The sequence below is a fragment of the Chiroxiphia lanceolata genome, chromosome 3 (assembly GCF_009829145.1).
Source record: "Chiroxiphia lanceolata isolate bChiLan1 chromosome 3, bChiLan1.pri, whole genome shotgun sequence".
NCBI classification, from domain to species: Eukaryota; Metazoa; Chordata; class Aves; order Passeriformes; family Pipridae; genus Chiroxiphia; species Chiroxiphia lanceolata.
Window position 1 is genome coordinate 41,139,956 of NC_045639.1, and position 288,358 is coordinate 41,428,313.

Here is a 288,358-nt window from a genome sequence, read left to right on the forward strand (position 1 = left end):
TGCACTAATAAATGCATGTGACTAAATATAGCCCTGCATGGACCTCTGTGCCCTGAAAGCAGCACAGCCCTGTGATTGTTACCCTACCAGAACTCCACAGACCTACCCCTCAGCAGGGCTTGCTATTTTGGGTACTGCACTGCACTGCTTGGCTGGCACATCTCCTGTGCTGGCTCTTGGGCAGCCTCCCTGAGTTTACACCAACTCCATGGTGATTTGTAAATGTACCTAAACTCTGAACCAGTGTGACATTTTTCATGCAGGGAAGAGTAGAGAGAGGAAAGACCTATAATATCTGGTGTTTGAAAGTTGTGTACCTTACATCTCTTTCCTTTTCTGTCTACAAGCCTCTTGCTGTAAGACTCCAACAGAAAATGCACTGAGGAAAACTAAAAGATTCCTACAACATCAATAAGCTTTCAAACAGGCCAAAAGAGCAGGTTATGTGATTGTCTGGCTGCTCCAGTTCTCCGATGTGCACAGTGGCAGGCTGTCAAATGTAATAATCCACATAAAATAAGCTTCTAGAATAAAATGGAACAAGCAAAAGGAACAAATGATAAAACTGAGGGGAAAAAAAACCCTCACCACTTGATTTGTTCTTAAGTTTCTCAATTACCCACGTAGTTAAAGATCACGTAGCTACAACTGAAAGTATCAAGGCTCAACTAAGACCTTGTGTGTCTGTCATAATCCTCCTGTGGTGCCCCACCAGTGTGGTCAACCAGCCCAGAGGACCTCTTTTCCAGTCCTGACAGAGTGAGTGTGTCTCCTAGTGACTGGATCATTTTTCACACTCTAGCCACCTGAGTAGCTCGTGGGTAGCAGGGCTGCTCCAGCTGCTCTTGGGTTGACTAACTTGGACTTTTACTGTTCAAGCCTGTTGTTGCCTCTGCTCAGAAAGTCTGTCCAGAACAGACATACAACTGAGCAAAGCTGCTGTTGCCCTGGCTCTCCTCTGCCAAGCCTTGCTGCCAGAGTAGTGCAAATAACTCATTGGTGTGCAACAAATCAGATCTGAATCACTTATAACTTAAGCACAAAGAAGCTGGAGGGTATTTGCAATGTTTCTTCTGTGGCCTGCTCATTTCTGAAGCAAAGTACTCAGTGAATTCACAAGTTTTAATGCAGTGTCAGGAGGACGTAAAGGTAGTATATTACTCCAAGTACCAGGTGAAGAGTCATAGCAGAAAAACAAACCTCACCGGACTGTTAGATGTCTCATGATAGATGAGTCAGAAGCTCTTTGTTTCCTGCTATAGTGTTACCAATTTAGCAGGCTGCAAAATGAGAAAATGAATCTGTGGATGACAAAGAAGAGATAATTTGTGAAAAAATGCCCACAGCTTGTGGGGTAGATGAAAGACAAGATACAACAATTAAAAAATACCAGGAGACACACTATATGGGTACAGGGAGTGTCCAGGTTCCTCAAGCATTTACAAAACTGAAATCGAAGTTATCATTCTTTCCAGTAGTTTTCAGTGAGCAGAAGCAGGTGCCTTCTCCAAAGATCACTAGTAGATACATCAGATATAAGCAGCGTTCGGCACCAAATTAAAGACAAACATTGAGGCTTTCGTGATCCTCAGTGTGCATACTTAATAAATTCTGGTGGGAGATAGTGTTTTCTGCTAGGAAAGTGTAGAAAACAGTGCTATCAGTGGGATGTCACAGCATGGAATGAGAGCAGAAGTTCAGAGGTTATTAGGAGGCCCAGGTTCAAGAATATTCACATTTGCTTCTCTCGTGTTGAGCCAGATTTACCAGTGAAATGCATTTCATGTATGCGTGATCCAAGAAAGGCTTCATTATCTACCACATAACCCCAAAGATAAAGAGTTAAATACTGCTTTGAGCCATGTGTGAACCATTAAAAGTAAGTGAATTTGCATTTTGATTACACTAGACAGAGTTCGGTGAACTAAAACTATAAGGTTTGTGAATCCTCCTGTGAATTAAAATGTTCCGTATTTCCACTCCAAATGGTGGTCAGCAGAGCAATGCTATATAATAGGCCCACGCTATAAATTGAGGTTGTTTCCTGTTATTCTGCTGTTTCAAACAGAATGCTTTAAAATGAGAATTAGGAGATGTGAGGTAAAATGGAGGTTAGATTCTAATGGCACAATTTGAAAAGTGATGGAAACAGTTCAATAGCAATTTAACAAAGATCCTTGCTTGAGGAAGGCATCTCCCTGCGGGTCTTGACAGTATGGCTTCTACATTCTCCTGTATTTCAGGAAGGAATTTAGAACGAGCTCAGGGGGAAAACAATTCAGAGAAAAGCCATGAGACTTATTATGGGAAATGAAAAACAGATCATAGTGAAAAACTCTCATTGCTCTATCTCCTTCATAAAAGAACTTACTGAGGAATAACAGAGATACTGTCTGTATGTACCAGCCATGAGCACACAGCGTGAATGAACTTTTCAGTAAAGTGGACAAAAGTATAACAAGATACATTAACTGAAAGGCAGACAGTTCAAACTAGCAATAAGGCACACATTTTTAACAGTGAAAGTAACTGAAACAATGTACCAAGGACTTCAGTGAATTTTCCATTAGTGAGAATATGTATAGAATGACTGGAAATTTGTCTAGAAGACACCTAGTTGAAACAAAAATTAATTCATGGAAGTTCAATGGCATGTCATATGGTAGGTCAGACTAGATTATCAAAAATGGGCCTTTAGAGCTTTAAAGTCTATGAATTAATGGAACATTGAAAAGGTATTAAGAAATTTTCTTCCAGTAGAATGTGCTTAACAAAGATGAATTTCTCTATTAATGGTTTTTCGTACTTTTCAGCACTGTCTTAGGTCTTTCCCAAATAAATTAGTTTGGTGTAGTGGGGTCAATAGTGATTTCATAGTGCCTTCTCTTTTTCAGCCTGCCTCAGTTATTGAAAGAACTATCTAGTGTAAATAAATACAATCTTCTATTCCATTTGAGAAACATCCCACCCAATTATATCTCATTACAGCATCTTAAAATGGAAGTTTAACAAACATAGTAAAACTGCCAACTAAGAAATACCAAAACTTTAAAACTTCTTAAAAAATTAGCTCTGAACATTCTTCTATCAAGAGCTAGGTATTTTTACCAAATAATTTTGTTTACAGTTTCTAATTTCAGATTTTTCTGAGTTAGTCAAGTGCAAAAGTTCTGGTCAAGCCATGTGGAAAATAATCTTTGCATGCTTTAACAGCTCTGCTGATTTTCTTTCATCTTTCAAAACTTGTCATGTGCTAATACTAAGTCTGGAAAATGTCAGTCCCAGAAAATAAGCCTGTCAAAAAAAAAAAAAAAAAAGGAGGAGTGGTCATGTTAAAAACTGAGCTCAGTGATAATTGTAATGGAATTTTGGTGCATATTATCAGTTTGCCTGACCTAAGATGCAGACATTAAGAGACCTGCCAGCAGAAGTTGCCCTGGAGATGTGCTGAAGCAGCCTGTCTTTTGATGCCTAGTCTGTCATTTCTCCCTGGCTGACTTCATTCACACGCCTCATCATGCCAATTTCCTCCAGTCCTTTCCCCTCCCTTCTCAGCAGTTTGATGTTGCAACCTATTTACAGTGAAGAGATTCCCTTACTGGTTGAACTTTCTGTCACCTGGCAGAAGAAATTCCTTGGAAATTAATACAGTCTCAGTATCTGTGAAACAGCTAAGTGATTAGAGATGTCTTTTCAAGAGACTGAAGGTTTCTGATAAAGACCACAGCAGTATTTTGCCAGAAGTGCAGAAGAGTACTGATGCCATAAAAAACTATGGAAGATATTTTGCAAGTAGAAACTGAGCATCTGTGTTAGGTATTGGTTAATATTGCCCCAGTCCCAGTGAAAAGTGATGTATGCACTGGCTGCAAATTTCATAGCCTTTATGCAAGTCTACCCACACCACTGCAGGTGGCTTATGTGTTACCCAGCATGACAAGGCATAAAGAATTCAGACTGGGAATATCCATGGTACAGTGAGATCAGCTGTGCAAGAAGAAAACACCTTTTTTCCTGCTTTGGTCTGCCTCTCTTCTTTCTCATCTATACTCTTGAGGTTTTGTGTCCCCTGAAAGACCCTCAGGTGGAAACTGTGGTAGAAAGGTATGGAGCCACACTCTTGTCTGACTGCCACTAGAAAGAAGCCACTTGGTGACTTTCTGATAGCTCCTCAGAAGAGCAGAACCTACAGCTGCCTTGCTCTACCATAGTCTTACCCTTGGAGATACATCCACTCCCAGGACACCCTGCTTCTGTTTTCTTTTACATTCAGCTAGAGTGAACCTAACTTATTGTCTGAAGTGCATTTCAGTGAAAAAAATAAAATAAAATAAAATGGCCTGTCACAAGTGAAATACTTCAGGAATATTAGTGAAATATTTTGGACTCAAAAGAATGGCTTCTTGCCACAGTGAATGAAGGCCAAAATGTCTGTGAATCTCATTTCAGCATCTAGCATAAAAGCTGTCAGCCTGGTTATAGTAAAGATGATAATATTATGTTGTTTAATCTTATCTGGATATGTCCCCTCCAGTGGTTTCCTGCTGGTAAACCACAGAGAAGAGAGGCAGTAGTAAGTAAACTAGAGGAAGTGAGATGAATTATAGTATGCTCCTTTGGTTAATAAGGGATTCATGTGAAGGATATTGCTAATTAAAACCAATAGTATTTTCCGCCATCTGGGCTTTCAAAACCAGTTTCAGAGGATACAAAGGATGTTTTGTTTCACTGAATTGCTCCTATCTTAGGAAAGCCACTGGGATGAAATATTAGTATTGCAGTAAACTGTGCTTGTGCTTGAACATGTGAAATAGGCACTTTACAGAGTGTGGGTACATAGTTTCACCCACGCAAGGTTCAAATGAAAAGGCAGCTTGGTGTTAGAAGAACAAAATCCACCCTCAACCTACTTCGAGGTACAAGAAACTGCCAAACTATAGTGGTTACTGGTATAGGAGCTCTTGTGTCCCCAGGCTATGCATGTGTGGCTCCAGGGCTGCTGAATCTACAGAAGCACGGAGTCTGGGGATTTACCTGCAGCACTGACCTTTGCACCAGCCTGTGGGTAGCATGGTGATTCACTGTGTGTGAAGACAGTGACTGCCTTGCTGCTGCTACTCACAGCTTTCCTCTGGTGTGACCAGAGGGAGCTGAAGTTGCTGCAAAGATCTAGCCAGAATTCCCTTATAGAGCACCTCACCTCATTAACTGCATCAGGACACACTGAGCAATGTCAGCAAAAAGATTTGTGAGTGAGATGACATCTTCATGCATTGGTGAGATCTTGTGCTCAGCCCTCACTTACTTCATCTGGATTCTAGGCTTGTGCCCAAGACTGAGGAAACAAACCTAAACTTTCTTCAGCTTGCCTGTTTGTGAGTGCCTTGTGTCAGCAAAACGAGCCTCATCATGTGGCTTCTGAATGTATTCTCCACCTCCTGCACCGCTTCCAAGGATCCCACTCAGACCTACTTCCCTAACAATGAATGGAAAAGTCCACTTTTTTTGTTAGAGTTGTCTTTATGTTTTTGGAAACAGTTTGTAGGTGATGTTGGAATAATTCCTTGTGTATTAACATTGTCTGAAGACTAGCTTCAAATGTGGCTGAGCTAGATACTTTGAAAGTAAGTATGGACAGGAGAAGTGAAGAAAAGATACTAAGGGAAAAAGCTGGCACCTGTCTTAATCAGAGCTGCCCAACCTGTGGCCTGTGGAATGTCTTACGTATAATTTTGCTTGTATATTATTTGGACTGTAGCTGAACTGTTGTAATATGCATACCACAATATGTGTCCATATTGTCAAAGGCTGAACTGTCCTGCTGTGACTTATCCTAAATCTGTGGCAAGTGAGTGTCCTTCAATAGATAATTCAAATAAAATACATGCATACTGGAAGAGTTAGAAGCTGAAGGGAAAGTCAGTTTCCTCCTTTCTTCCCATCCTTTTCAATTATATGTTTATTGGTTTTTAGTTTGGGCAAGGGATTCCTCTTGCTTCATTAGCTCTTGTGTGCTTGAGGCTTGAATATCCCTTTATGAATGCAAGAAGCTCCTATTTACCTCTTTTCACCTGTGTTCTGGTTTCTGGCCCTTGTTATTCTCTTGTTGACTCCTTGAGGATACACAGATGGTAGCCTGGAAGCCAAAAAGAACGATACTGGAGGAGTGAGAGAGTAAGAAGGAAAAAAAGTAAGAGAGAAAGAAAAAATAAGAAAGTAAAAAAAACCCAAAAAAACCCCTGTGATCACAGTGAAATTCCAGATTGTCCTAACAGCAAAACCCTAATACATGTTGGTGTGTTGGATTTTGTCAAGATGCAGGTAATAATTATTTTTGGGAATGAAACCTAAACAATATTTAGTATGTTGGCTGTAAATGTTTAGATCTGTTAAGTAAGGTGTCACAGTTCCATCACAGAGTACATTCTGTCAGCTGAGAAATAATTTCTTTTATTCACAGCCAATACCATAGTTAGTCTGTTCTTTAATGGTGCACATCAGCCTTGGAGGTACCATACAGCAGAATGCCTAAAAATTTCTCACATCCAAATTAAGCCCATTCAGACAGAATAGTATGCAGAGGGCTGAATTCACCCTATGTGCAGGAAGGAGTTAATCTCACCACTGCAGTCGGTAGAGACTGAGTAGCATTTTTTCAGAGGATAAGGCAATGCCATGACTTACAGATAAGTTGTCAGGTTTTTTTAAGCATAGTGTTCTTTAGGATAGTAGGTGAAACACCGAAATATTCTTGGAGGAAGCTGATTTGCATCCAAAGTGCTTTATAAAGAAAACAGAGTAAGTATATGCAAATATTGTTCTTAGCATACAAAATATTACAGCTGTGTTAGCTATTAGTATAGTGCGCAACCACCTTCCTAAGTTTGCACATGAAACGTAGCTAAGCTTATAAAAGAACCATTTAGCTTCACTGACGGTGCGGGCAGCAGAAAATCAGCCGCATCAGAGGTGGGTCGGGCGCTACATGGGCAAGTTTAGCAAAGCGGGGTGAGAGCGCGGCCCCGGGGCGGCGGCCCCGCGCTGCTGCCAGAGGACACCTGGCGGCGGCTCTCGCTGAGCCTCGCTCCGTCCTGACGGGATCTGGAGGGCAACGGCTCCGGTCATCCAGCTTTCCTTCGGCGCAAGAGATGCAGCATGCAAGAGGAATGACAGCAAGGAGGGGAAATTCAGCGGCTGCTGCAGAGTCTGAACTCCCGAAAGGCAGCCCACCCTAGGAGTGAGAGCGACTTATTAGAACATGCAGCCAGAGCCCTCCAATACTGAGGACTCTGCCAGCATAGAAATCAGAGGCAAGCACTGGCTACCATATTCTGTGCGCGCTTACACCTCTCCTGATTCCTTCTGTTTCCATCAACATTTTCTGTCGTACTGTCAGAGCAGTGAAAAATACACCGCTCCTTTCATTTGTGGTGTTTTTTTCTGAGGCTCTTTGTCAGGACCATAGTAATATTATTCCTGTGGTCATGCTTTGGTAGAGAGACAGTCTGCTCCCTAACTGGACTAGTGATTTTGGGTAGAAAAGATAACATTCTAAAATACAATTTTAACCAAAACAATAACCCTCAATCAGGCATCCAAAAACCTAACTAGTGAATGTAATGTTTGCTAATGCTTTTAGAGTAAATGTTGACATCTTTAAGTTTGTTCTAATAAGTGTGTATGAACCAATGCTTAAATTTATGATTGTGGATCGTATTTCTTGATATAAAATGTGCATTAAAGGACCAGTTAAGTGCAATAACTCAAATTTTGGCCTGCCCTGGGTGTTCTGGATCTTTGGCATATTTGTGGCAGTTCCTTTCCATTAAAGCCTTCTGCTCTATTTCCGTCAAAAGGTAGGCAGTGAGGAGAAGTTTACTAGACAGCAGAATACTTGTAAATGTCGACATTCAGCCTGCTCACCAGAGCTGAGCAAACTGGTACAACCAGAAAGTTACATACCCATGACAGGTAGGTATGGGCGGAGGGGAAAGCAAGCGAGAGACGATTGGAAAAACATAAAAGAATCCTGAATTGTTTCTGTAGGGTTCTGTAGGAGTAGACTTTATTCCAAGGATATTGCAGGCCTCGTAATTTGGGGTAGCAGATGGGAGCAGCCACATCAGTTCTGATAACATCTTCTATTTTGCAACCTCTATGTAGAAATGAGCCCTATGATTACAGATATGGTTCTTTACAAAACTAGCTCGCAGAGTAAAAATAGGGAAATTCAAATTCTAAAACCAGCCTTTGGTTTGCTTACCAGAACACATGGAGAAGGTGGAGGAAACGTGGATACCTAGCCATGGCTTATTTGGCAGGCAAACTAAACCTGCTCAGGGCTGCACAACACAGAGGGAAAGCACCACTCTCCTGATCATGTGCAACTTAAGAGTGGTACAGAGGAGACAGAGCACGCAATCCCAAGGACTCCACTGCCATGTGTTTCATCGCTATTAGGTATTTCCACTTTAAAGCTGTGGTTAAAGCACAGGCACTGCCGGGATGCGGACACAGCATCCCCGCCGTAAGCCCGGAGGGCCTCAGATAGGCATTCACTGAGACAATGCAGAGCCTGGCAGGATGAGTCCTGGTCACCCCGCTGCTCGCCACTCCCGAGCTTCCCGTGGGAAGGAGCCGGGGGGCTCAGGAGCCCGGGGGCGGCAGAGAGGCAGGGGCCGGGGGCCCGGCGCTGAGAGGCGTTGTCCAGGGTCATGAAAGCGAAGAGGAGCGCCCGTGCAGGGCAGGGGGAGGGGCAGGTGCCAGGGCGCTCCGCCTCGGCTCCGCTCCGCCGGGGCTCACCTGGGCACGAGGGGCTGGGGGGGCCCGATCCCGCTAAAGGACCGGGCGCTCAGCAGCTCGTTGCGGAGAGGGCCCCTCCCGGGGCCCCCTCACTCTCTGCCTCGCTCCGTCCTTCACCCCACCTGTCGCTCGCTCCCCATCCCAAACCGGCCGCCTGTCCCGGAGCACCCCGTGATCCCCTCCCGCGCCGGGCCGGGCCAAGGGCGGGGGCGGGGGGGGCGGTGTCTTGGCGGGGGGCGGGGCCTGGGCCTTGCTGGGAGCGCGACAGCGCGAGCGGCCAATGCGGAGCTGGCGCTCCCCCGGGGCCGCGCCGGCCCAGCCAATGGGGGCGGGGCCGGCGGCAGGGGCGGGGCTTGCGGGCGCGCGGGGTCCGGCGCGCTCGGGTGCGAGTGTCGGGGCTGCGCCCGCCCCGCCCGCCGCTCCCGCCTCCCCGTCCGGCCGCGGAGCCGCACTCCAGAGCCAGCGCCGGGCAGAGCGCGGGGCAGCGCGGGGAAGAGAGGAGGACGGGGACGAGCGGCACCCGCGCCAGCCCGCAATACCCCAGCGGACGCCCCCCGGTTCCGTGCAGGGCTCCGGCTCCCCGCGGGTGGCGTGTCCCGCGGAAGGGAAGAGGAGAGGAGAGGAGAGGAGAGGATTGCTCGCCGCTGGCGGAGAGCGGAGCGCAGCCCGTGTGCGCGGGGGGGGGCATGGGGGTCCCGCGACTGGAGCAGCCGGAGCGCGGGCAGCGGCGGCCGCGGCAGCGGCGGCACCAGGTAAGGAGCGCCCGGCACCGCGTCCGTGCCCCGGGGGCGTGCGAGTGCTCTCTGTGCCGGGAAGGGCTCGGGGGCAGCTTGGGGAAGGGCGTGAAGGACCCACGTCCTCTCCCCTCAGGTGCCGTTGGGAGGGAGGCTCGGCTGCTCTGGGCTCCGCGGAAGGACGGAGTGCTGGTGCAGGGAGCGGGGAAGCGGCGAGGAGCCCCGGCCGCCGCTCTGTGCCCGCCGCGCCGGGGCGGAGTGGCTGCGCTCGGGATGGGTCGCTCCCGCACGTCGCCTTTATAAATAGCGCTCGGATCTGCCTCCCGAGTAATGGCCGCGGGGGCGGCGGGGGTGTCCCCCGGGTCGCCGGTCACCTGCGGGGCGGCTCTGCCACCGGCTGCGGCAGCCGGGGCACGCCGCTCCCCTCTCCCAGTCTCGCTTCGACAATAATGGCAATTACGGAGTAAGTTTGCTTGGATCGGACATCCGTGGGGTAGAGCTGCTGTTCAGAGCTGAGACGGTGGAGTGGGGACCGCCGAGCGCTCGGGGTGGCAGAGGGAAAGGATCTTCAGCCCGTGCAGTTTCCTCAAATGATTTTAATGGTGTTTATTTAGTTACTGGATACAAGGCGCAACCTGCATCCTTTTGCACTCTTTGTTATATTGTAATATTCTGATAGCTGTTCAGTGGTCCGTTCTCCAAACTTAGCGTTCGAGTTCATTAAATGGTAGCTAGCTGGGCTCAACTTTGCTTTAGATTTTATGTTCCTGGCTCCGCACCCCTTCGGTGTTCCGCTGCAGCGCCTTGCTGGGCTGGTGAGAGCCCCTGTGAATGGGGAAGTAGCGTTATGCAGGCTTGACAAAGGCAACTCCGGAGTCGACAAGTTTCAGATATGGCTGTTAAGGTTCACAAAGTAGGTCAGTAAACTACCTTCGTACTTGGTGCTGCATTATTTCAATACATCAGTAGTTTGAATACTTGCTTTCAGCCTGGCTTTTCTAGAGGAAACGAGTTCTATTTTTTATGATGCAAAAGATATGCAAAGTTGAAGAGAATTGCACATGTAAATTTCCGTGAGCTCTTTTGTGCGCAATTTTCACTTCTAAAAGTTAACACTAGATGGCTTTCTTATATCAGCTATCCTACAGGGAAGGAAAGCATGTAATCTGGCTCTGCAGCCTGCTATTTCTGTATTTGTCTATTTTTTTTTTCTTCACGTAAATAGTAAACTATGTTCTGGTCAGTTCTGCACTGATTAGACCCGAGCAGAATTTGAAGTTTGCTTACTAGCTGACATAATTTATTGTTTTGATCAGCTTATCTTGCTGCTTAGACATTATTTTACATATGTGTCACTGATATCTAAAGAAAGTTTTAGTTGAAAGGTAACTCTGCAAAGTATTTACGATGCTTTAAAGGAAGGCAGCTGGATAAGGCAGGATGTTTGAAAATTGGGAAAACCCAATAATTCAGTCTTATTTGTTACTTAGTTTCATGGGCTTATTTTAAAAAGGACCATCGTGCATTGATATTGTCCAGCTATTTTTTCCCAGATTCTGTACCTGACTATCTTAGACTGAAACATTTTGGAATTGGATTCAGAAAGGTAGTGCATCACAGCCTGCTGGATATAGGAATGCCTGGCCTTGATGCCATATTACTCTATTTCTTGTGGGGTTTTTTCCATAACTGTGCCTGTTGTCAGTGGAATGTGTTATTTGCCCTCCATTCACTTTTTCGGTGGCAGCTCTGAAATACTTCAGTCTTAAATTTGATCTTTGAAATATCTTTTATTATTAATGCAAACATGTTTAAATCATCAAGAGCTCTAATGCATTATAGATATTTAAACATCACTTAGGGTCCACAACAGTTGATTTATAATTTATGTAGCATTCATATAAAGCTAGATTTAGAGAGGTCTCTGAATGTATTGTCTTGGTTTTGCATGCCCAGTGGGTTACCTTACCAGGTCATACAGCACTTCGATGTAACAAGAAGGAATACTTACTTGTAAGGATGCCAGACTGTTTCACCAGTCCTGTTGGATCAGTTAAAGATCATTTAGTTTGTATATGCCAAGGATATAATGCAAAGCCTACAACTAAATAAAACCTCAGTTCCTTCTAGCTGGTATCTGCTTACTGTGCATATAGTATTTTTAAAGGTTTATATTTCATTTTCCTGAAAGAAAGATAATGTGGTCTTCTTTTTGTAGACATACACTGACATGCCATTACTCAAGTGCATTGTGAAATACTCTTGCAAATGAAGAGAGTCAAATGAGGAACTAGGCAAAGCAGTGGTCAAACAGGCAAAACCATCCCTTTTGCTGTTTTTGACCTTTACAACTGAACGAAGGCAGTTCATTTTTTCACTTTCAGCTTCATAGGCATTGTACCTAAGCTTTTTATCTGCAGATCACCAGTTCGAACTGCAGGAGAAAGTAAATATTTTCTCCTTGCCTTGGCTGGAGCTAAGATCATATTTAAACGGTTGGAAGTGAAAATATTTTGAGTAGGTTCATACCTTTTACTGCTTAGAGATCTGGTTTGGTAATATTGAGTGAGAAATGCTATGTTATTATGATAATATAAGTTACAGATTGTGGAAAGAGGGTGGGGCACTGGGTTATCTAGTTTCTCACGTTAGTCATCCAAAATTACCAACAGTAGCTGTTTTGACAGCTTGAAATGAAATCAGGGTTTTCTCTTTCCATGCAATTTTTGCTTTACAATTTAAAATGCTTTGCAATTTTAAAATGTTTGGATAAGCTGGGTTGTAGATCAGTGAAGTGGAGATGGCTGTTGTTTTATATATGTTGCAATATTGTACTCAAAGTAGAAAATTTTCTTATATTAGGAGACACAATTTATATCAAATTCTTGAAACCCTTACCACTTGCTAAGGCAAGACCAACTTCAGTTTATCTCTTTATTTTCAAGAGATTTTTCATCCTCATAAATCTGAACAGTTCAGGAAGTTTAAGGTAGAGGTACCTTGACAGTCTTTTTCTACCCTGGTTTTTCTACCTGAATTTTGAGGAAATACTGTGAAGACTGTCTACCATATCCAAGAATCCAGTAAGAAGAATTTATGAGGGAATTTGTATTTAGTAATTGAAAAGTATGTTTCACAGTTGTTTGTTTACTTACTTGTTAAACACTAGTTGTTCACATAAATTGCATTAAGAATAACAGTAATTCCTCATGACATTCAGTGATGATGCCATATGACTGGTTAGATTTTTAAGATTTGCCAGGACTTCACATGACTAGCTGTATTTTTTACTTTGTTGTGAAAGGGCAGACTTCATGTTAAACATCTGATTTATCATGACAGAAGTAAATGAGAGAGAACCTGTCTTCCTTTGTAGTAAAGCACTGACCCCAGATTTAAAGCCACTTTCATGCATAATTGAATGAACGGAAGATTGAAAAGGATTATTATAATTGGTGATACTCTTCTAGTTTTTAGTTAGACAGGACAGCAATAGGCAGAAATGTCATTGTGAATATTTTGCACCATAGTTCTTACTAAAAGATGTGTAAGCTCTTGTTTGGATCATGAAACTGTAATTACATCAGCAGTTAGCTACTCAAGATTTATAAGTGGATTCTTCTGGTTTTCTAGAATTTCTTAAATAATGAGCAGTCTATACATAATTAAAGGTTTTGTTTAAAAAAAGTCTTGAATCCTTATGGAGGTAGTCTTCTGAACATGTAATAAATGTAAGCAGCTGCCATCCTGTCTTTTTGGATCTGCAAGCAAACAGCTTTATTGGATCTGGTGCTTGTAAAACATTTTAAGAATAGTAAATGTTTGAAATGAAGTAGACATTTATTTTAGTTGCTGTTAACTGGGGATTCTGTTTTCCTTACAAAAATGACCTGTACTTAATTTTTTTTTTTAAAGTTACGACATGTAATGTAGAAAGATACCATCGCTGTTTTGAAAGTGAGGGAGTCTAGAAGGAGGCTAGATAGAGGAGAGGTAGTAAATTGGCTTGTAGTAGCTAGGAGGCTGGAAGATAGCAGTAGCTGAAGTTGTCATGACTGCCCCTCCCCCTCAGCAGCTTAAATAAAATTCTGAGCACAGGACTTGGAGTTTTGCCATTGAGTTTGAATCTTTTCTTATATAATGCCTTCGTTTGTTGTCCTCAGTCCTGCAAAGTCCCATATTCAGCTCTGCAGATATTTGTCTGTATTATTTGCTCTTTCTTCTTTCTTTCCCCTCTCCCTTCACTGCTCAAATTCTCGCTGACATAGTGGCTGTGGATTGTGATAATGCCTGCCTTTATTTATGTGTAATATGTGTCCTCTAACATAAATCCCATCAAATCATTTTCATATAATTTCAGACTGAAAATTCATATTGTGAAATACCTATGATTCAAAAGCTAAAAGATGAGACTTATAAAGCTCTCGTAAAACTCAACAATTTGCCCTTCCATTTCCCTTTAGGTTCACTAACTTTTATTTTAAACTTGATACAATCTGTGATGAAATTATAGAACTGCTTTGTATATTACAGAAGCAACACATTATGGTACTTAAAATGTTTTTATATGGAAAGGTACTCTGAGAACAGTAGAGGTTCTGTGCAGGTTAATTCAAATGCAGCAAAATGTGTTTTAATATTTTCATAAAATTTTTCTACTGGTTTGATTTTTTTGTTTGTTTGTTTTGTTTTCACGGTTTTTTTGCTGACGCTTGTTTTACTCTATATATATGAGAGGGAAAGGAGATTCTGGGCCACCTTGTATTTAATTTTGGATTTTTACAGTCACTTCAGTCAAATTGATAAATTGTGAAATGATGTGAGACTAAAACAGCAATTAAGATGAGTGGAGACAGAGTAAAACTTTCTATAGGTGTTAGTAATGTACATACTGTTAAAATACGCTTTGCTATTTTTTTCTCTTTCAAGTAGGGGATTAAAAAGAAATACTGTAATTAATGCATACTTAGCAAAACTGTCACTGCAAAAAGGAGTTCTGTCTCCTCTATTTTATGAAGAAGGTATTTGTGAAAGATGGGAAATTTCAGTCTGTTGGTTTTTTTCTTTTTTTTTTTGTTTTTCTTTCCACCTCAGTGTTACAAATCATTTAATCATGCTTCTCTGACTGTTTTCGTTTCTGGTTTCTGTTCAAAGCTAATTATTTCCTATTTTTAGGTACATTCAAGGAAAAGAGCACTCCTAAGTGTTTTTCTGGCCTCTCAGCACTAAAAATGAATACCTGACATGTTTTAGAATGAAATCTCATTGTAATATTTGTGTGACACAAAGTGGGGGGAAAAAAAGATCAGAACACTGTGGCTGTGTATATTCATACATTCTCGCGCCTAATGTGCACATAATCTACAACGTGTAAGCAAGCATATGTATTTTGCTGTGCTGATCTTCCTTATTGCAGTGGCTGTCTGCTGTTGAAGAATTAGGAGCAGTTTACAGTGATCAGGTTGTCCTTGCTGTTCTGCTGTAGTAAAGTAAGCCTTGGTTTTACTTTGTAAGGTTGTCAGGACAACAGCTTATTATTATTGCTCCTCGTGGTTTTTCTCTGTAGCAATGAAGGGAGCTGTTTCAAAGACGGTGGCTGCCTTGCCACATTGGGCTGCAGGATTGCCAGCTGTGATTTGGGTTCAGCAGGATGCTCTGGGTTTGTCATGTAAAAATTCTAATTGATGATGAATGTGAGGATAATTTTGTTCATTGGTCTAATGCAAAACAACCCATTGTATTTACAAACCCATGGCCTATTTTCTCCACAGGATTGTCATTACTCCTCTGTTCTCTTCCATCTGAGACTCAGAGAAAAATGTTTGAAGTTTGACAATATGGAACCTATGATATAAGCTGATACAAGGCAGGAATTAGTTTAAAGCTATGTTATGTCAGTGTGCTACAGTCTGACACTGGAGCTAACAAGTGAAACCACTGGGGATTTCTGTTAGGTTTAGTTTGTGATGTCTTTGACAAAAATATTGTATGAAGTTGGTGTTCAATGATAAGCCTCATAAGTACTAGAGGTGTTGTCATTTTGAAGAGCTACTTTACTTGTTACATGGTAAATGAGAAAAATAATGCAAGTTGTTACATACAACAAACTAAATGACTACAAAGGTGCTTCTCTGAGTGTGGTCATTATATGCAAGAGGTGCAGTATTTTCAACTGCAATAACTTTTAGATTGTTGGGATGTTCAGGGGTGGGAAGATGTTCAATGTGCAGCAGGGAGAATTATATGAAGAAAACCTTCAAATAACTGAGGATTTTTTTTTTTTTTAATTTCATTAAATACGCCAACATGGGACTTGTTTTGGCATTTCCATAGATTCTTTTATATTGCTGATATGGAGATATTCCTTAGTTTGATCTTCAAATTATTCAGTCTGGGTTGAGCTGTAGTAGCCAATCAAGTGCTGTCCAGGTAGTTAAAATCCTTTCATCAAAACAGTAACCTTCTATTTCAAATTCCCTTTTCAGACAACTGAAACAACAGTCTATTCACAGAGTAATTTGGCAGAGATACATAGGCATGGGTTGCAGCTGTAGGTATAATACTAATCAGTTAAATCAATAAATAAGTTCAAGTTTCATTTAAGTAGGTGTTTGTATTGCTTTGTTTCTTATAGTGTGAAGTCTTTCCCATTTCATGATTCTTGAAATGGTGTAAGGTGGGTAATGACTTTAGGTTCCCTTGGTTGGGTGATGAAATTAGTTTTTATTTTCATGGACTACATTTACAGATTCTGAAACTTAAAACCCTTCTATTTCATACATAAACACATTTTTCTTTAGTCCTATGTTTTATTCCTTAGTAGGAAGAAATCTAATGCAGTTATTTTGATTTGGGTTTTGTTTTTGTGTTTAGTTTTGTTGTTTTTTTTTTTTTCCCCTAAGCAGAAATTAAAATGGCCTTGTTTGAAGTTCCTAAGTATCTTTTATATACTTATTCATAGTCCTGACACCTTTATATATACACTAAGTGTATATACTAAGACCTTAAATGCCATCAGATGAGATTTAATATTGTTTATGGCAGTTTGCCCATCATTTATCTTGAGTTTATCCAGGCTTTGAGCTTGGTTTTGATAGCATCTTTCTTATAAAGTTGCAGTGTTATGGTTTGGATGGGAGGACTGGCTTGATTGTCAGGCTCAAAACGTAGCAGTTAATGGTTTGTATTCCACCTGGAGACCAGTTACAAGTGAAGTACTGTACTGGGACCTATTCTATTTAGTAGTGTGATCAGTGACCTGGAGGAGGAGATGAAGTGTTTCCTCATCAAATTTGCGTGTGACATCACATTGTGAGAGTAGTTGACATGTTTGAGGACAGTGCTCTGCAATTTAGAGAGGCTGGTGGCATGGACCATGATGAACTTTGTGACATTCAACAAGGATAAATGCATGTTCTTATGCCTTGCCACAGCACCGGGTGGGGAGTGATTGCCTGGGAAACAGCTCTGCTAAAAGGGACCTACACATTCTGACAGACAGGAGTCAGCATGTCAGTCTTCACTGACAGCAAAAAATGCCAGCAGCATACTAGACTTCATGAACAGAAGCATAGCCAGTGGATTGCCAATATTCAGTATTCCTTAGACCATACAGGATATACCCCATTCCAGTTTTGGTTCCCCCAATACATAAGAAATATTAAGTAAACTGAAGCCAGTTCAGTGAAAAGCCAGCAAAATGAGGGGCTTGTGGCACAGAAGGGGAGGCTGAGAGAAAAGGCTTTGCATAGCCTGGGCATCAGAAAGCTCAGGAGATACTTAATAGCTGCCTCACAAGGTGATACCTAAGAGATTATCAAGAAGACAGCCAGGCCCTTTACAGAGGTATGTGACAAGAGGAAGAGACACAGCAGTCACAATCTAAAATAGGTGAGGTTCTGATTTGGCACTTGCAAATAAAAATCACCCTAAGGACACTGAGGAATTGGAACAGGTAACACAGGTTGTCAAATCTACATTCTTTCCATTTTTTTTAAGACTAGACTGGACAAAGCCCTAAGCAAGGTGGTCTGAATAAAGTGCTATGGTGGCTTCCAGTGTGAATTAATCTATGAAATATGACAAGCTTTTTATGGTATCAGTTGCTCTGATAATTGAGAATTTTAGTTGATATTCCAGTGTACTATTATTCCACTTTATTATAGTACAAAATTTGTACAGAGTATTTCCCTATGATAATATTGGGAAGATCTTTTTACAAGACTAAGAAATAATTATTTTGAGCTCCTATTATATATTCTTTGTTTAAACCAGTTGACAAGAATTCCCAAATAAATTATCAGCACTTAAATATTTTATAACTATAGTACTTAACAAAAGAATAAGTGCTTAAAGACAATAGTGTCCTCTCAGGTTTGGCTTCAGATATACTTTGTTCACCTTGTCACTGAATTTTAAAACATGATTAGCAATACTGGAATTTCAGTGTGTGAATTTCTGTTGAGTGGTTCTGTTGGATCTCTTCCAAAAGATTGTTTTACTGTTAAAGAGCAGGATGCGAGTTTGAAACTGGCTCTCAGCAAGTCAAACTTACATTTGTATTTAGTTCTTTTGCTTTGACTACTAATTTTAGTCCTGTGGAACTGCTGATAACCTAAGCTAGAGTTACCCATGTGGCTGTGATTTGTCTGAGTATTTAAAAATTCAAATTGAAATGGTTCGGTTCTGAAAACAGGTGCTGTTTGCACTTCTTTATGTTCAGTCTTAACCTCTTAGTTTCGTTAGCTATAAACAAGAGCCTGCAGAACCTCAGAAGCTTGAGATGATTCCTATTCTTGCTCATCCAACTTCATAGTTGTTACACTTTTAAGTATTTCTGTGTTTACCAAAGCATGAATCAGACATATTAAGTGTTTAAAATTTCAGGGGTTTGTATAACATTTGGCTTCAGTATGAAAGAGGTTGCAAATGCATGCTGAGACAATCATAACAAACAGGAAAGGGAATGGAAAGAATTTCCTTTAGGGTAAAATTCCTTAAAGTAGAAATAACCCTGATAGATAGTACTTGTCAGTTCGCAGAGAGGGTTATGACTTGCCTTCTGAAGATATTTTCACTGAAGGTGAAAGGATGTGGAGAAGCTCAGTCAGATGTCCTTTCAAACCATCTTTTCAAAAAAAGGAGTTAAACCACTAATTTTGTTAAACTAATGGATCTCCAAAATTCTTGAATTAAGACTGTTGATAGGTACAGATAAACAGCCCAAGCCTGAAACCTCCTTTGCCCTGAACTGAACTACTTGTTTCTTTTATGATCCAGTTGCTATAGAAAATAACTACATCATTGATCTTTCTCATAAATCAGTTGCACTCAATTTTGATTACTGATGGGTTGCTGTTTTGGTGTTTTGTTGTGGGTTTTTTGTTTAGTTTTGTTCTGCACCACCCCACCCCACCCCTTGTAGTGGGAGACTGTTCAGGGACTCAGTTCACTGAGGACTAAAATTTTCTACTAATCTGTATGTGAAGCACGTGCTGAGGTTGCAGCCATTTGTTTGATTCTACCAATATCCTTGTTTAACCTAAATAATTTGTCTTTCTTCCTGATACTTATGGACAGCTTGCTTTGTCATAGCTTAGTTTTCTGAGGTTGATCCAGTTAAAGTTTTAGTCAGTCTTTAAACAAGACAAACACTTAGATGCTTCTTGTAGAGTATGGTACAAACACAGTGGCTGAGGAACAGAAGTCCCTTCTCTATACTTGTTTCATTTCTGTGTTTTATTATGGCTAATAAGAATTTAAGCAACATTCTACACAAATCAAAATTGTATTCTGTATGTCTTGAAAGAGTGACTCCAAACATAAAAGGGGAAGTAAATTGTTCATCAAAACTTACTTTGTTCTTTCTCAGTTATATTTTTACCTTCTTTTGCAATGTCAGTGCTTCTCAACGTGGTGTTGTATTCAGATTTCATTAGTAACCTTCACTTTGTGTCAAGGTCCTTATTGAAAATATGAGATGAAACTGATTCCAAGATTGACCTTAGACTTCGTCTAATAAACTGCTTTAGGTGTTTTTTTTTCAGGAGAGTCAATTGTCCCTTTACTTGTTCTCTTTTCAGTATGGTACCGTATCAGGTACTTCCTTAATTTTAGGTTGTACCTTAAGGATTTTTCTTGAATACCATTGATGAGCTGATCTAGGGAATCTTTCTTCTGTGTAGAGCTGCAGCTGTTGAACCAGCTTGTCCTTGATGCTTGTGGGAACCCAGCTGAAGCAGTAGCTCTTGCTGAGTTCCTAAAAAGATTGAATATAGTTTATGTACCAAGCAGTGACAGTAATTTAAAATACAATCTGCATAGAATTTTCATAGCTGTGATATGTGAGCTTCCTTACTCTAAATTGTGTTCTTTCATGCAGTCCAACATTAGCACAGTTGCTAATGGCAAATGCAGGAGAAAGCAGACCTTCTTGGAACCTAATGTCGAACCAAGTTCTGTAGCTGGCCAGTTCTCAAATGAGACAGTGTAGATTTCCTGCTTTTTGTAAGTAAATGTGTCTTATAAACCTTGAGAACTAAATAATTCATTAGTGAGTTTAAAAAGTCTGTTCATTGGCATTTTATTTTCAGAGGAGGACTCAGCTTTTGAAATTATTCTCCTGATCTTCCCACTTAAAAATATTTTGTTAGCATGATGAAGTAGTTTCAGATAATGTAAATTATATTTCTTTGTAATGAAACTAACCCAAATAAGATATTGACCGTAACATAAACTGCATTTCTAATTCTGAATGCTATACAATGTGACTGAGTAATTGAGACATGGAAGTTAAAAACAACAGTGCTGAAGGTGATGTGCTTTACAAAAATTTAAGGTGAATATGTGAGAAGAAGGCAAATAGCAAAATGAAACAAAGTTTATGGAGTAAACTCTTATTTCTCAGTATTCAGAAAGTAAATATTTTCTCTAACTTGTTATGACTTGGGCAGAATTATAAAAATATTGTGTCAGTTTTTGTCAAGCTCACTCAAATTGAGTTTAGTAATCTGAGATATGTTAACTCAGTGGGAAGGGTACTTTAACAAAATAAACAAAACAAGTCAGCAAACCCACATTATTAAGGAAAGTGATCGAGAACTGTTGTTCCAGAGGTTTAAAAGCATTACATCAGCAGCACCTACTTTTTGAGGGTGGGTTTTTTTTTTTTAATGTTGGTCTGGAGGTGGAAAAAAATATGTATTCCTCAGGCTGTCCCCCCATTTATCTTCTCTTTTCTCCTCCTGAAGGCACTATGGCTGTTATTTAAAGTTTCAATAGAAAGATCACAGATCACTATCTTGTAGTGGTTACTTTTTTCAGTGTTTATAATAGTTTGACTCACAGATTTGATCACATACCAGTGTTTTGGTTACGTGCACCAAAATAAACACAGAGCTTGCTATATTTGCTTTGTATTTTTCTATTTCTTTATTGGGTTTTTTAGTTCATTTAAAGTAGATTTCAACAAAATTGCAACTAATTGCCAGTAGCCCAGCTGATTTATAGGAACAGTATAAAGATTCTCATAGCTGAACTGACCACAGTAAAACCTTGCAGTTATGTTATGAAACCTAGAATCTGAGCTTCTCATAAAATGTTTATGGCTTTCAACCTCTTTGGCAATAAATTAAAAAGAGAAATCTGTTTCAAGTGCATTTTTTCCTTAAACTGTAATGACATAACTTCTACTCTAATGCTTTTCTCCTCCCACATACAGTCTTTCATTCTACAGTAAAAGTTTTCATGCCCTTCACTCGTGCTCTATTCTGTGTCCCACACCCCTCTACTGACTTGCCATTTCCCACTTCTGGAACAAAAAATGACTTTTCTATGTTTAAAAAGCGTAGGCCTGTGGCACAACTGCATAACCCACTTAAACCCTGGGTGGTTTACTGTGGCCAGGGGGGCCCAGTGTGTGGTTTGTCTCTCTAGAGGCTGGAGGCAGAGCATAGCTCCTGGTGAAAGACAGCTGTCAGCTCTTGTGCACCTTCTGGATGGGAAGTGTGTGGTCAGATTTGCTTCCTGCCCACGATGTTTTGAGGTTTATTGCTGCCAAGAGGACATGCTCTCAGCACCTGAGTAAGACAACAGCACAGGTTGCCCCTTGACCACTGGCAAATTAGTGGAATTCCTTTTCCAGCTATGTGTTTTAAAGGACATGTACAGAATGGAGTAGAGGAGTAGATGGACTATGTTTTTTCTAAATTTATGGAGAACATTCTGTCCTTTCAAACCAGTTAGGCTTTAAAGGACTTTATCTCATCAGTTAGAGGAAATAAAAACATTGCAAGAGGTTCCAAAGACCAAAAGTCTGTATATGGTTCACAAAGATGATGGGGGGGTAGGTGTGGGTCGGTACACTTTTCAGGATACGAATCTTGACCTTCTCTTTGTTGTTGTTGTTGTTCCTGTTTAATACCTGTAAGATTAGCACCTTTTATCATACTGATGAAGTATTAAAATAAATAAACAGTGTGACATTTGGGTAAGGCAACAATGAAAGCCTCTTGAGCTCTGTATGTGGTCAATATTTTGAATAATTTGACAGAAGGGTTTTGTTTCAGGTAGAATCATGGTTCTTTACTTTTTTCTTATTTTAACATCTTACCTGAAACGTACAGTAAATATGTACACTCTGGAGGTTATTCATTAGTTTAATGATAACTCTGCTATCCTTGACAGAGATACCTTTTCCCCCTCTCCTTTGTGACTACCATAGCCACTGGTATGTTTTAATATTATTTTTATAATCAAAGATGAACAATTGGTAAAACTTAGCTTCTCCACGTTGAGTAGTTTCTAAGTTAATAAAGATGCCATTATCATATTAAAAGAGTTGAAAACATGTTTAAGAGGTAAGAAGGTGTAAGATTGTGTTTTCTGGGAAGTTAATATATTAACAGCAGTTTCTCTCCACAAACTGATGGGCTGTAGGATAGGTGGATATATGTTGCCTTCAAGATGCTCCTAATTAGAGGGGGAGTTAGAAGACCAAGTGAACGAAAACACAAGAGGAATATGAAAATATTTATTATGAATACCCTCCATTTGTACAAAATGATCTCAATTTTTCTGCTAAAGAATTGTTCATCTGAAAGAAAATAAATCACTTCAAGCTTCATTGTTAGATATTAAGCACTAGATTATATGAATTTATATAATGGTTTTGGTTTTTATTTTCCTTGTATCAAAAGAATCTCATTCAGCTTTTTCCTGACTGCTCTTTGACAAATACAGATGGGAGTGCAGATCTATATTTTGTGATCATTGATATTTTGAGTAGAATACTTGAGAATTTGGGCTGTATATTAAGCAAATCTCAAGTTTTCCTTCTTTGTCTTTCCCTATATTTTCCTGTGGTGGGGTCAGAGAAAATTCTTGAACACAAATATTCTGCTCTCTTCATAGTCCAAAGTATACAAGATGATCTTTTATGTTCCCTTTGTTTGTTTGTTTGGTTTTGTCTGTACTTCTTAAAAGTAGTTTAACTTGAAAATACTTCTGTTTTTTTGCGAAAAGCAGTTGTGTACCTGTTTTGTTCTTAAAAGTATGAGATGCTTTAAAATACTACAGATGACTGAAACAAGAAATACTCTCCCTTCGTGGGAAGGGGAAAGAAATGCTGGGTGATACTTAAAATATTTGTGATAGCTGCAAAGCATGTATACTGCAATTGTACAGTTGTCTCAAGGATTTTTGTCCTTCTGAAAAGAAATAAACCAGCAGTAATGATCTTGGGTTGGGGAGTGGGGAAATCTTTGACAGATGGGAGAGGAGTGAGTGAATCAATGGAGTATGTATGTTTGCATGCTTGTGCACATATCTGAAATGTAGAAAGAGAAATAAAACATAACTGAGTAACTGTTTGTTTCGGGGGGAGGGTGTCGGTTTTTTGTTTGGTTGGTTTTGGTTTTTTTTGTTGATCTTGGCTTTATAAATCAGCAGAAAGAGACAGTTTATCCTTAGTCTGTGATGTTTATGATTTAGAGCTTTTTTTTTTTTGATTGCTAAATGTCTGTTCCTGCTGGAAATGCTATGGCGTTTGACTGCTAATTTTCATTACTCTTTTGTTCTATTGCAGTTTTTAGAATGAAATACATTGTGTATCCTTAATGGGTATGAATTGTTACATAAGTGCATTATTGAGATAAAACTGTGTGAAGGCACATGCAATTTCAAAATGTGTTATAAATCAGCATTTTACTCCAACCTTCTTCTTAGTAGCAATTGAAGCTTTATTAGAGAAGGGTTTGTCTTGGTTTAGTTTTGATTCAACAGCTGAGATAAAGGATGTGTTTCTAGAACTTCAACAACCTTGAAAGTTTGTTTTGAGTTAGGTTAAATTCCTCTAAGTTACTAAGAATTTTTTCACAAGAGCAGAAGTCTGTGTTCACAGCAACATGGAAGGTTGTGAATGAGGCACTGAATGTATAAGAGAGACTTACTTTTGAGGCAGAAGATGTGGCATGCAATGGTGCCAAAGCTGTGCTCAACCTGCACTAACTAGCAGAATGCACGAAGATGCAGAACCTTGCTGTCTTTCTTAAATAAGATGTTTAGGTATAAAAGACAGCAAGAAATTTGGTCTCTTTTTAAGTCCCAATCACTCATTACTTTAATTTGCATTCTCTCCTTTGCATGGACTAGGAGCGTGAACCTCAAATGAGAGCCATTATAACTAATGTTTGGGGGAAAAATATTAAAACTTGTGCATTAGAAAACATACATTGAGAGAATGAGTTGCTCTCGTTAAAAAAGTGTGGTAATTTAATTTTTTTTTATAGAAAACTTAAATGAATATATGGAACTATATTATCTTGATGTAGTCTCCTAGTTGTATATTTACATTTATTTTGACTCTCTTAAATAAATATGTTCAAAATCTTGCTTTATTTAGAAGTGGATTAAGTTATATCTGAATCATGTTGAAATCTGTTAAGTCGTAACTGGTGGAGTTTTAAGTTAAGATTGTAAATGCCTTTTTAGCACTTTTTATTTCTGTGATGTGTGATGATACCTAAACTGTGTAACTGTGTGCAGAAATAAGGGGAATGGACTTGTCTCATGGCCAACTGTTGTTGTTTTGGTTTTTTTCCTGATCTCAGGTGGCTATTACTCCAGTTTCACAAATACTATCTGTAACTACTCCACACTTAAGGACGTTTTTTTAAGTTCAGCAGCATTTGACCTTTTCAAATACACAAACCCAGGGTCTGTGCTACTGAAGAAGAAGAGAAAATTACTCTGTATGGCAGATGGCAAAGTGAAACTGTTATCCCTGCTAATTTTTCACTAATTTAGATATGTTGTATTTTTTCTTTTCCTCAGACACTGAAGTCTATAAAAGTCCATGAAAAATACTGCTTCGCATATTTCTGGTACAGCAAACATACCTGGTTTTGAGTAATTTTTTGTTTTACAGGAGGCAGGCCTTTCTGTGCCTTTCCTCATTTCTCTTCTCATGCAATAGAGCCTTTGGGATGTTTCCAGTTTGATTGGCAGGCTGGCATATTTAGGCATGGTGGAAATACAAACTGTGTGTTTTTCATTCAGAACCACACAAACTATGCCATATTTGAGGTAAGTTATTGAAGCTCCATCTGCAAGAATAATGACCTTAAGAATTTAAACTGGTGTTAGTTTTTTTTGAAATAGAAGAGAAAAAGTATCTGTCAAATATAAATGTAAAAGGAATCAAAACAAGGCGATCCTGACCAGAAACCAAGCTTTACTTTTAAGTTAATTCACTGACTAGTCTTCTGATTTGCCATTCAGTAAAGAACAAAGGGCTGGGAAACAGCAGTAGAGGTGGTAATTGTAATTGCCTGTATTAAAAATGCATTGTGAAGGAGCCTTCTCTGCAGCTATATCAGGGAGATGGGGGATGGAGAGGAACAAAAACAAACAAAAACCCCACAACTGAAACAAACAACTTCCCCAGCCCCCTAACAGGTAAGATTAATTATTTATTTAGTAACAGTTCAGAAACACTGAATGAGTGGAAGTGTGGTGAGCAAATTTTTTTGGGGGAGGTCAGGCAAACAGAATATACCCTAGACTGTAGTGTAAGTATACTGGGCTCTAGTTGCAATGGGAATTCAAAATGTTGTAAAAACATTTCCTTAGTCAAAGTAATCGAAGAAGAATTAGTTTATAATTTTGTAAAGTATATAAAGATCTATGATCTCATTTCAGCTTCCCAAAAACGTTTATTTATATCAATGTTGTTATTTAAAATTTACACTTAAATGACTTCAAGGTTTTTTTAATATAAGACAGCTACCATATCCTGAAACGTCTGGTATTACAACCTTCAAAAAAGGTGTTCTTTTCCCCAGGTCACTTAATGGGTGAAATCATAGTGATTTTTGTCTATGACAAACTTTCCTTGACTTCAGTGAAACTAGAATGAACATATACCCAAAAATCTGTTACCAAATCCTGTTGACCTATGGATGTGGATTAATGTTATTTGGGATGCTGAAAGCTTCGGGCTGGTCCCAAGTTAGTCCCTCTTGACTTAAAAAAGGGATAGTGTTCTTGTTACAGTATGTTGTAGTGTACTTATCAGCTCAGATGATGGCTCAGGTCTCTGTACTTCTCGAAAGGATCACCATTAATTCTTTATTTTCTGTTGTGTATTTGCCTTGTATTCCTCTTTGTTTTGTGTGTGTTTAATCTGGTTTATTTCACTCTACTGTTGCACCATGTAATTGGTTGTTGACTATAAAAGCAATGGTAAATTATCCAACTCATATTCTTGTAATGAATTTGATGACCAATTATACTATTTTTGTCTCTGATATTTGAAGGGAAATAGGAGACATTCAAATGCAATTCTGAGCATTGTCAATCTTTTCAGTGTTGTTTCAAAGTAAGAGAAAGAGGACTACAGAATTTTCAATAGGGTGTATGGACAGCACTAAGAGATTATAAGTGTAACGAAGAATTAATTTCTAAATTCTGCACATTAATTTATTTAAATTACTAGATATTTCAGTAGGAGAGCTGGATGAAATGTTAAAAATCTTGATTTATGTTAAATATCTAATTTTGTTTCATATATTTCAAGAGGGATGTTGAATAAACTGGGGAGCATCAATAAGATGGGTGGAAGGCCCTTGCTTGGAGCAAAAGACGTGTTGGAAGATGCTGCAAAGCTTGTTTACTCTGACAGAGAGGCAGCTACTGAGTGACCTAAGAGTATCCCATAGCTTCTTGAAGGGTAGTTTCAAAAATGATAGAGGTGATTTTTTTTCTCAGTCACCAAATTGGCCACAAACTATGATATGGTGTGTGTTTGGGTTAGACGTGAGGAAGAGCACTACTCAATAGTGGTGGAGGGAGGCCTGGAACAGACTGCCTGGAGAATTTTCCATCTTTGGAGGTCTTGAAGACTCAGCAAGACATTGCTGAGTCAGGCATGAAATAGTCATGCCTAACCATTTCCAGCTGATGACAGTCCTACTCTGAGCAGGAGATTGGACTGCATGACTTCCATAAGTGTCTCTCAACCTAAACTGATTATGTTTTTGTTCATCTTCTAGCCCCTTTCTTTTATTACCTCATTCTAAAATGAAATGCAGCTCGTGTGTTTGTTTGAAAAAGCAAACAACACTGTCAAAAAGCACATCCCTTCACTGATGTAGTTTGAAAACCATCTTACTTTTCACTCTAGAGGAAGACAGAGCTGATAAAGAAATGTTCTGGGGTTTTCTGTAGTACTTAATATCTTGCTTTCCTCTCAAAAAATTACAAAAAGTATTTTTTCACCCCAGACAAATGTTAATGGTAAATAAAATATTAAACAGACCCATGGGAGCAATATAAAAAAATATTCATCTTATTTCTGTGAATAGCATTCACAACACTGTAATTTAGTTATTTTTTTTTCGCACACATTTTATGACCTGTGAGTAATTTTTGTATCTTTCTTCCTTTTAAGCAGTTGCCTTAAGTGGAATGTGGCAACTGACTTATCTTTAATTGAAATGGTCAGGTACTACCTCATTGTCTAGCTGATTTTTTTTTTTTCTTATCTGCTTTTCTGCAATGATTTCTGCCTTGTTTAGTAGCTTTTGTTCCAGGCTGATAACTCACCTTTATCATTAAGAAATCATGAGATTCTCTTTTTGTGTTCAGGTGATATCAAAAGCACTGCAAATGTCTTACTGCTGTACTCTGAAAATGCAGGGAATTTAAGGCCCTATCTCTTTCATTGTGGGGTGTGGTACTCAACTTTGCTGTGGTTATACCAAACCACTCACATTTAAGATCTTTATCTCTTCTGTGATGAAGTCCGGCATTGTACAAAGTTAAAAAAAAAAGGGGGGGGGAGGTATGAGGACTAAGAGCTATTCCTGGCAGAAAAGAGAAAAGCAATAAAACCAAAGATTGGAAAGTAGCTATACTATTTACTCTATATTATTTACTGTATTTTCTATAATTTGTGGTCCAAGCACGATATTTTGCAGTGCCAGAATTGGTATTATTTTGTGCTCTCTTTGTGATCTTGCTTATTACATACTCTTGCTGTGTTGTCAAAATGAGGTGTTGCAAAGGGAGAAAACAATGCCTGGAGCTGAGTATTGTTTCACGGAAGAAAAATAAAGGTAGAAATGAAGATGATGTGTTCACATTATGTATGTGAATGGCAGTGTGCAAAGTGTCATGTTGAAAATATAAATTATAAAGATTTAGCTCTTTATTACCTTTTATTAAAGATACTTACATTCCATATTAATTGTAGATTTATTGTAGGTAAAAAGACATCTATTGAAATAATGGGCAATGCAGACAAAATTTCTGACAAAATCATTTTGATTTAAAATTCACACTCTTTCCCAAATGAAAAGCAAGTATGGTAGAGCTATCTCTGTCTTACCTTTTCTATTTTCATAATGAAGAATATTCGTTACTTATTCAAAATGCAATAGAACTCTTCCAGAGCACGGTTAGTTTATTTCATATTCAGGATAAAGCTATAGTTACCTTTGCACGTGTATAAGAAAATTCTGATGGCCTAAGGATAGGCCTATTTACATTGCTGCTTATATTAGAGAGTGTGGCAATAGTGCATATTTCACTGTTCACTTTGTGTGTCTTAGCATGTGCTCTGTGTTATTTTTTTCAGAGAAAGCATCATCCAAAGTTGCAGTCAATCTGAGACTTAAGCAGACAAGAGATAAATGAATATTGCTTTTAACATTAGTAACTGCTGTGTAATTAATTGCACTCAATTAGCAAATCTTTAAGTATTCACACTGCAGTAATGTAATTTGTTTTCCCAGGTAGCTGATCACAAAATAGGGAAAGCTGCTTTTAACAAACTCGAGTAATTGCATATTTCATTGAAAAGGTTTTGATTGAAACAGTGGTGACTTACCTGATGATCCTCAATCTGTCTTGAGCCCATTCAGTTGTTCCAGCTGGCTTACTGTTGCTTTAAGACATGAGATGGGTGTTTGGGTGTTGTGCTCCCTGATAATTGAATGCTGTTCCCTCTGCTAGTCAACTAGATACTGAGAATTTGGAAGTGCATCCACTGGGGAGACGTCCCTTCTTGGCTGCATTCGCAGGGACTGGTATGTAAAACTAGGAACAATGTTTACTATGATGAAATATCTGTAAACTGACCTGTATCTGGTGAGGTTCAGCCAGCCTGGATCAAATACGCTATCCCTTCTATAGGGGCAAATTTAGCTTTGTGACAGTATTTTTATATTGTACATCATTTTATATTGTGACAGCATTTGTGATAAATATACTGTGATAGTATGTAATAGTGATAAAGTTCTCAAATTCCTTTTAAACTGAGTGGTATGTGTAGCCTACAACATGATTAGTGCCCTCATCTGTTTGACTTTTAGACTTTGAATTTTCCACACGCCACTAGGCTATAGAGGATTACAGATCTTAGACAGATGAATGTAATCCTTACTATGATGGATGTTAGTATTTAATGAAGCTCACAAACAAGTGTACAAACTGAGGTGTCAGGCATCCTGAACCAACATGAGTTATTTTTCATTGTTTGTGTGGCTTTGGTTCAGAATATGGAGTCCAAGAAAAATCTGTAACTGGGGAATTCCACTTTGGGTTTTAAATAGAGATTGTAACATTGCAGCCAGCATTGGTATTAAAAACAACCACCTTGTCAAATAAGGGAGAAGTTTGAAGTTTTTTTCTTGTGTTTTTATTTGTGTTCTTTTGCTGGGTTTAGGTGTTTGGTTTTTTGTGTGTATTTTGTTTGTTTGTTTGTTTGTTTTGTTTTTTGCAATGATATCTGGAACATTGATCTATACATGTTTAGCTGGGCAGCATAAAATTAAGAAAGAACTTATGGATTTAGAAGGAAAACCCAGTTTACAAGTCAGTGTGCAAAATACATGCTGTCCAAAATCAGGGATTTCACAAGTTTTAAAGCAATGGTTATTGTATATCTCTGTTTTGTTTCACAGTAAAGCATGCTGCTACTTCCTTAGTCTTATTGTTTTCTATTTCTCAGTCTGTATTTCAAAAAGAAGCAGCATGTTTTCTCTCTGAAATGAAGACTTACAATGAATTTCTTGTATGAAACACCTGCACAGTAGGAAGTGAAACAGAACTTTTTAGCTCTCACTGTTTTATGGCAAGATTTCTGTTCCCTTTCCTTCCTGTAAACAAAAGGAGTCACTTAGAGAGTGGGGAAATAGGCTGTTTACAGGATATTTTCTGTATGAAAGGAAGGAAAAGTGCCTTTACAGAGATCAGCCTATTGTGTTGGCAATATGGAAAGTTATATGGAGTTAAATTGAATTTAGTATTTGGAGGGGAAATACATGGCAAAATACATGTAACCATTTCAGTCTTAATGCTGAAAAGTGCTAGATGCCCCCATTAGTTGCTGAAATCAAAGCAGGAGCTAGGACATGGAGTGCTGTGGTTTGGTCCCAAATCCTGTGTGTAACCTATGATCTTTGTAAGAAGTAAATCAGAGACAGACTACACTTTGCATAATCTCTTAGCTTTTGTTTTAATGTGGCTTTTATTTATGAACCAGCACCTTTGATACTTGTACTTTTAGATACATGTTCAAGTTACTTTTGTACATCTGTCTTCCAGCTGTCTGTCTTTAGAAACCATTACTTCCATGAAAAATACAATTATGACACTTGTCTAGCAAAGACAACTGTATTTCAATCTGCATGTAGTGTGTATATATTTTCAAAGTTTTGCTTCAAATGTGAAATGTATTAACTATAATTCTGGTGTGAATCAGGTTATCTTATTCTTGCCTGTATTATAAAATTAATTACTGTGAATAGCTACTTAATTTTCATTTACCTTCTGTAGTACCAGCAAGAACCTTTATTATCAGTAAGAAATGTGGATTAGGTATTTAACTCCAAATTCTGCTTAAGCATTATGGAACAATATTGCTTTCTTGAAACCTCACGTGTATGAGATGATAGGACTGACAATAGCTTTGCCACTAAAACTGAGCAGGTAGGGAAAAATCTGAATACGAAGATACTTGTCATTAGCTGTATCTCTTTTATTTGTAGTTCTTGTACTTAAGTCACACTTGAAAATTTATTGTAGCAGTTTTTTGTAGTTTCTTTTGTTATATATTAAGTTCAAGTTGATTCCTAATACTTGAATATAATGAAAAGGCAATTGTAAGTATGGCAAAGAAGAAAGTAAATAATCTTATTTGCTTAATGGGTACTGAACTCCATTTTTGTTTCAAAAGTGGTACTTAAGTACAAAAAGCTTTAATAGCAGTGTTACCTGTTAAAGAAGTGATTTTTTTTTTTTTCCCCTGCATGATGGATCCAATTCCACACAAAAAAATCCTAATGTCTGGGTATTTCAGCCTAATTTGGCAAATAAGGCCGGAGTATGTGCAAGTGTGTGTGTGTAAATGGCTACTGAGAGTGGTTTGTCTTCTGGTGTGTCTTGGCAAATCATGGAATCGTAGAATCAGCCAGGTTGGAAAAGACCTCTGAGATCATCAAGTTCTGTAAGTCGAGTGTGCCCAGGGTACATCAGACTTACTGTGTAGATTGAATATGGCAAGTTGATATTCTGGACACACTGAACTTGCTGTGGAGCTTAGCTGTGCAGTGACCATCTGTGCAGAGTTTTTAGAGCAGTAGGAAGCCTGCTACTCAGGAAAGCTAGGCTTTCCTTGACTAGGATGCTGCCTATCTGCTCATTCTTTCTGGAATCAATTTTTTTCTGCATAGCCAAAACTTTTTGGGGAGAGAAAGAAAATTTGCCCAGAGAAAATCAGATATCAGATACTGATAATATCCTCTCTTTCTGCTTTTCCTACAACAACAAAATAGGAATAAAAATGTTGAAAGATTTCAGCATAAGTAATACCGACTATACATGCAGAAGATGAATTTTTAGTTGAAAATGAGGTGCAGTGTAGGGCAGGCCACAGTTATGAATGTCTGAGCTTTGGCCAAACAGGACTACTAATAAAGACTGACTTTCCTATTCAGGAATTATTTCTACCTTCATTTCAGGTATCTTTTAATGTGAACTCTTCTTTGCCTTGTCATTGGCCAACTTGACTTCCTCAGTGACAATCTCTGTTGAAACAAGGTTCTAGTTTTCAATTCCAGTGGACATTTAGATAAAGATTAAGGAACCAGTGAATGAAATGCATATATTACTTCCGGGAGAACAAAGCAACCCAGATGTGACTCTAGGATCAGTTAAAGATGAAGTGTCCAGGAGAAACAGATCTATGATACTCGCCTAATACACAGCTGAATTATGATGTCTAATACTACAAATAAGTTTTAAAGTACATGTAAGAAAATAGGCATGGTTACTTCTGATTTATAATTTGTTACTTTGTGTGAGTTTAAAGGAGCATACATTACATGAAGTTGTGAGCTTTTTCCATTTGTAGATCTTCATGAATGTACGAGCAAGATGTTATCAAGAAAATTTTTTGAATGCTGGTTATGTTTTAAATATATTAAATTATTTTTCTTCTCAAATCTTAAATATTTTTTTCCTGATACAGTGTTCTATATATAAGACCTTTGGATTAAAGAAAAAAATTAGTATGTGGACAAGGCCTAATGTTTTTCCATTTGGCTGCCTCACAAAAAAGCAACGTAATCCTCTAAATCCTACTTTACCCTGAGGATCAATTGATTCTACTTTTTACTACCGTAAATAGACAGTCCTGAAATTGTCTTTGAGGCAGATATTTTGAAGCTTGGTCTTCCAGTGATTTGAAAGTATGAAGACTTTTTTTAATGAGAAAGACAGTGTTAATAAGGATAATATTCTCATGAACTTATTTATAGAAAATTGAAAGCAGTTTCTTTTCAAAAATTATTTTCCATTTTTGCAGTTGCTTTCTTTTGCAGTTGTGTTCTTCTCATGTTTTTACTTTTGATCTTTGGCATTTACTGTGGCTTTAGTTTCAGATTTTACTAGAATGACGTTCATGTGTGAAATTTATCATCATCAGGTGTAATTTTTAGGTTAGGAATGAGAAATTTCTGTTTAATGTCTTGGGTTTTTTTTAATTGTGTCTTCTGTTGGCAAACAGATCAGTTATCTAATGATATTGGTCAACGCTTCTACTGATACAGTTTTGTTTTAGTTCTCCCATGAAAGCCTCACTGGCGAAAGCATTTACTCCAGTTTCGGGTTACAACTACACCAGGAGGTTTTTTGCTACTGTGAGCAGACTGGTAAAAGTAGATTCAAGCATTTACCTAGTTTTGATTAGGCCTAGAATGAGGAAAAATAGTAAACTGTCCTGCATTCCATCTTTATGGGCTTTTTGTTTGTTTATGTTACTGGTGTCTATCAACCTTGATTTGCAGTTGACGTAGGATTTTGAGACTTTTTGTTCTTTTCCATTGTATGCACTATTCTGTAAAATACTTACAAGAATTATTTTTATCCCTATGGTGGTGATTTAGTACAGGAAATAACATCTGTTCCTGCTCTATGTGTGTCCTTTTTCCTTTCTTTCAGTATGAATACAACATTGTGTATTTTCCAGCTAGATTTTACTATCCGAGATTATGCTAAAATGAACTCCTTTTAAAACTTTGTTAATGCTGATATAAAATAGAAAGCCAAATCACCTTACGTGATAGTTTTATGATTTATCTCTCTGTAATGGTGATCACACAGACCTAGCTAAAATATTTTTATTTTATATATGTTTTTATTTGCCTTCACTGAGAAGTAAACGTAAAAATGTCAAATGTAAATTTTGCACTGTTAGGTACTTTCTTGACTGTAAGTCATCCCACAGATTCTCAGAGCATGCTTCTAAATTTTTTTGGATGAACTTACTACTATCTTCTTTCAAAGCATTTTATGGAACTTCATGAATTTTTCTCATCCTTGTAATTGAAAATATTATTAAGCTACTTACCTTTCATAATACAGTTCAAGGAATAGCTGTGGACCCTTTATTGTGACCTTTGAAGCAGGTCCATAATGAAACAGTCTGTTGGTTCAGCACCTACTGGTTCATGACCTCTTGCCCCTAGCAATGCTTTTTTTTCCAGTTATTGGCAGGAACTTGCACAGATAACACCTCTAAATTCTCTTTTGTAACACATACATATGGTATGTGTTACACTGTGCTGAATTTTAAAGCCAGTGAGTTGTTCTTGATATTTTTTTTGCATGTACAAAGCAGTAGATTTTTATTTTACACAAGTGTTCGTTTAAAACTTTTTTTCTTATGCCTTAGTATCATAAGTGGACATGTTCATCTAAAAATAAAAACCACAAACATTTCTCATTTGACTTGCAGGTATCTCCATTTTGCTGATATCAGAAAAAGAGTGACTTAAGTTGGCATCCTTGGGAATCCTTCTAGCCAAAGGTAAGCATATTTTGTAACCAGTGGAAATTATATTTTTAGTATGTTTGTAGTATTTTTAAATACTTTTAAAATAAAAAGGCAGCTCTGCTGCTCTGTTTCTTGATGTTTGACATCTCACAAATTATATTTCTTTGGGATACCTAAAGCATCTTAACAATCCTGTAAGAGAATCCTTTATATGGCTTGGCATACAAGTTAGTCCTAGAATGATAGAATGTTTTGAGTTGGAAGGGACCTTGAGGATCATCTAGTTCCAATCCTCCTGCCATAGGTAGGGACACCTTCCACTAGACTGTGTTGCTCAGGACCCCATCCAACCTGGTATTGAGCAATTCCACCCACAACTTCTCTGGTCAACCTGTTCCAGTGCCTCACCAGTCTCACAATAAAGAATTTCTTCCTAATATCTGATCTAATTCTACACTCTTTGAGTTTAAAGCCATTACTCCCTCATCCTATCACTACATGCCCTTGTAAGAAGTCTCTCCCCAGCTGTCTTGTAAGCCCCTTTTAGCTACTGTGAGGCTGCTATGAGGTGTTCCCAGAGCCTTCTCTTCTCCACGCTGAACAAAATCAACTCTCTCAGCTGGTGTTCAGAGGAAATTCAGCAGTTTTCTTAAATCTGCCACTTGGCAGATTGCCTCTCGTTTGTATTGAAGTGTATGGTACAACCACTTTGAGGCAATGTTTATTATACAGCTGTTATTATGCAGAATGATGATTGTGTTCCTTAATGCATCAGATAAGCCAAAAATAAAATCACAGTTTTGACGATCTGGAAGTTCTTAGCTTGGTCCTCCTCTAGAGAAGAGCTAATATGATCAGAAATAGGCACTAACGTAATACAAAGAAAGAATGTTCTTTGTAAGGGCTAATTAGGCTGCTTGTAGAAATTCCCAAGCCTCCAGTTGTAAAAAATCATGGCATTTTGATATTTTCTGCACCAGGAATTGAGGTGAACTCATCCTCCTATACCTCCTGCCTTTACAAACTTCTTCATCTAGTCCAGCTGGATTGTTTATGGTTTCTGTGTATGGCTCATGTTTAGAAATACTTTATGTTGACTGAACACAATCTGTCATCTAAAGACATTTAGTGTAGTAGGTTTTTTTGCTTGTCATATTAATGACACCAGTAAAACTTTTAACTTTCGTTTCTGACTACATATTGTTTCCAGGAGGAAAAAAAATTCTGAATCCAGAATTTTTTAAGTTTTTATTTTAAGTTTATTTTGCATTAGATATTTGTATGAAGTAAGATAACTGCTTTTGGATTCTTTACAGGCTTGTCAATCTATTCAAAGAATCAAATTTAGGAGAGTCTGAATAATTGACCTTCCTTGCCATGTTTGCCATATGCTTTGATGCAAGAAACCAAATTGAACTTTCTGTCCAGCCACCTGAGCCCCTCTGCGCTCCGTGTGCTACAGCAGTTAAACTAGGTGGATGTTTAATAGCTACATGTTATCATTTATCAGATTTTAAGTGGCTTCCTTTGCTTACATCAAGTTAATAGTTTCTTTCCCCTTCTCATCTGAGACTCCATTTCTCAATAAATAGTTCTGTAATACAAAAGATCACCAGACTCCTGTGTTACTGAGCCTGATGAAGTTCTGCTATATTAAAGGCAGTATATAACATACCTCTGAAAATTTTACCTGCTACTTTTCATACAAAAAGTGTGTTTTGCTTCAGAAGTAGTCTGACTGAGAGGACAATATTGTAACGTATTTTGTATTGTGTGTTGTCAGGAATATCTGCATTTGAATAATGCTAATATAGTACAAGAGAGCTTAATACTGGTAAATCTCGTCTAGGATAGTGCGCTAACCACTTCTAATATTGCGTGTGCTTTATCTTTTGGCTGGATAGTTAGCCAAGGCATAGTAGGTGTTTAAAGAAGTCTGGAAGAAACTGAAAAATACAATTTGTAATTTTCTTTTGCTCTCTTTCTGTAGTTCAGAGTAATAGTAGTTGTAATATAATAATGCTGCAAAAAGTATTGCAGATGTTCAATTTTTAATGATGTGCATTGTTTATCTACTGATAAACTGAACTACAAGCTAGTGTAGTTTATATTTCTGATAGTTATTGTATAGGGACATGTGTACATGGGACACCCTATCCAATCTTGTAGTTTGGTGTTTTGGAAGTATGTTTGTGACCTGGCTCTGGGATTCTGCATGGAAGGGCAATTGCAGGGGAAAGCAAAGAGGGCGTGTTGCTGTGATGAACCAGCTTCTAAAGGCTTATATATTCACGTGAATTAATGAAAACCTAATCTATTGACAGTTTCTATATGGTATTGATAGTTATGATATGGGGGTAGATAGAAGAGTGTAGTTTGTGCATAAACATACCATATATTCAGAAACTAATGCAAACAAAAATGTATAGCAGTAAATTTGATCTAATAGTATATTTACAGTGTGACACGACTTACGGAAAACATGGCATGCATTTGGTACAAAGAAGATTGTTTTCAGAACCTGAACTGTATTGGACAAATCATAAAATTTCTGAGTAGGACAGGCACTTCTGGAGATCAAGCAGTCTAACCCTCCTGCTAAAGGATGATCAGCTAAAGCAGGTTGCTCAGAGTTAAGTCCAGTCAGGTTTTAAATATCTTCAAGGGTGGAGACTCCACAACCTCTCTCAGCAACCCGTTCTATTGTCTGACTCTCAGTCAAAAAATATTTTCTTATGTTCAGATGGAGGTTCATGTTTTTCCTGTCTTATTGCCTCTTATCCTCTCATTGAACACCAATGAGAAGAGTCTGGCTTCCTTTTCACTGCCCCCAGTTAGGCACTTGTAAGATCCCATCTGAGCCTTTTCTTCTCCAGTATGAACAGTCCCAGCTCCCTTAGCCTTTCCTCACATGAAAGATGCTCCAATCTCTCAATCTTTTTAGTGGCACTTTTCTGGGTTTGCTCCTATCATTCCATGTTGTTCTTGTACTGGGGAATCCAGAACACAATACTTCAGATGTGATGAGGGAATAATGATGGAATTTTAGCTCTAACCAGTAAGTGAAAAACAACTAGCTAGAAATGCAGATAGGCACATACCAGTTTTGTCAGTAGCAATGCACTATGTTCAATAATGTTGTATGGTCTTCTCAATCTCCAAATTGGTATCCTTTAGTTCCTCTGTGAGAAGTATTTATGCCACAGTCCGGCGGGAAGGAATGGGACTGAGACAGCAATAAGAGTCACAACACAAGGTAGAAGGTCGAAGCTATCTCCCTTTATTGAGTGTGGACATGGGTTTATATAGGGTTTGGGTAGAAGGAGCTGGAAAACTGGGAGGAGCATGGGATAGACAACCAGGGGAACAAATGAGGGAAAGAATTTGGGGGAAGAGGGAGGAATTTAGGAGGAGCTGGGGAAGACCGAGGACCAGTGGGAGCTCACTCCACACTGCAGCATATTCCAGCCAATCAAAGGGAGGAGCAGGGAAGCAGGGAACAAACAACTCAGGGCAAGTCTGGACATGCCCAAACAATGCACATGAATGGGGTGTTATATTAACAGTTTTTAAATTCTGTTGAAACTTTGAAAGTCCATGTAATAAATTCTTCTCAACCATCATAAATTCTTCTCCATGCTTGAAATCTTTCCCAGTCCGATTCTGTGTCCTCCACATCTTTATCCTTAAGTATAAATAAAATATCAAGCTGCTTAATTTTTCAAGGCATGTATGCTTTAGTCTTGGAGAGGCCCATAGTCTTAATAGTTGTTTCATCTACCATCTGGGTGGAAAGGTCATAGGATAAGTGAACCAATATTTTTTTAAAAAGTTAATCACATACTACAGAATACTAGTAATGCTGTGCATTATTTCTGTTTTTGTAAAATCATGCCAATCTGCAGAGTTGGTCTTCCTAGTCTGGGTCCCTTCTGACTGTCATAAATGTAGCAGGACTTACCAGTTGAGGCAGAGGACTATTTTGGTTCCTAAAGGCAGTGAGCCAAAAAAAATACCTGTGCTATGTTCTGTCTTTCTGCACTGTGCTCTATGAAGTGTGTGGTTCTGGGAAGATTTGTTAGTTTGGCTGGATCTTTCTATTTATCCTACTGGAGTTTGGAAAGAAGTAGGATTCTCTCACCTCTACAAATGCTGTATCACTCTAAATAACAGAGATAACAGTAAGAAGCACTAGTCGACTAAGCATGCATTATTTGTGAGTTCCACCAAAGTAGAAGTCAAGGTAACGTAACATGCATGTTAATAAAACAGAAGAGCTTACTAATGTGCATTTCATGTTAGCTGTTTTGGAGAGGGCATGGGGTAAAAAAAGAGGCAGTGTTGGCAGGTTGGGTGGGAGAGTTAGGGTCAGGAACTAGAGAATGATGAGTCTTAGAAGGGAAAGAGACAGCTAATTAAAAATAAAAAATAAGAGAAGCTAGTGCTAAACTTCCTTTCCCTAGCCCTTAGCAAATGTAATATATATTTTATCTTTGAGGAAGAGGCTGATGTACCACTGGTGCTAACTAGAGAGATATAAGAAAAAACAACAAATGTCTTAATAAGCAAATAAAAAGAATGAAAGAAAGTTGTTGGGAGGGAGGGCAGAAAGGACACACACCATCCTGATCTCTTAATATAATCTAATTTATTTCAGCAAAACGATTTATATGTAGTTCTTGTATACAAAGTGAAGGATTACAATAAATTATCTTAATTGAAATCCTTTGTTTCTGCCTCATGCAGAAAAAGACTTCTAATGAAATATTTGAAATAATTAAGAATTAATGCAAATACTTTTGAAGATAAAGTGCAAAATGGGTAAAAAACATCCTATGAGCTTGTTTCTGGTTGTTACTAGAATTATGCAGGATGAGTGGGAAGGCTGGAAAAAAAGAGCTATGCATTTGTGAGGGAGAGACTTCTCAGAGAAAATTGGAGAAACAGAACATGGAGCAACATGGGAAAGATGGGAAATGAAAAAAAAAATACAAGAATTTGAAAATAGTTCAGGGAGAGCCAAAACCGTTCTGGAATTAAAGCTGGTGAAAGATGTGAAGGGCAACAAAAATTCCCTGTTGGAAGTACATAAGCAATAGAAGGAATGCTAGGGAAAATGTGAGTCCACTGATAGTGGGATAGGGGATCTGGTGACAACAGGCACAGAAAAAACTGAAGAGTTCAATAGATTTTTCATTTCTGTCTTCACTGGTAAGACTGGCCTTCTGGAACCCCAGACAGTGTGGAGCAAGCAAGATTTACCATCAGTGGAGGGTGATTAAATTAAGGGATATTTAAACAAACTGATCATAAAGAAGTCCATGGGACTAAATAGAGGGTGCTCCCATAAATGCCGATGGAGCTGACTGATGTCAGTGTGAGGGCACTCTTGATTTTCTTCAAAGGACCATGCGATTTGGAGAGATTCCCGAGGACTGAAAAAAAGTCTGTTCAAGAAGAATCTGGGGAAGTACAGGTCAATAAGATTTGCCTGTCCTTGTGAAGGTGACAGAGCAAGTAATCCTGGAAGGTATTTCCAGATACAAAACTAGGAGGAGTGCGGTTGGGCTGCCATCCATAGGGACCTCAAGAAGACGAACAGGTAGAGGAGAAAGTCCCTAGTTCAAAAAAGTGCTAATTCCTGCAGCTGGGGAGAAATAACCCAGCAAAGTGTCCTTGTGGCAGCGCTGGTGAGGCCACACCTGTAATACTATGTGCAGTTCTGCGTTTCTTAGTACAAGAGAGAGATGGACATGCTGGAAAGCGTCCAGTCCAGGCCACAAAGAAGGTTAAGGAGCTGGAACATTTCTCATACTGGGAAAAGCTGAGTGAACTGGAGTTTATTGGCCTAGAGAAGGCTAAGGAGGATCTCATCAATGTATAAGTACTTGAAAGGAGGATGTAAAGAGGAGTTAGGCCATTTTCAGTGGTGCCCAGTGACAGGACAAGAGGCCATGGGCATAATTTGAAAATATATGAAATTCCATCTGAACATAAGAAAAGACTTCTCCTATGAGGGTGGTTGGGCAGTGGAACAGGCTTCTGGGAAAGGTTGTGGATTTTCCATCCTTGAAGATATTTAAAACCTAACTAGACATGGCCATGAGCAACTAATCTATCTCACCCAGGAGAGTTGGGCTAGATAATCTCCAGTAGTCTCTTCCGACTTTTGAAGACTGTATGGTTCTGAGAAAATAGCAAAAGGGGAGAAATTGATGTCTATTTTTCAAGCAGGAAAAAAGCTAGAACATATTGGTAAATTCCATTAACTAAAAAGATTAAGTTAAGGTCACTTGCAGCTTTTTCTTAATCTAGTTGCAGGGAAGATGCTTGGGTTGTTCGTTCCTTGGTTCGTGAGCTTAGGTAGCAGGGTAATAGACATTAGAATATTTTTCAGGCTCAGTTAATTAGGAGGCAGAAAGATTTAATGAGGTTTTAGAAGCATTTTCCAGGGTCAAAATGGGTTGTCTAAAAGATATATGAGAGCTTTGAATTTTGTGAAACTGGCTAAGCTGTAATATTTTTTACCCTGTGTATGCAATGTCTAAATTTTTGTTTTCAGTAAATTTTAGTCTTAAAATATTGATTTTTATGATACAGATGACCTCTTGTTATATTTGATCTTCTCTGGGGTAGCCTATCTCATCCACTCCTATCTAAAAAATGCAGACAGCTTAAAATAATCTCTTGCAGGCTGACCTGGTCTGGTTATTAACCCAGCACACTCTGAGCCCTGTCTGTTTGCAGAGCTGAGGGGGGAGGAGAGGGCAAGAGGCGAGGAAAATTAGAAATCTCACAAGTAGTCTATTTGTCTTTCATGGTTCTCTAAAAGTTATTCATTTACTGTGAACAATACTTCGTAGTTCTTATCTATTAGACTTCTTGCAATTTTTTTTCTTTGTCTTGCCATCTCGCTCCTGTTATTTAGCCTAGTAACCTGATTTGCTGCCTTGTCAAATTCCTCCTTGTGAACGAAGTGTGTACTCTGTCTGGCATGGCAGCCTGTGAGAAGGGGGAAGGAGGGACACAAAATTTTCCCAGATCCTCCACTTCATCTAGTGTCTGCTTGTACACAGTTTTTCTGTTTTATCTTATTGCAAATATGAGAGACTGATATGGATGGAAAGAAATAATATTTTAAAATAAATAAACAGAAAGGTTTTTTTCTTGAAATTTTTCTGTTTTATTTAAGACTAGTGACATTAAGCGCTCCAGACAGTTTCAGGAAGGGCAGGACTAAATGCCATCAAATGCTGAAGATCAAAGTCCACTGCAGCAAGAAAGTTTTGTCAAAAATATAAACTAAATTTTTAAACATTTTTTGAAGTGGTTGTTTCTAAGAGGGACAGAAACACATGCTTCCATTTCATGTACTTTTTGTTAAGCATATATGCTGACTGTCTCTTTAGAAGAAAAGAGAAGCGCAGGCATTTCTGTATGTAATGTCCTCCCTTTTGTTATTTGTCTCTTGGAGACTATAGAAAAGTGATCTTTATTGTTGTTAATTATGATAACAGCTAATTATGTTTGGGTGACTGACAGATATGGTAGACTGTCTATTTCTACTTTGCCTTTCTTTATTTTTTGCTTGGCTCCAAAGCACCATTCACAGATATTTAGTTAATTTCTCTGACTTAGTGATGGATGTTATTGTTGTACCATGTTTAAAAGCCAGATACAAAGAATATGACTTTGATTTTTGACTCTGATTGTTTTCATCCTTCGCTAAAGTAGGATTATTTTTTTTTTAAGAAGCCCATACTTAGAAATATCTTCCTGTGCCTTTTTAAAAACTAGAATATACCTGTAAATAGACTTCTTCGTGGGTTTTTGTTTTTGTGTTTTTTTGGGTTTTTTTTTTTTCTGTTTTGTTCCTATTGACAAGCCTTTTTTGTTTTAGAATTTTCAAGGTCAGAGTGGGCTGCAGGTTTCATTCAAAACTATTTTCTAAGGAGCAGATAAACTGATGGCATAGTCTAGCCCTTTTGCTTTACATATGCTAATTATTGATAGCATTTGGCAGTTGGTAGCTTTGTCTGAGCAGGAGGAAGAATGTCAATTATATGACAGCTGTATGCATGTCAGCTAACTTTGTCTCCAGGGCAGCCAGCACTTACAGTACTTTTAGATTTAGCAAGATAATTTTAGGATCTTCCTTACTTTGTGTTTGATATAGTTTGAATTAGAAACAGTGTTCTTAAACAATGTTCTTAAATTAGAAATAAGTGTTTGAAATACTATGTTTTTCTCAAATGGGTTAGTGTATGGAACTATGATAGTTTTCAAGTTGCTGAGGTGTGGTATTACCGGATGAAGTAGAAGGAATCTTGCTCTATCATAGGATTATTACCACTCTAAGGAGTTGTTAGGATTGATATTTTTTATCAAGATAATGAAGTGATGTAGCTAGAAAGTTAAAATTGAGGCTATTTTTAAATTTAAGCTCCTTTTTTTGAGTGATGAGGGGGTTGAATGTCATTTTAAAGAAGTAACTATGAAAATACAGAAGTTGACAAACTGCATACTGAAATCATGTTGTAGTTGACAAGTGTGTTTAATTAAGTAAGATGATTTTTGTCTTGAACTTCCATGTTTGTATTCCAGTTGTCCTTGTATTTTTTTTATTACTAAGCTCACATAGGACACTAAAGTAGAATTCTCCATTGTGTTAGGTGTGTGGGGCTTAATATGAGATGTGTACACAGCTTCTAGAACTACGTACTAAAGTAATTATTTCATTGTTGGAAACTTCAGGTTTCCTGGTCTCTCATCTCTCTTCTTTGTGAATATCAAACTGAAGTAGATGATGTAGTATTAATGCTTTACTCCTCTGGTTGATTTAAAGTTATTTTGGCTTTTTTTCGTATATTACTGTAGTGCTGAGTGAAAAGTCTTTACGAAACTGGATTGGGATTTCTGTTTGTTTAGCTGTCTTTTGCCAGAAAAATCAGTCCCTCATACTGACCTCCCAGCTTTGGCTATAAGATCAACGGATGGGTGATGACAGACTGCATTCTACTGGGACATGTATTCTACTATGTGCCCCTCAGCACCCACATGCTGGAGCTTTCTCATACACTTTCCTTCTCTTTGTTTCACCCAGTATTGCAATAGTGCCCCCTCTCTTATATCCCTTTCTTAAAATAATAAAATAGCCCAACACCTTCTTTCCTTTTGCTTTAGTTAAGCCACCAGGTTACATCCCTGTGATCCACGTAGTTGCTAAAGAGAAGAGACCTGAGCTTAGTTAGTACCTGCAAGCCTCCTGGCCCTACTGGTGCATACATTTATATCTTGTATGTACTTCAGGGTATGTGTTCGTATGCTTCGTAACCTGAGGGATCAAGCAATTCAATCTTGCTCAGGCCATGGGTAGGACTGCAAAACTGATTTTAGATGTTGTATAGACTTAGAGAGAAACACTGGTAAGAAAATAGTAATTTTAGTTACAATGTATTAGTAGTGCTTAATTAAGTTATCCAGTCCTATTAAAAATTATTTGTCCAGCAGTTCTCTTTGTAGTTAATTTACTTTCTTCTACTACTTTTCCCCTCCTTCTTCCAACTCCATGCCTGGAATGTTAAGATAGGATTTAAGTTTTCTAACTGACAGATTTATTTTTTTTATTGCTCTTAATGGCTTCCAAGTGTCAGCTTTGACTAGAATATACTTACTGTCTGCTTTCAACCCTCAGTAATTGTGCTGATTTGCATGCAGTGAGCAATCCTCATTTTTTTTTGTTTCAGTTATTCCCACCTAGATGCTCTGTCCTTTTTACATGGTATATTCCCTTAAGTATTCAGCCCAGCAACTGCCCAGCTGTGTTGGGCATACTGCTCAGTGAAAATTTTACTAAATTTTTTTGTACTTATCTTCTGTTGTCTAGTTAGCAGAAGCAGAGCTAAGTGCAGTGTAAAGAGATGTTTCTGTATTTATGTTTAAATTACAGAATGTTATAATAGGATGTTGTTTCATAGCATGGAAGGAGATCTTACTGAGGCATCCCATACCTTCTCTGAAGGCTATTTCAGGGGGTGGATGGTTGAGGTTTTTTGTTGGTTTTGTTTGTTTGTTTGTTTTTTGTTTTTGTTTTTGTTTTTTTTTTCTTTTTTGTTTGTTTGTTTGATTGGTTGGTTGTTTTTTTGCACACTTTTAGTTCTTGTACTCCCTTATAAAAATGCCTTTACAAAGGCAGGACAGAAGTGTCTGTATGTATTCTCTGGGTGAATCTTTGCAATGTGTCATTCACACTTAATTCCATAACGTACATGCTACCTTCTTTATTCAATTGTTAGGAAATCTACTTATTAATTGAATCAGAAGGCATCTGGTTTTGATACTGATCCATGTTTTCAAAATCTTTCAATTGACCACATATGTGGTCTATCAAGTGGTATTCATTCATTCTCTGGAAGCAAACATTTCCGCCTACATGTGAAGTACTGCCTACATGTCCATTGCCCAGACTCAGCATCTACTTCTGTTGTCTAGTCTACAATTATTAGAGGTTGATGATAGCTAGAGCTGTGAAGAATTATTTTTTTTTCCTGTTACATGAATAGTTTGGTTTTTAAGTGTTTCTGTATTTGCTGAAGATGGAGATCTGCAAACTTTCCTCTACATGCCTTCCGACTTCATACTAGCCAGTTGCTTGGTAGTTTCAGTATTTCACTGGGGCATTGATGGCTGAGCTTCCATTTTTTAGACTTGTTGCAGTAAGAGTTAATTTCCTTTCCTGTATTAAGTAGAGAAGTGAGAATTTATTTCTTACTAGGATCTAAAGGATATTGCAACACAATAAGAATACATAGTTAGAAATGTTACTTGGAAAGCAAGCTGTATATTGAACAGACTGTACTAATTTTTTAATTAATAAAATAACTTTCCTCTAAAAACAAAAATCAAACACCTCTCCTCCCCAAAAGACCCAAACCAACCAACCCACAAACAAAAAACCTGAACACAAACACAATCAAGACAAATCAAACTCAAATTTGTTTCCTTTTTGGAGTATTTCAGGGTAGGAAGATGTTTACTGTGTTGGATATTTTTTTCTGTATTTGTATTTCAGTTCTGCAGTTTCCACAAAGCTGCTTTTCTCCAGTAGACTTAGAATTTTTATGTTAATGTGTGCTCTTTCCCCAGTTACTGCACACTGTCACTGGGGTTCTGTAGAGTTCAATGGAAATAATGCCTGTCTTGTTTAGCTTAAGCACAATATGCTACTATAGTAGTTTCACTCAACTTTTTTCTATGTGCAAAGCAGCTTGCATGGTGCATTGAATTTTGTCTCATTCGAATGTAGAGTCATTGTGTATGTAGGAACAATTAATTGTATATCAGTACATTGCGTTCAGTTTTTGTGTGTTTGTTTAAAAATGTGCTTTTTTCGAACTTACAAATGTTGTTGCCAATATCTGCTTTAAAAAATTAACATTTATTAAGATTTATTAAAAATTTAGACATTCAACAAATACTCCTTTCAGTTATAACTTGTTTGAGAAACAAATATGAAAAGAACTTTTGCATTAAGATATATTGTCCTGCCTTAAATGGGTGCAGGGGGAAACACAGTGACAAAGAATGAGGTACTTAATGCCTTCTTTGTCTTTAATAGTTTTTAATAATAAGACCAATTTTTCTTCAGATACACAGCTCCTTGAGCTTGAAGACAGAGACAGGGAGCAGAATGAAGCCCCTGTAATCCAAGGGGAAATGGTCAGCAACCTGCTACTCCACTTGGTCACCTACAAGTTTATGGGGTTGGATGAGATCCATCCAAGGGTACTGAGGACTCAGGTGCTCACCAAGCCATTTTCCATCATTGACTGTGGTGCAATGACTTCTAAATTTCTCCCTTGAGTGGTTCCTGCATACAACAAGGTCACATTTTATTTGCACTTGATCCGACACTAAGTCCGTTCGAATAGGAGAGACACTTTCATCTGAAATTGGGGCGTGGGGTCAAACTGGGGAAATGGGGAAGGGTCAGTGTTTTACCTGAGAAATCTGACTGCAGATTTGCTTTTAATTTTCTGCAAAGACTAACAAATTGATCTGCTACCTCTCATTATGACTAATTTTGTTAATTCTATCTAGCTGGCATTTTTGGGCAAGGAATAATATTTAGCTTAGTTTCGAATACTTTAGGATTTCCACATTGAATATTAGAATGGAAGAACTGATTGGCTCATGAGTTGATAGGCCTTTGGTTCTTTCATGAAGAGTTTTATTAGTGAACACAGAGACCCATTTTCTTTTAATCTGTGGAAGAATTGCTTTAACTGGAACAGAAAGTCTAGTCTCTATTATTAAAAGGTATTTTTGAAGTGTCTTAGCAAGAAGAAACTAATTCCAGTTAGTATATGACTCCTTTTATGCAACACAGTCTTCCAGGAAGATGTGACAAAATAATATGGCATTCCCAATTCATATTCAAAATGAGTTCTTGTATTCATGAAGTACTGTGATCAAGAACAGGTATTTCAGTTATTCTCTTGATAGAAGTCTTAGGGTTTTTTTTTCCTTCATACATGTTCTATTTGTTTGAATTATTTTGTGGCTTTGATATGCATTTTTGAGGTTTATAAATACTAATTTCAATGTTTAAACTCACATATTAACTGAACATTTTCCAAGTAGCTTTAATCAGTTTATGAAGTGTTTAATTGTTAATTTTTTAAAAGAAAGGCTAAATATTTCTATCATATTTCCTCTAAAATAATAGCTGAAAAGTGAAATAGATTATTAAAAAGATATTCTAGTTTTAAAAAGTGTGATATAGTAGCACAAAGGCTACTATATATTTTCTTTTTTCCATATTCTGGTCTTTTTTTGGTTTATCTATTCTAAAAATATGTAATTCATGATCTTTTAAGATTTTATTTGTTTGCATATTTTTGTAATTGACAAAGGGTTGATGACAGTGTTCTCTGAAGGGCTTTGTTCCTTGGAATCCTCTCTAGGCTATTGTTTGAAGTAGATCATTTGCTGACTTAAAGAACATATTGAAGTACATATTTGTTTTGACTTGATTTTGACAGGAGGTGGAGGGATGGATTAGCACCCGGGAGTAACACATGCTATTAACTGTTGATTGTAGGTATATACCCTTCTTATTCAAAGGAAAAGAAGCATTTAAATAATCATACAGCACAGTGGACATTTTAAAAAATCCCATAGCTTCCCTACTCTCCTGGAAAGGATAAAGGCAACCAAGGTAACTGATACTAGTAGTAGTGTTGTACAGTGTCTCATCTGACTGTCTTGGATACTATAAAAAGATGTATCTTGGGGAAAAAAGAAAGGACCAATGAATGATACTTTAGGAAGATGCTAATGAGAAGGAAAAATATTGAGATAAAGGAAGTGACAATAGAGGAACAGCAGTGAAATTAAAGAAAAGAAAACATTCAGTGCAGAAATAACTAGTAAATGGAAGTATTTCTAGATAAGGAGGCTATAGCAAAGACATGCTTTCAAAGTCAGCTGAACTTAAATGCTATGTTGGAAAGCTGGACTTTTGTCAGAGTACTAGACCTTGGAAAGGACAAGGAAAAGGATATTTATAAAAGAGGAAGAAATGGGCTTGGGTGAAGACAATGATATAGGATGTTTTTTTCCTTCCATGATGTTATAGGAGTCTGAACTTGCCAGGAAGAGACAGATCACTTCTTGATAACAGATTATTTTGAACAAGGAGTTGGATTAATTCTGAGTGTTTCAGGATGGTTTTCGGCATCACGGACAGAAACCAATTGATTTGGGTGGAAAACAGATAGCATGAATGTGTGGGAGCTTTTGACTGATGATTAGCAAAGCTGCTAGCTTTTACCATATCTGTAATTGCATGCAAATTAAATAAGTGGTTGATGACAACCATTACCATCCTAACTTTGCCTGGCATCTTAATTTACCTTATTGGCCTGTTTACATTCTAAATAGCTATGCTTGAGTAACAATTAACTGTGAATACTCTCATTCCAGACCAAAAGGTGTCATGGTCTGACACAAATTCGTTGTCTGATTTGTGCTCCTTGGAAAGAAGATGATATACATATAGATTGAGATGGAAAATATTGCATGAATTTGGTATGATTTGTCGAATACATGGGTTCTAGTGTATGGAAATAGAGAAAAGAGGAAGTGAGGAAGCACACTGGAATAAATATAGATGGGAACCACATCGTGAGAGACAAAGAATTCCTGGCGTATGAGGCAAATATGGCATGCGGATGCACACCATTACTTTTATAGAAAGTTAACAAATCCTTGAATGGAAGGAGAAGTATACCCGTGCTATTTATTTTGTAAATATAAATATGCATAACAAAATCTTCCCAGTGAAATGTGGACAGTCTGGTTAATGATTTGATGATACGCTGAAAGAGCTATTCATGAGACTTTGGCACTGTTGTTTTTTTTTTTCTCAAGACTTGGCATTTTGGATAGAAAATCGGAGTGAATTCCTGAGTAAGAGTAATAGGAAAAACAATACTGAAACTGTGCAACTTAATTTTAAGCAGAATGACATGGTTCCTTAAAACATAATTTTACTGAATGTCCCCCACACTCCCATTCTAAGAGCAGTCTGCTACAATTTACTAATTTAAATTTGTTTCACTACCTGTGTAGGTCTTATGTAATGAAGCCTTCTGAAGTGCAAGTAGCCTTTTAATTTTTCTAAATATGGTTTTAGATGATTACTTAGCAAGTTTATACCCCTCTGTTTTGGCCCAGATTGCTGCCAAAGCTTTTTATTTTAATATAGTTCTCTAGCTAAGGGAAAGGAGGGGAAGTCTTTCTTCATATGAAATCAAAACTGTTGACCAGAAATTTAGTCTGCATTTTCAGAAAGCTGTTTATCATCTAGGAAGAAGAGGTGTTTTTCCTCATAGATACCACAGTCTGAAAAAATATTATTTTATCTATATTAAAATATTAAAATATTCTCGAGTCTATAGAGTTTGTTTAATTCAGTTTAAGCCTATAAAGCAGAGTTCAGAGTATTTAAAAAACAAGATGAGAGGGAAATTGTGATTTTATTTAAGTTTAAAGATGGTACGACAGTTTGCAAAAACTTTTCTCTTAAAACTGTTTTTAACATGGGCTTACAGACTAATGGAAGTACGAATGCATTTGTATGCAAAAGCATTTTTCTTTATGCACACGCTTGAGGAATGCAACCTTCAACCTGCACTAAGATTTACTCCCATGGAATGTGTCTGGAAGACATTCAAAGAACTGAAATATACACTTGATAGAAACAGAAGTATTTATCAAAATTCTTAGTATCTTTGGGCTTGGTCTATTATTGTTGTTTTGAGGGAGTTTTTAAAGTAAAAAATAGTATATCACCACTGATGCTTAGTAAGTCCCAGACTATTTTGATTTTACTGCCTTTGGCATTGCAAAAGACTACTGATCATACTTCATTCAAGACAGTAGAAATTCACATGAGCTTACTGTATGGATAGTTCAGTGCATCTTTAATTGCCTTGGTTGGTTGGTAGGTTTTTTAATTCTCATGTACATTTATTGGTTTTAGAAAAGCTAGCCTAGCAGATTCTGTAGAACATTATTTAAAATCACATTATGAATTGCCGTAGGTAAGGATATTTTTATTAAAGGGTCATACATAATGTTGACATGAATAGCTGAGACCTTTTGTAAGCAATTTATAATTGTTGACAAACATGCAGTCAGAGTTATAAAGGTTATCTGGGTAATAAAGAAAATAAGATTTATTTGATAATGTCCTGAATTTTGGGGTAAAAGAACCTGTTGACTTTACTGATAAGTAGTTGAGTATGTATGGGGAAGGAGAAGGAATGCCATTTATGTTGTTTATATCTTATAATCTGAGCCTTTTAAGAGTCAGAGACACAGCAAATGTGTTTGTTGCTTTCTAAATTTGGATTTTGAAATACATCTCTGGTTTCTGTAATGCAAATAAGCTGCAAAAAAAGAGGGAGATAGGCACTGACAGCAAGTAAAAACACAGTTCCAGAAATGTGCGGTCTGTATGAATGATATACAGTTTGTTGGCTGACCCAAAACTTTGTGCTAAATCAAAGCCAATAATGAAATTCAGAGGCAGATTTTTTACAATGCCTACACTGCATTACTATGCCTGTGTGTGAACACTTTGGATATGTTAATTATACCCTCCTATTTGAACATTTTAATTTACATAAAGAGTAGAACTTGATAAATCAAATATAAAATTCAGTGTCTGATTTATTGGATGGGGTGTTATGTAATCAGAATTTTAAAAGCAAAAGTTAAAACAAAATTGGCCGTATAAAAGCAAACCATTCCAGATGAATACGAATTTATAGCTAACATTCCCCATGCCTCCCAAAAGTGGACCACAGTCCATCACGACCCCAGTCATGATGATGATTTTGATGACTTTGTCTGGAAAACTCATATATCCAACAAAAAGTCTCCTTTCCAGTCTAGAAAAATGAGGTCTTGTCTCTCTGACTCAAAGTTTTTGAAAGATGTGTTTCCACACTATATTTTTGAAGACTGCTATTTTTTTTCATTTTAAAATGTATTTATATAGCTTATTTTCTCAGCAAGACAACTCCAGAAAATTCTCTGATGTGTGCTTTAACTTAGTAAACTAAAGGAAAGCTGTAGAGCAATGATTATGCTATCTTATTTTTTGCAGTGGTTTTGGTTGTTGGGTTTTTTTTGATGTCTTTTTTTTTTTTTAATATAGTTGGGGGGTAGCAGAAGGAAGTGTTCCATAAAGCTTTAACAAAATTATTTTCAATTACAACCCTCCTAAGCCTCATTGATAACAAGGTTTTTAGCCTAACAGTTTGATTCTAGATAATATATCAAATGATCACTGAACAGATGGCAGTGACTTTTTATTGCTATCAAGTGGTGCCAAATTTGAGTGGACTGATGAAAAATGAAGAACAATATTCTGCTAACAACTCTCCCACTCCTGCTACTGTTCTTCTGCTTGTGTCTAGAATTATGTGAAAAGGTTTTATTAATCAGAAAAGAACTCGTACTCTACAAAGCTGTGGAATAACCAGCCTAGAGGCTGACTTTCAGAGAGACTCTTGTTTGCCTGAGCTTTATTGTTCAGAGCCAAGTGGTCCACACATGTGCTTAGAAATGTCAGGTAGGCACAAGTTACCAAGTTCTTAATGTATTTTGTTAATATTATGAAATCTGTTTTCCAGATTATGCTGTAAAATTAAGAATAAAATAGTTTTTATGTAGTAACACTATATGCATTAAGTGTATTATGGTCACCATATATTTCAACGTATTTTCTTTCTATTTGGAATTCTTACTCTTTTGATTTAGAGAAGAAGGATAGAAAAAGTGAAATTTGTGTTCTCAAAATATAGCTTTTAAAAAAGATCTTGATGCACAGTGATATGAGATGATACTTTATAGCTCTAAAGAGATGCAGAAGTACCTGAAGATTTACTTACTGACATCTGAAACTGCAGATCCCCCATCAGCTTGAAGCTAAGATTCCGAAAACTGGCCAGTAATATTATCAGTTTATGCTGCCTCACAATTCATGCCAGCTGATAAAGAACCAAGGTCAAACTGAAACAGTTTCCATAAAAGACAATGAAGAGAAATAGTCATGTTTCCTTTTTCTTTAAAACTTATTTTACTTTAATCAGCCACTTCATTAATATGAAAAATAATTCAGAAGTGTGATATATCCATTCTACTACCAAATGACGTGGCGTAAAACTTATTTCCTGTTTCATTTTCTTGAAAACACAAGATAGAGAAACAAAGCTAGTATTTCCAATTTTTTCCATAAAATGTGCTTCTGTATCTTCTTCTTAGTGTGTAGTTAGAGATCTCTTCCATGCTAGAATGTTTTGAGTTTTGAATGTTCTCTCTGTTGTCATAGACAGTGTATTTAGGTTTTTTCATTGTTGTGAACTTCTGTGATGGGAGAAGTTATTCAAATACTTCTCCTTTTACTTTAACAATAAAGCGGACTTTAGGCTTTTTTTTTCCATTAGAAATGAATTAATTTGGTCTTCTAAGACTGTATTTATCCACTTTGTGGTTCCCTCTTTGCCCAGAGGTTGCAAAGTGTTAGAAAAAGCGGTGTTAGCTGCAGCAGCTCATCTATAGAGTGTGTAGGTGAATGTCTACAGTTACCTTTAATAATCACAGACTGTTTTTATCCACCCTGGAGGAATGTGGCTGGTCAAGATGGCACAGAGGAAGGACTTTTAACGGGAGCCACACTCCGAAAAATTTTGAGAAACACTGTGTTCATTATGGTGTTCACTTGGCAAGAACTAGGTAGTAGCCGTATGAGGCTGTAGAACAACCAGCCTCTCAGCTGGCTGTCTCAGAGGTGCTTTTTGCCCAACCTGTATTGTTCAGTGCCAGGTGGTGTTTGGAAATGTCAGGTCAGTGCGATAGGCCTAGCGGAAGGAGGGAAGGCAATCAGCATGTTGCCTTTGTGTCTATCTTCGGGAAACTGTAGAAAGTTTGATGAATCTCTGGATGACACTGGATATATGCATTTGTGATTTGCGTAGTCACATGGAGAACCCTCTGCTGTCACAGGCCTACAGTTGTAAGGCCTCTCTGTAGAAATTCTCTAGAGCATCACCCAGATAGTGTTTTTCTGAAGCAGTATTTTTTCCCAAAGGAAGCTGGAACAATTAACTTTATGTGAGCCTTTCTCATAGACAGACTCCAATAGAAATTGGAGTCCTGTGGTAGACAAACTTGAATATCATCATAGTTATCATTATTACAGGAAAACTCCCAAAGACAATGCACATATCTTTGATATTGGGTGGGAAATACAATAATAAGTATAAACAAAAGGTATGTTTAGCAAAGTTTCTCAAATGTTATTTTAATGGTTGCAGTTTTCTCTCAAATTTCTATGTACAACAGGAAATGGGATAAAATAGTGTGTGTAACAAAATATTGTAGTCTTGTAGGCACTGAGTATTAATGTCATATCCAGATGTTCCCTGGTACTCCAAGTTTTATGCAGTTGATGGGTCTTTGAGAGGTTGTCTGAGAAACATATTCTTGTACATATGGTTATAATGCAAAAATCTGATTATTTTGAGCCAGCGAGCTCTTCTGCATGTAAATATATGGAGACCTGTTGGATGACATACCCGTTTCTCATGAACATGAGCAGAATGAATGTTCAGCCTTTTATCAGTTATTGTTTAGAGCCCTTACATTTTATACCACTGAAACCACTCTGGAATGCCTGTTTCCATTGGGTAATAAGTCTTATGATAATTTGTCAAAACAGAAGATTTTTGGAATGAAATAGGGAATTTGTTTCTCAAACTCAAGCTGTTGTGTACCCGTGACTAAAATCCATGCACCCTCCTTTGACTGTCTCTTCCAATGATGGATGTATTGGGTGTGTCTTTTGCTTTAGGGAGGCTCTTTCTTTCTACTTCAAAAAATTTGATGCCCTTAAAAGCTGTATGTATTAGAGGGAGTAGCATTAGTATTGTTCTAGTACTGAGCGGTTTGCTATTTGGAAGAATTTGGTGATCTCTGGAGATGATGTCCAATGTATGGGTTTGTAAGCTCATATCATAGAATCCGAGTAAGTGCTTAGGGCAATGCAAATAGTCTGACATCACCAATGTGAACACGGCAGGCTTAATCTGTCCTCCTCCCTGAGGCAGCATTTTTACTATCAAATGCAGTTATAATAGAAGCATATAAAAGAATTTTCTTGTTCTGGCTAAAAATGGCTTTGTATATTTCAAAGGCTCTCTTGAGTACTGTGTCAGCATCTGAAACCTACTTCGTGGAATAGGCAGCCTCAGCTGTTTAAGAGATGTATTGTTTTATCTTTTCACTGAGTGGATGAAAAAGCTTTATTTTGGGCCTCACCGTACTAGACTTATAAAAAGTGGAATTGCCTCATGAATTTTTGTGTCATATTGACTCAGAAAATTCAAAGCTTGCAACTTGTTCTCTCTTCCTGAACAATATCTCCTCTTGCAGTACTTGACTCCTTATTCAACTTCAGTGCAGCTTCTGAACCTGCTTCCAAATTTCTACCTTGAAGTGTGAAATCACAATCAAAATCTTAGCACATCTCTACTTTCCTTTCAACTTTTAATTAAAAACCATTTCTTCAGATAGCCAGGGAGGTACCAACTCCAGTATTCCTATTATTTTTTCAGAATAATCAAAAGCAACTGTATATGCACTATGTTGAAACTTATGCACATATCCCAAAAACGTTTGAGATAATTTCTCTAGAAAATACAGAGCTACTGCATTCAGTTAGAAGTTTTTCAATTAGAAATCTCCCTCTGTTCACGAAGCTTTAAATTTTTGAAGATTGGTAAGTAAGAAAATGATGTTACTTAATTATTTCTAATTTTTGATCACATGATTCCATCTGTAGCAATTTGTTATATGTTGTAAGGACAAAAATTCTTACAATGTGACTTTTTTCTTTAAATGAAATTGACATTTTGTAGTATTATGTGGGTTGTTCGTTGTGATTTTTTTCCCCTGGTTTTCCCTAGACCTGCTCTTGGGCAGAGTGCTTTTCAATTGCAATTTCAATAACCATTTGTGTGGTGAGCTAGAATTTTAACAGAAAAGATAGTTTCTGATGTCACTAATTCTGGGAAAAGGTAGAATATGTTATTTTCTTCATTTTAAAATGATACAATACTCTTTTAAAACACTGAGTTGCTTTATGTGTCTGCCAGTATTTTATAAGAACTACATGACAGACTTAGCATTTTTAGTATTTGTATATGTGTATTAAGAACATGAAGGTAAAAATTTGACTTGAAATGAAGCACATGTAATATGTTCCTTTCTCAATATACAATATGAATATTCCCCTTTCTGTATAGACTTCCGTTAGTTGGTTTACAGATGCTGTATTTCTCTTTTGGTGTTATCCCAATTCAAATACAATTGGTTGTCCTTTTCCTTGTCTTTGAATGATTTGAATGTGGTGCACAGGTCCAATCTTTATCTTTCTAAGCTTTGCCTCTGACAGTGACTTCATACACTTTTTGTTTACCAGCTGGATTATCGTAGTATTTAGCATCCTGTACAGTGGGGTCCTTGTATGAGGATACTGTTCCAACAGGACAAAGGAATAGTCCCTGACTTGTCTATTATGCAATTTAAATGAGAATACATGCATTCAAGCAGGGAAGGGCAATTCAAGAATCAGCAGACTTTTGACAATTTCTGAGCCTGTAGACAGTACTGTTTCTACTGAGGTTTCAGAGGTTGTCCAGCTTGCTCGAGAAGACCACTAAAAATTGCTTTTTTGTTGGTTTTGAGTGGAACTTGCTTCAATGCAATGTTTCTGTATTATAACTGTAAATGAATCATCTTTACCCTTTCAGAATAATTCATGCTTTGTCTAATCTGAACTTCCTTACTGAATAGGTTCTACTGGCTGAGGAAAAGTACATGCCATGCAAACAGATTTTTGCTCCATTCTTTTTAGGATCTTGATCTATGCTGAATATATAAAGTATGATAAAAAAATTATTTGTGTTTATCTGCTGACTGATATTTCATACTGATATGTGTGAATCTTGTTTATGACATATCTGTGTCATTATGGGTTGAAGACTCTTCAATCTGAAAGATGAAACTAGAATTAAAATTCTACATTATCAGTATTTTATGGATAAATCCATTTATGAGGAGACTGTAATTAATATGAAGTGTTAGGGCACAGACATAAGTACATATAAATTCTTTAAGGTGGGGAAATATCTTAGAATCATCCAGTCTGACATACTATGTAAAGTATGTTCTGGATGTCTTTTTAGTCTCCATGTAGAGAACAGATTACTTAATATTCAGTAAATTGGGTTCTTTTTTATTACTCTTGCCCATTGACACCTAGATTCTTGAACAGAGAGAATGAAAGGAGAAAAAGACAGTTTGGATTCTGTTTTTTTTTTAAATTTTCAGTGATACCAGAACTTGACTGACAGGTATATAATTTCTATTTGCAATTATTGGAGGCTTTCAAAAAATGGCATCTGTTAATAATGATAATCTATGAGGAATTTGGTGTCTTCCCCATGTGCTCCCTCCCCTTGGGATAGTAAGTGGTCAGAGCTTTTATTCAACCCTTCTCTGAAAAAATTCTTTGGTCTAAGACTTCAATGTTAAAATTTTTCCTTTTTACCTCATTAATTGCATTATGTTGTAGGCGTTACTGCATTTTAAGTTTCATCATTTCAGTTAAAAATAACTGAACTGAATTAGAAGAATGCAAACGAAAGATTCGCAGTGTGTGTGTCAGTGATAGTTTTGCTGTTGATTTCACTTTACTACTTTACACAGTTTGACCTGAATAAGATATAACTTCTGTTCCAGTTTCATAGTTAAACTCTGCATAGGCTGCATAATTGTGCTGTTTATAATAGGCCTGTAAGAATAGGAGGATATCCAGTTTGTTCTGGAAATCAAATTAGCCTTAATGCATCTTGGTGTCAAAAGTTGTGCTAATGGAACAATAAAATATTGGTATAAGTATTCTAAGAAAATTAAGTGCTAAAACAATCACAAATTTATCAAACTTATTTTTCAGTAACAGAAGGTTATTTCTAACAGAATGTTTAAAATCAATGACAGTAAGGTTAGAGTCAGTAATAGCTCTGTATAAAACACTGATATTCACTGAGAGATAACCTAGGTTGCCTGATGAAAAACTTAGTGTCTTAATTAAACAAAGCATGAATCAAGATACAATATGTAGGACCAAATATTCAGGAAAAGTAATAGAAGATAGGTTAAAGAGAAGCTACTGGAACTTTGTGATAAATATTTTTTGGTATTCTGTGGTATAATGAGATACACCAAGAAAGTGTATCTTTTGTAATTCCTTTTCACTGAATGGATGTAGGATATTTTAAAAAACCTAAACCAAGTCATAGTATTGAGTATTGTTTTAAGCAGTTGAAAGGTATCATATATATTTTCTCTGGAAAAGTCAAGATGACAGGTGGAGGATCTTGACCATAAGTTAAAGAAGTCTAGCATTTTTAAGGGGTCTGTTTAATGTTCTGTCTTACACAATTATTTCTGTAGATGGTCATGAGATTTTTCTCAGCCTGTTAATGAAAGAGAACAGTTATGATTGGCGGGATCTCTCAAAAATAAAACACTTTTCATTGAAGAGCACTGAACAGATGTGGAATTCAAAGTTCTGTTGCATCTGTCTCAATATTTATGTGCATCTGCCATTTTCTTTGTTGGGGAAGGGAACTGTGTTTCAAGAACAGAGTATTTATTTCTTTTTTACCCTAAATCTTGCACCAGTCCAAAACTAGTGCAATTCCACTTTTTTATAAGAAATGTGATGGTCATACCACTGAGAATCATGTGGGCTGTTGTCATTCTTAGCTATGGCTCCTTCCCCCCACTCCCCATGATTGTAGGTGGATACATTTCTGTAACTAGGCTATTTCAACAAAGGATTCTTTTCAGTTTTTACTCTGATATTTCTCTCACGAGCAGAGACTGTAAATGTAAAGAAATACAGCATAGCTAAGGAAATGTGCCACAAATATTCACTACACAGGAGCTCATCTATAATTCCATTTGTCAAATGAGGGTCTTCCCATCCTTCTTCTGCCTTTTGTCTATGTCTGCATATTATTCAAGTACGTGAAATATGCATACGAGAATTAACTATTTATACTATAGTAGTTGTAGCTTTAGTTGTAAATTTGATGTATAATAATTCAAAACATTTTTTTTTATGAGCTGTGCTCATAATTTGTTCATTGTATTATTTCCAATCCATTTTCCACAGCTGCAATCTGAATAAGTGCCTCAATTATAGTTAGTGTTATTCTGTAATATTCACTGAGCCTCATGGAAAACTTTGAAAGAAATATTCTATTTAAAGACAATTATGCTTAAATATCATGGTTTTCTAAATACATTTGCATGAAAAAATCCCACCAAAAACATGAAGAACTCATTTTTCTCTTTCATACTACTATCTGCAGTAATAATTATCCCATGTGACATCATAATCAACTGTCATATGATATCACAGTTTAGTGTGACCAGAATTTTCTGACTTGAACACACAAGTAAGTAGCATTGCTTGAAAACCAGACATAGCTGTCACTTTGCTTCTGCAAATTGGATAGTTCTCATTTAGGAATCATTAAGAAATAATAGTTATATTAAAAATATGTAAATCTAAACCCATTTGCTAATGTAGTATGTTTTTAGAAATTTGCATTAAAACCCCCTTTTTTTGCATTATTTTGTATTTTTTCAAAAATTACCTTTTTTTCTGGTGGCAATCTTAGTTTTAGGAAATAATACCTTGTGACAGATTTGTTCAGTGAGTTATCTAGTCTAGAACTTGTAAAAAGACAGGCAGCTTAGAAACCATGTTCATTTCTCTTTTGCACACTTCTTTTTCATTGCACTTTCAAGTATGCGCCGGAAGGCAGAATTTTCTTGCAGACTTTAGATTCTCATGAAGTAGCCATTGTGCAACTGCTACTCTGCTACTACACTGGCCAAATACATAATGCTACTATGTGTCTCTTTGAAGAGTGGAAACTCACCGGAGTGAGCGCACAGAAAACGCTGTGTAGAATCCATTGAATGAAAATTAAATGTCTCATCTTCAGCTTTTGGCATATTATTCCAGCCTATACTCCTACTTTATCAAATTGCACTTCCCATTTTCTAAGATTAGCAGAGCTTGAGAGTCATGGTTTATGGAACTGTCATCTTGATAAATAGTAGAGATTTAATGCTTTCATCTAAATTATGCATTCTTTTTAGGATGATAACATTACATAATAATAGGGGCAGATTTCCAAAGTCTTGATCAACAAAATGATCACAGAAAGACTTCTTAAATAATTCATTTCCATCTATCAAGGCTGACATGAGGCAACGTTACCAAACAACCTCCTTTTGACAGGATAGTCCAATAGTACAGTTCTTATTCATTGCTCTGCTACTGGCACGGGAACATTTGTGGGCAAGTATCCAGGTCCCCAGGAAACTTGGAATCATTCCATGTTAAAGAACTGTAACTGTAGCTAACAAACCAGCTGCTGTATTGAGCTCAGAAGGAAGGCTTTGTAGCTGTGTGGAAGGAACTTAAGTTATTTGCATAACATCCAGCAGTCTTAGTGGGAAGGATTGGCAGGAGCACAACAGCAGGGTAGGCATCCAGCTTTTCTTTTTCGACCTTATCTGTCGCTGATTCCATTCTTCAATGCTAGGATGAGATGAAAAGAGAGGGAAGTGAAGAGCTTGACCAAGAGAGCTGTACAGGTCTGAAGAGAAGGATACGCATGATCATACTGGCAGCTTTCTTGGAGAAAGTAATAGTTTATTACCTTCAGCAAACAAAATTTGTTTTATAATAAATAGTATCAACATCTGTAGGGCAATATTTGTGAGTTGGTAAATTCTTACTATGGAGAGAGAAAAATCTTAACAGCAAATACAGGAGAATATAGTGCTATCCATAAGCATAAGTCAGCTGTCAGACAGAACATGCTGATGTACCGAGTTAACAGAATTTACCGAAATGGTCAGTCATATTAAAACCAGGAGCTATTCAATTAGACAAACTCTAGATTAAGAAAAAGAAAATAACAGTATATCTTAAATATACTGCATCACTTCTTCAAGCATTAATTTTTCCAATAAAATATTAATCTACAGTTCCAAACAGGCATTTCTTTGGTCTTGTCACCCCAGCTTTATACTGTAAAGAAAACAAATTCTGTCTTTAAATACTGTCTTTTGCAATGTACCTTTTTTTAAAAATACTCAGGCCATACTTCCTCTAGTATTTAAGCTGCCACCACCAAAGAAACAGGAGTCTTACTTTCCTGTGGCCATCAGGCTCTCTCCTTGCCTTCCACAAATACAGCTGTTTGTGAGGCCGAACAGTAAATCACATTGTGGATTTGAATGCAAAATAAATGGGGTGGTAGTCTCACTCTTCCCTTCTGCCTTCCACCACCTCATCCCCAATTTAATTTCAACCTGCATTATGTTCCTGGTCCAATTCACTACTTTTGCACAAATGCTTATCACAGAAAAAGGGTTAAGAGAAGAAAATAATGGGATTTTTGCAGGATAGCCTTTTCTTACCTTATATGTATTTTTTTTATTCTGTAAGAGATTATTTTTTTATTTAAAAATGCATAAACTAATGACTTCATTCATAGTTTTTCTGTAGGAAAGGACAGGAAGGCTAGAAGACATATTTCACTGTAATTTCAAAGAAAATTGAATCAACCTTCAATAAGAAGTTAAATTTCTTTCCCAGTATGTGAAATTGAACTTTGTGTGTTCTCACTCTTTTATGTACTTGCAGAAACAGAAAAGATGATTCTGGAATAATTTTCCTTCAGAGTTTCTATTTAACAAAGGTTTCTCACACTTCTATGATTGTGTAAAGAACAATCTAAGAGATGATTAAAAAGCTGTCAGCTGTTCATGTTACTGTGTATCACACAGACATTACTTGTATATCACCTTTGTAATATTTCTTGTGCTCCAAAAATGTTAAGCATATTGATGTATCTGAGAGGAGTCCTATAAAAAAAGTCTTTGGGTTATTGGGGGAAGAAAAGCTGGACATGATTGAGCAATGTGCACTTGCAGCCCAGAAAGCCAGTTGTATCCTGGGCTGCATCAAAACCAGCGTGGCCGGCAGGTTGATGGAGGGGATTCTACCCCTCTACTCTCTACTCTGATGAGACCCCACCTGGAGTGCTACATCCAGCTCTGGGGCCACAGCACAGGAAGGACAAGACCTGTTGGAGCAAGTCCAGAGGAAGGCCATGAAGATGATCAGAGGGGTGGAACACCTCCTGTGAGGAAAGGCTGAGAGAGCTGGGGTTGTTCAGCTTGGAGAAGAGAAGGCTCCAGGGAAACCTAATTGTGGCCTCCCTACAAGAGAGCCAAGAGGGACTTCATATAGGACATATAGTGACTAGATGAGGGTTAATAATTTTAAACCGAAAGAGGGTAGGTTTAGAGCACCATCCCATGCCAGGATGGCTGGAACTAGATGATCTTTAAGATCCCCTTCCAACTCGAACTGTTCTATGATTCTGTGACCAACATTTTTCTTTTTGTGTTGTATTTGCATATTAAAAAATCCTATATGCCACTTCCCAAATAGTGTCTCTCTGAACATGTAGGTTGTCTTTTGGACTCCTGTAAGGAACCCAAAACATTATTTTAATTGTCTTCATTGACTATCAGGGAATTCGTATGTAATGAAAGTAAGCTGCAATGCTGTATTGTTATTGTCACCAGTTTCTACTACCAGTCACATACAAACCATATCAACATGATACTACTGTAAGTCTAAAATGTTTATAAACCCATTACTGTAGAAGACTGCTAAAGGTTTCTGTACCAAACACGACTTTGTGTTGACTTCTGACAAGCAGAAGAAAATAAGCTGTCACATTTTAATTTATTATTATCCCTTTGCCCGTCATCCACCTTCTATTTCAGGCTAATTTGTCTTTTTCTTAATCTCTGGTAAATGCATATTAGCTTTATTTGCAGCATCTCAAAAGACCATTATGTTGGCATTTTTGTTCGAGGAACAAAATCTGTAAAAGAAGTACATAACATTCTGTCTTGATTCTTATTTTAGTCTGCTTTTATGCAACAGATTATGGGCTCTGTCTGCAAATGAATCTTCACAGCATGAGTCATGGACATTCTTAAGACCATTAAAGCCATTGAAGAATATTTTTATATCCTAACAGTTCCGATTTTGTTATCAAAATGTGACTTGTCAATAGAGCTACTGTCTTTTCTTATTTGTGGAAGAAAACAGACACGTTCTTTAGCACAATAACCAGAGGAGTATAATATAACAGAAACAACTGTAACTGTTTTACACAACTAAATAATAGTTTGCACTTCAAAGGAAGGAATGTGAGTAAATCTCTCTTTGGGAAGAGAGAGGGGGGAAAAAAATGAAGTACATTAACTCACTGATTTCATCATAGTGGAGAAATTACTTCTCTTTAAAATGTTGTTTTCAATGGGGCAAAACACATTTCTCTGTCTAAGGTCCTATCTGCTTTATATGTTTTACTTGTATTTTGTACCAGTCTTGCCCCAACACTCCTGTGTGTATTGGCCATTTTCAAGAAAACTTGGATAAAAGTGTCTTAAATGTTATGCAAACAAACCCCAGTGATTAGACAAAGAATGGATGTCTAAGTTGCAAGAATGCAGAGATATTTGTCTGTGGCTGTTCTGCTTGGCAAAACGTGCTGTGTTATTCAGTGTGTGTGTACTGGTGTGTCCATGAGAGAGGCAGGTTCAAACTGCTCACATCCTGTGGAATCCCACGGAAAACTGTGATTATTACATTTGTTGGGTTTTAAGGAATCAGAGGATAGAAAAGGATACAAAACACGTCTCATTAGTTTCATCCAGTTTCATGGGCTGTTATGTATATACAAGTAACATTGGAGCTTACTGTTATTGACTATAAACATTTTAATACATTTTTTTTCTTTTTTTTTCTTTTTTTTTTTTTTATGAACAGATATAAGAAATTTGTCTGGATTAATACTGAACTGAATGCATCTGAACTGAAGGAAATATTTTGAGATTGCTCTCCTGACAGAAGTTGTGCAAAAATGGTACACTGAGGTTCCTGCCGGCACTTCTGGGAAGACTGTAACTGTATTTTTATATTGTAGTTTATTGGCCCATAAAAGACAATGTAATAACAAATGTAACAGTAAATTTATGCAATAGCAGTGGTTCCCCTCCCACTGACTGGACATGAGTGATCAAAGGTCTTTGCAAGAAGATAAGCACAAAGTAAGCAGAACTTCCTCAAAGTTCAGGGAGTCTTCAAGAAGCATGCAATCTGATGATTATTTCGCTAGAAAACTTAAAGCCTTGAATGGTAGCATGGGTCCTCCTGTGTCTTCAAATGCATCTAGCAAAGCTGAAAATAACCAAGCAAATGGTACACCAGCTGTGCCTAAAATGGGTGTTCGAGCAAGGGTATCTGAGTGGCCTCCTAAAAAGGATTGCTCTAAGGAATTGAGTAAAGCTGCTTGGGAAAACAGACCTCCAGCTGGTTATGAAGGTGTTGGCTCAGTACTTCCAAATGGACAAAATGATCAAAGTGATGGACAGCAAGAAGAGCTAGAATTGGAATTTACGGAGGGAAAATATTCAATTGGAGATCTTTTTGTTCATTCCCCTCAAAGGGGACTTCATCCCATAAGGCAAAGAAGCAACAGTGATGTGACAATAAGTGATATTGATGCTGAAGATGTTTTAGACCAAAATGCTGTTAACCCAAATACTGGAGCAGCTCTTCATAGGGAATATGGCAGTACTTCTTCAATTGATAGACAAGGCTTGTCTGGAGAAAATTTTTTTGCAATGCTAAGAGGATATCGAGTGGAAAATTTTGAACATAAAACCCTTGCTCCTTTTGGATTTTCTGAGTTTTTCCACTGTGATCCTACTGTTTCTCCGAGTCTACATGCTGCTGCGCAGATTTCCAGGGGAGAATTTGTCAGGATTTCTGGGTTGGATTATATGGATAGTGCCCTGCTTATTGGTCGAGACAGGGAGAAGTCTTTCAAGAGGAGACTAAAATCAGAAGGGGTAGAAACATCTCTGTTTAGAAAATTGCGAACAGTTAAAAGTGAGCATGAAACTTTCAAGTTTTCATCAGACCTGGATGATAGACTTGACAGAAATGTTCGTTCTTGGAACTGTCAGAAATGTTTTGCACATTATGATGTTCAGAGTGTTTTGTTTAACATAAATGAAGCAATGGCTACCAGAGTAAATGTAGGAAAAAGGAAAAATATAACCACTGGGGCTTCAGCTGCATCACAGACTCAGATGCCAGCAGGCCAGACAGGAAACTGTGAATCTCCTTTGGGAAGCAAAGAGGACCTCAATTCAAAAGAGAATTTAGATGCTGATGAGGGTGATGGGAAAAGCAATGATTTAGTATTGAGTTGCCCTTACTTCAGGAATGAAACTGGTGGGGAAGGAGACAGACGGATTGCACTTTCTAGGGCAAATTCAGCATCTTTTTCTTCGGGTGAAAGTTGTTCTTTTGAGTCCTCTCTAAGTTCCCATTGCACAAATGCTGGTGTCTCAGTACTGGAAGTACCAAGAGAAAACCAGTCAATTCACAGAGAGAAAGTGAAGCGTTACATCATAGAACACATTGATCTTGGAGCATATTATTACCGCAAGTTCTTCTATGGAAAAGGTAAATTTTTTTAATGCAACTGTTCTGACATAGCAATGCACTAGATTTAAGTTGTTTAGTAAAGATTATTTTTTGTTTGTTTTTTTTTTTTTCTCTATAGAGAGACTTAAGTATTCCAGAGGATCCTGAAACTCTTTACTAGAATTAAGCCTGTGTTCTTGCCCTTTTATAAAGATATTGGACAACCAGTGGGTTATATGTAAAATTGGGCAGTACTTGTGTGAGTTCATTAAGTGATTTAAGGAAAGGTTAAAATAGCGCGTAAACTAACTTCTCCAAACTAAACTGTCTTGACCAGCAGGAGGAAAAAATGACAGTTGTATCTGGTAAATGCACTGGAAATACTGATACCCAGAATGAAAATCATTATTTCCTAGAAGGTGCTTCCAAAGAAGAAGGTTTTATTATTGAGACTTCTGGCTCCCTTCTAGATTGTACTGTCTTCAAGTGTCTTTTGGGGCCTTTCATACTGTATGCATGCATACATACTCCTTAAACAAAGAGCTTCTGATGCTGTTTAGTTTTTCAGCTTAAAGAAGGGTGTTTTATGCCTTTCTGCTTGCCTTATACCCTTTTGTTTTAGGATGTGTTCACACTGCAAAAATGCCAGGATACTCTTCTCAGCAGAGTAATTATCTTGGCTTGAATCGTTATTCAGATAAACTGTTTCCACTTTGTGATGGACTTTGACAGTCTGTGTTCAGTACTGCATTTTGAATTGCGTATGAAATCTCTGGCTTTGTGGGGAGAACCCCAAAATACCTACCTCTGTCCTCTCTGAATCATGAATTACAGCTAGATCTTTTTTGCTGTTATTAAAAGAAAAGAAAAAAAAAGGTATGCTGCTGTTTTTAAAAGACTGTTATAACCCGAGTCTTCTTGAAATCATACTTCCTCTGCTTTCTAACTATATTTGAACATCAGGAAATAAGCACTGTACTGTACTCCTTCCTTCTGTAACCCTTTACAAGACACTCAAAAGAGGATCCAGTACAGTATTTTTCACAATATGATGGACACTGAGAACATAGTTACTGTAAAAACACTGTTTTTAAAAAGCAAGGAAGAAAAGAATCTGAATCTCTCATGAAAGAGGAAGAAAAAGACCCACAGCTAAGAAAGGAATGGGCAGTAATTTCAGAGGATCAAAAAGCCTTTCAAGCTAAGCAGGTTGTAAAGTATAAGAAAAGTGTTGAGGGAGGGAGAGTGCAAGAGAATGAAGGGAAAGATATAACAGAAGGGTAGCATATTTTTTGAGGGGCAGAGAGAAGAAAGGATTGGCATAGACAGAAATGAAAGGAAGATTATCGGTGGATAAAGGTGGTGGCAGGATGAGGGGAGAACGATGGAAGACAATGAAAGAGGACTTATGTGTGAAGTGCTTTTATCTTGGATGAGTTACAAGTACTGAAGTGGGGTAGATTTTTTGTGAAGAAAAATCTTGTCATAGAAATTAAAAAAAGGAAATGCAAAGAGTACTCAAAGCCACTTTAAATAATATAATATAAACAAACCTAATGACCTTTCTGGAAAATTGATGTGAGTGTAATTAGCTTTAATTAATTTCTGTTCTGAAATAGTATCAGAGTTTTATCCCACATAGTATAATACTGGGAAACTTGAATTGTTAGTAATTATTCTCTAGGTAGAGTTCTTGAAAAGTAAATATGATGTGATGTATTTAATATCCAGTAATAAATTGTTACCCTCTCACTTTTACAATGGATATATAAGCCATGCCCTGTTGTGCATTATCTTTCTATAGAGCTATAACAGAAACTACGTGAGAGAAACCTGTATCAGATGGCTCTTAGGAGACAGATAGTAAGTCAGGACAAACATGCTGATGAAACTAAAACCATAATTTTGAATATCTATTATCTTAAGGGATCTCCAGATTACTTCCAACTGAACACAGTTCTCACCTAAGCAAAGTTTATTGTTTTTAGAGGAAATAAACCAGACATTTTGTGTTGGGCACCCAGATGTCTTGCTGCTGTCCTGACCATCCATATAAGAAAAAGTGACATTTATATGCATACTGGGTCTACTTGATGCTCTTCCATGACAGTGAGCTTTCCTAGCTGATTGTTCATTGAATTGTAGATTTAATAGCACAGTTGAATTTAGCAAAATAATTGTGGAAAGATGAAAAAAAAAATAGCAATCAATAGTCACTTGTACATAATGCACCAATTTTCTTTGCCTTTAAGAAAATATATATGAAAAAGAAATAACTTTCTGAATATTTGATTTAGTTCACAGTTTTATAATTGGCACTTGTCAGCGTACAAGTTTTATTTCTGTTTTAAGATGCATGGAAGAAACACCCAGGCATGTGTAGCACTAATTATTCCATTCCCTTTCAAGAAATACGAGATTCAAAATTCAGTGTTTTCTGAAATGAGCTGTGGTTTTATACTGCATATTTATAAGCTTTGTAACTATTGTTAAAATCAAATCCGACATGACTGATGTAAAATATGTTATGTTTATTGAAGATATCTTCTCAGTTTTCAGTTAAGATTTGCAAAAGCTAGAATATATTATTTTATCTTATGGTTTTGATTGTCATTGATTTGTCCTTTTCCCTTGTGCAATTATCCTCATAATACCTCGAGACTTGATTTTTATTACCATGCTTTTTATTTGAGGGAGGCTTGCAACCATTTTCTAATGTTACTGTGTCTTCTGATATGGAGCTGAAAAAATGTCCTAGAAGAAATGTAAAGGCTTAGCAAACTGGTATTAATTCAGCTTTGTACAAGGAAGACTTTTGTACTAGAACAAAAATGACAAGTATTCCTTAAAATGAAAAAGGAAAAAAGACAAATATTTTAACGTCTCTCTTTAAACAGCTAGAAAACAGCTCTTATTTTCTTCTTTTATCCCCAGCTGATACTTTTAAATCTACAAAAATACATTTAAATGAGCTTTGATAAGTTTGTACTCTATGAAATTTAAAAAACCCGGTGCTTTGAATTAAAAATGTTTTCCCCAAATCCCATAATATCACTTGCCATGCTATTCTTTAGTTTACTTCAGCTTCTTTACTTCCCATTCCTGAAACTGTTTTGTCTGTTTTATTTTTAATGCACATAAATAGTGTCCTTGGTTTTGTGTCTTTCATATTGTACAAGACATTAGCAGGTATCTACCAAGCTTGCATTTTTTGGCTCAGTAATACTCCAGCCAAGGAACCTAGTAACTCTGTAATATCCTTTTCTAGATTTACATCAGAATAGAAGGCTATAGAAATCCTGAGAAGTTTACCTTTTGTCAAAGCCTGAATTATGCAACTGTGGGGAGATTTTATGTCCTTGGAGGTGTTTGACCTCTGAATTTATCTCTCTCTCTCTCCTTCTCTCTGTCTTGTCTGTAAAATCCAGTTCCATTTGAGAAATTTTCCCATTAAGGCTCAAAGTTTTAATTTAAAAATCCTGGGAAATCCATGACGTATTTATTCATGCAGGTAGAATGTTCCAACTGGGGAAGGAATGTAGCTGGTGAGCATAAGCAAATAATTTAATGTCCACGCCACTTTGATTCCAGGTGTTCCTTCCAAAAGTTGTAATGTGCTGCTGCTCATTTTCCTTCTACTGGGAGATGGATTGTAGCCACCAACATACTTCATAGATAGATTTTTGAAAGCCTACTGGAAACCTAATTTAAACTTCATTTGGGAAATAAGACTGTCATTTATGTAGAGATGACTTCATCTTTTTGTATTCATTCTGAGAGTATAGATAACTGCTTAGTGAAAGACATTCTGCAAAAGACTTCTTTGCATGTTTCTATAAATACATTGTAAAAAAACCCAAAAGTATTAAACTAGCTCAACAATGCTAGCAAAATGTTTTTTAATCCAGATAATCTTTAAGGAGAAATTAGTCTATTACTTCATCACTATTTGAAATATGGGATTATAGCGTAAATTGGATTGGAAGTTGTTTCTGGAGGTCATCCAGTCTAATTCTCTGTTTAAATCTCCCTTTGAACATGGGTTCTGAATATGTTGCTCAGAACCTATTCCCCTCTAGCTGTCCCTGTAGCTTTTTTACTATCTCTAAGGATGGAGATTTCACAAACTCTTCTGGCAACCTGTTTCTGTGTTGGATTCCCCATGATGAGGAGCTGCATCTTGTGATGGTTGCATCTTGTCTTTTTGTTGTGTACCTTGAAGAAGCCTCTGTTTCTCCATTCTCTATAACCCCCATCAGTTAGTGGGATCCTGCAGTAATTTCCCCCCATAACCTGCTCTTCTCTAGGCTGCACAAGTCCATCTCATTCAGTCTCTCCTCATCTGTTCTATGCTCCAGCTCCCTGATTGTCTTGGTAGTTGTCTGCTGCCCTTGTCCCACTCTGTCCAAAACTGGACACTGGCCTTGAGAGTGCCAAATACGCTGGTATAATGTCTTCTCCTGAGCTGCTGATATGCTCTTGCTGGACACCCCTTTACCTCTGCTGGGGGGTTGTGCTGGCTGCTGGCAGCCTGTTGTTCACAGTTCTTTCTGCAGATCTGCTCCTGAGGCCATTGGTCCCCAGCCTGTGCTATTGTATGAGCTTGTTCTGTTCTACATACAGGTCTTGGTTTTTGTCAGTCTGCTTTTTCAGATTGTCAAAGTGAGGGTTTGTTTTAATATGTGAGGTTGAAAACTTCAGTGGTTTTTGAGTTGTTCCACATGCAGCTCAGATGTCCCAGCTCAGCAACAGCTGCTGCCTGGGGAAGGGGAGAATGGGAAGTGAAGCACAGACACCCTACAGCTGTAGGACTCTACCTGTGTGGCTTTTCCTTTGCCTGCTTTTGTAAAACAGTGCAAGGTTTATGTATTTCAGTATTTACCCTGTGCACATATTACTGCCTTTTTAAAAGCCTACCAGTTATTCTTCTTCATCTGTTGCACCCAACTGCGGTCCTAACCTCCAATACATGAGCTGTTCTCCTTGAGCTTGATCACGTAGATAAATGTGTTGAGGATGCACTCCATTCCATCATTTAGATAACGTAAAAAAACCTATTAAACAGTAACAGCTCCAGTATCAACTTTTGATAGATCTTTTAGTAACTGGCCACTAATTGTAATTCATATTACTGATCACAGTCCTTTGAGGCCAACTGTCCAGCCAGTTTCTGTCCACCTTGTAAATTTGCATGTCCAAACATGTCCTTTAAATTTAGCTACACAGATAATATGGGAGACTGTGTGAAAAGCATTGCTGAAGTGCAAGTAGGTGACATTCATTGCTCCTTCCTCATCCATAAAACCAGTCTTGTCATTGTAGAAAACAACTGGATTGGTCAGGCACGATTTGCATTTTTTAAATCTGTGCAGGCTGTTTCCAAGCATCTTTTTGTCCTTCATGTGCCTGGAAATGTCTTCCATGAGAATTTGTTCCTTAATCTCCCTGGGAAGTAAAGTTTGTGGAGACTGGTCTATGGCTTCCCAGACCCTTTTTCTTGCCCGTTTTTAAAGGTGACTGTAACTATTCACTGTGACCTTTCAAAGGTGTTAAAGAGTAGCTTTACAGTGGCATGGACTAGTTCCCTCAACATGTGTCCTGTTTGGTTACACGGACTGGAGTATGTCTAGTCTCCTTAAATGGTCTCTAATGTGATCTTTCTCTTCTGTCGATAGTGTTTTAGTCTCCCAGGCTGGAATGGTTGGCTCAAGGATGAATTTAACTATTTATCAAAGACTGAAGAGTTACTAGCCTTAGTTTTCCCTTGTTGAGGCTGAGTTGCTGCTTTGAATGTTAAGTTGTAAATAAGAATAAGAATAAACTGAAGGAGATGAAGGAAGCTACATAGCACCTTATTTGTTTGAAAACTCTTAGCTTTTATTGAAGATTTTATGTAGATACAGTTTCTCCAAACTAGTCAAGCAAAATGATTGATTTCGTAGTAAAAAAAAAAGAAAAAAAATATGTCGCAGTAGCAGCAATTGCAGTAATTTATGTGATGAGTGACCATTCTGCTTATCAAAATTAGCATTTTGTAATTTATGTACTTGTTGTACATTTCAGAGGTTAACAAGCCATGTATTTATGAATCTCATAGCTCAATTAAAAATGATCTTTTTTTTTATTTTGCTGCGGAAATATTTTGAGATTTGATAAACGTTTTCTAAGCAACTCATACTTTACTCTTCTCTTCATTCATTCTTGTGCAAAAGAGCATCAGAACTACTTTGGAATAGATGAAAACCTTGGACCTGTAGCAGTCAGCATCCGGAGGGAAAAGGTTGAAGATGCTAAGGAGAAAGAAGGATCTCAGTTCAACTATCGTATAGTTTTCAGGACAAGTGAGGTAATATTCATTCAGTAATTCTGCAAAGGAATGGAGAAGTTAACTTAGAGCATAGTATACTGTTTACGTACTGTGGATATGTTTCTAACTTTGAAAGTAAATCTGCTAAGGGGAAAGGATGTTCTACCATTCGTAAATGTAGTTGCTCTTGAACAAAGGTTTCCTCTTCTGTACTGCATAAAATTTTTGTCTTTTTGAGCAAGCACCCAAAAGGAGGTAAGTTGGCTGAAGAGAACTGCAAGATACAAACAAGGGAACAGCTGAAGATAGATGTGAATCAGGCTACTTGATATGTTTCTAATGACAGAAATTAAAGATCAAGAAATGTAGGGAAAAAGGGAGGTGTTAAATACGAAAACTAGTATAATGACTTATTTGTATGTTTTGTTTTGCTTCAAAATACTTTCTTAGAAGCTTTTTTGTGAGATGTTTTTATATACTTCTACATACATGATTTGCAGAAGGAATATTAATACATTCAAAAAAATGGTCTTATTTGAAAGAATAATTTACTTATGGTTGTTGTGGAGGGGCATGTCTCATAACTTCTATTTGAAGCAATTTAATATCTCTTACTAACTAATTTCTTTATCACAGCAACTACCTTAGATTTCTATGAAAACACAATGTTATTATTGTAGCAAGCAACTGTAAATTTTCATAGTCGTTAGGACTATTGGTTTTTATTTTGATTAGGGCATAGAGAAGTGTTAGCTAGGCTTCCTGATATCACTGGGCTCCTGTGCTTTTGTAAACAGATATATAAATAGATACATAAATTTTCTTTTTTAGTCTAGGTTTTTATTTTATAGCCAAAAAAGAGATGTCCATGTATGTGTGGAGAGGTGATCCAGGTGACTCAGTTTTAAGAAATCACTCTCTTTTTGCCAAATCCAATGAAGAAAAAGCGGGTTGAATTAAAAAACAGGTGAATGGGTAAAGTGAAGGTGCTACTAGCTGTACCTTACCTCACCTGTCCAACCTCGCATTTGACTACTGTGTTTGCTAGGTAGTATGGCATTAAATTGACTACTTTTAATTTTCCTGGTGTAAAAATATACTCCCCCCAAAAAAAAGTAATGTTCGTATGAATTGGAATAAATTATTAAATGCTTAGTGCATTTCTTTAAGCAAAAAATATATTTGTCCCTGAGATAGCAAAAGCTTGTGTGCTCTTTAAAAGTTATTTAGTAATCCTTTTACTATTTAGAAAAAAATTAAAATGGGAAGTTTTTTCTTCCCATTCATCTTTCCATGCTTTTTCTAAAATCTGAAGTTTATGTCTTTAAGAGTCGTTCTCTTATTAGAACTAAAAATGTTTTGTGTGTTTCACCTTTACTGCAGCTTACTACACTTAGAGGAGCAATTTTAGAAGATGCTATACCATCCACTGCTCGTCATGGCACAGCAAGAGGTCTGCCTCTCAAAGAGGTACTAGAGTATGTAATACCAGAGCTGAGCATTCAGTGCCTGAGACAGGCTTCCAACTCACCCAAAGTATCCGAACAACTGCTTAAACTGGATGAACAAGGGGTATGTAGCACATGACTTCTTTTTTGAAGACTATTCCTTAGATAAATAGAATAAAAAAATTATTAAATATTTTGCAGGCAGTGTTAAAAAATGTGGATTTTTAATGCAAACCATTCAGTTTCTTGGTTTTAGAGATACTTGTCTATTTTCACTGACAAAATGAGGTTTGCTTATCTAAGCAAATTCTTTTCAGAATACATTTCAGCTGAAGGAAACATTGGTCTATGAAGATTGTCTTTAAACAACTGAGTGAGAGAAAGATTATTAACTTTGAACAGCAGTAAGAGGGGATTTTCACAGTCTATTTGCACTTTAATGTGTGCAAATCACAGAATATTCTGAATTGGAAGGGACTCACAGTGATCACTGAGTCCAGCTCCTAAGTGAACGACATGTTGAATGCACATGAAAATACATCTAACACTTTATTAATATTGTGCATAGGTAAAGAGGCAAAAGCATATTAAGTCTCTACATCTAAAATTTTTGGTTGTTTTTTAAAATAACAGGATTAACTTGTTGTAGTCTTACTAGAATGGAATGCATCTGGGTTCATACAACTGAAATTGTGATTGAGACTAATGAATTAACTGCATGGCAATGAAATATTCATATGGCTTAAATTTTGACAGAAAATGGTGACGTTTATTGGGTTCAATGGAGTGAATCTGCTTCGTTCAAAGCCAGTGATTAAATTTATATTGTCTGAATATTTTGTGAAGGACAGGCTTATTATGGTTTTTAAATCAATTTTTAAAACCATGTTTTTAAGCAATGATCATTTAAATTGAAGGTTTTACCTTCTAGACAAAAGTCAGTATCTATCTGTTGAAATCCAATCAAAGGATGGAACCAGGTGATTATGATGGTGGTATAATTAATTTTTTAACGCTAATTTATTTTCAAATGTAGTGGTTGCATCTAACATTGGTGGTGTCTACCAGAATTCTTCTGTCTTTTCTTGTGGCTGTAACAATTGCTCAAAACCAAGTACATGTAGTCAAAGGAAGAGAATTGTTTTTTTTGGATGGATTGTTAAGATATTTTTTTTATGTTTGTTATAGTACTTTTGTTCACTCTCATCTTTGAGGAGGACTTTTAATTGAAAGTTCATTTTAACAAATGTCCTTTTCTCCTGTGTTAGTCAGTTCTTCTGGTAAAACAATACAGGGAAATCAGAAGCACTCAACTCTGAATCCAAGAGCTCCTGATGTGCTGTTGCTCTCTCTTTGCTGTTTGAACTTCAGAGTGAGTTTAGGTTAATCTAATAAATAATATTCACTCTCAGAGGGGCAGTATGTTCTAGGGAGTATTGTGTATGACTGTGTTTGACCTGACCTGAATATTTTCCAAACTCTTTAAAAATATTTCTCCAAAATTGGAAGTGTAGACTGTCCATTGAACTTCCCAAAGTGATTCTTTAACCATGAATTCCTCATTTTGAGAAACAGCGGCACATAGCACTTTGTTTTATTTTGTGTGATCAATTCTGAAAATTCAGTCCTATTGTGAAATGGGCTGTCACCTGACAAAATGTTATGTATCTTATTTGCTGCTTGATACGAGGTAATTACTTCAACATAGACAGAAAGCTGTGAAAGGAACTGGCATGAGATCCATTTTTGTTTTTAATCCTCTTATGTACTTCATGCTTTCAGTTTATTAATCAAATAAATACAAAAAGAGATGCTTGGCAACTGAAGATGATGACTGGCTGAAATATCATTAATTAAAAAATATGGATTATGATCTAGAAGATTAATGCTGTCACCAGAGTAATATTAATTTTGTGTAATGGTGTATTAAATGTTTGCATAGTTACGTAGCAAATTGAAGACTGTTTTGATGTTTTGATTTCATTTTCTACCTATTTCATAATTTTTCAGTGAAATCTAACATGGATTATGGAGGAAACGTGGCTAAAATTTGTCTCTAAAAATGACAGTAGAAACTAGATGTAAATTGTATGCTTGACTTCCTGCATTTTTCCTTATTTTGGCATATGATGATCAGCATTAAATTTGGCTGTAAATTTACAAGGAAAGCCAACTCTTTATCTACTACTGTAGTTGTTTTTTTAAACCTTTCTCCAATTTTCCCCTAGTATTCTTTTCCAATTTCTGCTAATGGTTGTTTATTGTTTATATGCTTTCTGTTTCCCCTTGCATCCCTATAGCAATGTTTACTTCTCTCTAGGCCATAGGATGAGGTTTATAAAAGACCAAAGAACTTAGGAGCTTTGGATGCAGTGATATTTAGTGGCTATTGAGTGTCTAATCTCTTGAGGTTTCTTGCTATTAAAAGATATAAAATCTTCACATGAAAGTCAACAAGTTGTTGCATGATAAAGAATTTGTACAAAAAGTTGACAAAATGCCAAGATTCAGTAGTGTGGGTCTCTATCATTTTCAATCAGGAAGGACTGCTATGCACCTTTAATATGTCATATACCCAAGTAGCTAAATGGGTTTAAAAGTTATTTTGTGATGTCACGTTATTAAATTGTTGTCAGTGTTACATTAAATGTAAAACTTCTGATTTGGAAATAATGAAATCAGAACCATATCTGCAATTATTTGCTTAAAAAGAATAAGCATGTGGTACCATTTCAAAACTGGCAAACTGTATCAGTTTTAAATATTCTGATAGTTCTTCATGCCAGTTAAATGCACTGCATCAGAAGATCCTGCTCATGAATTGTGGAATGATATTTTTGACACTTTCTTCTTTCATGTATGTATGTTTCATTGCTCCATCTTTTAGTATTCTCATCTTGTAGCTTTTCCTCAAAATTGCTGTAGTAAAACACAGGTGCATTAGCATGTCTATGGATTTGAGTTTTACAACAGACTTACCGTGGCAGATTGTGTGTTACATATGACTAAGGAGAAGCAGACTGTTGTTGTCACCTTTGCTCTAACAGAAATATATACGGTCTTTGCATAACACACATTTTGGACACTAATCCTGATGTTTCATTTAGAGAAGTCTACAGCTTGAGAGTTGATTTGAGTCATGAATGCCTGAAGGGAATCTGGTGTTACTGATGGTCTCTGTAAGTTTGTGAAGCTCTTGAAAGTGTCAGTTAAGAATAATAGGACTAATCCTTTCACATGGTGGTTTCCTGTTTGTCAGGTTAAATATGCATAAAATCTAAGAAGACAACAGTCTGCTCAAGGAGTAATCATCTCTTTTTATACTTAATGGTTTATAGTTTTTATACTTTACTTTTGTATAGAAGTAATTTATCTCTTCAATCTTCCATAATTGAGAGCCTGTTTAACAAAACTATTTCACTGCAGTCTGATTTCTGGCTTGAAGTATAGTTTTGAAAATGGGAAGTAGTGTTTAACAATGGACGATTTTATGGGGAAGGCAAAACATATAACAGAAATTACTATTCTGAGGACCTGTTTTAACTGAACTACACTGAACTTTAAAGGGTAGAAATGAGGGGCAGTAAATCTGAGAAAAAAGACCGTTATACAAATATTACCAATTAAAGTTCTCATACTGTAACGTGCAGTGGAGTGTGCTTTTACAGATGACAAAGTGAAAATTCTTCATGTACTGCTTTTATCTGTGTTTGGGTAGTGCCAATCCAGTTTTCTTTCAAGAGTTGAAGGCTTTTTTTCTTTGGTTTTGGTTTTCTCTTTCTTTTGTTTTATGATAATTTAATTTCCCAAGTCAGAACACTTACTTTTTCACTTTCAGATGACTTCGGCCAGGGGTTATAACAGTGTCAATGTTTTACTTGTTAATATTTATTCTAGTATTGGCTTTCCTTTGTTTCTGTAATTTTTCCTTTTTTTATTTATTTTTTTAATTTCAGCTGAGTTTTCAACATAAGATCGGTATCCTTTACTGCAAAGCAGGCCAAAGCACAGAGGAAGAAATGTATAACAATGAGATGGCAGGACCAGCTTTTGAAGAGTTCCTTGATCTACTGGGCCAGAGAGTACGGCTAAAAGGATTCAGTAAATACAGGGCTCAGCTAGATAATAAAAGTAAGTTATGCTTCCAACCTGTAGTAGAAGTGGTAATTATGCAGTTGATCTTCTGCAAAACATGTTGTCTTTTCATACTCTTCACTTTGGGTTTTGATTAGTAAGATTATATGGTAAATGAGGGAGATGAAGCATATGATAAGAGCATGTATCAAACCTTGTCTGAAAAGTTATTTACTTTTTCAGGGGCATTACTAGAACTGAAAAACAGAGAAACTTATTTCATTTGTTTGCACTTATTTAAAATCATACTGTGTGAGTGATATTTCAGAATTCCCCAGTTACACCTTAATATCATTTTTAAAAAGGGAAAAGAAAAAATATGTTTCAAAATATGGAGTCATGACAAGGGACCATTTTCCTTATTTCAGCTAAACTTTTGTGCTTCCCTTTAATCAACATACACGTTTATGTTTATATATGTGGAGCAATCAAGTTTTCTCAGCTTTCTAGTTTTTCACACATGCAGAGTAAGCATGTTATCATTCCTTGGTTGCTAATTATTCATCTACCTCAGTGCTGTGCCATTTCCTCAGGTCTTTCAGTTTCTCTAACTCTAACAGTATAAAGATTTAATTGTACAAATTTGTTGAGTTTTGTAGCAAAAATAGGAACTGAAAAATTGCTGTTAAAAAAAAGGTGATATGTTAGCATGCTTCTTTATTAGCACTGTTTTCACTGCTCTCAACTCATTCTCAGTTTAATGATATTTTAACAGGATTTTGATAACTGATCACTGTGAGCTGTGATCTAAGGATATCTAGTTATTCATCTGCTTCATTTTAACATAGTGTCAACCTGTATAAGCACCACATTTACTTCTAATAACATTATTGCCTTTTTGCTTAAATCCATGTTTGTTTCACTTTAATAATTCAGGCTTGATAAAGACTATTGCATCCTATTTCACTACAGAATAATAACTAATTTTTCAAATTAATGTGTAGAAATATTTATTAACATGCTGTGAATGTCAGACTTCTAGAATGAATTGATAAGTAAAGATGAAGTATTGAAAGGAGTAAGGGGTGTTTGGGTTTTCCTCCCCCCTCGAATCAGAGCACGACTGAATATCAGCTAGTAATTTGTACATATGAAAATATATATGCTGGTCTGTCAAACAAATCCAGTTTCTGTATTTGCTATGCTTCAGTATTTGCTGTGCTTCAGTATGAACTTGCATTGCTGATCAGCACTGTGTATGCATCAGTCAGTAACATGATTTTAATGTTTTATTAGGTCTGTGTGCCGTTAATGATATCATCCTGTCATAGTATGTTCTCGTAGTTTGCAACAAGCAGAATAGAATTAAGAGAGTTCACAAAGATATAGTCTTCAGTATTATATTAAATGTAAAATACTGACCTTATTAACATATTTTCTGTGTTATACTTTTAAAATATAATTATACAACAAGTATTACTGTGTGTTGTATTTATAATTGGATAATACATTGTTCTGACTGCCTGCGGGTTCAGAATAGTGGAATAATTTAATCTCTAGGAGCTACATTTTTGGTAGGCACAATGTTTCAGTAATACTTCTTGCTCAGTTTTTATAGGATTCACATTTATTAAATCTTTCTGTTCTCAAATGCTTGACTAGCTGTGGATTTTTCTTTAAAAAGTTCTCCTTTATAAATTTGTTTATTTAATATTTTGGTAAGTAATTGGTCCATTTCTTATGAAATACAGAAAGTAGAATGTTGCCAGACCTGTCTGGCAGACAAGTCCCCACCTCTTGCTTGCTCACTCACCCTCCAATTTGTGAGTTAAGACAGTTCAATGAGTGAGTGGAAGAAAGGAAAAAAACACCCCCAAAAAAACCCAAACAAACAAAAAAAGCAAAACCAAACCAGAAAACCCCAACCAACCAAAAAAATCAACCCACCACTACAAAGATCAGCCGACAACACAAGTGATGCAAAGGCACTTGCCACCTCCCATTAGCTGACTGATGCCCAGCCAGTCTCTGAGCAACAGCTACCTTGCAAAAAAACCCTCTCCCTGCTCCAGTTTTACTGCAAAGCTTGACTTTATATGGTATGGAATATGTCTTTGGTCAATTTGATTGGCTGTCCTAGCTGTCTCTCCTCCCAGATTCTTGGCTACTCCTAACATACTTCCCAGGATAGGGAACAGTGTGAGAAACAGAGAAAGCCCTGATGCTGTGTAAGCACTGTTTAGCAATTCCTAAAACACTGGTGTGTTATCAACACTGTTTTGATCACAGACAGAAAACACAGCACCATATGGGCTGCTGTGAAGAAAGTTAGCTCCATCCAAGCCAGACCAAGCAACTGTGAAGAACATGTGGAATATATTAACTATAAACTCTTTTCTGCCCTTCTGTATTAGTGGCATGCAGTTCCAAATCCCAGGATCAAGAAATAAGAAAATTAAGTGAAACTTTACCAATTCAGTAGTATATAATTTGTTTTAAAACATATCAGTCTAATGGAAATGAGAAATTAAAGAATTTTTTCCAATATTATTGAAACATTAATGTTCTCATTTGTAATCTTCAGAATTATGGATTATTTAATAGACAAATTGGATTATGTATCAGTTTAATTGCCTTATACCTGTAAAGAAAAGACAATGAAAGAAATTGAGGAAATGTTGTAATTTTATATCTACAGAGGAATAGTGCTGTTTCACTTTTGTTTAATAAATATGCTTTTCTGCAAAAGATCTCATAATTAAAAGAAGATCTAGACAATTTTCTCAAACATTGTGAAATAGAACAAATGTTCAGAAAGGAATGAGGTGCAAAAATGTCAGCCCAGGCATAATTCTTTTTTCACTAAAATTGTCAGCAGAGTAATGTTTATAGTAGCAACTATTATGTAAATTTAATCACAGTGGGCCTTAGTAGGTGTTTCAGTAGAGCATGTGTTGAGTTAGAAGATTTCAGCTTTGTGTAATGGACTAAATTTCAGAAGAAAAATTTGTTATCTCATTTCAAAAGTCAAGGTGCTGAATCAAAAGTATTCAGCTAAGTAGGATGTTGTATTAGGAAAGCATTGATTTTAAGGCTAAGAAACTGTATAGGTTCTTAATAAGTATTTAAATAGGTGGCTCTGTAGTAAGTATTTAAAGGGATTGTTTTTTGCAATAGTTGTTCAAGATAATTTGACTTTAGTATCTAATTACAAATGGAGTCAGAGTGTAGGATTGCTGACATCAGTGTAGGTTAGACAGATTTTTTTTTTTTATATTTCACAGTATAAGTTATTTCCTCTTTCTGTCTCTTCAAAACTGACTTTCTAAAATGCCACTGAAAGGTTATAATGGAATTAGCTTTTCAACTGATTTTCAAATAGAGGAGTGCAATAATATTTCCTTTTTTTAGCAGCTTTTAAGTAAGAAACTTCAGGGAAAATGGTGCTTCCTATTTCTTATGCAACTGTAATTTGTATTGCATAGATATTAAAAAATGAAGCAGATTTCATTATTGTGCAGACATACCGGATGAACCCAGTTATAATATGAATGTGCTAATAATTGCATACACACAAAACTAGTTTTAGATTTGAGGCTGCAGATAGAGTATGGTTGCTGCCAAATTTTACCCTTAAGTGTAAATTTGTATACTGCTAACTGGAGAACTAACATGACCAATCGATTTATTTGTGGAATACAGTTACTATTTAAAACAAAGCAAAACCCTAAACAGTGTGTGAAAGAATGTGCTGGAGAATGTTTATTGGTGTAGAGAACATAAAATTATGTTAAAAAATGAGTGAACATGGAAGAAAACAAGAAAAATTGGTAGTTGCCTTGACTCAATAGGGTGTTCATTAAAGTAAAAAGTTAAACTTTTTAAAAGTTCACTTAAGTACTATTTAAGTACTTACTTAAATAGTCTGCACATATTGAAGAAGGGGAATAAAAAAGATTACTTTATGATTGCAGTGTAAAACTCATCTAATTTGCTGTAAATATTGTGAAATGCTAACTCAATGCACTTTCTAAATAAAAGAAACAGAAGTATTAATATCTTATATGAAATGCATTTAAATAATTTCCAATATGTGAAAATTCCCATGAAATTTTAATGTATTACATACGTATTTTATGTTTTAAAAATGTCTGATATTCAATGTGTATTTTAATGTCCGATTTCAAGTAGCCAATTCCTTTTTGGTAAAGTATAGGTTTCATTAATTGTCCTTATTAACCACTAAATAATGAAAATACATAGTATATAAAACTATATTCAAATAGCTAGGTTGTTGTTCCTTTTTCATGAAGTGCCAATATATTCAAAATTAGATCATTTAGGTCTCAGAGACAGCAAACTCTTTGGGCATTTTTCTGCAGGACCCTTCATGTCATAATATGAAACTAAAGAGTAGATATTTGGCTGATGCAAGCTGATTTTGTTCTATTGAAACAAAGAGTTAAATTGCTTAAATAGATTTAAATCATAGCATGTGAAGAATAGTGCCCTAAAAAGTGGTATGAATGTTCTCATTTACTGACCTTCTTGCGATTAAATTAATTTTCAGCTGATTCAACAGGAACTCATTCCCTCTATACTACCTATAAAGATTATGAGTTAATGTTTCATGTATCAACAATGCTTCCATACATGCCCAGTAACAGGCAACAGGTATGTTTTTTGAGCTTTTCTTTGTAATTTTACATCATAAATCTTTGACATTGAGTGTTGGGGTTCTTTAATAATATTGATTGAAAACTGAATTGTTTTCGTCTAGGTATGTCTCAGTTGTATTTTTTTTCTTGAAATGTTCTAAGACATTAGAAATCTTATAGGATTTTTATTCTGTATAATTCAGTAAACTTATCCCATCTGCCCCAGTTCATTATATTATTAAAAGGCAACATTGCCTGTGGTGAATGAGTTATTTTCAGTTTGGACTGGATTTACATCTTACTTATGTTTTAAAGAGTGAATGGACAATAGTCTTATGGTTAAAATATGCATGTAATATAAAAGTATTCCTTCCACTTAATCCTTATATTACAACTCTTGAAATGTTTACTAATTTGTCAGTTTAGTAATAACTGGTTAACTGTATCCTTCAAGGTGTCTGTGAAGGCTGAAAACTACAGTGTATTTATCTTATTTCTAGAGAATTCCCTTTGCTTATGTAATAATTCAGAATATCTTCAACGCATTAAGGATGGCTAAAACCCAGCACAGCATCCAAAGTGTGCCGTGCACCAGTAAGGTTAATCTGTCTTGCCTGTCTAAGATAATTCTTGTTACTTAATTAAAAAGTACAAGCACATTTGGTATAATATATCAGTATTAATGCTTAAAAGAAAAGCAGTAGAATTGCTCATACGTCAGACTGATGGTAGTTCATAACTTTCTGTGCTGCTACTCTGTGTTTGTCTAGGTCTGTGGAAATAAGCGTTGATTTATTTAGTTAGTTTTGGAATAATCTGGCATTGTCATGCAAGATACAAAAATTTCATCCATTTTGAAGGGTTGTCACGAAATAAGGATGCTATCTCACTTTGGTTTTGAACAGCACACAAAAAATGCTTACTGATTGGTAAGCCATATTTGAGTTGTATCCTTCATGCCTAACCTATCAATAGGTCTTGTATGAGGAAAAAGATGTGTCAAGGCAGGAAGAAAAAGATAAAAGAAAATTATTTCAATTCTTCAGAAGGGATAAATAATAATCAAAATGGAAGAAAGTATATAATGTATTTATATATTTTAAATAAACCTCAATGAATAAAACTCCAAAAAGTTTTAAGAACTGTAGCAAGTCAACAGTTAAGACAACTTTTATTCCATTACACTTAGGGTTTACATGTGGTTTAATGAAACTAAATAAGGAATCAAAAGACAGAAACTTTTCACCATATGAATAATATGAAGTTTAGATGACTCACTTCTCGAAATGTGTGGCATTCAGGAGACAGAATGTTCAGCTATATTAGACATCAACTGTGGCAATAGCTAGTAGTCAAGGTATTGGATCTTCATTACTGATTTCAGATTTTTCCACTTTTCTAAACTTTTGCTTATGCCTTATTACAATACAGGATTAATTTAGTAAATGCACTAGAAGTTTGTAATCAGTCATAACAATCTGTGACTAGAAAGTGCATGTAAATGGGGAAAACTGTACCCTATTAAGAAGATATAATACACTGAATGAGCTTGCCTTAAAAGAATAAAATGAATATTTTCATAGCAAATCACAGGCACTGACAGTAAATGTAGCCTTACTTGGAGTTTATTACTTTTGTTGTTGTCTGTCATGAATTTCCCTTGTTTGTGAGAACAGGATATTCTCTTGCCATGATCCACTAATTTTCATAGTTTTGCAGTTTGTCGGCTTCACTGCTGTGTTGCTCAGCCACCCCCTATTGCTGTCCTTTCACTTCTTCCTGTGCCTTCCTTTCATTCTTATCATTTCCTTATGTGTCTCTCTTTATAGTCAGGTGATGATTCTTGTGTACAGAATTTCAATTTTAACTCCATGGTTTTTCCCAGCAACAAGCACTCCTTTCCACAATGTTTTAGTAAGCTCTCATCATTGTCCCTTTAATAGGTTCAGTATTTAGCAGAAGCACTATGTTGTTATTCGTGGCTTTCTTGGGATCAAAATAATGTGGCAGTTTTCCAAGTTCAAGCAGTATGTCTATCTGAAGACCCACCACATTATTTTTCAGGTGATGAGATCTATCAGTGTTTGCACAGCATGGACACTGTCTTAATGAAATGTGACAAGTGCACCCAAATGACCAGAATTTAGCCAGCCTTAATGTTCAAAAGGGATCTATAATAATTGTTTATTTTTCTTCTGTTACTGTTTAGTTCCAAAGTACATAATGAAGTATGCAATGCATCGACAGTGTCACTTCTCACAAGCTAGGATAAAATTTGATTAGGTCTTCTTCCTTGAGACCTTTTAGATGCTGAAGACCACCAGTGCACTTGCATCAGCTGTGCTTGAGACAGAGAGAGGCTTTCGGGTACTGTGGAATATGAATGTTGTTTGTCTCTTCAAGGTTTGGCTCACTAACTACATACCCAAGTTAGGGACCACGGTAATTTTCTTTTTAGGTTATGTTAGCAATGATGGCCTCCATTCAATAGTTATTTTCTGCTAGCATAGTATGTATGTACTGGCTGAGGTTGTTGCACCCTATCCCTATGTCCCTTGTTTGGTAATGACTGGGCAAGGTATTCAGTCACTCTTCATAATCTACGATGGTGACCTTCAATGAGCAAGCACTGAGCATTGCTTATATTCCAAATACCTGTGAGCCAAAAATAGGCCGCACCAGAACTGTTTGTTGCTTCTTCCAGGATATAACTACGCCCTGCTTGGTCCCTGATCAGGACATCCCTCTAGTTTTAGAGCCAGCAGGAGATCCAAAGAGCAAGGTAATTTTCACTTTGGCTGCAACATAGGCTGGGAATTTTGAAGTCAGCTGCTCCTTCCCTAGGACAGAAAAGACTACCAGCCCTGGTGTGGCCAGTTTCTTTTCCTTTACTGGCCTTTTCTTCAAATCATAGTTCAAGGTTTTCCCCTTTAAACTTAACCTTTGCAATGCCCCTTTCCAACTCATTCCCTTGCAAGTTTCCCATTCACACATTTGCAGTGTGCTTGATCGGACCTGATTAATCCAAATCAGTTCAAAAAATCAGTTTTCACCCAGTTTAATGAGAAGTTAAAAATGAAACAGATATGCAATAATGAAATAAACTTGTTGCATTTGAACTACTGTTAAAATTGTTGGGTAACAAGACCTTTGGTTATACCAAACTCAGTTAAACCAGATCTGTTGAAAGTTCTCTTGCTACTCATTTCTGGTTTTGGTACTGATTAAGATCACAAATTGAAAATAAAACTTTTGAAACCACTTATTTTAGAAATGTACTAAAATAAGTTTGGAGATTTTCTTAATTGACTCAACACTTTGTCATTTAATTGAATGAAGAGTATATTTCACTGCTATTTCAACAAGAATTCCTTGTTGTTTTGCAGTTTAACAAGGCAAATAATTCTACAGAACTCGGTAGATTTTTAAGGCTGAGCATAACCTGTAAATATGCTAAGTTTTAAGGCGGTTCTTTTCTTCATAGATGCATATCTGAAAATTCAGAATTGAGTTGTTAAAATCTGAGAATTCATATAATAATTATTATTTGGTGCAAATTATTTTAATCTAATGGATTCTGCTTTTCTAACATATTTTCCTTACTGGACTCCCCTTTGCGCGTTTTGTACTCTTACATAATATTTAACTGATTTCCTTTTGAATGTCTATTGTACTTGATTAGGTTCATTTTCAAATTCTAACATATCAGTCTAGTCTGATACTGGAATGGTGTCAAAATATGTTTGATATCTCCTTACTGTAAGTAATTCCCTGTCGTCTGTGCACCCTATTGAGAGCTCCTAATGTAGGAACTCTCTACATTGGCATGAGACTTTTTAGAGTATGTTAGAAAGGCAGATTAAAAGAAAAATAATCATGATACAATATACAAAAACCCCAAACCTGAGCAGACCTCAAAATGGGAGAGGAAGGGGAAACTGAGAACCTGGGGGAAAAAAATGTAGGAGGTAAATGTTGGGAGGAAAATTTAGATTATAGAATGCAAACTAGAGAAGGGTTTCTTATAGATCTTTTTGCTTAGTTCCAGTTTCCTTCAATTCCTTTTTCATTTTCAGTATGCTATCCTTATCTCACATTTCCCAGAGAAGTATGTGTTCCCTCTTTCTTCTCCATTCAATACTTTATTCTTCTCCTGTTCCTTTATCCTATCCAGAGCACTTCTTTCCATGTTCCAGATCACCCCAGTTTACTTCTCTTCCCTTTTGAAGTTCTTTGCCTTATGATACTCTGTGCACAGCCACAACTGTGCTTCGCTTTGCTTTGTGTTGAAGTTGACTGGCCACTTATGCATGACAATTATTTATGTTACACTGGCTTTATTTTAAATTGTTGAAGAAGTCACTAAGATCTCTACAAGCTTGGTAAGGTTCTTAAAAATAATGACCTGTCTTCCTGTTTCTGTTTTTGGACCTTGTAGAGGTTTCAGCTCTTCAAAAATAGTTTAGGGATAGAATATGGGAACTGCTATAATTTTAAAAAGGCATTTGCTTGTAAAATTTCAAACACTTCTAAATCTTACCTCTTACTAAATGACTGCTATTCTTGCTTAAGCTACCTGTGAGAGCAAGCAGAACCTCCTAAAGGGGTTTTCAAAAGCAGAAAATACTCTTGAAAACAGTGATTGTTTCAAATACAAATTTAAAGAGGATTGCATTATAATTTTTATAATATGGTCTGTGGAATTGTATAGGCATGAACCACTATAGCAAGAAATAGTAATCGAGCACTTAGTGATATAAGACAGAAATTAATCACCCTATACCCTTCAGTTGGAAGGTTCCTTACAAATTTAACAGAGGTGTAAATTCCAATCTTTGAGACAGTAATAACTTCTAAACATGAACGTGTGCTGCGCTACTATGGTCTAATTGTATGGCTCATTGGCTCAGCAAGTTACCTGGCACACTTAGCTCTGTGATCAGTTCCACATTGTGTACTTCTACTGTAATTTGTACACAAAAGGTTGTATATGTTAATTGGCTCAAATAGTCAGTTATTATGATTTTAGTCTTAAAAACCTGAGAACTTGACTGAGCCACATGACTTAAACCAAAAATACTATTTTCTGTTCTTATATCTGTTGTGAAGTTTCATAAGAAGTCCTATTTCTTTAATCTGTATTTGATTATGTTTAAAATAATAATCTGGATTTTGATTATGTTTAAAATAATATAGCTATACTGAATGCTTTAAAATTGTGGCTTTGACCTTTCTTACCACCTTTAGAATATAATCTTTTGTGTTATTTTAAGAAACATACTTATGGGTTTTAGGCTTTAGCATATGCAACTTTGTGCTTTTTTTTTGGTAGCTGAAATACTAACTTAATGGAACTGAGAAAATATAAGAAAATACTAGAAAATATTAGAAAGATTACATTCTGTAAAATCAGTGTGATAGAGAAGTTTTTACTTACTCTGTCATAAAGTTTTCAAATAAATTTGTTCTTATATCATTTTTAGTTACACATGAGCTAAGGTACATCCTTAAGTGTCTGTATGCTGTTAGTTGACAATGCAAGGTCTTTGGCAGACTTTTGGTAAATATTTTAAATGTAGCATGTGGTAGACTACTTTTTTCCTGTCTTTAATATATATGGATGTTTTATAAGCAAAAGTATTTAAGAAAAATATGTAAAAAATTTGAAAGTTACAATATACTTCTGTGAGGAAAGTGAACATTATTTTACTGGGTTGTTCTGTTGGGTTTTCTTGGGGAGAGAATATAATGCTCCCTTATTGCTGGACATGTTCTATAGTTTTTACCATTTTTTGGCCTGTAACAATGATTTAATACTTTAAATTATTCCTTAAATATATTTTGATGACAAAAGCTACCAATTACAAGAATAATTTTTTAATTTATGAGTCTTTAATAGCTGTTGTTTCTCCATGAGTCTTAGCTTTGTTCCTCGGGTTTGCAGTTGTTAAAATAAGTGATGAGTATTCATGATAATCTGGTTTTTTTAAATAAGATCATAATAATAAGGACAATATTTAATAGAATTGCAAAATGGAAAAAGAAGTTCTATTGAGACATAGAAGCAATATTATATTTTTAATGTAGGCAAATATTACACCGTAAAGAGGGAATTGGTATACAGTTCTCTGGATAGTGAGAAATGTCAGGTGATGTAACTTTTTTTATTACTGAAGTGATACACTAAAGAGAAATACATTTTTTTTATAAAATAAAACAGAAGTGAGCAGAAACTGTGCAGAACTAGTGGGGGGATGCAGGAGAACTCACTAGTATTTTTGTGAACTTAGCCCAATTTCCTTTCCTGATCTTTTTGTAGTTCAGTTCGATGTCCTTTATCTGTAGTTATCCAGGATATGACTAATTAAGTTATTTCTGAAAAATTATGCTTAATTTATTTTGTTTTGGTTTTTTTTCTGAGATGAAGAAATTGTGATTATTTTTTTACAACTAATTTTTTAATGCATGTTTCTTGTCTAGCTGCTAAGGAAAAGGCATATAGGAAATGACATAGTTACCATTGTCTTCCAAGAGCCAGGAGCACTTCCTTTTACTCCAAAAAATATTCGTTCCCACTTTCAACATGTATTTGTCATAGTCAAAGTGCATAATCCTTGCACGGAAAATGTGTGTTATAGGTGAGTAGAGCCTTATAACTATTTAAGTTTGTTACTAAGACTACAGTGGAACTGTCTTCTAACAGTTTTGTATTTCTTGAAGATATTATGTATATCATTTTAAAACTTTTGCTACATGTCATGTGAGTTAGAAACCCCCGTGTCTCCCTTGCACATATCTAGAGTTACAGGGCACAGTTTGTAGACTTAAATGGGTATGTGCAGAACTCTGTGTTGCTGATTTATGGACACAAAATTGGGATATAACAAGTTAGTGAAAATAAAATTTGCAGACATAGCAATAGAAATTTATTTAGAATTTGTATTGCACATGTTTTACTTTTCACAAATAGAGTAATTTAAAATAAAGTATTTCAGAAGGCTATTAACCTTTGTAAATCCCTGAATATGACAATATGACACTAGCATGAGTTGTGGCCTTTAAGCATAAGAATGAGGACTTCTGGTGAATATAAAAACATCTCAAATTTCAGGTGACCTTAACTCTCACATTTAAGTCACTGCATCATGAATTTTAGCACGGTAACCAAGGTGGGAATATAGTTGTGAACTGATTGAGAATTGTGCAAATGATAAGGACATGAAGTGTAATGACACAGGTTTAGCATATATACCTGTTATTTATTCATTGTTTAGACTGAGATTAAAATACATCATGAGGTTGGGTAATATTACTGTCTTTTAGCTGTACACTAGAATGTAAACTGTCTTTCAGAACTTGTGGGTTTTTTTCAGTAGCTGTTTTATGTTTAATAATACATGACATTTCCTAAGTTACATTTTTCTTACTACTTAATGATGTTTGTCATCCCAAATGTGACTGCATTTCAGTCAAACCAGTGGTAGTTATACGTAGTTTGCACAGTATTTTGTAATTCTTTTCCAGTTGTAATACATTATGTATATAACAATTAGAGATATAATTGTATCAATTAAAAAATATCCCTATTTCTCTTACATCTTGCTGTGAACTGCCTATATCAAGATTTGCAAATATCTTCAAATTTTTTTATGAACATAGAGTAGCTTAGACAGGTGAAGAATGCTTCATTATAGTCACTTTGGACTATAGTCACTCTTGGACATCAATACTTTTTCTTTGTCTTCACACTTAATTGTAACAAAATATCTGAGGATTAAAATAAATTGTTTATATATTTCATAATTTTAAGATGATGCAACTGAGTGGCAGCTGAAAATTATAGACCTACATAAAAATAATTTTTAAAAATACTTCTCTCATGTCTCACAATGCATTTTTATATTTACTCAAATTAAAGAAAGGAGACAGTGACACCTAGGAAGTCATATTTGATATTTTTTGTGTTAGTAAATAATGTCCTTTATTAATAATATCCTGTATATATTTAAAAGAAGAAAGCCATTTCAAAACAGTTTTGTTTGATGAGTCTGAAATGTCCAGAAAAAAATTGATGTGTCAAAGTTGAACTCAACTGTGTAAATGAACTGCACAGATCACAGTTCTGCTTATCATCTGATTTTTTTTTGTTTTAGGGAATTAACCATTTTTATTTTTTTTCTTCTATTTCCAGTGTTGGTGTTTCACGATCAAAAGATGTACCCCCATTCGGTCCACCAATTCCCAAAGGAGTAACTTTCCCCAAATCAGCAGTCTTTAGGGACTTCCTTTTAGCCAAAGTTATTAATGCTGAAAATGCAGCACATAAGTCAGAAAAATTTCGAGCCATGGCCACACGGACACGTCAAGAATACTTGAAAGATCTGGCAGAAAACTTTGTTACCACAGCTACAGTGGATACTTCAGCAAAGTTTAGCTTCATTACTTTAGGAGCAAAAAAGAAGGAAAAAGTGAAACCAAGGAAAGATGCACATCTATTCAGTGTTGGAGCAATTATGTGGAATGTGATTGCCCGAGATTTTGGCCAGTCTGCTGACATCGAATGTCTGCTTGGAATCTCCAATGAGTTTATCATGTTGATTGAAAAGGAATCAAAAAATGTTGTGTTTAACTGCTCCTGTAGAGATGTTATTGGATGGACGTCTGGATTAATGAGCATCAAAATATTTTATGAAAGAGGAGAATGTATTCTTCTGTCTGCAGCAGATAATTGTGCTGAGGACATCAGAGAAATTGTTCAAAGACTTGAAGTAAGTACAGTTTCTAAACTGGAATTCCAGTTTTTTTACTAAGAGTTATTTGTCTAGATCTCGTTTGAGCTGTAATTAAAAATGTCCTATGTTTATAGTTCAGGAGTGTTTTCAGTCTTCAGAGAGCATTATAAATAGTAATCCTCACAACAGCATATGAGAGAAGCACTATCAATCCATTTTTCAGGAATAAGGGTTCAGATACCATTGGTCTGATTACTTGCCCAAGGCCATGGATGATGCCAGTGACTGAAAAGCTGAGCTTTTGCTTTCTCTTGCTGTAGCCTATACTCAAATCACACCTTTGTAGGTCAAAGTATCCATTAATTTAAAAGATACAAAATATAAATGTGTAAAATATACTCACTTTGACATCTTGTAATAATTCATGTGAATATTAGCAGAAAATTTTGTTCAAGTGATTCTGCTGATTTGTTCCTCTATAGTAAGCAACTGCAGGAAATAAACTAGACCGATTAATGCCAGTTTTTACAGCTGACTGGATAAAGTTTTTCAGACACTTGATGACCCTGTCAGTACTACTGTCCTGTAACTATTTCAGTCAGCACAAATGAAATGACAGGAACTCCAAGGTAAAAGTGCTGATGCATCTACATCACATGGTTGCACTTCACCCTTTGAACTTAAGTGATTTAGATGGTCTTGGTTTTTTTTCTGTTAGAAAGCCCAGCACTGAAAAGAAATTAGTATGCTTACAGTTTTCACACTGGAACAGTTGGGTTGCAGCTGATGTTTCAGGGCCTCTGTAGTACTGCAGTCACATGTAGCATAATAATAATAACTTTCTTCTAAAGTACAATTACCTCTTCTTGCCACTGCTGTATTATCCTTTTCAATTGAACTCTTCAGTTTCGCTTTCCTTAGACAGATATTTCCCTTTTGAAAAACAGTGGTCCCATTCAGTATTGTTAAATGAACAATATAAATTGCTTAACACATATGGAAAAGAAAATTTAAAGTTCTAATGAAAACTTCTGCTGTCATAAGTGACGATTTCTTTTTCTGTTTTTCACTTACTTGGTTTTGTAAAACATGGAAATGTCGCAGTTGCTGAAGACAGATCTTTAAAATTCAGTAGTTAAAACCACAAAATTTAATGTTTATCTACATTTACTTGAATACTTCTTCTTTTTTATGATCAGATTTTTGGGTTAAATAATGACAAATTGGTTTTATACCTCAAATTTAGCATTGGTTACTGCAAAGTTTACCCAAATATTAACTTCAGTTATCTGTTCCAATGAACTCTGGCTGCATTCTTTCTTTCACTGCCACCTATCCAACTTTCACATTGATTAAGAGAATTAACTGTCAATAATTGTTTTAAAAGATTTTTCATCCGTGTTTCTTGCCTCATATTTTTCTCCTTTTCCCCTGCATCTTCCTCTTTTGAAAGCTGCATATTAGTGTTATTTCCTGGCTGTTTTATAATGTTGAATGCTTTCTACAGTCCTTATATAGATTTGATATGAAACCACTGTTGCCTAAAATGGAAGAAAAGAGCTTTCTGGACAATATCAATATAGATAAAGTAGAGAGCAGTCTTTAATTAAAGCACTTTAAGGCACACTACACACAAAAAGTGTGCTATAGTGTACAATGTAGCATTGGGCTTTTATAGTTTTATAGCTCTGATTAATTATCTTATCTAATGGATGTGTCCAACCTGAAAATTATCTGCCCCCCAGAACCTCCCATAGGGCTGCCCCTCAGCACACCTTCCTGGAATTGAGTTGGAGGTCTCAAGACCCCTTCTTTCACCATCATCACCATCCTCATGTTATGCGTGTCACATCCATACTTTGGAGCTCCTCCAAGGTCTCCCAGCCTTCTAGGTTGCTTTGTCTACAATGATATCTTTCTAGGTACATGTCGCAAACAAGATGTACTCGCTAAGGCCTTTTCCTTGAAGAGAACATTAAACAAAACTGGAATAATTTTGGGAATTTGATATGAAGCATGAGAAAGGAGTTTAAGTTAACTGCTATTCCCAAGTGTTAGAAACTATACAGCTGTGTTAAAGATCTATACGCTACAAATCTTAAGAATTCTAAGGCATCACCATTACAGCCACTAAAAAGTATTTAAACCTCTGATACTGCACTTTAAATGCATACTTTAAAAACCTTTTAAGTGACTCAGAACACAGTTAAGGTCAACAACCACATGTGCCAGCAGATGCTAAAGATGACAGTTCAATCTGTGATGTAATATCAGTCTTCAATGACCAGATGATTAACCCTTTTCGGTCATGAGTAAAAGCATTTCTTAAAATGAGTGAGTAAAATGTTGCAGTTACTAAACGAGATTGTCAAAGAAATAAATACCTTTTATTGCCTGGATTTGTATCATGAAGGTGAATAAGAAACCCGTCTGAATATCCAGATTAAGAAAAGATGTGAAAAGCTTGAGACCATGATTTTGGTTTGAACCGAAACAATCAGTTTAGGACAGAAAAAAGACTGAGATTTGTCAGTCTAAACAAATTTGTATTTGTGGGGGAGAGTATCTAGTTATATAAAGTAGAAAACTATAGATTAACTTGGAGGGGTGTGTTTGAAGGCTTTAAGTGGTTTTGAGCTTTAGGATAACAGAGAATGGCAGAGTGATACAAGATTAAATGGAAACACCAAATGGATCTTTAGACAAGAACCTGAGTTGACAAAATTTCTTTAATATCCTGTATATTAAAAAAACTCTTCACCTTCTTCATGGCACTTGGAGGATCTCTATCTTTTAGCTTCTTCTGTGTTAAGTCCGTTCAGAGGAGCTGGCTCTTTGTTCATTAGCAGCCACAAGATCAGTGAAATGGCAACCAAGTAAGCAGAATGACCTGTTTTGAAGTGGAACAGCACTATGTTTAATGTGCCATTACTATGCAGCATGCAGTGTTACCTTTTAGGGGATATACACTTATGGAGGAGTAGATCTTCTGGAATATTTTCTATTGAGAATAGATGAATCTTTGGCAGGAATGTTTATTTTATCTTTTAACTTTGGAATATTTAACTAGCTTGAAGAAGATTCTTTGAGTGCTCTGAGTTGGGAAAATCTGTATACTTTAGCTAGTACATTCCTTTTGCAGTATTTTATAATTGTGACATAATGATAAAGAGGTGTCTACCCCCTCAAAAGAATATTATGTAGTTTCATAGGGATAGAATTCAATCCCTCAGCTGGGCTCCTGACTGCAATAACATGTTCTTTTCACTACATGACTAAGTATGTTTTAGAAACTTGTCACAGAACTGTAGCTAACAAAGAGCTGAAAATTTCATTTTCACTTATCTAGTTCACAAATTATGAAAGTATTTTTGAAAATTATTCATAACTGGAGAGCTGGAAAAAAAAAAGAATTCAACCACATGCTATACAGTTCTAATACTATATGCACAGTTCTAAACACAACAGAAAGTTTGATTTAAAAAGGAAAGTTTCTAAAATATACGAAAAACTCAGAGCTGAATAATGACAAAGGAAATAGCTGCTTTTATTTTGTTAGTAAAACCCAGAATGTAGTTTTGTAAACAAAACCTTCAGAATACATTTTGGACATCTCAAGAATGACTTTCACATTTTGATTTTGAAACCTACATCTTCAAAAATAACTGGAAAGAATATGAATAGAAGTGCTACAGTTCAAGTAGCCTAAACTTTCCAGGCAATAATTCTCAGAATATCAGATCCTTGTATCAGATCTTTCTCCAGTATTTCACAGGTCATGGATTACCCCTTAATGAATGAGGGCAATTTGTATTTCATTACCTTGAGTTTATCACAGGTTAAAAGCATGAGCATGCACCAGCTTCCTCAGATCAGCAACCTTGAAGTGCCTCATGGTCTTTTAGCACTTTGTTGTCATTTGTGCAAGTTCTGATTTTTTTCTGCTGAGTGACAGATATCCATATGGAAATATTCTAAAAAGACAATAGTGCTTTTAAACTTAATAAGATATTGAAAATTGTGACTTTCAGTCACTCACCAAGGTATTTCCAGTCAGCCATGGAGTTGGGAAGGGAGACTTTAGGACTTTCATCCCTGACTCTATTATAATTGTGGACAAAAGGTCAGTCTAAACAGGAAGTGTAAAAAGGAAGCTACAAAAGTAACTTACAGCTCAATGTTTGCTATGTGTTAAGTTGCTTTTTCAGTGATGGGGATGTACTTTCATAATTGTTGTGAGTGAAGGAGACAGTCCCATCCATTCCCTGCCTGCCAGGTCTTTGGAGCACTATTTTAAAAAGCACCCTGTTGTTCAGCTGTATCTTTCCTCTGATCTGTCTGCATGGGCGCACAAGTGCTAATGTGATACAGACACAGCATAGGGGCACTGGGGTCTTAGGTCAGTCTAAACCTCCCATAAAACTGCCCCAAGTCAACTGCCTTCAACTTGGGTAGTGAAAGGAGCAGTTTTGTGACAACTGTACCCAATCACAGTGCCAACATCTCACTATCTGCACACTCCCTTGCCATGCAACCCAGAAGTAGGTTGGACCATTCTTCTGTGGGAAGCACACAATAAACTAGGAAGCCAGCCTGTGCAGATTCTGGCTCAAAAGGCAATGGAGAGTGAGAATGACTCTTCCAAAATAGCCTTCTGAATTAAACTCAAGCTATAAAACAACCTTTGCAAAGATCTATCCTGCACATTATTCTGTATAATGACAGAATTACTTTTCATTGAATATGAGGAAAATAATTCTTTTGTTTCTAAGTTTCCTAGTAACATGAAAACTCTTATCCAATTTTAGTGATGTCCACTTCTGGAGGTGGTGATATTTAGGAACCTGGCTGTGAAGCAAAATAAATCAATATTCATTGCTATTTTCTTGAGGAAGGAAAGCTTCTAGAACTGAAGCACTTCACTCAATTTGGCTCATGTTATATCTCAAGTTTAATACTGAATAAAAATGCCTGCACACCTGCAGTCTGCCAACAAAAATGAAATAACTGACAGGGCAGTGTTTTTCTTGCTTAGTGTTTTGAAACTAAACCAGCTGTTAAGTTTTCAATAAGATATAAATGGTATTGTGTTAATGTTGGGCAAGGGGGGAAGAGCTTGACATGGGTCAGGTGCTTGCTCTGGGGATGTAAGATTTTTAGCATCGTGAAATGTTTTGTTCATTTTGTTTTATGCAGAAACCTTCATGCAAACATAAATGTTAAAATAATTTAATATTAGTATGCTAAAGATAGTTAATGTCAAGCCATACATGGCTTAATAGTGTTTGAAAACAAGATCTGGTTTTGAGTCTAAAGAAGTGTGTCCTGGCAATAAATAGCATAACAATCTGATACTTCCTTAGATAGTGACCAGAGGATGTGAAACCACGGAAATGACCCTACGGAGGAATGGGTTGGGCCAGCTTGGATTCCACGTGAACTTTGAAGGGATAGTGGCAGATGTGGAGCCCTTTGGTTTTGCTTGGAAGGCAGGCCTACGGCAAGGGAGCCGCCTGGTTGAGATCTGTAAAGTGGCTGTGGCAACTTTGACTCATGAGCAAATGATTGACCTTTTACGGACATCGGTGACAGTAAAAGTGGTGATTATTCAGCCACACGAGGATGGAGCACCTAGAAGGTAATGAGCAACAGTTCTCAATGTGACATTTGTATCTGTTTGGGTTTTTTTCTCTGCTACTGCTTAGATGATGGCTCTTTTATTGGAGGTCTTCAGTAAGTGGATATTGTCTGTCATGTTTGGTGATAACATTATTGAGGCTCTTAAAGCAATCTTTTCCCCAAAAGCCATATTGACATGTAATAGAAGATAAAATGAGATACTAGAAGAAATTTAATGGAAAATTTACTTTTGTGTGACTTTGAAAGGGTAAGAAGTAAACCTTAGTGCAACATGACTGAGCTGTTCTGAAAGCTGATGCTACTTTTTTTCATCCGTAGGAGAGTTTTATGTTTTAGTACTGAATTTAAAATACGGAATCCTTCTCATAAAATTGTATCTTGTCTGTCTTTGAGATTTTGCCAATTCCTGACCATTAAAAAGCTTTGGTTTATTTTTTCTTATGTTGAAATTTTAATGAAAGTAGTGAAATACTGGGTTCTGGACATACATAGTATTAAGTCCTAGAGACCTCCTCACTTTCTACAGATATCTAATTTAGTCATATTAAATAGTGAATGACATCAACGAGGTCATCAGTTAAAGCAAAGAAATGTTGTTGCAGCATGAAATATATACTCACATCCATCGCTATCTCTGAGGCTTCTCGCTGGGGAGCTGCCTCTGGCTCTCCAGCCTGAACACCTCTTTGGTCTCCCACACTCACACTCAGGGAAAAGACTGTAATAAAAATCAGTATAGTGACCGTGTCATTGTTTTCAAGGATGAAGTGCGTTTTAGTTTCGTCAGTGTTCCTTTTTTGGTGAAGAAGACTTTTATTCTTCTCTCAATTTTTGAGTATTATGAGGTAGAGAAATAGGGAAAAATTGAAACTTTATAGCAGTGTGACTTTATTTCTCGCATACCTTGTCTAGTCACTGTTAATTTGGCTCATTCTAAATGAGAACTGTACCAGAGTATTTAATTACTTCTCTTTTTGTAACAGGCCAACTTTAAATCTCTTGTTGGTTTTTAAGTTAGCTGAAAAAACATTAGATGTGTTGCTTTTGGCAAGACAACAAGCAATAAAATTTTACGTAGCATGCAGCACTGCGAAGTCAATGCCAACTGTATACGAATACTGTTTAATTGGTGGCAATTCTCCAAGTAGTCATTGGCCTGATGTATGACACAGAAGTGCTGTCCCCTGCCTCAACCTGCATGTTGATGCGTTGAGTTCCTTTCTGAAGAAAATGCCTGTGAATGTAGAATAGCACCGTTTTGCTTAGTTGGATAGAATTTGCAATTAAACCTCTCTTTGCTTAGCTTTGCTATTCTCACCATCTGCTTCTGGGTATGAATTTTCACTGACTTGTTTGGTATACATTTCCAAGCTGTTTACAGAATATGAGCTTAATGAGCTGATCCTATTATATTGAAGGTAAAAATGTGTATTTTATAGGCCTGGATAGAAAAATACACAATGTGTGAATTGTTTATATCCTCTTTGATACATTTCTAGAAATAAAATGTTAAAATCTCAGATCAGTGTGATACATAGCACTCAGTCTGTGTGTAGGAGGAGTTTCAACTGAGTGCCACCACACTGGGAAAAATCTATAAAAGCCGCTCCTCTTTTTAATTTTTTTAGCATTTTTAAAACTGCAACTAATTACTAAGGAAAATGAACTTTTTAAAAAATGATGTGGATATTCTAAAATTTAGAAAAAGCATCTATGTTTAAGTTCTTTTCAGCTTCACCTTTCTAATATAAAAAAAGTCTCTTTCTCTCAAATACCACTTCTCACTGAAGCAGAAAGCTCCTGATTTTCCATTTATATCCCTAAAATATGATTAGTGATTTTGTCTAATCTCTAAAGACTTTTGATCTTGCCTTTTCTCAGTGTTTATAATCTAAACAGAGCAGACAGAAAGCAATATAGGAATTAGGTGAGAAGACTGAGAGTTTCAGTTGACAAAGATGATCTATGACATTGTTTGTAAAATATATTAATGAACGAGGGAAATTAAGAGAAGGCAGAAAGGAATAAATTACCAGAAGTTTAGAGAAAGAAGATAGCCTATCGCTGCTACTTACTAGTTAAAACTTATTCAAATCTATCTCTCTGTCTCCTACTCAATTGCTTGTTTTAGCCTTCTGCAATGTCTTATCTTGCAGAATCATAGAAACAGAGAATATGTGAGGTTGGAAAGACTGTTGACTCCAATCCCATTGCTCAAAGCAAGGTCAGCTAGAGCAGATTGCTCAGGGACATGTTCACTGGGTTTTATATATCTCCAAGGATGGAGATTCAACAATTCAGTATTTCAGTTTCAGTATGCAGTCATTCTTTCAGTAAGATATGTTTTTACATACACTTAAATGGAATTTCCTGTGTTTCAGTTTTGCACCTAGCCTTCTGTGCTAGAAGGAACGATGGTTCAAAAGCAGGTGAAAGCTTGACATCTATGCTTCAGTAATTATTGCTTTTCTTCACAGCTGTTTTTAGAGGTTTTCTTTTAAGAAGTGATACATCAGACTATCTGACATGTAGAAAAGTTGATTTGGAGGCTGAAATAAGTACCTTGAAAGTTTGACTCATCCTACAGAATATATGATCTTCTGGCAGTTGGTTAAGGTTTTTTTCTCTGAATTTCAGCCTGATTTTTCAGGGTAGAAATTGGTAGTTTGTCAATACTTTTTTACTTTAGGTGCCATAACCTGAGGTTTCAAGTTTTTGCCCACAGTGCATAGATATAAAGATACACGTATTTGTTTCTACAAGAATCTGTTGCATTAAAAGTTTACATACATTTACAGGAATATAAATATAATTCTAGGAAAAAAAGTATTCATAGTTTCATGAAAAAATCCACATGTATCATTTTATTAATGCCTGTCTTTTGTTTTCTGAGATAATCAGCTGATTTCCACTGCTTGAACGAGTAGTTTCTGCTTAGCTCTGTCTGCTGGGTTTTAGGAATAGGAAGCACTGAGGAATTTCTCTATGGATTGCTTATTAGCATTGGTTTTTTGCTGGGATTGAGTTCTGAATTGAGTTTACACTGATTTGACATGAGTACCATGGAGTATCTTGGGAATTGTACCCTTCAAGTGAAAATGAGATCCAAGTGTGCAAGGGTGTTTTCAAAGAAGTCTCAGTCCCTTGGAAAAAAAAGCAGCTGAAGTGGAGATCTTGAGTGAAGTTCTTAACTCGATCTTTTTTTTGCCTTTTAACTTCCCCACAAATCATCCTCAGTACATCAGCCTTTTATATTCTAAAAGAAAACCAACAAAATGTAAGTGTGCACATACAAAGAATGCTAGCAATAAACTATTAACAAGTTGGGTTTTTTTTTCTGCAAACTGTCTTGTATTCATTTATTTCACCATTTATTTCAACTGTTTGAATGTTGAATGTGCTTACAAAGGAATGTCGTGGAGTGATTAGGAAATTACAAAGGAAAATTCTGCTCGATAAATACCTTCCATTACTTAATGTAGACCCTTCTGCCTATAGTCTTGATAGCAGTATATGCAAAACCAGTAATGCAATAAGGCTTTTCATTTACCATCCTGTAAAAATTAATGTACTTGAGACAAAACTCCTGATGTTTTCACTTTGCTCTGGCAATTAAATAAGCATGTACAAATTGAGAAATCGTAATTATTTGTGTGGTGCCAGGCTGATGTTTAGATAGAAAGAAGAATTTGCTATTTGAAACAGAAATTCTTTAAGTTTGCAAAGCAGCATTAGAACAAACCTACTAGTCATTGTATTCAGATCTAAATAAGCATCCTTGAGTCATATATTTGTTTCTGTGCTATGTCTGTCTCTTCAGAATTATTAATTTGTTCTTCTGGTGTTGTCAATATTATGTAGTACTGCAGCACAGTAGTTAGAATTATATGCATTCTGACAGAAGAATAATGATGTTCATTCTAATTTACTTTCACTGGTGGTGTCACAGTAGTGCTAAGGGCACTATGTCCTTAATCAGTTAAATACAAGTAAGGAAATCAAGTACTTCTAAATCCATTTTAAACTGTAGATTCTGCTAGAATCTTTTTTACTACATTGAAACCTATGTGTCTGTCTTAGTTCAACTACCATTGCGTATAAAAAGAAACTGCTGAAGAAATAATTTCTAGAAAATTTAGAAAACAAACAAAACTTTAAAACAAAATCTCCCAGGATGGTCTAGAAAAAGCTGAAGAGGTATAGCAGGAGTAGTTTCCACTGTTGGCCAGAGCAAGTAAGAGACTCTTTTCCTTCTTGTAGGTAATTTTGAAAATTGAAATATTTTAGTAACTATGACTGAAACTGCCTGTGGGCCATTTTTAAGTACTACTGCATTTCTTTTGAGGTCGTTTTATTCTCCTGAACGTTGCAAACTCTTCCTTACAAATAAAATAGATGTTTTCCAGTCCTGATGCTTGTTCCCCTTAAATGATTGTGATCTGATTAGACAGTTGTGTTTCTGGGGCTTTTTTTAAGTAGCAGATAACCAACAGAGTATACAATGTTGTGAAAAATATTTTTAGGAAGTGGAAGAATTTACTGTGTGGTAGAGTTCAAATCTTCTCACAAGGGTCTTTGCCATAAGCTGGTTGGATAGTTCATAGGGCCTTCAGATTCTTTGGGGTTTTTTAATTATTATTTTTTTAATTACCCACCTGTGCTAGAAGGGAACCAGGTTTAGAACTGCTGACTAACAACACCTGAGGCAGGTTAAAGCAGAAAAACCTGAAACTGAACATTTGATTTTAAAAGTAGAATTTAAATGTACCAAAGCTTATAATTTCACCCCTGCTACTAATCTAAGAAGGCTGAAAACTCTATACTATGATGTTTCTTAGAGGTAACTGAATGAACTATCACTAAGAAAGTGTAATGATACTAATTGGAAGCTGTACCACTTGCAAAAAGTTAATCCTCTTTACCCAACAAAAAAATAAAATGGTAGCAAATGCTTAACTTTCTTTACCATCAGATTTACTATACTTCATATAACATTATTAGATGCAGGGATTGAGACATAAACACTGTGGTTTAGCCTGATGGAGACTCTTAGCAAAACCAAACTCTGTCAGAACTCTGCAAACAACAAAGCTTAGGCATAAGGTACAGGTTGCCCTCTTCCCCATCTTTAGTATGTCCTGCACTGTGTCCTGTACTTTATTGTACAGGCATCTTTTTCTATTTTGATTTGCATGAAAACAAAGGAAAACTAGACAATGTGTGAAACATATGGTCGCCACCCAGAAATAGTCTAACAAAAGAACTGTAAACTAAAAAGGTACAGAGTTGAAAACAATTCTCTGGCACTTACTATATTTCTTATCCAATTAAAAAGACTACATTTTTTTTTTATGTTGGGTTATGAATGAACTTATAACAGGAGTTAATTATAATTGCTAAAGTTTATTATGTGTACAGTTGTTACAGTCAAGCAGGAAAAAAACCAAAAATGCCCAGCAAAGCTCTGATTGTCTCTATGGAGAGATGCAAAGAAGAGCTCCAGACTCTTGGGGTTTTTTTGTTGGTTTGTTTTTTTTTGGGTTTTTTTTTTTTCCATTTTTTTTTCTTTCTTTGCTCTAATCATAGAATCACAGAATGTTATGCATTAGAAAGGACCTTAAAGATCATCTAGTTCCTTTCTGTATTTCTCTTTTTCATACAACAGGTGTAGAGGCTCTTAGGAGGCCTCTGAATTGTTTGTCAGCTTATCCACACAAAGGCTCTGGTTAAAACTAAATAGTAACAAAGATCAGAAGGGCTATGAGTGTATCTTCATAAAGGAGGGATTGGCAGCTTCAACTCTTTGGCTCTATGGAGGGACTGCCAGAGAGTTAGCACTTGTCTTAAACCAGGAGTGATCAAGTCAGCAGCAGTCTTACCTGAGGTTGCCATAAACAATGTCATACATCTGTTGTGGTATGAAATTATTTTAAAATAAAATTGATTTACTTTTTTTCAAAAATTTTTTTTTTTTATGCAGCTCACTACTGTTAATAGGTCAGAACTCGAAATTTTTGTCTTGGCTTTTTAACTAAAGTTCTCTTACACCATTTCAGTATTATGCAGTGTCTTGGACTTGTGCTGTAGCTAATATAGGGAGTCAGTGGAGTTGAGAGGTTACCTCCAGGAGGCACTTCTGAATGTCAGGGAAGGGGAAGTCTGTGTTTGACTGACTTAACTACATCCTGGGTCTAAGCAAAACTAAGCTACTAAATTCTGATTTTCAATTAAGTCCCTACAATTAGGAGAAATTAATCTATGTTTTATTATGTGGATTTAATAGATTGCACAATGAGTCATCAGTCTCATTGTGACACTTCGGGCACTGCTGTAGTGTAAGAACAAACATGCACTGTAATAGAAGTGATTGGTTTCAAAGGCAAAGTTTAAGTGAGCAGAATGCAATTACTTATTGTACTGCTAGATATAGATAAGGACTCCTTATGGAGCAAGATTAAATGTTTTGAATTGAAATGGTGATAGTAAGGGATAATTTGTCAGTGTCATATAACTAATGCGCATCATTATTTACCATCCCTCAATCCCTCTGTGATACACTGAACTTAAGTTAAATTGTAACCAGGTGTTCTAGTTTTGTCCTTACCCTAACAAATCATTCATAATGTGTGAAATCTGTAGATAGCTGGGGTCCAAATACCTAAGTCATATCCAGTAGTTGATAGTCATAAGACATAGCAGAAAAAGAAGGCTTTTGTGTAGTTATGAAGGTGGCAAGCTGCTGATCATGGTATAGAAAAGCTTTTAACTTTTCCGTGGAGGTGAATATTTACCTTTTTTAACTAACATCCTTGCCTAATATAGGCCCTTCACAGAGCCTTTTACAGAACCTTTATATGGAATCTGAAATTAATATTGAAAGATTTGGTTAATGTACTTTGAGAAATTTAATGGACTGCTTGATAATTGTTTCAGAACATAATACTCCTTGCAGGAACATTTGAAAATTGCAGATTTTTATAGTGGACTCTTAGATTTTATTATGCAGCCATGACCTGCTTGTATCATAAAGTCATGCTCTCTGTAATTGCAGAGAAGGTTTAATAAACTAAATTTTTTATAGGATAATATGGCTCTTGAACCAAATACATTAGTAGGAGTCTGTGCTTTATGTTGAAGGATTGATTTAATTAATAACAAACTATAGTGAAGGAAGTGCTATCATTTCTGATGTGTGGCTAAAACTTGGTCACATTTACATGTTAAATAACATGAGTCTGTTTTTTCAAATGTTATATAGGATATAATTGCAAAAGATGTTTGATATCCTGTATTTGTTTAACATAACTTTAAGTATCTTTTTAAGACCATAAAATAGAGATTTGTCTTTACATATCCTTTCAAGTTAATTTAAAAAATGTGTAAAATTAAAATTAAAAAGAGAATGAAAACCCATCATTCAATACCAGTGCAAATCATTTCTTCAGTGGAATAAGTAACACTGTTATAACTACAAGTTAGATAATGGTCAAATTAAATATTTAAGAGGAAATTGCATTTAGTTTTGTGGGTTTTTTTTCATGCAAGATCACTTGCAGTTTGATCCATGGCGGGGAGTGAGATAGGGATCCTTGCTGGATTGCAGGAATGAAGTAACTGATTTTCTTTCTTTCTGGTACAGGAGGTAGCTACAATTGTGACTTTACCTGTCTCAGTATGCTGCAGTATCTGTTCTTTAAGCAGAGCTTGTGAAGCAGTGAAGCTTATTTTTTTTTGCATTGATGTTGAAGTGATTGGTTTGGTAGTTTTAAATTAAAATCTAAAACTCTTATGTGACAAAAGAAGCCAAATAAAACCATGGATTTTTTTTTTTTTCTGAGCCAGTTCAACAGACATGTTGGGGCTGTGTTTTGAATTCATAAGTAAGACTGATTGTGTACAGTGATTTGAAACAGGGTTGTTTTGTAAGCCTTTTTCTGCAGGAACTAAGTCCTGAATATTTTCTTTTTTTCACTTGTAGGGGACTATGTTTTCTTGATGCAAGCAAACACAATATTTTACAAAATTTTGAATTCTTACTCACTGTGGCAAAGCTTCTTGTTTCCTGTTTTTATATCATGCTTTAGTTAATCAGTTAGCAAGCTGAGTCAAACTAAATAGTAGTAGCAATCCCTTTTGCCTTTAAAACTCGTGACTATTTTTACAACAGTTAGAGTACTTTATGGGGAGTATCTAATGAGGGATACAGTGACAATTACATGCTATAACTTTCTCAATTACCAAGATGAACTGTGAAATTGATATCTTAATAATAAAAACTGGGGAAGGGTTGTCTTGTTTCTAATGCCTAAAGCCTATAGGAATGAAGAAGGGAGTTAAAAAATTCTAAGAAATTAGTAGAAGGGTGATTGAAATTTTAGCCTACATAATTGTTCAACTTCCTAGTCAAACAATGGATAACTGTATATATGGCCACATGAAAAAATATGCAGTGCATTAAACTAATATTAGTGTTGCTAGATCATCTCTGTATTCTTTGATTCAATGCTACAGGATGAACAGTTTGCCTGTTTCATACTACAAAATTCAACAGACAAGCATTTGGCTGGATCAGACTGGGCATATACAGAATGTCTAGAATGCAATTGTTACAGTTGCTCAGGTGTCTTCTCTTCAACAACCTTGAATAATAGCATTTTTCTAATTTCTTTTTTTCTTAATCTGTCTATCTGAAGACTGATAATGAAAATATTCTTTGGGGGTTTGATTCAGAAGCTTTAGGGCGCAGTAATTTAATGTGTGAGAATTTATACAATTTATTTGAACTGCACATTTATGTTAAGTCATTTGTGCCAAGATGTTTTCAGGATTAAGACTGTGAACTCCTTACACACACTCTATTTTCTCTAGGTGATTTTAGTTTAGTTGGAAATGGTAAATATTGAGTTTTCAACAAAAGCAAAGCTCCATCAAGACTCAGCTTAAGGAATGGAGCAGAACTGTAGTTGAGACAGAGGAGCAAATTTTCACTATTTCCTACTTAACGTTAATGTATTGCTTTAGAGTTATTTGGGGTGTTTTCTTTATAGATGTTGATTTAGTACACACTACCTATCAGACAATTAATGGAAACAGAATGTTCAGAATATAAAATATCTACAATGATAATAAGAGCTGATTTAAAGCAGATGTGAAGCTGCTATTAAGCAATTTCTGAAACAGTAACCTTTAATTATTAAGTCCAGTCTGAGTCTGTCAGTACTTTTATACTGTCAGTACTTTTACCTGAGTTTACACTGTCTGGGAATACTGTCAGTATTTAACCACATTGTACACTTCAAGCAGAGGTGGTAAGCCAGACTGTTTCTGCTTTGTCTCTTCTTTCTACTTCCTTAATTCTCTTCCAAACCTAGAGATCCCTGGGAAGAGAGACATTAGAAAGTACACTTTGAAAACACGGAGAAAAATATTTAAGTGCCACTTAATCATTTTGCATTGTAATCTACATGCTCTGTCATTCAGTAGAGACAAGGTGGGATTCTAACGGAGAGTTCTCAACTCCACTAAAAAAACATATTTCTGAATTTTAAACAAACCAAAGCTGTTTTAGGAGAACTTGATGTTTCATGACTTCTGAATGCCTTGTTTCTAAAATTTTTTGTTATGTAAAATTCAAGCTGCAGATTAATTTATAAAATATTAATATGTTCTCGTTTTTGAAGGGTGAGGAGACAGTTCAAAGATCTTTGAGCACATGACAGCAACTCCTTTGTTTTGAAACATTTCTTACTTGCTTGGCCTGATATGTTTGAAGTGTTTCAAGCACAATGCTATATGAACACCTTTGGGCACCTGGAATCAAAACATGTATATAATTCTGACTGTGAAACAAGATTTCTTTCTTTATTCTCTCCAGCGACGCTGATCAGCATTTTTATTTGTCCCACCACAGGGGTTGTTCAGAACTTTGTCGTATACCCATGGTGGAATACAAACTTGACAGTGAAGGCACCCCATGTGAGTATAAAACCCCTTTCAGAAGGAATACCACTTGGCATCGGGTGCCGACTCCCGCTGGGCAGCCTCTCTCTCGTGCCTCTCCAATCCTAGGAACATCTGACAGACTGCAGTGCCAGCAGCTTCTCCAGCAGGCTCAGACAGCCATTCCTCGCAGCACTTCCTTTGATAGAAAACTGCCAGATGGTGCAAGGTAATATACTCTCTGGTTAATGCCTGTCATTTTCCTAATGTGCCTTACTTTAGAAATCTCTGCTTTCTAGAACTTTGGTATCTTATTTTTTAGACCTTACTTTGTTGAGTTTTGACAGTAATTTTAATTCTGAAGTTGTATTAAAGAGCGTTCACTGGGCCAGTCTTCTTTAAACAAGTGACTTTGTGATGGAAGTGGACTGTACTGAGGATCTGAATGCTGAGGACAGCTGATCTTTCCTTTTAGTCCCAAATCGGTGAAGTGGGAAACTGCCTTGTGACTTTTGGATCTAAATAATGTCCTGTCCCCCACCCGTTGGAAGCCTATTTAAACAAATAATGAATGTAAATAAAATGAACTCATCCCTTTAAAAATTAATGACTCAATCTTGTTACCAAGCTATTGGCGTAGTTTCAAAGGGTTCTGCAAGTCATTGCCAGTCCTTATGCCTTGCTTTGCTTTTAATTAAACAAAGCAGAGCATGTAATTTGAATATAACACCTTTTAAATGATAAGATGGTATCCTTAAATGTTAACTCTGTTCTAATTTAATCATAATTCTTCATTAAGATGAAAACAGAATTACTTTTAAAGGTAAAAATTTGTAAATACATTTGACCTTTGAATTATTTAGGAGAACTATATGTCTTCAGCAGAACTTTCTGTCCTTTATTGTTTACAATCATTTAAACTTATACCCTTATTCCGTGGCGTTATGTAATTCTAATTTTGAAGGAAGAAATTATTTCATGTTGAAAATATCTAATTGATATGAAATCTTAAACACTAGTCTTAAATAGCTTTAAAAAAATCTGTGTGAAATAATGAAATACCACTCTTGCTGCATTGCCTATCTTATTTAGTAGAAAAGAATTAGTGACTTTTTACATTGAAATGTATAGCGGTAACAGTAGTACATATGTGAAAATGTCTGTATCGTTGTCTGGGGAAGGCAGACTCCCAGTATTCTTCTTCTCCCCATCCACTTCCTCACCTCCTTAAAAACTGAGAGATGCAATTCTGTAAGCGTGTATATACCGTTATAGAACTTAAGCTTTTCCTGATGTTTTGTTAATGAAATTCTTGCTAACATCTAGCATAAGGAGACAATGTATCAAATGTCTAGAAATACTTCAGGATTTATGAAGCCTAATTAAGCATACTGTATGCTTATTCTTAGAATGAAAGGAAAGCCTTCTGACATGCTACTCATTTTCAAAAAAGCTTTACAAACATAAGTTGTGCTTCTGCTTACACTCAGTGAAGAATGTGAAAAATTGCTAAGACAGAGGCTATCTTTTATCATGAAGAAATTCCTGTATCACTTAAACAAAACATGTGCAATGCTGAAGTGCTGTTCCGGGGAAGACATGATGCAGAGGATAAATAATGAAAAGAGAGGAAAATGATGGACTGTGATATGTAGGTCTTGAAACATTCAAAGAAAGGTACCTAATTGGCAAGGTCTTTCCACATGGGAAGAGGCATAGCTGATGATTTGGCAGAGAGATGGGCTTAAAAATAGAAGAGTTTGAAGTGGATTAGCGCCTATAAGTAGTCCTCTAAGGGTGAAAATATATACCCAGGCTAGGAAAATAATGGAGAGATTTTAGAGGGTCAGAAACTCAGTATCGGTTTAGGCAAATTGAAGAGTGAAAGCAGGGAGAAGCAGGTTGATAGAACAGGGAAGGTTTAACAGCTGCTCAGAAAATAAGCTGAGTGAAGTCAGGAATAAAGCAGTTGATTTTAGAGACAAAAAGAGGAAGAAGCAACAGAAATGTGGGCTAGATATAGTAGAAGAGTTAAGCAGCAACAATTTAACTACTGTGCCATGTAATATTTAGGTGCCCAGTCCCTGGAGTGAAATTAAAACCTGAGAGCTGGATTCTTATTCTCCTAATACAGTTCCTGAGTTAAATTTAAGTGCTTTGAGAAGGTGGTCCAAGTGGTTTTGTGTTGTTCAAGGAGTTTCCTCTAATTAGAAATCACTAAGAAATACAAGGATAAGTTTGAGCTCTACTCCTGTTTTCATAAAATGCCTAATTCCGTGACAGCTGCTAATAGCATGTGCCTGAGTGAAGCTTCAATCATACTCACTCTTCTGGTTATTGCACCAAGAAGTGTCTGTGTACTTTAGTCCTTGAGTCACACTTGTAGGCTAGTGCATCCTATCACCTGGAGTCTGGAATCCATTCCTGAGAATAGTCAGCTGGAACTTTTGTACGAAGGAGCTTCATGAGGCGTTCATTGATCGAATTTCTGTGGTTTGCCTTTTGTAGCCACTCTTTGTTTAGTGGGCTAGAGGCTTTGCTCTTGTCCATCAAATAGGAGGCTTGGGATCTAGACATACATCAACCTTGGGATGGCACAAACCAGTGTCCTGGTTTTGAGGACAATGTCCTAAACATCAGTCTGGAGGCTGGAAACACGTGGGATCATAACTTACCTATTCCTTAATGCTGGTTCACTTAAGCTGATTAAGAAATGCAAAATTCTTAGTGGTAAGAAGCAAGTCCATGGAACTGAATTAAACTGTAGCCTATAGACTAGTTCACTTGATTACGAGAGGCTCAGTCTTGTCTATACTTGTCAGAGACAAACATGCTGAAAAATTAGGCACTACACTATCTATTTATTGTGTATGTATTTGGCTGTTAGACAAAATATAATAGCTAATGTCTTCAAAATTTTCAAGCTGAACTGTAAAGTTGCTAGTTGAAGGTCAAGTCCTTGGGAAAGTGTAGTTTATAAACACAAAACTACCTCTTAGCAGTTCCTCTGAGTACAGACATTCATTTCTACATGTAAAAAAAAAAATAAAAAAGAGAGGGAGAGAAAAGAAAAAAAGATAAATACAGGGAATTAAATTCAAGATAATATCACCAAAGGAAATTGTATTGTAGTTATGGAATGATATGCACAGAAGTGAAGAAAAGGACAGTGATCAAACCCAAATTTAAGCATTGAATTTCAACTGTCTGGAAATACAACAAAACTGCTTAGAGACATTGTTTAAACATGAGACTCAAAAGTTTAAATAGTAGGTACAAAATAATACCATTCATGGAAACATTTTCTTACTGCTTTTCCATTTAAAAGAATTAATAAAATAAAATAAAAAAAGTATTGCCCTTACCTCTTCTGAATTTACTATGTTGAAAATTGGACTATGCACCAAGGAACTAACAATTGTTTCTGATCCACCATGAGTTCTTCCCACACGTAAATTTAGAGACCTAATCCAGCTGCTCTGACTCCTGAGTAATCCCACTTGTTCAGAAGTAAAGCCAGAACTAAGGAAAATGGGATTTTGCGCTTAGTCTGTTTCTTTTTGTGCCTTTTTTATATATTCAGTTGGAAGTATTTTATTAGTAATGGAGTAAATACTATACCTTTAAAATTCTTGTTTAAGTGTTATGAAACTGAGATAAAACTCTGAATGCCCAAAATAAATGTAACAAAGTGTTCATACTGCATCTGTATTATTCATAAAAATGAATGTATTTGATAAAAGAAGCCCAGCCAACTTCAAATCTGAAACCCCACAAATACCTCAATGCATTGTTAATGACTCTAGTAAACATTACAGAAGTTCTCCGAGCAACCAATCCTCGTCCAGTGACCCAGGACCCAGCGGGAGCAGCCACTGGAGACAGCAAGTTGGATATGACGGGTATGGGTGATTTTTTAAAATTTTTATGTAAATCTTGCAATAGCTCCTATGCATCTTCTTTCTTTAGCAAAATTTATATGCATGTTCTATATCATAGTTTTATTTTCAAACACTGTTAGTGTCTTTTAAGATGTACAGGTTTACTGATCTTTGATGTAACATGCATGGAAATACAATTTTAAAGTCATGCAATTTAATTCTTTAGGACCAAATTTTTACTTTACAATTCAGGTAAATTACAAATGCTTCTTGGGTTTACTTTCCCAGAAATAGGCCAGAAATCAACTAGTAACTCAGAACTGGAATAAAATAATAATAATACCTTCTCCTTTTGCTTCAGTAGAAAGGTGTTTGATTAAAAAAATATCTTTGTGGTCTTCAAAATGTTTGTTTCAGTGATATCCATTCCCTTGCATCTTTTCTCAAAAACGTAGCAATTTCAGAGGTCTCCCTGAAAGGCTGTTGCAGTATATGGATACTTCTTTAATCCCTTGTTAATACCTTGGTGCTGAAGTTTCAGAAGTTAGCTGTCTGTATATAAAAGACCACCCCAGTATAACTCATGTTATAAGACTATTATGTGAGACATCTGTTCTAAACTACTTTAAATTTATGACACTGTTGTATATATACAGCTGCCAAAAACACTCCTGTTACAAAAAATTGAGCAATGATAGTATCTACATAGAGTAATATAAAAGCATTCCAGATTTGCCAAGTGGCTGTCAGAAGTTACTTTTCAGAAAAAAACGTGAATATTGACTTCTTGTCTGGAAGCTTATTAATGCTTTGGCATGATTGATTGTGGATAAGATATTCCATGTAGCAGATATATATGCCATATCTTGGAGACTCTTCGAGGAATCTCAGATAACTCAGTGAAATCACTGGCAGCTAAAGAGATGCTAATAATTCAATTAAACGGTAGCTTTTTTTTTTCCTTTGACAGTAAACACATCAAAATGCATCTTGTGTAAACTTTTCCAGCACAGTTATTTCTAACAGCAACCTAGGTTTTAGTGTGTTGCTTTGTGAAATGTTTTAGCTTTTGCAACAAAACAATGAATCTAGTACTAGCTTACATGTTCTGAGTGTGAAAACCTGTGATGCCTAACCAGAGTTACTTTCATGAAACTGTAAAGCATATATTATCATGGTTCTTCATTGCGAAAGCTTTTTGGGAATATAGCCCCAAGAATGCATTTCTTCTTGAAGTTCCATGTCTTTTTGGCCTATTCACACTTAAGATATAACAGTATGCTGTTGACAAATTTGCATGTAAATATTTCCATGAAGAGTTTAGAAATGTTTGGGAATGATTGTTTAAAAAAATCACTCACAAAGTATTTGGTTTTAAGATTAAAAAGTGTTATTGTTCGTCGTGTAACTAGTCTTGCAGGATAAAAACCCTAACAGCTTAATTTTCTGCTTATGTTAAAAGATGCCAGTCCCCTTTACTCCATGAACATCACCAAGGTTCAGGCTCACTGGAGTGTGAAGGAGGCAGAGAACGAGAGGAAACTTTGGAAGGAACTAGACATTCTGGTAATGAAAACCACTATATCTTAAAAATAAGTGTTCTTTGCAATGCAGTGCCTGTTGAAATGCAGTCACCTTCTGATGCAGAGGCTTGATACACAAAGAGCAATGTAATATGATAGTGAAAGTAGGGACTGTTACAGACAGTCTAACAGAATATGATGTGGGATATTTAGATAATACTTGAAGCAAACTCATCCTGAACTTCAGAAAGCCTCATGAATGATGAAAAGCAGATTGAATTTCATTTAGTTATAATTGAAAAGCTGGATCTTAGGAAATTCTACGAAGATACATGCCTGTGATTCCAAAGAGTGTACAGGTTTGAAACGTGATGCTGAGTCGTGTGCCTTTTTCCTTTCTACGTATACTCATATTTTTAGCATTCAGAAATTAAAACACAATTATGTATTGCAGAAACCAAGTGGCATACACCATCAACCAAAGTCCTGAGCTCCTACAAAGACCGAGCTTTACAGAAAGAAGGCAGTGGCAAGGAGTCACCAAACAAGCTTTCACATGTAAGTCTTTTACTTGGATGTCATTCAAAACTCTGCAAAAACTAAACCACAAAACAACAACAAAAAAGCCCCCACTCTGGACTTAAAGAAATACATCTTAAAAATACATTTTAGTAATTTATGAGGACCACTGTATGTTTTGGGAGGCAAAGAGTATGCTCACCTACATGTGGGTTGAATTGATTATGCTTAAACTGTGTTTATAGACTCAGAATTCCTAGAGGGCTTGGGTCTGGGGCACTGAAGAGATAAAACCAGTATAGTTTATACTCAGCTGTGTATTTACAGCTACATTTATATTGGCTTGTTTCATCTGTGACATATTTAATTATCCTTTAAAAGAGAATAAAATTATATTTACCATACCACTTTTTATCTTGTGTGAAATACCCATGTAGTGTAATTATCATAAGCACTATAAAAATGTAGTTTGTAGGCTGGGAATGCTGAACAGATTTCTAGTCTACCTAGTTTAGTGGCTTGTCTTCAGTAATGGCAAAATCCTCAACAACCTAGTGATGGAAAATACACTAATGATAATGTGTGTTACCTGGAAGATCCTGCTATACGTGCTAGGAGTCTGTATGCTCTTTGTAAATTTATACTAGTGAGTATACGAGGCCAGTTTCCCATCTAACATACATTGATAACTAATGAGAATCTAGCTTGATACTTCTTGGTAAGGATGTATTGTCATAAACAGAATTATGCTGTAGAATTATGCACGTGAAGACAAAAATATGTTCTTTTACCTTAAGCCAAAATTGACAGGAAGCTAGGATAGGTATATGTAACAATCAGTATTAAAGAGCACCAATACCAACGTCCCTCTCCCTGGAAAAAGTGCTTATTGTATTTTTATCAATTGTTCCATCATTTTTAAGGCAACAGCCATCTTGTAAAGGTTAGAATGAGTGCAAATGTGACCCCTCCTTTTTTTTCTAAACTGATTTTCTCAAAATTTGAGACCTGTTAATTTCTGGAAAGGCTGCCTTGTCTAACTGCTTTTATGTGTTAGCAACAGTATCTCTTAGCATCTGTAAGAGAGAGATCTCATAAAAAAATTAGTTACCCTTCCCACTTATATTCTACCTAATAGAAGTCCATCTGCCCAAGTAGAAGTCCATCTGCATTTATTCTGGCTACTCTGTCATACGTTAATCCAACTCTCTATAAAATTTATTTAAAAAAATAAATTACAAAACCCCCCAACTTTATTGACACAAATGCCTGACATAATTATTCCACTTCAATAGCCATGCATAGTTTAGGGCCCTGTGACTTAAGTTACTTTCATCTGGTACACATACATCACAATTGGTTTCAATTTAAGTAGCCACACATCCAATTGGATTTGATCCAATGAGCTGCATATTTCACCTACACTGAGAAAAAGCCAACAATAATTCAGTCTTTGGTGTTTTTCAGATTTGCGGTAGAGCTTGCTTAAACAAATAATTACCAAGGCTTCTAACTGTAACAAAATGCTTATTTAACTGTTCAGAAATGCAATTTTATGGATGTTAAGCAGGTCCTATAATCAGAAAATTCACGTCTAATGTTAAGATTTGTGATAGAAGATGGAACTAGAGCCTTTTTATTTGCAGTGACATCAACCTTTAATGTGTCTAGCCAGCTGTGCAATTCATTTCACAGAAACTGGTGGTATAATTGGCTCTTTTCATACTTCGCAGTTATATTATAGCATAGTGAAAAAAAATAATAAAATGGTTTTTGAATGGCACAAATTCAGTAATTTATATGAAAATAAATCTCTCACTATTTAACTTGTGGGGTGTCTTTTTTGGTTTGTTTTATTGTTAAGATTGGGGACAAAAGCTGTTCAAGCCACTCAAGCAGCAACACCCTATCCAGTAATACATCCAGCAACAGTGATGAAAAACACTTTGGTTCTGGAGATCTGATGGACCCTGAGCTGCTTGGATTAACATACATAAAGGGGGCTTCTACTGACAGTGGAATTGATACAGCTCCCTGCATGCCGGCTCCTCTGCTGGCCCCTTTGCACCTTGCTGGCAGCAGGTCTGGAGTACACTGTCGTACTGAGCAGTGGACCGAGTCTTCTGAAACTCCTGGCCCAGATGATGATCCAGCTAAAATCTATGCTGTTCATAGCTATGCCTCTGCTATTTCGACCAGTCACACAGCTGAAGGCAGTATGGGAGACCTAAGCGAAATCTCCTCTCATTCCAGGTATGTGTTTCTTACAAATTAGGGATTAATGATTATAGATTAACATAGAGATAACTATTTATCATTCTTTTTATTCTGTTTACCTTTCTTTGAAAGTGCACTTAACTGATTTTGATATTTTTGTTGTGTTCAAATGCCTATGTGATCAATTTTCAGGCAATTTTTGATGAGTCTGCCTGAAAAGCATAGACAGACCACCTTCCAGCTCTGATGGAGGCTTTATATGTGACCTTGTGCACATTGCTTACGTTTTTAAAGTTGGGAAACATCCCTGAGTAAAAGATAAATTTGCACCTAGAACTTACTTCACATGCTTTTGTTTTTTTAGTACAGTGCAACAAATTACCTTGGAATTAATGCTGAGGGAAATCAGAAAAATTGCAATGGTCAATTTTTACGTATAGTGAAACTGCATCGTGTACCATCCTCCCTAATTTACATTATTGTGATGTATGCTTTACGGTTTTGTTTGTTGAATTGAATTTCTGATTGTTTTTCAGCTCTTCTTTTTGCTACTAATGAAATGTGTGCATGGTACATCTGTTGTAAAGCAAGCTTTGAAAGTACACTTGTACAGCTGGTTGCCTTTGTCTCCCAGTTCCCATTTTATGGTGACTTTGAAGTTGAAGCTTTGGTCTATGTGTTAAGGTTTTTATTCTATAAAGGATGGAAGGAAATTGTTTGTTCTTCTTTCCCTCTGATTTTCCTGTTTTCAATGTCAATCAGTACAGGAAAATAACCAAATAACATCTTGTATCTTCATTTCTTTATATGCTTGACATGAATGAATTTGTCTTGTATAATTACTCTGAAGAAATTTATTCTTCAAGGAAATGTTTAGTTTATTTTAAATAATTTTGAGAATCTTCACTAAAAGGTTTTGTTAGTGTCTACTAGTGCTATTATTCATAATAAGAAGGTCTGTTAAAATTATCCAGAGAACTGTTTTGTTGAGCTGAAATTTCCTTCTGTTAAATTTGTTGATAATTTAATATTAATGTGTCTGAGTGAAAGACACAGCTTAATCTGGCATGAACTGGCAAAATTAATGTGAAATAGAAAAGCACATAAGTTTTATAATTAGAGAGATATTTGGGTAATTCCCTATGTAGTTCTTGATGTACATGTGCTTGTACATATTTACTTTAAATTGCACACACAAATTAAATATATATCTCTTGAACTTACTCTTTTATTTTGATTCATATCAGTTTTCAGTGGCATTTCTGTAAGTTGAATTCTATGCATTATTTGTTCTAGAAACCCATCACAATTCTCTTCTCAAAAAGCTTTAATGTATATGCAGTTTGTATGTAGAAAATTACTGTGCCCATGTTGCTTCCTTGATTTTAACCTTGAGAAAAACTTAACATCAAGAAGTATTGCTGAAGCGTTTATTTGTTGTTGTATTGCAGATTTAATTTCTACTTTTGTGCATTTTCTTCACTTTTTCAGTGGGTCACATCACTCAGGAAGCCCATCAACACATTGCTCTAAAAAGAGTGGCTCCCTAGATACCTCCAAAGTCTATATAGTGTCTCAGAATAGCAGTCAACAGATGTCTGGGTCGGTTTCAAAACCATACCACAGACAAGGAGCAGTCAGTAAATATGTCATTGGATGGAAAAAATCAGAAGGAAGTCCTACACCTGAAGAATCTGAAGTTTCTGAATGCCATGAGTAAGCACTCTGTTCTACTTTGTTGGGGGAAGAAGGGTAGTGAAAATAAAATTTAAAATAGCATAGAAAAAAAAAATTACAAATCCTCTTTGGCATTTTAATGTTTGGGGTTTTTTTTTCCTGTATGTTTATGTATCAAAGGTACATCTAAAACCAGGAAATAAGTCAGTAACTGCATAGGATAGTGTGTTCTCTTCTGTTCTAGCCAGCTGCATCTTTTTCACGTATGTCAAAGCAAAACTGACAGAAATTGCCAATAGTGTGTGTAGCTAAAAATATATGGCTATGTCAGACACTCTGAGTTTCCATTTGGAATCTCTAGGAAGCAATTGGGAAGGTGCAATTTTATTATTGTCTTACACAGCTTTTCTTCAAATCTTCAGGAACCTTAGTTAGTTGTAAAAAAGCTTGCTTTCTCATGCTTTTGTATTAAACCTTACTACTTGTTGCCTGTTACATCAGCTGATACAATTGATGGAGATGACTGTAAATTCATTGGTGATCTATAGTAGATAATTTTTTAAAAACTAGTGCCAATTGGGGATATTTTAGAGGTCCTTTGGTATCTTTTTCTGACTTTGTTTTTAATGAACGAGTATGAAGGGATGATTAGGATCCCACAAGAAAAAGATTAAGTGGAGATATGACCCTCTCTTCATGAGATTATGAAAAGTGCAGACATCCATAAAACTGCATATTTCTCTAGCAAGTGACATTTAGGTAAAAATATTCCTATGTACAGGTTAACACTGAAATAGCTCATGAGAAAGTAGTTGTTCTTAGGTGGAAGAAAAAGCTTGCACTCCAAGGAAAACATGGAGTATCTCAAATACAGAAAGATGCTACTTTCGGAGTGTTGCATCAGTAATAAGTAATGTTTGAATCTGCTGTTTAACATTTAAATTCCTGTTAGCTTCAAAATCATCTTCTTGGATAACGTTTTTTTTGTGCATACTATTGGGTGCTGTCTCTCATTAAACCATATTCAGCCCTATAAATCTTGATAAATTGACAAAATGACATGCAGTATCTGATTTTCAAATGTTTAATATGGGATTATTCTTTGCTTAATGAGAGTGGGTTATTAGCATGTTATATCTCATATTGCATATTTGTGCATCTCTATGGGAAGAGTCATAATTAAAAATATATGCTAGAAAATATATACTATGAAATATGACCTTGAAGTTAAGCTCCTAAATTCCTAATTTTAAGAAGTAGAAGATGTTATAATCATCCTGTCCTGGTTATTTGTGTTTCTTGGTGTTATTGTACAAGTGATTTCATTTCCACCCCCCTCCTCCATGTTTTAATTACTTCATTTGTAGTATTATTTAAACTTATAAAGTGGTAACATCAGTGATTCCCACAAGTTTTTGCATTTTAAAGTAGATGAACTCCTGAAACAATTTCTCTTTAGTTTGAATGACACCCTTAAAATAAAATTGGATAATGAATCATGGTATTGAGACTGAAACAATGGCAATTTAGACAATTATTTTCAAGACGTAGTTCTATTCAAGAACTGTTAATTGAATGTGACAGTATTTCATATATCAGAAAATATTGTCAGATTTTTCCATGGCATACAGTGTTGCCTCTCCTTGTTCTTTCTAGGAAAGCTCTCTATATATCACGGAGAGGAAATATCTCTCTGAGGATAATTATGTTGAAATAAAATAACATCTCTAATTAGCAATGATGAAAATCAGGTCAATTGCTGAATGTTGTGCCACTATAGGATATAATTCACTGAGAATTACACTTTAACATAGCAAAGTCTGTTTCCTCTCTGCTGAAGACAGAGTCGCTGATTTTGCTGCATTTGACTGTAAGCGGTGGCTTCCAATGTGTGTTCTCTGTGACTGGGAATCTCTAGTTCCTTTAATTACATTTTCAGAGTAAACCTGTTAAAATTCTGTCGCTCCTTTCTCACTGGAAGGAAGCTGAAGGATAATAACTCAGTTTGGCAATCTATTGTTGACTGTAAATAGATTTTTATGTGCTGATGATTAAGGAAGACAGCTGTTTTATTTATCTAAAGAACTTTATGAAGTTGCTGATAATAAAATACACGTAGCACACTACACAGTTGATTACCATTACACTTCAAACATTGCCATCGATGACCATAGTAATTTTTGCAGATTGTGAAGCTGGATGCAATATCACACTATAAAATATTGATTTTCTGATTTGCCATGGAAGTAAAAGTTAAAAATTTTTGTGATGAACCTTTGGAAATGTTGACATAAATACAGCTTTTATATTGATAGAGAAGTGTGGTGTATAAAAAAGAGAGGCAGGCTAGGAGAAACCAGGATTATGCTCTTTTGCATTGTTCTTTAGGATTCCTAAACTTGATTTTTCAGTGGTTTAAGAATTTCCTTTTGCACCCACAATTTCATAAATGTAAAGTGATCAAAAAAATGTTCTAAATAGAGTGTGCTGGGTCAGGAGATAATTCTAACCATTTTCACTTTGTGACAAAAAATGATTGCAGCCTTTCAAATCCAATTTCTTGCTAAAAACACCAATTGTCTCAACAGAGTGTATGATGATATTGATGCTGTGTCTGCATCGAGTCCAATCCAAACTTCTGTGAGGAATGCCATTGTTGAAAGCCAACAAATCTTGTCCAAAGAAGATTTTCTGAAGTTGATGCTGCCAGACAGCCTCTCTATGGAGGAAGGGAGAAGAAAGGTTGGCTACTTTCTTTGTCTCTATCTATCTCAGCCACAGTTACCTTAGAAATGGATTTGTGGTATTGCCAAGATTGCTATAGGGAAGGCAATAACATTTTGTACAAGCTAATTTTATTCCATGGGGATTCTAGAAATATTGACCATAAATTCCAAAGTATCATTTCCCATAATGATGGGAAAATTGTTTGATTATGTATGAAATACAGTATTTGTTGAAGTCAGTCTTTGCTTAGCTTGAGCAGAGATGAGTGCAGGTTGAACAACTTAATTATAATTTGAAAGGTTAAGTGACATTTTCAATGTAGGATGCCTGAATTTATACACTTTGTGTGATATTAAGGCACATGAATAAAAGTAGCCCACTTTCCCCGCCCTGTAATAGTTGGTACCAACAATTCCATCTGAAATCTGAACCACAGTTTCATGTAGGTATCAGTGGTAACTTCTCAGAAGGCATAATTGTCAGTGCCAGTGGAGAGCTCATCTAATTTTTACTGTATGAAGACAATCTAATATTTAATAGTTCTCAAAAAGTGCATAGAGAACTCAAAATTTGCTACTCCCCAAAGTATAAATCGTTCTGAATTCTGTGCCTAATGTGGAATAAAGAACAAAGCAATTAAATTATTTGTGATAATTGGCACACTTCCATATTAACTCAATGTTCTCTTAACCCATGGTGTTTAAACAATATGCTGAATAGCATAATCATCATGTCTGAATAAAACTAACACGTAGGAATCCTCTAAGTACAGAGTTGAATTTAAAATTCAGATTGTATATATTTCTAACATGTAGTATGTTAAGTGTGCATTATATGTGTTTGAATTTTCATAAGTAATGTGCTAGAGGTTTTTATCATTTATGATTGATACAATAATTGGGGTTTTGTGATGATTTCAAGAACTGCCAATGTTTCTGGAAACCTAAATAAGAATCAAAAAAGACTGAGGAGGTGTGACTGTCCTTAGGTAAATTATTGCTATCCCCTTCACCTCCCAAGACAAGTAAACAGTAAGAGAGACCATGGGCCCTGACTTACAAGAGATCCTGGCCATAGGACTTGGCAGTATACAGTGTTTGGTTATGCCTTCACAGAGGGTAGTAATCTTGATATTGGTGAGCCAGTTACCTTTGACAGTGAAGTCAGAAAGGAATTTTCTGAATATGTGAGATTCTACACAACCAAGTCACATTTTTTTGTTTGGTTTGGCTTTACCTTCTTCATAGATCAGGGAATAATGAGCCCTCTAGGTAATGTTTAATTTTTGTTGCACCCTGAAAGGAGACTGTAAAACTCCAACTATTAACATTGAACACGTTTCGATAGCTGGTGAACAACTTTTATAGATAGAAGATGCAGTATAAGGTTAAGGAGACTTGAATAGCAGCCAAGAATTGCAGCAAGACACTTTCTGAGAATCATCTTGAGTGCAGGGGAGAGGAAGAGAGACCCTTCAGTTCAGAGGATGAAAACTTTTAACCCTCTGCTCAATGTGGTTCCTAATTAAGCTCAGGGTCTTTTGATATTCCTTAGCTACTGCTTACAGAAGAATACTGTATATCCATTCATTTAAGAATGCTGCATATGTCCTCTATCCATTCATTTAGGGATGCTGCTTATGTCTGTTGTGACCATGTTATGTGTATGTTAAAATTTTTAATGTTTATTTCCATGGCCCATATCTGTTTCAGGCAGATCTCTAGAACCAATGTAGTATTTTGATGCTTTCCTAGATTAGAATCTGAATGTCTCCCTCATATTTCTCAGGGATGTAGTTAAGCATTCCAACAATTGAACATATTCTGTATTGTCATCAAGATAAATGCTTTCCTAAACTAGCACTATGAAATGTCTTTAAGTATTTTGTGAAGACTGTGTCTTGTGGCATGGACATGGGGGAATCAATTCAAAATGATTAGGTTTAGATATAGATATTAGGAGGAATTTCTTTATTGTGAGGGTGCTGACACACTGGAACAGATTGCCCAGGGAAGTTGTGGATGCCCCACTCCCTGGCAGTGTTCCAGGTCAAGTTGGAAGGAGCTCTGAGCAACCTTGTCTAGTGGAAGGTGTCCCTGCCCATGACAGGGGAGTTGGAACTAGATGATCTTTAAGGTCCCTTCCAACCCAAACCATTCTGTGATTCTATGATTCTTTCTGCATATTCCCTTTAGAACCATTCATCAGTAAGCAAGTTTTATCAGAAGTGCAACAATGTAGATGTCGTTAATTCTGTACTATATTCACGCTTTTCAAACGCTATTCCTCTTAAGCAGTTGTTCTGCATAGGGAATGTGCAACTCGTAATTAACTACAAAGAAAACTAGAAATTTAATTGTTATATGCAGGACAAACTAGTTAAAATAATTAAAGTGTTAACTGGCCTTTGTAGATGTAAAGAAACCTGGGCTTTCACTGCTGAAGAATGACTTATGAAGCAGAATGATCCAGTTATACAGTACAGTAATATCTTGTTTTTCTGTAGATATTTGGGTTGTGGTTTAGGTAGCCTTTTGAAATGCATAACCAGTTTTCACTGCACTCTGTTACCCTCTTTTCTAAGCCTATTTTGTGATATCTGGAGAGATGCAGCATCTCAAATCACTTTTATCATCCAATGAATTATGTGGCAGCATATATCAGTTCAGAATATTTAATATTAAAGTGTAGTCATTTCAAATTAAAATCAAACAGTTCTATGTATAGTCTTGCATAGATGTTGAGTCAGAATCACAGAATATGTTGCCAGAGTTGGTAACTTTATATACATTTCTGTAAAACATCGCTGTCATAAGGCTCTGGAGTTTTCATTTAGCATTTCAAAATTAATAAAACTGTACAATATCTGATTAATCACTGGTGATATGTTCCAAAATATTGAGGAAGTACGAAAATCCAATTCAGTAACTCTTTTGAGGCCCCAGTAGATCTGATAGGGTGGAACAAATCTCTGATCTTCTATATTAGTTCAAGAATTCCAGACTGCCTGCCCAGAAAAATACTCCCAAGAACTGATGATGGGATATGATCGTATGAATTATTTTAACCAGTAATATACGTTCTTACTTTTATATGTTCTTACTTTTATGTTTAGTTTTCATTTTATGGAAACCTTTCCCCACGGAGGACACTTTATCGCACCCTGTCAGATGAAAGTATATGTAGTAATCGAAGAGGATCTTCCTATGCTAGTTCTCGAAGTTCAATGCTAGACCAGGCCTTGCCAAATGATATCTTGTTCAGCACTACTCCACCATATCACAGCACATTGCCTCCCAGAATGGGCCTGACTCCTGGAATTGGAAATCTGAGAAGTAAGTAATTGTTGCTGTCATTGGTGAGTCTGCAATATTTGTAATAAACAAATCACCAAGTATTAACTTAGATTTTGCTTTTAAGGTGAAATTAAGAAATGTCAAATCAGTGTTCCAGTTATCCTAGTAAAAGAATATTTCGTCAGCAGTACATGTCCATGCTTGCCTTTAGTGATTAATTCATATTTATCATGTTTAGAGGCAGCATTCACTTTAATTCCCAAAGAATTTTCATGAGACCAGTGATAGGCAACAGACATTTGTCTGAAGATATTTCCTGTCATTTTATTTTCCAGTGGCAACCTAATTAAGCGAAACAGGCCTGATTCTATTTTAATATTTTTATTTATTTTTTTATGTGCATTCAAATTACTGAAATATTCAAAGATATATTTGAAATAACAGCTAAAAGGAACAGCTTATATTTAGATGATCCTTTTAGTAACATCTTGAAATGTGCAATAAATGTTGTCTTTAACTTCAATTTCCAAATTGAATTTGCTGATAACTCTTTTTTAACATGTTAGTAAAACCTTTGCAAATGACACTTTATTTTTAATGGCAGCTAAATAATAGTCTGAGGTGTTAAATTAAAACTGTTCTACGAATATGTCTTTTTACTTGTGAGGTTTTCATAAGTGAGACCTTTATTATATGCTTAGCTTGCAATAATTCCAGGGTGAACTATTAAGTTTGCAGTCATTTTTTTTTGAAAAAAAAATGGAAGGAAAAGCTCTGATCTACGCAGATGGATATGTATATTTAGACTACGTATCCATTCTTGTTTACTTAGTAAGAGTCAATTGTTTTTTCAAAAATGCTGAATGTATATGCTTCTCAATTAGTTTAGGTGTCTGACCTATAGCGGGCACCTATAGTGGACACCCAAATGAGAAAAAAAAAAAAAAGACCTTTTTTATTTATCTACTTTAATAATGCATCACAGTTGACTGAAATTTAAAAAAAATGTGGACTCTCAACTCCATAGTTAAGAAGCTGTGGGTGGGTTTCTTGAAAACATTAAAGACGTTTGTAGGTGCATGTCCAGATGCCTTAAAAGTAGTAATAAAAGGGGTTCTGTCATTCATCATGTCCTTCTGGAACTAGCAGTCATTTGCTAAGTTTCAGAAATTAGCTTTATATACAAAAGTCTTGTCTACACTTGTCTAGTTAGAGTGGCCTCAGCTGAGACTGAGTTTTAGTGACTAACTACTGGTTAATTTTAAACTGGTATCTCAAACAAGTGCTAAATTCCATCTTCAGATGGGAATGCATGCTTGGTGTACCTTTTGCCATTCTAAAAATAGTCTTCGATCAGAGTGAAACTCTTACTACAAATTTAATCTGAAAAGATCCTATTATTTTACAGATAGCAAATGGAGATCCATTTTGTTTAACTAGAGATGAATTCAGTAGATTTTGTAGTCTCTGAAGGAGCTATAGAGTACAGAGTTAGGCATCCTGATGGTATTTTGTTTTTTTCTTTTTCCTTTTTTTTTTTTGTTACTTTATTAGGCCTGTTTTTTTAGAGTCATTTCTTACAAAGGTTAATGTGCAATGAGATCAAACCTTCACCATGCTTTTCTTATGGAGATTGACACAAGGCAATTAATGGTGTACATTCAAGCTATATACTGCTCCTCCAGCAGTGATATTTTAGTGGTTTGTGTATTAGTTCTATCTTAGACACTTAGTTTTTCATTCTTTTCATTCTTGCTGCTTCTTAGATACAGAAAGATACACATAGCTGGAAAAAACCCCCCACAAAATTGGTATCCTGTCAGTCATAAACTGATATCCAAGGCAGTTCATGCTATTTTCATATGTAACCTCTATTTTCTGCTTCTGGTTCTGTATTTTAAAAATGCTTATCAATACCAGCTATATAAGATCTTTTATGATGACTGTTTCAAGGAAGATTTAATTGGTTATCTGAAATTACACTCTGAAAAAAACCCACATCATGACTTGTCCATCTGTGTTTCCAAAACATAGAATATATATAAGAATATAAGAAACTAACTTTGGCTCTTGTTAGGAAGATTTTTTGTAATCAGTGTTTGCATTCTATGTCAATGAGAGGTTTCTTTTGCATTTATAATTTTAGCATAAGGTTCTAGTATCAGATATCAGGAGTCTTAGCTGTCATAGTAATGTCTTTTGTATGCAGTCTCAAAGCATTTGATATTTAATGTTTACAGAAATTAGTGGAAATAGCGTGATTTTAGCTCAAGTTAATTTTAGAAAGGTATGTTCTTGCATGTTATTATTCAGCATGAAATACTGTGGCAGCACCAAATCTCGTGAGAACCCTCTAACAAGGAAAAGAGTATGATTAATAGGTAAGCAAGGCAGCACCAAAACCAAAGCATAATAAACAACCTGAGGTGTTTCAGTGTAGTGGGAAATCAGAATTATCAGACAGAATGACCATGCAAATACAGAACCAGGAACTTCATCAGTGTGTGATGTTGACTATAAAAAAATAATGAGAAAATTGAAGCTACAGGGTTTTTTTCATTATTATTTTATCACTGGGGGAAGTGAAGTGAAAAAAAGAGTTAAAGTACACTGACAGATTCTGAAAGTTCTCAGATTATACACATCATAGGCAAAAGGCTGCCAGAGGTACAGTAGCTGTACCTGCAGCTATGTTAGTAGGTGAATGTCTGTCTTGAAACTGACTTACTAAACTTCAGTCCAAAACTAATCTCCTTAATAAGAAGCAGTATTAAAATGGAAGAGCATCGCTGTGTATTGATGATGTACAATGTTAGCAATTTGGAAAACAGTTTTTCAGTAAGCAAATACAGGCTGTTGATTAATTCACACAAACAAAGGAGTATACGTGTTTGCTGTTACAGGCTCTCGCATAGTGAATAGTTCATCACACTAGAAGAACATAAAACTATCTTCAATAAGAAGAGGAAGGAAAAAGTAGTTATTAGGAGCACATGTCCACGAGAAGGTCTACTAGCAGGCTGACATCTTTGGAGGTAGACTTTCAGCAACCCTTGGCAATACAGAAGAAGGGAAGGGTTCAGCAGACAGGAGCTGTTGTTTAAGAGGACTGTAGAGTTATAATTACTGATTGCATGAAAGAAAAACAAACATCCCACAGACAGTGGAGTTTATATCTGCATATAATTTGATAGATTCTTTCACCTGCAGCATCTTTTGAGATAATCTACTTGATAAACGACATGTCTAGTTTGAGCACAGTAAGCAGAAAGTTTTTTCATGATCTACAGTCTCTGCATAAAAGTAGCAGTTCCAACTGAAGCAGGATAATTGCCTTGGAAGTAGAAGAGGTTAAGTCAGGTGAATCTTTCTTTTTCTGTATAACTAGTTACTCTCTAAATACAGTCATATGTGGGACTGATAACCATCCATTTCAGGAGCTCTGTCAGAAACTGAACTGACCGCATAATTTTGGTGAAAATACGGACTCTTTTGACAATGCTTTATACTTTTATGCATCAATAATAAAAATAAATAAAATTCCTAAGTAGAGGAAGTGACGTAACTGAAAGGACCAGAAACTACAGGATCAATTATTTTTGTGCCAAAAAGGAGTAGAAGAAATAAAATAGTCTTTAAAACTGAAAGATAACACTGAAAATGTTTCCTCGAAGGAAATAAGGGATAAATCTGTGTTGCCTCAAAGTCAGTCTTGTGTGCAGTGAGGATAGTGGCCTATGAGATCAGGCATATCTTCCTGGGCACGCAGAGGTGGGTATGCTCAAGCATCACTTATCACCTTTGCCCAAATCAAAAAGGGAGACAACAGGTAACAGCTGCTGATGTGGCAGTCATAGAGGGAAAGAATGGAGGCAACAGTAAGGTAAGGGGAGCAGGAAAGAAATGCAAATACAGGAAGCTAGAAATAATTTATCTCCCCCAGAGCATTCCTGAAATACAACCAATATTCTCTGAAATTCAAAGGCACCAAGACCTATGTAATTAGAAGTCTTTTTTTTATTCCCTTCCTTCCCCCCTCCCCATTGCAGAAGAACACAATTTATATCCTGAAAATGAATTATTCTGTGGTGGCTTACTCATGCCCATTCAGTTATTCCACTTGAAATTTCAGCCATCAGCATGAGCACTTGCATTTCCAGAGCTATCAATATTAAATCTCTACTCTGGCAGGCTTTCTGCAGTTGAGCCGCTCTGTCAGGGCTTATGCAGGACTGAATAGGATCCACCCTAAGGTGAACTGAGGTTCTCACAAAGACAATGCATAATGAAGGATGACTACTGGTGAATATATCACTCCTACACTTTAATTTGGAAAGCCAGCAGAATTGTTCTGGGAGCAGGCTTATTCCTGACAGGTTTCACAATCAGCCTCTGTAGGCTGATCACACAAAAGCAAGGACTGTCCCTTAGGGCCTGCCTGCTGGTCTAGAACCAAAAGCTGGCTTGCCAGCCTTTCAAATAAAGTATTCTGTCTATTTTCCACAACAGGGATGTATAAACATTTGTACTTGAATAATAAGGTTCTTATAATTTCTAAGTCATATACAAAAGTTCAGAGACTGCTCTGACTTTCAGCTTCCAGTGTATTTGCACCAAGGTAACCTTAGGTGAGAGTTTATGTATGTTTATAAGGAACTGAAAATAAAATCTCAGTACAGATATATGATTAGAATATGCGTCTATATTGTATTTTCCATTTCATATAATGTCCACTTTTGCATACTGAAGAGTAGTATTGAGAAAGATATTTCTACAGAGTTTTTTCAAGCCACTTCCAAGTGTAATGTAACAGTACTGCACCTTTCATATAAGTGTAGATAAATTCCACAGTAAATAGGATTTGTACCTCTTCTACAGGGGCTCCTAATTTCTGACAGAGGATTGTAAGCCTCCTTCACTTTCCTTTTCCTGATATTCTATATTTTTTTAAGCAAGGTTTCTGCAAAGAATAGAACATATTATATGCTCTATTCTTTGCTCTGTAGCAGCCTACTCTTTTTGGATTTTTGGGTCAGAAATCTTTAATTCAAATGAACACTGGTATCAGGACAATGACAACATGCCATTTTCTTAAACTATAATATTTCTTTCATTTGTATGCATGCATTTCTTCCTTCATTGTTTTTTGTTTGATCTTTTTCTGGGAAAAAATACTGCTCTTATACATTATATTTTGAATAACTGGAATAACTAGATGGAAATCTCCTTCTAAAATATTTGAGGAAAAATTATTATTTTTACCTTTTTTTTTAAATTTAAATGAATACTTTTGAAGCAAAATTTCTTTCTTCCTGACAATGTTATGGGATAAAAGTAGTATATTCCATTGCTAGCTTTATGGTTAGGACAAACTGTGATTATAAATAATGGTTTTGGTTTATGTTCAGTTTTAAGAATATAAACCTTTGTATACCTGTTCAACAGTATTCTTTTAATGTAAAGTTTGCTATGGACAGATAAGGAAAATATAAACTATTTAATGTAATTATGAAAACTAGCATCTTCTCTACTAAAATGTATGTTTGTGGCACCTTTCCACTAGGCTGCATTACTGAAAGCCGTGTTTGAACCAACTTTATAGTGTATACATTTAATTTAATGTATGATCTGTGTACAGCATACAGTTTGTTACAGCTCCCTCTGGAATTCCACACAAGCCTTACATCCTCAGAGATACAGCTAAAAATATTAAACTAACAAGGTAGTATTTTCAATGTGAAAATGAGTATTAAAAGAAAGGCAGGTTATGTTTTTAATTGGTTCTGGAACTAAAGTATTTTAAGTTTTGGAGTAAAACCTTGCGTGTAAGTATCTTGTATGTTGTTTCACAGACACCTTAAAAATATAACTTTGTGTATCTGGCAACTTTTCTGCTCAGTGCTCAGATTTAATATGCTATGCTTTAAGAATGGATGTTGCCTCCTCACATAGTGTTCACATGAAAATGCAAAGAACACGTCATGTGCAAAGTGGCACAAAAAAAACCCCTTTAGAAACTCTTCCCTTGTGTTCTGCCAACATGTAGAAATTGTTCCACCCATACTAAGTATTGAACAGGAAAAGACAGAAACAAGAGTAACAAAGATAAGCACTCTTTGCTTATACATTTTTTACAGGTCATTATAGTAGCTTCAAAATTAATTGTGTATAATTGTTACAGGAAGACTAATTATTGTGTTTATTGTTTAGATGAATTCTGGTTCTCAGATGGGTCCTTATCTGATAAAGCCAAATTCAATGATCCTGGCCTGATGCCCCTGCCAGACACTGCCACAGGGCTAGACTGGTCTCACCTGGTAGATGCTGCACGAGCGTTTGAAGGTAACAGGAACATTTGAATAAAAATCAATGTTCAGTACACAAACTTTTTAAAAAATATATATATTGTACAGCCACATTTTGAATTACAAAAACCCAGTGTTTGCCTCCATAGCCCTTTAGTTCTTTTGGCAGTATCACTTCTCAGTGTGGAAGATTGTCACTGAAAAGTTGGGGTATTTATGGTACTTTCAATATCCATTTTAGATGCAATTCATCCACTTGGTTGCCCAAGTTCTTTCTCTAATCAAGTGGAAAAATCAGGTTCTTTTAAGGAGAGATTCAAAGCATTTATGTTAGATGTTTGAAATGAAACTGGGAGTAACAGTTTCCTGTGTCTGTCGTGTTATGTTTATAAACTGATATATGTGTAGTCCAAATGATGTTGCAGTCCCTCTCAGTTTTCATAAGCCCTTGAAGACCAGCAAAAATGTACAGTTTATTTTCCAGTAGCAGAACTTGAGGTGCAGGATATAGACCAGGTTTGCTTTATTTAAATTATAAAATGAGATTAAAAAAAAAACTTTGTCCACCTCTGGAAGCTAAACCTACACATAATGTATAAATACAGAAAGATGGATGTTGGTTTGAGTACATATATGAATATACACAGTGGAGTGTTTGTGTTTTGTTGTTTCTGAAGGGTGTTTTGGCTAAGTTGCTGTGCTGTCATAAAATTTCTGACATCTCTTAAATGGTGTTGCTTGCAATGTACGGAAAGTCAAGGGAATCTAATGAATAAGGATGATGTTACCACAGTCATCATTGTATAAGATACAGGTCTTAAGTTTATGAGAAGAATTGGCTGTCAAGTTAGTGATTTGAGTTTTGTAACTAAAAGCAACCATGGGAGTCAGTTTTCTGGTACCTGGTTCCTTCCCAAAATATGAAGTGATTAAATTTCATTTTGACCAAAAGCTCTTCAGAACTTCTTATTATACTAATTTAAATGGCATCGTGAAAACCTGAACTAACAGTGATTATTAGGAGTGTGAAGAACTATAATGTTTCCTAACCTGATTAACTGTATATGCATTCAATACTACTCCAACATGGCTGTGATAGCTGGCAGGAAATACTGTGACGCTGAGAATCTTGACAGCTGTTCCCATGCATTTCTATATTTGATTGCTCAGGGAACACCCTGCTATTTGTTATTGAAAGCTTAAGCAACTGCAAAAAAGATATGGATCAGTAAGTGACTAGTTCTATAACTTTGTACTTGAAGAATATTTTTAAATGCTAATAAAATTTTTGAGTTCAACTGACTGAAAGGTCATTCTATACCAGTTATGCTTCTGTCTTTTTAGCTTTCTTTGAGAACGAATAGCTTTTCATTCTGTTTACTTACTTAGTATTGTGATGAAAATAATTTCACTTTGGAAAGTATTATGTGAGTGTAATTATATTTGAATTTGAGAGGGAGAAGTAGAACAACATATCTACCCCACAGTGCTCTATCCTAGGGAGGAAGGGTATTCACTCCTTGGGTTTTAATTGTAAAAACCTTGGATATATCTGTAGATAATGCTGAAGAACTGAAGGTCTGAGTTGTAAGACAGAAACTGTTTATCAGAGTTTTTTTGAATTATTGAAAGAATTTGAGTAGTAAATAATCATCTATTTTTCTCTGAAGGAATGTAATTCTTTTCTTTTTAGGACTCTGCAGTAGAGACATCTGTGTATATCTTAGATGATTTATACAGTGTTTTGACTAAATTTGTAGTGCTGCAATAGAAACTTTTGCAAAGAGTAGAATTTTTAAACCTTTGTTCAGTTTTCTGTATCCTATGTCTTACAATTTGGAAGTAATTTAAAAAAGAATAACTGATAGGCATGTCATAAAAAAGTGGAGGGAATGTGTTGGATATGATTAGCAGATGCAGTATCCATATGTACTTTAATGCTATTGACTTAGGAGTTGCTTCAGCTTTGTATTTAAAAATAGCTTGGAACTACTGTTCTGCATTCTATCAACATGAAAAAGAGAGTGGATGATTCTAAAGTTTATCCACTTCTGAATATAAAACTGCTTTGATCTTTTTATTAAACTGGGTGGAAATTGGATCACATTTCATATAGGACCATCTCAAAAAAACACCAAAACAAACACACCCCACACCCCCCACTTTCGATGGAAAGGATCACAAGACAGATAAGAATTTTTTAATACTGAATCAGAAATTAACACTAGAGTTGTTCTCTAGTTTGGCTTTGCGAACCTGATATTTTAAAGTTATGTTCTGTTCCAGAACCTAGATACTAGACTTAATTTTAGTTTTTTCTTTGTACAAGGTCTTTTGTTAATATCAGTTTATTAGAATTACCAATTTCATTCCAAGGTCAGGATTTTTCTCCTGTGATGTCTCCAGATTGTATGTTGACAACTTACACAATTTGATCAGTTCAATGTTCCTAATGTGGCCCTCACTATCCTTCATCTGTCTGTCTTAAAAAGCAATTGTATCTCAATTATGTTAGTTCTAGCCTTTTTAGGTGCTTATAATGTTGGCATCAATTGGATTAAGAATTAAGTATAGTAGCAAGATTTTTGCTATCATCATCTGTACTCAGAGTTTACTTCTGAGTGTTACAAGAACAGCAGTCTCATTTTTAGCTTTCTTCTCTCCCCTCAAATGAGAAGTGGACAGGGTTGTTTATTAGTATTAGCTTTTATTCAGCTGAAGCCTTCATCCTATGTAGAACAGTAGGTTTTAAACTGTGGTCTATGAGAGTGGGAGAAGCCATTACTTTTTTATGTTAAATTGAAACTATGATGATAATGCTTTTCACTTTGTGAGGATTTAATTTCACTGCTTTTGCTTGGCAAGAACTTTTGTGGGGAGCTGAATACCTACTTCAAACTTTTCCTGAAAATCTTCTGTTATTCCTAAGACAGGTCTTCACAGTGTAATGGAGAGCTGTGCAGGCATTAACTCCAGAGGCTCCAGAAGCTGCAGTGAAAGGGTTTTTGCTTGAGCTGCCTCTGTTGAGGGTCAGCGTCGATAAGCTGTGTGTGGCATTGTTTTAAGTCTTCACACTGCCTTCCTTTGCAAGACACAGTTTTGACTCTGATATTTATCCAGAGATGATATTTAGCATGCATGCTAAAGTCAGCCCAGTCAGTAGCAAGGGGCATCCTGCCATTTCTGTCATACATGGATATGCTACTTCCAGTTACTTTCTCTTATTTTGTTGGGAGCTGCAGAGAGGAGAGTAACCAGGTGGCAGCTGACATGATAGAAATACACTGTTGTAATGCTTTTGGATCCATCCCTGAAGCAAACAATAAAAATCGATAGGACTGGATGTGACTATAAAGCAAAAGAGGTAGGGTTTTAGAGAGGGTAGTTGGGCTAAAAAAGGAGAGGTTATAAAAAAAAAGAAAGAAAGAATGGTCAACTGAGTAAAGAAAAAGACATGGGATTTATAGAACTAATTGGAAAGATCAATTTGAAAAAGGAGAACAAAGAAATCTCAGAAAAGGACTAAGGGAAAGTAAGATAATTAATTTTTTAATTCTTTTTTTCTATTATCCTTCTAATAGATCTCCAAGTTAGGGAAAAAAGGACTGGCTTTCAGCATGTATATTGTCTTGCTAATGGCTTTTTTTTGGATCTTTTCAATGTTTTGGGGAGCAAAAGGAGAAACCTTTTTGGATGTCCATACCTGATACTGTAATTATAGAAAAGAACTGACACAAATATAAATATTGAATACTATTAAGAATAAAACTTTGTACTATTTGTGCTACTTCAGCCTGGGTTTATTATGCTTTAAAATGCTGTTTAGTGTTTGATAAATCATACTGTGGGCTTAAGAAAGTCCTTCTAATGTCTCTGATTTAGTTCATTAGAATCGGTGGTTTCAACTGTTTTCCAGGTGATTTTTATGAATGCCTACTAGTGCCAATCAGAATGCAATGTTTCTTAATGCCAATTTATCTTTGCAAAAACATCTGTGCTAGTATAATTAATGCTATTTTAATACTTTGATTTAAAATCTTCATAGCTTAATGCAAGTAATGCTACACATAACATAATGAGAAAGAAGTGAAGCATTCAGCGTGACAGATAATTATTTTAATCAAAGTAGTGCATTAAAGTGCTAGAAAAGAAAAAAATGAAAATATTTACATTTGGTCATTTCTAGTGCGTGTAATTCTTTTTGCTTCAGTGCATATGTAAGTATATGTTTGTGGGTAGACTTTATCTTAACAATGAGAGAGTGGCTTCATGCACTTTACTCACTTTAGCCTTTTCTGCTTTCCAGTACCTCAAATTGCCTAGTTTTTTCTGTTAGTGGTCTGCAACAATGGAAATTCAGATTCAAATTCTTAGTAGTTACAGTTGTATGACTCTGTTACTGTAAATTAAGATATCATTTTTTGTCTCATCATTAGTCAACTATTGCTTAAACTTTTGATATCAAGACCAGTATATTTTTTGCAAATAGTTTTCTATGTATGGGTTCTGTTTGGAGTTGGCAGGGACATCCCAGTTAAAAATAAGAACTCTGAGATCTACATGTATTTTCTTCTGTTAGTATGCACATATCTCTTCAGCTGAATAGTAGGGGTCCCTGTAGGAAGCAGAACTTAGGTCTACAGTATCATACATATAGAGTTTTCTTTATAAAAGAGCTGGTTTTCGAGGTAACTTTGATTTCATTTCATTAATAAAAAACTCAAGCCAATTCTGTTGAAAACAAATAAACCAAAATCAATAGGAAAATTTTGCTCTTCAAAGTACAAGTTCAGTCTTCACCACAATTCAGATTTAAATAGTAAATTGGTGAAGCTGTTGCTTAGCTTGACTACTTATAGGGAGATCAGTGAGATTTTTATATAGTTACTGAAAATAAAAATGTGTCTTTAAAAGTACTTGAGAAGTATTCAAAGGCAAAATAGTTTGCTTGTCCAGGAACTAGTTGTTGTACTAATTATTACAGAGATTTATTGTCTTACTAACTTGTTCAGAGAATTATTTTGCCACTAACCTGGCTTTGGAAAATTAAAGAACTAATGTTTGAAGAGTAGCACAGGAATTTATGTAGTATGTTATGTAATTGGAGAATTTGGATTATTAGTGGCCATGTAGTGACTTTTTTCCTCACCTTGGAATGTTTAGAATATGGTTTCATATTTTATAAAGATATGAATATTGGAAAATATGTCTAAGTTATACTAGAAAAACAGAAAAGGTGTAACAATTAATTTCCTCTTCTTAATTATTAATAGTTTTTAATTACGTGAAATTGAACTTCTCTAGGGATTATACAAGGAAGGAGAAGTTAATCCACACATTATACTTCATTGCAAGCATATTTTTGTTGTGTTTTGAAATAATACAAAATATTTTAAAAGATTGTGTTTTAAAATGCCTAATGTGATTTCATTAACAGTTGCATGTACCTGGTTTTGCACCTGCTTTATCCATCAAGAAAAAGATGCTCTAAGATAGTGTTGAGGAGATCAAACTGACAAAACACTTTCTCAGCTGACAAATAAACCAGACAAGTGGTCAGTTTCTTTAATTAAGCTTAGTCAACAGAGGGAAAAATGCAGATTATTTTTTTATATTGCAGTAGAATTTCCTCTGAGACACAATGTCACATTCTGTTGGCCATAGAAAAAATAGTAACAGCATAACATTTGTTGCTGACTTTGTTTCTATTAAGTGGTAGTGAACATGTGAATAGTATAAAAGTGAAATCAATAATTAACTATGTACTTGCAACTGCTTGTTTATACTCTCTTGTTTCTGGCCTACATACTGTGTTTTGACCTGGGAAATTAATTTTAGTTTATCCATGCTAAGTAAATCTATTTAACTTAGTAGTTGTCAAATCTGTAAATTATGTCATTGATTATGTGTTTTAAAATTATATTCTTACCTTATTATCAGGAGATATGAAAAAGACATTCATATTTGCTGAGATCTATTACTAGTCAGAAATAAGGATAAAGGAGGAGAAATGAGCTGCAGTCTTTAAAATTGGACAAAATAAGACATGTAACTTTTCTTCATTGTATTAGAAATGAATTGACAATCTCTGGTATTCTTTAAGACTCAAGGAATTTTTTTAAATCAGTAAAGAGATTTTAGTGATTTCCTATGTTTACTTGATAAAACTTTTAAACTAAATGTCCTTCCTAGTTGAAAAGATCTGGCTATGTTCGCTGTTTGTGTCCTTAGAGTTTGAAGGATTGTCCTCTTACGTATCATGCCAGGTTGTCATGCTGTGTTGCAACACTGGGTATTACTATTAGAGACAATGGGGTGTGACACCTTTTGCTTTACTGTGATGTTGGTATTGTGTAAAAATGGCCTGGCGAGGCTGAGAATGAGCACCAGCATGAGCTGCACTAGGAACATCCCACTGTGTGCGCTGTACACAAGGGCCACAGCTGCTCCAGTGGAGGTGGACTGTCTTGTTTATAGGAACGTTCTAAATCTTATTCCAGGTTTTGACTCAGATGAAGAATTTGGGCCGTTCTGTCATCACACGCCGTTTCTAGGTGATGGTCTGAGATTGATGACTTTTGCCTTCTGTAAACTTCTTTAATATTTCCTGTGTTTTGCACGTTTGCATGACAATGCCACGCTTTGGGCCTTGTGGGGTGGTAGAGCAAGGGGAGAAAGGGCAAGGCAGGCATGTTGTCACCAGAATTCATACAAGCCTACAGACATGGATTTTGTTTGGCAGAAATAAGTTAAATCAATCTCCACAGAATATGGATTTTGGTTTTTTTAAAGAAGAGAATTAAATCCTAATTAATGCATCATTTATTCCTGTTCTGTGCAATGATGATCTGCATGGCATACTTCTATTATGTGGTGACTGATATATTTTGGCAACCACACTGTATATCCATAGGTAATTACATCTGTGCTTGTTAGATTATGTTCTACTCGAATTCAATGCAGATAATAGCTCGCCTTAGTAATATATGTTCTAAAAACTCAATTGATAAAATAGTGTAAATTATTGGTTTTCAAGTATGCAGATTGCCCTTAGGTTCTGCAAATGCTTGAGACAATAAAGCAGTACGAAATAAACATTGCAGATTTCTGAGGAATCTGAGAGCTTTAAGTCCATGGAAAAATGCAGACCTGTTTGCTGAATTATTATTGTCATCGTTGTGGCCCTGAATTCTGAAATGGTTTTCTGCAGAGTTCATTAAGACAATTTACTGTTCATATCAGCATTAACTGGTCCAGACAAAACTGTCATACTGCTGATAGACATAAAAAATTGATTTGGGGTTGCCTTTGGATGCAGGTGTGGGAAGCCAACTAGTTGGAACATACATCTGCTGATTATCTTCAAAGCTGAGATATAGAAACCTACAGCCATTTTGCTAACTGAACTGGGATAATGGCAGTAATATAGCCCTTATTTTGTCCAGTTTTAGATGTATCCTTATGTTGCTTTTAAGATCAGGGAGTAGCATCTTTTTGCACCTTGAATGATATGCAGCAAGCACAGGGCTTGGAAGGCACACAGGAGTTACCTTTGGATGAGAGTCCTCCAGATGGAAAGGATTTCCTTGAGGCTGCTGGGTATGTCAGAGTTTTAAAGCATATTTCTTACAAAGTATTTTAAGGAAAGATTTTGTCTTTATGTTCTGAGTCAGATTTTCTGTATGCATGTTTCACGGCTGTTTGATGGCAGACCTGTTACCTTGACTGATCAAATGTCTCTGATTTTGAAAAATGTTTTTTCTTGGAATCAAATTCCGAGCAGTTCTGTCTAGAAATTTCTAGTGTAGTCAAATAAAGCTCTCTCACTGTAATAGGCCTCTAATGCAGAGCACAGTTAGATGCAGAGTTTCAGATAATCAAATTTTTCACTGTATTCCTCCTTACAAGAATAATTTGTTATTCTTATTTTAGATTTCATTTGATTAGAACCAATAACAGGAGCTCAGCTCTGTAGTGTGCCACAACTTTATCTGCAGCAAATGTCTCAGATCTTGAAACAGGTGTTCCTACCTATCTTTGCAACTATTTGCTACTTGTAAACCCATCATTTTTTCATTTATACAAAGGTAAATTAATAAGAGAACGTGTAACTGAGGACTGCAGGAAAATTGTAGGCCAAACTACCCAATTCTTCAAATTCTTTGCAGTATTCTGGAAGAAATTATTCTTCCCCCCCCATCTTTCCTGCTTTGAGGAGGCTACTTGTTAAAAGCACAAATTGAGCAGTATAATCTGTCCAGTAGCATGCTTTAAAAGACAAACACATCTTTGATTAGTTTTGCTCTTCAGTTGCAGGAGTGGAAGAATGGGAAATGGAGGAAAAAGTCTTCTTGCTGTTAGATTATTACATTTTAATTTTGAACCAATTTTACACAAATTAGCTTGCCTACACGGTAAAGCGCATTTATTGTAATGACTTCCAAGTCCATATCTTTCCTAGTCTAATGATCAGTAAGGACTGGAAAAGACTGTTAAAGATGTTTCCCCTTTTAGGGTCGGCAAATCTGTTGGATTTGTGCAGTTGCATGAAGCAGCTGATTCAGCTTTGCATGCAAAGCTTTTCTCTTCACCATCTCTCTTTTAGACACAATTATTCATGTGATGGCTAATTGCATCTATAATGTAAATGAAACTATCTCCCACAGTGCTTATTGTCATTCAGAAAGCAGAAGCTATTCTCAATATTTTCCTTCAGTCATGCATTTGATCAACCTGTGGCAATATTTCATATGTTTTGACCTTTAAACAAAATATTTGTCTCCATAAAGCCATAGGTTTATCCTTTACTGAAATGACACTACTGCACACCAGACAAAAGAACTCTTAACAGCTCTTTTGGTTTGCAGTAATTACTGCTGCAGCTTGCTTCAGATTAGTACAGTCCTTATCAGAAAGCAGCTTGTTAACTAATGTCCCTGCACACCATTTAGCAGTGAGTGTGACTTGCATTGTCAGGGTATGTGCATATAAGTCCTAAAATATTCCTTCTTAAAATCATTATAACTTCTGTCCGATTGCATAAGAGGCAGTGTCATATTTCAGATATGCAGGATTGGATTATGTTCTTATAATAGTCTTTTGCTCATTTTGTAATAGTCTGTACTAGTAATTGACGCTGGTTTTGTCTCTGTTTCATAACTGATTGGTTTCATTTGCTATTACTAAAAGTTTTACTCTGCAAAAGCTGAGAAGAAAATATTTTTAACTAACTCAGAGTGAAGGTAGTGGTTTACCTTACAGGGAACATGCTCCCAGTACTCTGACTGGAAAAGTAAACCAGCTAGAAGTCATCCTCCGGCAACTACAAACCGACCGAGAAAGGTAAGAGACCGTTAGCAATATAACTACTCTCCAGTCTTAATAGTTTTATTTTTACACACAGTTCATCAGGGTCTTGAAATAAGTACATCAGTTAAATTACACAGTGCAGTTGCTGAACGGTCAATGAGAACACTGAGGTGCAGAAGGTCCTGTGGGAATGGTTATGCAAACAAACTGGCAAGGCTAACTAGTGTATGGGTCTTTACTCCAGAATAAATGTTCTACATTTAGACATACCCCAGAAGAGTGAGGCACTTTATGTTCATTTATGGTACTTTGGATTAAACAAAGGATAGGGATATGGTTAGCACTCCAGATTTGTCATCCTCGTTGCCTTCTTGGTCATGTAAACAATGACTTGCTTTGTGCCATCATTGCTGTCTAATTTTCTGAGCTGGACACAGTGCCAGGACTGATAGAAATGAGGACTGCTTTGGTGAGAAAATAATCATGTAAGGGAAAATTTTTAAATTAGATATTTTTCTTCCTTAACATGTGCTTGAAATCAATTCCTTACAACTTGGGCTCTCTCATATCATTTATTATAGATAAACCATCTTATGCTTTTAGTGCTTGATTTTTTTTTTTTTTTTGTTAAATGGAGAGTAAACTTCTATAATTTTTTCTACTAACGTAACATCTAGTTTCTTTTTAGCTTGCAGTGTTTTCTTAAAGCGAAAGAGGTAGTTGGAGCATATTTGGGGGAATTAATTTGCAGTTAGTAGTTGTCTTAATGGATTAGGGGAACTCAACAAAATATGTCTGTAGGACTTGGGTAGAAATATAACAACAAAATAAATGCTGTCATCACAACTTCTCACTTTACTCAACTTGTATCTTTGTTAACCAGGAAAAACAGGACAAGGCAGTTCTCCAAGCAGAGGTACAGCACCTGAGACAAGATAACATGAGACTTCAGGAGGAGTCTCAAACAGCAGCTGCTCAACTGAGGAAATTTACAGAATGGTTTTTCAATACGATAGACAAAAAATCCTAATCGGCGAGCCCCTGGAAAATACTTATTTGAACAATGTAACAGCTGTATTTTTTGAATTAGCGGGGTAATAATTTCACTGTGTTCACAATCCATTTTAGGTGTTTCTGCTACATTCTCTATCCAGCTTTATTCGTTGAAAAGGAGAGAGAACTGTGGTAATCTGTCTTTAAATCCGTATGAAGAAAGCAGAGAATAGCAGATATTTGTTTGTGTGCAGATGAATGTAAAAAATCCTTAGTGTCATTTTAGACATTTTTAGAAGTTGCTCTGGCTGGGGCTTGCCTGAAGAGGAATATTTAGGGGTTTAGTTCCTGCATTTCAGGTGCGCTGGTGAAGATGTTAAAGCAATTTACATTAGCTTGGGCTTCAGTATTGTAAGATAAAAAGAATAACCAGACATATACTTTAATGTTTAAAAGGTGCTCTATTTTTTGTATGTACAGTAGTTTTATTTCCACATCCACATTGTCATAGCAATAAGAATGGAGGTATAGTGAATAGTCACAGAGCTGTGTTATAAAATGTTAGCACTGATGTGTTTAACACTAGTTTGGATGCAGATACATTAGAGATTATTTATTTGCAGGAACAATGGTGCCTGAATATAACAGTGTTCTGATTTTCTAAAAATACACATGCCTTGTAAATGGCTCACTGGGGTTAGCCCTCTCCCAACTTCAGTTACTTTTTTATAGTTGATGTTCAGCTAAACAGTTACACTGCTTAACTATTGAAATCATGTATGTGTGAGCCAGCCATCAATTGTACAATGCCAAATTTGTTTATCTTTGTACAGAAGCTTTGATCAAGTGTCTTGTATTTAACACCTTTATTTAAGCTTATTTAACCTTAAATTGTTGTTTTTATAAAGTTGGTTTTATCTGCACTATGGTGAGGTCAGTTGGTTGCAAGTTGTAATATTTTTAGCTTGCCAAGACTGTACTGAGGAGTTCTAGAAAATTCTAACAATTGGATGCTGCTAGTACACAATTGATTTGTTTGTATGCTTTAACATTTTTAACTGTTTAATTTGAAATGAACATACATCTTGCTTTTTTAATAAATGTTAAAATCTAAACCTGAATTATTTTATCCTGTATTATCTGTAATCACTGTTACCAGTAATAGCTCAGGTTTCTGTTCAGCCCAATCTCTAGCTGATCATCCAGAGACAGTCCAACCGCCCAGAGCTCTCATGATCCCTTGTTACCAATGAGGGGTTGTCAATGTTATTGCAGTTAACTTCTTTGGTGTGTCCTGGAACTGAGGAGGTAGCTTTACCAGTCAATGAAACAAAAGCTGTTTGGCTGTTCATAGGCATTGATTTTCAAAAGGGGTCTAATTTTCTCATAATACCTTACATTAGCTGTAGCAGGAAATAGCTTGCCATTTTCTTGTGCAACTGAGATCTGAGGATTGCAGTGTAAGCGTATGTGAGATGCATTGTGTACAATACTGAGTTTAAAGTTTACATCAAAAAGGACACTTTTACAAAACGAAATGAAGGTAATAAGCACATTTGTCTTGTCCTGAGAGAAAAATAAAATATCCCAGTTGTATCCCAGTTTCCTTTCAACCACTGATTGCATTCAGGCAAACCTATAGAAAAACTGTTGAATAATTAAAAAATTTAGTCAACTCATGCAAGTAAAATTCTGTGTCCACTGTTAGTGCATATTGGCTGAGAAATGTTTTGTAAGTTGAACAAATGTCTGCCACTGCTGTAACAATTGTTTTGAGAGACTCCTTTTAGAAAAAGTTATACATGGGCAGATAATCAAGGCTTTGGTATCCTTACATTGAAATTAAAAAGACCATTTGTCTTTGATATGTAAAAAGTCAGAGTTTTGATGAAAATACAAACAGTATCCACAAAGCTGCCTTAACAGAGTAATTAAACATGGCAGTCCTGGGTTGCACTAGCTTCCGATTTAAGCACCTTACCGAAGTCATTAGCAAACCCATCTGGCTGGAGACCCTTGCCAATAACTGTGTTGAACAACTTGGGGCAATTTGTTGTGAACATGCTTCTTTGGGGATTGGTCTGTCCCCTTTGAAAAGCTGTGCTAACTGAAATAAACTCAAGGATAAGCTTGTTCTGAAGGACCACTATAGGTTGGTATAAGAGGTTAGGTCAATATTCATTCAGTTCTTTATCTTACAGTTGTTGAAAACCAGCATTTATAACTAACTATGTGCCGGAAAAAGGAACTTTCAGTAGTTATCTTTGCTGTTTTTCTCATCCAACTGAAAATGCTTGATTTCCAAAGATGACAGAAACTTTGTCTACAAATATCTCCTATTTCTTTTGCTTGACAAAAGCACTTTTGTGTCAGTAGCACATAGTTCTTCCTTAATTAACCCTCATCATGGAGAAAAGTTTTTAGTCTGGCTGTTACTGTTTTAATGACATGGGAAATACAATATTATCCGAGACCATAATACAGTTATGGCATAGGTAAAGGACATTTAATTGAACATTTTAATTAACTGGTTTTTTTAAGAATAATCCTCTTGGAAGCATTTTGCCTCACAAAACTTCTTGTTTTATACACATGAAGGCAAGACTAAGTCTACATAAGCAACTAGTGTGAAGCGCTAGGAAAATTTAGAGTGTTGCTAACCTAGGTTTTGGGGGTGGGAGGAGATCCTTCAGGCTCTTCCTGTGTCCATGACCAGTCCAACCTTTTAGTAGCTGAAATTGTGTTAGGTGGGCTCTGGCTTAGCTTTATCTGAAAGCTTTGTGCTCTTAGACCCTTTTGTATATCCTAAGCCAAGTAATTGGCGGTGATTGGGAAATTGACTTCAAGATGTGTTTGTTGTGATCTGAATTAACAAAAACAATATGGAAGCGTTATAAATGTCAACAAAGTCCTCCCAGCACAGCAGGCCATGCTGTTAAGTACTGAGATGGAGAAATCAAACATGAGCCAATGCAGCTGTTTACTTCTGTAAAAGGGACAAACACCAATCATGGCAAAATTACAAATTTCCTTCTTCTGCCCCAGAAGTGGCATATCAAGATTTATATGCAGATCTCCTGTTGAGGGGATCCTTACTGAGACATTTATCACAATGTAGACTGTACTATGTACAGTTTTTTCTGAGACCCCTATTACTAACATAAGGGATAATTTCTAGTATTTTTTCTGTTCCTGAGAGGGTAGTCATACTTGACTTAGGCATCTGATAGCTTTATACAGAAGCTATTTATATCCTCTGTATATTATCCAATATAAATTCTTAAAATAGTTCATCTTTTTTTGTGCATAAAATCCAGTTATGTGGGAAAAATGTTCAGAATATTGTAATATAAACTAGCTAATTGTAGAGCAGTGATTTAGGAAAACAACTTTCAATAGAGAAAAAAGACAATTACTATGTGCATTTGTTGTTGCAGCACTTCTTGAGCTCTGTGCCGACTGGTTCTAATATATAAGGAAGTCACTGAACTCAGAATTGTTGTACAATTTGAAACCATCAGAACCATTAATTATTACCAAAACAAGGTGTTCTTCATCCCATCTTCTTTCTTCCACAGCAGCGACTACAAGAAAAAATAATGTCTTTCAACTCAAAAGTAAATATAAATTGGTGATCTCAGCTCTTTTATCTATGCTCACAGGTTGATTTTTCATTTGATTCCTTGCACTTCCTTGATTGCTCTCCCTCACCATGTTTCCTTGCATTTCCCTCAAGGAGAATGCAATGTCAGAAGGAAAAGTTTTGCAGTAGGTGCCTAGTCTGGCCAGCCAGGGAGAGGTCTGGGTGGGTTTTAGGCAAAGCCATAGAGCAGCAGGGCTAAGCATTTTGCTGTCTGTGCTCCTGTATTGTTTGCTCCAGTGGCTACAAAAGAGAGAGCCAGGCTGGTACACTTTCATCCAGCCTTGCCAATGTAAATCTTGCTATTTTGCAGACTCTGCAGTCACTCACTGTCTTACACAATGCTAGCTTTCTGAAGACATTTTGACTCATGGGTAAAGCAATCAGGCAAAAATGTGTATTTCCAAAGTAACTGTATCTAGCAGGTTTCCAAAAATTCACCAGGGAAACACTTGAAGAAAAAAAAAGGAAAAAAGAAAAAAAAAGGGGTGCAGGATAGAGAGTATTTTTTTTGTTTTATTTTGATTCTCCTTTCAGACAACCAACTGATGAAAGTGTGTGACTATTTGAGTGACAAGGGCTGTTAATAAGGAACAAATAAGTGACCCCGGGGGTTGTCCAGTAGTAAATAGTAGTCTGGTCATCCAAGATTCATGTTACCACTAACACTGTAGTTCTGCTTTCATCTCAGGCATAAATTTGATAGATAATTTTCTGAAGATTTTTTTTTGGGGGGGGTGAAACCTAGCTATCTACATTCTCTTCAGTGCTGTGCTTTTCTCTATACATAGACATTTTACTCAAGATGAGGATATTCGTTCCCAAACCCAAGACACGATGTTTCTTTACAACAAAAAATGTCTCGTGTGTGTAAGAGCAGTGCTTCAGGAAGCATATTCTAGCACTAGTGCAACTTTAGGCTGTTTGTGCTCAAGGTTGACTGTCTGTTTTCTGCCATGCAGCTCTTGGATTCTTGGTCTTCCTTTCATTTGCTAAGAGCTGAGTTTCTCAGTAGGGGTTTCAGTAAAAACAAGCACAAAACAAAAAGCTCCTTCAGATTTGCAATATCTTCATTTTTTAGGAAATACATGGGGTTTTGTAAAGGTACAAATTTGTTCTTTTCTGTGCCTGTCAGAAAGCTTAAAAGGAACTTCAGGGTGGCTCAGTACTTGAGCAGTTCAAAGCCTGTTTGCTGAAATGCTTGTGTATGAGTAGGTTATTTTAAACATAAGCTCTAATTATGTATAAATATGTTCAGCATGCTTTCAGCCTGTATACAGACCAGAGGCAACCTTGTTTCCAATGAGGGAAATGCTGTTCCATCAGTTACAGTCTACCTTGTCTTGGAGGCTGAGGAATGAGTAATCTGCCATTCAAAGGAGAAAGCAAACAATGGGCTCCTTCCTACGTGTTTTAATGTCACATAGACAACGGAAGCTGCATATCATGTAGCCAGAAAAACTCCAAATGGCACCATTAAATCAGACTGTGCTTTGTGAGCTGGGTGGCTGATTTCTTTAAAAATATCAGAAAATGTATTCAGTTCCTCGGGTGTAAATCAGATTTAATATAATAGAAATGACTGAAGAGAGTAAAACTGGGAAAAATAATCAGTCTCTTTGTGTGGAATGGTGAATTACATCCAGACCATGTTTTAAAATGAGGTCAAGTGATTAGACCAAAAACGGGATATGAAAATAAAATTGAAGTCATTCTTTATTAACCGTGACCTCAGTAGTCCACAGTGGTTTGGCACATTGATTCTAATGTTAATGTGGTTTAAACTTCTTGCTAAGCTCTGAAGAATGTTCTTTCAACAGAACCATATCTATTAAATGAGTCATTTGCTCTTTAAATCTAGATAGCTTTACAGCACAGCACGCCATAAGCCTCCTAATGTCTCGCCAATTGTCCAGCAGGATTGTTGATATTTATACAGAGAAACTCTAAAGGGATGCTGACAGTACAGTTTCATCATCTGTAAATAGCCTTATTAAGGATCATGCATAAAATCCTCTTGCATTTTACAGTGTGAATTCTTGCTAAGAGTGTGTCGGTACCTTCCTTCCCAGGCTGTCCTAGTTTGTTATTGCAGAACAACCCAGAGTTGTTCAGCCACTGATTTTTTTTTTTAATATGAAATAGAGTCTGAAAGAAACCTGAGAGAAATCAATCTGCAGAGTAGCATATAGGAGCATCGGTTTTGAATGTTTTTATAATGTCATAGAGATGCTTTAATAATCCTCTTAGAGTGAAAAAGAGAGAAATGACTAGGCTTGCATATGTAACAGGCTAGTGTATAATTCCTGAATGCACCACAGGTTCTCTGTCAAGCCATGCATACAGCAAACCCCATTGCAGTGAATGGCTAACCATATGGTAATAATGACTTGTCCACATGTTTTATGAGAAATGCTACAAACTCCCTCCACAGAAATCATGATTTTTCATCTCTAGGAAAGTTCTCAGAAATAGCCAAGCTGCATTTTTTAAATTATGTGGAAATGCTCACTTACTGTTAATGGCATGAACACCTTAGTCAGCACTGTGACTGAGAGTGAGCATTCTAAGCTGTGCTGACATGAAATGCAGATGCTCAGAGGCATCAGAGGTGCAGATACCACCGCACCTTCTCCTTGAAGAATATGCCTGAAATATCAAAAGGCGTCTAGTCTCTAATACTTGATTTTGAGAATACAGATGAGAGCAAGGTAACTGCCAACAGAGATACTCTGATCTTCTTATGGTAACAGGTTTTTTACTCAAGGTTCACAGAAAAATCTTTCCTCCCTGCCCATGAGGTCTGTTTTTTTCCCTCTTTCTCCTGTTGTGGAGCTTTGAGCCGCTTGCATGGTCCCTTCTGGCACTTGAGGAAAGTGTCATTTTCCCTAGCACCCTGCAGGTTATTTTGTGAGTCCTTTTGCTACAGACAAGTCTCCCATTCTTTTTGTGAGTCCCCAGCCAGCCTAAAGGCCCCCCGCTCTCTATTGCTCCGCTTCCTCACTTGCACACTGGAATAAAGCAGCCAGCCTCTCTGCTGTCCTCCTGTAGCCTTTTAAACTGTCCATAACACACAGCACACATGTAGTAAACAGTGAACAAACACTGGGTGCCAGGTCATCTTGTATAGACTATGCTTTTGCCAAGAAAGGTTGAACCAGATGATCCTTGATGTTCCTTTCTAAACTGGCATTCTATGAAATACAAGAAATACTGTCCTTCCCACTTACCTACATGTCTTTGAAACATTTGGTTATGGTTGTATAATGATAACTCTGGGCAATCCCATGTTACCACTGAACACAAACTGTGGATTGCAGCTGGAAATGCAGGAAATAGCATGGGTTTGAAAAAATGTAAACATGTCTCATTAAAGTCATCTACAGAGAGAAGTGGCACAAGAAACTTCAGATATTTTAAGGAAAAACTGTATTTCTTGGCCAGCTAAATGGGATTATTTTTTCATTTTTTCACTTTTTTTTTAAACAAACTTTCTCAGAAGCCCTGAGATGATTTAAATTTGATTGTACAACTTTGCCTAGTGGCAGACAAATAAATTCAGGGTTCCTAGATTATTTTGGAAGTAACCATAGGTGTTATATTCCAAATGACTGAAGTATCTTCTGTGGTGTTCAAAGCAGTTGCCTGTATAGCTCAAAAGCCGTCCCTTTGAAAGCATACTTAACCCCCAGTATGTGTTAGGTATTGTACCATGTAAAAAATCCCTCCATGAACCGTACAACTGGGGCTTTACATTCCAACTCTGAGCAGGAAATATGGAAAACTCAATTTTTTAATGAGGCTGCTTTTTGTTCTCTTAAAATTATCTAATGACCTTAAACTTCCTAAGGCAACATTGCCATAAAGAAAACTCTCTTTCATCTCTAAGTGCATTTTCTTCATTTGGTCTGTATGCATTTGGAGGGTCTAGAGTACATTTTTCATAACTGCAGAGACATTTTTTCATCTCCTGTGAGCAACTACATTTCCTTTTGAAGCTGTTTCAGTTACTGTCAATTAACAAGACTTATAGTTTGTGACAGAGTTGTTGTCTGGAAGGAATGTCTGGAGGTCATCCTGTCCAACCTCCTGAACCAGCACTGCCATTTTGCCAGGTTAGGTATGGCTTTGTCTTACCAAGTCTTACAAACCTCCAAGGATGGCGGTTCCACAATCTCTCTGGGTAACTGTACTATCCCACAGTAATGTTGGGTTTTGTTTCTAATGCCCATCCAAGCCACAACCTGTAGTTGTTGCCTCTTGCTTCACCTGGCAGTACCAAGGTTTTGGCTTATTTTATGTGTGTAAATACCCCAAAAATAGTTGTAGACTACTATTAAATCATCCTGTAGTCTTTTTTTTATCAGCTGGAACAATTCAGTTCTGCCACTTTTTGCCCATATACTTAAGACCCCTGACCATCTTAGCAGTTCTCTGCTGCTCTCTCTCCAGTTTATTACTGTCCATCTTATACTGGGAGTCCAAAACTGAACAAAATATTCCAGTTGAAGCCATACCAGTACAGTTAATTAGCCCATATATTCAGGGACATGCAGCATGACTGCAGTTTCTGCCCCTTTCCTTCTCTTTCCTATCGACCCCAATGCTCTTGGGAGATGCAGTAATGGTTTTTTTTCTTTTTGTTACATCTGAGATTTTGTCTGGCTATGGTTTGAGGACAGGAGATGCTTTGCTATTGATGTCATCTGTGGAGGTGGCGACAAGGGTAAAGGCGTTTGCAAATGGACACATAGCCCTGATAGACACAGTCAGGAATGTTGGTGTTGGGCAGAAGTTGAAGTAAGTATGTACATACATGCATATTCTGTGAGATGCACATTAGTGGAAACCCCCCAGAGGAGTGTGGCTACTGAAAGGAAAATAAAATTCTCCAGCTTAAGGCTGTTTTCAAACATGCTGTTGCTGATTGTTGCAAATTCAAGAAGGGCTTTGGGTAGCAATCCTCTCGCTTATGTTTCTGCTACAGATTCTCAGGGAAGATCTGTCCAGATGAGGCTTCCTACATCGGAACTCATTGTGTACATTTTCTTAATAGCTGGAGAAGGAAAACAAAGGTTTGCAGAATGTGGTTCAGCTGGACAATATCACAGAGCTCTTCTGTAGTGAGTCACCCACTGACAGGCCCTCTTTCTCTCTTTTTTGCACAAGAGGAGAACCAAAAAAGGAGCACAGGTGTGAAGGTCAGCAGTATAGTACGTTTTCTGGAGTTTTTCACTGTTTGTTGCTTTTGCTGCCTTTAATGTTTAAATGAATGTTTATGAAGATCTTGAACAAAATGCAAAACACTCTGCCCTGCTTTAGCTAGAAAGCAAGATCAGTGTTCGGATTATTTGAAGTCAGCCCTGTTTTGTGTTCAATTCAAAGTATTATCCCTCAAAGGTGATTTTTTATTTCGAATAAATGAGAACAGGAGATGTGAGATACACTCACCCAACTTATCTTGGCTGAGACAATTTCGAAGCATTGTTGGATGCCTCAGTAAATGATATGATCATCTGGAAACAGATTTTATAAATCAGGTTTTCTATCCTTTTCAGACAAGTTATTATGAGGAGCAGAGTTCAGCTGGATTCAAGCTGGTGTTAAAGTAAAATCTAGTAGAGGCTCTAATAGAGCATCTAATAAACCAAGTGACTTTGAGCCTGATCTACCAGTGTGCTACTCTAGTTTACTTCTAGAGAAACTCTATTCACTTAATCTTACCGTACTTTATATTACCTTCAAACTGCAACTGTTCATTGTTGAATTGAGTCCTGTGTTTTGGTCAAGATACAGAGAACTGTGTTTTTAAAAGTGCTGAGTCTTTGTTTGTTTTGGAAGATGTTAAAACATGTTAAAGAAAATTAGTTCTAGACTGAGTATTTGCATGACAAGTTCTGCCTAAAGCAAATCTCTATGACTGAGCTGCAGATCTCTAAAAATAAGATTTCAAATTGGAATGTTTATGCAAGTCTTAACACTTGTGGTACCAGAGAGTGTTGCCATAATAATAAGTGGATTAACAGAGTGTTTTCACACTGCATTGAATTTTGACCTCTCTTTCATTGTTAGACAAATTGATCCTCTAACATTAAGCCCAAAAAGGATTATCTGAATAGAAGTGTTTTCTGGATACTTGTAATGAAACTCAATATGCTACATGATTCAAGTAACCAGTAAATGAATTAATTATTGTGATCAGTTTGTAAATCGCAGTGCAAAAGCAAAGCGCAAAGCAGAAACATCACCAAACAAAACTGAAGGGAATAACAGGGATTTTTTACCTATGCCTTTGTCTTACACTCCACAGATGAAAGTTTTTAAAGAGCAAAAATATACACAATCCAATAACTTTGTGTAGAAATTAAATCCTCCGGTTCCAGAAGATGTATTTCTAATTCACAGCAATGTGAAACAGTGGAGCATTTCTGGGTTTGCCCTCTCTAAAGGGAGCTATCAGTGGCCAAAAACAGCAGTTATAGAAAATATTTTAAGGGGAGTTATGCTGCCTCTGTTACTACAAGGCGGGGTGGCACTCAGAGCCCCTCTGGCTGCACAGGAACTGGAGAGAACAGGAACTACTGAGAAACACCAATACATTTATGCCTCCATGACACCAACATATTGAATCACCTCTGGCTCTTTCTCTTACTCTGTTGATCATGTTACTGGAGTCGTTTGGATCATTCTTCAAGGTAATGGAAATTATGCTTCGGAACAGAGCCAGGATCACAAGAGCCAGAGTAGCTGAAAGAGCAACAGCTCTGCTTGCCTCTCCCTCTTCATGCCCTGGGCTTCCTTGCTGCAGCCTGGGATACGTGCCATAGATTTGAATCCCAGAAGGCTGGAGTGACTCACCCAGTGACCTGTAGAAAGGTTTAAGACTCGCCCTCCCTCTCATTTATACCTATAGAAGAGTTTGTCTGGGAACGTAGTTATTTTGACTTACTAACATGGGGCTATGCTTGGGGCAGGCCAGGCTGCTGCTCTGGCTGAGTTTAGTCTCCTTTCTCCAGAGCATGGAGAGAACTAAATGTATTGCCTGAACAGAAACAGGCATCGAAAGGCATTGCCTTCAATCTGGCAGGAGACACCATCATACCTTTGATGTAAACTGGTGCTGTAGCAGGAAAACTAGCCCAGCTCTGTGGAGCCTGACTTCTGTCAATCCCTCTAGAAAACAGAAGGCAGAGCATCACTGTTTTTGCTGATAAGGCCCATTACCCCACAGGTGAATGTACTGGTGCCAGGCACTGGCTTGAGGGGTACAAATGATCCATAAGCCAACAGCGATTATGGTAACAGTGTGTGTGATATCCCTTTTGAAGAGACCATATTTGTGTCTCCAAAATGAGTTGCTTCTTGCAAGACTACCCTTAGCCTATAAGTGTTCCTTCTTTTATGATTATTTCTTCAGTAGCTTACCCAGAGCAGGGGTTATGAGAGAATGCAGTAATTTATATGTCAAACCTCACAGAAGAACCTCCTTTTGGAGCTATCCTGTATTTCAGATCATTTGACCTTCCTTCCATGTGCTCCACAGATTCAGAGATGAAAGCCCTTTTGGATTTACAGATTTCAGCATCTAAATCTGATAAACAGTGTAGGGAAGGTAACCTTGTATGAGCTGAATTTACTGAAGGGAAAATTTACAACATTTTAAGCAACAACAACTCAACTAGCTGCTGAAAGAACTGCAGGATCTGTTGCTCTCTGTTTTCTCTGATAATGTCCAAGGTGGAGCTGAGAGTTTCAAAACCAGAGGAGTTTTGCTTTTCTGCTCAACACTCCACAGAAAAACTTTCACCTTTGTCCTTACCCCTCAAATGAAATCCCAGCACTCTCGGTCAGGTGATCTACTTTGATTCACTTGCAAAGTGAAATCAATAATCTCATTTAAAAATTGCTGGAGGCAGGCAATCGCCCTTGTATTGGACATGCTATCAGAGAAGAATCTTCCATTCTGGGTGCAACCTGACCTCCATCCTGTAAGGATAACTAGCCTGAGAAAGCATGAGGGATTTAGTGGCAAAATCAAATGCGTGAAGAGATTGTGTTAAGAGCTATGTATGGTTACCTAGGAGCTATTAGGATTATAGCACATTTCAGTTACTCAGTCACACACTTTTTCCACAGATTTTCTAAATAATTGTGTTTGAGCCAATATACACAGGATGATGTAAGGTATAGATAGGTGAATATGTTGACATACTGAAAGCATAAGTAGCAAAAGACATGGTCTTTCTATAGCTTGCCTCATTATACACAGATGACAGCCAAAGTCACAGTGTCTCTGTGAAATCATGGGTTTCTTTGATTATCACTGAGAAAATGTCCATTTCCCTTTTTCATTAGGCTATTTCAGGAACTGCTGCAGAAGAAAACCAAACCAGGGGAAGCCTGAATGCTGTATTTTGGGTTCCTAGTGCAGAAACCCACCTCCCTCTCCCCACCCACCTCCCTGATTGTGTTGTTAAGTAGAAATACACACAGCCAGTTTTGTGGCAGAGGAGACCAGTTTTCACAATGGGAAACCACACTGTACCTGATTTCTAGTCTGTATCTGATTCTCATCCTTTAGGGAAGAAATACAGGAGTTTTCCAAAGCTAGAGTTGAGACCAGACATGTATTTTATAATAAACCCTAGCAATATATCAAGTGTCCTTTTAGATTTAAAGAGTGTACGATTTCATAGAGTGACTTCATCTCCTGAGGCCTTAAGAAGTGCTCATCGATAGTCTTGGAGGAAGCAGCACCCCTGTGAGAGACATATGACACTCAAAGATAAAGGAGAGTGCCCTATGAATCTGCAAATGATCTGATTTACTGAGGTGCAATCTCCACTCCAATTACTATCTTGTGGGAGGATGCAGGGTCCCATGTACTTCCGATGCTGCAATTAAAGCCACACAGCCAGGAGAGTGACTTTGCCACATTTGTCAGCTACCAGATCTGAGGAGCCCCTTGCTGATCCTGAGGAGTCATGTGAAGCCTCATAGCACATGATACAGCAGGAGCATTGGTCCTCACTGCCTAATCCCCTTGAGGGTAGCAGAGCTGGATACCTCCCGGTTTGCTTGATTTTGAGATCCTTCATACACAACAGTTCTTGAGATAGGGAGTCAAGCCAGCAGCTGATGTAAACCATAGAGCCACTGATAGGCAATGAGAGCAGATTCCTCAGCACAGTCATGGTTACATGTTCTCTGGATGTTCTGCAATGCAAACACTCTGCCTTCACTTTGCCTGTTTATAGAGTGTCCATCTGATTTTTCAGTGAGCTGATGTTAACTTCATCATTGCAGGCACCAGCAAGAGTTGTGCACATAGGGGAAGGTCAGGGAAGCTTCAAAGGCAACTGACTGTGAATGTCCAGAGCTTTTTTAAAAACAAAAGGTAAGGGCTAGGGGGATGTGAGTGCAGCTACAGCAACAGGGAGGCAATGGAGGCATGGAAGCGACAGGGTCTGTTCGGTTTTTCCTCCTGGAGCTCTGGCCTGATATATTTTTACATCTGCTTGAGGTCCCATGTGGTTTGCTATCCCAGGTGGAGGAGGCTGTGGCCCAAAATGCAGATTGCAGAGGCACCCAAAATGCAGATTGCCAGATGCGACTCAAGCACCATCACTGTGCATAAAGGCTTACCAATTTTGTTTTAAAACTTAAAAATGCAGTGACTTGACTCATTAATGTCAGACATCTGACTTGTTCCCAGAGGTATACCTCTTTCCTCAACAGCTGATTTCTGCTGCTTGAAGCTACAAACAGCTGGAGTAGTAGTGGTCTTAAAATTAGTGTTTTCTCAGTGTTGTCTCTGCTTGTGCCAGAGCCCTGGACAGCCAGACCTGGGAGTAGAAATTGGATTAAAATGAGCAGAAGGTGGGGAGACCATTCTGGAGGCCAGAGCCACTGCCATCCCCATTCTGTTGACAGCCTACTCCAACCCTGAAGAAACATTGAGTCAGATTTGGGTGGTTCCATTGGTCTAAGAACGTCATTAGATCTCAACATGTTAGGATGTTCAGTGGCACTTTAATATGAATTGGAGCCAGGGAAATGTTAAATTGAAATCTGTTTATTTCTCTTCTATAATGATAAAAGATTAACAACGCATAAAACTTTGTTCCCTCTCTAGTGCAGGAGGTGAACAAACAATTCACCCGAGAGCAACCAGAAAAAGGAGCTGATTTTGTCTTTGAAGCCTAAGCATTGATCATAAAATATATGATACTATTACCATGCGTACTTTCTTCAGGTGCATGGAGGGAGTCTTTGTAGCCACAAAGTAAGAGACATCCTGTTGTTCTTGATTATTTCATGTTGTACAAGGCAACTACTCCTATTTATAACACGTGAAATGTTCAGCCACTGGAGTTTTCTGCCTGGCTGATTCTGCATTAATTTACAGTGAACATTAGTCTTGTGATTTACAGACTGCCAGATTCCCTGAGTAGGATAACTGCCTTGAAGAAAGCTTCTCACCCACAGGATGGCTCAGACAGAGAGTTTCACTTGTCTCTGCCAGCTTCAGTCTGGGATCTTGAAAGAAAGAAAGGGCAGGGAGGTAGGATGTGGCAGGCAAAGCAGCAGTTTTGGCACCACAGACAGCATTTGCTTTGGGTGAAAGGTCTAACATGGAACACAGGCTTACTCTTCTCTCTTGTTACTTCCAGATGCCTCCCTTGAACACATGGGTTCTGTCCAGCCCCAAAGGGAAATTGAAACTTTTGTATGGGAAAATTCATCAAATGGTTTGCACTTTTATAGCTCAAGGGCTTGTGCCTGCTCCTCTTAGGAGCTGAGGTGGAATGTCTCCATTTGGGAGCCCAGATTTATGGCCGCTTAGGCATTACACAAGGATATAAAAGCAGAGTCAGATCCAACAACCTGCAAATCCTTGGGAACTAGTTCTCTAATTTGGTTACCTGGTGTGGTGTCAGCATTGTGCTTTGAGGAGACAGTGGCTCCAGAAGAGCATCACCCAAAGGAACTCCATCTTCAGTGAGTAATTTGGCAGGTACAAAACCTTTGATGATTTAGCATTGTGCTCAAAAAGACAGTAACTACTTCTGGCTCAAGAATAAAGTAAAGGACAGGGAAAGGGGAGGATTCAGGTGTTTGATTGTACCTTACATGCTTAGAGCAACAGTCCTTCCTCCTCCTCCCTGTCCCACTCCCTGCGCTCCTCCCTGAGCCGCAGGGAGCAAGGAAAGAAGCAAGTTTTTTGGTAACCTTGATATGGTGAGACAATATGTTATCATACTCCAACTAGGCACTTAGAAATGCCTCTACAAGGTGTCCATATCACAACCAGTGCTAGTGGGCGTTTATGTTGTCAGTCTTGAAAGAGAGGTAAAAGACTGAGTTACAGACAGGAAACCCAGCCCAAATGTGCTTGTCCAGTTCAGACGTGAAATGCTGCACAGAGTGAGGGAATTCATACTCTGGCTGCTCAAGCTTCATGTGTCCCGTGCAACTATGCAGAGTGCTGCTGTGTCAGGGCTGGAAGTGGGGAGGCTCTCACAAGCTCCAAGTCCATGTCAGTAAAACAAAACAAAAACAAAAGTGAAGGCTGCTGGTGAGTTTACCAGCCTGAATTCCCGTAGCATCCAGAATTGTAGGCTCTGATCCCTTCCTTATGGTAGTTCACTGTAAGTGCATGTAAATAGGTGAACATCACATGTGGCAAGAGAGCTTATCTGGGATAGCTTCTTTTACTAATCCAGCTGGATGCAATTAGATTATGAGAATTTCTTCCAAAGCAAATTGCCAGGGCTATGGCAGACACCCACGGTTCACAGGACTACTTTGTGGATGAAAAGTCCTTGCCATTTAAACACTTCAGGAAATGATCTCGCTTCCTGATGGAAATTTTCAAGACTGAAGGGCAGTTATATGTTTTTGGCCAACTTACATGTGCTCCATTTCCAGGTGTTTGAACATCTCATGATACTCAGCTGCATGGTCTGCCAGGCTCTCTCTTGGGAAAAATGGTTCATAATGGTCTTTTGCCAGATTCCTAAGAGCTTGAAGTCTCAGAAAACATGGCTATAGACCTGGATGCTGATCGGGCTAAAATGCAAGGACACCAAAATGGGAGGCAGAAAACCTGAGAATATTCTCAGTGCTTTGTTATTCAAATCAGCAAAAATGCTGTGAGTCTTGGAGGAAATTTTATTTAGAATACTTTTTCTATATCAAGGTGATGGGCATACCTTGAAAGAATTTAGTGGCCAATCTTTAGAAATTTCACCCATCGCTTTAGCTTGTGCTTCAACTGTGTTTTCATTGTCTGAGCAAGTTTTCATATCACAGAAACTAGGATTTGTTAGAATAACTGGCTTATCCATATGAATTATCTCTTGCCAGCGGATTAGACTTCGATAAACATAAGAAATATGCTATTTTACAGGAGAAGCCTAAAGACACGTCTTGCGTTGCCTATTGCTAGGAGATTTTTTTCTCGAAGTGCCAATTATGAATTTATTTTCATTAGTGTAAGAATGTCTTGTTTAAAAACAGTTTTCCGACAGGGCTTCTCCTGGCTGAGGTAGCATCAAATGAACAGATCTCTGCAGATGCCCTCTTTCTAGCCTGTATGTATAAAGTATCCAGAGGTTTGAAACAAAGCAATCACTCCCACACATAAGCCTGTTTTGGTGGACTTCAGCCAGGTCGTTAACGTAACAAAGAAAATATTTGCTTATTCAGATTCTATTCATGACCCTTATTTCATAATTTCTAATGAGGGAGTTGCTTGAATAATTGCAGTAATAATATATTAGCAAGGTTACTTGTTGTAATCTTCAGTGTGATCTCACAACAGGAAAATACAGTATGCTGTCCAGTGTCTTGAAATGCATGTACGTATGCGTTGGGGGGGATATACAGAAAGGTGTGTCTGCCACAGACATCATAGGAACCCTTGCTAAAAATACTGTTAAGTGCTCAGTGATGTACAGTTCAGAAGAATATTTTCCTTTTTTTTTTTTCTTCTTTTACTTCTCTTTTATTTTTTTGGCCTTCTTCACGGCTGGCCTGAAAGCTCCTCTCCAGTTTTCCAGTTCAGCACTGTGGTCTCTGTCCTCAGACGTCTCTGCAACAGTGAAAGCCCTATAGAACACATGATGGTTTTGCCACCATTCCCATAGGGGTGCTGCCTTTTTAAGATTTGTGTGGATTACTGCCCACCACTTAGTGCATAACCATGGAGGTAATTCAAAAAAAGGCTACCAAAAAAAGCCAGTGGGCTGCAATAAAAAAGGTTCAAATCTAGGTGACAGTGCCTGGGAATAATGTCTGTATGCCAGCAAAGACAACACATTCACTAGCTTGATTTGCATTTTTTAAAAATAAATATCCAAGTAACTTTTTACTGACAGGTTTTCATATCATTCTTCTGCCTTGTATTGGAAACTCAAATAAAGCTAGAGCTCTGCTAGGTGCTTTCCTCTTCAGTCTCCTATGTTTTGTTTAAATAATACAGTTTGAGGTTTGCTGATATCTACCTAAATAGTTGAGCTGCTGCATGTTTTCCTGTACAAGAGATTACTCTTTTTTGTAAGGATTCTTTTTTTTGTCATTGCCTATAGCAGATGATTAGAATTTGGCATCTGGGAAGATGTTGATCCAGATATATACTTTACCTTGACCCACAACAATCTGTTTTAGAATTAGCTCACTTATAAACTGCTACAGATGTTATTTTCCTTCATTAACCTTCTCCAAAGCTGGCAGCATCTCAAAATAATAAGAAACATGGCCATTTTGAGGTGCAGGTTTCAGCACCTGCAGGTACAAGAGGTGGTGAGGGATGGAGAGAGAGCTAAGCCTGTGCATGTCTCTCAAACATTCCAGGCAGCTGGGTTGTGGTTTGGGCATCTGGACTGATTTCCAGAGGCAGCAGCCTTTTCTGCTGTGGACCACTGCTGTCAGTGCTGGTCTGGAGAGCACCACTCTGCCTTCAAATACAGGAGCACAGCCCCACAGAGGCAGAGGGGGGGAAGGGGAGGCTCACTGCCATTCACTTAGAGTGAGACTCTGTGATCCTTGTGGATCCCTTCCAACTCAATACACTATGTTTCTGTGAATATAATCACTGCGAGTGATTTACCTTACAGGTAAAATTCATCATTCACCTTAATAAATTTAAAGGCCTTCTTTTTGTTCTTTCACTGATTCAGAACATTATTTTCTTAATCTATGAGGCATTATTCGCCCTTGCGCACTGTGCTGCTTCTTAGATTGGTCAAGTCCCAGGGACTAGGTCTTCTGCTGGACTAGAAAAACTTCTCCATATGTTTAGATTGTACAGAATCTTTTCAATTGTCTCTTGTTAGAGAGGGAAGGGCAGAGCACAGTATTTGGATTATGTTTGAAACAGGGGGTCAAAGTAGGGATTAGTAAGGATGAAAACTTAGAGTAACTTAAAACACCACCTTAGAACCTGAAGCACCCCAAATAAAAAAAACAGGAGACTGTTTTCAGGGCACTGGTGGCCATGCTTTTTTGCCACCTGGTGTAATGGACACACAAAAATGGACATGTGGAAAAAAAGTGTGTCTGATGAAAGGATTCTTGCTTTATTTTTCAGAATAGAAGTGTGAACTCATAAACATGTACTGAGATTAGCTGGGCTAGACTTAGGCTCTGATTCAATCCTACCCTGCATTACAGAGGCAGAAGACATGCAGATATAGTTGCACTGTAAAGTCTGGTGTTTCTCCCTAGGAGCATCCAGACAATGACCTTTGGTGAACTTAGGGCTTTCCTCAGTACTGCATTCTCAGCAGGAATAATCATCTCTCATAAGTCACTTGAGTTGCTCTCCCTCTGCAGACTGACCAGGTCTGGCTGTCCTTAGGGAAATGCAGCTGATTCATAAGTGGCCAGACTCAAATGGAGCACAGCAGCTGCTACATTTGACCTCCAGTGTCAAACAGGGCCAAAGATGTTCTCTTGCCTCAGGTCTGATGACTTGTGGTCAGTTAAAGCCTCTTCTGTGCTTACAGGCTGAGATGATATGGCCACATCTTTTCCAAATTTGTACAGGCATCTTCAGTTTCTGATGTGTGGTATGACAAAGCATGTGTATGTATGGCCAGGCTTGCAGAGTGGGCAGAAGTGCTCCAAGCATTGTGCCTGAAGGCATACCCCATCCACAGCAATTACTGAATTACTGAGGAAATCATGTGTACCACGTCCATGTAACACACACTGAAAACTCTGGCTGGATTTGAACCATAAATAATATAATCAACTCCATTTGATGAGACAGAAAGAAGGTTATGAAAAAAAATTGAGTAATTTATTAAAATGCTACTGTGGATGTAATAAATCATCAGAAAGAGCAAATAAATTCCTTTGCACTCAGGGGTTTGATAAAGAGAACTCAAAACTTAGAAGGCCAAGTTCTGGGCTGGCTATTTTGCAGTAAGCCAAGAACTTCTTTTTGCTCCTAGTTGCATTTAATGAGAACAGGCTCAGAAACACAATTTAGATCACCCTTCCACTACACAGTTTGTATAGGGTTATACTTTGCCTGCTATTTTCATAGTTCCCTGAATATTGCAGTTGAATGAGTGCATTAGAGCATAAAAGCATTGCATTCAGAACCATGTTGTTCCTGTCCAAATTAAAACTGATTAAGGAATATGACAACATTCTTCAAGGCAAAGATAATGTGAAAGATTAAAATGTTTAGTTTATTGCAGCCTCGGATGTGAGGTATCACAAAACCAAAACTGTTTTTTCCTATCTTCTAAGAAGCTCTCAGTGTATCAGTTGTGGAGCTGATATTCCTGTGCACGGGGAAAGGGAACACTGCACAGACAAGTGATCGACTCCACTTTGCTAAACTGCTGCTGGTGGAAAATCAAGAGGATCTGCTATCCCTTTGCTAACATAACGGAGAAATAAGGATCTGGGCACTACTTTTCTGGAAGGAAAAGGTTCCCAGTCTAGCTGAGAAAAACAGGTCCATCTCTAACGAAGTACTCCCCAAAGCAAAGGTCTGGAGTTGTTCAACCAATCCCAAAAGGCAGAGCAGCTGGCCACACAGGTATGCAGCACTCCCTAAGTTGATGCATCATCTCTGCTGAGGTTAGCAGTCAGCAGGGTGGGGTCAGGTCTTTCTGGTGATATCTTTCTAGCGGTTTTGGGTAAACAGAGCTCTGTATGAGTGCTAGTGACCAACGAACAATAGCTGAGAGTTATTTTTATTGACTAATTAATTAATTACAACACCTCTCACTCAGAAGAGTTCTCAGGCTGAGTATGTGAGAAGGCTGGTGTGTGCATTTGAGCTGGCTGAGGTTTACACTGTAGCAGCTGCAGCAGCATGCTGATGCCTGCATTACTTTCCTCCCATCCCTGCACGTACCTTCTCCTGATCCAAGTGCTTTGACATTCCAGTGCGCTGCCTCAAAGCCAACCAAAGCTGACACCGCTGACGAGACGATATGTTTGACCCCACTGGCTGCAGAACATGCACCACCCCAGGCGTGGGGAGGCTTTCATTCCTGTACTCCTGCATTCCTCCTTGCATGCCCAGGGTGAGTGCCTGGTATAAAGAAGCCTTTGCTCAATCAAAACTTATTCAGAGCCAGTGTGGACTGAAAAATTAGTTCCTCTAAGTCTCTGATTTAAGCCCAGTATAAAACAGGTGCGTTTTTGATGAGAAGGAGATTGTGGAAAGAATAAAATGTTTGTGCTTAATATCTGAGTGCTTTGCACTTCATAAGCATAGGCATGGTAACTGTATACGGTAAAGGGCTGCCATACACAAATATATCAGACTACAGTGGGTGTTTTCTCTCTCTGTTAACCCTCTGATTTACTATCATGCCATCTTTATCACGTTTTTTGCTGTCAGAACGGGTCAGAGGGGTAGTATCAGAGCCACTCACTCAGGCTGTGGCTGTACATCTGACAGGAGATTGCCATCAGCTCCATCAGTGCATCTGGCAAGACACGTTTGCACAAATGGGTAGTATAAGTCGAAATTTTAAATAGGCAAGCAGGAATGGAGCTCCAGTCCCTGTAATGGGGGTGGGAGCTCATGTCCCACCCAGGACTAATTGGCATTTCTTGTCTTCCACTCTCTCTCCTCAACACCATGATAGTGAAGCACTGATTAATGACCCAGTGGAAGTGTGGGACCCTGGGTGGCACGAAGCCGAATGCTGTAGAGAGCCCCTGGGTGCAGAGTTGAGACCTGCTGGAGCAGGTTTTCTGCTGCCCTCAAGAACAAACATGTGATTCTTTGAGTCTCTTGATTGGATCTCTGTGCATATGTATGCAAATAAGTTGATAAGAACTAATGATCGGCCACTTTTTGGCTTTAGCAATAGAGGAGAGTATGTGCATTGCATGTGAGGGTGGTATCTGCTGAGACAACTGTCTCGTTTTTTGTATTTCTTCAGAATTTTCAGTGTCTCCTGCTGATAATGTTAATAAACCAGACGGGAATTGCACAGGCAGTGCTGCCAGACATACAAATGGAGATGTTACTTTGCAGGAAAAATGTGTGATGCTGGGACACATTTGCACATTCTGTCAGTCATTTTGCCCACCTTCACACACAATACTAACCTGGTAAAGACTACACATAGCCATAGGAAATAGAAATTGGAAGAGGTGTGGATGACAGCAAATTGTGGTGGTGGGGAAAGATCACCTACTTGGACATTAGGACTGTCATTCAGAGGAGCTTCAACAATCCAAGAAAATGACTGATAAAAACTTTATGAAGACCAACACAGGCCTGTATGTAGAACAGAACCAACTCACACAACAACACAGGCTGGGGGTCAATGCTCAGGAGCAGCTCTGTGGAAAAGGAGTGGAGAATCTGTGAGCAACAGGCTGTGCAGCAGCCAGCAGAACCCCCAGCAGAGGCAAGGGGCTGCCCCAGCAAGAGCGTACCAGCAGCTCAGGAGAAGACATTAGGCCTTTCTATTTGGCACTTACAAGGCTACATAAGGAGCAGAGTCCAGTTTTGGACAGAGTGGGACAAGGCCAGCAGACAGCTATCAAGACAGGAGGTGCAACAGATGAGGAGAGGCTTAGAGAGAAGGGCTTGTACAGCCTGGGGAAGAGCAGTTTTAAGATGGAGAAATAATTGCAGGATCCCATTAGCTGATGGGAGGTTATAGAGAAGGGAGAGCTAGACTCCTCTACAAGGTACAGAAAGGACAAGATGCAACCATCACGAGATTCAACAAGGGATATCTGGGTTAAGTATCAGCAAAGAGAATTGCAGTGAGAGTGGTTCATCACTGGAACATGTTGTCCCTGGAGGTGGCTGGACCTCCATCTCTGGAGGAGATCATAGAATGACTTGGGCTGGAAAAGACCTTAATGATCATCTAGTTGCAAGCCCTCTACCATAGGCAGGGATGTCTCCCATTAGATCAGGTTGCTCAGGGCCCCATCTAACCTGGCCTTGAACACTTCCAGGGATGGGTCATTAACAACTTCTCTGATCAAGCTGTTCCAGTCCCTCACCACCCTCACAGTAAAGAATTTCTTCCTAGCATCTAATCTAAATCTCTTTTAGTTAAAAAACATTCCTCCTTGTCCTATCACTCTCTGTCCACATAAAAAGTCACTCTCTCTCTTTTCTATAAGCCCCCTTTAAGTACTGGAAGGCTGCTATAAGGTCTCCTCTCCCTGGAGCCTTCTCTTCTCTAGGCTAAACAACTCCAGCTTTCCTCATCCGATCTTCTTTCAAGTGGTGCTCCATTCTTCAATCATCTTTGTGGCCCTTCTCTGGACATGCTCCAACAGGTCCATGTTCTTTTTTGTGTTGAGGCAACCAGACCTGGATGCAGTGGAGTCTCAAGAGACTGGAGCAGAGGGTCAGAATTACCTCCCTTTACTGGCTGGCCTTGCTGCTTTCGTTTCAGCCCAGGACACAGTTGGCTCTCTGGACTGTGAGCACCCATTGTTGGCTCATGTCCAGCTTTTCCTCCATGAGAACACCTAAGTCCTTCTCCACAGGGCTGCTCTGAATGGATTCTTCACCCTTTTGCTGTGTCAGCTGCACATGTTGAACTGAGATGTTCAGAGATCAGCTTGTCAAGGCCCTAAGCAACCTGCTCTCACTTTGAAGTGGTATCTACTTTGAGAGGTGGGTGAACTCCAGAGGCTCCTTCCAGGAAAAATTACTCCATGGATGTGCTGTTTGGACTGTCACTTCTTGTTCCACTCAAAGCCTGCATAACTCAGGCTTCCTCAGGCTTTCTCCTTCCTCTAGCTCATCTTTATGTGTTAGGAGTACCTTGGCTTGTATACCTTGGCCTTGGGATATAAAATTCAGTTTAGTCTTCAGTTAGGTCTGCATCTTCACACTGCTGCACATCTGGTCAGACATTTATGTGTGGGGGTCATGTGGTTCTGTCCACTTGCCACCATTACTACAAGGATAACTTGAACTGAGGAGCTGCTTCTGACAGCCAGATTGCAGCCATTGATGGAAACCTGGTACTAGGTAGACAGTTGGATCTTCAAGTTGTTCACAGAAACTGCTGTGAGTTATAAAGTATGATTGATTTCAATCACTTTGTCCCTCAGAAGGTGTCAACATCTGTTCTCAAAGCCCAGATTCTCATTTCAAGTAGATTAATACACTTTTCTGTCATCTTCAAGATAATATCAATAAATCAGAACCTGGCCATTCTGGCAGAAAAGATAACAAATGTTCCTGCTGTCTTTCCAAACAGAATGTCAGCTACTGTTAAAATTGTTACCGGTTTTCTCCAAAATTGCTATTGCCTATCCTTCTTCAGTCTGTGTTTCCTTCTCTCTTAGCATCTGTATTAACCCTCACCCTCTCTTGGTTTCCAAAGGCATTTCAATGATATCCACTATGGGATGAAGATGCACATAAATATACACATAAAAGCATGCACAAAGGGGGTAATATCTTCAACCAGCTGTCCATAGCTGGTCACTCCAGCTGCTGGCAAGCTTTGAGCCTCTGCAGAGCTGCAAAACTGCTGGGTTCTGGGGGAAGATAGTGGTGGCATTTACAGCAGCATTAAGTTCATTGCAGGCCTCCCAGGAATGAGTCTTGGGTCTCCCAAAAAGAAGAGGTCCCAGTGCCAGAGGGGCAGGGATGGCAAGCCTGAAGTTTTCCACACTGCTCCGTCACGCAGGTGCTGCCATCTCCTTAGACCCACACCACCACAGGAAGCCAGCACAGTTCTGCTCACCACCATCCTCAGGAGTTGCATGCAGCCCACTTGCAAAGGTGCATGTTCAGCTGTAGGCAAAAGCTGCAATAACCAACAGTGTGAAGCTTTTTAACAGCTTGCGGAGACCTGAATATCTCAAATGCAGCACTACAGATGTAACAAATATATTTTAAACACAGTGTGAGAAAATGTCTGCTTTTCCCAAGCTCTTCTCAAGCCATTCTCCTCTCTCCTTCCTAATGGTGCTGCCCCCACTGAGGTGCCAGGAACCTTCTAGGTCAGTGCTTCTGCTCTCCACTTGCTGTTTTCTCAGCTATTTCTTTGAAGTGAGACCCAGAGGGACCTTCCTCCTCAGACCTGATGGCTGGACTGTCACTCACACCTTTGCTTTCTTGTCTGCCTCTCCTCTGTGAAAAAAACTCATGTCCCCTGAGAGCTTTCAGGCATGGCTTGTTGCTTGCCCCTAGAAAGCACAGCAGTCTTTTGTGCTTATAAGTAAATGGCACTTCTAAATTCAGCAAAGATAGTCCTCAGGAAAGGGATGATTCAGTGCTAATTCAGCAGAGTTTGGATGGCTCTCTGCTTTAACCTCTGCACCAGCAGTGAAGAGTGGGTGAGCATCACTGGGGCTCTTCAGGGGATCCTTAAAGCATTTGAAGGAACTGCCACCATGCAGAGCTGGAGATACAGGCCAGCTCCTTGGGTAACTAACACCACCGTGCCATGTCAGGCTCTGGCTCCGTGAATGTAGATGTCCTAGGAACAGCAGAAAAATGGTAAAGTTTTCCCTAGTTATTTTCTTTGAAATCATCATTAACTGACGACTACACCCAAAAAGCTGTTTATGCAGTTTTTCCCACTCATCCCTGGGACGGGAGAGTCCTGATGGGAGTCAAAGGCTGTCTGCTCACAGCTGCAGCCTGTCTGTGCCTTCCTGCATGGGGAAAGTGGGGAAACACTGCACCTGTCCTTCCAAATGCTGTCCTTGCCCCGCCATCCTCCTCTCCGGGGACATTCCCACAGCCAGCACTTACCCTGAGCTCTGTTGTGGTGAGCTCACCTCTCATTTATGGTGTTAAAAGCTTTCTAAATCTGGGTGGTTTTTTTTTTCTTGCAGTTTCCCCTAAGGTAAACACCTCAATTTCAGTCTGAGTCATATCTCCTTACACCACTTGTTCTGACATGCTGGGCTAAGTGGTGTGAAGTACCTGTCTCCAGCTGGATGCTGCAGCCCAGCACCCCACAAGTGTGAGAGCCTTAAAAGTGATATAACAGCCCAGGAACTGAAACTATTCAGTATTTTTAACACTGAGATGCAAGCAACAGCTCATCACTAGAGAAGAGAAGGCTCCAGGGAGAACTTACTGTGGCCTTTCAGTACTTAGAAGGGCGGCCTATAAGAAAGATGAGGACGGACTTCTTTTCAAGGCCTGTTGCGATAGGAAAGAGGTAATGGTTTTCAACTGAAGGAAGGTTGATTTAGATTCAATAGAAGCAAGAAGCTCTTTACAATGAGGGTGGTAAAACACTGGAACAGATTGCCCACAGAAGCTGTGGATGCCCCATCCCTGGAAACATTCAAGGTCAGGCTGGACAGGGCTCTGAGTAATTTGATCTAGTTAAAGATGTCCCTGCTCATTGCAAGGGGATTGGACTAGATGATCTTTAAAGGTCCCTTCCAACCCAAATCATTCTATGATTAAAATTGCAGTGATGAAGAAATGCCACAGTGATTTCCACAATGCCACAGGATAGCGCTCCCACCCTGCTCTTTCTGCCTGACAGAGGGGACATCACCCTCAGAGTTTCCTCTTTTTTTTTTTTTTTTTTTCTGTAACATCTGCTCTAGCTGCTTTATGGGAATATTGGCAGCCTACACTAAATTATAGCAGCCTTCAGGTAGTTCTAACTTCTGCCAGGGCATTGCTTTTGTCTTGACAGCATGGGATCAAGGGTGCACAAGTCAGGTGGTGGCCTCTGACTGCAGCCTGAATTTTCTTGCTCATCTCTATATCACTGGTTTTGTCCAACAATCAGCTCTTCCTTCCTTGATTTCTCTTGTTTTAACCTTTCTTAGTCAAAAGCTGCTTCCTGCAAAGTCGAAGTGTGTTGCACTTGGGCCCCTCATGGAGGAGGTTGAAGGAAAAGTGCCCAGGACGTAGAAGCTGCCCTGAGTGCAGCGCCACAGAGGGTGGTGAGACAGAGCATGGGCTGCTCCTCCCACTGGAGGGAAAGCCCAAGTATCCTGCACCACTGACCCTTAGAAGTGTGCAGAAGAGGGAAACTCACAATGAAAGAAATACAGCAAAGGGAAGGGAAGGCCATGTCACCACCAAGAAAGTCAGGTGGCCTTTTGTGCTTAGGTGTCTACACTCAGCAGTGGTCCAGTGAGAGCAATACTTGATATAGCCAAACTCACTATAAAGTGAGTATTAGGAGTCCAAAGTCAGAAGATCAGAGCATCTTCTTCTGCCTTGCTATCTTCCAGGTGACAAGAATTTACTGCATCTGTGAACTCAGAGCCTTGCTTTTCTCATCTCTGGTTCCTGAGACAGTTCTTTGCAGGACTGCCTTGGTAGTGTGCAGACCACGAGCCGGTCCATGCTGTGTCTTGTGACAGCTGTGGACTCACAGCAGTTATTTTCTAGTCCCATGCACAGCCATCTCTGGCTATAGCTGCTCAGAAGCAGCAATAGTATTACATTAGATCAGTATCATACAGATTAACTCTGTTCCCAAGATCTTATATAGAGAAGGATTGAGAAGATTTTCATATTGGCTTGTGTTTCTCACAGCTGATCCCTCACAATCTGGTGTTTCTCTTGATTTCTTTGCTTTCCTTGTGCAGCTGACAGGTTTTCTGAGCTACTTCAGAAGCCAATTGGCCTGGATTTTACCTTTCTCCCCTTAAGTAGACTTACTCATGACTTTCTTCTCTGTGCATGCCAGTGTGACTTCAATGGCAATGCTAAGTCCACATATGTTGCTCTTTTGTCTGTTGTGTGATGCCATTTTCACAAGGCAAATATAAAATATTTTGGCCTGTCACTAATGCAGCAGGCGTCCTGGGGTTTCCAGCAAGTAGAACAAATTGAAACTTCTTCTGTTTTCCTTGCAATTTATTTGATTTTGCAGTAATTTAATTGTTCTTCCTTAATTTAGAGGAGGTGGAGAAAAGAGTCCAATATATAGTCCAATATTGTTACTGTATACTCACATTCTAATGACACTGCTGTTGGTCAGTGACAAACTGAGTGGAGGTCTCAGAGATAAACCCATATTTGGTCTTTTATTTACAGAGGCCCTTTAGCTTCTTGGATTTATTTTCTGAAGCTCATTGTCTCATCAGTGCACCCAGAGTCATCTTCATAAAATAGGTTGTCAAAATAGGTGGCATATATTGACTTTTACAAGTCTTTGTCTGTTGTTCTCCCATGACTTTTAAGGGCACCCATGCAGACTGAACCTTAAAACCCCCAAAAGGAGAGAGATCAATTCCAGCCTCAAGTGCTGAAACCTGAGTGTTACTCCTGGCCCAAGAAGAGGCAGCTGTGCTACCTCCAAGACATGGAGGAAAATACAGAAACAGGCACAACTGGTGAAGGACTGGTGTTTTCCCCACCTTTTGGCCCCATTTGGTGACCCTACCACTTCTCCCTTTGCTGTACTACTAAATATGTAGCCTCAGGGGAGCTGTAGCCTACAAGCCAGATCCTTGGAAAACTTTCAGCCCAAGGGACCTGTTTTCCTGTCAGGAGTCACATTGCAGAAATCCTTCCTAAATAACTTCTAGTTCAAGGAGTTATGGGCTACAGTACCATGTCCTTCCAGCCTTCCAGCAATCTTGGATCTTTCTGTAGCTGGGCACTAGAAAAACTATATAGTAATTTGATTCTGTGAGGTTTCAGTGGTGTTTTGTCTGAGACCATAACGAGGAGCATCATTATCCAAACAGCAGATTTACTGCCTGGTTTTGAGTTATGCACATCAGATACTTGCTGTCCTGGGCCCCTACTTGACTCAGTTCTCACACTCCCATGGGAAACTTGGTGGCCGCATGGGGTGCTCAGTGGCTAATGGTACATCCCAGGAGCATTGTGTGTGTGGAGCCATGGAAGCAGGTCCGTGGTTGTTGGAAGCCTGATGCGGGGGCCACACAGTGGGTGTAACACATAAACAAAACCTGGATAGTGAAAAGTAAATGAGAAAAATTAAACAAAAAGTTCATCCTAAGGAGGTGCCATGACAGAACACTGATTTTACTCCGAATTTTTTCTCTTCTAGGAAACAATTCAATTCCTTTTTCCTTACCCTACCAGGACTGGAAGAGATGGATTTTCCATGCAGTGGCTCCTGTGGAGTTTGGAAACATACCCTGTTTCTCTGCTCCCTTTCTGCCTCTCAGCACTTCCCATGGGCCTGATCCTGTGCCATGCTGTGCATCTGGGGGTAAAAGACAGAGTCCGAGTAGCAGCAAGACAGTGTAGGAACACTGATGTGTACCTTTAACGAACGGTGAGACAGAAGTCGCATTTGCTAGGAATAGTCTTGTGACACATATTTTTGGTGTATATTTGGCTCATATCTGTTACAATAGTTTGAAAGATATTTGCCATTAATATACTTCTGTTAAAAAAAAAAAAAGAAATAAGAAGAGATCATTCTTAGGAGAAAATCTGACAGTTTTCTACACTTTTCCACCAGCTACTTTATTTTGAACCCAATGAGACAGTGATCTTGCTGAAACTGTGATGCTGGCCCATTTGTGAGGCCAGCTACAGCTGCAGCCTCCCAGAAACAAACACCTTGTGGGGGGTGGGTAAAAATGAGCCTGGCCACCCCTTTGAGTCACCATCAAGATGTGAGTGGGGCAAGAGCAAGGCCACGCAGCACTGCTGAGCTCATCCTGTAGGGCAGTGGTGGGACCTAGGGGCAGAGGGCCTCAGCAGGACTCTCAAGGACACTGTTACCTGGATATTTTCCCAGCAAACCCGGTGTCTATTAACAGCCCCATGATGTGCTGAGCCTGTTCAAGAAGCAGAGATGTGGTCATGCAGTGGACTCACAGAATAGTCCAGACCCTTGCAGGGGCCTGGCTGTCCATGAAAAACATTGGTGCCAGCGTGTAAGTGTCAGTCGCACACAGGAGAAGCAATGGATCAGCAATTTCACTGCACACCCTAGTTGCACGAGGGTCTATGTAATGGATGTTCCTGTAAGCACAGTGCTGTCTGGATCCTGCCATTTCCCTAGCAAAAATGAAAAGAAAAAGAAAAGAGGAGCAGAATATCATTATATTGCACTGTAATGTAAGGTCAACCTTTCTGCAAAGACAGGGGAAAGCAAAACACCCTTTTCTCACTTCACTCTGGTGTTAAGGGATCTCACTTGCCCTGCCTGACTTCTATGTCTGCTTGTCTCTCTGTTGGCTTAAAGGAATACAGTTTTCCTGGTAAAAAACCATGCTCTAATAGTACCTCTTGGAGGATCAGTAAACACAGCTGGATCCTGCCAGTTTTATGCACATATATACCTATGCACACACACATTTGCCTGCCTGTGTTTGGAGATATGGTCTCCTCTTGAGAATATTTTTCCCATGTTCCCCTCCTCCTCCCCACCCTCTCACATGAAATGTGTGGCATGTGAGATGACCCCCACTTTATTATATGATGAAAACCTCCTTCACATCATCTTACCTTCTCCTGTTTTAACTTAAAAGCTCGTAAAATACTGGGGGGGGGGGGGGCGAGGAGGGCAGGGGGGGGCGAGGAGGGCAGGGGGAGAGGAATGTCCTTTTTGCATGAGATACACAAATTTCATCCTGTAACTAAAAGAGCAATCACATCTGTGCCATTTGCACATGACCTAACCCAGAGTGTCTGTGTTGCCAAAACAGGCTTTGCTGTGACTGATGTTCTCAGCTGCTGTTTTGTTTCCTTAAAAATCTGAGTCCGGGCAATGTATTTCAGTCTATTTGGGAGCTGCCAAGGAGCAGTTTGAGAAATGTCTGGGAGCTAGTTAGGGTAGCAGGAGGTTTGCTGCTGTTGTTTAAACATCTCTGGGCCAATATTTCCAAAAGCATCTAGGAACCTAAGGGTTTAGAGCAGGTAGATACCTAATGGATTTTCAAGAAAGCCTGCACTTCTTATCTACAAATTGCAATCTTTAACTATTTCTGAAAATCCATCCCTAAGTCATGAAGCAGCACCATCACGACAGGTATTGACAGAATTCTCAGTGATGCCTGGGTGCAGCACCATGAGGCACGACAGCAAAATTTTTTCTCTGTGGAGTCGCACAGCTGACTGTGCCTTCATTTGCCAGGACAAAGCACCATATCAAGGCAGGCAGAGAGTGAGGAACTGTGAAGGAAGGGCTTTTTGTTGATAATCTGGAAGGGCAAAAGCATTTTGGGTGAGGTCAGAGCTATTGTGTTCCTTGACATAAGGCTGCACAAGAAGGGCAACTGTGTATTTTTTAAGATAAACAGCCAGGTCACCAATTAAGCTGGTGCCTTAGCAGAGCAAGCACAGCTGTCTGTAGGTTGGTTGCTTGAGAAAAGCATTGAGGTCCCTGCACAAGGGGAGAGAGCCCTGTCTGCTGCTGCTGTTTTCCTGGTCTCATTGTGGAGGGAAGGCAGGGCTCCCTGCCTGGTAGTCTTGCTCCTCCCAAATCCACAGTACAGTCACTGCATGCAACCCAATAAATATGGGAGCCTCTCTAGTTTCTGGATCCATCTGAAGCTGTGATGCTTGGCAGTTTCTCTCTCCTTCTGCTTAGTACCCTTGCTTGTGTTGCAATATTACCAAATCCCATCCCACCTGCTGTGTCCCACTGAGGTGCAGCTCCTGGTGCTTGCTGTCTTTCCATTATTTTGGGGGGGGAGGGGCCAGCAGCCCCTTGTATACTCTTCTCCCCAATGCAATAACTCTCATGCCATCAGCCTCTGAGAGCTGCAGACAAAATGTAGTTTCCACTTCAGAGCATGCTCAGGCTCTTGAAAAGCCTGTTTGTCTGGGGCTTTGTTTGGAGGAGACTCTTGGGGGGATGAGGAGCATGGGGGAAAATAATCGCCCCAAGTATTATGTGAGGAGCCCCTTGCTGGGCTGTGCACTCAGGATGTGCTCCACAAAATGGAAAATTATTTGGATATTATTATCATTCCCAAAGGCCAAAAGCCTGTACTCGGCACTGGTGCCGAGTTAAGCTGTGCATAGAGAGGAAGGAGTCTTGCTGCTGGGTGGAAAAGAAATTGCTTCACCACTGTTAGAACAGCCTGGGGACAAGGGAGAAAAACAGGTGCCCTATTTAAGCACTGCCAAGAAGTGGAAGGGAAAGCAGTGATTCAGTTCACAGCATTGTTATCCAAGCCTAGGCCCTGAGAGCACCTCCGGGCCAGCAGGTATCCAGCCGCTTTCTGCCAAGGGATGAGTTGCCTCTGCCATCCCTCAGCTGTAGGATTTTTCCTTGGTCTGAAGCACAATGCTGCTATGAGACACATCCTGCTCTTTTTGCTAATGAAAAGCAAAGTTTCCCTGTGAGCTACTTGAGAGCTCCTGTGCTGGGTATGTAGGCACAGGAAGATGCAGCTCTCCTTCCCCTGAACTGCTCAGTGCTGAGCAAATAGAGCATAACATCCCACATTGCCTGAGTGAGCATCCTAGGGAGAGTGTGTGAGAGAACAACTCTGCTACATAGCATCTTTTTCAGCAAAGAAAGCTAATCCTTGGGCCACCTATAGCTGTTCCAGAAGAGTACTGGCAAGATAGGCAGGTTGGGCGAGCACTTTGTGGCACTTGGCAGGAGTGGACAGGAGGGCACCCTGCATGCATGGAGAAGGGAAACTCTGGACTGGGTAGGCAAATGGGCTTGTAGAAACACACAGGCAGTAGGGAGACATAGTGGGGGGGGCCAGGGAATAGGTTATTGAATATGACAGGAGTCAACAGCAAGTAGCACAGGACCTCCTCCTCTCTTGCTCTCTTCTCTCCTTAGTGTACGAGAAAGCTGGAGAGGGGTTGTAAAGCATTTTTTGCCCTAGCTTGGGTCTTTCTGGCATGAGAGAGGTGGTAACACAGCTCCTGTGAAGAGCGTGGGCTCTTTTGTGTACCTGGCCACTGCCCGAGACAGCCCAGTTTGTGCATGAAGACAGACAGGCTGCAGGAGGTTCTGCTTTGCTGGTGCAACAGCTTGAGGAGCAGTGGAGAGGAAATGCTTTGATAACAAGAGCAGAGTGAGCCAGAGGCCAGAGGGCACGCTTTTCAGGCTGCGAGGGCTTTTTGGTGTCAGCACTGCTCTCGCATAATAAAGCTCAGCACAGGGCAGTGCTTGGCAGAGGGGTCAGTGCCTCTCAGTGTGGGGGGTAGTCAGGGGGGTTCCCAGTCTGAGAACCGGGAAAGACTGCAGGAAAAAAAAGCCTTAGAAGTTGTCCGTGAGAAGGATCAAGCGGTCCCTGTGAGAGGTGGCAATGCTGCCTCCTTGTGCAAATCTGAGCTGGAATCAAACCATCAGTCCCAGAAGTCATCTTCCAGCAGAGGAAAAGAGGCACTGCTGAAGCCCCGCTGCAGGTCTGCAGCTGCATTCAGTGCCTATCTCAAAATCTGATTTGTGGTGAGGCATTTAAGAGGGAACTAAATGCTTTAGAAACTCTAGCATCAATTACAAGTACCTGGCTCCTTCAGTTCTGCCCTTACCGAGCCTTTAACTTCCTCACCCTGCTTGTGGTGGTATTATGAGGGTGAAATGGTTGACATTTATGAAGTACTTTGAAGATAAAAAGAGATGTTAAGTTTTACTAGGCCAAGATCTGAGGCTCTCATTTAATCTTCCTCAAGCTCTCAGACTGAAATTTCACTCCACGAGTTTACTGCATGCTGCTTGTAAGCAGCGCAAGGAGCTGTCCCCACTCCCATGCCCACTCTGCCCTGCTGCAGCCCTGTGCCCTGCCAGCTCTCCCATCACAACTCTTTCCTGGGCTGGCTGTAAACCAGAGTGCTAAATTGATCTGAGCTACAACATTGCAGGATTACAGAGCTGTATCAACACAGGCCATGCCTTGCCCCACCCCTGTCCCAAAAGTGGTGGACAAGTCAAATGATGGATCTGAATATGAGAGGGAGAGGAAGAGGAGGAAAGCTTGGCAAGCAAGCCAGGAGCCTAGAGCACCAGCCTCCTTATTGCTGTCAAAGTTCCTGCAGACCTTGCAAAGAAGAAAAATTTTAAATTGCTTTTACACACCCCTGCCTGCTTGAGTGCACAGGAAAGACAGAAGTGGTCTCAGAAGGAACTAGCTGCTATTTTGTGCAATACATGGCCCCCTGCCTTATTTGCAGTTTGCTGTGTAAGCACTGTTGTCAAACAGGAGCTATTTGCTTCCTCCAGGCTTTTCTATGGGACTCATCAGTATGACATAGGAGGACTTCAGACATCAATTAAATTATTTTCAGAACAGCTCTGTGAGACTGAGGAAGAGAATTGATAGGAAAGAGTTTGTGGCTCTGAAGGCTCATCTCTGCTGGAAACCAGGCCCAAATTTAAAGTTAGGTACACAGAAAACAATAATGTGTGATGATCTTTGCTTTGCGTGAGAATCTTGTAGCAAATAGAGGACTAATGTCTGTATTTGAGTACTGCTCCTGGGCAGTATTCAAAGCAGTTAAATTGCTTCTTCTCTTGAAGTCCCTTTCCTCACTCAGTTACTGCACAACTTCTTCACCAAAAGAGACTCCCTCTCTACATAACCATGATGCATCCGCAAGGTGTTCATATATTGTGTGCTATGGAGACTGAATAAATGTCTCTAAAGATTGTATGTTATGAGAGAACAAAAAGGAAAAAACGGGTTCACACAGGCATCTTCTAGTCTCTGAGTACCTGGAAATTATGCTACAAATCCCCTTTTCTGCACTGAGGGATGTATGTGGGATGTGTATGGGGAACATATGTGGCAGATTGTGCAACGTTTTTAATTTTCTTGCCTTCCCTGCTTCTTCTCCCAAGGATCTTGGGAGAAGAATTCCTGGCCCATTTTACCTGGAGTTGGGCAGAACCCTTGCATCGTCTACACCCAGCAGTGATGCCACTAAAGTTTCAGCCATACAACCTGGGGTCATTTCCCTGCGCCTGAATCTGAGGATACAGCACAGCTTGCATTGTCCACCAAAGCTTTCTCTTGCCACCGGGAAGGTTTGCAAGTGGACAGCCACCTGAACATGCCCAGAGACTGTGGGTTGTGGACCAGTATTTGAGCATAGACCCTGGTCTGGATTCATACACGAGTATGAAGGTAGCTGGAGAGGCTAGGAGAGGCAGGCTTCTCATTTCTAGTGGCCATGACCCAAAGAAGGATTCTATGGGGGAAAATAGGGCTTGTAGGGGAGGAGGGTCATCTGCAACAGCCCAGCCAGCTGTTTCCGCTCTCAACACCAAGGATGTGTTGTGGTCTTTGAGGCATCACGGGGTCTTGCAAACTCTTCCAGATTCTCAGAGGTGCAGAAGTTCCACACTAAAACCTGGTGTGCAGGAGCTCTGCTCCATCAGCCCTCTGAGGCCACATGGAGCAGGGCGGGGGACTTGATGTGGAGCACAATACTTGCCATAAGGCAGCCAGATGCTCTGGGGGAGGACAAGGCTCATTACTGTTTCCCAAAACTGGTGTGAGCACAGATCCACCACCGTGGGAATGTCACACTGTCCCTGGGCCAGACCCTCCCACAGCTAACCAAGACTTAGCAGTCTTTAATAAGCTTCAGCAAACTGACATTATGGTCAAATTGAGGCAGCTTTTGATGGAAATGATAAAATGAAAATTGTCCCTGACAAAAGGCAACTCCTGCTGCAGGTTTTAGGCTTCAACTTTGAACTATGATGCTGTGAGTTCTTTAAACCAAACCAAAAATAGGTAATTTTTTAGCCAAATATATTAGCTTGGCTATGTTCTTTTGGGCTTTGGGTTTTTTTTGAAAGAACAGAGAAGATTTTTTTGCTGAATCTCTCCTTCACTGTGGAAAGGACACAGGGGCATGGAAAATGTCAGGACTTAGAGTGTTTGTCAAAGTTTTAATCAGCAGACAAAAAGGGCTTATACCGTGAAGCAGGAGGTGGTCTCAACAATAAATGATGCTACCAGTTCAGCTTAAAATACATCTAAAATATATTTTATAAGGCCTCACATACTCTACTAGATTAAGTGGCTACAGTTCTAATGTACTTTACCTTTGAGAGAAGTGTGGGGGCTTCTGTCAGGAGAGGAAGTAAGAGTTAGGAGGAGAGGATGTTGGCTCACTTTTCAGTCATCCAGCTCTCCCTGGTCCCTGCAGCTGCCAAGAACTTTTGTAAGACAATAGCAATAACACAAAAACCTGTTAAATATAGATTCAACTGAATTTAAATTGAGGAGAAGCATCTATAGTAATGAAGATTTGGTGGATGTGTCTCAAATATGGTGGTGTTCTTAATTATTGAGCTCTGCACACCTGCAGCAAATATATTGAAAGAAAATTTTTGCAGTCTGCTACTACTTGCTAAGTGAAATGAAGGCATGACAGCTCTGTGCGGTTTTGCTTCTACAAACTCAAGACAGAGAAACTTTACCAGTTCAGTCTCTAGTGTTTTATTTTCCAAGTGCACAGGTTTCCAACATATTCCAGGCTCTTTTGTCCTCTGTCTTTAAGAAACCTTTATGAGGAGGGGCGCAATGGTGGTGGGGTACTGCCTGAGCAGGAGTCACCTGTGTCCAAGCTGCCCCTTCTTCCCAATGGAAGCAAGGCCTCCCATTCACACACGCTGAGCAGGGCAGCACTGCCTGCCCCAATTTACTAGGAATACCACAGCAGATGAAGCCTCTATTGATGCCCAGCATTGTCCAACTGCAAGCCCTCAGCCAAGAGCAGAGAGCTTCCAGCAGTTTTAGAGTCATTTTGAGGGCAGAAACAAGCTCCTTGGAGGCTCAGCCACTGCCAGCAGTTTCAAGGGCACTGATGGATGTGCTGGCCAGAACTGAACTGGGAGAGGCAAGAGCTGAGCAGAGCTAAACGCTACCTCCCTGGTAGCCTGAGGGTAGTGGCCCCAGCTGCTTGCCACTGTGCTGACAGCAAATATGAGGCTTGGGACTGAATCCTGCCTCCCTATCTCCCTTGAGCAGCATCTGATGGAGCAGAGAGGGGAGTCACTATTTAAAAGCCTTATTAAACTATCCAGAGTCACAGTCTGTAACAACATGAGGGGTTAGGAGTCACATAAATTTCTAATCCCAAGGCTTTTAAAGGCCTGGCACAAGGGAGAAGCCCTTCATTTCGTGGTGCTTCATGGAATAAAATATCAGTGCAACAACAGCTCCAAATTCTTTGTATATCTTTGCTAATCTTTCTTTTCTGAAATGAAGCAAAACTAAAGGGCAGTAACCTTCGCTGTTTGGCTTGCTCAACATCCAGTTACGTTGCAGAAATATCCATAGATGAGCCAAATCACACTCATAGAGGAGGAGACACCCTCACTGTCTGTGCTGTTTTATAGGCATAGGATCTTGGTCCTGAGAGGGAGGATTTTATGCCTTGCATAACACACTGTTAATAATCAACAAGGTTGAATGTTCTACTAGGACAGGGCTGTGGATTAATCATGGCCTAAGGTAGCCAGGTTTCAAGAGGAGTAACACTACCCTCCATCCCTTCTGTTGCCCTGCAGGAAATGTGTGTGGATGGAGAGGAGAGAACAAGAAGAAGGACAAGGGGTCTCAGTTTGTAAAGGATCTGAACCTGCCACACCTTTTCCAGGACTTAGCCCACTCTGAAATGGACCGTGGGCAGGTTTGATGCACACATCATGCTTTGCAGCACAAACACAGTTCAAGTGGGCCTGCCTCCTGCTGTGCATAGGCTGTTTTTTGAAACCCAGTTCTTGCTACATAACCAATGATTTTTGTGCCTTTGTGTCAAATAAATCTGGTGCCTGGTTTGAGTTTTGAGGTCACTGTAAATTGCAGAGCCCTGGAAAGAAACATGGTGGTTCAGCTTGGGAGCAATAAACAGCTGGCTTGGCTGGTTAAACTCAACAAGACCCCAGAGCACCAGCCTCAGACACTTAGCTCAGCTGTTGTCCATGGCGCTCCTTATTTCATGGCCAAGCCCCAGGCCCACAATGCAGGAGTCTGAGTACAGTGAGGCAAATTTGAAGAGATTGCTTTGAGAAACCCTGGGCTTGCAGTGAACCGCTAAGTGAGCTGGCAGCCCACATCAAAACAGCTCTACCAGAGGATACATGCGTTTGGCATCATCTGGCAGAACCTTGCTTTACAGCTTTTACAGTGGAAGTCAGATGCCTTTTTCTCCTAGCATTTGGTATTAAACACATTTAACAAGGTGTTGCCCTTCTCTTTTCCCACATGGTGCTCTTTGCAGCACAGCCCTTTCACCCTCCTGCCAGCTCACAGACTGATAGCAGCGAGGACAACATCACCCAAATGGCACAGGAGGAGAAACTGGGCTGTTAACCATGCTTGTGTTTCTCATTGCAAAGCCTAGGGCTTTGGTATTATCGTTTCTTTCCTCTGCTCCTGGTCTTTACATTTCCCTCCCTCCCCAACTTCAATACAAACCAGCATTGCTTCCCACGGTGCAAATCAGCCTCACTTAAGTCACAGTCATCTTGCACAACCATTCCAAGGCACAATGCTGAGTTGTGGGGAATCATGGATGAGCTCTGCAGGAAGTAAAGGTCTGAGTGTGTTGCTGCAGCAGAATAATACCAAATACAATGATTTAAGGAGAAATGATGGGTTCTGACAGGTGATCTGAGCTCAGGCGGTGAGTCAGACTCTCCTGTCATTGTGGAGACAGAGCACCATATGACCAAAATCAATGTTCTGGACTTTCTGATATAGTTATTGGAATTATTAAGATGACTGTATTTGCCTATTGCAGTGTACAGGATGAAACATATGGTACTAAACAAGCCAGTGAAGCAGTCAAGGGGCTGCTACATGAAGGGATTTGTACATAAACATAACAGGGACATGGAAAAAGCCCTGCTCCTGTAAGTTAATTTAGCTGCGTTTGCTGTAATGACAATGTGATTATAGGAGTGCAATTCAGGAGATTTATCTTTTTAATTAGTAAACTCCCATGTCCTTCAAAAATCTCCTTTCACAGCTACAGAGCCACCTGCGTCAAAGTGCAGCGGGGAACCCTTGCTTACTCACTACTCCTGTGCTCCGGCTCACCCCATGCTGCAGAACTGCCACAGCTCCGAGCAGATGGTCCCCCATCAAACGCTTCCTTCCCATGTCACTTACCATTAATAAATTGGATCATTGTTAGTGTGCATCATAATTTCCTTGGACATTTTCCTCATGTCAGTATATTTGCTTTCAGTGGTACCTTAAATACATATACATATAAATCTATATACCCTGGCAGCAGAAGTTTCCTAGTGGTAATTTCAGCTGGAAAGATTTTTTCCCTGAAAAAACTCAGCTCTCCTTGAGCTTGCTATGCAGAAGCAAGCCAAACTCTACGAGCTTTTCCAAGAGCCAGAGCCCACACCTATAAAAGGCAGATTATGCCCAAGCAGTACATGCCTGCTCTCACAGAGAAGTGGATGCTCTCTCAGACCAGCCCTATCACACACATACAGGGCAAGCCAAGAGACACACAGTCTATATGAGCCCTATCCTGGCCATTTCCTATGACCCTTCACTGCTGTTGGTTTAATTACATTGTGTGGGACCTACTGGAAGAAAAGCCTAACAAAACCCTCATAAGTAGCATAATGTTATAATTTACTTTTCAAATAGTGGTTATAAACTTTTCTTATCCTGGAGTTACAAGAGAGTAAAAGTTTGTGACCCCACCCTTGCTGTGTTTCTGGTAGCACCCATACCCAAGGCACCAGAGAAACCAGTGTGGATTCTCTGCATGCAGTGAAGGATCCAGCTCAGTGGCTATATCATAACAAGCTAACAATAGGGATGACAATAAAACTTGCTACCAACATAGAATTACCTTGGTTAAAAACAGGATACTTTCATTTTCCTTCTTTTTAAGTGCTGGGGAAGAGGAAGGAGCTTCACCACACACAAAGGTACAGACAGACCCTGTACCAGGGCAAAGCATCACTCACCTGCCCTCAGGGAGCAGAGGACCTGGACACCTCGCATAAGGCACATGTTGCCTTCATCCCCTTGGGAGACCTTGGCACTCACCAATGAATGGGTTTGGGTTCAGCATGTCCCAGCTGGTCGCTCGGAATGTAGGCAGCCACTGGCATCCCATAGCTCCCTGTGTGGCAACTGAGGTCCCATTTCCCATGTTAGAAGGAAAAACCCCTGGACTGGAAGGCAGGGAAAGGTGCATGAGCTGGAGTGACTGAAGCGGGTGCTTCTCCTGACTTCACCAGTTGCCAGTGTGCCCGTGTTCCTATCACCAAACACAGCAAAAAAAGAAACGTGCAAATGCTTCCTGACACTAACACTTCCTCTGGGGCATTGCTGGAAGTGTCCTACTGCTGCCAACCTGCTGACAGCACTGGGCCCTCAGAGGCTGTTAGAGTGAAAACATTGCTAAGGTGTTGCTGGCACTCAGACAGTCCCTGGGATGGCAGTGGGAGAGCACAACAAACTGAAAAGATGAAGACATAGCAAGAAAAAGGACACTCAGACAAAATCAACTTTCAGGGAAAACCTCTATGCCTCAACACACACAGACTGCAACACTAAAAATGCAAATGACAGACCAGTCCAGAAAGCTCTTTTGTTTTTCTTCTTGTAATGTTTTTACTTATGGCTGAGATCTCAAGGCAAGCAGAAGTAATAACATGAATGTTTATGAGGAATGAGCGTACTCTGTATGCCAAAAGAGAAATATGGTTTTTTAGGTGATGCAAGATTTTTCACTCCTGCTGAGTTTAGCACTGGTTTGAGCACAATATTTCCTCTAAAACTTGATCATTCAGAGGCGCATCATAACAAAGGATGGGTGAGCTAACCTGACCTTATGCATACCCGCTAATTTCCTACCCTTCAGGAATCTTAAAGCCATTTACAAGAGGAGTGAGCAGATGAATGGATGAATTAAATCTTGCAAAACCTTTGGGAAGTGGAGACAGGGAACAGTATTTTCCCATTTTGAAGGTGGCAATTAAAGCAGTAACCTGTCACCAATGGTTTGTTTCAAAGGTGTCAACAAGCAGAAGCAGTGGATGCTTAGCTAACCTAAAATGGATCTTTCTTTCCCTGGGCCATAAAGTGAGTTGAGGGCAACTAGCTCAAATGTATCCAACTCCAGCAATTTTTTGGTTGATTTTGTATCATGGCCCAAAACAGCAGCAAGATGAGTAGAGGCCGATTTCATAAATGCCCCTTTCAGTTTTGATTAGAAAAAATGGGCTTCCAGGCCTGGCTGGGTAATGACAGCTATTTATGAAGTGACAACAGGCAGTTGGTGCCTGTAATTAAATAGATCTGCTTCTTGGGTGAAACCAGCTTACCAGCCATTTGGGAGCTGCAGGCCCGGGTGTATCTGTGGCCCATCCACCTCATGGCTTGTAGCTTTCCAGCTGTGTGTTGTACCGCTCTCTCATGTATCATCAGCACCAGCACAAAATCTATTTCTGATTCACACAGGAACACAAGGTGAAGGTAGAAGTGCAAGAGCCACCCAGCACCTTCATCATGTTCTGAGCCGTGATACTAAATGGACTGGTATCACAGGTTTCTTCTTGGACTAAAGTCCACAGATCTATGTTGGAGGAGGCAAATGGAGGGAAAGCAGAGACAGAGCCCATGGTCACACTTCTTAATTGACAACCATTTTGGTTTGCTTGTGCCATAGGAGTTGTGGTTTTGCTCTCCCCAAACACTCCCAGTTCTTACTAAGACATGGATATACCTTTCAGCAGAAGCATGGCCAATCTCAGTGTTATGCCTGAATTAGACATAATCATCTTTTGTTTGACCACCATCTATTTGAAGTTACATTTGAACTATAAGCTATGACTACTGTGTTTTTAAAAGGCCTTCAAACGAAATGATGCTTAAATTTAGTGTGCTTTTGATCCGGATGGGAATCTAAATTTTGTCCCCCCCTCTTTTCTTTTTAATCTATTTAAGTTGGACTGACATTAACAAAGTGCTGTTTGGGGGCTGTACTTTGCCTTATGGCTAACTCTAAGCAAGACTCAGTCAGCAGATATTTATTTTAAACGTGAAATTCCTGAGGTCTGTGCACCTTTGGTAGCTAGAATCATTTGCAGTATACTGGATCACTGCATGACACTGAGAAAGGCCCTATTCATTGCTTCCAAAAAGCTATTAAAAATATCCCATAAGAAGATAAGTTGCTTAGAAGGTGTCTGTGTAGCAGAAGATTAAACTTACCTCAGTCAGACAATGTTTCATGGTTAGACCACCAGGCACTGCTCTTCTCTTCATAAACCCCATTCCACTACATCATTTCTTATTTAGTGTACTCTACCTGGCTTCCTGCTGAGGATGATCTATGCGCTTTGTGGAGGCAAAACCTAATATTATTCAGGGGAGGGGAATAGGAAATAAAACTTAAGCTGATTATTTAATTTTTGTCCAGAAAATTTTGAAGAGTGGGCAGTCTTTTTATTTTTTCTGAAGAAATTGGGCCTTTTTCCCTTTACTTTTACTGAAAACAAGATAAATACACATTTTCTAAGCTATATTTTGCATAAGGGGATATTTCAAAGGATAAAACCCAATGAACGAAATTTGCTTCTGGGAAGGTCATGTGAAACTCCAGGAAAGTATGTGGAGATAAAATACACCTGTGGTTAAATTATCTGTGGAGAGGATTGAAGTGCTTACTGAAATCAATGAAGCAGCCTTTTACAGCAGGAGAGGCTGTGGTCTGCAGGCTGCTAAGTGAATCATACAGCTATTTGTGAGTGGTGAAGCAGAGGAGCTCCTTTGCCAGGGTATTGCAGTTGCTTTTACCTTGGCACCATACTAGGTGTGAACCAGAGAAATGTGGCAGTTATTCTGTCCTCTGTGGCCTGCACCATCCTCCCATCAGCTGTGAGTAGATGAGGTTCAGTAAAGGTGACACAGGGGAGCAGTGGCATCTGCCCCTCAGCCACAAGTCCAACTGTCATTATCAGCATTCTGCAGCTTATGGCAGGCAGATTAGAGGACTGAGGTTCAGGCCTGCAGACCTCCCGACAGGGAGTTAAAGTTCTCACTGGCTTAATTGCATAAAGCCAACAGTGCCCAACTCTTCCCTCAGTTTTTTTTTAAATCAATGTTATTTAAAAAAAGCCAAACCAAACCAATCAAACAAACATAAACAAACACCCCCCCCCCCCCCCCCCCCCGCCCCAAACTAGCAAACAAACAAAAACCCACCAAATTAGAAAGCCATACAATGAAAATAACCCTTGTCTCTGAAAAAGAAATTAAGCCACGTGGAAGAGAAGAATAAGAGAGGAAGAGTAAATGCTTGCAGTGCTTTAATTTATTTTCCGAGGCTAGATACTTGTTCCTAGACTCTGTCTATGGTGAGAGGGGTGAGAGGATTTCCTCAAAAAAAAGATCCGAAGCCCTCCCACTAGCTGCCTGTGGTTAGAGAGTGTGGTCATCCTGAAGCTGGTCAGCTCCCAGCTCTGTGCCATAATCAAGGACCACGTCCATGCTACCTACTGCGTCTTCCTGAAAAGGTCAGGACCTCGCCTTGCTCTTCCTTGCCTTCCCTTCCATTCCCTTTCCTTCCCCTCTCCCTGCATGCAGAGCACTCTTTGGGACTTCAGGGATCTGAGTTTAAGTAGGACACATCAGAGCTCTCTGATCTATCAATCATTATTATATATGTGTGTATACTATCACCAAAATAATAGTCTTTCCAGGCCACCTGCATCCTTACTAGGCTGTAAAGAAAAATGTTATTGTTTTGGCTGCTGTGATTAAGCACCCACATGAGCAAAGGCAGATGCTTTTGCCAGCCTCCCCAGTCCTGGAGGAGATAATCCTGCTGCGCATCTGTTGGACTTTTATGCACTCTCCATTTTAGGTGCTGTCTAACTTACTTACTCCTTCACTGACATGGGGCAAGCAGGTCCTGTTTGTAACAAGTATTTCCACCCAGGGTCAAAAAGTTATCACACTAAGTTTATTTTTCAACTGAAAATCAATTTCTTCTTTCTGGGGGAGGGGGACAAGGAGTAAGGAAAAAGAGAAGATGCCAAAGAGACAGAGAATGATGGGCAGCTGGTAGATAAGGGAAGCAGTGAAGTGGAAATGAAAGCTTCCATATCATTGCAAACAGATAAATTCATGCACTGCACTAGGATGTCACAGGCCGTAATCATAAAAAGAATCAAAGATACATAATAGCACCATTACTGGTAAATATGAGAAAGACTTGAAAGATAAGGTATCATCAAAACTCTCTTACACTGAATATTTTGCCTCTGATTCGTGCAAAAATAGGCAGGGAAATTGTTCTTTCTGCCCCCTATTATAGGCAAGTTATTGCCCTTCCTCCACATATCCTCCAGTTTAAAGCACAAATAAATACTGTACCTAAGAAAAAACTATATGACAAATGAAGTCATAAAACACCATACCAAAAATCCAATATTAGAAGAACATTTAGATTTTCAAGGCTGTGAAGCCAGCTGCAGGGAAATGACTGTGGTTAAGTTGCCCTTGGAGTTTTCACACCAGTAATCCTGTCCATGCTTGTGCCTGTATGTGTACCTGTAATAAATACAAACTTTCACTGCATCCTCGCATAACTGTTTTACCTTTACCTCTACCTTTGGAAAGATGGGCACTGTGCAGCTGTGCAATGAGCAGTGTACCTGTTCTGGTTTTCTTTCTAGCCTTGTCAAAAAATGCATAGACTGGTGTCTTATGCAGAGCATAATGAAATGCCTGTTTCAGTCATCAGAAACTTCTGTGTAACCTTGAACATGTCCCAGGTCATGTCCTCTATTTTTATTCTGGGAGTTTCCGTCCTCCTTCCAGCACCTGAGGCACCTTAAAGAGCTGTATATGTGGGTCTGTTTTCCCCATTTTCCAGCCACAGAGCTGAAGAAGAGAGATAAAGCGAGCTGCTCAGATCTGCCATGATTCAGCCAGAAAGTTTAATGACTGAGAAAGTTTACAGCAAGTAATATGATTTTTTTTTTTAATGGAAATGCCTGGGCAGCATTTTCAGCAATAGAGAAAGCTGTATGTGTAGGTACACTTACATGTGTAGCTCTGTGTGTGTAGGTGTCTCTCTGTGATTATACATATGCTACAAAATCCTGGCAAACATGAAGAGACAGACTTTTGGAATAGAGGACAGTTAATAAACAGCAGCAAAAGTAGGAGATTATCTGTGCCTGCAATCCTCCCACATTTAGCAAAATACATTCTTGCACTGAGTGGATCTACTTTTCCACAGCAATAAAGCTTTTCTGTATTGACAGATTTAGTGAATTAGGCTTTAACTGAGAATTATTAAAACATTTCTGACAGATTTACTAAATCCTGGGCTTCTTGGGGATGGACAGAAATGTTGAACAGGAATGCTGCAATATGAATCTTTCACTTTTGCTTCATTACTTTCCAAAATCCAGATCTTTAAAGTAATTCTGGTCTCTGAATAGGCTGACTTTTAACCCTCAGCAAAGACTTGTTGTATTCTTGGGTTCACAAGATCTGAAATTAGAAATGCTTGGCCAGTAGCCCCTTCCCTTCCTTACCAGTGATACAGGGTTGCTTCCTGACTTTAAAGACTCCTCTGTGAAACAGTCCTAACAACCTGATGGAGAAGCCAGATGGCTGGCTGGGTCCCTTCAGCATTTCTCAGTTAAGATAAGGATGAACCATGTCCTTGACTCCTTTTGCAGCTTGAGGTCTGTGTTTCCTCCCTGAAGGGATGGAGTCAAGAGGAGAAAGAAGCAGGATGGCTCCTATGGACCATCTGCAGTCTAGTCCATGGGACAGGAGCTCCATCAGAGCTGGTGATGCATGGCATGGAGTTGGAGATCGGTGGCTTAGGCAACAGATGGGGTTATAACCCCCAGGCATGGGAAAGGGCATTTCCATTCGGACTTTCACCGCTTCATGACTTCCCAGAGATGTGAAACCCACTGACACAGCAAACATCGCCCGAGTTCCAGACATACCCTCAAGGCTCCACTTTGCTTTCTGTGAAATGCTTGTGCAAAAGATGAATGTTTCCCCACAGCAAAAATACTGTAATAGATAAATAGTGAGGAAACAGTTAACAGTGAAGAGAACAAAAGCCAGTGTTTTAGAAACTGGAGGCTAAATGACAGGTAAGGAGGATGCTTGATTTCTTCTTTCTAGATTACAAACAGAGTAAGAGGGCCACAGCCCACATCATGAAAAATAGTGTGGGTTTGGCAGTGGATAGTTATAATTTAAGAAAGCTCATCTCTCTTTTCAGACCCAAAAACTTCCAACAAGAATAAGGCCTAGGAACAATGCCCCTGGCTGATGTATGGCAAGTTCTTCTTATGACAGTCCCTTGTGCGGCGTTAAAGGGAATGCGCTTAATACCACGTGCCGCACACTGCTGTGGTTGGGTACATTTCTTTCATTTTGCTTTTTATGAGGACACTTCACAAACAAGCAGGTGCTGGTGGGAAATAATCATGATGATTCATGCTAAAGCATTAAATCAATAAGCCCAGGGGCAATAGAGATCCCTGTGTCTGGTGTTGCTCTGTCAGTGGAGCTGCAGGGCAGTGGTGTGGGAACCATCACTGGTGGTACTTCTCTCACATTACAGCAGTGTAACCCTTTGTCTTGGAGACCCAACTGGACTCTTCAAAGATCTCACTGTAAAATCATGTAAGATTACTTCTGTGTCCCTGCTACCCATTTCGATTTCCTGCCCCTCTCCCTGCTTGAGGGTTGTAAAAGGTTAGCCAAATGTATCTTAAGAGAACTGCTACAGATTTTCAGGGAGGTTATATTAAACATCTTAGAGCTACACCCAAGAGCATGAGAAGCGCCAATCATTGCTATTTCAGTGTGTTTGAAGGCAAAAAATGCCTTATCTGTTCTAAACTGAACCACCCTGCCCTAATACTGAGACCATAGCATGAAAACTTGTAAGTCCGTGTCCTCGTTCACTTTTCTGTTTCTCCCTGGGTTTGGCATGAAATACTTAGTTGGATTTTTTCCACTGTCCAAAGAAAGAGGAGCCAGGACTTCCCCTTAGTGTCTCCTAGAATAACTTGTCATACAACAGGATGCAGAGGGACTGTATGGCCCAACTGAACAAGAGACCAGCTGGCTGGAAAACTATGCTGGAAGCAGAAAAGCTGTTTTAGCTATGACTCCTCTCTCCTCCTCAATGCAGGTATCTGGAGCTTTTATGGTCCTCCCCATTATATTCGGTAATTTGGGCTTTGCTGTATAACTATATATAATAATACTCTGTTCAGAACTTCTCACTTGATTCAAAAGAAATTTTGTGTGGAAAAGAAAGGGCTAAAGAAGGCTTGGTCAGAAAGACCATGAATTGAAGTTACACATCCTCCTAACTCCAACCTGCCCATGGTAAGATAGAAAGTAATACCTTCGAAAGCAAACTGCCTTCAATTTTTTTTACCACTTCTCAAACTAAAAGACCTTGCACACACGGTAAGAACTGCCAGTGTCTGCACTGAAGGCTGTGTCAGCAATACTTATGTTATAAAGCCTCCTTTTCCCCATGAGCCTACAGCTCAGCTGTGAAATTTCCTCCAGGCTCAAGCTTCCTTTCAAAGCGCTAGCTAGGAAGTGATTTTATTTTCATTTATTTTTACAATGTAAACAGGAAGGTGAGTGTATGTAAATTATACAGGCAAAAAAAATCCCAAACAAAGAAAGATCCTTTCAATCTACTTTGTTTCTCTCACTTTCTCACACGTTGTAAGATTTACATTTAAAATAATATGCCACAGGAGTTGATCACATGTAGAGATCTTGTCTTTAACCACTGGTAGAAAAAAGATAGAAATCTAAAAGGCTATGTCCAATTTGGATCACATAGAACTGACTTCAAATATTTGGCTTAGTGAGGGTTCTCTTGGTAAATGAAATCAGAACAGACTTTTCCGTCTTGCAGAAAACAGCAGTTCTCTTTTTTGTAGCATATTTAACCTTCAGCCCCTAATTGGTCTAATGATTAAGTACCACATTATTTTTCAGACACCCAAGCTCTTACAGATAAATCTTAAAAAGACATTATTTGATTTAAAATCAGTAGTGATTTGATGGCTAATGACTTGCTATTAAGTTCCACTGGCACAGAGACAATACAACCTACCTCAGTAACAAAGCATCATATATGAGTGTCTCATAGACTTTTAATTATGATTATCAATTTTCTTTTCTGTCTCATTCTTTTTCTCTTGAGTCCATGTGTCATTTTCCAAACAATTGGGTCAAATCCTAAGGAAGTTGCTGTGATTTTCCACAAGGCTAAGGATCTGTAGAAGCCAACTCACTTTTGAACTGGGGATGGGTGCTCTTTTGAATGTTGCGACCAGGCTGCATGGCATCTCAACCATGCTTTAGGAAGCAGTGCACAAAGATGGAAGTGAAGGCAGGCCCTGTTCCCCTCTAACCCTTCATTACTATGCTCCAGCACCAAGTCCTTGCAGTTGTTGTCTTTCTGTGTGTGTGAGCAGCCGCATGGCCCTGCACCGTGTCCTGCAGGGTGTGTGGACATGTCAGACACCACCTGACAAGGAAGCCTTGCAAACGCACCCATGCTTTGCAGATGCTGCTCTACACCACACCCCTGAACTTCCTGAGGGGTCCTCACTCACTCTATGGTACTCTGATTTACTAGCACAGTGTCAATGAAGCTTAATCAGTTTTTTGGATCCTTCTGAAATATCTCAGAAATCCTGAAAAGCAAAATATCTTCCGGTGAGTCCTGGTGGTTAAAAGACAAGACAGGTGAAGCAGGACATTTCCTGTGTGTTTTGTGGGTCTCATCTACTCTCTTTACCCCTCATTCTTTTCTGCTGGCCAATGGCTTTCTCTCCCAGTTGCACTCATAGGTACTTTTCACAGACAGAGAATACAGACATTTAAAGATACATTGGAAAAACATATGTGCATCAGAATAGCATTAATTTGCAGTTAATCACTAGATGCTGCAAATTAGGAAGTGACAAAATGCAATATAAGAGCAAAAATCATGCATTATAAAACATACTCTTTTCATTTATTTGAAGAGTTGTAGTTCAGGTTTTAATTATTGATGGTAATACTCCTTAATGTGCTAGTAAATGTGCTGGTTTATATTTAGCAAAAAATGAAGTCTTAGTAAAGCATAAAGTCATTACAGCACTCAGCTGTTAATTATTGCTTAGGGATAGAGGGAAGACTACAAATTTTGTGCAGGTTAATGAAGCATGAATCAGCTGGCTCCTGCTGCAAGGAATAGCTGAATATCTTACATGCTGCTGCAGATGCACTCATTCCGCTGTCTTTGTTTTTACACTGGCTTGAACATCAGCACCTGAAATCAAGCCTTTAGAGATACATTTCAGAACTGTGAAAGGCTGTTGATAGCAGGAAAAATCTGAATTTATCCAGCTCCCACTAAATTCAATGAGACTTTGATGGAGATTTCAAATGTCCAAGTTGGGACACCATAAAAGTCACTGACATTTCTCTTGTGCTGTTTGGAGAAGTAAAAAGTGTGGATTGTCTTCATTGAATCCAGTCAGTTTTACCAGGAGAACTGTCTCCTCCATGTTTGTGCATATATGGGGGAGTGTGCCCAACCATCAAGAGCACTAGGAGGTGAAGCAACAAAGTTTGGATCCCCTCTGTTGACCCATTCATTCCTCAGGTAGTGGACAGAAATTTCAGAGAGATATTCGCTTTGCAGCGCTATCTGAAGTTCCCACAAAAGATTTTGAATGCACTCCTAACTTGGCCATGTGCTTGGACAGCTTTTTCATAAAGGCTCTTTGACAGTATTTCCTCTACCATACAACTTTCCATCTTTTGTTTAGCTGGCAAAGAGAGACCCCTTGGTTGATATAACTAATGAGTATTCACAAATGTCCGTAAAAATAAAAGCTGCTGATTCACATTGCCAGTGCCTCTAGTTCTCTTTTATTACCTTTTGTAGGCATGAATGTGTTCTGACTTGCAGAATTACTTGTAGGAATCAAAACATCATAAATACCAGCAGTGAAAAAGAGCTGTGCCCATGTAACACCCTGTGTCTATTTTTAAAAAAACTCTAAAAATCATGGTAGATTTACTCAGCGATTGTAAAAGGGAGAGAATGCAAGTCCTAGTTGCAATTCTTTGATTGTCCCAACCAAAGAAGAAGTTGGATGGCAGCTTGGTCACAGGTTGCACAGCAAATGACTGCTAATGCTCAGAGCTATTAGGTCTAAAACAAACCATGAACTAATGCAAACTCTTGTAAGAAAGCACATGCTTGTAAAAGGCACTTCCTCTTTGTGGAGACTTCATGAATGAGAACAAAAAGTTGCATTCACTTTATAAATTAGTAACAGTAAATAATTCAAGGCGTTCTAGTCCTGAGCATTCATGTTAGACAGAATGAATTCCCTGCAGGAATTCATTAAGGTCAGGCACCTTAACTGGCAGCCTGGGTCTGGAGGCAAAAAGGAGGTGAGACCTCTCTTCTCCCTCAGCAGAAAGAGGTAGGCTAGGGTGGGTAGAAGGACCACGAATCTGAAAGGTTTTGTGGGAACAGCTGACTGCTTACCTATATACAATAGGATTCTCTGCTATTAAGAGGCACTTTTCAGCTCTTTGTTATTCTATCAAACCAGGCTGTTCATTGAAAGTTAAATGTTTCTTTGTGTACTTACTTAGCAGGCACAGAAGGAAAACTTACCACAGGAAGTTTTGCCATAGGAAGGTTTACCCCTCGTCAATCCCGTCTCTGCTGAAATGAGTTGGTCTCTTAACCCAAGCTGCTGGTAGTGAGGTTTTTGCAGGAAGACAAACTGCTTTTCATTATTGTCATTGTTAGCTGGCAATGTCACCACTAGACCTTGGTCCAAAGAGAAATCAAAGAAATTTTTTCCAAATATTCTGCATTTGTTTTCCCATGGAGGGTTTAAGCAATTTAGGAGGGACAGTACCTCAGAAGGGAGGGTGTCCTGTGAAATCAAGCAGCGATTGTTAAATATGTAAATTACTTATATCAGCTGGCATTTTCCTAATATTTTTCTGCTCTGTGAATATGTTGTTAATGACATTTCCAGTGGACAGAGGGATACTATGAAGAAACCTGAACTGCAATGACTGAAGCCCCTCAGGCCAGCCTGAACATAGTTGGATCATGCCTGTCATGCATGGCAGCACCTTCACAAGCTGGCAGTACCCTTGTCACATCACCTGAACATCTTTTGACCGCCAAGGAGAGATTTAGCCCCTGAGGATGGCATCTGCCCCATCAGTGATTCTCATTGTGATTCCTGTAAAGGGTTTTGTTGGGGTTTGTGTGCTGCAAAGACTTAGCTCCCATTAGGATGGGAACTGCCTGTCAGGATGGGAACAGCCTAGCTTCCCTCTTCTCCCTGCTTTTCTGTTTTTTGGTATGCAGAAAACCAGCCCTCCTGATCTGGGACAGAGCTCAGAATGTGCCAATGGTGTACGTCAAAATGAGACGTTCCTGAGGTTCTTTATTTAATTTGGCCTCTCCAGGGACACCGCCTCTTGCATACCATGTGTCTGCCTTCTCCTGAGGATCAAGGGGTCATCTTAGACAAAAACATGTTAAAATAGTACTGCCCTCTCCAAGCAGCCATCTGGCAGCCATCAGTCATGGAGATGCGACACATCTGGAACACTCTCTGGAGTAATCATATCGGGTCACATTGCAGACCTTTCCTCAGGTTTGACAATATCCATCATCAGATAAAAGTCCGGCATCACTTTCCAAGTGAAAGGCAAAGTAAAACCTGAGTAAGAGCACCTGTGTTGGACATGATCATGGCTATTAACCAAACTACATCTTTACTAATTCCTTGTGCCACATGAAAGGGGTGCTTAACACAGAGGTGAGACAGACTATGAGAAAAAAAGACATGACTCTGGTCTTATGTTATTTATGTACCCAAAATAGGACAATTTGCAGAGCCTGGTTAGACCTTGCAGGATCTTAAAGACCACTGTACAAAAGCCGGCATTGCTAGCAGTTAATTTGTGGGAGTCATTGCAGAGACTGAGTTCATAAATGAGAAGAGGTAGGGAAACATTTGTCTGGAATGTGTTCAGGAAGAGACACAATGACAAAACAAGGTTTCTTCCCCCATCATTACCTCTGCTTCAGCTGAGTAGGCAGGGTGTTATCTGTGCTGCCTGCCACTGGTGTGCAGAATCTAATTCATCAGCTTCACTGCAGATGGTGCCATCCCCTGGGAACTCAGTGGGCTCCTGATCAGTGCCAGGAAACTCATGGGGAGAGGGGAGGGGAGCAGGGAGGCTGGGAGAAACCGTGCAAGTGCTCCTGACTGGGAATGCCACGTCGTGCTGCCATCCCCCTTTGCCTTTTCTCTACCGAGCTGAAAATGGCAAAGGCAAGGGTGCCATTCGCAAAGACTGTGAGGGCAACAGTACTTTAAAATTAAAGCGAACTTTTAGACAGCTATTGCTGTGCCTTCCTCAGAGCAAGAAAGTGCGCTGGTGGTGGAACATCAAGCCTAGGTGTTGTATCTGCTTCTCATTTGCTAAAGCCTTTGTTCTCTCTGGCAGCTACTGCAACACCACCTGGCTGTGAGAACTGAGCTGTAGGATCTAGGACAGCAATGGCCATGCTACCTATTAATGGTGTGGGCACTGCTTGGTGAGGCAGGCATTTCCCCTTCATGCTCACTCTGTATTAGGAAAAGGATTACCTTTTATATGCCAATACAAGCAGGACTGGGAGTCAATGGATTGATTGTATTAGAATGTATTAGAAATAAATACAAAAACAAACAGCAAAAGTGGACAGTGAAGACTGTTTAGCAGATTTCACTGCCAGATTTCCCATCTGTGTCTAATACAGGCTCTAATGTAACTGGCAGATTTCTGGGTGTTGCAGAAGTCTGGGGGCACTGTGAGGTATCAGTTCCTCCCAGGGTTCTGCTGTCCTGTCAGGAGGACTCTCCTCCTCAGATACACATCATTCACACTGTATACAAATTTAATATATGTATGAGCAAAGAAGTAGTCCCAAGTTTGCTTTCCTCATAAGCTCCCATGGGAAAAAAGCATTGTGAAAAGAAAAGGAAGAAAGTTTCAAGAAAGTTATTATATTTATGGGAAAAAATGCATGCCTCATCCTTGTAAAGAAATATTTCCTCCACCCCTTCCTTGCCTTTGAAAGGAATCTAATAGCTATTAAAAAGTACCTTCCTTTTTAAAAGGACAATGAACATTTTGATTAAAAGGAGCTTTTAAGTATTTATATGATTACCTCTTTTGTCCCCCTGGCAGCATCTGTCTTGTTGACTGCTCAGCATCTGGCGTGTGCTGCCTCATGTCAAGAAGGCTCTGATTTCTCATTCAGACAGGGGGTGGGTGAGAGAACAGGCATGTGTATACATGGAGAGGCTTTTGCCAAAAGAATAAGACCATTTCCCTGACTGCTACTGCTGCTGGTTGTTTGGCCATAGTGCTGTTGGAACACAACACCCCTTTCTTCCACTGCAGCATGCTGTGTGTACCAGATGGCTGGCTCGTTGGGGTCAGCTCTCATCAGTGCTTCTGCGTACAGTGTGGCCAGGTGGGGCATTTTAGGTTAGTATTCCCAAAATTTCCTCTGCTTATGGAGGAGATGCCTTTTTACTCCTCCAGGTTTTCTTGGTTTTCCACAGGTCGTGGCGGGACATCCACAGCGCTCATCTTTGGCTTGGCAGTCAGTGTTTTCCCTCTTGAGGCAGCAGGCTGGAGCAGGCTGTCATGGAGTGCTTGGGAAAATCCCAGCACTGTTTGATGTGCTCACATCCACTGCACACACAGCAGGAGATCTTTGAAATTTGCAGGATCAGCCTTATTTTGTGCATATTCATTTCTCTAAAACTATCTCTGGTAATACCATCGATGACTCACACAAACATTAGTCATACTTTGCACTGTGTATAATTCCTTGCCTTGCAGAATTTCAAAGAGTGTTTCAAAGATGATTTAAAATATCCATGATCCATGAAAGACTGAGTGGTATAGGTTCATTTCAAATGTAGCTACTTAATGGGCTGAGAGAACAGTGACTTGCCCGAGTAGGACAGAAGGCAACTGTCAAGGCATGAGTCCTGAACCTCCAACTGCTGGGCAATATAACTTTTTCTGCAGAGTGTCTTCCTATTTTCATTTTAAGATATGCTATGTACCAGCAACCCTAGTTAGAAGTCAGAAAAAATAGTAAGAGAAACCTTTTTGACTCCTACTCCATCATCCCCACGCTCATGAAGTACTGCTTCCAAACTAAGAATTGCACTTCTATGTGTTTTCCCTCTGCCAAGTCCCCAAGCACAGAAGCTGCTTGTTATGGGGATGGTTGTGCCTTCTTGAATCACCCTTCAATACCTAAAGTACACCGCTTCTTTCATTCTAATTATTAAAACATTACTTCTAGTGGTTTCCTCAAGATTTGGAAAGAACCCTGTCATATGCTGAAATGCAATAGATTTTCTTGTTCTGGGTGGGACAAAGGCTTTGACCTGTAATTGATTATAGAAGCCTGCGGTGTGAAGAAGTTGACAACTAATGAGGTAACAAGTTAAAGCAGAAGTATTTTGCCTGACCCACTACTATGTGACTCTTCCATGTGACTGGGAACCCATGTAACCTTGGTTGCATCTGTTGCAGCTCAGGGAAACACAATAGAGTGACGAACCTTTTTGAACTCTTCTATTTTCACACAACAGCCCAATTAACAAGCAACAGCCAGAGACAGTCTGTGAGTTTTGCATGTGGTCCCTGTGTGTGAAAAAAATAGAAGGAAACTCCTGGAGGGTCCAGCTGGTGAAGGAACAGGTGGCAAAGCTAATGTTTTTGGTGTCATTCACTGACCATGTTGTAATGGATACTTCAGATGGAGACTGGTTTTTTTTTTAACCATAAGTTTGCAAGAAAGCTTAGGGTTGATTCTGTTCTATTATACAGCAAAACTACTGAAAGCAGGAAGAAGAAAATCTTGGGTCAGACTTGAAAAACAGGTTAAAATGAGGACAGTTGTTATTTTTTATTATATCCCAAGTACTTTTTATTTGTGTTTGCCCTTTTTTCTTTGTATAGCACACTAAGTTCATGCTTTTTTTACTCTTGTTTTCCAGATGACTAGAAGCATAAACTTTTGATTTATATTAAAAAAGGAAGATGGTATTCTCATTTGTTTTCAATGCCCAAGGCTTCAAGAAACAGAACATACTGTGAGACACCAGCAATAAGATACAAACAGTTGGCAATATTACATCAGTGATTTAGATGTCTCTTCTCATTTTACCTGCTGTATTAGAGAGCAGTGATTCACCTATCAGAACAAATAGCACAGCTTGAAAACAAATAGAGTGATTTTATTTTACTGAGGTGAGGAATAGTCTCTCTTTTCAAATAATGTGCAATCATTAGCCTTCCCCATTACAGTGCAACGGAAGGAGGGATTACTTTAACCTAATTTTACTCACTTAGAAATTTAGCCTCTGACCTAAGTTAGTTTCTTAATTCTTTCTGCAGTCAATGGAGGTGGTGCCAGACAATGATTCATCCCACCTACCCATATACCTGGCTTAAAAGGGGATGAATCAGCCAGAGCTGCCTCCCTCCGTTGCTGCTGTCTACAGAGGCAGTGCAGACACCAGTTTGGCTGAGACTTCACTGCTGGCTGGGTACATTTGGGTGAGATGAAGCTCTTTGTTTGCAGGCTGAGGGGCCAGACTCCCCCTGGCTCATGGGAACACCTACCTAGGATCCTTGAGCTTGGATATCTCCTCTGACTAAAGCAGAAGCAGAGGGAACTGAGCAAATCCATTTGTCCACCTAATGTGTAGGCTGATATGTCTGCCTGTGACACTCTGGGCCAATTCCCTACATGCCTGGGAAACAGAGCTGGATCCTGATAGGAAAAGCAAAATAGGCTTAAGAGTGTTTCCCAGGGAAAGCGCAAGCTATGTGGGAGCAGAAGCCACACGAGACTGCACATGGAGAAATACAGCATTGCAGGTTAATACAGGCAAGCAGTCCCTAAACCAGCAAAGCCTGGAGGTCCTTGATGACAAAGGATATCACCATTCTTGCCCTCTTGGATTTCAGGCACAATGGGGGCAGTTCTTGTACTCTGTGATTGAACTGTATCTTCATAATAGAACTTATCCACTGAAGCATAAAGCTATGTATTCCTGCTTAAAAAACTCCAAACTTACCTTAATTAACTGTGAGTGGTTTTGTTTCCATATACACATCTAGACACTTTTTCTTTAAAAATCAAGGTCTCAGTGGTATTGTGTGACTAGATCTCTATCAAGTTATTATGTATACTGCAAAACTAATGCTTGGTACAGCAGCTTCATATGTCCTATTCATCCCATATCACGGAAAACTAAAGAGAAATCCCTAGTTTGCCTTCCAGTTATCCTTAATTATTACCTAAATTGTATTTCTACCAAATCTGTGCCCTGTGCCCAGATTTACCACATTTAACCACTCTTTGAGTAACTGCAATGGGATATCTATGGAACAGGTACTTTTCTGGAGCAAGGACATGTAACAGAATTGGTTCTGACTCTCTCTGCTCCTCTGTGTAGGAATCTGTGCCCCAGGTGTACATTCTGGCTGTCAATAAATCCATTCCTGGGATTTCAGAGTGGTTTGCTCCATTTTACTAATGCAGCTGCTAACTGCACCTCTAGAGACTTCTTAGCCAAATACGAAGTAGACATTTTTCAATTTCTGTAACTCTTCAGATTGGAAGCAAGTTAATGACTGAAGAGAACAGCACCAGGTAGGACACAGAAAATAAAACAGATCTTCAAAAGATGCAGAGGAAATAATGGAAAAGTCAAATAAGGTGGTTGCAGAGGTCAAGAGATGTGAATCCAAAGACTGGGATTAGCGTACTGGAAGAGAGATACATTGCAGAAGCATCCAGTAGAGTAGATGCATGAAAACTTTGCAAGCTAAGGAACACCCAGGGAAAAAGTCAGACATATGAACATATGACAAAATGACAGTGGATATACGGACATATACACAAATATATAAGAATCTCATCTTACGAAGAAAAAAAGGTGTAAGTAGAAATGAAGGCTAATACTGCCATGCATCCTGGTTGGTGAGAAGGTTCTAGGAAGAAGAAAACAGGAGAAAGCTCTTCTGGTGGTGATAAACCTCAGTCTAGGCAGTACTACTTGTAATTAGGTCTCAGAAAGAAATTTACCACGAGCAATTAATAAGAATTTGTAATGATATCCTGAACAGGCCAAACCAAAGCAAGTTTTGGAAGGGGGTTATTAGTTTAAAAGGAAATAGTTATGGTGATTACCCAATTTGACCCCTACTGAGTGGAACACAAATGAGTAACTGACTTGTTTATGGGACAGCATCTCCACCAGAAAGACATGAGGTAGCTGACTGGATCCTTTGGGGTGTAGCATTGGATTCCCTTTGGTGACTGTTACCCTGTTGCTGACATTCAGCTAATGAGGAGAAGCTTTTTAATATGTTTTCATGGGCTATTTTAATTCACTCTCATAATAATTTCCAGTGTGATTCATGTACTGGCACAGGAAGCTGGAATCCCAGAGCAGCAAGTTTTGCCTGTTTCAAGTTAGGGGCAATCATGGTGAAGAGACCAGAGCTCGGACAGCTGGGAGCAGCTGGCCTTTTACTTGCATAATGCCAGAGTGGGGAAGAGGCAGAGAAGTGGATGACACTGTTTAGAATGTATTTCTATTTAAAAGAATAAATCAGCATTATGGAAGATGACTTTTTGAAGAGTAAGAGACAAAGTGTCTCAGCTTTCCATGTGCTGAAGGGAAAGAACAGCAGAGAAAAGAGCAACACTCCCCTCCCAGGCACCCACCCACAGCTGCTGGCTGCAGACCAGCCACAGTGACCGCATCCTTGGAGTGAGCACAAGGTGGCCTAAGTGGTAATAAAGGGAAACACTAGCAGTGAGTTCTAACAAGCTCATTCATTCTGCGGCTTGATTATCCACAACTTAGAAACAAGTGCAACTAAGAAACTGTGAACGAATAGTGTATGTTCCCCTTAGGAATTTGAGAAAATTTAATTTAAACTTTAACAATCTCAAGCTTTCAAAAGAGAGGATGTTTTCCTGGGTTTTTTTTCAATTTTGTTTCCAATCCTTTGATAATTAAAATGTAAATGCTTGCAGTGGCTACAAGTTTCAAAGCTCCTAATTCTGCTCTCACTAGAGGCTGTTACACACTACAGGAGTTTTGCCAACTCATTAGCTTTCTCAACCAAGGGTGTTACTCTCCCATCTCTCCTCACTACCCTGCCAAAAGCTAATGCAGACATGAGTCCTCCAGCAAAAACACTTTTGACAACATGTTAAGACTAAATTCTGGAAACTGATTTAAGTTCTACCTGAAAGGGACTGTTTGTACCTGAGTGTGTGGGTGCATGCAGGAGAGGGGCCTGCATTAGTTTTTCTGCTGACTTTGTCAGTTCATCTAGACATGCTGTTCCATAACAAAGAGCCAGTCCAGGCCTGTGTCCAGACGCTCTTCAGTTTCATGGAGTTTAAAAACTAAATACAGACCTCCCTTTTAGGACTGTCTGTAATTTGCATTCACACCTGCTATTGCTAAAACAGAACCCAATTCACACAGTCCCTCCATGGGAGCAGAACTGTGTCCAAGGTGGCAAGCGGAGTGAGCATGGATATTCTATGGCAGTGTGAGTACAGCGGGGGCAGAAGTGGCTCGTAGTGACAGCTCAGCCACCTGCATCCTTTACCCAGAAAATTCAGCATTAAACAGCGAAGTCCTAATGTTGAGTCTGGAGTGAAATGAGGAATGCAAAGGCACACAGCTATGAGCTGACACTTTAGATTATGAAAAATGTCTTCCGTGAACTCTAAGTCTTGATTTGTCTCTTCAGGAAACACTGAATATGGCAGTGGGAAAGTATTATTAAAAAGTAAAATGGAAAACATTCTGTATTGTCCTAGTAACCATACAAGCTTTGAAAAAACCATCATGGGAATAAGTGACCTTCTGTCACTCCTTAGCCAGAAGTTAAATTTGCAAACTAACAGAGCATCCCATAAGGATGGGACAGGAGGCAGAGAGGCATTCTGCATTCTGCCTTGGTTTTGCCCTTTCTTCATTCTTTCTCCTTTGTGTTTCCATGAAGAGGATATCGATTCCAAAAGTAACAGAGGCAAGGTAAGACAAAGCTACTCTGTGATTTTTCTGTAGGGAGGAGATCAGGCTTGTTTCAAATCTAGTGCTCCTGGTGTGCTCTCCTCCTCCTCGTGGTGCCTGGGAAGTCAGAGTTAGCTGCTGGTTGCATTTACGGTAATGATTGTTTTTTCTCCCTCTGCCTCCCCCTCCAAGCTTACTAAGCTTTTTCTTTCAGCATGACCAATAAAGCATGAATGCAAATAGGCCTGAAGTTTTTTTCTCCTCCTTTCATTTTTATTTTGCCACTTTTAGAAGTTACCGAAGAAAATAGTGTCATTCTGTTCCAGAAGAGCTTTTATACCAAGCTGACACTGTACATTTAAATATGTATTGCTTCCTCTATCATTTGCATTTTAATGTTCCAAACCAATAATCATGAAGTCTTGTGTGAAAATGTAAAATAATAAGGATGGGAAGAAGCTTGGATCAGATTCTGAACCTTGCTGAATTACACCTAGAGGTGGCAATTCAGTGAGAGACCCCTCTAAGAATTTATTTAGATAAATGTAGATCTTCTACAAGAGGCTGTGCTGAATTGCCCCGGGTGTTTGTACTCTTGTCTTTAATACTGAGTCAACACAGCCTAGTAGGCTTTTTCCTGTGCAGCTGGTGCTCTGGTAATGTGTTTTCACTCTGCTTTGGAGTAGTCGCCCTCCAGATATGCTGAGAATAGACTTCTTCATTATTTGGCCAATTAGTATCTATGCCATTAATGTGGTGACATTTCACATGTATGCCACCTACCCAAAGTAAGTCAAAACCCAGCACATTTGGTTAATGTTGCAAAAACAAACAAACTTTGTTGCCTACCAAAGTTATGGTCATAACATTTTTGTATACTGCTTCATAATTACCGTCATTTAGCTCCATAGTATAGAAAAGAAGAACAGAACATCCAATTCAGAATTTGCCCTGTTGACTTAAGAATTTTGTTTTATGTGCAAAGTCGTTCATTTGCAAGAAATTGGTATATTGGAGGTATTGTGCAATGTAAGAAAAGGTTTTTTCAGTGCTTCTGTTGAATAGTCCCTGCAACTCAAGGCTTAGCTTGGAAGAAATAGCCACTGGTGGCCCAGTTCTAGCAAAACATTTTTATCTGCAATTTATTCTGCTTTTTCTTTTTTTTTTTTGCTTTCAGGAGAAAAAGAAATTCAGCTATAAAAGCAAAATACATTTCTTGTATCACATCTTTCATGAATTTAAATTCCCTCTAGGATCCTTAGCACAGAGTGTATCTTCACTGCAACATTTTGCTTCTTTTATAAATATCAAGTGCTGAAGAACAAGATATTGAATATTTGAGTTGTAAATATGACAGCATAGTTTTCTTCTTAGCCATAGGATGGAACCAGAAACAAATGCAGAAGAGTGGACTCCTCAGATAGCATAAGAACCAGTATGGATGTCTACTTAGAGCTGGAATGATGCTCAAGATATTTCTCTTACACTTTTAACTGGTTTACTGATTCTTTATCTGATTTAGCCTGTTTTCCTTCCAGGCTTTCCTCCAGGTAACAGATTAGCACTTTCACTAAGACCAACCCTCATACGAAGCTAAACAGAGGTTATGAGGGATCTATCTTTCTTCAGCATTTTTCCCTCTCTCCCTTTCATCTTGGTAACAACGCAATTAGTTTCAAGAGAAGGTGAAGGTGAGGAGAGCAAGTAAGGGGAAGAATGAAGAGAGTTGGAATAAGAAAGGAATGGATACCTAAAATTTCCCCTGCTTTACTCCTACAGATTTACTTTTCCTATCCTTTTTATTGTATTTCATTTCCAATAAGGTTTCCCAGACATTTTGAAAAGCTGCTATATTATAATTAATTAAATTAAGTCTCTGTATTTGCTACTAACGAGATGTTATCTTCATCCTTCTTGGAAGTTTGTCTTTGGTTGTGGGTTGATGCGGATTTGCCTCCAGCACAGAAACATTTCCTGCATAAACACAAATTGCTAAAGCTCCCCAGTTTCTTGGCTCAGTGTGACATACTGCTCCTTATGTTTAGATAATAGGATTAAATGCAGGGATCCATCAGATGGGCTGTGTGTTGGCTGATAGCGATCTTGGCAGAAATAAGGGTTTAGCTTGAGTGAGTGGTTGGGCTCCCTACTGTAACCTCAGGTGCCCTGCTGGAATTCACGGCTGGGATGTAGGGACCTGGCAAGGGTCAGGCCCTGAGCCTTATCCACCCTTGCAGCTCTATCTGGGGTCACATCTCACCCTGTCTGCACCACTGTGCTGTGCCCTGGCTCCTGCCCTGTGCCCATGGCACAGCTTCTTGTACTGGAAAGGAAGCTTGGTGAGAGGTCTGAACTCATGGAGTGAGGCGGCCACCTGCAAATGCCACTGATCGGGCACTGCCTGAAATAGATGATAGGAAACAAAATGCAAAAGTGGGTGGATCTGGAGTGAAACTTACTTGTGAGCTGAATCCTGAGCTAGAATCAGCCCCTTCTTGCAGAAAGTGGTGGTGTTTGTCTCCCTGTGAAACACTCTATTCAGGAAAAAATACATGCTTCCAAATCCCCCAGCACCACAGTCTCACTTTTACCAGGTAATCCTTGTCTGACCTCACCTCTCACAAGCGTGGGATGTTTTCAGGATCTATCTTTGGATTTGTACTAATCTTCACTGTTTCATACACCCATGGGATTGGGGCTGACTCTCCCATGTCCCTAGTGGACTTACTGATCAGGTGAATGGAGCAAAGTGGTGCTGCTACCATGGGGTCTTCAGTGCCAAGTAAGGAGCCATGTGAAGCTGTGGCCAGGCACTGCTTAGGAAGAGAGGATGCACTTGTCCAAACACCTGATCCCATGTGCCCAGAAGAAGGCAACCACGTAGAAGGTATTTCTCATCACTCCATGAGGACTTTGACCTCCCAAGGGTGTGTTTACCAGCCTTGTTTGTGCCAAAAAATTAGGGAGGGGATATTAGCTTGTGAAAACAGCCAGGACTGAGACATTGGACATGTTTTGAGACTCTGGCTTTGTGAGGTAGATGACGGAAACATCAGTGAGACACCTGAATCCCATTTGTGACTCTAGGCTCAAACATTGTAGCAGCACACCTGAATGTTGCATCATCATATAACGCTTTTGTTGGATACAGAGTCCATGCCTTGCTTTCTGTCTCCTTTCAGGGACTGGAAGCACATTCTCTGACTCTCCACTTTTATTGGGAAGTGCTTTGACATATTTGTTATTTATGGAATATTTTTGTCCCACATGTTGATGTACATTGAACTTATACCTCTCTGCAAAAAATGGAGACTACAGTATATTCTTAAGCAGAAAAGTTAAAAGTCTTTTGCTGTGGTTCTTGGGGTGTCCATCTGGCCTTCCAAGAGAGCTGGTAGGAAATTGCACACTTGAAGTCCTGCCTGCAGTAGCAAACCCAGCAGTAGACATAGTCTTGCACACTTCCTTATCTGTCATGACCAGGCAGTTATTCTGTGTACCCGGGAATATGAACTTCTTTATTCACATCTCTGTGAATGCTTCTGTCTGCGTGTTATTTTACCATAGTCAGTGTAAGACTGAAATGATCTAATATGTTTGGAGAATAAAGGGATCTGCTAAAAAAAGGGCCTGGGACGAACCACAAATATCTGTGACTCACATGTGAACCAAGAACAGCCAGAGCAGTCATACAGAAATAGGAAGTCTTGCCCCATTTTCCGTATAGACAGGAGGAAAGGAGATGAACAAAAGGGTAGTGAATATGGTAAGTATATTTAGACTTTAAGGACATTGCCTTATTGTGAAAGGTCAAAGTATGTGAACATTGATGCTGTGCAGGGTGAATGTCTTCTTAGCACTGTCTTCTGACTGCCTGTGTTGATAGTTACTATAAGAAAAATGACACTTGAGCAATACTATTCTGCATGCTTCTTATGTCTGTTGTGCTTGTTCCTGGTTTCCTTGTATATACAAGGGATAAGAAAAAAAATGTATGCTCCTCAAGCGGCTGTCTCTAAACTAGTTTGTCTGTTTCCTTTCATGCCATTTCCACTGAATTTGAAGATGGTTCAACACTGTGGCTACACATAAACATGACCCTTGTGTGTTGGTTTTTGATCCCCCAGGTCATGGTCATCACCCTGATTGTCTTGAAGAGGAAGAAAATAAAATATGTGAACAAGAATACTGGTTCACAGGGATAAAAGATGAGAGAATTGTTAAGTTAGTACATTAAGGATTTGTTTCTGACGCCCTTAAAAGTCTCAGGGAGGATTTCTGTAGAATAAGGTGTTTCTCAGTATGAGCCAAGACTGCAGATCTTTCTATGCAAATTATATTTATCTTCTTTGAGAGTACACATACAGGATCAAAATCTGGTCTTCAGAGAAATCCATCTGGTAAAAGAACACATGTCACTCCGTAGTAATGCAATTGTAAAGTTATAATGGAGGTCTAAAAAGATCCAAATAGAGTAATTTAGAAAACTTCTATTCCAATTTTAGCCATTTTATCTTCAGCTTTTCTTTCATTTCTGTTTACATTTTCCAGGTAGGACTCAGTTTGAACAGGAAACAAAGCAGAATCTTTTATTCAAAAATGAAACAATTTCAGTGTTTTGAAGTTTCCCCTCTCCTGAGTATTTTCTCATGTGGCAGTAGATAGAGCACAACAGAGCCACAGTAATAAGTTGGAGATTCAAGGAATTAGTCTTTTCAATTAGCAGTATATAATTTTAACTAAATTTATTTTAAACTGTTATTAAAAAATACAGTGATTAATAAGCTGGAAGACTGCAAGCAATACTCAAGCATGATGTTGAAAGTATCAGTTCTTTTGTCCATTGCGATTCCTATGTGATGTGCCCAAAAAATTTATAGGATACAGAATTTGGTTAGTCTTTTTCTGTGGTTACTGCCTAAGTCTAGCTGTTCTGTAATTATTATAATATACAATAATTAAACAATATTTTCATTCCTTCTACATAATGCACTCTACCAGCTTTAATTAAACCTAACAACCTCATTACTGAATATCATTATACTGGCTTTAGGGAGGCAATACTATCTAGTGAATAAAGGATTATTACAGAACTTTGGAGATCTGGTGTACCAGATGTGCCACTGGGCTGCTGTTTGACCTTGGACAATTGGTTTAAAATCTCTGAGCCTCCTTTTACCCACTGGCCAAGTGAGAATCATGGTATTCCGTGTCCTTTGTAAAATGTTCTGCATTACATGGATTACAAATATCCTGTTTGAGCATCATGTGTCAGCTAATGAACTAACAGAGACACAGAGAAGTCCTGCCAAAGATTCACAAGATAAGACATGTTCAGTTCCTGGAGTAGGGATCCCCAGGTGCTCAGTAACGTCAGTAAAAATTATTTTTCCATTAATTAAAAGAACATTCATTCTGCACCATCTTTCTTACTTCTTGCTCGTAAGCAGCAGGCTGCACACCCTGTGCAGACACCCAGAGCACTTCCAGTGCTCAGGTGCCCACATGGAAGCATGGCCTAAATTCATATGCCCACTCACCAGTGGAAGAGGTGCCATTGCCCACTTCTTCAGGTATGCTTGTAAAAGGGACTGGGCTGAGCTCTGTCTCCTCTTGCAATTGAATTAACTTTGTGACCCTTGCCGAAACTGCACCAGGGGGCTTTGCCTGGGTGGCTGGATGCTTGTGTTGGACAACACGAAAGACTCCAAAACTGGAGAATTTTGACCAAAAGATGTTGTTAAGACTTCAGATCTGTAATTGTAGTCACCTCCCTGATGAGAGCAGCTCCTAGATGATTGCTTCCCAAAAGAAAAGGGACGTTTTTTAAAAGGAAAGGCAAACAGGGCAGGAGAAGTTCACATCAGGTTGGAAGTAGGTGCTGGGGATCATGGGGCATCAAGGCAGCAGCAGATGAAAAGGCCTTGAAGGAGGGCAGCAGCAGGGGTTAATAATACTTGAGCTACTGGAACTCACTTTTCCCTCAAATGTTACATATTTTGTATTGTTACTAGCAGCTGGGAGCGTGGTTTAACAGAAATTATTTTTCTAATTGCCTCTTTATTTCACCTCTCTCCCTGCAGACTGCAGAGGGTACATCTTGAGATACTTGGGTACTGCAGAGCCCCAGTTTTGCTATGCTCTTTCTGAGATGGAAGATGCTTCAAATCCATGTCTGTGGGGCACAAAATACTAAGTTCTGCTGGGCATGGTTCCCAGTGAAGCAGGCTATAGCGTGTCATAGAGACAGGTGGGACAGGGCTTCTGAAGTTCAAACCACTGACCAGGGTGCCATATGTACAAAGACATTGACACATACTGCCATTTCTGGCAGCCTTAATGTGAGAAGAAGAGCCAGTTGGGGTATAAAGAATATTGACATGCTTGGTGCTTGCAAGGAAGATGCTACCTGGTTGGTGGTTGCAGCAAACTGGTCATTCATTGCTACTGACTGATTATAATGGCAGGAGAGCAGCACAGAAGTGCAGATTTGTCAGAGATGCACAGCCATAAATTTCAGGTTATGAAGAAATGCCTGTCACATGTGAATTGGTTTGTGGAAAAATTAACATAACGTGTTTGTACCTTAGTATGTTTAAGATGATGTGGTTCTGACTTTCTCTTATTTATAGAAGATTAAATCCAAATATACATTAAAGTTAAAATCACACCACCAGTGTGAAACTGTAGTGAATTTAAGGTCTGTGCTTCCAGTCTCAGGGGGGTTAGCAGTGGAAAAGTGTGGATGATTGCAAGTTGTAACATGAAGTTGCAATCTTTTCTGATTTACCCTCTAGCAATTTGAAGTTATTCATTCATCATGTTGGCTCAGTCCCTGGTTTCTTCTAAAGGAAGAACATACCAAAACAGAGATCGTGTGAGCATCTATCTACTTTCAAACACGAACCATCACATTTTTCCAGTAAGTTGCAAGCTTTATCCAGTTTTGACTTTGTTATCCAACCTGGCTATCTGTGCTCCCAACTGAACCTGTGAAATGAAGATAGTGACATTGTTATTATTAGATGTTATTAATATTCATATTTTGTGTGAAGTAGCTATGACCCATGAGGGGTGGCCAAAGATATGAATTGAGACAAATTGCCACTAAGGAATTCCAATGTCCAATCCTCCAGATTTTCCCCTTGCTGGACTTCACACGAATAGTTTTCTACCACAAAGTGTACAACCAGCAGACTGAATATCAGGATACACTTTCCACAGAGCAAGATGCCTAAGCCTCAGCCTTGGTCTTAGGGGTTGATTTCCATGCTGTAGCTCTGCCTTGCTGTCCATGTCAGTCTTGCTCTCAAATGGGCCACCAGGCAGCTCCTGGACACAGGACCTGCACCCTGGGTGGGTACCTTGTGTGGCCTGGGCTATAAGCATTCTGTGTGCGGGAAGCAGCTTCCTTCTGTCCCATCTATGCCCACAGGGTGAGCTGGCAATGAACACCTATCTGATGGCCATCTGTGGCAACTGCTGACATGCTAATTGGAGTCTCCAAGGGAGCTAACTCAGGGAAAACTACAAGCATTCGTGGCAGTATATCTCCATACAGCTCTGTCCTCCACCTCTTGCAGCAAGTCACAATTTTGTTGCCACTACATCCGTCACTGGTCTCTGCCAACCTGTACAGAGTTCAGATTCGCAAGCAAGGTTTTTGAAGCTCCCACTCAGAAATAAATATTCATTTGCTGATGTGTACATATTTGACTAGTGTTTATGAACAGTTTTGTCTCAATGTTAGCTTGGTTTTCTAAGAAAACAGATGAATGAATTTGCAGCATTCATCCACATATGTGTCCACCTGTATGCCCATCTGTACAACTGTCTATTATTTACTCTCCCCAAAAAGTTAAACATTTTTTAGCTGCCTTAGATGAAACTTTAGATATCTCTGAACTGTATTGTGGAAATCAGTGGGAGAATGCAAAAGCAAGATGAATAAAGGCCCACTGGCATCATGCAGCTGTAATCGGGGCTCCCACCCCTCCAGAGGAGCAGCTGTCATCTGGCCCAGCACACACGTGTTAGCCCTACAACAATGCCATCCACAGCACCATTGCCACCACTGTGTGCTGGCCATCACCCAGCCAAGAGCACTTGCTGGGAGGAAGGAAACACTGGGAATAGTGGAGGAACTGGGGACTATAAAAAAGTGGGATGGGATTTAAGAAAAAGTAGGACAAAGATCCACAGGAACTAGGGAAAAAAGCTTCCCTTGTTCCTCTGTGGAGAAGGAAATCTGATAGTTGTTAATTTTACTACGTATTTCACTTCAAAGTAATAGAATTAATTGAATTAGCCCTTTAGATAGTAAGCTGTCTTTGTCTAATGTTTTCTATAAAGCACTGAAATCCAGAATGCTTTTCTGGGTAATGCTTTCATTACCAGGGCAAAGATTGCAGTTGTATGTCTATGTACAAGATGCCCAGAAACATTATTTATAATTACTGGTGAAGTCTGTTATTTATCTTCCTGAAACATTAACTTTGCTTTTCCCTAAGATATATGATTGATGCACAGATGCCTCATACATCCATACAGTTCCAGAAAATGAAAACACATTCACAGGCAGTCCAGACTGGGAATTGAGAAGGTCACCAGCAAATTATACAATAGGCGTTTTCATTTAACAGTTGCTGGTGCTGGAGTCAGTGTGTAGGTGCTGAGAGAGCCCTCTGGTCTCCAGCCTGTCCCAAAGCACTGGAAACATTAATGAGATCATGCTCACAGCACATCTGCATTATTTTTTTTTTTTAGGAGAAAACTGAGGCACAAGAAAAAGAAGCCCTGAGCAAGAAGGCATTTAGCAAAATTGGGTATCATCATTTACTTGTGAAGATCCTACTGTTTACTCTTAATTCTGAAATCATCCTTCCGTGATGCTGGAACTGTTTCATCACAAATATGCAGGGGGTGAAAGAGAAACAGTGCAATGCTAAGATTTCAGCTGTGACTGCAGCCTGAATTGTCCACAGCTTCTTTTGCTAGAGGTCATTAGTTTGACGGGTTGCTGCTGTACAAATCCCACAGCAGTACAGAAGCAAAAACCAGATGATTTCCATCAACTTCTTATAATTGTAAACAAAAGACAATGAGAAACATCAGGGAGTCACATTTCACTGGAGCATAGAGACAGTGGGGGGCATAATTAGCATTGGAATCACATCTGCATCAAATTCAAAATTAGTAAAAATAAAGAAAATCCTTCACTTCTCAGACGAAAAGCAGCAATTCTTCTATGCACTGAATTTTTTATTAAAATTGCTTTCTTACTACTTGCAAGATTTAAATAAAAGATCCGTAAAAATAGACTATTTTTCCAGCCATCTGAGAGGGTATATTCCCCACGTGTGCTATTCAGGCTTTTAACAAAGAAGAGTGGATAGATACCTAATTGTTTCTGGATTATCATCTTTCAGCAGCAGCCACATCAGCTTTTTTTGCTCCTTTCTATTAGATTATGATCCCTTTATGAAATATGATGCAGGCACAAGTCACACTTCAGAGAGATATGATGGAAAGCAGGAATTTGCAGATCCCCTGTTTGCCTCTGGCCTTTGCAACCCAGACAGAATGAACAGGGCTTGGATGTTTGCATCAAATTGGCTTTGGGGGAAGATGTGCTCTCATGCACAGAGCCCTGCCCTGAGTTTAAGTGAACTAGTAGCACTTCTACCTCTGCCCCTTGCTCATGGGTGACCTTGGGGAAAAAATGAAGTTCCTTGACCCTGCTTTCTCTCTACTGTAAAACGAGGTCAATGATGTCAGTCTTATATGATTAGTATGGATGAAAGGGTGTCATAAGAGCTACCTATGCGTTATCATTTCCTGAGATGATGGGCTCCAGCCTCCTTCCTCAAAGGTGTCTTGGGACCTAGGTGAGGTGCAGAGTGCCTGCTTAGAAACAATCATCATAGACATGGGAATACCTAAATTATTGCCCCCCATCCCTGTTAGGGACCTCCCATGGTAGCTGGACAATGCAAAAACTATGTATCCTGGCACGGCTTTGCCTAATGCCACTTGGCAAGGACACAAGGCTCAGGGACATCCCTAGTCACCTCTGCCATGTTCACCCTGGATGCCTGGCTCAAGGCAGTGTGTTTGTTTCCTCAAGACATTGACATGGGGAACAAAAAGCGCAGGGGCTGAGCTAAGTGGAGCTTCAATGTGAATTGTAATTTAAAGCCTTTATCTAAGTATTTTTTGCTAGCATAAATCAAACAGTGGAAGCTGAGCTGACAGGTTAACCCTATTGTTGGCAGATTTCAGTATTTCCAAAGCAGGTTTTGTCCAGATTTGGAGTGAAACTCCCAAGGCTGCTGTACATCCTGGGAAGAAGCGGAGTCCCTGTGGGCAGAGGAGTTGGTGGAAAATGAGACAGGGTTCAGACAGATCTATGCTGTGCCAGAACTGTTTCTAAAACTAGTGAATCATGGAACATTTTGACCTTGTCAGCTGGCATTTCCGACAATAAAAACACTCAGTAATTTTTTTTTCTCTTTCCAGAGTAACTGTATTCTCACAATATGCAATACTCATTTATCCAAAAAAGATATCTTCAAATCACTAAGCTTGCAAGTATACCCTTAAAGACTCAAAAGCTTCATGATCTTTGAATATTTGAACCTTTTTATTTATCTGCTCTTCTGAAAATGTAGAGAAAAGCCCAGATGAGAATAGCTGTCCTTAAAACAGTTTTCAACACAGCTGAGATGGTTTTAACATTGCAGTTGAGGACTCATCCTGCATACTGCCTCTGATTCCAGGTCTGATCTGTACCCACAAAAACATGAGGCCAACTTCTGGCTAAGGTTTGAATGCCACTGAAAAAACACAAGAAATAATTGCTCTTCCTGAGAAAAACTTGCCCCAACAAGCAGAAATCACTTCATAATAGCTTGTAAGATTATAATTCTTCAGTCTCCAAGTCCCAGTGATACAATAGGATAATAAATCTCACTGAAGAGTCAAGTGTGCTGTAATTGATGGGAATATGTAGACAGAGAATGTAAATCTCAAAGTACATCTGGAGCATCTGAATAGGTGATATGTGCACAGTGAAGATGACAAAACTGGGCATTTTGCACTTGACATAATTAAAATTTGTTTGTCAAGCTTAATTATAAATGTGAACTCTAATCTCAGTTTTCCATCCTTCATTTGAATGCAGTCTGATAATTTCAGTGGTGCTGCTGATGATCTGTGAGGCTGAAAAGTAACATTAGGTCACAATCCTGCCCTCTCAATTTGGTGCAAACATGGACAGCCTCTCTAGATCACCATTTATCTCTCCAGAAGTCACTGTATATGTGACACTGCACAAAGTCTGTGTTGTCTCCGTGACATACATACAGGCACACCCTGGCTTGGGGAACATTTCAGCAGTTTCTACTTGGTCAGCTGAAAAAAGTTTACACACCTTCATGGACAATGAAACATGACAATGAAACAAAGTAACAAAACTCCACTTGTAATCAGTGGTGAATAGTTGTTAATAAATGCAGAAGTACTTGAAGAGATTAGTAAACAAATAAATACATAATAACAAAAAATATTTGGACTTTCCATTGTAAAAAATGTTCCAAGTTTCCTGGGTTTTGTAATGTCCATTTTAACATATTTTCTTATTTGAGAGCATATTATTAATTATTCCTTACAAAAACATTACATAAAAAACCATCATTCGTATCTGTAAATGAACAGCAAATCACAGCTTAAATAAGATGGAAAAAAAAATCTGCTGCATTTGTGAGGCTTTCTCTGAATATCACCTTTTAATTTTATAAAAGGAAATCTTTTGCATCCAATAAAAGCAGGTTTTGCAGCTAATGAGATTGATTTGCACATTGTTGTGTGACAAAAATAAAACAATCTCATTTCCCTTGGTGGAAGGAATGGCTGGAGGTTGAGTGCCTTAGCGACACCAATCCTTTCCTGCTTTTGCTTTCTGTTTTCAGGTATTTTCTCTCTCTTATTTTTTTTTCCTTAATGTTTTCCACACAACCATACAAAAACTGTCTCTTGTGTTACTTAAAATATTCTTATGACCTTCAGACTCATCCTTCCCTGAGCTGAAGGTTGAATTTAATACAGATAGAAAGAAGGACTGTCTATTTGCAATAATGTCTGAGACACTGGGGCACACAGGTCCATGAAAATGTCACTGATTTGTGTTTCTTTCCTTCTCTGGGTAACTCAAGAAATTCTTTATCAATCATGCCTAGTCCTATGAGCACTGGAAACTCATGTGGTAGAGCTTTAAAACACTGTACTTCACCTCCCTATGTTCTTAGTAGAAAGAGTTGGAAATGTATTCATGGATGTCTTAAGGTTTGAAAAAGTAGGGACTTTTGAGCCTTTGGCTTAATTATATGCTGTGAAGTCTCTTCTATGGCAGATTCTGGGGGGAATCTTGATTTTTCTCACTGTAGTTGCATGCTGCTTTTTCTTCCTTGAAGCTGCATGTGGGATAAACACACCATTGGCCGTAGTGTTGGCAGCTCCAGATTCAGCCTGCAGTTTAACAGCTGGGCTTGAAAATAATAAATCATATTATGATAAAATAATTACTTAATTCCTTTAAAATGAAAAAAAAATTGCGTACGTTGTGTTTGCAAGAGGAAAAGCCTTATCATCAGTTATGGCATATAATCTGTTTTAGATGAACTGTTTAGGTGCTCTTTGAAGGTGAATATGTTATTATGCTTTCAAAACACTATGAGAGTTTATAATCTATCACAAGTGTGCAAATCAGGTTTCTATGCATGTATCCTTGGTTTCAGAGCTTACTTTCCTTCCCTTTAAATATATCTGCATTCAAAGGATCCATATTGCAACATCAAGCTGTGGGAAATGAGTTTACAAATTGAGGCTGGTTTTCAAGGAGTGTTTGCATACTTAGTGTTTTTCAGAGGGTTATTTTTAATCTTTTAATCAATTTAATTTTTAATCCCATGCAATTGGGATAAAATAACAGATAATCAGATATTCTGAGGTTGTTTCAGTTCCTGGAGAGTCCTGGCAGAGCACTCTACCTTTCTTTGAATGGCACAGAGGACTCCATACAGAGGAGGAAGGGAAGTTACTGTATGTAAACAAGCATGAGTGCTCAGTTCCCGGGCTCCAATTGCACTGGAATGCTCAGCACCACTGCCTGTAGCGCTGATGGTTGACTTCATATGGACACAGTGATTTATGAAGGGAAAGTTTCTATAAACAAGCAAACAGTATCATTTACTGATTTATGTCTGAACTTGGAAGAAAGAAAATAATTGGAAAGAACGGAAGTTAGGTCTCAATGTAAGAGAACACAGCATGTTTCCACTGGATGAACGCTTCAGCAGCTCCAAGGACAAAACAGGTGATCTGTTGTGTTGTACAGTCATGATCTTAGCAATACAGCAATGCAAGTACACAGGAAACAAAAGACATCACAGTTTGAAGCTACAGCTCATCTCTGAATCACAGGAAAGGCTTCTCACCTGGTATAAGTCTGATTGCAAGCATAACACTGCATCTAATTAGATGTGTCAAAAAAGTAAAGCTTGCAAAAATCATTTCACAACTGTTCTGTTCTTTGAGGAGAAGAAATTCTTACTTCAAATGTGTTACAGTCCTTCTAAGGATGCACATGCAAACACATACAAAATGCCCTGCCTGGGGATTTTGAAGCTTCAGTGTTTTGATTTCTCCTTTACATTATTCTTCTGTGGGTGCAGCTGAACGGAGGGAAATAAAGGCAAACTCTAATAATGGAAAATCAAGAAAAAAGGAACTGTTGACCCTCTAACCAGTTAGTAAATAGAACCCGCCCTGGGCATATCAGGGAAGCACATTTTCCAGCCAGGTTTTAGTTCTTCAAGGACATTAATGTGGGCTGATTTTCATGCAGTAACAGTTTGCTCTTGCCAGTGCATGTCTAACAGCTTACCCTGTGGCTCTGCTCTATTAGCAGTGATGAATTCCAGTCAAGGGAAGCAAGTTAAGCTGCAGTATCTCTTGAACTTTAAAACATGACAGAGCATTAATGAGGAACATCACTGGCTTATCTCCATAGAGTGGTGCCTGATAGTTCCTCTGTTTCCATGTCCCCCTACCAGTAGTGATTTGCAAGAATTTCTCTAGAAATCAAACTCTCCTTTTCCCAGTACTGCCCACTGGTCACAACAGCCCCTGTATGTTTCTGGGAATTCCTTTTTTGTTGGCTGCATCTGCACTAGTAGCCACTCAGAGAAGGAGAGCATAGAGCCCAGAGAGAGTATCCTACCGGGACTGGTCATCAATTCACTAGCATGCTCTGGTTTAACTGTCAAGGCTGCACTCTCCACACTGCCACAGTAGTGGGCTGTAGTGAACCACTTGCTTTCTGCTTGGAGTGCTTTATCTCGTATTTGCATTCCCAATCCTTCTGAGAAATGTTTGGATAGGTTTTCTGGTTGGTGGATGAGCTGCAGTATACGTGTGTGTCCATAGAGCTGGCAAGGAACAAAGACATGCTGAAAACTTATTAGAATACAAAACCAGTAACATACTCAACATAAAAGCCAGTAGTAAAGGTTTAAACCCACCACAAAGGGTGAGAAACTGCATGGTAAGGCACAGTACCCTATGCTTAGCTCACATCACCCTGCCTTGGGGCTGTGCTGTGCAGTGCACCGGAGAGCTGCAGCATGCCTATGGGAATGAACCAGCACTGGTAACATGATCTTCAGGTCCTATTTGGTGAGTGGCTAGAGAGTTTGGGTTTTCTCTCATGCTTCTTGTCCCACTGGAGAAGCTCTTTGTAAATACCTACAAAGCCACTCCATTTGTCCTTTTTCCAATCTGCCCTCACGCCCCTCCTCAGGCACAGGAGCAGCAGGGCCAGAGGTGAGCCTGGCAGCCCATCCAGCAGGCTGATGTGCAGCAACCAGTCCTTCCTCCTGGGATTGGCATAGCTGTTGCTTCCTGCCTGGCAGTTTGTTTGCCTGTTGTGGCTGTCTTTTGTTTCATTTGTGCAGTAGCTGGCACAATGGTGTCCTGGCATAGTATTTTTAAATACTGGCATCATGCAAACGGGAAGATACACCCCCATTTGCCTTCCAACAGAGCAGCTGGTTTGGAACCACCTCTCCAGTAAAATGGAATGAATCTTCACATTTTTCATATTGAGGCATGTGCTATTTACTAAGCAACTGGGCACTCCTTGCAACTGTCACATCTTCAGGAAGGTTGCACCACCTTTGCCTAGGGCAGAAGAACTCACACTGAGGTGCTGATTTGTGCTATTCATCAGCTTCTTTTACTCATGGCCAGGGAAGTGGGTCTGTAACACCAGACTTATTTGAGATGGATGAACCAGCACAAGTGGTGGCAAGGCCGTTGGTCAGAGCTTTACTGTTGTCATCTGGAGCATTAGAATCATTTAACCACCCTTTCTCTTTAACCTTTTACCAATTTTGCAGTCCCTTGGGAGCTACAATTTTTTCAAGCCAAGCTAAATGCGATTTCCAAGCGAGCCAAGAAAGTTGTGCTTCATGGTGTTGTATAGTAGTAGAACTCCTAACTGTCCTGTGGACCTATGGTGCTTGATATGAGTAACAACAAATGAACTCTTTATTCCAAATGCTGCTGCCCCAAAGACTTTAAGAAATCTGTGAGCAGGATGATGAGTATCACTTGAGTTACTTGTACTCTTTGCTGAAATTTCCTTTCTTTTAACATTGGCTGTCTCCCTGCAATGTTGGGCTTGATTCAGAAACCACAGGAATTAGCACGACTTCAATGAGCTTTGCATTCCTTTCTGGGGTACTGGAATATAAGAGGGGAAGAGAATTAATTTTATCTGATGTTAGCTGTATAAAAGATAAAGCAACTCTTCTGGATCAGTCATTCAATCTGGATCAGTCATTCAATCACTCATCTGTGGAAAGCCACTTCTGAAAAGTGTTTTAGATGAATACTACAGAAGACACTCAAGGCTCATAGAAATGTCCTCTGGATGTGCTTGTCTCCCTCCATGCACTGTGGAGGGAGTCTGGCTGATATGATTCTACTAAATATCTCACTTTTAGATCACTCAAGTTCCCCTTTGAGTTCCTGAACCCTGTGCCTACAGTGGAGCCAAAGAGGGCTGTTGCATCAGTTCAATGTTGTTGGTTGCCTCTTCAAAGGATGGTTGGAAAAGAAGCTGTGCATCCAGGGCCTGGACTGAGCCAGTCAAGGTCAGGACTCTACTTCTCAAAAGCTGAAGTTCTTTGTTTAGCTCCCGTTGTTTTTTTCAGCATACAATAACTATCTGAACTGTGGAAATGCTTGCTACTAGCATCTGATCAGCTCCTTTGGAGCTACACAGAGTGTAGAATATGCTTGCTGTGTCCATGGGGCACAGTAGGACAGGGGGCCTTTGTGGTAAGCATGATGAAAAGGTAGGTTTAGTAGGAGGATTGTGCTCTCAGCACAATGGAATCTCTGTGAGGAAGAGCAAACTTCTCCTGGGCAACCCCTTTGCTCCTAAGGCATCTACAAATCACTTGAAAAATCTTACATTTTAATCAGAACTCAGGTCTTACTGCTATGGACAGACATTAGCCTTGTGCCTTGCTCATCTTGTTACCACCTCTGACAGCGCAAGGGCCTCAGGCTCACTAAGCACTCATGCTGACTGATCCCTCTCCTAGCTGCTTTGTTCCATACACAGCAGAAGTCAGCAGTGAAAAACTTAGATATCCTCTTCTCCATGACACAAGGGAAGGATTATTCCTCCCTAGAATATATGCATTTGGCTCCTCAAAGGCCAAAGATTCAAGTAATGTTACTTTTGCAGCTCCCTCAGCAAGCATTCAAAGATGTAATAGATCTCACTGCTAGTGTATTTTCACTGATGCCTCCCCTGCATTCTTCTCGTGCCAGTAGCTCACTTGTTTTTCTATGTCTAGAAAATAATTATTATACTAAAAATTATTATTTTTAGTATAATAATTTGACAATAACTGTTTATAATGGGAATCATAACAGATACAAAGCTCTGAAAACCTTTGCAGTGAAAGGAATGCAATAGCAGACTCCTCTACTCAGGCCAAAGCCTCAGCTGGCATAGTTCAGCATGGTTTCACTGTCAAGCATAAAGTTTGCACTCATTACGTCAGCAACAATACCTCCCTAAGAACTTCAGTCCCCTCTATAACAAGGTTAAATTTTTCTCTCTTGTTTCTGAAACCATGCTGAATTTTAAGCTTTCTTAAATCCACTCCAGTAATTCTCATTTCTTTGAGTCAGAACTATTGACAATCAAATTTATCTATAATGAACAAGAAGGGATCTTGAAGAAAGGTTTTCTATTTTGGATATTTTTTTTTGCATCCTTTTCAGTGTCCTCCCTTGCCTGAAATCCTTCAAGCCAGTGCCTCTGAAAAAATTGGAAAAGAGAGTATGTTCTTTTGGTTTTGCTATTTTTTTCCCCAGCCTTATTAGTTAGACCTGTATACATCATCATAACTGTGGTAAGATGCTGTCAGCATCACTGCCTAGTGTCACAGATTGCTCTGACTGCTTTCCAAGCATCCTTAAGAATAGCTCAAGACAGTGATGTATGATGGTGAGTAGAAAGCAGTCATTATAATGGTTCCTCTTTTCTCCTCTTTCCTCTATTGGGAATCACAACCATGCTAGACTGGAGAATCTCCTTTGAAAGTTTGGGGTGGAAGTGGTAGGGAAGAGGAAACTGAGGTGCATATTCTGTGTTCCTTATATCCTCTGACTCTGAGCAACACTGAACACAGGTATCATCTAAAGCTCGTTATCAGTGCACTGTTTGTTCATTCTGAGCAGGCAGATTATTTGTAATTGTTAATCTGTGTTGTTGTACTACCCAAAAATCAAAGCAGAGGGCACTTGCTGGAATAATGACCTTGTACAGAAAAGTAGCACGTTAAAGCTGCTGCTTCTTGTGAAGGGTTCAAAAATGGGTATTTCATACAACATTTTTTGTGTCTTGCACTTCTTACAGGGACAAATGTAGAACCAAACATACATATGTGCACACTCTTAAAGGTCTGCTATCAACAAATTCAAGTTTTAGAGTCACAGACAGTTCTTTAAAAGTGTGCAAAAGCTTGCTTATTTTTCCATTTGTTTGACTTTAATGCCTATTAGTAGGAACACAGATAATTAACTGTGGACTAGCCGTTCTACTGATGAAATCTGCGAACCTGCCACACAGCTATAAAGGAAGATAGCACTTTTGGAAACAAGAAATGTATAGACTTTTTTCCCCAAAACTTCTTTCGTAAAAGCAACCAGACCAAGACCATCACTCTACTGATATTTTTAAGCCTTTACTGATCTGTCCAAAATTTTTCTTTAGGACAACAGGCTGAAGAATTCATGATAGAGTTCAGATAACTATTTAGAGTTCAGAAAACTATTTTTTTCTTTCTCTTTCTTTTTCTTTTCCCTGTAGAGAGGTACCCAGTCAGTGCCCTTCTGCTTCTTGACCTTCACTGGAGCAGAATGGCGGGCATAGGCTGGGACTGGCACACCTGGAAGGCTGCCTTTACGTCCAGTCTGATTGGGTTTGTCCCTGGTAAAAGTGTACTGGAGGTTTGTGTCTTGAACAGATATAGGGGAAGGCAACTGAGTTATGTCTGGTCCCAGGCGAAGATGGTCTGGGCTCTGTTCCCAGTTCTGCCGTGCTGTCCTTCTGGCACACATTTCTCTGTACATCATTTTCCTCAGAAACAGTGAATAAGAAAGGGTCCAGCTGAACCTGAGAGCTGATCACACAGAGGTGGTGCCTCCAGTGCTCAGCCCCACTGGCCGGCATGGGACAGTAGGGAGACCCCAAAGCTGCAGAGATGGTGTCCAGAAGCCAATGTCTCTGCAGCGGTGGGTGACTCTGGAGCAGGCTGAGCTTCCCTTAGCAATTGGTATGTGTCTTCTGGCTTCATTTCATCCCAAAGGACCCCAGTCCATGCACTTGGAGGCTCCCCTGCCATGTGAACAACAAGCACGGAGAGGGTGAGCACTTAGGAGACCCAATCTAAGATGGGAGCACAGAGGCACTGCCCTGGTCTGTCCAAAGCAGCTCTGGCTATCATTTCTTTCCTTGCAATATGGCTCTCGGCAAGCTTTTCCTTAACCAAACACCTTGCTTTGATTCCCAGGAGCGTCCCCTCCTTGCAGAGAGAGCAGATGCCATTGATTGCTATAGCTCTGATGCTGCTGGAGTTGGACTGGGAGTCCCATCAAACAGCTGTACAGAGAAGATGGGGATGGTTAACTGCTGCGAACTAAACTCATGTCTGTAATGCTGTGTGTAACCTCACTGCCAAACCACCCCCTTCCACTCGGAAGCTTGTGAAAGAGGCTTAGGAAGGCAGGGATGCCTCTGGAGGTTCCTGTACACTGCCTCCAGTCAGGAGCCGAGGCACAACCTGTCATGAATTTTGGAAGGCTCCTAGCCCACACATCCTGCAATAAGGAAGACCCACCTCCACCGGGTCCCTGGAGGCAGTTGCAGTCTGCTGTTTCTCTGGAACGAAACTTGCAATTTTCCTCCGTAAGTGCTCCCAGTTGTACCAACAATTTTTAAGTCCCTTCATGTTTTACTAACTTTGCATGCCTTTTATATCAAGTGGTTATCAAAGGCATGCATATGTCTTGATTCAAAGTTATTCAAGACGCAGAGCCTCTGGATTTTATCAATGAAAAAGGATATGTTCACCTATGAAACTTTTTTAAAAATGCATCTCTTAAAATTCATTTGCAAAGGCACAGAGATGCTCAGATGTGCCACTACCTAATGCTTGGTTTAAATGACTGCAGCTTTAAAAATGCTGAACTCCACTCTCTTCAAAACTAGCTTTTGCTCTCTATGAAATCTACAAGCAAAACAAATCCTTTCAAGTTTAAAACATCTGGCCCTAGTCACTGCCAATTCACGTGCCCACGATTTTTGGTTTGAACTTCTGTGAGGGTAGACTGCTTCCTTCTCCACCCCAGACAGGCAGGGCTCAAGGGCAGCCTGGGCTGGTTTGGCTTAGAGTCTCTAAACTGAATTTCATGTACAAGGAAAAGGTCCCTCCTAAAATAGTTTCTTTGATAAAACTGTGTTTGCCTGAAAAGTGGAAAGGGCCATGGGCCTCCACTAATGCTATCAGGGTTCAAACCCACCTCCCTCACATGCAGGTCTCATTAGGCAGCATCACACTGTGGCTTCAAGAAGGTATTGCTGGAGGGTGTGTGAGGAAATGTAGCTGACCCAGCCAGTGCCTTCCCGGGGTGTCCAGGGCAGCAGCTGCCAGGGTCCAGGGCTGCCATGTGTGGAAGGATGCCTCTGTGAGAGGCCAGCCACGGTGGGTGGCATGGCTGTGGCTGTGACTTCAAGGAGGCTGCAGCAATGCAGCTCAGTCCAGCGTAGCCATTGATGTGGCTCTTGGCACCACATCTGAGGAGATTGCTGCACGGCAATTATTTCACCTCAGGCACTTTGCACTTGAAACAGCCAAAATTTCATTTGGTGTTGAACTAAAAATATCCTGGTTCTGCGCAACTGGAGCCCCTCTGAGATCTGTTTACCCCAGAGCAGCAGATTGGTAAAACACCCAGAGGAAAGTATTACTTTGAGTCTAGGAGCATGCAGCAGACGAACTTTGCATCCTGAGAACAGCCTTCATTTCTCTAAATTATCTAAGATAGACCTGTAAATCTGATGGAAGAATACAGCCTGAAGAAATAAAGCCAAGTGAACAGAAGCGAAATGGAGGATTAGCTTTATTTGATAGTGTATAACAGGAGACCTGTCTGCAAAAATGTACTTTTGAGATAATCCTTTTTCCCTCTCTGTCCTATTTCTACTTTGGAAAATTTCCTATGTCCTGTCCAACTTTATGGTATTTTTAAGAGATAAGCATGTCATCCACTCTGCAGTAAAGGGTATGGAAGGTGGAACACTCAATATGTTTAATAGAGCCTCACTAAAATGAATCAATTTTATTTTTGATGATAACAACGTGTTTAATATACTATACAGTGAGGTATTTTGTATATGACGATCGGAAGCATAGTTAATGGGAAACAAAAGCTTATACCAGGGGCTGTAACTGTGTAAAAGTCTTTCTCTCACCCAGCTCCTCAATCACACACTGAAATCTTGCCCCAAACTTTACCCTGCAATTTCTACCACTTTTGTTTTTCCATGGACACATGCCACTCTGGGGACCAGATGTCAGGGACACAGGGGTGCCAAGGAGCCTATGCAACCTCCCCATGTGCTAGAAGAAAAGTAAGGACCATGGTCCTGCAGACCCTCCCCTTGCCATCTGGGCAGGCAGAGAGCCTTCAGAGAGAAGGTGGGTGGGCTCTTGGTTTTGATCTTTGCAAAAACACACGTGGGTTGATTGCAAATGCCAATCTTTAGATCAGAGGAAGGCCATGTACCAAGGCAGAGCAACTCACTCCTACCTGCATACAGCTAGTGGCAAATGCACAGCCTGATATGGTTGTTTTTGGTGCAAGATACCATCTGAGGTGTTGGATTGCACTGATCCATATTGCAAAAATCTAAGGTGGCTTTGGATGGAGCACAATAAATTGCCAGAAATAACAGAGAAAAGAGTAAAAGCTGAGATATCTTAAATTATTCCACTCTAATAAGTGAGCAATTGGTGAACTGCACAGAAAAAATACCGTACTTGCTTTTGCCAAGCAGCTGTTCTCCCAAGGCTTTCAAATCAGCAGCTTGTGCTCTTTCATCCCTTACATGGTCCTGAAAATATCTAAGTGGAAATATCAGTCAATCAAAGAACCAATGGCAAATGCATAGAAGAGCATATCTAGCCTTTGTGGAACCAGTCCTTCTCCATATACTGAGTAGTTCCCCAGTATGGACTCACGTTCTCAGATGCGTTTCATTTTTCAGATTTCAGGGAAAGGATATAAGTCTCTGAAAGAGTTATGTTATCCCTAAAGCTCTGGGACAAGGCAGTGATTTATGTTCTGTTCCTCCAGCCCAGTGGAACTTGCCACAACCAAGAGAAAACCTACTCTTGTGGGAGACAGATTTCACAGGAGTTAGCCCAAAATGGTAGTAAGAAGCTTCCCTGGAAAATGAAGACATTTCAAGCCCTCATTCTGTGCCACGGTTACAGGCACGGCACATTTCTGTACTGTTTTCTTCTTTCATATAAATGCAAGGCCAATATGCGTGTTCTCATATATGAATAGATACATATATATTTACATAGAAGAGCAAGCACACACATGTATATATACAAATATATGTACATCTATACATACACAGAGTTAAACAATCTCAAAAGCAAACACCGTGTTGTGCACACATCTTCCTGTGGGGAGAGGATGAGAGAGAAAGCACACGACAGATGTTGGTTGTATTACTTAATGAACCACCTTGAAGTATTACACTGCTTAGTGTGGTATAATCAGCACAAAATAAACTAGAATCAAGTAGGCGGGACTGCATGCTGAGGAGGGAGAGACAAGGAGCCTGGGGCTTGGGTGTTGGCTGGGGAGGAAAACAGGTGTGCAAAATGGTGTATCACAGCCGCTGGAGTGGAGTTTGGGAGTGCTTAAGGAAGGTGGTAGGTTGGGTAGAAAGATAAGGTAGTAGGGAAGTGGGATGCAGTATTCAAGAGATAAGGTGGAATATTTTGGGCAGCTGATTGGAAATAGGTAATTCAGTCAAAAAGACTTATGCGTAAAGAAAGTAAAGTGAAGGAAGGGAAGCTTTGCATTTACTGTGCAATTTGTCAGATCATATTTAAAACTGTCTCCTTTAAATCACTAATCTGTAATTGCATAGCAGGGTTGTCCAACCATATTGGAGAACCTGAGATTGGGTCTCTAATAGAGGTAAAGAAGCAACCTATGTGACGGCCCTGAGAAGAGACCACTAGAAGCTCAAAAAAAGCCTGCCGTTCTCCACCACCACTCGCTCTTTACTCTTGCTCCAAACTCAGTCACGAAACAAGAAAATGTTTCCTGCAAAATATTTTAGACAGAAGCAAAAGAATTGCTGGTTATAAATGGAACAGCATGTCTTTTTTCATCTGTGTATTCACAACGCTAGAAACAAGCAAGAGCTGAAGATGTAGTTATTGAAGCAGATGAACAGACATCATCATTTGAGTTCTGCACATGAATATGGATGAGGAATTAAATCATGGGCAGTGTGTGATATTTTAACCCAAAACTCCAACTTGTGCAGAACATTTTCTTAAAAGTTTGTGCTCAAAGAGGTTCCTAAACTACCATCAATCAGACTATTCAGATTTCAAGAAAGCCAGAATAACAGCATGAACTTGAAAAATCAGATCAGAATGACCTTGTTAATGTTGTTCTCAGTCACATTGGGGTCTGCTGCATAACATGAATTTCATTTTAGTAGCAGTCTGTTTTGCTATCCATCACTCAGCATGATGGAGTTACTTCCTAAAAGGAATCCTGGTCATTTTAGAAAGCATCACACAGAGTAATCAACTATCTCCTATAAGAAGTATCTCTTATTGGTAGCAGACTACTTTTATTTCCAATCAATATGATTTACAGGCATGAACAGCAATGCGAGTATGGAGCACTTGGGAGTTTTTGTTTCCAGTTTCATACATGGCTAGACAAGTGTCAACGTCCCACAAAGACAATATACAGAGAGGCTACAGATTAATCAGGTGAGGTCCTGAGATGGCACTATTTGGGTGATAAAATACGCTCAGTGTGACTTGATGTGTGTGACATTAACTATATCAAAAGGCAGAGAGAGAGAAAAATTGGCTATAGAAAAATGACACTATGACATTCTATATTCCTGCACTCATTCTCCCTGATTTTCAGATGAAACCCAATGGCAAACTAAAAAACAATTTTAGTCATCACTGCTAGCCCTGCAAACTGAAATAGGGAACCCCAACATGAAATAGGGATCTGTAACCTACCGAGTCCCGGGGACTTTTATCACTGACTTCAATAGAAACAGAATTTCCCCAAAGCTTTCTGGAAAGGTATACATTTGGCAAAACAGAGAGTTTGTATCAGAGTCTCAAACTCAGCCTTCTCTGACCACCTCATTTGATGAACTATATGCCCTGTGTCTCAGGGATGGCAATAGATTATGACCACCAGCAAGTCTGCAACTGGTTAGTGTTACTGTTGCTATCACTCTAGGATCTAGGGGACCCAGTTAAAACAAAAGCCACACATTTTAGGAACTGAACACATAAACACACTTGAAATTCAAAACAGACAAGCTAATACCACCACTGCTGTAGCAGGAGAGGGAAATAAGAGCTTAGCCTGTAGGAGAGCTGGGGTTCACACCTCAGTGTCTGAATGCAGGCTGCCTCTCTCCCCGGAGAGGAGTTGTGGTCCACAGAGAGACAGCAGAGCTCGCTGGTGCAGTGCATCCCCAGGCATTTTCTGAGTATAGCTATGATTCAAACTGATGGGATTTTTGAAAAATGTTTTACCACCTCATCTATCTAGGTCTCATTTGATTCCATCAACGAAGTAGCTGAGTTTTCTCTTTTTTTCCCCCCCAACATGAATGCAAACTCTGTAAGTTGCAAGTGTCAGGAAATCTTAACATAATGTTGTGATGGGATGGGAAGGAAAATATATACTTCTGCAGCTCCTACATATTTAATAATAATAAAAAGATACCACAAGGGAGAGCCATTAATACTGATTTACTGCAACCCCATCTGCATGTATGCATGAATATACACTTTTATTTGGACTTTATGATTTATTCATTATATACATAAAGAGATAATTAACAACTCATTTGAATGCTATGAATCCAGGTTTCATTGATGCTTTTTATTGACAAAAGAGACACAGAATTGCTGAGGATGAACCTTCTCCTCTCTTCCTAGTGTACTGTATTTGGGATGTCAGGAGTCTTTTAAGTTAGTCTTTTATTCAAAATAAATACACAGACATCATAAGATCAAGCATACTATCACACAGAGAGACAGACAGACTATATCTTCAAGTTAAGAAAACACATTTTTAACATGAATTGTACACCTGCTTTGTTTTTTCCTGTTACTAGGAAAATCAGACAAAACAGGAATTCACTCATTAAGCTGCAGTTTTGCAAATGCCTCTGCATGACAATGACTTAACACAGTGGAAAAAACATTGAGAAGTACAACTGCTCAAAACCTCACAAAAGGTAGTGATGATGTATTGCTGTTGGACATTATAATTTTCACATCAAATTTTAGTTGTTTTTTTTTTTTAAATCCTTCTGTAGTGCAAACAAAATATTATGGGTTTTCCAGCAACCAAAAACTGGAAAGCCTGTTGGGTTTGGGAAAAAAACCCTCAACCAACAAAGCCAAAACATCCTTCACCCCAATATACTGGCTTTCTAAAATGCAAAATTGTAGAAACCAGTTACCTTTATTTCTTTTCAGTAAGAACTTACAATATCAAACCCAGGTGTAGAAGCGGTACTCCTGGAGGAAGTGTACACAAGTCATTTTAGTATAACACAGGTGCGTGAAAAATTTTTTCCACCTCATGAAAATTTAAAACTTTTACTGAGATTTCAGCACTGCTTTGAACTCCCATGAATATAACACTTGATTGCCTAACACTTCCAGCTACAAAGCTCTGGTAGGTCATTAACTGTGATGCCTATACCAGTGGATGGTATAATTTCCATGAACCCTGTGAGTGTGGCTGCAGAAGGTGTATCACTCAAAAGCATGCTTTCTCAGGTCATAAGATACACCAAATGTGAAAGTCAGCAAAAGCTCCTATGATTTCTGTTTCTAATGAATCTGTTTGTCCTATTCCCTTTCTCTGTAATTTGGTAGGTAAAAATGATGTATTCCCTGGTAAATTTTGTAATTTAGCCACAGATTCTACATGAAAAAGTTGTGCATATGCAGCGTATTCTGTATATTTATATGGAAATAAGAACCCACTACTTAGAACCTATTGGTCCACACAGCTGAAGCAGCCTGGGATCCATCTTTTGTGGAATGATGGACCAGATGACCTCCAGAGAATGCTTCCAACCTCAGCCATTATGTTTCCAGTGTATTTATGCAAAATAAGCTCTCAGTGTATTAAACTTAGTCCCATGAAAGCTGCAGTCTGCTCAAAGGGCTGTATATAAAGCCAGCGGAGTGTAGAAAAAGTATGTTATCCCAGCAGGCCTGCATCAGCCCCTGTGCTTTTATTGTGGCCCTGGATACTTAGAAAATAAAATGTGAAGGGCGTACAGTTTAGGAGAAACATTACGATCTTTGATATACAGATATATAAATAATTCTTTAAATTTGGCTACAACTGAAAAAGACCCAGTTCATATGAAAGGATCTATCCTAGGTCTGTCTTGGCTGATGGTGTCAACTCACTAGCAGATCAGATTCAGCATGTCCTGCAGTGCTGCAGGTGGCTGAGAAATCTGGTTCAGGAAAGTCTTTGCCTGTGCAGACATAAGGGGACAGGGACCACAGAAGAACTTGGGATACCTAGGCTATCACTGCTGCCTCTGTTTCTCTCTGAACACTTTCCTTCAGCTTCCCTGTGCCCAGGAGCTTTCATAGCTTTGGCTGTCTGAATTAGTTCCACTTGTTATCTATATTGTTTCTATTATATATAAGGCTCTTTAATAATCAACAGACAGTTTTGGCTTTGAGAAGAATATATCAACCCCCAAAAACAACCCCCAGAAAACCAAGGGAGAGCATAGGCCCTTGTACAGTGGTTTTTTTTTATTTCTGGCCCCTCCTGCTCCTCAAGGACAGTGATCCCATAGATTGCAGGCAGAAAAATAAAAAAAAACCTCTGAGACATCTTCAGCCTGTCATCTGGTTTCTCTCCCTGCAACCTTTTCCTTTTCCAGTGCTATGGTAATTTTCATGCAAGGGGACCGGGGTGAAGGAACAGATGCTGCTCCTATTTCCTCCCTGTTATCATCCCACTCCCAGTGATGCTCCCTGTAATCGTTCCATTGTATGGCTGCTTTCCTATAAAGCTGAACAATGAATAATGGATGCAAAAACTAAGTGGTGTTTCAGGTTCATTAGTATGCATATTGTTATAAATTCATTTCAGTTGGTGCTGTGAAGCCACTCTCCTCTCTTTTGTACTTTAAGGTGTCACTGCTTCAGGCTTTGCTAATGTTCATTTTGTATTCATTCATTTGTGTCTGTAGTTTTACCTGGATTGTAGGCTATTGTTCTTATTTGCAAAGCTTGGATTTAATTTCCTGTAGGAAGCTTTTCTTTTGTCTCTAGGGCTCATTCTCCTATTATCATCCACCTTGAGAGTACTAAAGCACTGTCCTGCTGGTAAAATATAATTTGTTTTGTAGTGTTTTAATGAAAATTTTAGCACTTACGTCCTCAAAAAAAAAAAAAAAACCTCAAGATTTTCTCATTTGAGCTGCTGGTATCCAGTGCTTCCCTTCTGTTCATTCCTATTTCTGAATGTTAAATAGCTCACAAGGCCCCCAGCCACAGTCCTGCAAATCCTTGTTACCTTTGACCCATGTCCAGCTGCCTGCAGAGGCTTTGCTGGTCATGCTGGGCTACTGAAAAGAATTCCTGTCAGCCATGCAGAAAGCAACTAATGTATCAGCATTTTCTTATAAAGTGTGACAGAAGCTAGTTCCTGCTTCATTTCAGACCCCCAGCCCCTTGCAGTTATTCCCTTTACTTATATGACATACATATTTTATTTGTTCTCATTAGGTTGTTCAATAACAACCCATTATCTTTCAACAGATTCATAGCAGATAAAACATTCATATTATTGCCCCAATTTTTATTTCTCTTTTATAATATTCTCCCTCACACATTCAGATTCATTCTTCCTAACAACAGCATATCATTAGGCCTTGCCTTCAGCTATTGTTAACAATGAACTGATAAAATGCAGTAGGATGCTCCAAAAAGTAGATCTGATCCCAAGTCTTTTTTCCTCTCTGCCCTATCTGTATTGGACCAATAGTGGTTCAGAGCTATCAGCTCAAGAAAGTACAAAATGAACTCCAGCTACAATAGAAGAAAGAGACAATAGTGAGCTATAGCTGTGCTCTCCTAGGACCCTTTGCACAAAGGAACAATCGCCCACAGCAGTCTCACTAAAACAGAATTTGCAGTGGATAATATTCAGCGTATGCGCAGAGCATATAAAATACAGTAGTTGCTGATAGCAGTTACTCTGTGCATGAAGAGCATCTCTTACTGAAACTGTTTCTTGTCTTTGATGGTGTGTGTAAAGGCTTCTTAACATTATAAGCAGCACTGAGTGTTAAGGATAAACTATTCACACCAGGCTAACAAAGACAGGTGTTGAAGCCCAAGTACTGAAATGCATTGTCCTATATTCAGTACCAGGAACTAGTAGCACATTTTGAAAATGCCAGTGTGACCCTCTGAAGATAAAAAGCAGAGCCTGTGGCAGAGAAAATCTTAAGTCCTCTCTGCCTGGATCATCATCACCTTTGTTCTCCTTTTTTCTTCCCACAGCAGTAAAAAAGTTCAGCTTTCCAGTTCTTTAGTCATATGAAACCAAAGATGAAAATAGGTCTAATATCACTAGTAAAGGCTACAAAAAAACAGGTGAGTCAGACTCTTAAGGTGCTTTATTGGGAAACTTATAACCTCAACTACGTCTGGGATACCTGTGGTGACAGCATATGTGCTTCTACTGGAGCTCCCTTGCTAAGAGAGCCCAGACACGTGTCCCTGGGCAGAGCATGGGTGCCCACAGATAAGTGGATGGCACATCTAAGAGGTACAAGAGTGTGACATGTAGACATACCACATGAGGAGGCAGAGACCAGTCATAAGCAGCTCATTTACACTTTTATTATGGTAAATTGCCAGCTTATGGTAAATTGAACAGATCTCTGAAGTCTGAAATATGAAAAACTTAAATCTTACAAAAATATTCTCACTATGCAGTTCCACTACAGAGGTATCATGACTCCGGGAACAGGCATCTTCATAAGTACCACAGTTTCCTGCATTGTGTGTGTGTTTATATATGGATGTATTCAAATATACTGAAAGAAATTCACCCATATACAGTGTAATACTGTAGATATATAAATATATACTCACATCTCTCTCTCTCTATAAGCATGCTAGTCTCCCTTATGTATTAAAAACAAGCTCAAAATCATATGTATGTACCCTATCAGATATACATATGTATCATAGTTTTTTTTTTAACAGGTTTGCTCTTATTTATATAAATATCCCCTCCTGCATTTATATTTAAGGCACTGTACTCAGCCACATTTTTGTTGTCTGGGGACATTGCTGAGGACACTTGCTGTTAGCCTGTTTCCTTTAATTTTTTTAAGCATGGTTTTATGGGAACTTGACTGTGTGCAATAGGAAATAATCAACTGTCATGTAAACTACATAACCTTTGCTGAAGTAAGTGGTGTGCTGACTGATTAAAATCAGGGCTAGGTTTGTCTATTTGTGTCAAATCACACCAGCATTTTGGCACTCCAGAACCCCAACAGAGGCTATACTGAATAAGTGAGAACAGAATTTGTCCCAAATGGTAGAATGATCCCCATCTTGAGTCATAATTAGCATGCCGTGTAGACCACAAACCCACAAAGTGCCTGGTGGTACTTATTTCTCCCTTTCTTGTAGCTCATTGCTGTACCATCCAAACCGTGCCCTCTTCTCCCACTTGATTTACATCATTCCATCATGTCAGTGAGGGTCTGGGGCTGAACGCCTCCAGGAGACATGTCCTTCACCTGCACTAAGTGAGCAAGAGGTGTATACTGTATATTTAGAGTTGCCTGGAATCTGTGTTATAGCTGCAGCCTGCTCAGGTGAGGGTCCCACTGTGTGTTCATCTGATGCAAAGAGAGCTATAATGTAAAGTGGCTCTTAAAAGTGAGGGCAAAAGCCCAGCTGTAGAGGCAGGACAAAGGTGCAGCTCGCTAAAATTCCAGCCTAAATCTCAGTCTGCCAAGAACAGTTTGTGAAGGAGAACTACTGCAGACACAATTGAAATCTCTGCAGGAGAGAAAGCTTGACAGCTCATTTTCGTGTCCTGCTCCCAAAATGGCAGTGCCTGCAAATGAACAGTGTGTTGTGCTGAGGGGCAGGAGAGGCCCAGCAGGACTGGACTCCTTCCCACACCTTCCCACCCAACCCCTTGCACGCTGGCTCCCTGCCCAGCCTAGCGGAGATGAAAAGCCTGGACACACTTGTGCCTCTGAGCTGTGACTTCTCTGCCCGTGAAAGGCAGTAAGAGAGCTTCTCTGGCCTCACAATAGTGCTGTGGGGACTAGCATGTTTCAGATTGCATATACTGCAATCTGCATATTACTGCAACAGAGGTCAGAAAACAGGCAACATACTCAGCTTTCCGGTATACAGCTCCTGTTTGCAAAGATGGAAATACACATGGTAGTTAATGCATTCCCTTTTCTTTCTTTTCTCCCTTGGCAACCTGTTCTTTGTTCTTGTAGTCTGCTTCATTCTAGGGATTTTTTATTTCAGTGAAACATTTGATTTTTCTTTTTAATACATGCCCTGGCACTGAGCACCTGCTGCAATTAAAGCACTGGTATTTAGCTCCTGTGAGGTCTATTCTATTATGAAGTCTTATCCATTGATTGTAGACTAATGAACCCATCAATTCATCACAGCACTTCTATTACCCTACTGCTGTTGTGGGATGTTGTATTGCTGAGCTTCAGTAAGAGGACTGACTCTCTTGCTACTGCCCCAACTGTTGTTAAGGATGTAAAAAAAGGTAAAGTAATCAGAATTTCAATACAGTTCAACTTTGTGGCCCTTCTGTGGCATGTCAGTTCCTCCTATAGTAGGAGTTTCTCATTTAAAGCAATTCAATTTCAGCAATACTTGCTGTTAAGAAACAGTGGCTCTTGAGTGGGATGAAAAAGGGGAGGAGATCTGATATTTTGCTGGGAAACACTGGGGGACAAAAAATGGTCATTTTTTTCACTCATAGAAATTGTCTGGAATGGGGCATTGGCAAAACCTAAATAAACTCAAGTTAAAGTAATGAGAAACAAAAGCAATAGCAACAGTAGTAATATGCTTTTCTCCCAGTGTGTCAGATGCTGGTAATGCTTTTTTTTTAAAGCCTAGTCTCAGATTATATGTGGCAGATTTATTTATCGTTCCACAGATATCTGGGTTTTTTTAGGTTGTATGGCATTACATTGATTCAGCACAGAAATGCACAAAAGTAATTGGCAAGAAAATAACCCCCAGGACCACAAGAGGAATTGCCTTTAAGGTATAACTTTAAAGTTTGAGAGTCAAAAACCAAAGAAAATAATTCTGGCAGTCTTAATATCTCTATTGACAAAACATTTTGATATTGAGTTTGGAAAGTGAACACTAATAAAAGAACATACTGAAAAATATAAGAAATTAGACTGTTCTGTGTAATTAGGTCAGAGAAATCATATCCACATAAGAAGTATGTGAACAGAGGGTCTGCAAACACAAACAAGAGGAACGGAGATATCTGATAAAACAGTATGCCAATAAAGAAACATGGCTAGCAGATAAGAATGAGTACAACCTTTTCAACTTCAAGAAGCAATTAAAATTCCTACTACTAGCAGATCAACATAAGCAAAAAAAAAAAAAAAAAAAAAAAAAAAAGAAATTTAGGCAACACAAGCCCATGGAAAATAAGGCTTATAAATTCCAAAAGGTGAAACCCCTTTCTATCCAGCACAACCCTTGTCTGAATTTAGACACCAACTCATTCACTTGTTTTTTAAGCCAGCTGTTAGAACACACATACTACTCTGATTATCCAAGCTTCTCAGTTCTAGGACCAGATTGCTTTTCTAAAGTGCGTAATCTGATGCCACAGTACAGACAAGGGATTTGGGCAGTGTGGGCATTTTAATACCATGTCCATCTGCTGCACATGTCCTGACATAGGTTCTTCTGAATGCGGGAGATGGCAGGCAGAAACTAATCTTCTTTAAAAACAAGGCCAACAATAAGCTAGTAAACAGTGGTGTTGCAAGTGTTATTAATTAATGTTTGCAAAATGTTCTAATATTCCCTAGATAAAACATGTAACAGAAGTGAAAAATATTACAAGTAATCTTTACCGATGTATTAACAACACAGAGGGTAGGAATGCAGCCCTGTTACAACTAAAGGCTTGTGATAGGTTTCTCTTTCAGCAGGTTTGCTAACAGAAGCAGCTGACTGCAAAGAGAGTACAAAACTCCACTCCATGATGCAGTGTCTCAGGAAGGCAGCAAAGCTCATGTGCATCAGCAGTTTTTGTTGCTGAAAACTTGCAAGGGCATCAGGTGCTTCATCCACTTTCAGATCCTGAAGTTCTGTGAGCCTTTGGCCTCATTCCGTATCTCTCCTCAGTGTCCACACTGAGATATCATCATTGCTCTGCTGCTGCAGCCCACAAAAAAAGTAAGTGGCTTAATAAATAAAAGAAATGTTTCAGTAGATGGAAATTCTGGATTGAAGCATGACTCCTTCATTGCAGAGGATAGAGGAAGGGCAGGAAAGATCATCAGCACCATGAGACCTACTCTACCGTGAAAAGAGGTGACAGGATCACCATTCCCCCTCTGGTCTCTTTTGGGGTCATATTCTGGCCTCTTCGGTGATCCAGCATGGAGATCTGTGCCCTTTCTGAAAGCTTACAGAGTACTCTTTGCAGGGAACTACCATCCAGGTGCTCTCCCTCTTACATAAGTCAGCCCTGAACAGTGAGACTGAGGCACCAGGGGGAAGAGAATAGGAATGAAGCCTACACAGATCCTTCCTCCATCTGGGCATGCTCAAGGAGACACTGAGGACTGACAGGGTCCCAAAATGGTGAAAAGATGGTGCTTTCTGGGATGCGTTGCAGAACACAGGAGGAAGACGACACCTTTGCAGAATGATTTCTTGGCTGCTGTATACCAGGTGCACTGACAAAGCAAATAAACTGATGGTGACTGGGAAATGACTGATCCATGCCAAAACTGTGAAACAGTTGCCCTTACCCCTGTGTCTTCACCTCTCCAAAAGATGCTTAGGATTTTGAAGGGTCAAGGTCCTCCTGTCTTCTTCCTTGTTTGCTTCTGACCTTTTGAATTGTGGAGATCCCTTTGCTATGCTGATAAGAAAGTAACCGATGTCTGCCTGGCTGAGCAGATGGACCACATGTAGGGACTCCCCAGCCAAGTGAAGCCCCAGCAAGGCTATCACTCACTGACATTCATTACTCATTATTTAGAAAAAAACAGCTGTTTTGATAGAAAAATAAGCCAGCAGTGACAATTAAAGCTAGCTCAGAAAGGGAGTGCAGAAAGGGAGTAGGAGTCCTATACTGGGGCATGGGTAGAGATGTGGGCAACCTTAGCATGGAAGAGTGGAGGGGAAGCACAAAACAGAGGAAGAGAAGTGCACAGAACAGGCAGACTCATTTCATGCTACTATTACGAAGCAGAGCTTTGATAATGGAGGTAGTGACGGGGCCTTCATGTGGAAACCCACTCACAAGACCTGCAAGCGCAGCAGCGTGGAAAGGCTGGGTTATTTCTCCAGGCTACTTTGCTTGGAATGACATGCTATAAACTGACAGCTTTCCACAGCAGAGTCCTGGGTGGCTGCAGCACACCCTGTATGTTCACATCTAACAGTGCACCTGTGAGCAGGCACTGCTGTGTTCTCCACTTCATGTTTGATTACCTCGTTATTGTGGTTGCCACTGGTATGAATGAAAAGCCACACCCCATTTCTTTCTGAGATCTTGTGATAAGATACACTCATGCAAGCATAATGAGGGCTTGTCGGAAAGTCTGCAGGCACCCATGAATAACATTTATTCACACTGAATGCAGGACGTGCAGGTCTCCACATCTGCTCTCCAGCCTCTTTGCCTGGGTCTACAGTGGTTGGATTTTTCCAGCTAGTCCCTTGCAACCTCCAGAGAGATCAATGAGGCTGAGCAATTGCAGAAGCAGCATGGAAGGTCAGTGCACAAACTCCTTTCCCCTCCAACACAAGGCAATAGGGTGTAAGTAATTTATAAACTGAAGTCTGAGATGGTTGCAGTACTCAGGACTTAATTACACAATTCCATTACCCTGTCACATGTCCAACATCTACCACAGACCTGGCAGAATAAACCATGTGCTCTCAAAAACGCATACCCTTACTTACTGCTGTGGAGAATGCAAATTAAAATCTTTGATTAAATCCTACAAACTGCAACGTTTTTTACTGACTGTAAAATATGAACAGTAGAGAGTGAGTGAGAAATACTCTTCCTTGGAGGATCTCTGAAGCTCATGGGAAAGCTTGTGTTGTGCTTATATAACATCCCAGCTTTGCTCCTGAAGCCATCATCCAGTTACAAATCCCATCCAGCTACTCCCTCCCAGGGCTTTCTATTAGCTCAAACCTTCACATCCCTCCTCCTATGCTTTTATTGTCCGAGATGAAGAACTGTCATTCTGAGGGATATAATTATTCCATTCCTTTATTCCATCCTTCATGTTTGCTGCAGAAACATAACCCAAAAAGCCTATATTCTTCCCTTATGCAGCTCCCTTTTGGTCATCTCTGCCTTCAGGAAGTGAAACCTCAGAGTGGCATCTGTCCTTGCCCTACCTCTTCCTCAGTTTCATTAAGGCTACCACTGCCTTATAAAAGCACAATGACAAACCCCTGCCTGTTCCCAGTGACAAATCTGTTACCCGAAAAAATCCCAGAGTAATTTTTGATTTATTTTCTGCCCATGATTGCACACACAGGCTTCCCTGCCATCTCTACGAGGCACTGCTTTTCCGCTGCATTTCCAAGAGCAGTCAAATCCATCATCACCAGAACTTAGAGACGCTGTGCCCCTGGACTGAGCTCATTCGCTCCCACATAGCACTTCCTTTCCCTCACCCTCACTCCCCACCCGTGCCTTACGCAGAGAGCCGGGAAGCAGGGAGCTGCTTTGGGGCTTTGCAGCCAGTTTTTGGGTAGAGCAGCTGATGAGCTGATTGGGGCTGCACTAGCCCCCGGGGGTATGACCTCCCCCTTCGTTCAGAGAGAACAGCTGAGACCCTTTAAACTTCGTGAGCATTTAAAGCCAGATGACTGCTCAGCCTTTGAAAACAATGTGTAATTAAACTAATCGTTCTGTTCAAAAATAGTTAGTGGTGTAAGAACAACAGAAGTCATTAGAATTGCCGCATCATTACTATTTAGAAACAATAATGTAATTCTTACATAGACATTAATCTGATAACTACCTTCTTTAACAGAGACCAAGTATCAATGTGTTTGGATGTCGGGTTTTTTACTTCCCCAAAGCATGAAGAGTCCGGAAGTGGGGCCACAAACCACAGGAGGTTCTTTTTATGGGTTTTTGAAGGGTACAAGTCTTTTGGAAGAGTGAAGTTTTCCTTGCTTTCTCTGCACCAAAATCTCTTTCTTTCCCTCTCTCACTCTAACATAGATATGTGCACGCACACATATATAGCTATACATACCTATACATACATATATATATATATTTGTATGTGTAACCTGGGCTCTCAGGGAAGATGCTAGTTTCCTAAGGACAGAAAACATCTGTTGCTTTCTCTGCCCACTCTTAGCTGCCCCCTTGTAATGGACAGTAAATGGTAGCTTTGCAGAGCCCACACTTCCACCTCCCAGCTAATTCCTTCAGGTCGGGCATTAAAACACTCGGAGGCTATAACTTTTGAAAGATTCTTAATTTGTGTCCTAACTCTTGAAAAGCGACCAACTTATTTTACATGTAAGGACTAAAGACCAACCCAATGTCCTAAAGTTTAGATAAACTGCACAAGAAAATGAGAATGGGAATAAATATACTCTAAATGTAGGAGGATTAGGAAGCTAACTAATAGCTAGTTAGCTTTCTATAGATGAAATCAGCAAATGTCAGTGTGCCTTAAAATGCTATATGCAGATTATATTGGTCTTGGAAAACTCTCAGGTCAGTGAGTTTCCAGAAAATGAAATGAACTGCTGTTCAAGAAAATATTACCTTACAGCTCAGTTGTGTGAGGTATATCACAAATGAGAATGCATGCAGAAAAGAGATATTGTATGCTGAAAACTGAAAGATTTTATTACCATAACCTTGTTGTCCACACCATACCCACATCTCCATACAAAATTTAAAAAAAATCAAAAAACCTAAAAAAAACCCCCAGACTTCAGGTATTGTGACTTTGAAGGCAGTGTTAAGTGGTTTTGACCAATGAACATTCTTGCTCCTTTGGAAAGAGAAGATTAGGAAAGTGTTGACAGATAACTTCCTGGAGCAGAAACTTTATGTTTAAAAAAATTTACCTTTTCATCTTTGCTTTTAGTCTGTACTATCACACTCTGCTAAAGCCAGCTGTGGTATACTTTTGTGTACCTGTGAACCTTTCTGTAGACATGCACTTATTGGAAAAAAAAGGATCTTCATTTTATGAAGACTGAATTTTCTGATTTTTGTGCAGAAAATTTTTCAGAAGAGGTATTTTTTCTAGCTCAGAGAATATCTCTCCTGGGTTTTGTTGGTTTATTTCTCCCTCTCTAGCCACCCCCTCACAGCCTTGCTGAAATGAGGTTCTTACTGTTCCTGGTAGTGCAGCTCTAGACTCTGTGGCAGTAAAATATTCCACAGAAAAATGATTAAAAAATCCCCAAGATACACACTCCCTCTTCTGCTCTCGTCATGCCAGATCTTGCATTGAGAACATGCTTAACTGCGAACCGTGATTTCTAGGTTGACAGCTGTAATGAACATTCATCAAATCTGATCATTGAAAAGTTTTCAATTTTTTTCCTTAGTTTGGTTATAACCACATAAAGCTGAACTCATCCCCATGGCTTTGGTGGAGTCCAGAAGTGGTGGAGAGGGTGAGGCTTGCAAAGGGATGGGCCTTGGGGAGTAGGTCATGTTGTTTTTCTGAGTAGAGCTGAATGCAGCTGCAGCTCAAGAAAAACAGACCAGAAAAGCCCCAGTGGTTTGCACAAGACTTCCACCCAAGGTAAGGGAATCCTTATGAGACTGTCTGGGTTTTTTGTTGTTTGGCACATTTTTTTTAACTGTGAATTCCTGACTCACCTGTTTTTATGTGACCTAAAAATTTGACTGATGCTGTTTACTGGAGACAAAGAGCTTGATAATTCAAATGTAGTCAAAGCTAATAATTAAAAACGGTTCCTCTGAAGTCTTTTTTGGATATAGCCTGTGTGAAATAAGTTTGTCATTTTCACCCAGCCCTTAAACTCTGGCATAACTGAATTCAGGCTAATTTGAAAAACAACCCAGGCAGGAATAAATCTTTACTGGAAGAAAGGGCAGGGAGGTATAATTCATATTATCCAGAGAAAAATGCAAAGATTTCAAGAGCCTGCCTTGGTTAGCCCAGCAAAGTGGAAGCTGAAAGGGGAAGGCTGCTCTCTATGCTGGGCTGTGAAACACCAACAAGAGAAGACTTTGAAAAAGAAAGAGGTCAACACCTGCTGCTGGTCATAAATTTGGGAAGGAAATAAGAGAGAAGTTGATGACAAGTAGAGAAGTGGAATAGCCTTATAGGAATGAAAAATCCTAAGTAGTTTTAAGACAGTATAAGGTCTGTTTCTGAAGGAGAGTCTGTGATGTGTCTGTCTCTAGTACATGCTGCATTCCCAGTGGAGCAGGTATCATTAGTTGCAAGTTACTCTCATCCTGAATTTGGAACTAGTCACACATGAGCACCTCTCATCTTCTCTGAAGTAGATAAATTCCAAATACCAGTGCTTTTTCTAGAAGAAATGGATCTCCTCACAAACAATATTTTTTTCTACTCTGATCATAGACACTTAATACTGGTGGAGTATGAGGGAAACAGACCACAGAAGGCTGCCAGCTACACATGCACCTTCAGATTAACATTTCCCAGTGCCACTGTCATAAACAGCGTACTGAGCAAGAGGGTCCGTTACTGTGACCTTCCTCAGGATTTCTTCATTTCTTTAATGTTCTTATTTGCTTTCTCATTCATGAAAGTGAATCCTTAAAATTAGTTTTGCAATTGTGTTTGCGGAGCAGTATCAGGAAGTCTGGCATCAGATTCTCCGGTTTGGGTGCATCGTACACCGAAGCTTTTCACTTGTTGCATTTCTCCAGGAGAACTTCATCACTGGAATGAAGGTAAGGAGTCCCAAAAATGTACTGGCAAACAAGAAATGAAGATAGAGGGGAGTATGAACTAAATCACAGGTACACACAGTTATGTGCAAGGTTAGAGAGATTTTTGAGGATAATGAGGATCCTATACAGGCAAACAGACGCAAACCTGTTTTCAAAAGGGTTAGTCAAGGAACAGGGAATAGTCTAAGGACGTCTGAACACCCTCCATGCTCTGTTTTTTACAACTCAGTGATTTCTGTGACTGTGGTTTTGAAAGGATGGCTGATGTCAGACAAGTCAGACTGCAGGGGAGCAGGGGATTTTGGATACTGTTCATACTATTCCCAAGAATAGAAGGCAAAGCACAATCACTCTCAGACACTGGGGTCTGTGGCTGTTGAGGTTTCTGTGCATATGAGGGCAAACAGATTGAATTTGGTGTGACTGGAACAAAAAGAAGCATCATGAAGTGTGGGAAAAGCAAAGAAATGTCAAGGGCAAAAGTACTCGTAGAAGCCTTCTAGAAATCACTGTTGTCTCTAGACAAAGCTGTGAGGTAACTGGTTATGGCACACTGCAATATACAGATTGAAGCACTCTGTGTCCAACAAGCACAGTAACTCATCTGGCTATTCCCATGACCCATGAACATTAAGCCAGTGAATGTGATAGACAGGAGCAACAGGGAGATGCTGCAGTCACTGCTGTGTCTCAGTTCAGGCAGAAACATGTCTGCAAAGGGTGCAGTCCAGTCACAAACTCAGAAGCATGTTTGTACCCGCGCTTATTTATTCATCATCAAAAGCATGTTGCAAACAATCATAAGAATGCCAGTTGCTTGCCAAAGCACAGAGATTTCTCACGTCTGTCACTTGAGCTGAGCACAGCAATAACAGTACCGGATTCCAGCTGTGTGCTACATACAGCTCAGTTTGAGTTCCACATCATGGAGGCATTTGTTGTGGCCCCATTCAGCAGAAAACAGCTAATACATCAGCAGCCTGCCTAGTCCTGGGACAGCTCACACTGGTGTGGTATCAGAGTGACTGGTGGCAAACAGCCTCGCTGCCTCCACCACAGTGTGACACCTAAGGACGAGTTCAGGCACTGAAAAGCATTAACTGACAGCAATGCTAAAGACATGCAAGAAGCTGTGATACAATCATGATGTATGTTGTCAACCATATGCATTCATACAGTAATAGGAAATCCTACAATCAGCTCCTCCTGTGTGCTTTTTGTTATTTATTTATAGCACAGCAACACTTTGCCACTCACAAAAAAAGCCCAGGATTTCACTGTGCTAAGAGATGTACAAACACAGAGCCAAAAAAGGAAGCTCCTGTCCACAAATACTTCCCATCTAACTGCTTGGTGAAATGTCATCATCCGTATACAGCCATTTGCTGGGCAATTCCTCTGGCATCTCCACAGTCTGCTAGGCAACATGACCATCACCTCCGCAATGCCCAAGCACTTGCACTGTTAAAGAGAGTATTCAGCCAACCCCTCTCACATAAGTGCTGCTCTCCACCAACCCTGTATGGCTCCAGATTATAAAGTTTTTTGTATATGAATGTTTTCATATGACATAGTGTATTAAAATTGTACCTGCCTGAAGGAACAACTGCAAATATTTTGCAGAACAAACTTGACAAGTGGTTTCTCTGTTTTCAGCCTCTAAAAAGTGACTTACAAACTCATATTATTTGGTACTGCCAAGAAGGGGTGAAAGTCTTGTTGGAAGAGTTGAGCAGTATGGTGTCAAAATTTTGTCCGTGCTACAGGCCTCCCAACCTGCCCATTTTATGACTCTCAGTGCAACTACTCATTTTCTTCCCCAAAACTTCCACTTGACTTTTTTGTTCTTTTTCATCATCCAAAGGGGCCCATCTTTCTTCACTTTTCTATTTCCCTTCCTCCTCATAGACCAGCAGAGTTTAAGGACTTCTGTAGGAAGTGCCAAAGGTAAATCCCAAGGCAGGGCGCAGGAGCACAGCTGATGTTTCAAGATCTCAGCAGCAAACCAAGCCCCAACAGGAGGGACCAGGAGCCATGGCTGCATTTCTGCCTGCAGGAGTAAACAGGGAGCCTGAGAAAAGGCACTCCTGGCTATCTGTTAGAAGTTGTGAGATAGTTAAGTACTTAGCAGAGGAAGGGGAAAGAGGAAGATGAAGGGCAGAAAGGATCATGGCATATCATCAAAGACTCCATTAGGGTAGAGCGTCATGGTTGCAGAACCTTGCTCACTTCGTCAGAGCTCTCCCCAGCATGACTGGTTATAGATCTAGAACTTCACTGATGAGAGAGCAAAAGCTCAAAAAGAAAGGACAGAGAAGCTGGGCAGGGAGGTGCCCTTTGGAGTAGAAAGGCAGGAACTGCAAGAACAACTTGAAGGCAAGTTCTCACTGGAGGCACAGGGCACAAGCACTCTGGAAAAGAAAGGTTGGATACAAAGCATGTATGAATATGTACTGTGTGAGACCAAGCAGACCGAAGATGAAGGCAGATCCAACTATTGACACAGGAAAATCCACCAAGGGTGGGATACTTCCCCATCTCCAGCCATCACCAGGCCAGCGTGGCTGTGACAGTGCTGATATGTTTTTTCCTGCTCTGGACAGATTTCTTCTTGTATCAGTCACACTGCAACAAAGCCAAGTCAGGGAAATTAATTAGAATTGAACACTCTTAATGGCATTGTGGCAGAAAATAGACAGACTCAGCAAGGACAGGTGATGCTCCAAGGTTGGTATGAAGGACTCCAACCCTCCATACATTCGATGTAGGACCAGCTCCTGCCACACTAATTCATGCTGAATCATGTTTTACTACAAGAGCAGTCTCACTGTAGCCAGCAGTCTGGAGGTGCAACACTTAACCCAAGCACTGCAAAAATCGTCCAGGAAGGATGATATTCTTTGTTAATGCAAATGCAAAAAACACTTCCTCTGACGTGAATGGTGCTATACCCCTGTGCTTTTCTATAATGAAACCAGACTGATGTTTAAAATACAAACTTGCTCTGGAGCTCTTTTAGCTGTTCATCCCTAGAATATGAATCTGGACATTTCCTGGACAGCATAGCCCAGCGGCAGTAGCAGGGCCCAGCAGCTGCACTTGATGAACCACTGAAACAGCTGAATCCAACATAATCAGATCTGTGTAATAAAAATGTTCCATCTTTTTCCCATGCTGAAAGCTATGTAATTATATTTTTTAATAGTTCCCCATACCTTCAATAAAAATAACCATTAAAAAATTTAGAAAAACTGGATAATTGCTTTGGAAAACACCTTAATTGATATTCAGAAGTCAATTTTCATAGTTTATTATCAAAACTGGTAGGAAGGAATTATCTCCTGTGGTCAGTCAGGGGAATTGGCAGGTTTTCATATTATTTTTTCCTTTTAAACAGATAGAGCTTTGAGCTTGAATTCAGTGTAGTACTCCAGATAATTGGTGGATCAGGTACCCATTCCATCCAATAAACATGCAGAAACTGTAATTGATATTTTATAATTAAAGTCCAAACTGAGAAGGAATAGTAATAATTAGTGGGGAAAGCACATAATAAGAAATTGCATTATAGCCAAGAGCTTTTCTTTAGGCAAAGGAAATATATTTGCCTGCAGCTTTCTTAGAGCAAAATCAGTTTCTTGCTTTTTTACAAGTGTTTTTTGTGGTGGTTTTTTTTCATTCAAAGTACACTTCAGATTCCAGTAACTACTAAAAGGATGATGCATGTGTCTGAGGAAGAGTTAATAGTCTCATTTGTATTGTCTTATTCCCAAATGTCCCAAATAAGAGCTAGTCATCCTCACTGCTAAGCATTGTGCAAATACAAAGCAGAAGAGAACATCTGTCCCTTCGGACTTCCTAGACAACCTGATATCTCAAAACACAGAACAGGCTGTGAGTGCTAATAAGAATTTTTCAAATTCTACCTCTAAAGGTTTTACTTTTGTCCTCTGCCCTCACAGAGGTGGTGACCAGGGAGGATCTGTATAGCATGGACTGTAATGCCTGGCCTGGCACAGGGCAGTACAGCAATCTTAAGACAGTGGATCCCTGGGCAGATATATTCTGGGCTTGGATGTTTGGTGGCCCCCCAGGTCATCTGCACATCTGGAGTTCTTGCAAACCTGTCTCTGAAAAGGTTTCCACAAACCATGAGAAAACACATAATGTCAAACTGTTTTCACCACCAGCTCTTGGCATCCTTCTGCTGTGGGAATGAGTTACAGAGAGCAGATACTCCTCACTTCCATCCCCTCTCTGTCTGAGCCTTTCATAGCACATGATGAGTGCAAGGAGAGATACAAAAAGGCTTACACTGGCAGCTATGTATTGCCTTGGGAAAATGTCATTTCTACTTTGCAGGGTTCCTCAAATACTTGCTGGTGCCACTTATTCATGTTTACTTCCTGCAGTACAGCAAAAGGAAAATATGGCTAAGAGCTCTCTCAAGAACACTTCTCAGAAATGGCCTCCCTTCATTCTCCTATTCTTTCTTTTTTAATTAATTTAAGGCATGCAGAGTAGCAACAAAGAAATTAAAAATTGAGAAGAATGTAGTAAAAGAAAACTATTTTATTAAAGCATTAAAAAAAATGCTTCTTAGCTGTGACGTTTTTGAGGGCTGTTTTGTCATCTATCTCCTTTTCCTTGTACCCTGCAACTGTCCTTAAGAAGCACTTTCATACAGGTTTCCTTCCATCACTGGAGATTCAAGGTCCAAACAAATTTTATTCTCTTGATTGAGGAAATTCTATGCTTCCTTGACACTCGTGACTTTGGGCTTACCACCAACCCAATGCAAATCCAATCCACTTCACCATTTTCTTCCCCTAATTTATCAAAGTTTGCCACTTTGAAATAATAATAGTAATCTACTTAGAAAAGTACTTGGAGGCTTTTTTTTTAGCCTATCCACTTACAGAGACTGATTAAATCAAATTATGAGCAACATTACAGGCTAATGTAACAATAATATTAGTATAATCTAGGAACAACGTAGGATTGTGAGTCACACACAGTCTAAGGCCAAACTGTAAAAAATGTTGTCATCCTGTTACACCATACTATACCACTGAAGTATCTGACAGCGTTTCTCCCTAATAACACTGCAATCTCTGTGCATTTCTAACTGTAAGAAATTTTCAAAGACCTGTAGCACCATTCTGCTAAAATCTTTTCAGCTGTCCTTCTCTGAACTGAGTTTGACGTAAAAACATTCCTTTGCCCCCATATTTTCTCTTCATATTTCTTTCAGTCATATTTTGTGCATTATTACAGTATTCCTCCATGACATTTTTCTTCATTTCTGATGTTCCTCACCAGTGCATACTTTTCAATATCTGTGTTACAATTTGGATGACAAGTGGGACATATCTCTATTATCTTAACACTCCACACTTTTGAGCCTTTCAGTTAGTTCCTGGATGTTCTGCCTACCAGTGCTATTCTCTAGCTTAATTTAGGCTACAGACTTCTTATTTTTTTAGAAAAAGGTTCTCCAGTCACATATACCCGCTTTTAATTTCTGCATTTCCCAGGTTCTCTCTCCTCTGCTCACCCTTCTGATTTCTGCTCACAGGTCACACTGATCTCAAACTAGTCAGAGTTTGCCCATTGAACGTCCACATAGGCACGTATAGACAATAAGGATGGGATTTCACAACCATGTTCACAAACAGGCACCTTTTATAACCAGTGGTAATTAAGTGAAAACAACCAGCAGAGCTTGGGGAATGATTCAGTTCATCCTAAAATAGACATCTAAATATTTATTCTGTTGATTCAGTACAGACGTCCATCATCATTTTAGATGCTGTGTCGTACCCAACATAGCATCTAGTGGCTATCGCAGAAGGCTGTGCATCTCCCTAGTTCCTGCACTTCATAAGTCTCAATGTCTTGTGTACATTGACATTTATTGAGCTGGATCCTGACATTTATTGAGCTGGTCCTTAGTAGCTGGTCAGCTGGGTCACTTGTTGGCATCACTGCATATGAGGAATAGGGTTACCCATACTTCTGCAATCTGTGCCATTTTAAGCTCTTCCTTTACAAGGGAGGCTGTAGGTTGTGTCCCATGCATGGGTGTCTGGGATGCTTTTCAGTCACCTGGATACTTATGTTTGGTTCTGAACATCTTCCATAGCTCTCCACTGACTCCAGTGGGATCTAGATGCCTAGGGGCGTATAATCATTGAGATGTGGGTGTCTCTAACCCAAATTGAGTCTTGTTCGTAGGTATGCAGTTAGGTAGGAAACCCATCTCCTGCACTACTGTCACCTCACTGAAGGGATCATGAAATATGCAGAAAGGGGATTCTAGATCACAAAGGTAGGAAGAGGTGTCAGAGGGATGTTGAAGTGTTTTCCATATGTGGTTGGTTTGGGTTTTTTCCTCAATACTGGAATCCGTAACTGGAGTCTTACACTAATTGCTGATAATTTAATTGATTGAAAATGCCTGACTTGAAACCATTTCTTTCTGCCCACAACAGATGGGTGACTCAAAAAATCCAAAGTTTAGACTAACTGAAGTAATTTTCACAGGATCACAGAATATGCCGAGTTGGAAGGGACACACAAATCAAGTCCATGTCCTGGCCCTGCACAGGACCATCCCCAAGAGTCACCCCATGTGCCTGAGAGTATTGTCCAAATGCTTCTTGAACTCTGGTAGGCTTGACCACTTGCCTGGAGAGCCTGTTCCAATGCCCAACCACCCCCTGGGTGAAGAACCAAACTGTTTCCTAATATCCAACATAAACCTGCCCTGACACAACTTCAGGCCATTCCCTTGGGTCCTGTCACTGGTCACCACAGAGAAGAGATCAGTGCCTGTCCTTCTTCTTCCCCTCACAAGGAAATTGCAGACTGCAATGAGGTCTCCCCTCAGTCTCCTCCAGGCTGAACAGAACAAGTGACCTCAGCCGCTCCTCATACAGCTTCCCCTCCAGGCCCTTCACCATCTTTGTTGTCCTCCTTTGGACACTCTCTAACAGCTTAATAACTTTCCTGTATTGCAGTGCCCAAAACTGCACACAATATTCAAGGTGAGACTGCATCATGTCCCAGAAGCTTTACCTCACTTTCCTGCTCCTGCTTGCTTATCAATTTTGATTTATTCTCTAAGTAATACTAAAAGAAGCTTCTGTCCAAACTTACATCATTAAAAATACAGCAAAATCCAAAAAGCATGATCATGACTGTTTCTAAAGGAAGTCAATCACCTGTAGCAGAGCCAAACAGGCACCTCACATACCGATGGGGTTACATAATGAAACAGTCTGCTTTTCAAGAAGGGCTGCAGCTATGTTTTGCCAAACATAAGGCACCAATCAACAACCAATAAACCGGTTAGAGAAAGCAGGTGCTCTGCGTGGACCATCTACTTTTAAGGAGTGAACATGGCCATCCTGGTGACTTTCCACGTCTGTCAGGCAGGGAGAAAACAGAATAGGTTCTGTAATATCAGGTGGAAAGCAGCTGGGTCACCTGTAACTCCACGATCACATGACTTAGCATGATGACTCTGCTCACCAGAGGGGTCTGTCTCATGGTCCCCCATGTCAGCAGAGGCGTCACTGCATCCCCATCACTTCAGTCCACTGGGCCAGTCAACCCAGGCACTTTGGCAGCCACAGTCAGTCACCTCATCAGCTGTGAAAAGCGGGTGCACCACCCAAAGCAGATTGACCATGTAGCAACACCTCTGTGTGCAAAGAAGCATTACAGACTTCAAGATGCTTCAAATATTCTGCAGTGAAAACAGAAAGATAATTTAATATGAAAGTGGTTATTAAGAATGTTTTTGTGCCAAAGTTACTTTATCAACAAAGTTTTACAGATGTATCCTAATTATTATGGATCCCTGTCTGCCTTCTAATTTTTGATTCAAAATAATACAATCACCTAAGTAAGAAGAAGATATAATACTAGGTGACCATGACACACTGAAAATAATAAGTAATTTGTGGTCTAATGATAGAATTTAAAAAATGCTGTTGACTGAAATAAACACATGTAAACTATCAGGAATATTTGGAAATAATGAAAGATTTTTTAGATGTAAGTTCTGTACTGAAGTATTGAAGACAAAGCTGACCTTATCTGATAATTCATTTGCAGTGAATAATCTCACTGCCTCTAGTGACTGAACACCTCTGCATGGTCAACAAGTTTCGTTAGACAGACAAAAGGGCAAAGCAAAGGAAATGTATGTTCATTCAAATATCAGCTAAGGAAAAATGCTAAGATGCTGAGTTTTCCTTGAAAATGTGAAACAAATGTTCAAAGATGTCCCCTTACTGATAAGGGGGAAAATACATGTGCATTGATCGCAACTTCGAAGTTTAAGAGACTTCACCAAAAATGAAAGTATATTTCTGATACCAGGCAAGGGGAAAAACCCATTTTACTAATAATTTGCGTCAACAGATCAGAAATTGTATGAAGAGAAACTGGGCTTTTATCTTTGAAATACCCAGGCACTGAATGCCACTGAGGTCACTGAAACATGTAACTGACAGCAGGATAAATTCCTCAGTCAAATTTTAATCTGATTTAAATTGATATTTCAGAGACCAGGTACCTAAATCCCTATTTTAAAAAAATGACCTTAAAGATTTAATCCTTCCCTCAATTACAGCATTTTAAACTGGCTTCAGAGTGGTTATTTTGGATTTACATTAGCACAAGTAAGATTAAAATCGGAGCCAGAGGCAGTTCACACTCCATGCAGTTCTCAACAGCGGAAAGACACGGGTTGAAGCACACTATAGCACACTGTAGAGAGAAATGACTTTTTCAAGGATTTCCATCTACATATCTTAAATGATAAGATATTTTTAATGTATGTTCTTTTGTGTTTGTTCACCTAACTAAATAAAAACATTAGGTACCATCCAGAGCATATTATTTAGTTTTCCACTATTCTTAGTTAAAAACAACACCCCCACCAAAACAAGCTTTAATCACCTGATAGCTTGATCCAAGGTGATTCTTTATGTTATTTACAGATATTACTGCCTGGCACTTTAAAGGAGAAAAAACCCACTGAAAGTAGTAACAAAAGGTGAATGTAATGGTTTGTGTAGAGGTCATAGGACAAAGAAATTGTAAGGTTATGAAGAATGTCATGGTATATGGAAGGCTTTCATGGAAATCAATCAAGTAACAGAAAATCTGTAAAACGCCACGAAATCTTTCTTCCCAGTTCATGGTAGGATCAATTATTTCTCTTTGCTCTTTGCTAGGTGTTTCTCTCATCTATTCTTCAAAACCTCTTCCATGTCAAGTATTCTAGAGGTGCTTTCTCTTTCACAGTATATTTCTGTTTACCTATGACATTTGTCCTTGGAGATTTTCTAATCCCATCACAGCATTCACTGAAATGTTTAGTTAGCAGTACACTTGGTACCTTATATACGGGCTGAACCACTCATCTCCAGAGAACTATAAAATTGAAATAAACCCCATTACCTGTTTTCCATTTCAATTAATCTGAATTTAGTGGCTTAATTCAGAATTGGAGAACTGCACAGGTTGCCGAGATTGTCTTTCTTAGATTATCCACCATAAAAATCCAAGGTTTCTCCAAGGCTTTTGATTTGATTTTCCACAGCATCCTTCAGAGAAACTGATGTGTTAGGGTCGAGACAAGGAGTATGTGCGGTGGGTGGGCACTGGCTGTCCAGCTGCACCTGGAGGGTGGTGGTAAATGACTCCTTTTCAGACTGGCAGCTGTCACAAGTGGAGTCCCCTGGGGACTGATGTCACCCCAAATCTGTTTAATGTCTTCATAAGTGATCCTGGATGATGGGATCAAGTCTACCCCAATGGATTTTGCTGATGATACCAAACTGAGTGGGGAGGCAGACACTTAGAAAGGGAGAGCCACTCTGCAGGAAGACCTGAATGGCCTGTATAAGTGAGCTGAGAAGAACTTTACAAAATTCAGCAAGGACAAATGGAACATCTTGCACCTGGCAAAACATAATCCAGGAGTGCACACAGCCTGGGATCTGCCCATCTGGAGAGCAGCTCTGTGGAAAGGGAACCTGGGGTCCCAGTGGAGTGAACAGCAGTGCTGCTGTGGTAAGGAAAGCCAACAAGATGCTGGGCTGCATCAACAAGGGCATCACCATCAGAGAGAAAGAAATCTTTATCTCACTCTACTGAGTGCTTGTCAGGCCACACCTGGAATACTGTGTTCAGTTTTGGTCCCCACAATGAAAAAAAGGTGTGGACGGCCTGGAAAGGGTCCAGGGAAGGGCCACAAAGATGATAAAAGGACTCGGAAGCTTTCCATGGCAGGAAAGGCTGAGAGAACTGGGTTTCTTCAGGCTTGAGGCTTAGGAGAGACCTTATAATTGCGTTCTAGTATTTAAAGGGTGACTACAAAGAAATTGGAGACTCTCTTTTTCCAGGGAGTCACATGAAGAAGACAAAGGTTAATGGGTACAAGTTATTCCTGGGAAGATTCCTACTGGACACAAGGAAAAATTTTCACAGTGAGAACAGCTGGTCATTGGAATAATTTCCCCAAAGGAGTAATGGATTCCACAAGATTGGACACTGGTAAGATTTCTGTAGACAGGGTGCTGAGCCATCTTGTCTAGACTGTGCATCTGCCAAGAAATGTTGGACCAGTAATCCTTGAGGTCCCTTCCAACCTGGTATCCTATAATTCCACGATTCTATGAAAATCATTCTTTAAGTTGATCCAGTTATTTCACAAGTGAGGCTCACCCTTGCAGCATAAAGGACTGGAGTCTCATATATTCCAGCTATGTGAATTATGGCTCTAAACTACTCCATACTCAACTGAAAGTGATGGGAAGCTTCTGAAGCAACCCAGCTTCTCTGAAACCTGAGGCAGCAGGATGGCTATCATCCATGCACTAAATGGAAGGATTAGTTCCCCATCATAGTTTAGACAGAGTGGTGCCATCAAACACATGTACCCAGTGATATGCAAAAGCATATCAAGCACCCTGCCAGGCCTCCAACACTGACACAAAGTGTGCAGCTCTCCCAGGGTCTCTTCTGTGTCATGTCTGGTCAAGAAAGTTGTCTCAAGTATCCAAGGACATTTTGGAGGGCACCAGAAATCTGCATTTCAGTGCTGGAATCACTCCTTAAATGTCTAAATGCCTAAGCATTGCTCAGTATCTGGAATCCCTGTTGAATTGAGTCTCCAGTTAGTCCCTGATGGCTTTGGTCTGCCAGAGCATGCTGGGGAAAGCTGGACTGTGCTTGCTGAGGAGGTCAAGGGGACTGTCAGCAGACAGCAGGTCTACTGTTGTCAGCAGACAGCATGTCTACTCTTGCCAGCAAAATGCAATGTGTCTTGCACGACATCATTTTTTCCAGATGCTAAGTTTGTTGCTTTTATTTCTTTCTAATACTGCGGCAGTCCATTTCCTTTGATGTTGGTCAAAACTTCTAAATGGTAATTGTCTTAGATTAAAACAGCCTGGTCCCTTCCTGTGTTGACTGGAAGCATTTCTCTCTCAAGCTTTTGCATGTTGCACAGCAAAGGGGGCAGAGGTGAGACTCTACATGTAAATGACATCATGGTGTTTGTAAGACATTGGTCTCTAAACTCAAATGAAGAATTGAGTCTCTCCATGCTCCCCAACTCACTGATTTCTGTGGAGTTTGTGTCAGACACTAATTTTGCAATCTCCTTCCTAGTCTTTGTGCCCATTACCAGGCAGGATGACCTGACTGATGTGCATCTATTTAATACATGTTTCCTGTATTTATGACATGGTCCCTTGCCTTCTTTTTATTAGCTCATTTGGTTAGAGCACAGTGCTAATAACACCAAGGTTGTGTGTTTGATCCTTGTATGAGCCATTCATTTAAGAGTTGGATTTGATGATCCTTGTGGGTCCCTTCCACCTCAGACTATTCTGTGAAATCTCTGAAATTTTTGACAAGTATTTATGGAAGCCACACGTGTTTTGGATAGAATCGAGTCTTAAATTACTATTTCCTTGAGGCAGAAAAACAATCTAGAAACACTTTAAATGACTAAGAAAAAAGCACTTACAAAAAATTATTGATTGTATCAGTCTTGGTCACTTGACTTACCAATATGTTTCTCCGGGGTTTCTGTTTGTAGAAATAACTTGAGCTTGACAGATGTATTCCATGAAATAAGAGTGATGCAGTGATGAATCGGGCCCTTGATTTACCAGCTATTTTGTCTAAATCTCACTGCTTGGGAGTTACCATTTTATGTATGTCTTGCTAAATGGAAAATTTGCTATCACGATGATGTTCAAGGAGTAGTCTTTGCTTTCCCTATTAATTGGTGTGGCAGTTTGAGCCACATTAGAATTCTAAAATCCAATTTTCAGGCTTCCCCCACCACATTAGAAATCTAAAATCCAATTTTCAGGCTTCCCCCACCCCTTCCCACAATTTATCCTAACACCGGAGAGAAACTTTCAGGCCAGAGGCTTCTGTAGGGGAAGGGGAAAGTATATACATTTATTTACACAAATAAATACTATACAAACTAAAGGTAACTATATATATATATTACATTTCTATCAGTCAGTCCTTTCAAGCCCCTCCTTTAACTTTAGTCCAGGAGCAGCTTTTTTCGAGGCTGATACGTAACACAGTCTTTTGCTGTGGGAGTGTTCGGGGCTCCTGAACGCTCCCCTCTCACCAAGTTCTAGTTGTTTGTTGCAGTCTCTCCTTCTCATGAAGTCCAGGAAGATAGCTTTGAGTCCTTGTTCTTCTGCTGCTGTGTGATCTCTCTCTCTCTCTCTGCTTCATACTTCGGTTCGTAGGCTGCTGCAGTGTAGTTCAGCTTATCAAGCGTCCACGTCCTGGAATGTTGATTTCTCCTCGGGTTTTTGGTTGTCTTGCATTTTAGTTCACAGCAGAGACATTCTCCGGGCCCCTCTCTCTCAATCGGTGGAGGGCGTGGTCCGTCTCCAATTCTTGCCTGGGAATTTTCTCCCTAGCAATCGAGCCTCCTCCAGCCCGTCCGCTTGGCTCTGCTCTAATGCTGAGCCTCGCATCCACTCTCACTAAACAGCGAGAGGGAAAAACACAGCCCTCCTCTACAGCTTGGCTGCAAAGGTGGGGGGGAAGAAGAAGAGGGCCTGGTCGCAGGGCCTACCTCTCTCTCTCCCACTTACCAGTTGTTTTGTGAGTTGCATCCCTCACAAACATGCACTCATTCCAATGCTGTCTCTAACTCTGGCCTAGGCAGAGTTAGGGGGGCCGCAGGGCTCCCCTCTTTCCCCTGGAGGGGGAGAGAGGGAGCCCAGCCACCCCTCGGCCTTCAACACCTACACTTAGCAGACACCAACAGCAAAACAACCAAGACTACACTGCCAACAGGTTCCGGTGCTGTGATATATGATTTTGAGCAGAAGCGAACAACATGAGGGGTGATTGGCTCTCCAGGGAACACTGTCTTGGCACCCAATCACCTCTGAGCCCCCCCAGCCTCTCAGGGGGGCCAATCTCAAACTATGACAATTGGCTAAGCTAGAGTATTGGCAGTTGTTCCAGAGGCACTGATAAAATAGAGTCCATATAATATATATCATAAAGTTTGCCTGGTATAAATAAAAAAGTAATGACTGTTTTCCATCTTGCTCTTCCCATATGATGCATGTTTTCTTTCTCAGTGTTGTGCAGTTCCTTGTTTTCTGTAGAGATATTTTTGCTAGTAGTAATATAAGAGTAATTTAGGAAGCTATTGAAAGAATTTTGGAACACCTAACTGAAAAAGAAAAGTGACCCAAAAAAGACCTATAGAACCAGACAAAATGTCATTCATTCACACATTTTGTATAATATAAGCTAAGCATCAATGAAATATAGCAGACATTTTGATTTGAAAATCCAGGAAGAGTTATGCTCCAGAAAAGAGAAAATACCTTAATTTCAGAGTGACAAAAGGAACTGTTTCAGATTGAATCTTCCTGTCTTTTCAGTGACCTTCAGCTTCCTCTTTACTGTACTGCCTAAGGTAATGAGAATGCCAAAGAAACATGAAGATAATTGCTATGTTCCCAGGAACTTAGTTTGTTCATTAAATGAGATGCACTTCTTTAAGCACGTTGGGTTACTTCTAGGAAGGACATCTCAGCTAACTATTAGTGCATAGAAGTTAACCAGCTAAGCTTGAAACTCTGTGGTTCATGAAGGCAGCCTCTGTCCAGCCTTCCAGAAATTGGGAATCCCCTTTGGGACATAGAGCAATCCCCACACACGATACAGAGTTGATAACTCTACTGCTACCAGTTTTCTATCAGGTAGCTATCACCTTTGAAACTTTCTTATCTGCATACAGCATAAAGGAAATTATGCACAAGTGGAAAAGCTTCTGTCTGATTTCTGCTGGAAACAAATGTTTCTCCCATTAACCAAGAAAAAACTGCACACTATGAACATTCCATACATCCAGTAAGCCTTCTTAAGTATTTTTAGCTTCCGTATCCTATCTTCAGATATAGGTGTCTCTTTCATCCTGCTGAGTAATTAAGGTGACAATTTTAAAGGTCATTTCCAAACTTTATGAATCTGTGATTCTATGAGCAGAATAATATGAGCCTGAATAAACTCCTACCTTACTACTCCAAAGCCCACAATCACGGTACTTGATATTCACTCAGAAAAGGAGCAGCCTTACGATCCCAGTTTGTGTAATTGACACTGTCTGCCTTTTTTAGCCTCTTCCTGCTTGTGTTGACAGGCTTTCACCTCCTGTTTCTGAACACCTTGTGAAAATAATTTCCATTCCTGGCTGGTACTGAGCTGCCTTCCTCCTCACTTTGCTGTGCCTTGGGCAGAGCTTTCTCAGGAGCAGGTTGGAAAACGGGAGTCCAGTGTGACTCACAAAATCCAGCTTGACATTGCTTCCTCCTTTACTCCAGATAGTCATTCAGGGCACAGGGCAAGCTATGCTGCTTCCTCCATCTTTTCTGTGTCACCTTGGTTAAAGGGTTAGGGGAAAACAAGATCCTATTTCCTTCCTTCCTTTTCCAAATGCTTTCTATTGTAGTCCCCTCAGGCTGGCAGTGTCCTTCACCATCCCAGGGCCGGTGTGAATAGTGCTGGCACTGCTGTGGCACACCCTGCTGTGGGGAGCAGAGTAAAGGAGTGGTTGAAGCAGGGAGGTCAATCTCCAAACCATTTATAACCACCTACCATAACCAGGCTAAATATCGTCACTCAACAGAGAAGGGGGCAACTTGGACCTATATAAAGTAGGGCTTTTAAAAGTCTGGGGAGAGTGAGCAACACCAAGCCTTAAACTTAAACCTTGCACTGGAAGTTTTTGCTCCTGCCATCATGAAAGCTTATGTGCCATGCACAATAGGTAAAATAAATTTTGCATCAAATTTGGGCATATTTTTCTACATATTTCATTAATAACAAAAGGAAAACTGATTACTTCACACAGTGCTGACCTAATGTACCTTCATTCTCTATGTACCAGTTATTTGAACCCATCCTCTGTCTTGTGAGCTGTTGATGATTGTATCTAAAACTTTATCTTTTAAACACAGCATGAAACCAATTACTGTCACTCATATCTCTAGGCACCTCAGCTGCAGCCTGGATTATTCTTAGCTCTAGATCAAGAAAACCCACTGATCCCTTATTTTATAAATTCTTCATGTTATAGATTTTCTCTACACTGTGTCTGTATTTCAGACACATCTTTTAGACAAAGAAATACAGTCAAGGACAGTTTTTTGACTGAAGCACTAGCCTCCATTTCCTACTTTCCCCAAATTCTTTGTTACCAAACCTGTATAGGAACTTTGTTCTCAAAGCAGCTATATCAGGAGCAATGCCAGTGACCTCAACAAATTACCTATGAATGAATCTGATATGAGTAAGAAAAGGGCCTTTTCTGTCTCTCTTTTGGCAATTCAGTTTTGCTGTCACAGAATAAGGCTTCAACCTTCCTTTCTTGTACTTTGTACTTTTTTACCTCTGTAGAACAATTTGTCCAGCAAGAGCATGCAGTGCACATCTTGAAACGTTTACCAACAAACAAACTTTATGTGGGCTCCCTCCTCCTCTATTTCTTTTTCTCTTCTTTATTTTTCTTTGTGTTTTCTCCATCACATCCTGCAGGAGTTGGTGGCAACTTCAGTTCTCTACCAGCTCAATGAGAGCATACAAACCTAGAGGTGCTGATAAGGAAGTGAGAGAGATTTGAGGGCAAGTTATGGATACATCTGACAGGTATTGTCACCCTGAGGGGATCAGCAAAAGACATTTAATTTTCACTTACCAACGACAGCCTTGCCCTACAGGGAAAGATGCGAGCCCATCTCAAACCCCACCATTTAATTGCTTTGAGCTATCCATCCAGTGTTGCCTTTCACCTCCAGTCTCTGAGGGTGCTCTTGCCTCACACATGGATTCCTGCTTCCAAATGTTATGCACAGCAGTGAAGTACAATGCCAGAGTGACCTTTCTTTTGGTAAGAAGGGGCTGTGATATTCTCTGGCTTTCTTTCTCCCAGCTGCAGTGATCTCCACTGCTCTTGGCCGTAGACAAGTAAAATCCAGGTAGACACACCTACCCAGTGCATGGGCAAGTCTCTCTTTGGAGGAACACAGCACTGCCACTCTTCTGTACTTCATGGGTCACCCAAGAACCACCTTGTCACCTGCCCTCCACCACAGCCTGGGAGCATGGGGACCAGAGGCCATGCACTGCCCTTCTGCACAGTAGGAAGGAGGGGAGGTTTGCCCCAGCTAAAAGCATTTTATTTTTTGCAAATGTTCTGCTTTGGAAACAGGAATTTCTGTTTCTTTTAGGATGGTCACAAGAACCATAGTCATCATCAGGGCTAGGCTTTGCGAACAAAGATTTGAGAAGGATTCTATCCATGATTGCTACAAACACACTGATGGCTAAAAAGGCCAATGCGAGATAGACAAATCCGGTTGCAAAAGGCACAGGTGGTATTGGCAAGTGCTTGGCCTCCATGCTTCCAGACTTCAGGTGGAATTCCATCAACTCCAGCTGCCTTACCAGTTTTCACCTGCTGTATGGCCTTAATAGTTTCTCCCATAGTAGGGGCAATATCCAATTCATTTTTCCCTGGTTGTTGTGTAATGTACTAAATTGCTGAGTCTTGAACTACACAGTTGGTACTGAAAAGAGCCTGAAAATGTTCAGACCATCGATTCAGAATGGAAATTTTATCTCTGAGAAGCATTTGACCATCTGCACTGAGTAAAGGCCTTTGAACCTGGTGTGTAGGTCCATACTCTGCTTTCAAAGCCTCATAGAATCCTCTGTAATCACCCGAATCTGCGCATAGTTGAATCTTTTCTGCTAGATTGATCCACCACTTGTTCTGGATGTCTTGAAGTTTCTGTTGGAGCTTACTGCATACAAGATGAAAGGCTGCTTTTTTTACACAACAAGATGGCTGAGCAGGGTGTGCTTGGTGGGCAGTTCTCTTCTTTACCAACAATTCCTGGATCTCTTGATTGTTTTCATCAAACCAGTCCTTGTTTTTCTTGAAGGAGAACCCTAAGGATTCTTCAGAGGACTGCAGGATGCTATTTTTAATATGTTGCCAAAGTGCTTTGGGAGAGGGATCTATGGAATGATCTTTGAGTCTAGTTTGAAGATTTACCTGGAAGCTGTCTCTCACTGTAGCTGTTTGAAGATTGTTAACTTAGAAACTCCTCCTTGGAATACTGCCCCTTTTAGGTTTGAACTTAAGGTGGAAGTTAAGTTTACAAAGCACAAGTCGATGATCTGTTTGGCATTCTGCACTAGGCATCACTTGGGTATGACAAACATCGTGAACATTTCTCTGTTGCACCAAAACATAGTCAATGAGGTGCCAATGCGTGGATCAAGGATTGGATCCAGATTGTCTTCAAACTATCTTTCTGCTGAAAGATAGTGTTGGTGATGGTGTGCTGCTGCTCCACATAAAACTCTAGCAGAAGGTGTCCATTATTGTTACAGTTTCCAACACCATGCTTACCTAATACTCCTTTCCAGGCTTCAAAGTTCTTTCCTACTCTCGCATTGAAATCACCAAGGATTATGATCTTATCATCTGCAGGAACCTTTTGGGTAAGGCGGCGCAGGTCGGTGTAGAATTTATCTTTTTCAGCAGGGTCAGCTTGGAGAGTCGGGGCATATATACTAAAGAGAACAACATATTGCTTGTTATGTAGTGGAAGGTGTAAGGAGATAATATGATCAGAATGACCTGTTGGCAAATTTTCAAATTTAGAGACAATAGAGTTTTTAATCATGAAGCCAAGTCCTGAAAGATGACTTTCAGTTCTGGGTTTACCTGACCAATAGAGTGTATAACCAGCACCATGTTCTCTAAGGCTGCCTTCCTCATGGAGACGAACTTCACTGAGAGCAGCAGTGTCAATGTTAAGTTGTGACAGTTCATGGGCAATTAGAGCAGAATGACACTCAGGACGTCCACTATCCACAGTATCAAGCATGGTTCTGATGTTCCAGCATGTGAGTGTCAATTTGAACACATCTTTAAAGGCAGGTGTATGCCTTTGTCTCTTTATCTTTATTTGACAGCATCAGAAGATGCCCGTTGGCTGTGATTAACCAACTGGGTGAAGGGTGGAAATGAGCTTTGGTTAGGCCACCTTTTCTAGACTCTTCTCAGTGTGGAACAAGCAGTGCTCTCCTTGAAAAGGGCTGCTTGGTCATTCAGGATGTTGCCAAACAAGACTGTCATCTCCTGGGTCAGTCTCAAGTGACCAATGTCCTGAACCACCTGCATGCAGGGTTGGGTCTGCAGCTTCCAGTGCACCTTATCACCTCCTGTTTTGTCCCTTGCCTGTCGCTACAGGGCTTTTCAAGCCTGCACAGTGGATTTTTTAGGTGAGGCACAGCATGCGCAAAATTGGTCCCGCCCTTTACTCCTAAGGTTCATCTACCAGGGCCTAGCAAGCTTGGATGGTGACAGCGAAGTCCTCAGGATGTACGTTTAATTGCAGTATCCTTCTCTCGGATGGATGGCCTTACAGAACTAAGCGAGCTCCATCTGCCCGGGTTTGGAATTAGAGTTGTCCTTCTCCTAGGATGACTGCCGGAAGGCTAGCGAGCCCATCCTGCCCATGGACACATTTTATCTGACCCTTCAGTTTTGACCTGTCTGGCATGGGAGACCCTACCGGAGGCATATACCACCGCCAGCACAGCTCACAACCTCATAAGGGCGCACAAGCTTCTCTCCCACTAAAATAATTTGGACGAGCCTTTCTCTCCCTAGTTTTACCCCTCAGCCTCCTACACTCAAATCCAAGGACATTCCCTTGTCCTAAACACCCTTCCAAGATGCTATAATTCCAAAACAAACCACTCCTGGGCAGAAGCTGCAAGCGAGCCAAGCCCAGCACATCCCCTCCTCACTGCAACAGTGCCGGAACAGGGAGCAATGCCGACACACACCCGGGCAGGACGGGCACACATATAAGGGATCCTTGCACCCACCCAGGGCTCGGGCACCTCCCACAGCCCCAGCCCAGCCTAAACCCCTCAAGCCCAGAAAAACCCACTACCCACCCTAACCTTACCCTCCCCCCCCCCCATGTCAATACAGGCCCCCCCTTGCACCGCTCACCCGCGGCCCTCCAAACGGGACTCGTGGCACAGCAAGCAGGGTTGAAAACACTGCCCAGCAGAATGCCAACAAATACATACCACTTGTTTATTATATTTAATGTTCTTTAGATTAAGGGGAAAATGAGGAGATAACATTTGCATTAAACTGTTTCTCTAATATTATTATTCCTAATGGACTCATACATTATATTAGCTGGCAATTATACTTTAAAGCTTAGTACAAACATTGACAAACTGGTGTCTCACAATAGGTGCACAGGAAAGCAAATATTTTGGGCTTAGATTCTTATGGAAATCACAGAATGAACTGACAAGATTCACGGAAAAGAAAGGACAAGAAAATCACAGAAATAAAGTGTCTATACATTTGGTTTGTGAAAACTATTTCTCTGATTCAGTATTAAATCCCTGACTAATGATGGTGATGCATAGTATTTGGATCAAGGATAGATGTGGATTAATGAAATTATATTTACTGAGGACAAGTAAGAACCATAGTAGAGCAGGAACAACTGGCAGAAAAGATGAAGAGAGCCTCCCCACTTCACATGCTTCCAACAACACAAAACTTGACAAAACATATTTGAATCTTGCTTTATTTTCCATCTCTGCTATTTCCTAGGGATGAAATAATGGTTTTAATGCCCTGGGTGCAGATGGTTCTGAGGTGTGTGAGTCCCAGAGATGCTCAGGGAACAAACTTGTTTTGTGAACATGCTGAGCCCGAGGACCCTCTAGAATAAGTGAGTCCAAGCACCCTTCAGAGTAAGTGGCCAGGCCACAAGTTTGATTCATTGATTTGTTATAGGTCAAAGAGAAGCTAATTGTGTGACACTGTGCAGGATGTAACATCATTGCCATTATTCATGTTTAGTGTTCTAGTGTTTTAAGACCAGCCATGGATGAATCCTTGTACAAGATTAGCTGACAGCCCCTGAATCATGAAAGTTACAGTTCAATAGGCAGGGTTGGGAAAAACATCTAACACACACAACATTCATGCATCATAGTAATCTCAGAGTGCTTTATTTTATTTATGTGTCTCTGTGTGTAGGTTAAATAAGCATGGGTAAGATAAATGGAAAAGTGAATGCAGAATAGATGAGAAAGAGCAGATGAGACAAGAACAAAAGGGGCAAAATACACATTTTAAAGAACTGAATTTTTCTTTAACCTGAAGACCCTAAGTTTTCACCAAGCCTAGGATCCAATCCTATTTGCATACACATCCTCCAGTCATAGCCCAATCCACCTGGGAAGAGCTTGAAGAAGTTGCTACATGAGAGATGCAGGTTGTCTGTCAGTCATGCAGGTTTATAAGTTGTTCTGCCTGTTTAAATATTTTATCCAGACAAGGGAACACTGCTCCCAGTTTGATTTCTATTACTGGCAAGTATCCATCCGTCAGTCCCATTTGTTATGCTTAGCCTGCCTGACACATGCAGAGAACTCAGTCCTGAGGGCAGGCTGACAAGGTGCTGGTGCACATTTACATTTCCTACCAGTGACTGAAATGTATATGCCAGCATTTTCTGCGGATGGGAAATGGGAGAGTGCCCAAAAGTCAGGAAGAGGTCTGACATCAATAATTCTAGAAGCTAATACGCCTAAAAGTCAATACTCCACAGACAAGATAGCAACACTATTTGGACCATTTTTTTAAAAAATTCTGTTCTTAATCCTGCCTCCAAAACAGGTCTATCATCATGTTTAGGAACTGTTGGGGTATTTCCAAATTCTCTTTTCTGGGAATGTTCAGTGAGTTTCCTCCCTTCTATTTTTTGGGTGCCAATGACATGAGAGAAGTACATAGGGATATTCAACAACTTTGAGTTTCATCGGTTTGCAGCTTCCATCTTCTTGGACAATTCAGTTTCTTATGACTCTTCCTTCCACATCAACTACCAGTACCATTTATGTGATTTGTTCATATAAAACATTTATTTCTGATCCTCAGATTGCTTGTGAAGAGGTCCTCCCATGCTACTTTCAACCATCGCACAAGCAGCTGTGTCTTGAAGTGCTGCAAGTGACGTGGAGAAGTCGCCCCAGCTAGTGACAGCACTGCTACTGAGACATGAGAAATGAGAAGTAACTCTTGCAGGTGTATAAGGGCAGTAGCAGGAAGCCTGGAAACACAACTGATAACAGACCAACAACCAGAAAAATTGTGTCTTTCCTCAGCTGAAGTCTGCACTGGTACTGAAAGTATAGTGTGGAGAAAACTGAGTGGATGAGGCAATATCCATAAATAACACCCAGTGATATGACACTAAGGGAATTACTAGTGATTGTAACATTCATATATGCTAAATGTATGGATATTTAGCTAATTAAAACAAGGTGTGTGATAGAAGACAGTGACCAAGGAGAACACATTATGCAATGTAAAGTAGATGAAATATATCTATACTTAAAGGAAAGGCTGTCTATATGTTGCTGAACAGCCAGACCCCACTTTGCCACTTGATCACTGGCATATCTGTAGGTATACCTGTAGCTTTTCCCCACTGTGCACTGGTATGGAAACCTACTGAATGAACCTGGTGTGCAGCTGACCTGCACAGTTGGTGGTGGCCAAGTCCTGGGTTAAGATTAGGGTCTGCCACAGCTGACTGTGACAAGGATGAAATATCTTCTGCACAGAGTGCTGACCAAGTGGTATCCTGTGCTGCCAGCATGTTTCCAACCCTCAAGCTCTGGAAAAGGCTGCCCAGAGCCCAAAAGCTGCCAGGCATGCCAGCCAAAACCTTTCAAGAACCCCAGCTTTTGTTTCCACCCTTGTAACTCTGTGCATGGTCAGCTACGTAGATCCATCTGCTGTTCCTCACCCTCACAAGCAGAATCGGATATTTGCTTATTAAACCAGCTGTGAACTGATTTCTACACTGCAACAGCACAGCAGTGTAGTAGACCTGCACACAGCTTTTAGTAAAGCTACAGGTAAATGACACCTTATATCCATGTAGCAGGTTTTGGCTCCCCTACTCAATGTAATGCAGTTTCTTTTAAAGTACGGAGCTACCTTAAAGACAGCTTAGCTAAAGTAACATGTATAAAAATCAAGCAGTTTTCCTAGTAAGATTTGGTATTCGATAGCAGCTCTGAACAGCAGTTTCCCTCTGTGGCTGATTATCAGGGTGGTATCCATGGGTTCCACAAAAAGATTTGCATCATTCATTGTATTAATCAGTTTTCTGCAGGTCGCGGCTCCTTCCACACCTTTTCACTTGTCACACAGGAAAACATATGGCTCTTGCTCATTATTGCTTTGTATTTTCCAAATTCATGTATGGACCCCATTGCCACACCACTTGCAAGCTGTTGTTTATTAAAGCAGTGGGACCCAGGTGTTTCTTCTGCCTTTGTGCCAGTGTAGGCAAGGGAACTGTAGAGACATGGAGCCCATTTCATCCTTCACTGCATTTTTGCCCATAAGCTCCTTGGTTTTTTTGTGGCTTCCATGCATGTGTGCAACAAGCTCCCCGACTAGAGGAAAAAATCCCCCTTCTTATGAGTGAGTTCTGCAAGATAATTAAAGCATGTCAGAGGAACATTAAAAACATCCTGTGGTTCTGCATCTCTGTAATTAGTGGCTGGTGGACAATGACAGAGGAAGGAGTCAATTACTCCATGTCTTCTCAAGATACTGTGCCTCCAGAAAGGCCTAGTAAATGAGTAATAACAAAAGGAAAACAAGATATCATCCATAGGATCATCAGGCAGTAGCCCCCATGTTACTCTGTTGTCTCTGCTCTTTGCAGATCATTGGGTTCAGTAAGTTTTCAAGGTTACAGTTCTTCTTCTCTTTGCCAGGGGAAAATCTACTCTTTCCAGGGGAAGATACGTGGCAGCAGTGGTTCAGAATGACATCTGTGGGATTTAATGTGCTTTGCCTTTCTCATGGGTGCCCAAACCAGTGATTGTCTTGAGAGAAGACCATCAGAGTCTGCAGTGCTGCATCAAAAATGCCAATTAAACAGTGTAGTGAAAAGGAAGAGAGAACATGTTTGGGAAAAGGGATGTTGCGAAGGATGCAAGATGAAATGGATTAGCTCACTGGCAGACTTTAGTGGTTCCAACCCAAATGTCACATTTTGTCCACTCTCAACAGGATATACTTCAGGGAAGGAAGCCAGCTCTAATGGCTGATAGATATTTTCTATGGTTTTACAGGGTATTTTGCCTCAGTTGGTCTGGTTTTTATACAACAGCCTGTCTAATGAAGTCGTTCTGTTGTCCTTTGCAACAGTTTTGAAGTACAGCATGTGTTGATTATCTCAGTTGAATGAATCTGAGTACATTTATAAGTTGCTTTGTTTTGCCTTTTTTTTTTCATTTCTTTGTTCCTCCCTACTCTGTCTAAAGCACACAAATTGTTTGTAGAGGGAAAAACATATAAACAGTGTGATTCAGTACAATAAAGAACAGCTTGTTAAAAATGTGCTTTTGGTGTATGTGGAACACAAGCTTTTTGTCTTTCTAGCATGCCTTGGTACAGAAAGCATTAGCTGAGGTTGCTCTGGAACTTCCATTTTAAACCCCTCTTTTCTTCTTCCCATAAAAACCTGAAAAATTCTTCTTTTCAGTTGAAATTATGCATGTTTTCCTTTAAACCAGACAATATTTTACAAAAGTTTGAATCAGACTCATACACCTTTTAGTTTTATGAAACTTATGAAACTTATCAGAAAGAAATCGTATTGCAATGATTAGTCGTTGTATGGAAAATCTGTTTATTCTTTTCCTTTCTTCTTTTTATCCAGCTGAAAGGAAGACAATGAGAGCTTTTCTATCTTTCTGCTGAAACAGAATCAAATCCCATCCCTTCAGCTGAAAAATTGCGTGTGACTCATTCTTATGAGCAAGGCCAACCTGTGGTTGCCATTAAAGTTGACTTTAACTCCTCAAGAGTTGAAGCGACTGAACATCTGTTTAGTACGCACACAGTCATATGCATTCACTGAGCGCCAACCTATATGTCTGGAGCTGCACACTGACATAAATGCACCCAATGAATGTTAATTACGTTTCATTCTGGAGATCTATCACTGTGTAAGCCTCCTTAAAAGATTACCACTCTCTCAGCATTGAGACTGATGTGTTTGGGCCTGCTTCTATGGCTTCACTTGCCTGGGCAAACTGCAGCGGCAAGAATTCTTTGAATAAAAATTTCAAAGCTGACATGCTTTGAATAACAAATAAATAATGGCATGCAGGTAGGGATGTATTTCTGACTAGGAATCACACAGCCAGCAGGAATGGTTTGCATGAAAGGGAGAGGCGCAGTGCTGAAGCCAAGGGCAGATCTTTGGGCTAGGGAGGGAAGGGGACCCTGGAGCCTCTGCCAGCCCTTACATCTCTTGTTTCCCTGTGCCCCAGGCAGCAGGATGAAGAGCAAGGTATTTGCCTTGAGCCACAGTGATAGGATGTGGGAAGTGAGGGTGGGTGGACAGAGGTGGGTAGAGTGGTGGAGTGAGTGATCATGGGCTCAGAAGCTGCCCTGTGGTTGTGGCATGACCTGTGAATGTGGGCACAGTGTTGCCCCCTTGATGTGCCCATCCGCTCTCCCCCCTGCAGGGGCTGCATCTGTTGCACAGGCAGAGCTGAGTACACAAGCCATACACTTCAGTGAAGACAGACATTTCATCTGGACCCCTGAAGGCAGGGGCCATCAGGGCTGGTGGCCAGAGCTGGAGAGAGCGGGGCTGCCTGGGCAGGGGCAGGCAATCAGGATCTTGCCAGGCAGCTTGGCTGGGGTCCCTTTGCTGCAGAGTGGGGATCACAGGTTTTCTTTGCAGGGAAGAAGACAGGTTACATGTCAAATCTGAAGGAGAAGGCTAGGGGCTGGGGTACAGAGCACCAGGGTAGGCCAGAGCAGACAGCAGATGCCAGAGGAAGGGTTGAACGCATATAGAAAAGAAAGGGGAATACGAGCTGAAAATATTAAAAACCATCACTAGAGAGAAAGTATTTCAGGGCCTTCTGTTCTTTCTTTTTATAGCAAAAAGGAAAAGGGGACAGACTCTGGAAATAACAGATCACATATTTCTGACGAAGGAATCCATTTCCAGCCGCAGGCTAATGAAACACATGGAGGTCCTCTGCAGGAGCTCCCAAAGGTCAGGGATACCATAGGATTCAAACAGGGACTATATTTTTGCACAGCAGTCAAGGTGGTTCATGGGAAGCTTCTGGCCTGTTAAAGAGCAGACGTTTCACAGATTTCACAGAAAAGCTTACTATCATGAGACTTTCATCTAAATTTGCAGACACAAGAGACTCAGGTGCTTTATAGACACATTTGGATGCTTATGTATATGTAGCATCATCCAGCTGGGTCTTTGCTCTTCTCCAGCAGAATCACTAGGATGAGGAACAGCTTTTGCCACTGCAGATATTTGAGGAAAGCAAATGCAATCGGATTCATCAAGCTGTTCCCTTAGCACGGCGTGAACTTTAGCTCTCGAGTTCTGAGAAGAGAATTGATCAGTCAGTCTCTTGAAGACAGCAACCCTTAGGTAATTAGGAAGATGGCATTATTCAGAAACCTTTGCTTTTAGTGCCCTTTGCTGAACAGTTGGGTTTGGGTAATTATGGTCCTGGGGGATAAGTTTCAGTGACTGACAGCCCCCAGTGATGCTTAGGCCTCATCCTCCCAGCTGCACAGAGAAGTGAAACTGCACACAGAAGCAGTTTTTGTTTCAATTTGCAGTAGCAGAGATTTCTCCGTGTGTGCACATGTGTGTGTCTGTGGGTTTATTCAGGTTTAGCAGTTCCAAATATAAGACATAGGTTGTGTGTACAACACTTCCCTTACATCAGCATCAATGCCATTTTTGAAGTTTAAGAGCAGTTAATGTACTGCTAATTTTTAACTCCTTTCTTACTGATGAGTTGCTCTGAAAACTCACCAAGTCAAGTGCAAAATCCACTAACCTCTATGTACCATAAGTACAGAATATGAACCAAAGAGTAGGCTTTTATTCACCTATTTAATATTTGCCAAAATTCGGGGATGTATGCAATTATTCAAGACTCCTGTGTATGAGAAAATCTTGAACTGCTTAGCAATGTCTTTCTAAGCACAACATTTACAGTTAGAAATAAGTACAGTGGATGCTGCTGGTCTGCAGTTTACTTCTAACGATTTTCATTTGAGGCAGAACCAGCTACACTTCTTGTTCTGAATAGTCCAAGCTATTTCTGTATTTCTGAAATTTTCCACAATCTTTTTCTGTGAAAGATCTGTGAGTTTCAACATATTTTCTGTGGAGTTATTTGGTGTTCTTTTTCTTTTTAATTCAATGTGAATTCTGAATTTTCTGGCTTATAAATATCTTTCTTAAATATTACCCATCAGGTTATTGATGTGTATATCTAACCTAAAGAGCAAATAAAGCGAGGGGATTGTTTGGATTAGAAGCTGTTCATTAGACTTCCTTTTCTCCTGTTAAATCTGTGAGGTATTTTTGTTTAAGATAAAAAACCAACACCGGGTAATTTCTTACCATGAAGAAATTTTGAATGGATTACAAATAATTGTGAGCTGCCTCAGGAGCCATTTTGAGACTCTTTGTTTTAGGCTAAACTATCTGATTAAACAGTCATCAAACTAAGAAACAAGGACTCATATCCATAAAACAAAAGTCAAAAAGGCCTCAGAAATGAAGCTTGTGGGCAGATGGGTATTTGTTTCCGTAGGTACCTTGCAGACTTTTGTTATGTGTGGGAATGGCATAGGCATGCATCAGGCAGAGGTAGATCTGATCAAATGAGCTTAAGCCCTGGTAAAAATCCAACCAGATGAATGAATCATATCAGCTTTAGCAAAGCAACTGGATGTGAGAACAATATAGCACTCTATGAATGCACCCCAAAGATACACTTGTAACAGCATGGAGATAAGGAAGCTGAGGCTTGACATTTTAAGGGAATGAGAAATTTGATCTGAAGATGAGTAAGGTGAAATAGTCTTTTGACAATCAGGGTAAACAGCAGCAGCTTCACATCCAGCCTTTCACATGTACCAACACTTCAGTCCATTTACAGGGCCGTATTCATGTTTCTCTCTCTCAGTGGTCTCTATACTTTTTGTGGGTAGCCTTCCCTTCACTACTCTGTGGAACATAAACGCTTCACAACCAAGACCATTTTGTGAGACTAACAGCCATCAGTACTGCCCAGTCAAACACCCCATAGCTCTCAACAGCACCTCCTGACCATGTAACACAGGAATGATGTATTATAGAATGCTGCCAACGAGGCCAGGGGCTTGCATATGCTAAGAGCTGAGCTTCCCACAATACTGTTTTCTCTGCATCCATTTATCCCTTAATTAGTGTGATGCCACATTAAAGCCCATGCTCTCCCACATTTTCTCTCCTCATTGAAGATGTTCCCAGTGTATTTACGTCCTTCTTACTAAAACAGCACAGAAATGTTTTTTTGCATTTGCACTCCTGGAACGATATAATCACAAACAAGGGATGCTGATTTGAAGTCAGGGCAACAGAGGAGCAGGAAGGGATGCTGTAGACTTTGGGCACACAAACGTTGCAGTTATTTGAACCTTATGGCTTCTGACTTTCTGAGGCTGTCAAATACTAGGTTCATATTATGATGCAGGTCAAGTTGAAGAAAATTTGTATTCATATGAAGATTCTTCATCATGTTGTGTATGGTGATGCCTACTGTGGTGCTCAGAGGACATGACTGTGGTCATTAGAACCACAGGAAAGGACAAAGGACATCAGGAAAGATGCAGAAGAAGTTAGCAAGAGGAACTGCATGGGCAGAGGATGGAAATATAGAATCATTTAGGTTGCAAAAGACCTTTGAGATCATCAAGTCCAACTGTTACTCTAGTCCTGCCAAGTCCACCACTAAATCACGTCCCTAAGAGCCACATCTACGTATCTTTTAAATACCTTCAGAGATGATGACTACGCTACTGCCCTGAGCAGCCCATTCCAATGCCTGACAACCCTTTCCGTGAAGAAAGCTTTCCTAATATCCACCACTGGCACAGCTTGAGGCTATTTCCTCTTGTCCTGTCACTTCTTACCTGGGAGAAGAGACCACACCCCACCTACAACCTCCTTTTAGGTAGTTGTAGAGAGTGATAAGGTTCCCCCTGAGCCTCCTTTTCTCCAGGCTAAACACCGCCAGCTCCCTCAGGCACTCCTCATAAGACTTGTACTCCAGCCCCTTCACCAGGTCCATTGCTCTTTTCTGGCCATGTTCCAGCACCTCATTGTCTTTCTTGTAGTGAGGGGCCCAAAACTGAACACAGGATCACAGCCTCACCAGTGCCAGGAGATGTTCACTTCCCTGGTCCTGCTGGCCACACAATTGCTTATACAAGCCAGGATGCCATTGGCAGAAAAGAGCAGACCTACCTCAATGCCAGAACTTTTCTGTAGGTTAGGAGAAAAGAAGAATTAATGCTTCAGCTTTCAGGTCCTGCCTGAGTTTGTTAGCTGCTCTGATTGCCATGAGGAACAAAGGCAAGTGCTCAAGCCTGCTTTTGTTCTGGGGAATCTCCTACTGCTGAGATGACCCAAGCCTACATGATGCATAAGCTTTGAGAGAGCATAGTAGATCTCCCTGATAAGTAATATTGTTGATTTGCTTGTACAGATGCTAGCAAACACCTTAAAACCTCAGTGTGGAATCTCTTGTTGCTGCACTGTCTGGTTTTAGAGGCTTCCCACTTGCATGTAAATTTCGTTGTTTGCTTTTGGCTTTCTGTAACCATCCTTTTAGCTCATTAAATGTCTACAACAAACAACTAGCACTAGACCAGTGAAAGTTAACCTCTTAACAACGTTGTATATCTGTTTGGGAATGTATTACTCCTCAAGAATTTGACATTTTTAGAATACTGATGCTGAAATCCAAGAATTCTCCTCTGAACTATTCCAAATCTCACCTGATGCCTATTGACAGTGTCTGCAATCTAACCCATTAAAAATGTTATTAATCCCACTGCATAGACAGTGCTTCTGCTGCCTATGTAAAAAGACTTAGCAGTGCTGGTCAAAACTGAAGCAGCTGCCCTAGCTTTTGCTCATGGCCTGGTCACCAGAGGTGGTACAAGACCATTTGGTTGCACCCTCAGAAGAGACTGCACAAAAAGCAGATGCCTTTATTTCATACAGGCATGCAGCAGAACAGGCAGGATGAAAAACTCTTCAGCCAAAGTGGGCAATCTTGGTTTTCTTGTCAGAAGATGGACAAGAAATTTCTCCCATGAGACTGATTCTGCTATTTAATTGTGGTGTCTACATACTCTAGTGAACAGTGGATTACAGTGTAGAAGATCAATAAATACAGTGACTTCAACAGACATGGAGACTTGGATAGTGTTCAAAGGATTTTGAAGGACAAATATTTATATATTGAAACAAATATTGGGCAAGAAAAAACAAGGGGTTTAGTGTTACTAAGTGGACTCTTAACTATTGCCACTGTCTTTGCAGCAAATGACGGGAACTATGAAATTAATTTAAAAGACAGTATTTTCCCCATCTGGATTAAAGCTGCATTATCTCTGTCAACTTCCCTCATTAGCTTTTTGAGAAGCAAGGAGTTTCTTGTTAATCAAACCCTGGAGGAATGAGTTTCCAAGAACTACATACACAATTATCTTAAGCATGTTACACTGCATATCCTAGCCCTCAGCCAACTCATTTGTGTATCTAAATGCCATTTCCTGTCCCTTCTGTATGAATGCCTGACCCCCCTGGCCAGACAAGCACAGGAGAGGAGGGGTGCCATTAAAGCAACCTCTCTGAGCCTATCCGTAAGAGAACAGCTGCTGGCATGGGTGCTGGTGGTGGAGGGGAAAAAGCAGTAAGGCCAGCCTTCAAGCCACAGGGCTCACAGAAGGAATTTGATTTTGCAGATGGTGGTCTAGATCATTATGCCACTCTCTGGTCATGGCTCTGGAGCCCTTTGAGGACTCATGCAGAGCAGTTGCACGACCGCAGTTCTGCTGAGATATTTGCAGGCAATGGTTCAAACTGGAGGCCTGGAAGAGAAACAGAGCTGTGGTACAGCACCAGCAAAGCCTGGTGGTTCTTCACGGAGCAGCAAGGAAGCAGGTGAAAACCTCTTGAGAATCCCTGCAGGGCCCAGTGTTCCTCTGTGAGCCACCACAGTGTGGGGAATCCTGATGCTGGGGCAATGGCATTGCCACACACTGGAGGCAATTCCAATGGTTGTGAGCAGCATCCCACAGCTAGAGTTTAGATGGACTTAACCCCTCTTTTCTAGATGCTCAGTGCTAGAGGTGCTCTGCTATTGTGGTTCCTCTCACGCCTCACCTGAACATTGTTTGCACAGTGCTCTGCATTTTACTGGAGCAGCCTGTCTGCTTATACTCCCTCCCATGTGTGCTGCTGGCTCCTCTGCAGTCAGACTTGCTTTCACTTCCTCAAAGCACAGCCTCATATCCTGCCACCACCAGCCCCCAAAGTGAGACTACTGGGGCCAAGTTCTACTTCTTTAGAGGGTCCTCTTGTCCCATAATGACTATGGGAGCAGTAAATATTTTATTAGGTTATCAGGTACTTCTCATTTTAGTCTTTAAGCGTGGTCCAAAGACCTTTAGCACCACTTAACCAGAAAAAAAATTGAATCAGTCTCTGTGGGAACCATCTTTCTCTGCCTTGTTCTTCTTGTCTCCTTGAGTTTGTACACCATAAAATAGTCTCCCTTGCTATGCTTCAGATTCCACACACCAAAACCCCTCCACTATGTTTCAGACCGAACAAAGGACTCTGAATGTTAAGTTTTAAACTTAAATGCTCCATTAAGCACTGTCAAAGTTGCCATTCTGCTTTTTGCTATATGGACTTACAGTTAAATGTGACTGCGCATTTATATTCTCAGTGTTTTTGTGATTTAAAACTTCAGCTGAAAAGTTTTGCCTTTCTTTTTTGTCAATTTTCAAGTCTATTCTAGCATATAAGCTGATGAAAACCCTAATCTGATTCAAATAAGATGGAGTCAATTTGGGATCAAAATTATTAACACTGTATACTAGTTCATCTCTTCAGGGACAAACAGAGTTTTCCTTTATATTAGCATCAGTCCAGTCTAATGAAGAAAGACTTTTTAAAAATTTATCTTACTGCTTCTCTCTGTTCTGGGTCTTGTTATCACTCTTACAGTCCAGACTTCAGGGAAGCAGAGTCCCTTCACCTTTTCCAGTGCTGTCAGATCATTCATCACTACTACTTTTCTGCACAGACTGCCACAGGTCTTTGCTGTAAAGGTACCTTATTAGATGTTGTGCACGTAAGGCACTGTACACATCAGAATCTGTACATCAGCAGACATATCTGACCAATAACTTGATAAAACCCTCTAAAAGAACAGTGCATAGTATTTAAATGAAACAGTGTTGCAATAGAGCAGTTCCAGCAAGAGATGGCTGTCATTTGGCCTTGTATCTGTATGTGTTTGTATATATCACCAGCTCCGGCTGCTGAAGTGAGTAGTGATAAAAGATTTATTTTGAGACAGTACATTACCTTGAATAGCATCACAGTCCTGGGTACCAGTGACAAATGAATAATGGAAGTGCTTTTTCTGCCAACAGTGTGTATATTTGTCTATTGCATCTGCTGCCAACAAGTTTCTGAACTAGTGTTTGTGAATCCAGGGCGTGAATTTACATAGAATATGAATAGATATTATTTACTATGGTTTGTTTTGCAGATACAATACATTTTTATACTTTTATTTCTTAAACTGTATTTCTCAGAAACCAAAAGCAAGCAAGCAAGCAAACAGTCTTTCATTTGATTTTTAAACTGATGAATGCAAAGTGACAAAGCTTATCAGTCTTAAACACCACAATAAATCCTCTTTTGACTTTAGAACTTAATATCCTTACATGAGTAATCTCTCCCTTTTGTATGCAAACTGGCAGCTAACTTGCACTCAAGAAGGAAGTAATTGCTGCTTCACAAAGGTGACACTTAAAGGTTTGTGGCAGGAAACTTCTGTTTTGATCTTTTATCACCCAACCTATGCACTGAATGAAGATCAAAAAGTAAAGGACCATTTCATAAAGACCAGACATAGTTATTCTGTGGTGCTGTAGGAGTTGTGCTGCTACTGAGCAGTGTCTGTACAGTATCTGCACTGTCTGCCATATAACCAGGCTACAGTACATGATGGAAACTGCAGCTATACTCTTTCCTGAGACTTAGATCATAAGGTGGAAGCAGAAGGGAAAAGATTAAGACCAGCTGAACCTTGGCCTGATTCCCATCTCATTCTGAAGAGATTTATGTCTTGGTGGAAAGAAGGGAGAAGTGGTTTGTACTTGAGGGGTCAGACCTTGGCAAGGCCAAAGAACAGGTTTGGGAAGCCACTGTGTGCCCATGCCCCATCCTGTGCAGTCTGCACAAAAGCTGTGGGTGCTTCAGTCCTTGATAATTGAGACAGACAGAGACAGGATTTTTAGAAATGAGTCTGACATATCACATTCCCTTGGCGATGGCCACTGCCAAGTCACATTGACTTCTGATGTTTCCCTCCCAGTCTGGTCCTTACCCCAAGGTTATCTCAAGGGGAAGGGACCACGCTCCTCATTTCTTCTAGCCTGAAGAGCTGACTTCCGTTTATGTTTGTTTGTGAAATTACTTCCTCCCTAATTATAGCTGTTCTCTTGGAAGGATGGCATATTTATTTCAAGTGAAAATTACTGTTATCTGAATCCCTGTATTCACTTATTGCTGGCTATCAGTTTGTGTTATATATCCCTTGATGACTTCATCTCTGACTTCCAAATCTGCAACACTGCCTTTCTGCTTCCTTCCCCTTGACTATAAACATCTAGTTTCTGGTCCGCTTCACTCACCTTCTGTCCCTTTCCTGAAGTCCACTCTGAGGCCCCAAGATTTTGGCTCCTCAATCCCCAAACAGGCCAGAAGCAGATATGCAGGAGAGAGGACTCAGGGATGGAGTGCGCAAGTGGCTGTCACTGAGCAGAAATTTTACCCTGCATGGTCAGGCAGTGCTGTGGTCTGGTGAGGAGAAGCTGCATGAAAATATTTGTTTAATAATTTTTAACCTAGCCAAGGTTGCCTGAAACACACAAGTCTTTACTCCCCTCAAAAGTTTTTATTACACGTGGAGAGCTGCTAGGTCAGGGATCATGAGATGTCTGCTTTACTTGCCTTCATCTGCAGAGCTTTCCAGGCTGCTGTGCAGCTGTATTGTGTCACTCATGTCCCCTGGATTTTTTTCTATATGAATTTTGATTACACATATAACAGCACACTATTTACAGGAAAAACACTGATTAAAAAAAAAACAAAAAACAAAAAACAAAAAAACAAAATGCAAACAAAAACCAAACCAGAACATTAGTAGATCTGACTGTACTGCCATTGATTTAAAAAACAAATTTTACAGGAGAGCAAATCTGTGTAAGTCCCTTACTCCAATTAGACTTCCAGTTACAATGAGCACTGTCAGCTGAAAAGAAATGTGTTAACAGTTCAGCAAATGCTGAATCACAGTAGACACCTTATAACTAGCCCATCTCGTTCCAGTGTACAGAAATTGGCTGCTGTCATTTTCCCTGCAGTGACGGGTGATATAATATACTAACATCAAGACACAGCTGTAAGAAAGTCCAACTGAGAACAACACAATCTTAGTAAGGGTTAGGTTTGAGGAGGGATTTATAAAACTGCCTCAGCAAACTAGTTCATGATCTTCATTCAATCATTGCGCACAGAGAAAAGCATCTCGCTAAGTATAGCAATGCCTCAAACTCCACAGGAATGCCTAATGGCAGAGTCCATCCACTCTGCAGACCAGTGCTATGGATTAGTCTCCAGGTGCCTTTATATTTGAACTATAGATCTATTCTCCATATTTAACAGCAAATGAGAGGAATAACTGAAAATGAACAATGCTGCATTTTAATCTGCCTGGTACCCAATACCTCAGACCAACTGTAAACTGTTAAACAAAACAGTATCTTTTCTGTTTAAATGAACTCAATTAGTGGTGCCACCCAGAGTAAAGAAGTGATGCTTCATATCTGTCTTAGGTCTTCAACACAGTCATCATGGCAGGATTTCCATTTGCAGAGAACTAAGGCACAGAACAGGTATCAAGACCTTGTTTGAGCTGAGGTGAGTTTCATCCCTAAAGATTGTGCTGGTAAGAAGAGGAGCAGAGTTCGTGTTCAGACCATATTCCTTACATCTGTGATCTAAGCTCTAACCCCACTCCCTGGCAACAGAAGAAAGTTAATGTTTGATGTGTCTACTTTCTCTGTGTAAAACATGAGGCAAAGTGCTTTTCCTTCTGTGAAGACACTGCTTCTATCAGATGAGCCCTGTCATGCCGTGGCAACATGACCTGACCTATCCCTGTTCCTGGTGGAGGATGAGATGCCTGCACTATCTGCCCTAGAGAGGCTGGCTCACTCAGGCATGGGATAGCCAAGGGCTGCTACAGCCCAGCTCCCTGGGTCCCCCTCCTCGCATATCACCAAACCGTGTAAGTCCAGTCATTGCCTAAACTACACTTTAAATGAGCTCATCTTTGGTCTTCTTTTCTTTCGTAAAAGTCCACCACAGACTTTTACTGCTCTGATTGCATAAAAACCTTCTTGTTTCTCAACTAAATATATTCCTGACTGGGAAATACTTGAAGATGATCTGTAGATGATGGCCAAGCTCGCATGGTTCACCTCCCCACTGCTTCCTCTTACCCTGCCAGATGCAGAGCTCTGGGCTGGGGGAACCTCGTGCAAAATGCCAGGGATTGATGGGAGAGAGCTGGTAACAGAGCTGTGATGCCCTGCAACAGAACTTCCCACAGATTTCTGGAAAAGGAAGCTTGCCCCTTTGCCACAACTCAGCTGGTGGCAGGGGGATGCTGGCCCCCTGGCTTTCCCTCCCCCGCCTGGCCACAAGGTCCTGCGGGGCAGCAGAGAAGGTAGCAGGAACACCCTGGGGGTTAGGACATGTTCTGAAGAGGATAAGGGAAAGCTCTTTGCACTCTTATCATCTTTGCAGTTCGTTCAGGGATCTGGCTATAAAGATGCAGATCTGTGTATCTGTTAACACATCTGGAGAGAAGAAAAAGATACATTAAATTCCCATTAAACTGACAAAGCAGCAGAAGGTCTGCCTCTGCTGAGAGTCTGGAACAAAACCTGAAGCTACTCTGTGTAAACAGTAAAACAATGGGCAGGATCCTGATCCCCTCTCCCCGTTTTCCCCAAGGTGCTGCTGGGAAGCTCAGTTGTACTGTTGCCACTGGTTTACTTAAAGGCTGTGGAGATCTGCACAAGATCCAGAGTGTTTTTAAAGGCTTAAAATAGGCCACAGCTTGGCCAAAAATCTAAATTAAAACTCTCTTTCCAAGGTTTTGGCCAGCAGCTCCAGCCGTCACAGTGACTGGAAAGCCAGGCGCGCAGCTGTGCATGGTTTCCCTCATCCAGAGCCGGAACATTTTAATTGGGGACGTGTGGGGGAAACTACAAGGCCAGGAACCTGTCAAGAAAGAAGGCGGCTTGAAAATTCTGGGAGACTGTGGAGGTTTGCTTTTGCAAAAGCAAAGCAGTGGGCTGCTGAGCCATCCTGGCCCTGTTGTTAATCAAGGAAAGCATCCTGAGAAAACCCCAGAGTAACAGACACTGTAGCATTATTTTATTTGCCGTAGGGGTGTCCCCTTTAAAACATATAAAAATAGAGGGAATGGTGTGCAATGCCTGCACAAATACTTATACATTTTGTTTTTTGCAGGCTCCTCAGTGTTGTGCCCATAGCTGAGCTCTCTGTCGGCACCACGTAAGTTTTGCTTGCTTCCCAAAGCAGTGAATTTGGTCTGTTTATTGCTCCTGTCCTCTCCCAGATGCCTACCTTAAACAATCTCTTTCAAGCAAATGTTTCAAATTTCAGTGTCATACTGGCCGACTTCAGCTGAAAGTCAGAGGCAGACTTCGGCTGACTTCAGAGGAAGAGACTGCAAGCAATGTTATGATAAGGGAGCATTGTCCATGGAGGGACCAAATTCTGAGCAAGTTGTTCTGGCTTGCTGTTAGCTCTGAAGTTAGCTGTTATGCTTCAGACCTAGCAAAGGTGCTACGTGCTAGAAACCTAGCATAATCTTCTCCGGCCATGCCATTTAGTCTAATAAAAGACAGCCTGTGGGGAAAAGTCTCAGAGTAACAGATAATAGCAAAGTACCCGACTCCCACCACACCCAAATGCCTCTTTGGTATGCAAGGGGAAGATGTGGGCACGAATGTGGGGGTGCTTATTTGTGAAGGCAGCTCTAAACAAATGCCTCATGTTACCAATGTCCTTGTACTACTGTGGTTATGGCAAGACTCTGATATACTTCAGTCATGTCATTCATTTGCCAATATTCAGGAGAAAAAGAGAGGGAGGACTCACATTGCCACTGCATGGCTGCAGAGTGCGCAATTAGAAATACCTGCATGCATATCAGTGGAAATTTCCAAGGACAATACACAAGGTGCTTCCTCTTTTCTTTCATAACAAACCGATCTCTGGCATCGTCCAGGCAGAAATATCAGTATAAAAATCAAAACAGTCAGTTTTTAACTATCTTATGCTTTCCTTTTAATATTCTCAATAAAAGCAAAAAAGAATCACAAAAAAATCTTCAATAGGATGTAAGCAATCCCCTTATAGCATAAGAGAACATATATTTAAAACTGGGAACTCTTACAATTTATCTACTTGTACGGGAAGAATCCTTGAAAAGCGACGAAAGTCTGTAAAATGAGCACTACTATTGAAAAGCAGATCAGTTCAAAACTTATGATTTGTTTCCTGGAGAATTTCATTCACGTCGGTCCAAATATGCAGAGGCATGCCCATATGCACAGACACACAAATATCCAAATGCTTTTGTTAAAACAATATTTTTATGACTGAATGTTTTTCAATAGAAAGATTCTGGACTACTCCACCAAAAAGCTCTTTTCTAATCAAAGGAAATTGCAGAGATCGCCAATAGTATGAAATGTGTTTGCAACAATTGTTTATTTTTAACTCCTGATGGTGCATCTATTTCATCCTATTCAATAGTCTTTTATAGACTTTGATTCTTCCCTGTCTTGCATCAAACTAACACTTTTTGCTGTAGGCTTTGGATGTGCACCCTTTTGTTTCCATGTCCTTCTACATATTGTTGCTGTCCTGAAACCTTCCATCCAGTGATTGCTCTTGTTCCTGACACTTTGGTGAAGATCAGACAACCTATTTATTTTATCTTAACTTTGCCCTTGATTTGGTTTGTGTCCTTGGAAATATCTCTAGTAGTTCACTTTACACAACAGCCCATTTTTATAAAACTTGTGAAGAACAGTGGGGTTTTCAGCAGTCGCACCTCACACTTCAGACATATATCTGATTGCCTTCCATCTTCTCTTTAACATGACACTTCTCAGTCTTCTACCACTTTGCACCAACTATTTTGTTTTATGTTTTCACCTTTTCATTAGCTTTAAGAATTTCTCAGGGAAGGAACCAATAAAATAATTCTTACCAGTTGTGTAACACTTTTGAAGGCCTCTGTCTTACCATTGCATCCCGTAAATATTGGCCTTCAGATAAACTGAAACTATTTCCCTGCCCTATAGTCTGTCCATGCATGGGAAAACCCAAGCTTCAACAACTGAATATCCAGAACACATACAGGGTGGATTTTCAGCTGATCTTGGTGATAAAAACCACATTTGAAAAGAACTTAAGCCCCATCCCTGAAAAATCTTGAACATTTAAGGGCTCCACACTTAGCAGTGGGTCTTCTTCCAGGAGGGCAAATTCCCTGCAGAAAATACACATGCTTTCTTCTTCACTTCTAAAGCTTATGAACCTGTTACTTACTCTGACAAAAAAACATGGCCACACTGACACATAAGGACAGATCATGCTGATAATGGAATGGTTCCCACTCAATCCACTCCTCTTTAATATTGTGAGACAGTCATTCGAGTATGGCAGAGGTGTCTAAGCCTCACACCCGTATCTAAACAGAAGTATTTGTCCTGAACTACTTTACTGTGCCATCTGGTTTGCCACTAATTCTGGGGACTTGGCTGGGTCTCCTAGCCAGACCAACCATAATTTTCCTATCCACACCTGGGCTATATCCAGGCATCTTGTGCAGGCTTTTGGCATAGACATAGGCATGCTGAGCTATCAACTTTCAACATAATCATGAATTGTTACTGTAATTGAAGGGACCATTCCTACTGTGAGCTGTAGGAAAGGACTTTGCCATATTTAGCTCATATTTGTCCAGTCCACAGACAACTGCATCACTTCTATGATGCTCAGAATCTCCACTGGAAAAGGTTATGTGCAAATCAAAGTAGTTTACAAAGCACTTACAAAGCCATTCCAAGTGATTATTATAAATCTTGTGTCTCTTGACTAGACAGAGCTGTGCTGGAGATGATTCAGCCCAGTTTGACAAAAATGGCTGTCAAGATCACAGCCAAAGTGGCTGTTAAAAACCACTTTTGGCGAACTCTGTTCCCTGCTACTGAACTTCAGTCTCCCAGAGGCAGTGCTGTTACCCTTGCTAGGGAAACTCCTTCTTCCTAGCTCACCAGTAAAACTCTGCTCTGGAAGACTCTAGGTTGACTACATGAAGGTAGTGGGAGATTGTTTTGCCAGGTGCTGTGGCCCCTCTCCTGCTCCCACCCTAGCCTTGCCAGGTGCCCCTGGCCCCAGAAAGAGCTCTTCATCTTCTAGCAGTGCCCTTTGCATCCAGGTGGACAGTGAAATCACTCTTTCCAGCGATATAGAAAAAGTAGCCATGTCTGCACATTATAAAAAGCAGATATTTTCCAATGTTATCAACACTGACATCAAGCTTTCTGCCATCTTATAAATTCTTCTCTTTGGTCTTTTTTTTTTTTACCTTTGTTTGATGATGTGTTTATTCCCTAAGCCCTGGATTACCTTAAGAACCTTTTTCTCAGTAAGTCTTCCAAGACCCCTCAATGTCATCCACAATTGACCTTCCGGAGGTCAGAAACAAGCCTCAAATACAGTCATTGACTGTTTCCTTATGAGTCCAGTAATTCGGGGTCTTAATTCTTCCTTGATTGCCTTCATTCTTTTCTCACTGCTCCAGAGCAATGTTAAAATCCAATTGCTTTGCATATGCAGCACACAGACGTACTGACAACAGCTTATGAATTGGACCTTGGGGAAGAGGGTCATCACAGACCCATAAGATGCACCATCATCAGGGAGGCTTACTTGGGGGCCAGGCAGTTCTAACAGTGTAAGAAATGGCTAAGACTGTCAAAAAAAGTAATTGGCTGTGCTAGGGAACCGTGTAGACAGGGATGAAAAATGAACTGCGTATCTCTAGAAGCACTCTTGTCTTTCTGCAACGTTAGATGCCAGCCCTCCATGTTCAGGCAGACAGGACCAAGGGCAGGATGTTTCTGGTGGTGTAATCTCAGACCCACATGTTACCCACATTAGATATTTTTTGTGAGTGTTCTCAAAACACATTTGGTTTTCAAGTACATTCCATTCAAGTTGCTTTCTGAAAGTTAATGTTTCTACACAGAGGTTTCAGCTTACCCTAGCAAATTTCCTTTGCACATACAGGCAGTTCTGTGTCTGTGCATGTCCCTCTGTGCCTCTCCTGTGTGTCCCTCCAGCTCTGACCCCTAGGTTTAGCTGCAGCAGCACCAGGCAATCTTTTCTGTGCAGTTTTGCAAAGAAGCAGTGCTTGGGTATACCTGTCAGCAGCTAATGAATTTGGTGGTATTGCATGGTAAAAATGTTTGTGTTTCCATAAGGAATTTTGCAGGATTTTTTTTTTTTCACAGGTTAAGGAACCTTGCAGGAATTTTTGCTGATGTAGTTTGTTTTGTTGCTTCCTAATTGGAATGAGGCCTTGTTATCAGCATTTGTGCCCAATTGCACAGATTGTTTGCCTGCTGTGAGGAAGCTGCAGCTCTCTGTATTTTGTCAGAGCTGCTAATACCATTATTTTCTGAGGACACAGCTGACAAAAATATCAAAGCTGTCTGAGGTTAACATGATGGTACCTCCCCTCAGCTTTGGCCTCCAGCTATAAGAAGCTTTGTGGTTACTCAGGGAAAATCTCCCAGGTTTTGAGAGTTTAAACTTTAGTTTGAGTGGACGTGAAGGAGAACAGATTTGTACTACTATGGGTTATTTCAAGAATGATGGTGGTTTCAAGAGCAGAGTCTTGTTTTCACTTTCCCAAACCCTCCTGAGAATCTGTTTAAACCCTGGGTGACTTTATTTGAGATGCAGTTGTGAAGGGCTTGGGATACACTAGCCAGTACATATCAATATTGATAATTGAGACTGACAAAAATGTGATTCTGTTTCCAGATGTTGCCTGACATTTTCAGTGGGGTACAGCAAGGCCAGGATCCTTCCAACCTAAAGTTGGATGGAATGCAGTCAAAGAAAAGAGGTTTGTGCCCTGGAGGACGGGTGGATCTCAGATCACAAGGCAACAAGGAATAAGGGTCAGTGATTCATCTCGTTTCTTTGGAGCCACTCAGCTTTATTAGGAATGGCCCATTACAAGGAATGAGAGAAGAAGCTATATTTTGGTATAGAAAGGCTGGAAAGAAGAAAGCTATTACTCTCAGCAGTTGAAGAGGAACTGGAAACACTCTTGGTTAAAAGGTATCTTCTCAGAAACCTTTGTTTAATTTAACATTAATGCATTCATCAGCCTCTTTTTTTAAGGGATTGTTCTCAGTAAATTTATGATGTTTTCCCTGAAGCATCCAGGAACATGCTGTATTTACATATTCAGTACTTATATGTAAAATGGGAAATATGTGTTTACTAACCCATTACATTCCACTTGCCGAGTGAGGGTAATTTTTTTTCAGTTATCGGGTTGATTGCAGACTTTTTTGCTTAATTGAGTACATGTGTGCTGTCTACATCTGTGATGGCAGAGCCCCAAAATGGGATGTGAAATAGGGAAGTGGCTGAAATTCACCAAAGATCACCTCCTATTCACATGCTTCTGTCTGAAACAGGTGTATCTGGAGGGAGTTATTTTAAGCTTCAGTCAATGCTGACCTCAGCTGAAATAATTTACCCTCTCACTCTTCCTCCGATACAGAGTCAAGAGGGAGTTGTCTGACTGCTGTGTGTGATTGTACACATCTGTCAGCAGAATCGGAGATCCGAATGCAAAATGTAGCACTTGGGAGCACTGTGTGGGTTTCCAACATTCCCTGAAGGACACAAGGACCATAAACCAGTGAATGGATTACAATAAGGCATAAATAGAGCATTTTTATCTGTGACAGATGTAATCCTGCTCCTATTTAAAGGAAAATGGTCTCTATTTCAGACCAGCTCTCTGAATTTCGAATGAAAAGAGAAGTGATAACCGTTCTTTCCACGTGAATAATTGTGAGGTTCCTTTGGAAGTGGTTTGGCAGCCTTATTTTGAAGAGGGCTGGCCATTACCTCCTACAGAGCACCCTTTCCCCAAGAGCACACAGAAGGGACTGTAGGCTCTCACGTAGCTTGCCACCCCAAGCAGGGAAAGGCCTGCTTTGCTGCCCTAGTATGCCATTTGAAGCCTGCAGCACCGCAAGCCAGCCAGGCAGTAAGGGAGTTATGAGAAATAACATCCCAAAGCCAAGAATCAGGTGTGAAACATGCTTCTCTCTTGCGCAGACATATGCTACAAAGTGTTGCAACCTTTCTTGCATAATATCCTAATGTATAGTCATTAGGCAGGACAGAGTGGAGAGCACACATATGGAAAATGTCTCTTACTTGGAGACAGCAGCATGTACTTTTCCCTTTAATGCTGGCACATGCAAGGAAAAACTGATATGTCAACTACAAACCGCCGATCACATCCCAATAAAGAGACAATCTTGAAGAAGGCAGAAATTTTACTGGGTTTTAGGCTTTTTTTAGTTTTTTTTATTAATTATTCCCAGAAGTGACATAGGTGGATTCTGGGTGACTGCATCTGGATTTCAGTGCATCGGTAAGTATTCAGGGAGAAATAAGCTGAAAGATGAAGACTGGAAGTTAAGACTGTGCTAAATTCAGGTAACAAGGGCATACAGCACTAGGGTAGCTCACTCCTTTGCACAACCTCCAACGTACACCCAGCTTTCGAGGCAGGAGGGGAAATGTGGGTGTCAAATACCTGGTCAAGAGTATGCAGCTGAATAGGATATTCATTTCAAAAAATGACCATATTCTAACATCTTTGTAGTACTGGATTATTTTATTTTTCCCTAAAAGTAGATCCTGATGAAAATCAATGAAATCTAAGACATTCTAGATTATTTAGCCAACCAAGAGGCAATCAGACACTGACTTGCCATGTGAAACAGACTCACAGAGCAGCTAATGGCTGGGGTTTAAGGAACTTTGCATTGTATTACCAGGCAAAAACTGCTAGAATTCAGACAGGGCAAAATAATTCTATAACTGAAAAGACTAGATTCATAAAGCTCTGTTTATCTATAGATTTTTGAAAGATTCAGGCATTAAGTGAGATTAAGAATGATGTGTCTATTAGTAATGAAGTGAAATTAGTAAGTTGAATATGTTAAAAAAAACCCCACCAGTCTTTGCAATGTCATCTGTGAAGCAACTTTGCATGGGAAGTTTCATTTCTTGAGACATTGCAAAACTAACTGAAAACTAGAAAATGTGTTGCAGAAGATGGACATACATTGTCATGGAGATGAATTAGATGAGCTGCTTGACACAACAGGCATTTTTTCACTTCTGTCTCTGTTCATCTTTAGCTACAGAGACATATCGTACTGGTATAAAAATCCAGTGATTTTGTAAACTTGATCTTTTGACACAGACGCATAAATATACCCCAACAAATTCCTCTCTTTCTCTCAGCCATTGTAGTTTAGATTTTTATACAGATCACACCATGTGCTACTGTTCTTCTCCCAGCTGGGGAGATGATCGGTGACTTCCAGGTCAAATAAATTCAGCGGGGTCCAGCAGCAAAAATAACATACTGACGCAAATCTGTGCACATTTATTCAGCTGCCTTTGAGCCCATGCTCAGGCTCGGTCCTGTTGCTTGTGCTGCCCTTCCTGGATATGTGCCTATGGGGACAAGACATGGGCACTGGAGCCACACAGCATCCAGCTGTCACAATTCGCTCCCTTTTTTTGGCTTTTCACTTCCACTGCTCAGATCCCAGACGTGAAATCTTGGGCTTTTCCTCAGTGGTACCCAGAGAAGCAGAGAATATATTACTAAGGAAGCGCATAGCAATTTTGCTCTCCAAAGGAGCTAATGGAGCCAGAGGTGTATGGTTCCTTTCCTCTGCATGTTCCAGAGTAAGAAGAACTTGTAAAAGATGGAGTTTTCCTCATGCCTATTTCTTAAAGATTAGGTTTGTGCAGCATGAGCTATAAGTTATGTATTTTTATGGTGTTATTACTTTTACTGACTGTGAAACTTTGACACAATGAACTAGGTAAATCTTGCCATGTTCATTAACTACCGAAGCTGCTTCCTAGTGTATCTTTAGCAAGAGACACCCCAGTGGCTTGTAGGATAAGGAATTTGTGGATGAATGTTCATCAAGGGCAACTCCCAGGTAGGCAGTAAAAGAAGCCATGACACATACTGATCATGGAGAACATCTCCCTTTCCCCTGCCACCCATCCAGACCAAAGTACACTCGTGCATCTGCTTTCAGAAAAGTCAGCCCATATCGTGTTTTCTCTACTATGAGTGTCAATGCACTGAAGTCATCCCATAACTCCCTGTTATTTATATCACTGGTGCATCTTTCCAGCCCTGGCCAGGGAGGATAGGTTCACTGGACTTGCCACAATTTGTTAATGGCATAAAACGTTTGATTTGTTTCAAGCACGAGGGCATATTTGGTACAGCCAAGACAAGCTGCAAAATTTTTCTGTTTTTTCAATGACCTGTCATCACCTGCCTTCTAGCCAAGATGTGGTTTGGAAGAACCAGTGGGTAAACAGCATGTGGAACAAATTATTTCGGGAAAGAGAAGAAATCTGAAGCAGTGCTGCATGCCATGCTGGCTCTCATGCAGGAATCTGCTTGCTGGTCTCTACAGGCACTTGGTGAACAAGGAACATTTCTTTTATTAACATTATCCTGTACTCTTTCATTTTACCTCCCAACTGTACCAGCTAGTAAGCAAGTGATGGTTTTAGCACACATGATTTAGCACACGTGGCATGAAATCAGGTTTTACTGGGGAAATAAAAATTCACCTCAGAAGAAAAACACCATCCCATGCCCAGTCTCCTTTAGTTTGTTTTTTGTTTAAGTAATCTGTGTATGTAACACAGTTGCGTGTAACACAGTAGGGATCAAACTGTTTTCAATTTTATGGATGCAAATAATATGACTTACACTCATATATTTAAGGAAATTATCTACCCATATTACAAATGACACAGACAAACTTTTAAAATCAAATCTTTTTTTCTGACTGCTTACGCTTCTTTATTTTATATTACAAGTGTTGAGTAGGCTTTTTTTAGCTTGGACAGTTAAGGCAGAGTTGTTTTCTTTCCTGCTTTTCTTGTTCCCGTATGCCAGAGAAAAGAGCTGGCTTTGATTTCTAACAATGTAGAACATTTCAGTTCAGAATTATAGCAATAGAATTTAAACTGACATAGTTTTGTTAAATGTTATACATTAAGATCATAGCCTAGTCTGTAAAATCCACTTTAAAAACTACTTAAACTATTTAAACTGCTCATCAGTGGCAGTACAACAGGAAAGAGGAAAAGAATAAAACCAACTGTGCCTGATTTCCCTTGCCTCTGTGTGGGGAATTAAAGTCATGAAGTTTCCCATCACCACCTCACTATCAGGCAACACTTCCTTCTCTCTGCCAGGCACAGTGCAGCAGAGAAAGGGTGTCTGCCTTCCCCCTGTGCCCCACTCCACAGGAGGGAGGGAACACTGATGAGACAGTATGTTATCAGGAATAGAGTGCATGCTATGGTAGGTGGGAGGGATGAGATGGGGAACTTGCACAGGCCAGGATGAGGGGCTTGGAGGGAAGTACTGAGGTCCATGGAACGCGTGTCACTGAGGAGGAAAGGGCTGGTGGACCCTATATGAGTATAAGTAGGTATAACCCTGGCCTCACACCCAAAGGGCTACGTGTGGGGATCAAGGGAAGAACACCTGGTGCAGGAGAAAGGAAAGGGCATTCGAAAAGATCACCTCCCTACCACTGTGCAGGTGCTGTGCCTCCTGCTATGGGGCCAAACCCTGGATGGCAGTAGTGTTTTTCTGCAGAGAAGAGATGGGAGCTCAGCTATCTGAGCTTGGCTATCAGTTCCCCCCTCCATGAGCTTGCAGTGTCCTCACCATGTGCTCATTTACAAGGAAAGTCAATTAAGTTGCTCAGGAAAGGTGAAAATGCTCAGCTAAGATGAAGGGCTGGTCTTTCTCAAGATTCAGCTTCTTCTTTGCCTGGTTAGGATCTCAGTGTGGGAGTGACTTTCTCAGCTATGCTCAGTGGTATGTCTGCAATTGTTTCTTAACTTCTCTCTACGTCCCAGACCACGAGACCAACTAATATTGGATCCCTGGGGAGAGTTTTCTCTGTGCAGCTGTCCTTTTAACCTTTTAATGCACTTCTAGTTTAAGCTGTTTGTGGCAAGACCCAGACTTAAATTGCAGAACGCAGATGTCACAAATTGCTTTTCAATATGCTCTGGTGATGCCTGGAGCTGCTGACAAGACCTGAAGGGGTGAGTTTTAAAAGAAGGTTTTAGGTTGGACAAGCTTTAAACTGCTTTCTCCTAGTTCAGCACCCACATGAGTGATGAACTGATGAGTACAAAGAAAAAAAGGAAAGTGCTTTCTCAAAGAATGGGCTCATGGCCTGTTGAAACTCTGCCAGAAGATAAAAGTAAATGTTATAAAATTCTGAAGAAAGTAGGAAGCCTCCTTCCATGGCAATTTTCAAAGAGAAACTAAGAGAAAATGTGAAGCATGGCCATTTGCAGTTGCCTTCTGTGGGATTACTGCTGTATCCCTCCTAAGCGGTCCATGGCAGGGGCTGCCAGATTTGGGTAACTAGGCAAGACAGATGCTTCCTCCAGTTGGTTATGACAAGTCCTGTTTCCTGATGGACCTTTGATGGTTCAGCCAGGAGAGAAGGGGACTCCAGAATGCCATCTGGGAAAGACACTGCTCCTGCAGCACTGCCATCATCAGAACCAACAAACCAAGAGCCTGTTTAGGAAAAAATGTGACTCTTTGGTGCTCGTCACCAGAGCAGTAGAGAACTCATTGCCAAAATCCTCCCTTCTGTACTGTGACATATGCTTTGCAAGCACTGCCACAAAAATTCTCAATTAAATCCTCTGGGCGTTAATGAAAGGGCAACATGTACCAAAACATGCTTGAAGGCAGTTACGCCTTTTTTTGTTATTATCTTGTTTACAAGTGTGTTCATCTGGCTGTAAATGTCCGTGACATTGTCTATTCAGGTTGTATTCCTCTTTTAATTATGGGAATGTCTGGATCTTATTTTACAAGGAATGTTTTATTTTCTTCCTTCCCCTGTTCTCCTCTTTTCACCCAAATTTTTGGGGTTACTGGTCTGCAGTTGGTGACTGGAAGGTTTTACTGTTCTTATTAAATTTTTATTTAATTTTTATATCAATATTGATAGTTGATATAAATCTGGTAGGCATGATTCTAGTGCAGACATCTAGTTATTTGTCTTTTTTTTTTTTTCCCACAATGCATCAGTCTTGTTGACTCCCTCACCATCAATTGCAGACCAGTCCAGACTGGGAACACCTTCCTGACAGGTCTGCATGAGAAGGCATAAGTTTTCCCTTGCAGCCTGCTGCTGGTTCATTGAAGCTGTGTCTGTGCCACCAGACCCCAGCTTGTCCTAAACACAATGGAGAAGTTGGGATGGAAAACATAACTGCCAGCCTGCCACCTCCGAGTGTTGGCATGGCCTCTGACACCTTGGGAGAAACAGCATCACGACACATGTGTGACTCAAGAATTTGGGGCTGCTGAAGGGATTATACTTAACAATTTTGGGTGATGCAGATCTAGGAGTCAGAGTGGGACACAAAATTATACATCTGTCCATGACTACCAGAAAGAGGCAAACCCTCTCCACAGACACAAATTCCCCGAGTCTCCAGCAGGAGAATTTGGCTGCCTACCGGTTCAGTTTTTGGAAGGGTATCCAGCTCATCCTGTGGTTTCCCACTGAAGCAGTGAGACCTGAACCCCTGGGACAGGGGGAGGGAGGGCACACTGACACCCACACCATGCACAGCAGCTCACAACTGCACCCAGGCACCACTGCCTCAAGGACCAGAAAGCACTGCAAACTTGAAAGCGTATAGCTCAGACATGGGTTCAGAGCAGAAGGAAAGTTGAGTATGAAAGGAGATTGAGAAAACCTTCACATTTGGGTAGGCTACCAAGCAGGAGAAGGGAGCTGCAGGCTAGCAACAAAGAGCAGCGAAGTCCGTAAATGCATTGGCACAAGCAAGGCAGGTCTCCTTGTCCCTGATAAAACAAAAACTCTATTCTGACAGGACACAGATCTGTACCTTCTTCCTGACTGATGCTTGGAGGCTGCATGTTTATTTATCTTTTAAATTCAAAATCTCTGTGATAAACACCAGGTAGCATGCAACACTGTGTTTACCATTGCTTCTCCTGTGAACAGATTTCTTAATTGTCTCGAGTGACGACTGTATATTGCACTAACGCTCCCAGTCCCCACGAGATCTCACGCTTGCCTGGCTTTCCTGCAGGGGTTTGCTAAGAGCAGATGGTTTTGGTCTCAAAGGCTGCATTTTTTTCTAGCAGGAGGAACAGTTATGGCCCAGCAGCTGAGCAGTCCCCAAGGCAGGTGTGGGACTGTCTCTGGAAAGAGCCTTCTGGCAGAAGTGGGAATGGATCATAGCTTGGGCTGCTGCCTAGTGAGAGAGCAAAGGCCCACGGGACAGGAACAAAGCACAGCAGGCTGGGTGCAATCCATTCCCGCAATAGCACATCTGAACTTTCAGTTTATTTAAAACAATATTTCACAATAAGAAAAAGACTTGATGAGTTCTCACTCATCTGAGCACTTTGCCTTCCTATCTTTCACAACAGTGCCAGCTAATCAGGCAATTTTTATGTATAACAATGAACAACTCTTTCCCAGAATGATTTTCTGCGCTCCTGGTGCACTTTGCTTTGTTATATTGGACAGCTGTCAGAAAAATTATTATACTCACTCTGCAAATGAGGAAGATGAGATACAAAAAACTTATGTGACCAGGTCAGGACACAATTACATTCACAGAAACAGGTAAGAAAATTCTGACAGCTGCGTAAGGTCGCTTGTTCTTTTTTCATGCCACAAACACTAGCTCATTCTCTAGCACATTGCACTGGGTAGGGGCATTTATTGTTGGTACAGTTTGTTTTCTGTACTTGTTTCTGATAAAATGAGCACTAATAGAGATCACTAGTCTTGAGACTATGCAAATAATTATTTAACCTATTACCAATGGTTATGGTCATGTGGGCACATACATATTTGTACACGAACTCTGCATATGGAAACCACACAAAGCAGCTGCTTTTGAAGTGTCATATTTTAAGTAATTTTTTTAAAAGTGAATGTCTAAGGAACGTCTCCTCAAGCCCCTAAAAAACCCAATTGCACATATTTTGACTAATCTCTTGCCAAAGTTTGTTTTTAATTGGCATTTTTTACATTTAATTACCATATATATATGCAGAAATACAAATCAAACCACAAAAATCCCCCTGTTTTATTTCACACTCATAATAAGTTACAGTAAAATTATCAAATGCGTATTTTTTTTAAAAAGCTTGGAAACACACTGTCTTGAGCAAGGACAGTTACATTTTTGCATCGAAGCGACTCTGAAATAAAGCTATTTCCCCGAAAACCTCCTATTCTTAGACTAGGGGAAAAACTTAGTGAGATGCTCTTTCTTAAAAATAGTAACAATATATGCTCAGTAAACCAGCAGGGGTAACCACAAGGGTTTCCAACAAAATTATCTGACTTGTATGTGCAAAATATTTCTACTAACATTTTGGAACCAAAGTTTTGGGAACGAGTTCAACCTCTGAGTTCCACAAATTCTAAACTTGAAATGCCTTTGGGTGCTTACGCTTATGATGCTCCTGGGACTCATTTCAGGAGAGCCAAACACACCTCATCCTTGTTGACACACTGGGAATTAGGAATGCTTTTTGAAGGTTGGGCTGGCAGCATCTCAAAAATCAGTTGCCTGCTAATGAGTTGCCACATCTGACAAATTGATCCTGAATTTTTTAAGTCCTTTCAATTACGAAGCTGTTGCCCACCTGATCCTGTCACGGCTTACAATGTGCCCTACCACCGACTTTAATGGCCTTTGTAGTGACCCAAGGGAGAGGGTTCTGGACCTTAATACAAGCCTCCTCTCAGGGATGGAAAAGCACAGCCAGTCTGTGAGCACATTAGAGGTTTAACACTTTGGTGTCCTGAAGGCAAAGCTAGCTATGGAAGACTCCCATGGCTCTGTGGTAAAGGATATATGGAGTGGAGGGCATAGAGGGTTAAACTAATGTCCTGAGAAACAACAAAGTATGAAATTGTGAGACAGAGGCTTTAAAGAGGCAGTAATACACGGTAACTTAAATCCAACAAAGTCAACAGCCTCCAAAAATGCTGTGAGGTGGCTTGTCTTTCACTCCTCTTTAGCCCCACACTCTTTCTGTTCAGTAGTCAGAGTGAAAACCTCACAGAAACATGGGCTTTAAACTGGGTGTGATGAGCAGTGCTCAACAGCCACACACAGTTATCCTGACCCAAGTAGGAAAAACCCATTGTTAGACATAGCAGTCGACACCATGGCTGTAAGCACATGCAGATGGAAAGGCAGTGGCCTTGGTGGCATGCTTGCCCTGTAGTGGTGGCTTATTCTCCTGCCTGAGACACAGATAGGCATCATGTTCTCAGGGCCTTACTAGCAGCAGACTAAAACCTGCTCCAAGCATTAGTGCATTTATTTTTTTCCTGAAAGCTTTAAATGTTTGTTAGTTGTCATGTTATGCTGCGTAAGAAGTATAGTCCTCTACCAACTGGACAAAAACATCGTGGGTGGCAGATAAGCAAGCTTGCCTGCTCCATCCTCCCCATTCTTTCTGGATAGATGAGTGTGTCTCTAAACCTGTTTCACTCTTACCATGAAAGCATTAGTATGTGGAGAGAGAAAGTTTCTCCTCTTGCTCTACAGCATCCTCACTGAGATTAGTGAGAAATGAGATTGAGCCATGAGGTCTGACAGAGGTTGCAGGACTTCCTTCTCCTTTTTTCTGAGATGCAGATCCCCAGAGTGCAACACAGCATTGTGAATGGTGAGCAGAACCTCTTCAGGATGGGGATCCTTGGAGGACTTGCTTCCAGTCACCCTTGTCCAACTGTTCTCTGCCAACTGTGATTTAATGTGACATCTCACTGTTGCCAGCTCTTATCTTTCGTCCATAGTCTTGCGATAGCTGATGATTTATGAGTATAGATGTGGAAACAAAAGGTTGCCTGAACAGCTGAGGGCTACTTTTTAGTTTCTTCTTCTTTTTTTTTTTCAGCAAACACATTTCTGATTTTCATGGGAAAACAAACAAAAGACCAACCAACCAAAAAAAAAGCCCAATTAACAAACTGAGTTTAAAAATACTGCAATCTTTTGTTTTGTGGATTTTTGAGCCTGTCTGACTGTTTGGGGGCAAGAAAAGGCTGGGTGCCAAAACAGGGAAGAATGTAGGGTCAGGAGGAATGCAGCTAGACAGAAAAAGCCCTCAGACTTCTGGGGAGAACTTCAGGGATTTTGAGAAACAAACCCATTTCACATAACCTGCCCTCACACAGTGGTTTCATTTAATGCTACATCTATGTTTATTGACTACCTTTTCTGACCTACTGCTTAATCTCAACCTAGCAAATGTGGGTTTGTGGAGATTCAGCAGATGGATACCACTGTTTCAGTAAATCTTTATTACAATGTTTGTTTATAGTGCAAAGGAAGGGATGCCAAAGGAATCCAGAAAGACGGGGATTTCAAAGACTCTGCCCATTACTCGTGGAATAGATTCACCACAAATCTGGTGACCCATGAAGCTGGTGGGTTAACCACTGTAGCTGCTGCAGCAGCTTTTCTGCAGTGGTGTTCCAAAGGCAGATGTTTGTGCTGCTGAGCCGCTGGACATCTACATTGCATCAGGAGGGATGAAGAAGAAGGAGCACAGTGCAGACAGGTTGCCCAAACCATTTGCTCTGTTTGATTGAGACCTTTGACATTATATCAAAACCAGTTTGCTTAAAAGTGATTTTTTTTTTTTTACGAGGGTCTGGCTGGAGGTATTCATTCACTGACCTGCATCCACAGTCATTTTTTTGAGATCTATGTAAAAAAGGCATCAATGAATAGATAAAGATATACAAATAGACAGATGAGAGCTGGCTGGAATTGCTTTAGCATATTTTTTTTTCATTCCTCAGACTTTTTAAAAAAGAATTTGAAAAAATCCAGGAGAAATAAATCAAGCTCTGAAAGGGAATTGAAATCTCATAGTGGAAGCTCGCAGCATCAGTCTTAGCTCAAACAAAATACACCATAACAACTCCCAGAGAGCCAGAGAAGACAAGAGCTGGAATGTTCCTCTCTTTTCACCCAAATTCATTCCGGATTGAGGACTCCAGCTCCTCAGTCACTGGTATAGTACACCCCTAGGACCAGTACTACAGGAGATGGCATCATTTTGTGCAGCAGTAAATCTTGTGGCTTGAAAATACGAGTTCCAGAATGATAAAGACCATTTCTGGATGGGATGTATATGATCCTAAATTCTGTTAAGATATGTACAGGGCTTGAACTTGTCTTTTTCAATAGCAAAGCTAAAGTAAGTATGGCTAAAGCTAAAGCATTGATATTCTCACTTAGAGGCAGTAACAGTCTATAGACACATTGGGATATCTCTAGTTAAATCCATGTAGATTGGCACATCCATGAAGCAAATAGCTACAAGGCTGGGTCGTGAAAGCCCTGTAAGCTGTTAGGAACTCCCGTGTTCAGTAGCAGCATAAGGAGCACCTTTGTGGCACATGGGCCCCCACGCTACAGAGTGTGTCCCAGTTCAGCATGTCCCAGCCACTCACGGGAAAGAGCAAGATCCCTGTGGCTGCACAGACCGCACCTGCCATGAGTGATGGACCAGTGGAAGGTGATTCCAAAACAGCAGAGGTTGCTCAGAGGCCAAGCACTGTTTCTAAGTCAGTATTCTGCTTATAAGCAGGTCACACAGATTCCACCTCAGCATGCCCTCTCTCCAAGAACCTGGACGACTCATTTCAGAGAGATTAATGAGGGCTTTTTCAAGTGGCTGAACTTGCCTTAGTGTGTCCTCGATCTGGCCACAACCTTTTATTTTGTTGGAACCAAGGTGGATTACTTCCTCTACCCGTCCTTGGCTGAGAGTAACCTCAAGGTGTTCGACAGTACCACCATTGGGCTGTGTTCGTCATTCCCTAATGCAGCTGACACTGTGATACATTTTCTGTCAGGTGCAATTTAGAGGCACATTAACCTGCTTGGCGGGAACAGTGAGTCACAAACAGCTCCTGAGGGGAAATGTCCCCACTGTGGAAAATGATTCCGGGTTTTTAAGGCTGCAGTTTGATACATCTATTGATTGTATTCACAGCCTCACAGATATTCCCCACCAAAACCCATAAAAATACATAACCTTCCTAGAAACACAACTGGCTTAGCTGCCTGAATTTTCTAGACATTTCTGTCTTCTTTAAGCATCCAAAAGCAAAAACAGCTTTGAGACTCTCTTTTCATGCCATCTATTCTGCTGGTAATTTCAGAGTTGTTTGGTCTACATCATGAGGGCTGGTAGTGACCAATACATCTGCTCCAGAGTCAGATCAAGAGTCAAGAAGAAATGACCTTTCCCTGACTGGACTTGCATATGCCTGTGTGTCCTGCAGAGTTTCCAGCTCTGCTAGCACTGGCACTGGACCTGGATGTGTTGCCATCCGTGGCTGTGGAGGGGCCTAGCTTGGCATCTTTACTCTTAGCAGCTCTGCACAGCAAGAGGGTGCCCTAGGGTGCTAGCTGTGGCACAGTGCAGGGACTTCGGTACCATTTTCCATCAAGGACTGGCTCTTTCCCATTTGGTGCATGAGTGAGACATTGACACTCAGCTGATTTCTGACAGACTTCCCTGGAGACAGGCCACTTCCATCAAACCCTGAGAGGAGCCTGGAAGTGATCTGAGCATACCAGGCGGCTTAGGAAGAGCAATTGGTACTGGTTATCTCTAGTCATTTGCTTTAGAAGAGTAATTTTTAGCTGGTAGTGATGGCTATTGTCAGAGATGTTTGAAGTCAGAGTCAGTAGT

The 288,358-nt window shown here is 39.3% G+C and overlaps 1 protein-coding gene across 3 annotated transcripts; it reads left to right on the top strand.

Moving 5' to 3' along the window:
• The first annotated feature begins 9,241 nt into the window (after nt 1–9,241).
• SIPA1L2 (signal induced proliferation associated 1 like 2) lies at nt 9,242–138,987 on the top strand. 3 transcript variants are annotated; one of them, XM_032682931.1, is made up of 23 exons: nt 9,242–9,554; nt 34,333–34,404; nt 62,954–64,660; nt 70,834–70,967; nt 72,312–72,500; nt 76,333–76,507; nt 81,021–81,124; nt 87,589–87,746; nt 89,300–89,876; nt 95,204–95,478; nt 105,391–105,648; nt 109,238–109,321; nt 110,763–110,866; nt 111,278–111,381; nt 113,207–113,595; nt 115,051–115,275; nt 117,825–117,978; nt 121,079–121,298; nt 127,470–127,601; nt 134,065–134,118; nt 135,040–135,163; nt 136,826–136,906; nt 137,757–138,987. In XM_032682931.1, exons 3-23 carry the CDS (start codon nt 63,196–63,198, stop codon nt 137,800–137,802), a joined length of 5,052 nt encoding a protein of 1,683 aa, XP_032538822.1. In that variant the 5' UTR covers nt 9,242–9,554; nt 34,333–34,404; nt 62,954–63,195; the 3' UTR covers nt 137,803–138,987. The 3 variants fall into 3 exon arrangements, with proteins under 3 accessions (XP_032538822.1, XP_032538824.1, XP_032538825.1); XM_032682933.1 differs by lacking the exon at nt 134,065–134,118; XM_032682934.1 differs by lacking the exons at nt 127,470–127,601; nt 134,065–134,118.
• Nucleotides 138,988–288,358: the final 149,371 nt, after the last annotated feature.

What these genes read in the sequence shown, in the direction of transcription:
- SIPA1L2 (XM_032682931.1), top strand. Translation starts at nt 63,196, where the DNA reads ATGAGTGATCAAAGGTCTTTGCAAGAAGATAAGCACAAAGTAAGCAGA. An exon ending in TAGTTTTCAGGACAAGTGAG is followed by an intron (nt 70,968 to 72,311) that starts GTAATATTCATT and finishes CCTTTACTGCAG; the next exon opens with CTTACTACACTTAGAGGAGC. An exon ending in AAACTGCCAGATGGTGCAAG is followed by an intron (nt 105,649 to 109,237) that starts GTAATATACTCT and finishes TAAACATTACAG; the next exon opens with AAGTTCTCCGAGCAACCAAT.